The following is a 288,358-nucleotide window of genomic DNA, read 5'->3' on the forward strand; positions in this document are numbered from 1 at the left end:
GTTGTACCGGTCAGCTTCTTAAAGGAACTTAGTGGAGAAATAGGGTTAGATTGGTCTGATACTACAGAGCTTTTATATTCTTTGTATAGAAATCTTTCTCTCCAGTCATCCAGCATACATGCCCACTCACAGTCACGCTTGAGGTGTTCTGCCTACGCTACAAACAGCAACTATGCTGATCTATGTCTGTGTACAAGAACAGTGAAGATGATGTGACAATTCTCAAAATTGTCTAAAAGGAACCAAGCAACAGAATGGTGCAAGCCTGGTCCAAAGTTATAACATGATCCATCTCTTCTTACATTGGCATCACAATATCTCATCCCAGTCAAATAATCTCATACACCAATATTTTAAATCTCAATTTGTTACATTTCATATATTTCTAATAACATCGGCCTCGGTTACTTTTGTTGCATAATTACATGTTTAATGAGGACGATAACAAACTACAATTTTTGCTGACTATTTAGTAACGTTTTGTCCATGTGTTAAACTGTTTATTCTACTGGATCTAACACTAAACCAGTTAATTTAAAGCTTTCTTTTAAATGGTTTTTTTAGTCCTACAAATATATTTGTCTTACAGGTTCACAGTCAATAGATAATTTGGTTATGTACCTGATTTTATGTATTGACTGATGGAATTGATACTCTGATTTTCTCCTGAGAAGGTATCCAAAGCAGCAGTGTATTGGGTTCTTGTGTGTTTTCCGGGCTGTATGGCCATGTCCCAGAAGTATTCTCTCCATACCTCACAACCTCTGAGGATGCCTCCCATAGATGTGGGAGAAATCTCAGGAGAGAATACTTCTGGAACATGGCCATACAGCCCGGAAAACACACAACAACCCTGTGATCCCGACCATGAAAGCCTTTGACAACACAGCAGTGTATTCTTGTTACACATTGTTGAATGGCTGCAGTTCTTGATTCAGTAGCTTCTGCTACTGGCACTAGCAGCATGCAAGACCAACAGACAGACAGACAGACAGACAGACAGACAGACAGACCGACCAACCGACATTAGGCTTTAGTTACAGTTGTTGTTCTTGAAAATCTTATTTCATTTTCTTTTCCCAAAGGAAGTGTACAGATTTTTTGTTTTTGTTTTTTCTGAAGTGCAACATTTCACAAGGGAAAGTCTCAGAATGATTTGTGGAAGAAACCATTAGAAGCTTCTGCCATTAGGAATGAAGGGAATATAAAACAAGTATTACTGGTTGCTTTGTGTTCTAAGACACAGAATACATTGTTTAAAGTCACATCGACACTGATTGTAAGTGAAATAAACCATTTTTCAGGAACTTACAAATCCTACTAGATAAAAACCAAGATTTGCTTCCACTGCCCTATGCCATTTTTCTTTGCACTTCCATCCTACCTATTCACAAGGAACTCTGGGAATTTTGATTTTTGAATATGATAGACAATAAAGGAAGACAAATTTCTCTGCTTCTCGCTAACACACATTATCCACTTTAGAGAATGTTCTTAGACTGGTGCTAAGTCAGAAAATCCATCAGTTCAGAATGTTACTTGAAAGCATTGAGTCTCCTTTTTCTGTAAATCTGAAAGCTGTAAACCTGAAACTTTTTCTACCCTTCCCCATATTTCTCTTTGAAGAAAGGGGGCTAGTTACACACTTGTCCCCTGCTGAGATCTTTTCAAGAACTTGATGATCTACCACATTCTGATATTTGATGTTGAAAAGGAAAAGGGAGAATTCTAGGTTTTGCTGCTGGACCTACCCAGATCTTCTGTAAAAAACCCCCAAAAAAACAAGTGTTGAGGAGGGAAAGGTCCAAATGGATCTGTCTGGTGGGGACTCAGGGAATATTGTGAAGCTCCAGCAGCCTGGCCAATTTCTGTTGTGCTTTCCTTCTCTTCCCAGCCAATGGTGAAACAGCTTCCATGGAAACATGGCATGAACATGGTGAGGATTGACTCAACATCTGGGAGTTGGAACATTACATGAGCCCTGGCAGTTGGGTGCATTTGGATATTTCCTCCCTTGTGCCTGCTTTTTACATGAGGTTTATGTAAGTCCTTCAGCAGAACCCAGAATCCTTCCCCTTCCCTTCCCTGAATCAAATTTTCATCTCCATAGGAGTAATAGCTCCTTATGAAAAACTCAGTGGAAGCTGGTTGTGTAACTAGTCCCCCTTTACCCTTTACCCCTAATTTACTATGTATACACAAATACAAAATTACCAAAAACTAGGAAAGTCCATAAAAATTGACTTAACTGGTACTTCTGATTGGCTTACAAGATCCACACGATATATGCACAATCATTTCTATAAATATCTCCAGGCCTTCCAACTGACAAGGAGCATCTCTGTTTTGTCTAGATGAAGTTTCAGTTTGTTTGACCTCATCCAGTTCATTACTGATGACACACCTGAACAGCTTCCTTGGCTTTAAGTGGAAAGGAATAGTAGAGCTAGGTGTCATCTGCCTATAAATGACATCACACTCCAAAACTCTGTATGAGCTTTCCCAGCAATTTTGTGTATATGATAAAGCATGGGGGACAAAACAGAGCCCTAAGATATGCTACAGGTCAATGGCCAGAGGTTCAAACCGGAGTCCCCTATACCATCTTCTGGGCTTGCCCCTCCAGGAAGTGGTGGAGCCACTGTAAGTACCTCCAAGTCCCATCTTAGCAAGACAATTTAGGTGGATACCATGGACAATGGTATTTAAAGTCACCAAAAAGTCTAAGAGAAGCAACTGGGACATACTCTGCCAGTCCAATTTTCTGTGTAGGTCATCCACCAAGATGACCAAAGCTGTCTCTATCCCATAACTAGGCTTGAATCCGGATTGAAATGGATCTATATAATCTGTTTTATCCAGAAATCCCTTGAGTTGAGAAGCCACCACAAGTTTCAGTAGTGAGTACCTTATCCATAAATGGGAGATTAGAGACATATCTACAGTTGTCAAGCATAGTAGGGAACAGGGATGGCTTCTTTTGAAAAGGTCTTACCACAGCTTCCTTCAAGCATGCTGGGATCCTGCCCTGGAGCAAATAGTCTTTTTTTTTTGAATTTGTTTTTATTAGGTTTTGTGATAGATAAAATTTTTACATTAGAACGGTGACGCAGCTTCGTGATTATCTATACCTCTATCCAACCTACAGCAGTATCTATTAAGTTTACATTCATAACCGATAGAGGCGAAGCAAAACAATACCACAGAGAGAGTCATGAAAAACAAGGAGAAAAGAGAAAAGAAAAACAAAAAAAAAAGGAAAAAAGAAGAAAAAAAAACCCATTTCCTTCCAGACCCTTTACATGACAACATATTTTTGCTCAACGTATAATCAATTTTTTTTTTGCGCTGTACTTTAGCACTTGTTCAGTCCATAGTCAATTTCTTGCAGTGTTTGTTTTTAGTCCCACTTTACTTTATCTATGTATTCTCTCAATAGAGTCCAATTTGTCTCTCGCATGGTAGCATTGTCTCGTTTTAAAATTTGGGTTAGTAAATCCATATTTTGAATGTCCAGAAGTCTCAGAACCCAGTTTTCTTTTAGTGGAATTTCTTTTGTTTTCCACATTTTTGCCAGACAAATCCTGGCTGCCGTCACCATATATGTGAATAGCTTTTCTGTACTATAGTCCATCTGAAAATCCGTTATGCCAAGTAGAAAATATTCTGGCCTGAAGCCAAATGTCTTTTTAAGTATTTTCTCCATTTCTTTATGAATAGTATGCCAATATTTCTTAACCTTCTTGCACCTCCACCACATATGCATAAAATCACCAATGTGTTCCCCACATTTCCAACATTTGTCGTCCCCCTTCCCTTTGCTCATCTTGGCAAGCTTGACTGGAGTGAGATACCACCTGTAAAATACCTTATACCAATTCTCTTTTATTTCCACAGCATATGTATATTTGATCCTGAAAATTTAAAATAGCAAATTGCCTTCTCCTAGAGGGGGGCTGGTGGAGGGACGTGATCAAAGACTATTTGCTCCATGTTTTCCATGGAGCAAATAGTCTTTGATCACGGGCTGGTGGAGGGACGTGATCAAAGACTATTTGCTCCATGGAAAACATGGAGCAAATAGTCTTTGATCACGTCCCTCCACCAGCCCCCCTCTAGGAGAAGGCAATTTGCTATTTTAAATTTTCAGCCTCTTTTCTAATAACACTTTGTAATATGATTTTTTTCCGGGGTTATAATAAAAACATAGAAAAGGTTTATTAAACTGCAAAAATTTTGTTTTTGTGGGACATTCCACAGCACATTTTGCTATATTTCTTCAATGAATATCTCCTTGAGTCTCAACTAATTCAATACAGCTTGTGGCAGCCACATGATGTTCCTGGAGTATAACAACTACAATAGAGTCTCACTTATCCAACATCCGCTTATCCAACATTCTGGATTATCCAACGCAGTCAGCCTTTTAGTAGTCAATGTTTCTGTAGTCAATGTTGTGATATTTTGGTGCTAAATTCATAAATACTGTAATTATTACATAGCATTACTACGTATTGAACTACGTTTTCTGTCAAATTTATTGTATAACATGATGTTTTGGTGCTTAATTTGTAAAATCATAACCTAATTTGATGTTTAATAGGCTTTTCCTTAATCCCTCCTTATTATCCAACATATTCACTTATCCAACGTTCTGCCGGCCCATTTATGTTGGATAGGTGAGACTTTACTGTACTTTTAAATAACACTTTCGAAACAGGAACAGATTTTTTTCAAATTTTGTTACATAGTGTAATTCCTAATTGTATGCACTTCTGCTCTTTCTTTCTGCTCCTGAACATACAGCCACCTTCACCCACTATAAATGGATTGAGTACACTGCCTGTTCAGCCAAGCCTGTGAAAAGGGGACTCTTTGGCTTCCTACTCAGAGTGACTAAATTAGCTTCAGAGGAAAGAGAATTATCTAAATAAAGGGGCAAAACCTGCTTTATAAACAGATGTCTTTGGCAGCGGTGTTTTAGCTTAGGTGACACAAGAGCAGTGGAAAAGAATGATTTTGCTAGACTCATACATTCCCTAAAACCATATGCCAGTGACCTTGCTGGTGGTCAGAAGTAAAGGGGGAAAGGCATATTTTTTCTGTGTAATTTCAGTTTAACAGAACTACAACACTTATAATTTAAAAGCAAAGAGCCTTCTATTTCTGGCTGTGTGTTGTAACTTGATGGGTGCATGACAACCCCCTCATTTTTGTCAGTCCCAGGCAGCAAATTGGGTCTATTGCTCTCTTCTTAGGAGGCTGGTGGGTAGGCTGCATTTGACCCAGTGCGTCACAAGTTGTGCAGGCATAGCTTAGTAAAGCTTGTTAGCATAGCTTGTTTTTGAATGTAGGGATTTATCCTGCAAATGAGGCGTCACTCCTTGAAGTGAATCATAATAAAACAAAAGCATCCCACAGGGAAATATGTATGCTTACATGTTAATATAGGAGCCCCAGTGGCGAAGTGTGTTAAAGCACTGAGCTGCTGAACTTGCAGACCGAAAGGTCCCAGGTTCAAATCCCAGGAGCAGCATGAGTGCCTGCTGTTGCTCCAGCTTCTGCCAACCTAGCAGTTCGAAAACATGCCAATGTGAGTAGATCAATAGGTACCACTCTGGAGGGAAGGTAACGGTGCTCCATGCAGTCATGCCGGCCACATGACCTTGGAAGTGTCTACGGACAACGCCGGCTCTTCAGCTTAAAATGGAGATGATCACCAACCCCCAGAGTCAGACATGACTGGACTTAACGTCAGGGGAAACCTTTACCTTTACCTACATGTTAATATGATATATATATGTGTGTTATGAATCTAGAACCCTTTGATATAATTCTTCTTCTTATTTTAACATTTAACAAGACATTCCCATTGCTATTACACTCTGGCTCCATCTACACAGCCATATAATCCAGTTTCTGAATGTAGATTAACTGCATTGAACTGGAGTATATAGCAGTGGAGATTCCTATAATCCAATTGAAAGCAATTAATTTGCATTCTGAAACTGGATTATATGGCAGTGTAGATTAAGCCTCTGTCACATCCAAATACAGAAAATGATGGCTTGCAACGGCTAAAACTTGCTGCTTTACTTAGCTTTAGAGTCAAATATAGCTTTTAAAAGACAGCTGAATGCTACATTTTGAACTGGACTTCCAGTTCTTGGTTTGGAGGCAAATTATGGGCCTCTGAACCAGTTTGGATGTCACAGCAAACTACCATTTCCACAAAAATGGAAGTAAAAGGAATTGAAGAGCTCAAGGGAAATAGAGGAGAGGAATAAGAGAAGGACGTAGGCTGATAGAATTTTGCCAGGAAACTCACTGTGCCTAACAAACACCCTTTTCCAACAACCTAAAAGACGGCTTTACACATGGATTTCATCAGATCATCAACATCGAAATCAGATTGACTACATCCTTTGCAGCCAAAGGTGGTGGACATCCATCCAGTTGGTGAAAACAAGACCTAGAGCTGACTGTAGTTCAGATCACGAACTTCTTATTGCACAATTTAGAATCAAACTTAAGAGAATGGGGAAAATACACAGACCAATTAGATATGATCTCACAAATATTCCTAGTGAATATGCAGTGGAGGTGAAGAATAGATTTCAGGAACTAGATTTAATAAATAAGAGTCCCAGAAGAACTATGGACAGAGTTTCACAACATTGTTCAGGAGGCTGCAACAAAGTATGTCCCAAAGAAAAAGAAAACCAAGAAGGCAAGGTGGTTGTCTGTTGAGACACTGGAAGTAGCCCAAGAAAGAAGGAAGGTGAAAGGAAACAGTGATAGGGGGAGATATGCCAAATTAAATGCACAATTCCAGAAATTAACCAGAAGAGACAAGGAGCATTTTTTAAACAAGCAATGCATGGAAGTGGAAGAAGACAATAGAATAGGAAGGACAAGAGACCTCTTCCAGAAAATCAGAAACATTGGAGGTAAATTTCAGGCAAAAATGGGCATGATCAAAAACAAAGATGGCAAGGACCTAACAAAAACTGAAGAGATCAAGAAAAGGTGGCAAGAATATACAGAAATCTGTATAGGAAGGATAATAATTTAGAGGATAGCTTTGACGGTGAGTGAACTAGAACCAGACATCCTGAGGAGTGGGGTTGAATGGGCCTTAAGAAGCATTGCTAATAACAAGGCAGCAGGAGACGATGGGACCCCAGCTGAGTTGTTTAAAATCTTGAAAGATGATGCTGTCAAGATGATGCATACCATATGCCAGCAAATATGCCAGCAAGAATGGCCATCAGATTGGAAAAAATCAATTTATATCCCCATACCAAAAAAGGGAAATGCTAAAGAATGCTCAAACTTCCGTACAGTGGCACTTATTTCCCATGCCAGTAAGGTAATGCTCAAGATCCTACAAAGCAGACTCCAGCAATACATGGAGCGAGAGTTGCCAGATGTCCAAGCTGGGTTTAGAAAAGGCAGAGGAACGAGAGACCTAATTGCCAATATCCGCTGGATAATGGAGGAAGCCATGGAGTTTCAGAAAAACATCTATTTCTGCTTTATTGACTATTTCAAAGCCTTCGACTGCGTGGATCATAATAAACTGTGGCATGTTCTTGGTGGTATGGGGATACCAAGTCACCTTTTCTGTCTTCTGAGAAATCTGTATAAAGACCAAGTAGCAACAGTAAGAACAGACCACTGAACAACAGACTGGTTCAAGATTGGGAAAGGAGTGCGGCATGGCTGCATACTTTCACCCTCCCTATTCAACTTGTACGCAGAACACATCATACGGCGTGTGGGGCTTGAGGAATCCAAGGCCGGAGTTAAAATTGCAGGAAGAAACATTAACAACCTTAGGTATGCAGATGATACCACTCTGATGGCTGAAAGTGAGGAGGAGCTGAGGAGCCTTATCACCAAGATGAAAGAAGAAAGTGCAAAAGCCAGGCTGCAGTTAAACATCAAGAAAACCAAGATCATGGCAACCAGACTGATTGATAACTGGCAAATAGAGGGAGAAAATGTGGAGGCAGTGACAGACTTTATATTTCTAGGCGCGAAGATCACTGCAGATACAGACTGCAGCCAGGAAATCAGAAGACGTTTACTTCTTGGGAGGAGAGCAATGGCCAACCTCGATAAAATAGTGAAGAGCAGAGACATCACACTGGCAACGAAGGTCTGCATAGTGAAAGCAATGGTATTCCCCATAGTAACCTATGGTTGCCAGAGCTGGACCATAAGGAAGGCTGAGCGAAGGATGATAGATGCTTTTGAACTCTGGTGCTGGAGGAAAATCCTGAGAGTGCCTTGGACCGCAAGAAGATCCAACCAGTCCATCCTCCAGGAAATAATGCCCAACTGCTCACTGGAGGGAAGGATATTAGAGCAAAGTTGAAGTATTTTGGCCACATTATGAGGCGACAGGAAAGATCATGGAAAAGATCATGATGCTGGGGAAAATGGAAGGAAAAAGGAAGAGAGGCCGACCAAGGGTGAAATGGACAGTATCTTTGAAGTGACTGGCATGAACTTGAAGAAACTGGGGCGGTGATGGCCAACAGGGAAATCTGGCATGGACTGGTCCATGAGGTCACAAAAAGTCTGAAATGACTACGCGAATGAAGAATAAGAATAAGAGAAGGACTGAATGAACCCAAAGACCATATACAACCGCCAAACCATAGTGAGCAAATCAACCAAAGAGAAAATCTACAATCAGTGTGAAATACATATGGACAGCAAGTGTGCATTTTAAATACTCAAACATAATGCAATCTGACTTTTCCATTGGCTTCAAAACATAATATGTAAAATTGCCCTATGGCAGTTGTTCTGAAGCTGTCATTTTGATAGCCGCTACTTTCCCCATGAAATCATCATACAAACTGCAATTCAATGATCTCATTTACTCAATATCATCAGAAACAATCTTAAGACAATCAAAAGATATGAGTTGCATAAGAATTAGTCAGCATATGAATATTGTCTATATCCTTTTTCTTTTCCCCAACCCTATATCAGTTATTGTGTATGCAATTAAATACATGATTTTAAAATTCAAGAAATTTAAAATAACTTTGCCCTATTTTTGGAATGTAAAATTTATTTTATATTTACCTCTGTTTGCTGATGGCATTATTACTCATTTACCTTTAAATGTATGGGGTTATGTGTTTGTGTGTTTTTTAAAAAATGATATTAGAGCCAAAGCAAAGCTCTGTTGTAAGTGCCCTATTTATGTGAATGAATACAAGGAAGTGAAAAATCACACTTTCTGCAAAAAAGACATACACAAGGCTTCCCTGGCTGTCAGCACACTATCTGCCCTTTTAATATAGCAGCTGCAAAGGGAGGGGAAATCTTTCTTCACCTCTAATGAGTCTTTTTAATTCACTTCTGGCTGAATATAGGTGATTTATCAATGGGATCACTTTGGGTTCACTTCTGCCAGACATTGGCCACAGAGTTGTGCTGGAGAAAACACCTCTCAAGGAATCTATAGATTATGGAGTAGTTCTGGTGTAAATTAACTATAGAGTTGCACTGGAGGTCGTAAAGTGGTGTTATTTCAAGTCAATATGATCATGTTTTCCCTTCTTTCACAGAATATAATCTTGTTTTATGTATTACCTTTTTAAAAATCAATACATTATTTTTTTCCACCAATATAAGTATTATCATACAATTTTAAAATAAATATCGCTTATAAATAAAACTTGTTTCTCCACCTGCTTCATTGAGAAACAATTATCAAAGTAATAAAAAAAATAGACTTTCCACCTCCCATTCAAATACATAAAGTTAAAAAGTTGTTATAATCCCATCAATCTATCATTTTAGACAGTTTCTTCATTCTATCCTTATTTTGTCATTTCCCCTTTTCTTTATGAATAATATAAATGGTTCCCATTCTTTTAAAAAGATATCAATCGACTTCTCTTTAATCAGGCAAGATAACTTCATTTCTCCTGATTCTAAAACTTTGGTAATCCAATTTTTAGTGGGTAGTTCTTTAGTTTTCCATTTTTGTGCACAGAGTCTTGCTGCAGTAATCATATATTAAATTCATGGTTTTTGTTTGTTTGTTTGAAAATCCCAGTATGTTTTATTTATTTTCCACTTTTGTGGAAATCCTGTGCCCCTAACCCTGCTAAATGTGGTGGGCTGTTCTGTAATTTATATGTTTGCATAAAGACAAAAATTCAAATAATATGTCCTTGAGATGACTTCCAGAGTTCTTCCCACAGTAATGGTGTCTTCCTTGGGCCTCTCGAGTGGCTGTAATGCTTAAAAAGTGATCAGTTCTTTTACTGTCAAGAGTAGCCTTTAAACCCTTAGTGACAGACCTTCTGCGGGAGAAAAATCTTTTACATATTTATTTAGGAGATGGTATCAGAAATCCATATTGTCTATCTTATGTTCTCTGTTACATGCCTCCACTCAAATTCACATGGACTTAAATGTTGATCCTCTTTTTGAAATCTCAGGTGATGGAAAGCAGATGACTTGATAACCCCAGAGAAAGCTGTGGGTTCAAAAAAGTGACTTTTTGTTTCTGAAATCAAATTTCACACCTACCTTGAACTAAGATTCTGGAGCAAGCTCATCAACATCCCTTCTGAGAAATATGTGTTTCATTTATCAGACTCCTGCCCACAACTATTTGTTGAACTTCCAAATGGACATCTAGAAAAATGTTAAGAGATCCCAGACCCTTACAAGGCTTTTTTGTTATAAAATCGAATAATGTTCCAAGCTCCCTTTTTTGCTGCAATCAGATTCAGTGGTTTAAAATAAATTGCTAATTTCACACATAGAAATCATAGTGCATTCAACATAAAAAGATGACAAGGGAGACAGAAGAATGGAAGTGAATGGGGCTAGTTCTTGGAAGCTTGTATAGAATAAAGCTTTCTTACCAAAAATGTTGCAGGAATAATAATTACTTGATTGCTGTTTTGGCAACTGTTGTTCAGGACAAAAAGGCCTTTGGCGTGTTTTTATTATTTATTTTGGGGGGGGGGGGAACTACTCAAAAACATCCAGCATTTCGGCTTCTGCTTTATGTGCTTAGTGGGAAACTCACCCACAGTATCCCCAACTGCGGCTTTTAATATTTTCCCCCATGGGTAAATAAAAGGTGTAAATTGGATGGAAAGGGGAACCCTGTGGGAAGCCTGTGCTTTTATACACCAGAGTCACTCTCCTGTGGAGCTACTATAATATAGTTTCTCCCACATATTTTGTAAAGTGCTCACCAATTGGAAGCAGTTATTAGTACAGAATGTAAAAAGACGTATTTTTGAGAGCTGTACATAAAAATAGCTTGAAGACGTGGAGAGTCTTAGCTTTGGGTACAGCTTGACTTTTCCTTTCAGTTATAAAATGGATAATGTATTATTTAGTGCAAAGAAGTTTTGAGTGTAAACAAAGTCTTTTTGTAAAGGGCAAACTCCTGAAAATCATCATTGTTAAAAAGAGGAAGAAAACTAATTATTCACCAAAAAAGAATCAATATCTATTTGTAAATCCAACTAATCCTACCCTAGTTGTTTTCTGGAAAATAACATGGGAGGGAAAGGCAAAGGAGTGTACATGAGCAGAGAAGTTTCTAGGCAAGGAAACCTTTTCCCAGAAGTTTTGCAACTAAAATTAGTTTTAAAGATTTTAATTTTTTAAAAGGTCAATCTTTCAAACACCAAATCTTTCAAAAAGGTTTGAAAAAAAATACTCATTTGAAGAAATTAATTCCTGGTAATTAATTCAATTTTGCTTCAAATTTTAATCCCCATGTTTTGTCTATGTAACATCAGATGAATGGTGTCTCTTGATTAACTTTTAGAAGCGTAAATAATCACACTTTAAAAGCAAGACTTTTGATCGTTTGTCAACTGTTGGTCTTTGAAAGAACATTTCTGCTATAAGACAGACTAAATTTTGTCTTTGTTTAGAGCTAGATCCAAGTTATAATGAAGTTAGTGTCGACCGTATATAAGGAAGGTCTCATGGTCCTCTGAAAGCTGACAAGGGTACAAAAACCCCTGTCATATTTGCCTGGGTCCAGGAACTAACTCAAATTCTAATGTTCCTTCAACAGACTCATAGCATCTTTGCATAAATATGTATAAAACATTCAGTTAAGAAAGCAAATTGGTTGTACAGTGTAGATGAACACAACACTGTAGTTCCATAGCAAACTCTTATAAAGTTGATCGTTCACACAGCCCAATATGATCAGTAGTTATGGAACCCTGGCTGATTGTTGAGGAATAGTGGATAAAAAGCATAGGAAAAATACCATATATGCTACTGTATAAGTCAATCTCATATATAAGATAAGGGCAGATATTGATATGAGCCATGAAAAAATTGAAGGTCATTCCATGGAGCGGGGGGGGGGGGGGGGGGGAGGGAGCACCAATGCTGCCTCAGGTTGACAACTACCTCTTGCCATTGCTTCCATTTCCTTGCCCAGGCATTTCAAAAGGCCAGAAGCTAGCGGAGAGAGGATGCAGTTTGGTGTTTATTTTATGTTCTCCAGGGAATAAATCCCTATTCAGAGTGGAGTTTGATAAGAATTAAGATACTGTACTCACATAAACCCATAGAAAAGTTGACCCTGATTTCCTAGGTTGCCTTTTTGACTAAAACTTCTAGTCTTATTCGTGAGTATATCGAGTCATTACAAAATGTAAATGTAGTAAAGATGTTTAGATTTGCAGAACTCTCTCTTCTAAATTCCAGTTTAGACCACTTCCCTATAGTCTGAAGGTCTGCATTTGAACTGGCAAAATAGGCTGTGCATATTTGAAGGTAGCCTTGAACTATCTTTACCTAGGTTGTTATTGAATATTTTATTTTTTTAAAGAGGGGATTATTAATTATTGCATCAAACAGTAATGTATAGTATTGATATCAAAATATTATTTTAGATTGTCAAATTTGCATTTAAGATGAGAAATTCATTGTTTTGTGTTTATCTTCCTCCCACCCGCCCCCCAGCTTGTTTATCTGCAAAGAACTAATACTATTTCTATGTCTGCTAAATCTATCAAAATCAAAAGCTAATTCCAGTACTCAGAAATTCTATGGTATGCATCATATCTCCTTTTCTGTTTACTTTGACCAGTGAGTCTGAAGCAGAGGTGTCTGCTACAGATATGGGTGAGAAGGGCTGAATAACATTGAAATTCCATGCCACTTTGTGGCTACAGCCCATACAGAAGACTTGATGCCCAAACAAATCACACAATAATTGATAATTTGTAGTCTTACACTACAGTTAAGGCTCAGTGGCCTTCACTTCACCAAAGGTCCTGAAGAAATGAAATACGAAGAGCTCAATGTCATGGTTTTGCTCTCTTTAAATTCAAAGTAGTTTTCTCAGGACTTGGATATTGACTTTGCTGTTACAGTTGTCAACTAAATTCAGATTACTTTCCAGTGTTTGGGTTGTTTGGGGCACTCATCCCCATTGGGAGCTGTCCCAGATCTATCAGAACTCTTTCTTCTGTTTGAATCCTGTTTTGTGCTACCAAACAAAATTTGCCATTTTTCTCCTATGTAACTGGTGTTATAGGACTCTTGATCCAGAAGGAGGTATTCCATAGGTGCTTGGTCTGCTTAGTAGCTGATACGATGCTATGTCTAGCATTATACCTGATTGATTTTGAGTTTCCTAACTCATAATTATAGCTACGTGAACTGAAGATGCTTACCAGACACCAGTGTATGCCTAGCAGATTTATAAAATACTTAATCCATAGTTGGTTCCTATACTAAATCAATAAACAATTCAAATCCATCAAACAGGAAGCATACTACATAAAAATCTGATTAAGATGGATACTGACTTTACTGGAATTGGGATAACATTGCTTCCAAAATATATAGAAAATATGTGGATTAAGCCATTCAACTCATCATTAAGGTTACATTATAGTTATCTTAAATTTCTCATAATGTATTGGATTAATAATGATTCTAAGAGCAAAGCTACAAATAACCTGTTATCTTGAGTGCTGTTGCTGGTGCTGTTATTCAATGATGGTATTGTAAAATTCCTTCCAACACTGAATTATATGTTATTATTCTGCAATATTTGGGCTACAGAATGCACACAGGGCCGGCCCCACTATAGAGGCACCTGACGCCGCCGCCTCGGGCGCAGGCCCGGGGGGGCGCCGTCAGGCTGGGCGGGAGGCGGGGCACCGCCCTGACGGTGCCCCGCCTCCCGCCCAGTGCGCCCTGGCCCGTCTGGCCTTTTCTAGCTGGCCAGACTGCAGCGGAGGTCCCTCCAGGCCGCAATCGCGGCCTGCAGCGACCTCCGCTGCAGTCTGGCCAGCTAGAAAAGGCCAGACGGGCGAGCGGGAGTAGCGTGGGAGGCGGGGCCAACTCTGGCCCTGCCCCCCCGCCCAGCGTGCCCTGGCCCCGCCTCCCACGTTGCGTGGGAGGCGGGGCCAAGGCACGCTGGGCGGGGGGGCCAGAGTCTGGCCAGTCTGGCCAGCTAGAAAAGGCCAGACGGGCGAGCGAGAGTAGCGTGGGAGGCGGGGCCAACTCTGGTGCCGCCCCCCCCGCCCAGCGTGCCCTGGCCCCGCCTCCCATGCTGCGTGGGAGGCGGGGCCAGGGCACGCTGGGCGGGGGGCAGGGCCAACTCTGGCCCCGCCTCCCTCACTATTCGCCCTGGCCCCGCCTCCCACGCAGCGTGGGAGGCGGGGCCAGGGCACGCTGGGCGGGGCCAGGGCGCGGGAGGCAGGGCCGGTGGCGGGGGCGCTTTTCAGCACCCCCGCTTCACATTAAAAAATATCTCCGGCCGGCCCTGAATGCACATCAAACTAATTCTCAATTAGGCTTTCCAAGACTTTCCTTCCTGTTTCATTTCTTTGTTAGGTCAATCTAGATGAGACATGGAATAAAATACAAGTGAAGACAGATTTTTAAGATGTCAAAAAAAGGACTGAACATCTATTTTGCCTTGAAAACAATGCCTTGTAATATAGAGGATATATTATTATTATTGACTTCATTTATACCCCCACCTTCCTCCCCAAGGGGACTCAAGGCGGCTAACAGTCAGAAACTTTGATCAATTTAAAACAAAGCAAATACAAAATGTTATAACCATTTCTACTGAATGCTGAATGCATGGAGACATTCTTCATGGTCTTTATCATATTGTATCTTAATAGTAGATAAAACATGGAGAAAGAAGAAATGATGGAATGAAAGAAAGCAACAAAATGGAGGCTTCTATGTGACTAAGAAGTCTAGCCAGATATATAAAGAAAAATTAGGCTAGAGGGCATTTGATGTAATACAAGTAATGAGTAAGCAGCCTCAAAGTACACAGAAAATAATATCTAAGCAACGTTCAAAGCCTTTCCATTCTGGCATTTCCTATTAGAGAATGCTTGACTTTTAGCTGAATACCTTTATTCTTGTTTATACTGATTAATGTTTTATGGCTACTTCTGCTGCCTTTACTATTTGTTCACAACATAATTACACATTTCTTTTGGGAATGAGTTCAAGGTATTTCACATTTCCATGGTAGAATCATAGAATCATAGAATAGTAGAGTTGGAAGAGACCTCATGGGCCATCCAGTCCAACCCCCTGCCAAGAAGCAGGAAATCGCATTCAAAGCACCCCCGACAGATGGCCATCCAGCCTCTGCTTAAAAGCCTCCAAAGAAGGAGTCTCCACCACAGCCCGGGGGAGAGAGTTCCACTGTCGAATAGCTCTCACAGTGAGGAAGTTCTTCCTGATGTTCAGGTGGAATCTCCTTTCCTGTAGTTTGAAGCCATTGTTCCGCGTCCTAGTCTGCAGGGCAGCAGAAAACAAGCTTGCTCCCTCCTCCCTATGACTCCCCCTCACATATTTGTACATGGCTATCATGTCTCCTCTCAGCCTTCTCTTTTGCAGGCTAAACATGCCAAGTTCTTTACGCCGCTCCTCATAGGGCTTGTTCTCCAGACCCTTAATCATTTTAGTCGCCCTCCTCTGGACGCTTTCCAGCTTGTCAACATCTCCCTTCAATTGCGGTGCCCAAAATTGGACACAGTATTCCAGGTGTGGTCTGACCAAGGCAGAATAGAGGGGGAGCATGACTTCCCTGGATCTAGATGCTATACCCCTATTTATGCAGGCCAGAATCCCGTTGGCTTTTTTAGCTGCCGCATCACATTGTTGGCTCATGTTTAACTTGTTGTCCACGAGGACTCCAAGGTCTTTTTCGCAGAATGGTGTTGACGTTTGAGGATTTGATTATTCACAAATGTGATTTATCAGAAGGATACTGTGGTCAACGGTATCGAAGGCCACTGAGAGGTCCAGCAGAACCAGCAGGGACACACTCCCCTTGTCCAGTTCCCGGCGTAGATCATTGACTAAGGCGACCAAGGCTGTCTCGGTACCATGCCCCGGCCTGAAGCCAGACTGCACCAGATTCAGAAAATCGGTGTCTACCAAGAATGCCTGGAGTTGTGTGGCCACCACACATTTCACGGCCTTCCCAGAAAGGGGAAATAGGCCGATAGCTGTCCAATTGAGTGGGATCCATTGTTGGCTTCTTCAACAGCGGTTTGATCACAGCCAATTTAAGGCTCGCTGGAACAATACCTTCCCAAAGGGAGGCATTCACCACCACCTTCACCCACTCGGCCAATCCCCTTATGGCTTCTCTCACCAGCCAGGATGGGCAGGGGTCTAGAATGCATGTGGTCGCCCTCACCTCTCCAAGCACTTTATCCACATCTTCAGGCAAATGTTCTCCCTTAAAAATGTTCTCCCTAAAAATCTCTAAGTCCTCCAATTTTTTGATATAATGTTATGTTCAGCTTCCAGTAAGCATTGACCATAGAGTCACTCTGGAAGGCCTAGAAATTCCTAGAGAGATGTTTTCTCAGGTTAAAATTTTTGCAATTTCTTTATTCATAGTTTTTCACTTTTACAGGGGTCCTGGGCCTCTAATCTCAACAAATATGAAGACCTGTATATACACATGACTGTATGTAAATCTGCTTGGAACAATGGGAGGTGTCAAATGGGAATGGGAAGAGATCATTTGAAGACTTTTATGTATAGTGTTTAAATTGTTTAATTCATATTTATATGTTATTGATTTTAGATAATGTTATGTATTGCTTTTATATGTATGCATATTGATAGCATTGAATTTTGCCATGGTGTACACTGCTCTGAGTCCCCCTCGAGGTGAGAGAGAGCAGTATAAAAATGCAGTAAACAAATAAATCAGCATATAGATCTTCACATTGAAAGTTCTTGACATATTTATCATGACACTTAAGTAGCTAAAATGGCACCATTTACACAGAACCTTTTAAGGAGTTATCCGCAGGCTCAAATAAGCAAGATCTGGAAAAGAACAACATGAGTATGTCACCAACAGACGCCAGCCTAGGATTAATAAATTAAAACATGCCTTTAAATAAACAAACAAATAATTTTATTCTTTTTTAAAAAAAACCTGTGTACATGGCAGGACTATCATATATACTTGTGTATAAGTTGACCACATAGATAAGTCAAAGGCAGTCTTGAAGGCCAATATTATGGATTTTGATATGAAGAAAAAAATCCAATGAGGCTTTAACATTCAAACTGATAAATTGTTAGAAAACAATATACCAGACAATACTGTGGTTGAGAAAAAAGAAATTGGAGAATAGACGTGACAATCTCTGGGGATAGAAAAATCTAGGACAAGAGAAGAAAAACATTATAAAACATCGAAACCTAAAATAGAGATTCAGCACATTTGGGAATAGACTTAGGTCCCAGTTGACGCTCTGGGAGCAATCCCAAACAAACTGACAAAACATCGGAATGAAATCACTGCAGAAAGAATCACAACTGAGCACTGCAAAATAGTTGAAAAATGGCAATTATCCAGCAATATATCATTGTTTTTTGGATTAAAAATTCCAATTGGTAACAACATCAAGTAGATTATGAAACTGAGATGATCATGATGACTTTTTTTTCATGTCAGGAGTGACTTGAGAAACTTGAGAAGCGAAGTGATAATAACAATGATGCATATTTCAGCATTTTCTTGGGGGGGGGGGAGGTTGATTATGCTGTCTCCAATTCTGCGAAATTTCCTTCTTATAGTAGATTGCCAATGTATTTAAAACATTTCTATTATAGAAACATTTCATCAGGAAGAGTAAAAAAAATAAGGCCTTGATTTAATGCGTAGCAAGGTTTCATTATTGTATTATGTACTGTTTTCATTTTTGGTGGTATATTAATGCTTATAAGCCTTCTTGGTTTTATGATAGATGTGCTATAAATATTTTAAAATACACATGAGCATGTATTCATATAAACGGGCCAGTAAGTAGAAAAAATTAACAGAAAAGAGAAATGGCAGAAAACATCAGTATGGAATACCATGGAAAATCATGCATATGCAAAATAAGGAAAGATACCAATTAAGGAGGATATGCTGAAAATGGTTTTTCACTATAGATGAGGAGATAACAGGCAGCATTCGCCATAGCCAGGCATAGAACTTGCACGTTGTGTACCTGCTTCCTCTGAATATCTCTGCCAATTCACCCTTTTCCTGACCTGAAGTCACCCCTTTAATTCTCAAATTGGAATACTTTCCTGACTAAGCAGACTGCTAATTGGAATTAATTGTGTGGCACAGAAAAATGGGCAATGTGCTTACACTTTCACTCTCATTTGACCCACAGCTCAGAAAAATTATAACTTATGTACCTTCAGTCTGACGGCTGGCACCAGCTTAAAAGCACAAATGTGCCTCCTTAGTCACAAATATTAACTCTTGGTATGCCTCAGGATGCATCTACACTATAGAATTAATGCAGTTTGACACTGCTTTAATTGCTAAGGATTAATGCTAATTCTGCAAATGTGCATGATAAGACATTTCCAGTCTGACATTTTAGATAGAAATGACCCTCCTCTCAAAACCTAATGTCAGTTTGATGCCTCTTAAACTAAAAAAAGATTGAGACTTATCTCCTGGTATAAATTTACTGGTTTAGATTTTATTCTCATGATGGATTGCACTATGTAACAAAATTTGAAATGTTTCCTGTACCTGGTTTGAAAGTGTTATTTCTGTTTAACTGTGTGGTACTTCCCTTGAAAGTAGTTGTTACACTCCAGAAACTTTGTTTTTGTGGCTGCCACAAACCATGTAGAATTGGTTGAGACTCAAGGAGATATTCATTGAAAGACTAAAGCAAAATGTGCTGCAGGATGTCCCTCCCAAAAACAATTTTTTGGAGTTTAATAAACATTTAATAAACAATTTTCCATGTTTTTATGATAGAACCAATTAGGAAATTAGACTTATAACCCAGGAACAAAAATTGTGTTACATAGTGCTATAGTCTGGAGGACCTAGCCTACTGAATAGAATTGTTGTGACAATTACTGGAGTTAGGTGGATGCAGCTTGGTCCTGATCCAGATAATTGCTCTTAATTGTCTCAACTCATGTCAAGGATATCGATTATACCTTAAGTGTTAACGGAGCTCTTTGTAAATGTATTTATCTGGATTTTCCCCCTCCTTATTCCACCATACAAGTCCACAGCTTTGTGACAAATAAGTAAGTTCAGTGCCATTTCAGACAGAAAATTCTGGATGCCATCCAAGCATCACAAAACATGTATCTACTGCTTCAGCAGCTGAGGAGGGAAAGGGCCTGAGACTGTTAGGAATGATGGGAGTTGAGGTCCAAAACACCTGGAGGGCCAGAGTTTGCCCATGCCTGATCTACAGGGTAGAATTAATGCAGTTTGACACCTCTTTAACTCTTCTGGCTCAATACTGTGGAATCATGGTAGTTGTAGTTTTACAAGGTATTTTGCCTTCTCTGCCAAAACAGACTGATGATGAGGGGAAGAAAGTATGATTTTTCTTCTTAAATAACAGAAACATGCTCAAACTGTACAGTGTTTTATTTATATCCTGCTTTCCTTCAAGCAGCAGATCTAAGGCAGGGTATGTTTGATATATCTATTTATATTGCATTTTAATCCTTGCACTATGGATTTTAATATATGTATTTTGAGGTGATGTGTTTGAATGTATTTTATGGTGAAGTGTTTTAACTGTGTTGTGCCCCTTCCTCAAGCTGTGAGGAGAGGCAGGTAACCAGTAACATGTCGTCTTCTTCTTCTTCTTCTTCTTCTTCTTCTTCTTCTTCTTCTTCTTCTTCTTCCTCTTCCTCTTCTTCTTCTTCTTCCTCTTCTTCTTCTTCTTCTTCTTCATAGCAGTTTCCAAATAATTAGTAGGGTTAGTTTCTTGTGCCATACAAAGGAGATGGAAGAAGTGAAGGAATGTACCAGCAGCTTAATATTAGCTGGTATTAATAGCTGGTTTTAATATTTCCACCATCTTTTGTGGATGTAATGTTTTACATCCAGGACTTTGGATATTAAAACATATTTACACAGTTGCAATGTCATAAGATACAAAAAGATGCAAGTCATGAGACTTGCCTAGAGGGTGCATCTATCTACACCAGGTATGGGCAAACTTAGGCCCTCTACTGGCTGTTAGGAATTGTGGGAGTTGAAGTCCAAAACACCTGGAGGGCCAAAGTTCGCTCATGCCTCATCTATACACAGGGCTGGCCCTAGGTATTTTTCAAGTGTAGGCGAACAGAATTTTGGCGCCCCCCCCCCCAACCAATCACTGAAAAATAAAAGCATTGGATAAGCAAAAATGTTGGATAATAAGGAGGGATTAAGGAAAAGCCTATTAAACATCAAATTACATTAAGATTTTACAAATTAAGCACCAAAACATCATGTTTTACAACAAATCAACAGAAAAAGCAGTTCAATACATGGTAATGTTATGTAGGAATTACTATATTTGCGAATTTAGCACCAAACATTGAACTGGGATATAGGGTAGTGTGGACTCATATAACCCAATTCAAAGCAGATATTGTGGGTTATTCTGCTTAGCTATTCTGGGTTATAAGGCTGTGTGGAAGAGCCCTGAGGGTCCTTCCACACAGCCATATAACCCAGAATATCAAGGCAAATAATTAAAAGGCCACTGAAAGGGAATCTGGCCCCCAGTATTTAAAAAACTCTAAAATCGGGACAGTAAATAAAGAACAAAACTCTGAAAATGGGAAACCCAGACAGGAAATAATCAGGGCCAGCTAACACCTCCCAACCAAGGATGCCCCCAAGGAGGAAGCAGCCAGGCTTTGAATCTGCGAGGCCATTAAATGCTAATCAATCTGGCCAATTGCAACATTCGCACTAGCCTCAAACAGACAAGAGCTCTTTCTCCCACCCTGGACTTTCCACAGATATATAAACCCCACTTACCTAGCCTCCAACAGACCTCACAACCTCTGAGGATGCCTGCCATAGGTGTGGGTTATGGTGGGCCTGTCCCCAGAGGCGGACCTGTTCCCAGAGGCAGGCCTGTCCCCGGATGCGGGCCTGGCCCTGGGCCAGGCCCTGAAGGCAGCCACAGGCCCTGAAGGCGACTGAAGGCCCGAAGGCGGGCCCATGGCCGAAGGCCCGAAGGCGGGCCCACGGCTGACGGACCAAAGGCAGGCCCACGGCCAAAGTCCTGAAAGCAGGCCCAGGCCGGAGCGACCCTGGGAGGAGGAGGCGAGGGTGTGCACTGGGAGGAGGAGGCGGGAGTGCCTCAACTGCGCCCCCTAGAGGATGACGCCACAGGCAAGTGCCTAAATTGCCTCGTGGTTGAACCGCCCCTGTCTATGCGGTAGAATGAATGCAGTTTGATACCACTTTAAGTGCCATTACTCTGAAGGGGTCATGGGTTAAAAAGGGAATTTTCAGGGATACTTCTAATGACTATAAGTCCATATGTCCTGATTTACTGTTATTTGACCTAATTTGCAAAAGGCCCTTATGAGGCCCATGTTTGAAAGAAAATACTGATGTTTGGAAAAAGAGTTGCTGCAGAGAGGAAGTTACTTTTCAAGGAAAAGTATATCAGGACAAAACTAGTTAGCTAGTACTCTCTAATGTTTCCCAGCCATGTTGGAGTTATGCTTGCAACAGAAGTAGATAAGATTGACCCACAGGTGCAGTGATCAGGGTCAATAACATGAAAGTACCATTGTCTAAAGAATCACATGTTGTTAGAACAAAGAAAACGAATGAAATTGTTAGTTAAGATGCTTGTGACTTAGATGTTAGATGTTAGATGAATGGGACACATTATCTGTGTACACCAATAAGAATATGTTTTCTACTTTCTGTAGGTAAAGGTAAAGGTTTCCCTTTATGTTAAGTCCAGTCATGTCCGAATCTGGGGGTTGGTGCTCATCTCCATTTCTAAGCCGAAGAGCCAGCGTGGTCCATAGACACCTCCAAGGTCATGTGGCCGGCATGACTGCATGGAGCACTGTTACCTTCCCGCCAGAGCGGTACCTATTGATCTACTCACATTTGCATGTTTTCAAACTGCTAGGTTGGCAAAAGCTGGAGCTAACAGCGGGTGCTCACTCCGCTCGCTGGATTTGAACCTGTGACCTTTCAGTCTGCAAGTTCAACAGCTCAGTGCTTTAACTCACTGCACCATTGGGGACTCCTCTACTTTCTGTAATAGTGATAAAAAGCCATTGCAACCAATTTGGGTTGTGACAAAACCTTTGATTGCATTCTTGTATGCATTTTGTTGTTATTGCTATGGCAGGGTAATAAACAGCTTTTTTGCAGTTTGAAGATCCAACTTTCACTTCCTTCCTCGTCCTCTCCACTGGAAGGGGGCTTGGTACGCACACCTGCTCCTTAACTATGTCTGCAGGAACCTTTTCTTTAGCTGACCTTCTTCTGCCAACTTTAAACATGTGAGGTATTTCCAGTTAGTTGCGTAGTGGAAGGGTCCTTTTATTTATTTATCTCATCTCATATGTAAAACAACCAGAGAAATATCAAGCCACTTGCCTGTTGGAATCACAGACACCTTAAAGGGCCAGACTTAAAAGTGACTTCAAAACAGAGTTTATTGAAACAAAAGGAAAAGGACGCAGGGATACTTAAATGCAGTTCCACTGGTCAAAACTCAAAAACCAAAACCAGACCTGGTCCAAAAGGTAAACAGAAATGTAATCCAGTAAACTGGATGCAAAGAGCAACAAGTCAAACAAAGCGCTCTAGGGCAAAACAAAAAGGCACAGTACACAAAGAGAGTTGCAAGAAGAGAAGCATCGTCAACCGAAGTTCAAGGTTGAAGCAGAAGGAATCCAAAACAGCTTTGCTCCAGTGTCCGCAGAAGCAGCATCTTTAGCCAAACCGGTTCAGGTCCAAACTGCAGATCCAAGTCCAACGCCGAACATGAAACAGGCAGCAGCAAGGCTACAAGAAACTTTCCCAATACACACCACCCAGCACACGAACGCACATCAACACTTTGCCTTCTGCAAAGACTCCTCATCCCTGAACCCACTTTTATCTACAAATCACCATCAGAAGATGAACTGACCACCACCCCATCACCATCCCCCGCAGCTGCTCCCAGCTCTTCACGTGAATTCCCTTGACTCTCCCTCCAATTCCTCCATCTCCTGTCAAGACTTAGATCTCCCCAAGAATCAGTTGGATTCCCTGATTGCCAGTCTTCACTCCCAGAGAACCCTATAAAGGTATCATTAGTTGTTGGTGCCTCACAAATAGCTTGCACTTTTCTTATCTTAGTCCAATCCATGGTGTCTCCTTCTTCTCCTTCACTCATTGACCCATCATCCCCAGAGAATCCCTCAAATGACTCTTCATCTGTAGGTGCTGTAAGTATGTCCCGAATTCTCTTTCTCTGCTGCTCATCATCAGATTCCTGCTCCCAAGTAACCCTTTCCCCCCTTCTGGCACCCATACTATGTTACCAGGTGAGTGTGCAGCGGAATCAGCAGAGTCCAGTTAACACCATGTGCAAAAGACTCAGACCAGGCAGAGGAATTGAAAGAACAAAAGGAAACTTTACTTGTTGAGTTGAAGTCAAATAAACAGTTCAGCAATCGTACAATGTCCTTGTAGTTGCATAGGATCAATAACTAATCAATCAGCAATCTCCCAGCAAGCTCAAATTCCAACTGACGAATCCAACTGACAAATCCAGCCATCTGCCAGCAAACAGATAAATTGTTGTTTTAGCTGAGCTCTTTTGCAGAGATATCTCTTACAAACAACCTTGCAAGGATTTCTTTACACACACACACATATATACACATTAGCATTTTGGCGCAATATACTACTGTTTGTAACGTTACTCACAGGCTCTACTACAACATCGCCTATGCAAATATTCCACCACAGAAATGAATGATTATTTAATCCTTCTTCCACCTTTCGTAATTCCTTGAATTATATTCAGTGTATTGAGAAACAGTCTTCATATGAGAAGAAACAGTAACTTGTTTTATTTATAGCATTCTTGTGACATAAGCGTAATAGTTAAAGTTGTATAATTTCTTAGTGGTTAAATAACAACCTCTCAGTACGGCTTTCCTTCAATCTTTTCCTTTTACACAGAAAGGATTATTTTACTACTACGTAGAGGCAGATTTTCGATTATTTTCAACTTATTTTTCTGATTACTTCTTCAAAACATCGTCTATTAACGTACTCCTTGACTCTTATTTACTGACTAGTGTCAGCTCACTCCAGCCGCTCGAGAATGAAGACGCGAGACCGGTGCGTAAACAAGGTGAACGTTTACTGAAGGATAACTGACGCATAAGAAGCCAAGAGTGCTGGGTGATGCCCTTGGGTCCCTTTATATACCCTCCTCCCACATTCAAACATGCAATTCCCGCTCGGTGAAAAACCCACGCATAGTGCCCGCCAAAAACCCCCTTTGTCCGTTGGTGTCTCAAGGCCGGCCCCGGCCTGCTTATCAGTCCAGGAATGTGCGGGAATGTCAGGGGCCTGATTCCTGGCGCCAATGTGAAGGCCCGGGAAACATGGGTCCTGAAATGGTGTCCTCCTCCTCTTCTTCCTCCTCCTCCTGGAAAGAAACAACCGACACATCTACGATTCTCCATTGTCCAATGTACCCCTGTATTTCTTGAGCAAGCTACAATGGAATACCGGGTGTACCTTCCCTAGATCCTTTGGTAGTTTCAGTTGGTAGGTGACCTCGTTGATCCTCTTTGAGACTCTGAAGGGGCCTATGTAACGCGGGCTCAACTTTTTGGAGGGGAACCCCAGACTCAGGTTTTTTGTACTCAGCCAAACCAAGTCCTCCTCCTCAAATGTCTCCCCCTCCCTGCGCTTTCGGTCAGCAAATAGTTTGTACTTTCGCTGCGTTTCCCTCAGTGCCGCCGCCACATCCTGCCACCCAGCTCTGATCCTCGTTTGCCATTCCCTGCCTTCGAACTCCTCCTCCTCTTTCCACTCGGGCAGCTTTGGGAACGGCGCCACTTCTTGGCCGTATACAATCTCAAAGGGGGATCTCCCCGTGGCGGAGTGCGTCGCCCCGTTAAAGGCTACCTCAGCGAAAGGTAACAGTTCGGCCCAGTCGTTCTGCCTGTGGTTGGAATATATTCTCAGGAATTGCCCCAGCGTCTGCTGCGTGCGTTCGACCCCCCCGTTGGTCATAGGGTGGAACGCTGAGCTCAGGCTCCTCTCCGCCCCCAGCATCTGTAAGAACTTCCCCCAAAATCTCGCCGTGAACTGGACCCCCCTATCGCTAATCACCTTCTCGGGGCACCCATGCAGGCGATAAATGTGTTTAATATACAGCTCAGCGAGTTTCTCAGCCGAGGGGAGTTTCTGCAGCGGCACAAAGTGGGCTTGTTTGGAAAACAGGTCCAAAACGGTCCAAATGTATCGACACCCCCGGCTAGGGGGTAGTTCGCCCACAAAATCCATCGCTATGCATTCCCACGGTCTCGTGGGTTCTACTACAGTTTGTAGCAGCCCTTGTGGTTTCCCTGGGGGTGTTTTGTTTTCTGCACACAGATCACACTTGGCGATGTGTGACTTCACATCCCCCCTCATCCCCGGCCACCAACATTGCCTTGCTAATAGCTTTATGGTTTTTGTAAGCCCCAGATGGCCCGCCCCTTTGCTGTCATGATACCGTTTCAACATTTCTGGCCGCAACTTTTCAGGAATGTACAGCTTTTTGTTGACAAACATCAAACCTCCATGCAGTTCCCCCTTCCCCTCATTGGAAATCAACCAGGCATCCCCCTGATATGCTTGCTTTAATTCCTTCTCCCATGTTTCCCCCTCCGCCTTGACGGCCGTGAGCTTATTTTCTCTTTCTGCTTGTGCTCTGGTTGTGACCGCTAGGCTTCACTGTCTGTCTGAAAATATCCCTCCCTCGGAGTCTTGGGGCCCCACCTCATGCTGAGGCATGCGTGAGAGCGCGTCAGCCAGTACATTATGTTTCCCCTGGAAAAATTTCAATTGGAAGTCGAATCTACTGAAATATTGGGCCCATCTCATTTGTTTAGGGGACAGTTTGCGAGGGGACCTCAGGTATTGTAAGTTTTTATGGTCAGACCACACCTCAAAAGGGGTCCCGCTTCCTTCCAAAAGGTGCCTCCAGCATTCTAGTGCTCTCAAGATGGCTAGTGCTTACCTTTCCCAAATCGGCCAGCGCTTCTCTACATCATTGAATTTTCGCGACAGGTACCCGCATGGTTTTAGGTTACCCTCCCGGTCCTTTTGCAACAGGACCGCCCCATACGCACAATCGGAGGCGTCGCAATGTACAACAAATTGCTTGGACATATCAGGGTGTTGCAACACCGGTTCCTCTGTAAATTTTTCCTTTAGGGCTTCAAAGGCCTCTTGGCATTCCCTCGTCCACGCCAGCTTGGCCCCCGGAGCCTTTACTCTGGTTGTTTCCCCCCTCCCTTTTGTCTTTAGCAGATCGGTCAGTGGTAGTGTCAGTTGTGCAAAGTCTTTCACAAACGTCCAGTAGAAATTCGCAAACCCAAGGAAGGACTGCAGTTGTTTACGGGTTTTAGGGGCCTCCCACCCTTTTACGTCCTCCACCTTTGCGGGATCCATGGCTATCCCTTGGGATGAAATTCTGTACCCCAGGAAGTCTATTTGGTCTTTGTTGAATTCGCATTTAGCTATCTTGGCATAGAGTTTTGCTTCTCTTAGCTTTTGGAGTACTTCCCTCACCAATTGAACATGCTGCTGTTTGTTTTCCCCCCTTATTAATATGTCATCCAGGAAGACATAGACTCCCCTGTGTAACAACGGGTGGAGTACTTCGTTAATTAGCTGCATAAATACGCTTCCTGCATTTTTTAAACCAAAAGGGCACACTCGGTAGTTGAATAATCCATAGGTACAGGAGAAAGCAGTCTTCCACCTGTCTTCTGGCTTGATCCTCAATTTGTGGTAAGCCTCAATTAAGTCCAATTTCGTGAATATTTTCCCCTCTGACAGTTGGGACAATAAATCCTTCATTAGGGGTAATGGGTATTTGTTATCTGTGCTGATTGCGTTAAGATTTCTATAATCAATACATAGCCTAAGCGAATTGTCCTTTTTACGCCTGAACAACACTGGGGCCCCCAGGGGGGAATTCGATGGTTCTATGAAACCCCGCGCCAAGTTTTTGTCAATATACTTCCTCAGTTCTTCCTTTTCCTGCGCAGACATCGGGTAGATTTTGGCTTTGGGGAGTTCTGCCCCTGGCACTAGTTCGATCCCTACTTCTACTCTCCTTTTGGGCGGGAATTTATCGGCTCCCTTTTCGTCGAAAACATCAACAAAGTCACGATATTCCTCGGGCAATTGCCTAGCCAGTTCTTCCAACCTGCCAGGCTCTTCCTCCCCCTTGTTGTCTATCTCCTTCTCTATCTTTTTGAAGAGTAGGTTCCTAGCCTCCCAATCAATAAGTGGATTGGCCTGTTCCAACCATGGCATGCCCAATATTACGTTATAGGTCGCCATTGGAGATATGACAAACGACACCTCTCCTCCCCAGGCTCCTATCTGGCATTTGACCTTCTCTATGCAGTGTTTTGCCACCCCTCCTGAGGCCAGGGACCCATCGAGCTGCGAGAACGCAAGCGGTGTCTCAAGTGCCACCGTCTCGCATCCCAATTCCCCTGCTAGTTCGGGTGTAACAATGTTCCTTGAGCACCCGCAGTCGATAAAGGCTTTACATGTGGCGCGTTTGTCCTTCCCCTCTATTCTAATTGGCATAACTAGCATTCTTTTGTCATGACTTACTAGCTCATCAGGTCGGCTTCCTCCCGGAGTTTCCTCCTCTGCCCGCTTTCCGGCCGCAGTCTTGGGTTTGGGCTGGTTGCCCCCTTCCCCTTTTCGCTGCCAACATTCGGCAGCCCGGTGCCCTACACGCCCGCACACGAAACATCCGCTCCGTGCCTTGTTGTTATTTCCTCTTCCCTCGGTTTGTTTCCCGGAGGGGGGTCTCTCCGGCCTCCTGGTCCCTCCGCTCGGCTGGGATTGCTGTCATTGTGGTCTTCCGCCTCCTCGTTGTCTCCTCACTTGAGCTAGCGTTGTCTCAACGCGCCCTGCCAGCTGAATCCAGCCTTGTAGTGTCCCTGGGTCATCTCTGTGTGCCGCCCAGGAGAGGAGCTCAGGTCTCAGCCCCTCCTTAAAGCACTTCAGTTTTGTCACGTCGCTCCAGTCTCTAACCTTTTCTGCTAGGCTCTGGAATTCTTCCGCGTACTGGGAGACTGACCTCTGCCCCTGGAGGATGGTTCTCAGCCCCTCCTTCGCCCGGAGTTGCTCCAGCGGATCGCGGAAACGGCCTTCCAGCACTGCCAGGAACTGCCGTACAGAGTTCAGGCAGGGGTCGCGCCTGGCATGTAGCTGCACGTACCAACCCGCAGCTGCTTTCCTCAAGGCGGCTCCTATGGCCCTAACCCGACTGGCTTCAGACGTAAAAGTCTGTCTGTTGTCCTCCATGAAGCCTCTGACGGTGGTCAGGAAAAAGTCCAGCTCAGAGGGTTCCCCCTCGTACTCGATTCTCAACTCCTCCCTTCTCTGCTGTGGGAATGGGGCAGGCGGTCCCCACAGCCCAGCGCGTTGCATGTCCCCTGGGGCTCGGTGATGATGCCCCGCCGCTTCCCCTCGATGACTAGCGCCGCGCCCAGGGGGGGGGGAATCCGACAGCTCTCTCTGGGGTCTTCCTTTGTCCTCGCTACCGCCGTCGTCGCCCCCCTCCGTCCTCGCGAGTCCCATCTGGGTTTTGGCGCGGGCCCCCATGTCTCTCTGGGTCCCCTGGGCCCATTCCTCGCCCATCGTCTGCCTGGACTCGGCCCGGGCCGTTCCCTCCCAGCTTGCCGCGAGGAGAGGGGTGAGGCGCTCCATCGCTTTTGACATGACATCAAGCGTGGTTTCGAGGGCGCCCATTCTCTCCTCCAGGAACTCTAGTCTCTGTGGGGATACGAAGCTCAAATCACTTCTGGGCTCCGCGTCGTCCCTCCGCGCCCTCTCTCGTCTGCGGGTGACCCCGTTAGGGTGCGCATACGCGGTAGAGGCTGCCACGGCGGCAAACCCCTCGAACTGTTCGGAGAGGGACATGCCCTCCTCTGCCCCGGTCAAAGTTTCTTCCTCTTCGTCCATTTCCATGCCTCACTGTAACACAGGATGGCGCCAGTACTCTTGGCTTGCCTGTCAGCTCACTCCAGCCGCTCGAGAATGAAGACGCGAGACCGGTGCGTAAACAAGGTGAACGTTTACTGAAGGATAAGAAGCCAAGAGTGCTGGGTGATGCCCTCGGGTCCCTTTATATACCCTCCTCCCACATTCAAACATGCAATTCCCGCTCGGTGAAAAACCCGCGCATAGTGCCCGCCAAAAACCCCCTTTGTCCGTTGGTGTCTCAAGGCCGGCCCCGGCCTGCTTATCAGTCCAGGAATGTGCGGGAATGTCAGGGGCCTGATTCCCGGCGCCAATGTGAAGGCCCGGGAAACATGGGTCCTGACCAGGGGCCCTCAAACTTTTTAAGCAGAGGGCCAGTCCACAATCCTTCAGACTGTTGAGGGGCCGAATTATCATTTGAAAAAAAAAACCGAACAAATTCCTATGCACACTGCACATATCTTATTTGTAGTGCAACAATAACAATGAAAGACCAATACAATATTTAAAAATGAAAATAATTTTAACCAACATAAACCTATCAGTATTTCAATAGGAAGTGTGGGCCTGCTTCTGGCCATTGAGATAGTCAGGTTAATTAGGATTGTTATTGTTGTTGTGTGTCTTCAAGTCATGTCAGACTTTGGGCGAGCCTAAGTCCAAAATTATTTATTTATTCATTTACTACATTTATTTACTACATTTATATCCCACCCGTCCCAACCCGAAGGGAACTCAGAGCAGCTGTATATACATACAATATATTATATTACAGTAGAGTCTCACTTATCCAAGCTAAACGGGCCGGCAGAAGCTTGGATAAGCGAATATCTTGGATAATAAGGAGGGATTAAGGAAAAGCCTATTAAACATCAAATTAGGTTATGATTTTACAAATTATGCACCAAAACGTCATGTGATACAACAAATTTGACAGAAAAAGTAGTTCAATACATAGTAATGTTATGTTGTAATTACTGTATTTACGAATTTAGCACCAAAATATCACGATATATTGAAAATATTGACTACAAAAATGGCTTGGATTATCCAGTAGCTTGGCAAGGCTTGGATAAGTGAGACTCTACTGTATTAGCATAGCACAATATTAGCATTGCATATTACTATATTGAACTATACCACTATACTGTAATATTATATGCAATATATAACATATAATTAATATTATTATATGGTATTAAAATTAGTATTGTATAAAATGATAATATTGTTATCAATATCATATGTATATACAATATATTATATTATTAAAACTGATATAAAAATATTATATTATAAATGAGGGCGGGGGCCAGGTAAATGACCTTGGAGGGCCGCATCCGGCCCCCGGGCCTTAGTTTGGGGACCCCTGGTCCTGATAGACTAGTAAGTTATCATGACCTTCCAGCTAGCTCCTTCCCTTCCTAACTGACCTCAACTCCCATAGAATGTTTTTTTCTTCCAACTGCCATCCTTGACTCTTCCATCTTTCAAATCTTGGCACCCGCTCATTTGCATACGACCAATCAGGTCGCCCCTATGCAAAATAGCTCCTCTCCTGGTGCTGCTGCCCTCTGACAACCACAAAATGGCTGTCCACATGCCAGCCCTATAAGGTAGGTCATGTCACAACATCAAAAAACATATTTAAAATCTACATTATAACTAGGCATTTAGCTACAGGGTTCCTGCTTTTGACTTGGCTTAAAATGAGTACCTTTTGCATCTTTGCACCTTCAACCCAATGCTATGGAAACGGGGGGGGGGGGGGGGAGTTGTAGTTTGGGGAGCTACAATTCTTAGGATTCCACAACACTGAGCCATGGTGGCAGTTTTAAAGTGGTGTGAAACTGCCTTCATTCTAACAGTGTAGAGAGGCAACCGGAGGTTTTCCTGTATGGCAGGCAGTTGGACTAGATGGCCCATGTGGTCTCTTCCCACCAGGCCCTTAGCCAGATTTGAAAGGGGCTGAAACTTTTTTTTCAGGTCAGTATCTTCTGATCTGGCATGAGATCTCAACAAGGCCCTGGAATAATTATGCATCATTATGCAAAGGTTCTTCACAGGTAATAGGTCCTGAATTACTGTTCCCTTTTTAAGTCAGTTCCTGTCGGCCACAAAGGACAATAGTTTCTACACTTGGCAGAAGTTCTTTATGTTTTCTTCAGCTTTCTTCTTATTTCCTTTATCATGATGATGGGTTACATCAAGGCGTTTTCCACTGTGAATTAGCAAGAAGTTTTCAGCCAAGCACAAGTTGTTCCGATGGAAGTATTAATGACCTACATGAAGGGTTATAAGGCATCATCATCATGTTTGCAGACGACACCAAATTGGGAGGGCGAGCGGGAGTAGCGTGGGAGGCGGAGCCAGCTCTGGCGCCGCCCCCCCCGCCCAGCGTGCCTTGGCCCTGCCTCCCACGCAGCGTGGGAGGCGGGGCCAGGGCACGCTGGGCGGGGGGGGCGGCGCCAGAGCCGGCCCCGCCTCCCACGCTACTCCCGCTCGCCCGTCTGGCCTTTTCTAGCTGGCCAGACTGCAGCGGAGGTCCCTGCAGGCCGCGATTGCGGCCTGGAGGGACCTCCGCTGCAGTCTGGCCTGCTAGAAAAGGCCAGACGGGCCAGGGCGCACTGGGCGGGAGGCGGGGCACCGTCAGGGCGGTGCCCCGCCTCCCGCCCAGCCTGACGGCGCCCCCCCGGGCCTGCGCCCGAGGCGGCGGCGTCAGGGGCCTCTATAGTGGGGCCGGCCCTGAACTGAAGGGAGATGTTGACAAGCTGGAATGTGTCCAGAGGAGGGCAACTAAAAGGATCAAGGGTCTTGGAGAACAACCCCTATGAGGAATGGCTTAAAGAGCTGGGCATGTTTAGCCTGCAGAAGAGAAGGATGAGAGGAGACATAGCCATGTATAAATACATGTATAAATGTGAGGGCAAGAGACCTCGTGGACCATCCAGTCCAACCCCCTGCCAAGAAGCAGGAAAATCGTATTCAAAGCATTCCTAACAGATGGCCATCAAGCATCTGCTTCAAAGCCTCCAAAGAAGGAGTCTCTACCACAGTCCGGGCCAGAGAGTTCCAGTGCTGAACAGCTCTCACGGTTAGGAAGTTCTTCCTGATGTTCAGGTGGAATCTCCTTTCCTATAGTCTGAAGCCATTGTTCCTCATTCTAGTCTCCAGGGCAGCAGAAAACAAGCTTGCTCCCTCCTCCCTATGACAAGCTTACTCACTGGTACAGAAGAGTCTCATCTATCCAAGCTAAACGGGCTGGCAGAAGATTGGATAAGCGAATATCTTGGATAATGAGGGATTAAGGAAAAGCCAATTAAACATCAAATTAGGTTATGATTTTACAAATTAAGCGCCAAAACATCATGTTATACAACAAATAGGACAGAAAAAGTAGTTCAATACGCAGTAATGTTATGTTGTAATTACTGTATTTACGAATTTAGCACCAAAATATCATGATATATTGAAAACATTGACTACAAAAATGGCTTGGATAATCCAGAAGCTTGGATAAGCGAGGCTTGGATAAGTGAGACTCTACTGTACCTATGAAAGAACTCTTGTCTGCCTGAGGCAAGTGTGAATATTGCAATTGGCAACCTTGATTAGCATTGAATAGCCTTGCAGCTTCAAAGCCTGGCTTCTTCCTGCCTGGGGGAATCCTTTGTTGGGAGGTGTTCACTGGCCCTGGTCGTTTCTTGTCTGGAATTCCCCTATTCCAGGTGAATTTTTGTTGGGAGGTGTTCGCTGGCCCGGGCTGTGGCGCAAGCTGGAGAGCAGCCAGCTGAGACCAATCACTCTGACCAAGAGGTCATGAGTTCGAGGCCAGCTCGGAGCCTGCATTTGTCTTGTCTTTGTTCTATGTCAAGGCATTGAATGTTTGCCTATATGTATAATGTGATCCGCCCTGAGTCCCCTTCGGGCTGAGAAGGGCGGAATATAAATGCTGTAAATAAAATAAATAAATATTTTCTGAGTGTTCTTTTTTATTTACTGTCCTGATTTAAAGAGTTTTTTAAAATAATAATAATAATACCGGTAGCCAGATTTTGTTCATTTTCATGGTTTTCTCCTGTCTATTATTCTAGGATGGTGTGATTCTATGAGGGAGTGAAGAAGAGATGCCAAAAGAGAGGGAGGCGGGACCTGGCTCGCGCGGGGCAAGTGGCTGCCTTTGATTGACAGCGGCCGCCGCGCGGCGGAGGCGAGGGCGACCGTTGGCCTCAAGAGATGGCTCCAACCGCCGCGTCGCGCGCCTTCAAAAGAAGGCGGAGGGAGGAGGAGGAGAAGGGGAAAAAAAGACTTTCGAATCTGGGCGCGCGGAGGAGGAGAGGGAGGGGGGAAGAGGGAGGGGAGGAGTCACGCGCCGCTTGCCTCTCCGCCCCGGCACGCGCCGCTCTGTTTCACACCTCCCTCCCTTTCCTCCCTCTCCCTCCCTTTCCTCCTCCTCCCCCTCCCCTTCGGCACTTTCTTCGGCTTCTCCTCCTCCTCCTCCTCCTCCCGGCTCTTGCCTCTCTCCGGGCGCCTCCTCCTCCTCCTCCTACGTGCGTGTTCCACTTGGTACGGCCCACCTGGAAGATCATGGCGATTGATGGTAAGTAGGCCAATAACGGGCTTCTCTCCTTAGGAATAACCCCCTCCTCGCCTCGCCTCTCGTGCTCCCTTTCGTTCACCTGGGCAGCAGCAAGGGGGGGGGGGCGACCACAGGGAGAAGGACCCCGAGGGGTGCTATGTGTGTGTTGTGATTTAGAAGTAAGTCACATATCAACATAGGAGTTGGGGGTGAGGAATGGTCCTGGGCTGTTCTCCAAGTGAGGCACAAAAGGGCCTTTGAGGACACATGGGGCAGGAGAAGATGTGCAAGATACACACACACACATGCATGCATATCGGTACACGCACACACACACACACAGAGGGATATATATGTTTGTGTGTATATGTGAGGGTATAAACACACACACACAGGAATTAGGAGAATGAGGAATGGTCCTGGGCTGTTCTCAAAGTGAGGTACAAAAGGGTCTTTGGGGACACATGGGGCAGGAAAAGATTTGAAAAAGATTTTTATATATATATATATATATATATATATATATATATATAATGTATGTATATGGAGAGGGAGATTTGACACAGTGGGATATAGGTGTGTGTATGTGTTTATAAATTGATGTGAGTGGATATACACACACAGGCAAGAAATAGAATGAGAAGTGGCCCTGGGCTGTTCTTGAAGTGAGGTACAAAAGGACCTTTGGGGACACATGGGGCAGGAAAAAATGTGCAAGATATATATGGAGAGAGAGAGCGCATTCATATACACAAACGGATATATGTATGTGTGTGTGTGTGTGTGTGTGTATTGACTTGAGTGGATATACACACACACAGGGAGATATATGTATGTATATTTATGTATGTATATATATACACACACACATACAAACATACATACATACAGAGAGACCAGAATTAGGAGAATCAGGGATGGTCCTGGGTTGTTCTTGATGTTAGATACAGAAGCTTATTTGGGGCAGGAAAGATGAGGGGCAGAGATACATAAAAATACACATGGGGGATGATCCTGAGTTGTTCTCAAAAGCAAGGTACAGAACATGATATATATAGAAATATATGAAAGATAGATATTCTCCCCTCCCCCATAAACACTCCTATATAACATATACTGGTGGTCAAGCATACTCTAATCTTTTTTATGGGTGAGGACAGGCTCTGTTGTTTCTTTTCTGCCTATATATATTCATGTGGTATTAGGAGGTAACCATATAGGCAGAGGATTCCTTATCCAAAGTGCTTGGGACCAGAAGTGTTGGGGATATTTTGGAATATTTACATATGTATAGTCATGTATCTTGGAAATAGGGCCTAAGTTTAAACAAGAAATTCATTTGTGTTTCATATAGACCTTTTCCCCATAGCATGAAGGTAGTTTTATATACTATATTTTATATAATTTTGTGCATGGATCAAAGGTTGCGTACATTGAAGCCTCATAAAGCAAATGTGCACCTATCTCAGCCCCCCATGCGGACCATTTTAGAGCATTTCCCAGGTCCCCCTTTCTAAGTCACCATGCTTTGATTTGTATGTGTGTTTACATTTTGTGGTTGAAACAAACAGCTGTGCAGAATGCTTCTTTCACACTATTTAAATTGGAATTTGAAAAACCGAGAGTGAGAGAAGTACATTATTTCTTACTGAAAACATACAACATTGTGCACCATTACTGGGAACACTTCAAAAGAGTTTTTAACAGATGAATCACAATGAAGTATCCAGAATTGTGAAGCAAATGTTACCTCTTAAGAAATGTGGTCTTTGGTATTCTTCAATCCATTGCTTTTAAAATAGAATTCACCTAAATTGTTTTTTAAAGTAAATATGTTGCAGTGTCACCTTATTTGTCTTTATTTGGACTTCAATGGGGTTTGCACCTCTATAACTGCGTAGGATTGTAACTTGTATTAGGTCCCCATTGCTTGAGGTGACATGTGCTAAGTTACGAAAGTATCTTCATGTGACCCCCCCTTAGCAATCTTTTCTCCTTAGCATCATAGCAATAGAGGGTGTCCATATAAAGCAGGGTTGGGCTTTTTTTTAAAACATGCATGAAAGTATGATTAATGTTATTATGGAAATAATTTAAACATACATTATTTTAATTAGTCATGATTTAATTGAAGAAGTGTGTTAAATGCTAAAAAAAGTAGTGCTTTGTGTAACCTAGTCTCTTGTCTCTGAAAGAGAGTCGTTTTATTTTTTGGGGGAAGGGTATAATAACAATACAGGATATTAGTAGAGAAGCATAGTCTCGGATATTATTTCCAGCTGATGCCTTGATAAATTTAATAGCTTTATCATTTTCATTATCAGTTTGTCTTGTAAGCATTGTAGTTCCTTTTCCTAAATGGAATACTTATGAAAACAGTTGGGTTATTATTGCTATTCATTAAATCCCAAATAATAACGACGGAAAACATGTTTTTAGTATTTCATCTTAGCTATGTGTTTCATGATCCTTTCAACCTTTAAATTATCAAAGCTTTCTAAAGACACCAATAAATAAGGCTGCAATCCTGTTTTCATTGATCTGAGTATAAGTTTCATCAAACTCAGAGAAACTTATTTCTGAGAAGGCATGCATAGGATTGCACAGTAGTTGGTATTTATCATCATTCTGTCACTGGTATTTATAACCATTCCCTCCACATTTTGAGCTTCAAGTTACATAATTCCTGACCATGGGTTATGCTGGCCAGGACTGCTGGAAGTTACAGTCAACTAGACAGTGATATGTACCTCATACGTATAGATGGCTTGATGAGACTGGATTAAATTCAGGACTTCCACTGACTGAATGGCAGAATCCAGAAGAAACAAGGGGGTCTATGTCCTCTTCAATTACAAGTGCCCCATGCACTAAACACTCAGTTTTTGAGAGCTGAGGAAAATCTGGAGTTTAGGTAGCTAAGGGCTGGAGATATGAAGGAAGAAGGAGAGGAAGGCAAGGAGCACCATCATTAGTTAGAGTTAGGATGTGCTTTTTGTATTATACTTTTGCTGCATTTTTAAAATCATTTATTTTTAAAAAATAATTTAAACATATTTATGACATTATTTTAGACTGTATACCATATATAAAAGGTAAAGGTTTCCCCTGACGTTAAGTCCAGTCATGTCTGACTCTGGGGGTTGGTGCTCATCTCCATTTCTAAGCCGAAGAGCCGGTGTTGTCCATAGACACCTCCAAGGTCATGTGGCCGGCATGACTGCATGGCGCGCCGTTACCTTCCCGCCGGAGCGGTACCTATTGATCTACTCACATTGGCATATTTTCGAACTGCTAGGTTGGCAGGAGCTGAAGCTAACAGTGGGCGCTCACTCTGCTCCTGGGATTTGAACCTGGGACCTTTTGGTTCATCAGCTCAGCGCTTTAACGCACTTCACCACCGGGGTTCCTCAGTATATACTCATGTATAAATTGACCTTATGTTTTGAGATCAACATTTTGGATTTAGATATAACCCATGAATAAGTCCAGGGTCTTTCCACTGAGGTGGGAAAGCACATAGCACTGCTTCAGGGGACCTGTTGGACCTTGATGCCATCTAGACATTCAGAAAAGCCAATGTGCTGTGGCTGAGATAATACAGGGGGTCAGTGTGTTTTAATAGTTCGACTGGGATGGGATATGCTCTCACCTTTTGCCATTCTATTGAGAAATGCTTCCCTTTCTGATAAAGAGTTAAGGTACAATATATATCCTTGCCGTATATACTAATGTATAAGTCGACTTCATGTATAAGTTGAGGGCAGATTTTGAGGCTAAAATTATGGATTTTGATCTGACCCATGGATAAGCTGAGATCATTCTTTGGAGAAGGAGAAACACCAATGCTGCCTCAGGGGGGCAACCGTCCCTAATCTCTGCCATTTCAGCGTCCTGGTATTCAAAAAAGAAAGAAGCAACACATGTTGGAGAAAGTAGAAGGGATCAGTGCTTCTTTTAACGTCTCCTTGGGTGGACTAAGCTCTTGCCTTTGGTATAGTAGTCACATTAAGGTACATTAGTCACACTGACCCATTTATAAGTTGACTCAGGTTTTTTTCGGTTTGATTTTTTGACTAAACTTTCTAAATGTATACATGAGCATATAAGGTACTTTGACCCATGGATAAGTTGACCCAGGGTTTTTTGGTAAATGTTTTGACTAAAATTCTTAGATGTATACAGGAATATATATAGTTTTTGTTGTTTTTTAACCAGTGGGTGATTCATTATGAATTGGTATTTAATCATTAAAGGTTATTTATTATTATTTATTCTTTGGAGGCTTTTAAACAGAGGCTGGATGGCCATGTCTTGGTGGTACTTTGATTGTCCTTTTTCTTCATGGCAGGGGGTTGGACTTCCTAGCCCATATGGTCTCTTCCAACTCTATGATTCTATTAACTGAAATTACAAAAAGTTGTTTGTTTATAATACATTTGTTAATAATTGAACAAATTTAATTTTGAAGTGGATGTTATAATTGTACTGAACTTGAAAATATTTGTATATGACAAAATTACAGAGGAGGCTTTTGGGTGGTGCTTGACTAGAGCCTGTGTTTTTTTTTATCATGATATAATTTGTTCCACAGAGACAGAGACCAGACTTGTTACTGCGGGTTAAGTGAAATAGCCACAACTTTAATGATACATAATTGTATACTAGTTTGAAACACTCAAATACAGTCCCCTCTGGATACAATGTGCAGGTAAAAGGTACATTGCGTTCCATGGTTTCCAAACTGACACATGCTCTGATGTCAGGTGTGAGTACTTGGCAAGGTTTGCTGTCATTTGTAGTTCAGAGGGTGAGGAAAAAGGTCTTCTTGAGAAGATGGATCCCACAGATGACCAAGCTGCATGTTAATCCCCACCATTGTTTTACAATTATCTGGCAGTCCCAGAATATTCCTCGCAATTTAACTCATGCTTATTGTCCTCTTTCATATCCACTAACTGTGGCTTAAATCAAATTTTATCAGAATGGCGTCATCATGGTTAATTTGTGGTGTACCTTCAGGTTATTTCTCACTTATGGAAAACCACTCATGGACTTTTACTGATGAGATTTCTTCTGAGAGGGGTTGCTATTCTTCTGAGAGAATATATATCCTACATACTCATGTTTATGTCTGGAAATACTAGTAAAAAAATAAGTCCAAATACTTATCCACAGTTTGATGTTGAGTACTATATTTTAACTCTTATTGAAAAAGGAACTACAGTAGAGTCTCACTTATCCAACATAAACAGGCCAGCAGAACGTTGGATAAGTGAATATGTTGGATAATAAGGAGAGATTAAGGAAAAGCATATTAAACATCAAATTAGGTTATGATTTTACAAATTAAGCATTAAAACATCATGTTATACAACAAATTTGACAGAAAAAGTAGTTCAATACGTAGTAATGTTATGTTGTAATTACTGTATTTACGAATTTAGCACCAAAATATCACGATACATTGAAAACATTGACTACAAAAATGTGTTGGATAATCCAGAACGTTGGATAAGCGAGTGTTGGATAAGTGAGACTCTACTGTACCTCATTCTCTGAGGAAAATGGTGAATGCAAGAGCTTATTCCACCCCAGGGGAACGCAAAGAAGCACCAACTGCTTCTTCTCTCTCCACCATGTCACTGTTTCTGGCTGTTTTGAATGCCTAGGTGGAAAAATGGCAGTGGTGGTTAAGGGATTGTGGTTAAGTGGTGATGGTGTCCCCCTGAGTCATCACTGGTGCTTTCCCCTCTCTACAGAATGACCTCCAGCTTTTCCATGAGTTATATCAGTCCATAATTTTGGCCCCAAAATCTGTCCTCAATTTACACATGAGTAATTTGCCCAAGACGACCCAGTGGGTTTCCATAGCTGAATGGGAAATTCAGAGTCCCTAACCACTTCACCACACTAGCTATCCGTGGTTTTTTTTTTTTTTTGAAGTGAGAAGTACTCCCAGAGGTCTCATAGAAGTTATAATAATATATTTTTAGAAGTTATAATAATATTGTAGACAAGCTAAGTTGTTCCATTTCTCTTGTATCAAAAGCAAATCTTCCCTGTCACAATACTTCTATTATGTGGCAATCTGAAAGAATTGTATAGCCTGCTAACCACCCAGGTTCAAGGTGTTCTTGTTTATAAGTGCCGACCTAAACAGTTTAAGATCATTTCTTCCTGAACACACACTCTTAATAAACCACTGTGTTTTTCAGGGAGATGAGAAGAAATGTTTGTTGATAATGTAAACTTAGTTTGGTTACACCACAAAAGGGGCTTTCCTTTACATGTGGGTATGTTTGCTTGCCTATTAAATTAATTGTGCATTTGTTGGTTGATTGGGTTTTGGAAGATTGGGATAAATACATCATGTTGTCAAGATATGGAATGATAAAATTGCTACAATTTTTTTCTTACGATACCTTGTACTTTGTACCATTGTTCTGGTTATTGTTTTGTATTTTGTTGTAATCTGTTGAAGATTTTTTAAAATAGGAAACATATACATATTTAAAATAAACAAATTTAGGCAAAATAAATCGTGTAATATTGCTCTATAATTTTAGTTGTACATTTATATCTGTAATAATCCAGAATTTTTGAAAAGATCTTTGGTTGAAATTTGATCTAAGTTACGTTTTTCCAAGTATAATTTATATATTTTGATTCTAAACACGAAACAAATTTGGAGACTATACTTGGCATATGTATAAACTAGCGTCAGACAGTGAGGAAAGCCTAAATAACCACAGTAAATCCATTGAACTGAATGGTATTTGTAATTACAGTAGAGTCTCACTTATCCAAGCTAAACGGGCCGGCAGAAGCTTGGATAAGCAAATATCTTGGATAATAAGGAGGGATTAAGGAAAAGCCTATTAAACATCAAATTAGGTTATGATTTTACAAATTAAGCGCCAAAACATCATGTTATACAACAAAATTGACATAAAAAGTAGTTCAATACGCAGTAATGTTATGTTGTAATTACTGTATTTACAAATTTAGCACCAAAATATCACGATATATTGAAAACATTGACTACAAAAATAGCTTGGATAATTTAGAAGCTTGGATAAGCGAGGCTTGGATAAGTGAGACTCTACTGTAATACTAATTGGAATAAAATAGGATTTGTTGGAATTCAAATTGGATTTATATCTGAAATATGCTCCAAGAAGGGTGAAAACAGTTTATAAGTACATTTTATATTGTTTTAAACACTTCTTAATTCTCTTTTTTGTAACCAGGTGGAGAAAGAACCTGTGGAGTACATGAACTAATTTGCATTAGAAAAGGTAGACAATTCCTTAAAATACTTCCTTTAATATTTGGTTATTTATAATGGATTCTTTAACTCTCATGCATTAAATTTATATAATGGAGATGTGTGTGAGAGAACAAAACAACTTTCTTTCATTTTTAGAAAACTATGTCAGAAACCAGAAGTGGCTTGCTCGGAGAAAACAAAATTTCATTCAAGGGGCTGAGGAGGTATGCATTGGAATGCTTGTTGAATCAGGAGTTATAAGAAATATACATTATACCCATAACCTCCAGTATACTGAAATTTGCATTGGAATCACAACTGTAATACATACAGTGCAAGATTAATTGTTTTATTGTAATGCATGAGAGTTAAATAAATCTACAAAGGTTATAAACACATAAACTGTGGACTAGACTATAGTTGCATCTGTAGACATTTGTTCTACATTATCAATCAGAAAGAAAAAACAAATTTTCCTGCCTAGTTTCCTGTACGCCATACTTACCTATTGTGACTTATCAGATGAGTGGCTGTTTATTAAACATCATGATCACATTTGCAGAGAGTTCTGTTTAGCTTAGTTTTGTTTATAAAGTACTTCTATATATTGTACATAATAAAGTTATTTCAGTTCTTAATTATGTGAGAAGTTATTTTTACGACTGTATGGCCAATGGAAAGAAAGTTGGTCTTGATTTTGGATGACTGCTTGGAACTCAGTTTGATAGACTCGTATTTTTAGATCTGATTGTGCTTATCTGCTATTTAGTATTGTATTTTATGAATATTGCTGTAATTAATTAGTTAACTATTTTAATTAATTTGTATTGTAATTTATATTTTTATATACATGTGTTTTATTGTAAGCCACCCTGAGTCCCCTTTTGGGTGAGAAGGGCGGGATACAAATGTTGTAATAAATAAATAAATAAATGCCCATTGGTCATGAAGTCACGGTTCATAGGTAGTCCCCATTTTGTGCTGTGGCTTTCTGATGATAGAAAGGGTAACACACAATATACATTACCTAGAGCTGGTTAAAACGAAAAATGGGTTGTAAATGTGATAAATAAATAACATTACATTTGTTCAACAGCTCTGTTACTGTTTTTAAGTGTTGTCAAGTTAACCTGAACTTATGGCAAACCTATGGCTGAGAAACCTCCATGTCACCCATCATTACTAGCTTTGCTGAGTTCCTATAGATTGGGGGCCATTGTTTTATTGATTGTGTCTATCCATCTTAATGCATTCCTCTTTTCTTGTTGCCTTCTACTTTACCATTTATTATTGTCTTTTCTCATGTTCTAATACTCACATTCTGATTTGTCTTTTTACCAGTCCATTGTATCTGTAGAACTATTTTCCAGCACCATATTTCAGATGAGTTGATTTCTTCCCGTTTCTTCACGGTCTAGCTTTCAGAACCATACACAGAAATTGGAAATATATTGACATGGGCAACTTTAATATTCAGTGATATATCTTGACACATAAGAATCTTGTCTAATTCCTTCAAAGCTGCTTTTCCAAGGCTTTGTCTTCCGATTTCTTGACCGCAGTTTTCATTCTGATTAATGACTGAGCTGAGGTATGGAAAATCATGAACTATTTCAGTGTCTCCCTGGGCTACCTTAAATTTGTGTAAATCATCTGTGGTCATTATTTTTGTTTTCATTTGTGTTTCTACCTTTGCACTTTCCTCCTTTCCTTTCAGTAGTTGCTCCAAGTCTTTATTATTTTCTGTTAGTTGTATGCTGTCATCTGCAGATTTTATATTATTGAAGTTCCTTCCTCCAGTTTCCATGCCTCGTCACTGTTGTTGTTTAGCATACAAGTTGAACAGATAGCATGATAAAATGAAATCTTGTCTGGCCCCCTTGCAAATTGAAACCATTCTGTTTCTCAGTATTCTGTCCTGTTGATAGCTTCTTATTTGAGCACAGATTATGCTTTAAAGAATGATTTATTGTTTTTCATGATCTGCACAAACAAAGGCTTTGCTATAATCTATAAAGTACAGGATGATTTCCTTCTGAAATTGTTTGGTGAACGCCATTATTCAATGTATGTTTGCAATATGATCTGTAGTGCTTCTTTGCTTCCTGAACCTAGCTTGAACACCTGGCATTTCTCACTCTATATGTGATAAAAGCTTTTGTTGTAGAATTTTGAGCGTCGCTTTGTTTGCAAGGAAATTAATACTGTCACTCTGTGCTTGCTGCAGTCACTTGTGTCCCCTTTCATAGGGATTGGAATATATATTACACATTTCCAATCTGGAGGCCATTATTTTGTTTTCCAGATTTGTTAATAGGTTTTAGTTAGAAGAGCAATTCTGCAGTTGTAGCTTGAAGCAGCTCTATTGATATGCTATTTTCTCCTGGTGATTTATTTCTCCTAAGTGATTTGAGTAGAATTTCCACTTCATTTTCTAAAACTGAATGTCGGTTTTTAAAGAAGAAGATTTTTTAGATCAAGTCAGGGGGTGCTGTGCTTTTAGCTTTGAATATGTTTTGATCAGTTTTTATGGATTTAACAGATTTTAAAAATACTATTAATATTTAATTCTGATTTAATGTTTATATATTTATAGGCTTTAAATTATATTAAAATGCTTTTAATGTATGCCGCTTTGAGTCTCCTTTGTGGGGAGAAAAAGTGGAGTATAAACATAATAATTATAACAATGATAACCATCTTCATTTTTCCCCCCTGGATGAATCTTTCATCATTTCTTTTTTAAAATAGTTTTTCAGTATATTTGTATCATCTTTTTGTTTCTATTTAGTCATGTCTTGTGTTCCCCTGCTGATCATATAGCATTTTTACTCTTACTTTAAATTTCCATTCGATTTCTCAGATCTTGGGGAAGAAGATCTTGTTCTTCTTTTTGTTGTTGTCCTATTTCTTCACATTGGAGGTTATAGTAGTTTTCCTTGGCACTTGCATTCAAGGTGCTGACCTTTTTGTTACCATTTACTTCTGCTTCTCATGTGTCCTTAATTGCTTGAGGATTTTGATATATCATCAATTGAGGATTATTTTTCTTTTTGGTTGCAGACAGTGTATTTTTGCATTCCTCTCTGATAGTGTTCCTGGTCAGTTAGCCTAATAGTGCAAATCTGTATTTTACATTCTTTTTAAATATGATGGGGATGTTGTGCAGGTTATATTTTGGCACAATGATTGGTTTAGTGTTCTTCTTTAGCTTTCATTTTTGATATCAGCAGGTCAAGATCTATATCACAGGCTGCCCTTAGTTGTCTTCTTCTTCTTCTTCTTCTTCTTCTTCTTCTTCTTCTTCTTCTTCTTCTTCTTTTGCATTGTAAGTAAGTACTATGGGCCAGGCTGTGGCGCAGGCTGTTGAGCAATCAACTGCAGCCAGCTGCAACAAATTACTCTGACCATGAGTTCGAGGCCAGCTCGGAGCCCCACGTTTGTCTTGTCTTTGTTCTATGTTAAGGCATTGAATGTTTGCCTTATATGTGTAATGTGATCTGCCCTGAGTCCCCTTCGGGGTGAGAAGGGCGGAATATAAAGACAGTAAATAAATAAATAAATAAATAAATAAGCAAGTAACTTTATTTTTCTATCCCACCACCATCTCTTGGATGGGACTCGGGGCGGCTAACACAGGACACAGGCCCGAAAACACTAGACAAAGTAAAACAATTAAAATATGTTGCAATAAAAACACAGTAAAATCAACATTATGCAAAACTACATTAAGCCAAACAATACAATAAACCATAAAAACTTATTTAATATATATAATGCGTAAAGATAAAATAAAATAAGATGGTGGTGGTGGGGGGGGAGGATAGCATGGAGGGGCCATTTGAACTAAAGTGCAATAGTATAGTTGTCAGAACCCTGGCTGCTGGGCACCAAAAACCATACACGGAGGCCAATCTCTATCTAATATCTTTATTAAGGAAATATATAAAAGCAACAAAAACAAGTGAAGAATATAGTTCAGAAGCAGACCTTTCAAATGAGGTCAAATATAGTCCAAAAATGTATTGTCCAATAAATGATATTAGAGTTCAAAGTTTTAATCCACTTGACCGAAACACACACTTTGCCAAGCAATAGTGTGGGGAAATGTCAGAGTCTTAGAGTCCAATGAAGCTTGATAGCAAGGCTGGAAATAAACTTGATTCTTGGCTAGGTCCGTGACTGGAAACAAGGCAAAACATGAAACGGGGAGCAGGGTCCGTGGTTAAACAGCAAGGCTCGGCAAGGCTTGAAGCTTGATCCGGGAAGCAAGGAACTGGGGTTACGAAGTCCACACACGATCTCACTCCTGAAGCTGATCAATTGACTCCGCAAAGAATCTCTCGCGCCAAACACCTATATTGGGTCTCGTTTTCCCGCCAACAAATCTCTTTCCCTAGAGAACAAGAAGCGAAACCCAACTCTGTCCAGATGCAAGACTCCTTAGAATTTCCCAAGGGAAGCAGTCCTAATCAGCTTGTTGTTTGGCAGCGATCCGTGAACTCCTCCGTTGGGCCTCTCTAACTCCTCTGTCTCTAGAATAAAATTCTTTCCTGGGAAACGGAGGGGAGTCCTGCCCGAGGCCTGTTTTGCTGAATTCTTGAGGGCAAACGTCAACATCCGGCAGGTGAAGAGACTCCGGCTCTTGTTGCACCGGCGAAAACCCCATGTTTTCATCTTCATCTGCCACAATAGTACTAGGAACAGGACTACAAGGCCCATGAGGCATCACACTAGCTATAAATTGCTTTGGGGCCAAAGGACAAAGTGCAAACATTTCTCAACCAAAGGGGTGAGAGACGAACGACCAATTTACTATAGGGAAAAGGACCTGTGCGGAAGAAAGTGTTTTAAACTAAATCTTGGTCATGGGGACTGAATTATTCAAATGCGCAACGAAAAAGCCAAGTTTTTAGCTGCTTTTTAAAAGATGCAAAGGTGGGTGCCTGCCTGATCTCCCTAGGGAGGTAATTCCAGATCCGGGGGGCTACTACTGAGAAGGCCCGCTCCCTCATCCCCGCCAACCGAGCTTGTGATGGAGGCGGGAGTGAGAGAAGGGCCTCCCCGGATGAACGAAGAGATTGTGCAGGTTAATAGGGGGAAACATGGTCACGAAGGTAGGCGGGTCCCAAACCGTTTAGGGTTTTATAGGTAAGAACCTGCACTTTGAATTGGGACCGGAAAATAATCGGCAGTCAGTGGAGCTCCTTAAACAGGGGGATTGACCGCTCCCTGTATTTCGCTCCCGTTAGCAACCTGGTTGCCGAACATTGGACTAATTGTAGTTTCTGGGCTGTCTTCAAGGGCAACCCCACATAGAGTGCGTTGCAATTGTCCAATCTAGAGGTGACTAAGGCATGGACCACCGTGGCCAAATTAGACTTCACGAGGTACGGTTGCAGCTGGCGCACAAGTTTTAGTTGTGCAAAGGCCCTCCCGGCCATCGCTGACACCTGAACATCAAGTGTCAGCGCCTAATCCAGGAGGACCCCCAAACTGCGGACCTCTGCCTTCAGGGGGAGTGCGACCCCGTCAATCACAGGTTGCCACCCTATACCCCAATCAAACATGCGACTGACCCCGAGGACTTTTGTCTTGTCAGGATTAAGCTTCAGCTTGTTCACCCTCATCCAGGCCATCACAGCAGCCAGGCACTGGTTCAGTATCCGAGGGGCTTCCTTGGAGTTAGGTAGAAAAGAGTAGTAGAGTTGAGTGTCATCTGCGTAGAGATGGCACCGAACTCCAAAACTCTGGATGACCTCAGCCAGTGGTTTCATGTAGATGTTAAAAAGCATGAGGGATAGAACGGAACTTTGCGGGACCCCACAGGTCAATGGCCAGGGGTCCAAGCATGTATCCCTCAGCTTCACCAACTGGGAACGGCCCTCCAAGAAGGACCGGAGCCACTGTAGCGCAGCGCCACTGAAGCCCATCCCAGAAAGCTGTCCCAGAAGGATACCATGGCCGATGGTATTGAAAGCCGCTGAGATGTCCAAGAGAACCAGAAGGGACACACTGCCCCTATTTAGCTCTCTGCGGAGGTCATCCACCAAGGCGACCAAAACCATCTCAGTACTATGTCCAGGCCTGAAACCAGACTGCGAATGGTCTAGAAAATCGGTGTCTTCCAAGAATCCCTGGAGCTGAGAGGCAACCACCTGCTCCAACTCCTTGCCCAAAAAGGGAGGTTGGAGATCGGCCTATAGTTGTTAAGAATGGAGGAATCAAGGGATGCCATTTTTAATATGGGCTTAATTATTGCCTGTTTCAGGCTAGATGGAAAAATCCCTTGCTCCAATGAGGAGTTTACTATCGTCTCGAACCACATTACCAGCATAGGGAATGAAACTTCTCCATCTTCTGCTTAGAGTTATGTATAGTTATTTGATTTCATTATTGGACATCAGGTGAAATCCACATGTACAATCAACACTTTGGTTGCTTGAAGAATGTGTTCTTGAACAAAATATTGGCCTTGCAGAATTGAACCAGTAGCTCTCCAACTTCATTTCTTGATCCTAGGCCAAATTCTCATACAGTTTTTGATTCTGTACTGCTTACCTCCTTTTGTATTCAAATCGCCTATGATTATCAACATATCCTGTTTTGGTATGTGAACATTTTTTTCCTGGACTCCAGCACAGAGTGCCAGTTTGGTGTAGAGGTTTGAGCACTAGACTACAGCTTGAATTCACACAATTCCATAGAAACCTATCCAAAAGGTTAGAGATTCCCAGTGAATTTTTCCCCCTGCTATTTTTCTCAGAATGGCAACCTCTATTCAAAATTATAATCTGTCTTTGAAAATTTCCATATTTAAAAAAGAATTGCCACAAGGCACAGAGAACTGCTAAGAAACAGAACCTTTTATTTTATACATGAAACTAATCATACCTAATCCTAAAGTTGTTTGAATTCAAACTGCATGTTATATGTGTCAAATGTTTGATGTACTGTATTATTATGTTTGAGTGTGGTATTCTTCTCATTTCAAGTTTGAACAAAAATATCTGGAAAATATATTTTAAACAAGTGAATAAATTATTTCTAGGCTTGTCAGTGTAGTATATTTCAAGCACTGATTAGCTATGTTTTAATATAATCAATACATTTTAATATAATCAATTACATTAATGTTTTAGTATGTTTATTCTTTATTATAATTTCCCTGAGCCGGAACCTGCAAGTTCACATGATAACAGACAAACATGCAATCTTTGTTGGACTGCATAAAGAAGAATGAAATACTGAGCATTTCCTTATATCTCTTTGCTCCTAGTTAATAAAATTGGCCATTTCCTTTATATAGGCCACAACCATTCAGATAAATGTGCTTTAAAAGAACCACTTAGAAACAATTCTTCCTTATGTGTATCTCAGATGCATCTTTTTAAACTTTTGGTTTATCCTAGCAACAGAAGTGAGCTCACATGGGGTATTTCATCATTTGACGTAGAGCTCTGTAAGAAGCATTGTTCCTTTTTGGGGTCCATCATCACTTCTGAAAAGAATAACATTAATCTGTCACAATACTTGAACTCCAATAGTATATAAAGAGAATTTTGGAAGTGTTCCAATATAGTGACCTTTAAAAATAGTTAAAACTATATATTTGTATATTTAATTAGTATTTTAGGGTGCTTTGCCCAATGATAATGTGAAATAAAATTGTTAAATGATGAATAGCTATTTAAATGTTCTCAGGAATAAAGATGTCATCACTAGAATGTTATTTGGATCACAGGAAACCAGATACACATTCCTGCTTCCATTCTTTTACTTTATGCATCCTGAAATCCATATGCCAGCTCTTTGTTAAATTAAGATTATATAACCTAATGAAATTACATAGATAAGTGTCAGCTCACCACAGCCGCTCCTGAATGAACACATGAGACTCTTTGTGGTATCACCAGGAACTTTTACTGTAGGAAACATGAACATCAGAAAAGCCAAGAATGGGAGGCTCCGGCCAACCCTCCTTTATATACCCTCCCCCTCATTTGAACAGTCTCTTCCCGCTCAGTAAAACCCCGCGCAAATTCCCCGCCAAGTCCATCAGCCGTTTCTCCTCCGAGTCCTGGGACGCAGGTGTCTTATCAATGTCAGTGACCCTGAAACTCAGAGCCACATCCAGGCTCTAGTAGCAGGGTTCTGACATGGCGTCCTCCTCCCCTTCGTCCTGGAAGGAAAAGATTAAACACAACTATTGTTCTCCGCTGTCCAGAGTTCCTTTATACTTTTTTAACAGGCTGCAATGGAATACCGGGTGTACCTTTCCTAGGTCCTTTGGTAGCCTCAGCTCATAGGTCACTTCGTTTATTCTTTTTGCTACCCTGAATGGCCCTATATAGCGTGGAGCCAATTTCTTGGATGGGAACCCCAATTTCAGGTTTTTTGTGCTCAGCCAAACCAGATCTCCTTCGCCCAATTTGTCCCCCTCTCGGCGCCTACGATCCGCAAAGAGCTTGTACTTCTTTTGTGTTTCCCGCAATGCCTCTACCACGGCTTGCCACCCTTGCTTGATTTTGGCCGGCCATTCCTCGTCTGTCTGGCCCTCCCCTTCCTTCCACTCGGGTAGCCTGGGGAAAGGTGCCACCTCCTGTCCGTATACTATTTCGAATGGGGCACGACCTGTGGCCGAATGCACGGCCCCGTTAAAAGCCATCTCAGCAAACGGAAGAAGGTCCGCCCAATCATCCTGTCTATAATTGGTGTACATCCTTAAGAATTGGCACAGTGTCTGTTGGGTACGTTCGACCCCCCCGTTGGTCGCGGGATGAAAGGCCGAGCTCAGGTTCCTTTCTGCTCCTAACAGCTGTAAGAATTTTCCCCAAAATTTTGCAGTAAATTGGACTCCCCGGTCACTAATTATCTTGTCGGGACACCCATGTAGGCGATATACATGCTTCACATACAAATCAGCAAGTTTTTCAGCTGAAGGAAGTTTTGGCAGAGCCACAAAGTGTGCCTGTTTTGAGAATAGGTCCAATATTGTCCAAATGTATCTGTGGCCTCTGCTGGGGGGTAGTTCGCCTACAAAATCCATGGCTACGCATTCCCATGGCCTCATGGGCTCCACCACCTTCTGCAATAGCCCCTGGGGCTTCCCCGGTGGTGTTTTTCCCTCTGCACATAATTCACACTGCGTGACGTACCCCCTGGCGTCTTTCCTCATTCCGGGCCACCAGCATTGTTTGGCCAACAGTTTAATAGTCCTGGTGGGGCCTAGATGACCCGCACCCTTGTTATCATGGTACTTCCTTAACATTTCTCGTCTTAAACATTCAGGAATATACAATTTCTTATTTACAAACACCAAATCCCCACACAATTCTCCCTTTTCTTTGTTTGTTTGTAACCATTTGTCCATTCCATACGCTCGCTTCAACTCTTCCTCCCATATTTCTCCTCCCCCCGTGGAAATGGCAGTACGTTTGTTTTCTTTGGCCGCTTGTGCTCGAGTTAGTACTGCCAGGCCCCATTGCTTATCAAGAAAAATACTCCCTTCAGATTCCTGAATTCCTCCCCCGTGCTGAGGCATTCGAGAGAGAGCGTCGGCGAGTATATTATGTTTCCCCTGGAAGAATCTGAGTTTGAAATCAAAACGGCTGAAATATTGGGCCCATCTAATTTGCTTCGCTGATAGTTTACGAGGGGATCTTAGATACTGTAAATTTCTATGGTCAGTCCACACCTCAAACGGTGTTCCACTTCCTTCCAGGAAGTGTCTCCAGCACTCTAGTGCTTTTAGAATCGCTAAGGCTTCTCTCTCCCAAATCGGCCAGTTTTTTTCTGTATCGCTAAACTTTTTTGACAGATAGCCACATGGCTTCAGGTTCCCCCCCTCGTCTTTCTGTAGCAGAACTGCCCCATATGCCCGGTCTGACGCATCGCAATGTAATACAAAGGCTTTCGACATATCAGGGTGCTGTAGGACAGGCTCCTCCGTAAAACGCTTTTTAAGGGCTTCGAAAGCTTCCTGGCATTCTATTGTCCAGGTCAGTTTGGCCCCTGGGGCCTTCACTTTGGCTGTTTCTCCCCTGCCTTTAGTCTTTAACAAATCCGTTAATGGCAAAGTGAGGCGCGCAAAGTCCTTGATAAATGTTCTATAGAAGTTTGCGAACCCTAGGAAGGATTGCAGCTGCTTCCGTGTTTTGGGGGCTTCCCACCCCCTCACGTCTTCTACCTTCGCAGGGTCCATCGCCACTCCCTGGGAGGAAATCCTATACCCCAGAAAGTCTATCTGGTCTTTATTGAACTCGCACTTGGCAAGCTTCGCATACAGTTTTGCTTCTCTCAACTTTTGCAGGACTTCCCTGACTAGTTCTATGTGTTGCTCCTTAGTCCGAGATACTAACAATATGTCATCTAAAAAAACAAAGACTCCCTTGTACAACAATGGATGCAACACTTCGTTGATTAATTGCATGAACGCGGCGCCTCCGCCGCACAAACCGAAAGGGAGCACACGATAATTGAATAATCCGAATGCACAGGAGAAGGCCGTCTTCCACCTGTCCTCTGGTTTAATCTGCAATTTATGATACGCTTCAATTAAGTCCAATTTAGTGAATATCTGTCCCTCCGATAACTGGGCGATCAAGTCCTTCACTAAAGGTAGGGGGTATTTATTTCCAGAACTGATTGCATTCAGGCCCCTGTAGTCAATGCAGAGCCTCAGCGTTTGGTCCTTTTTGCGCCTGAACAACACAGGCGCCCCTAGAGGGGAATTTGAGGGCTCTATGAAACCCCTCGCTAGGTTTTTATCAATGTATTTTCTCAGTTCCTCCTTTTCCCTAGCCGACATTGGGTATATTTTTGCCTTAGGAAGCTCTGCTCCTGGGACTAGCTCTATCTTCACTTCAACTCTCCGCTTCGGTGGGAAACTGTCTGCTTCCTTCTCATCAAATACGTCCACAAAATCCCGATACTCTGGGGGTAATTTATCTGCCAGTTCTGCTATCCTGATAGAGTCTTCCTCCCCCCTTTTCCCCGGCTCCCTTTCCACTTCCTGGCTCCCTCCTTCCAACTTCATCCTGAAAATCATGCTCTTATCCTCCCAGTTGATTTGCGGGTTGGCCTGCCCCAGCCATGGCATGCCTAGTATAACATTATAGCTGGCTATTTGTGATATCACAAATGACACCTTTCCTTCCCAACTCCCTATCTTACACTTTACATCTTCGGCACTGTACTTAGCTAATGATCCCGATGCTGTGGATCCGTCCAACTGCGAGAAAGCTATTGGGGATTCTAGGTTCGTTCTTTCGCATCCCAATCCCTCGGCTAATTCAGGGGAGATGATGTTCCTGGAACATCCACAATCCACAAATGCTTTGCAGGTTGCTTGTTTGCTGCCACTTTCCAGCTGAATGGGGACCACTATCATGGCTTTGTCCTGACTTACCAACCCCCCCGAGTGGTGCCTCATCGGTGGTTCTTCCTCGGCGCGTTTCCCTGCCACGGCTCTTGGTTTGGGCGGGCCTCCGCCTTCCCCTTTTCTCTGCCAGCACTCGGCAGCCCTGTGGCCCAAACGGCCGCACACGAAGCAGCCCCTCCTGCTGGTGCTCACGTTCCCTGTCGGCTCCGTTCTCCTCCCGGCTGGGGTTGATCCCTCCTTCCGGCTCCCCTCTTTCATCTGCGGCCGCTGCTGTAGCCCTCCTCGGTGCCTCCTCGCCTGGGCCAGCGATGTCTCGATGCGCCCCGCCAGCTGAATCCATCCGCGCAGTGTGTCAGGCTCATCACGATGCACCGCCCAGGAGAGGATCTCCCGCCTGAGCCCCTCTTTGAAGAGTTCTATCTTTGTCACTGCAGACCATTCCGGCACCTTTTCAGCGAGGCATTGGAACTCCTCCGCATACTCAGATACCGACCTCTGCCCCTGGGAGACGGTCTTCAACTCCTCCCTCGCCCGGATCTGCTCCAGTGGATCTCGGAAACGGGTCTCCAGGGCCCCCATAAAGCGTCGGAGTGACCCCAGACATGGGTCGCGCCGCGCGTGTAGTTGAACGTACCAGCTGGCCGCTCCCCTCTTCAACACTGCACCAATGGCCCGTACCCGGCTGGATTCCGTTCTAAAAGTGTGGGCATTGTCCTCCATATAGCCCCTCACCGTGGTCAGGAAAAAATCCAGTTCAGAGGACTCTCCCCCAAACTCGATCCTTAGTTCCTCTCGTCTCGGTAGGGGTCCCTGTGGTGGCAATCCCCAATCCTCCGCCCGTCGCAAGCCCCCTTGCGGGCCAGTGGGCCCCGCTGCTGCTTCCCTTTGTCCTGTGCCACGCCCGGCATTCGCCAGGGGCACCAGGGTCTCAGTTGGGAGCGTAGCCGGGATTCTCGGAGGCTTTTCCCCTTCGTCGTCACTCTCCTCCACCCGCGTCAGGCTCGTTTGGATCTTGGGCCGGGCACCAGGCTCCTTTCGCATTTCCCTTCCCTTCGGTGCTGGGAGGTCTGCAAAGCCCTGGCTGCTTCCCATGCTCACGTCCCACATTGAGCTAGCCCGGAGTTCCCTTCCTCGCTCCGGCTCCGCCAAAACCGCCAGGCGCTCCATCGCCCTCGACATCACTGCCAGGGTGGTCTCCATCGCCGACATCCTCTCCTCCAGAAACACCATCTTTTGCGGGCCTGGGGAAGGTGAACCTTCCTCTCCTCCGGTGCTATCTCCCCGCACCACTCCGCGCCTCTGGGTTACCCCATTTGGCTGGGCATAAGCGGTGGATGACGCCAGGGCCGCCAGCTGGTGGAACTCAGCGTCCGTCTCGGGAGTGGCCCTTTCCGACCTTCCTCCTCCGGCGCCCAAGAGCTCTTCATCCTCCACTTGCATGTTACACCTCACCGCTACAGCGGGATGGTGTCCGTATTCTTGGCTTAGTGTCAGCTCACCACAGCCGCTCCTGAATGAACACATGAGACTCTTTGTGGTATCACCAGGAACTTTTACTGTAGGAAACATGAACATCAGAAAAGCCAAGAATGGGAGGCTCCGGCCAACCCTCCTTTATATACCCTCCCCCTCATTTGAACAGTCTCTTCCCGCTCAGTAAAACCCCGCGCAAATTCCCCGCCAAGTCCATCAGCCGTTTCTCCTCCGAGTCCTGGGACGCAGGTGTCTTATCAATGTCAGTGACCCTGAAACTCAGAGCCACATCCAGGCTCTAGTAGCAGGGTTCTGACAGATAAGAACATTGCCATGGTTGGTTGGTTAGTTAGTTGGTTGGTTGAATTTCCATTGGTAAAATTCTAATCAAGTTGATGTTTCCCTGTTTAAAAATACCAGATAATGTAGCTTTGTTCTTAAATTTTATGCGGGTCATTGTGTATCACGTAACTTTTACTGCTGTTCTCTAGCATGTGACCATTGAATTAAAAAGCAATGTTTCCAAGATAAATCCTTTGGATTCCTATTCTGTAATAGACTACTCATCCTTTAAAGACCCCATGACTACTCAGTTGTGAAATAGGAAAGAAGCAATGCTGATTCTTATTCAGAAATACTTATTTCTCACTTGATCATTTTACTTTCAATAATTTATTGATTTATTTAATCAATGTAATCAAAAACTATTAATTTAATGGATTTTTCTGATGTTGTTTTTGTTGTTGTGTTACCCACTTTCCAATTCTCAAGTATAGAGACTTAAGTTAAATAAGAAGATTTGCCTTTTCACATTTGAGTTGTTCATTTTTCTGGATAGATGGAATACCAATTTAATCTAGTTATTTCTTGATTTTTAATTTACCGCAGAATTTCCAGACTTACTTGAGTTTTTTTTCACTGCTATTTCTCAGTTTTAGCTTTACAGATTTGATTAATTTGGCCTTCATATTTTCAGGTATTTCATAATGATTATATAGTCAAATTCAGTCGATCATAGAGTTGCCTTGGAGATTCTGAGAGGGGTGTTCTCTCAGGTGTAAAAAAGTAATTTTTTGTGTGGAATCCTGTGCCACTAACTCGAATGATACTGTATCTCCTTCTCCTCCTTTAGCACACCTTCAACACACATAATAATGGTGCAAAGGCTTCCATAGACAATATGTTGTTCTTGTTTTTAAATATATATGTGTGTGTGTAATATATATATATATATATATATAGTAGTATTAGTAGTATTTATACCTTGCTTTTTCTCTCTACAAGGAGATTCAAAGCGGCTCAAATTAGTATTGCTGGTACTGTATTAGTATTTTAAGTAATACAATGGACCTCAATGTCTATTTAATTAGCCATAGCTTGAAAATACTAAAAAGAAAATCCAAGAAAATTCAATTTTATATAAAGGGTACCATTTTACTATGACATTTTATACAGTGGGATTTCAGCATCCATGGATTTTGGTGTCCATGGAAGCACCTGAAATCAAAGCCCGATGGATTCCAAGGTTCCACTGTATACTTTGCAAATTCCTTCCCTCTGCTAGCATTCCATATTTTGCATGTTGAGTTGATCATGGTATATATAACAGTGGTAACAGAAGTTAGAGGTGAATATTTTCTCATACATACTTTTCTTCATCCCATCTTGTGCCAGCTTTAGCAGAAAAATCCCAGTTTGTGTTTAGCAAGAGTTTTCTGTTACATCTTAATTGGTTAACAAACTAGGAAGATATATGCCAGGATTATGACGAGAAGAGGGTAGAAGGAGAAGGGCTTGCTTCTGATACTTATAAAATATGATTTATGAAGCCTATAATGATTCTTAAGTTGGTACATTCCAGCTTGTTTTTTTAAAAAATAAATAAAATTTGAGATGTTTTGCTGTCATTTAGGCATTATTTCCATTTTCAAATAGAAGACTTCATATTTCTAATAGGTCCCTTCAGCCTGTTCATTAACCATGTACCTTCTTGATCTTTCTGAGAGCTACGGCATTCTTGGGCATTCTTTCTCCTCTGAGAGTTAAAGCATTTAGGCATTCTTCCCCTTCCGTGATAAGGGAGGGTTGGCAACAAATACCTGAAGTATATATACGTAGTTCACATTCTGCTAGCACTCCCTAGATAAGATAAAACAGAGGGTCCTTCTAGACATCCAGCAAAACCTGGAAGTAAGCAGGTTAAAAGAGGGGTGGCTAAAGGCTGTTTGGTGACGGTGCGGGTAGAATAGAGTTAACAGCTGAAAAGCACATGTTTAGAAGGTGCACTTAAAACCCGATTCCACCCAAAGTGCATCTTCCTTCGCATGACTGTATAACCCTGCAGTCATGGAAAACACGCAGCTTCCTTCCCACCCACCCCCTGAGTGAACTGCTTCAGCACACATGCACATTTCAAAAGCCTGAAATAGCTGATTGGATAGAACTGTGTGTAGACTTGCTTTCAGGTCTCGGGATTTTTTGACTCACTTTTAAAACCTGCATTTTGACACTGTCTGGGAAGCAACCATAAAAGTGAGATTCTTGAAATGCAGATAGATGTGACTGTAAGCTGTAAACTGCTTTGCATCTCTTGTAATAGAGGAAAGTGGGATATAAAGATGGTGGTGGTGGTGATGATGATCCTTAAGGCAGTGATGAAACCCCTTCCAGTGGTGTTGAACTGTAGTTTCCAGCATTCCTAACGCTTGGCTATGTTGAGTAAAACTGATGATATTTGCAATACAGCTACATTTGGAGGCCATGTGATTTTCACCTCTGTATTAAGGTTTCAGGAGGAAGATTGTAACTAGGGTTTGTCAATCAGGGTTCCAACACTCAATGATATACAATGCTAGCATTAAAAGCAAAGGTAAAATGGAATGTGATTACAATGCCATAGATCTATTACAATTACAGTAGAGTCTCACTTATCCAGCATTCATTTATCCAACATTCTGGATTATCCAATGCATTTTTGTAGTCAATGTTTTCAATACATCGTGATATTTTGGTGCTAAATTTGTAAATACAGTAATTACTACATAGCATTACTGCGTATTGAACTACTTTTTCTGTCAAATTTGTTGCTGCCTACACATCACTAGCATAATAGTAATAATAATAATAATAATTTATTACTTGTTGCTCTCTGTGTCTTGAGGCGGGGTACAATGTCATTGAAACAAGAAATCAAACACTATTAACAAGAAACACAGAGTTTAAATACAACTTAGAATTCACTGATAAAATGCAGATTAAAATTCACAACTTAATATTGACCAGGTATGTCTGCTGGAAAAGATGGGGCTTACAACACAATAGCATCTCTTTAAAACACAATAGCATTTTGAAACACAATAGCATCTCTTTAAAAATGTAATTGTGGATCTGTAGATAAGTAAATACAGTGAATAGCAAAAATCTACTTATAGAAGGAAAGAAGTGAAACTAAATTGGTCCCCTAGTATTACTATGGCAGGTCTAGAACAGGCTAATTAAGAAGAAAACAGCTTGTCTAAAATACAGAGCTTAAACATTTGTCTGAAACCATATTCTATATCTGAGGTTTTAATGGAAATAGAATGATTAAATACTGACCCACTTCCATGATTTGATTTTCTGCAATAAAGGAGGTAGAGAAAACTCTTCCTGGTCCCTCATGTTATCCTTTCAAGAATAGCACATCAAAAGCCACATTTAGGATGTTCTCAGGGTAAAGACAAAATGTTGTGATGCAGGTTGTAAGAAGTGTATATATGCAATCAAATGCTTGTACTCTTGTGGTTCATGCAAAATCGGATGATCTGGGCAGAGAAGGAAATGATGAGAGCTTGAAAACTAGAAATGCTGGTGTTCGCCTAGCTTGCGGTATGCTTGGACTGTCTAAGGCTTAGATGCGCCAAGAGGAGCGCTGTATACTAAAAAGCAACATGTCACATATATTTGTGGAATTCTTCAATTATTTGGCTTTGTTTAGGGTACAAAGCAACCAGCTTTGTACCCTAAATGTTTTCGCTCTGTTAAGCTGAATGTAAGCTGACATGTCTTATTTTATACACCTGTAATTAAAGGCATTATGAAACACACACAAAAAAGAAGTGTTTATATTATGCACTATCAGAATGTTAACAGCAATTTTTTTTGTTTATGCATTGCTCTTGGACATGCTGGTGATATAGAACATATTTTTGAGATTACACACTTAAGCCTCTTTGAAACAGTGTATAGCCATTCTCCATTACTTCTGGTTCCCTCAGACTTTAGATATTACACTGAAGCAGCAGCACATATTCAGTCATATTAGATGCATCTGCCAAATTCAATGTACACAGAACAGCTAGCTGTCATTGATCTTAAAGTATCAGTTATAGGCATAAAATGTCTGAGGTTATATAACTAAGAATATAGGGTTTGCTCAATGTAAATAATTTGGCTTGGATGTACACCACTCTAAAGGGAACATGTGAGTGTGCAGCCATGTTTTTCATATTGAATGCATCTATGTACTCAATTCAGTTTGATATGACTTTCATTTTTGTGGTTCAGTTCTATGGAATCACAGGAGTTGTAATTTTATGTGGTCTGTAGCCTTCTCTACCAACGAGTGCTGATTCTTCACCAAACTACAACTCCCATGATTCCATAGCACTGAGCCACAGCAGTTTTTTTTTCTCATGTCAGGAGCAACCTGAGTTGCTTCTGGAGTGAGAGAATTGGCCGTCTGCAAGGACGTTGCCCAGGGGACACCCGGATGTTTTGATGTTTTTACCATCCTTGTGGGAGGCTTCTCTCATGTCCCCGCATGGAGCTGGAGCTGATAGAGGGAGCTCATCCGCGCTCTCCCCGGTAATAGCTCCTATTTCCACTGAGATCACGATTTTGAATTGAGAGTAAGCCATGATCTTTCCACACAGCTATCATTTTCATCTGAAGATCTTATTCTCTACTTTTATTAATGACTTTTGTATTGTTTTAAATATTTTGTTAACCACTTTGAATCTTGTTATTGGAAGGAAGCAACAGTAGGTAGAGTGATCTCTCCCTCCACATCCCACTGTGTGTATGTGTGTGTGTAGCTTTACATATAGGTGTGGAGTTTAATGTATATAGTAAATGCTATTTGTAATCATATCAAATATTTTATAACAAAACCATTATATAACAATAAGTAGGAATGTTGCAATTATTTGAAACAGGGATGCGCAAATGTGTAAGCACTCCTATTCAGCACAAACTAACCCATTTTCAGAAGTTCTCTCAAACAAGCCCTTCCTTAAACTGAAGGAAGGTCCCTGAAGGTTGCTGGTTTGAATCCAACATGGGGAGAGTGCAGATTAGCTCCCTCTATCAGTTCCATCTCCATGCTGGGGCATGAGAGAAGCCTCCCACAAGGATGGTAAAAACATCAAAACATTTGGGTGCCCCCTGGGCAACGTCCTTGCAGACGGCCAATTCTCTCACACCAGAAGCGACTTGTAGTTTCTTAAGTTGCTCCTAACACAAGAAAAAAAACTTTGTACAGATATTATTATATCCCTGTCCACCATAGCAATATCATCAAATTTGCAGATGATAAAACCGTTGTTCGGCTTATCTCTGAAGCCTGGTCAGATTCTGAGTGCTCAAAAGATGAGGAAGGGGATTCTGGGATAGTTTCCCAGCATCCCAGAGGAGGATATAAATAGCCTGGAGAGAGTTGTTTTGGGATCTTCTGGCAGTTCCCATGAGACGGGAGAAAGCGATATCAGTTCTCATGAGAATCTGCCAGAAGTGCAGGCTGAGAGAAATGTGAGAGACAAATGTTTGCCCAGGTCAAGGCACTTGGAACTTAGGGGGCAGAGTGTACAACAAAGACAGACTCACTTTTCCGAGAGGCCTAAAGATAAGGAAAGAAAAAGCAGGTGTGTGAGTAATGATGTAATGGAAGAGATTGAGGCCTGGTATAATCCTTTGTGAGAACGACGTATTCAGGTGAATGGCCCTCGGTTTTTGGTCCTATGTTTTTGGGAATTCATGTATTCAAGTCTCCTGCTTCTAGTCCATGTGTGGCATACAGTGCCTGCTTTGGATTCCTGCTATCATGCTTATGGATATATCTGTGGATTGACTCTTGAGACTGTATCTGAAAGGATTTTGGACTCTTGGCTATCTTGGAAATAACTTTTGGAATTTTGCTTCTCTTTTTTTTTTAGCTTTGCTTATTTTTTATATACTCTTCTCTAAATAAACTTTACATATTGGATTATCAGAACAGTGTGTGGTTTGTGGTGAAAAGGTGTTTCAGGGCTCTAGTTCAACACTCTCTCCCCTCTTTGGAAAAACTTTATAATTACCACTGCCTTAAGAAAGCTCAGAGCATTCCTGGGGATCCATCTCACCCAGCCTATTCTTGTTTTTGAATTATTGCCACCTGGCAGATGATACAGGATGACAAAGACAAGGACAGACTGAAGGATAGCTTTTATCCTAAAGTTGTGGCTATATTGAACTCTGGTTTCACATTGATGTGATATTCGGGGCTATGTGGTGAGGGTGGGGGTGTGGAGGGATGGATGTATTGCTTTTGTGGTATGTGTGGAGGAAGGTATATAATTTCGTTATGCAATAGCACAATGACAAATAAAGCTATTCTCTTAAACATATCCATCTCCAGGCTAAAATATTATTACCTTGGAGAGTAGCAGATTATCAGAAAATTTTAATAAGACCCATTGGATTTATTAGGATTTTCATAAATACTGACTTGACATTCAACAGTAGAGTCAATGGTTCTAGCAATAGGATTAATTATTGAATTTAGGCCTAAATCAGTATTGAAAACTTGGTGGTTATGCCAGTGTTGTTGGACTGAAAATCCTGTTAGTCCTAACCAGCATAGCCAATGGTGAGGAATGCTAAGAGTTGGAGTCCAACATTATCTGGAAGTCTACAATCATGTACACGTTTACATGGGAGTAGTTCTTTTGAAGTCATTGGACTTCTCAGTAGTATTTCAGTGGGAATGGGCCTTATTGAACAATGGGATTTGTGGTTAAATTTGTTTAGAATTATGGTTTGCATTATGTTTCTCCGCAGTGTTTCTTAATCTTTCTGCGCTCTGAAAGTTAACTGCTTGATTGCATCAAATGTAATAGTATAGAAAAGGATTTTTTTTGTGTATAATATGGTTGAAACTTACGGATTTTGAAGCAAAGAAAATAATTCAATTTCTTTTTCCTACCCCTTTTCATCTAGTTTGTAGAGCTTCTGCTGGTTATAATTACAGCACATGAAAGTACGGAGGATGGTAGAGAACATGACAAGCACGTTTGACATAGGTAACATATCTCAAAAGAAAAAAAAACACAGTCATTTATATGTACTATTAAGTTTATAGTTGAGATATTTGAAATACTGAGAATTATTAACATATCCTAGTTTTAAAGGATGGATATATATAGGCAGTCTCCAAGTTACAAAAACCAACTTATAAATGACTCATAGTTATAAATGAGATTGAGACAACAGGAAGTGAGAGAAATCTACCCCTAGGAAGGGAAAGAAAGTGGTTTCTCATGGAGCTTTGTCACCTTGTTTCCACAACAAGCCAGTTTTTTTTCAAAATCATCACAGTAACAGAAATCTTCACAGACAGCAAAGCAAACACCACAGGGGCATTAACCCTTGCCTATGCTATCCAAAGCATGCATATGTATGTGTATATATATGGCTGGAGTTACACTTTAAAAATGTATCTTTTTGACCTACATACAAAATCAACTTAAGAACAAACCTACAGAACCTATCTTGTTCGTAACTTGGGGACTGCCTGTAAATGTTCCCTGAAATCAAACTGTGTGCTTGTAAGTAAATTTAATAATTTTTAAGTATATAATCATCATAAATTAGTAGTTGGAAAATTGGAGATATAACTGTGGATAAGATCCAACAATGTGAAAGGTCACTTCCTCTTTCCTCCCCGATGCAACGTAATAATTTCCTCCAAAATCTGTTTAAGAGAGAGGGAGAAATTAATTCTTCTGTCAGATGTTGTGCTTTTGATGAATGGACACCATTATATACCACCCTTAAATATTTAGTACTTCAGAACATTTGGAAGTAAATTTTTGGAGAGCACTGAATTACACAAGATTCATTTTAATATACTGAATTCATCAGTGTCATGATACATCTTAATTAATCTTCATCTGTGAACGTGAGACATTCAACATGGTCATAACCCAAAGACTATGAATAATATTTGGATTTGAACTAGTCTTAGCACCGTTGACCCTTCAGAGGAATCTTACTGATTGATTGGCTCATTTGATTTTTATAATGTATAGTTTGCTGTTTTTTACAGGTGCCAGGAGCACCCAAGAACCTGCATAAAATGCTATTAATTACCACTGTAAATGCATACATTTACTAAAATGTTAAAAAATACTAGACTGCTGCGGTAAGAAAAATGCAAGAAAACCAACAAAGCAAACAAGTTGCAAAACAAGTAACCATTTTCATGTACAAATAAACATGTTCTAAGTATGTGTCTTGAGTGTGGTAGGAGGAGATAGGCATGTCTCAATTGGAAAGTTGTTCCACAGTTGAGAGACAGTGATAAAGAAGCCCTGACATGTGCAATAGCAAATGGGCCACACTACGTCAGATCTCCCCGCCATCTGATCTTATATACACATAGTTTAGTAAACTCACAGATTCAGGTTGTCATCCAAAATGTTTGGAGGCTTTAATATTCACAGTTGTAATACAGTAGAGTCTCACTTATGCAAGCTAAAGGGGCCGGCAGAAGCTTGGATAAGCGAATATCTTGGATAATAAGGAGGGATTAAGGGAAAGCCTATTGAACATCAAATTAGGTTATGATTTTACAAATTAAGCACCAAAACATCACGTTATACAAGAAATTTGACAGAAAAAACAGTTCAATACACAGCAATGTTATGTAGTAATTACTGTGTTTACGAATTTAGCACCAAAATATCATGATATATTGAAAACAGTGACTACAAAGATGGCTTGGATAATCCAGAAGCTTGGATAAGCGAAGCTTGGATAAGTGAGACTCTACTGTATATACAAAATGTACAATCAGGATATGCAGATCCACTTTCTTTGTATTATTTATTTATTTATTTACTGTCTTTATATTCTGCCCTTCTCACCCCGAAGGGGACTCAGGGCGGATCACATTACACATATAAGGCAAACATTCAATGCCTTAACATAGAACAAAGACAAGACAAACGCGGGGCTCCGAGCTGGCCTCGAACTCATGACCTCTTGGTCAGAGTGATTTGTTGCAGCTGGCTGCAGCTGGTTGCTCAACAGCCTGTGCCACAACCCGGCCCCAGTACTAGCAAACAATCAGTCATGAGATAGTCACATACAACACATACCGTGTTTCCCCGAAAATAAGACAGTGTCTTATATTATGTTTTGCTCCCAAAGATGCGCTAGGTCTTATTTTCAGGGGATGTCTTATTTTTCCATGAGGAAGAATTCACATTTATTGTTGAACAAAAAAATGAACATTTATTATATACTGTACAGTAGTTGTAATCACAAAGCAACATAACCAAACCAGACAAACTGTGACCCCTGTCAAGAATTTCTTGTTACTACCATTATTTTAATGTACAACTGGTATGTACATTTACCAATCTTGCATGCTCTGGTGTTTTGTTTGGCAGGCGCTGGGCATGCTTCCAAACAAAAACTTTGCTAGGTCTTACTTTCAGGGGAGGCCTTATATTTAGCAATTCAGCAAAATCTCTGCTAGGTCTTATTTTTTGGGGATGTCTTATTTTCGGGGAAACAGGGTAGACAGATACTCACACCGAGTCACACAGGAGAGAGAAAGATGGATTCTTTCATCCTCTTTTTATACCCACCTGCTGCTAGGTCATCAGTAAGGGACTTTGCTATTTCTATCTAACAGAAAATTTTATAATACTTGGCTTTAACAACATTAGAAAGTTATCAGAGTAATTTATTTATTTATAGTATTTATATTCCGCCCTTCTCACCCCAAAGGGGACTCAGGGCAGATCACAATGTAAATATACATGGTACATGGCAAACATTCAATGCCATTAGACATACAACACACACAGACAAAGACAGACGCTATTTAACATTCCCAGCTTCTGGCTTTCTGCGGGTATGCTCCAGGAGGAGCTGCTGCTTCATCATCCATTGTGACACCGAGTCTTTGATAGAGTACTTCCTCATCTTCTGGCATGCATGCTGCTGGATATTTTTATGGTGACGTAAATTAGTTAAATTAGCCTCCCCGCATAAATTTCCTACTTGACAGATGCAACTGTCTTTCAGGTTGCTTAGGTAAACAACGAGCTGGGGCTATTTAATGGCTATTTAATGGTCGGGCACTTAATTCGACCAGGGATTCAGACTCTGTCAGTAGTGATTTCTTGCAGCTGGCTACTAACCAGCTGCGCCACAGCTTCCCCCAATAGTAAGAACTATTGTAGCCAGTTTATCCTAGTAGCTGTAGCTATCAAACTAGCCTTAATTGGCTGCAAACACTCCTTTCTGCCAAGGGCATCTATCCTTACAGTCTAGGCTCCATGCCTACTGTGTTCAGTGAGTCTACCAAAATGTCCATAATTTCTGCTGTAAGGGTGCATGGTGCTGCCACCATTTTTCTTCCCTCCTTCCTTGAGGTCCAGGCATTCCCCAAGGCTCAGTGTGTGCAGGGGAGGGGGGTCGTGCTACCACCAGCGCCAGGCAGGAGAGCACCATGCCATGATTCTATGGGTGCTGAGGGGTGTGCTCCAGTACCTGAGTGCTTGTCTTCCCTCTTTTGTCTTCCTTCCTTCCCTGCTTCCTCTCTCTACTCTCTCCTCACCAGACGCCACCACCACCGCTGAGGAGGAGGCTGCCAAGACATGCCCCAGTGCCAGACTTCCTGCCTTCCTTCCTTCTTTCTTCCTTCCCTGCTTCCTCTCTCCACTCTTTCTCCGCCCCAGACGCCGCCAACGAGGAGGAGGAGGCCACCAAAACATGTCTCAGAGCCTGCCCACTTGCCTTCCTTCACCTTTCGCCTTCCTTCCTTTCCTGCTTCTCTGCAACTCCCAGAGATCCACAGCAGTGAGCCGAGGCAGTTAAAATGGGGTCATAATGCATTAAATTTACAGTGTAGAGCCAGCCTTGGACAAATCTGAATGCATCCCTGCACCCAGTCAACAAGTGCTTCATAGGTGAAGCAGAATTATTCCTTTCCATTCATTTGTTCTCTCCTCATCATTCATAATGTCATACCTATAATTTATTTATTTATTTACTGTATTCATACCCTGCTCTTTTCAACCCAGGAGCTGGGCCAGGGGCAGTAAGGGAAATAAACACTGCCGCTTCCTTCAAAGCCCCTGGTGATGGTACCTTCACTTCTTGCTTTTGGTTGATCATTTCATCCCTCTTTCATTTCCTCCCTCCCTCCCTCCCTCCCTTCCTTGGATTTCTCAAAAAGAAGTCATGCCAGACTAATATAATTTTTTTATTAGGAGTTAAAAGCTTAGTAAATGCAGGGAATGCTGTGGATGTAGGATATCTTGATTTCAGTAAGGCCTTTGATAAGTTCCTCCATGATTTTTCAAACAAACTAGTAAAATGTGGGCTGAACAATACTATTTCTTTGAAACTAGGGCTCAGAACAATGGGTTCAAATTACATGGAAGGAAATTCCAATTAAACATTAGAAAGAAACTCCTGACTGTAAGAGCTGTTCAGAAGTGGAATTCACTGTCTCATAGTGTGGTGGAAGCTTCTTTGGAGCTTTTAAACAGAAGCTGGATGGCCATCTGACAGGGGTACTTTGTGCTTTTCGTTCATGGCAGGGGGTTGGACTAGATGGCCCATGTGGTCTCCAACTCTGATTCTATTATCGATCCTGCCCACCACTTTTATGCATATATCATTTGCACATGGATCACATCATGTTCCAAATACCTGGGTGATCCAGAATGAAAATGAACTAACAGTGATATGAATATGCCATTTGACTCATGATAGTAATGTACAGTAATATGCAAGTTGCTCCTTTATAATGAAATCTAATAGCACATTAGCAATTTATGTTATAGCAGTTTTTTTAAGGAATGGATAAGTGGTTCTAACATTGTGGTGCTAGTTCTGATACTGTGGGAATATTTCTCAATCATCCCATAGCTTGACTTGGAATTACAAATGGGATTAAAGGTAATCTAGAACAGGGCTTCTCAAACTTTTTCCACTCATTGCCCCCTTCTGCTCAAGAAGTTTTTACACAGCCCCACATATATAGGTGTATACTAGCTGTGCCCAGCCACACGTTACTGTGGCTTATGAGAATCATTTGTTGACCATGTGCAATAACTTTGCAGCCTCAAAGCCTGGCCGTTTTCTTCTTGTTTGGTGAGCTGGAATACGATGGAATAGGCTTGTTGTTTGGAAGGCTGGGTACTTGCGTTCTAGGGGAATGGTTTTTTGGTCAATTTGAATTTCACTGAATAGCTTGCTGCTTCAAAGCCTGGCCGCTTTCTGCATAGCGGCATCCTTCCTTGGGCAGGTTGAATGGGACGGAGTAGCCTCGTGGCTTCAAAACCTGAGAGTTTTCTATCTAGGGGAAATCTTGGTTGGCCAGGTCGAACAGCACTGAATAGCCTTGCTGCTTGCAAGCGTGGCCGCTTTCTACCTTGTGGAATTCTTGGTTGGCCAGGTTGAATAACAATGAATAGTCTCAGTGCAGCAAGTTTGAATGCTGCAATTAGTCATCTTGATTAGCATTTAATGGCCTTGCAGATTCAAAACCTGGCTGCTTCCTGCCTGGGGGAATCCTTTGTTGGGAGGTGTTAGCTGGCCCTGGTTGTTTCCTTTCTGGAATTCCCCTGTTTTCAGAGTGTTACTCTTTATTTACTGTCCTGATTTTAGAGATTATATTGTTCTGTATTATTATACCACAGTATATATTTATACTATATTTATAATCTTATATTATCTGCGTAGAACTGGATTCTATGAGGCCCCTTCTACACAGCTGTATAAAATCCACACTAAACTGGGTTATATGGCAGTGTGGACTCAAGATAATCCAGTTCAAAGCAGATACTGTGGATTATCCTGCGTTGGCATTCTGGATTATATAGGTGTGTGGTAGGGCCTTGACTCTACACTGCCATATAATCCAGTTCAAATCAGATAATTATTTTATAGGCAGTGTAGACGAGGCCTGAGTGAAGAGGCCCTGAGCTCTATTGTGGCTGAGTGGGTTGCTAGGAGATGAAGTGGGAGGGGCCTAACCTTCTAACTGGCAGCTAGGGAAAAAACAGCATTTCCTGGTCCCCTAATTTGGACTTTTTTTCTAGGTTTTTTATTTGAAAAACATATTTTGGATGACTGTGTCTTTTGTGGCCAAATTTGGTGTGATTTGATTCAGTGGTTTTGTTTACTCCATAGTAAAATGCATATATATATATATATAGAGAGAGAGAGAGAGAGAGGGGGGGGGGTAGGTATGACAACCAGAAGTTTACCGATAATCAGCAATTACAAGGGTTGTTAAACAGGCTGATTTTGCTTTTTATGAAGTATAACTGAAGCATTTTTACAGAGTCCTCTGTAAACACTGCAGGTTGTTGATAACAGATTCATGTAAATGTCTCAAATAACTACTAGATGGTGTTCAGAGACCCTTTTTGGTGACACATTTTTTGCAACCCCTATTTTCATTTGAGGTTGGAACCCACAGTTTCAGATGCAGTGATTTAGATCAGAGCTTTTTAAACTGTTTGAACTTGCAACCCCTTTTTGTCCAAGAAAGTTTTATGTGACCCCATGTATATAAAATAGATATGCAAATCAAACTTTGGAATATCAGATGGTTAAATCTGTGGATATGGAGGATCAACTATACTACAGCAATAATGTGTGTGCCTCAGTTCCAAGTACAGTAGAGTCTCACTTATCCAAGCTAAACGGCCGGCAGAACGTTGGATAAGCGAATATGTTGGATAATAAGGAGAGATTAAGGAAAAGCCTATTAAACATCAAATTGGGTTATGATTTTACAAATTAAGCACCAAAACATCTGTGATGAACCATGGGCCTTGTAGTCCTGCTCAGGACATTGTAATCCCTGATGAAGATGAAAACTTGGGTTTTTTACCTTCCCAGTCTGAACTGGATTCCTCTCAGCCAGATCCTTCCCAGGCAGATCTGGAAACCTTGCACCTGCAAGAAAGTTGTGCCCCAGAAGTATGTCAAACAACCCCAGAGCCTACTTCTCCCGTGTTCTTGCGCCGGGAGTTTTGTAAACAACAGAGAAGTTTGGATTCAGCTTCGCGCAGGAGTGCGAGGATAGCAGCTAAGAATGTTGCCAATTAACATTGGTTCTCGTGAGAATCTTTAAGGAGTTTAACATCTGGTCTCAGAGTTTAGCTTTCGTTTCTGATTCCCAGAGAACCGCTTTGGTGAGAAAGTTGGACTCTATATAGGTGTTTTGCCCGCGTAGCAACTTCGCGGAGTCAATTCGTCAGCCTACGGAGCGAGTTGTGTCTGGACAGCGCGCTCCGATTCAAGCCTCGCTTCAGCTCAAGCCTTGCCTTGCTATCCAGCCTTCGCCTTGCTTCCCAGCCTTTGTTTACCTACGGACTTTGCCTTGTTTCCCAGGACTAATCCTTGCCTTGTTTCACGGATTTTACCAAGTTATTCCACGGACCTTGTTCTTGTTCTTAGTTACCTTGTTCCACGTTCAAGCCTTGTTTCAAGTATCAAGTTATTTCCTAGCCACGCTCAAGTTTTATGGACTAAGGACCTTGTCATCTCCCCTCACTTTGCTTGGCAAAGTGAGTGTTTCGGTTATTGGATTACAACTTTGGACCTTAATATTTCTTATTGGACATTGCTTTTTTGGACTAATTCTGACCTTTCCTGAAGGGTCTAATTCTGGACTATTTTCTATACTTGTTTTTATTAACTTTATATATTCCTTCAATAAAGATATTAGATAGATTCTGGCCTCTGTGTATGGTTATTGGTGCCTCTGCCGCCTGGGTCGTGACAGTTTGACTCCGCCACCCATAAGCACCAACTAACCGAGGCCAGGATGTCTACCGGAGCCGCGCCGGCTGGACAGCCGCTCAGCTACACCATCAGCAAGGACGAAGTGGACCGCATCCGTGACAGACTCAACGCGCAGGATGGAGAAATAAAAGGGTTGAGGGAGCGCGGAGTTCGCCTCCCGGCCATGGCGTTGCCTACCAAGTTTTCTGGAGAAGCTGCTAAGGTTCATGTTTTCCGCCGCCAATGTCAAGCTTATCTAGAGGCCCGTGATGCCGAGTTTCCCCAAGAAGACATCAAGGTGGCGTGGGTCTACAGTCTTCTAGACGGACCAGCGGCTAGCTGGGCGACGGCCCTGTTTGATCAAGCCTCCCCCCACCTAAGTTCAGCACAACGCTTCTTGGATCACCTTAAGGAGACCTGGGGAATCGAGGACAATTTGGAGGCAGCCGGTCACAAACTCCGGCGCCTCCTTCAAGGAGACAGACCCATGTCTCAGTACATAGCCGAGTTCCGCGTGCTGGCCCACAACACCGGCTGGAACGATGTAGCCCTCAGAGGACAATTTCGGGAGGGTCTCAACATTGAAATGCTGGAAGAAATCTCCAAGGTGGATCCTCCCCAGACCCTCGAGGCACTCATTGATCAATGTTTACGGGCTGAAGTCATGATTGCCAACAGGAAACAATGGGTTCGAGGCCAGGGCGGTAGAGCCGGGGCAAAACCCCCCGCTCCCGCCAGTGTTCAGCCACGTCCGGTGTGGAGACCCCCGCCGCCAACCCCATACCCCAGAGGAGGCGAGGAGGTGCCGATGCAGTTGGGCAATGTGCGTCCCAGACTAGATGCCGCCGAGAAGGCCCGTCGTCAACGCTTGAACCTCTGCTGGTACTGCGGGAACGGGGGCCACTTCGCCAGAGAGTGCCCAGCCAAAGGGAAGCCTGCCGCCCGTCTTGCGGCGGCGTCCTCCACGGAGTCGAAGGCGTCTGAGCCGACTGGCACACAGCCGGCGGGGGAAGCCAACGACCGGGTGTAGAGAGGCTCGCCAACCCGGTCAAAAAATCCATCCAAGAGCCGCCAACCGGGGTCCTGTTCCTTCTCGTGGTCACATTATGGTCAGCAAAAAGGGGACCCGTCATGATCCACGCCATGATAGACTCTGGAGCTACCAACAATTTCATCGATAGAGAGTATGCCGACTCTCTGGGATTACAATATCATGATTTCAAGAATGCCCGTGTGGTGCAAGCCATAGACGGCCGTCCCCTCAAGACGGGCCCCGTAAGCCAGTGGTCGGAACCCACCAGGATGTGGATAAGGGAACATATGGAAGAGATTTCCTTCTTTGTTACCGAGGTTCCCCATTTCCCTGTGATTTTGGGAATTCCATGGCTGACACTCCACGACCCTAACATCTCCTGGTCCAACAGAGAACTGCAGTTTGCTTCACCGTACTGCCAAAACCATTGCCTCGTAGCCAAGGTATGCCATGCCACAGACTCCGAGCCCATCATCACCTTGCCAAAGAAGTACTCCGAGTATTGGGATGTATTCAATGAGAAAGAAGCCGAAAAATTACCCCCACATAGACCTTATGACTGTGCCATTGACTTGGTGGAGGGGGCCCCGATCCCGCGAGGGCATCTCTACTCCCTGACTGAACCAGAGCAAGAAGCTCTCAGGGAATTCTTAGAGACAAACCTTCGCAAGGGGTTCATCAGACCCTCTCAATCCCCAGCCGCCTCCCCAGTGATGTTTGTGAAGAAGAAGTCAGGGGAATTACGCTTGGTGGTGGACTACAGAGCATTGAACAATATCACCAAGCGGAACAGCTATCCCCTGCCCTTAATCTCGGATCTACTGGACCGACTTCGAGGAGCCAAGGTCTACACCAAGCTGGATCTTCGGGGGGCTTATAACCTAGTTCGCATCAGAGAAGGGGACGAGTGGAAGACCGCCTTCCAGACTAAATTCGGATTATTCGAGTCCCGAGTTATGAATTTCGGTTTATGCGGAGCTCCCGCAACGTTCCAGCATTTTGTCAACGATATTTTTCAGGACTATCTAGACAGATTCTTGATAATCTACCTGGACGATTTTTTGGTGTTTTCCAGATCACAATCAGAACATGAGAACCACGTCAAAATGGTGTTGCAACGACTGCGGGATCATGGACTTTATGCCAAGCTAGAAAAATGCGCTTTTGATCTACAAGAGGTAGATTTCCTTGGCTACCGCATCTCGCCTCTAGGGCTTTCCATGGATCCAGCCAAAGTTTCAGCAGTATTGGAATGGCGGGCGCCAACTAACAAGAAAGAGGTGCAGCGTTTCTTGGGGTTCGCGAACTACTACCGCAAGTTCATTCCAGATTTTGCCCGCTGGTCCGACCCCATCACTAGCTGCATCCGTGGAAAGCAGCCTTTCCGCTGGACTGATCAAGCAGAGAAAGGGTTCCAGCAACTGAAGAAACTATTCACCTCCCAGCCAATTCTACAGCACCCAAATCCTGGAACCCCTTTTGTGGTGCAAGCGGACGCCTCTGATGTGGCAATTGGGGCTGTACTCTTACAACCGGTGGGAGATCACCTCCACCCCTGTGCCTTTTATTCTCGTCAACTAACCACACCAGAGAGGAATTACACCATTTGGGAAAAAGAACTACTGGCCATAAAGGCAGCCTTTGAAACTTGGAGACATTGGCTAGAAGGGGCCAAATTCCCCATTGAAGTCCACACTGATCATCGTAATCTAGAACATCTAAGAACTGCCCGCAAACTAAATCAGAGGCAGCAACGTTGGGCTTTATTCTTTGAACGTTTCAACTTCCAGATCCATTATGTGACCCCAGCTCAAACCAAGCAAGCAGACGCCCTGTCACGTAAACCGGAATACGCTGCAGGACGCAAGGAGACCTTTGAATCCCAACTGCTACAACCTGAGAACTTTGCCACGCTCACAGTGGGGAACACCAAATCCAGTCCCATTGGTTCAACTTCCCCTACTCCAGGACCCATCTGTGCTCAAGAAATCAGGGCTAGTCAGCAAGCAGATGCCTGGGCGCAGGACCAACTTCGCCAAGGTCTGCATTTTCCCTTTTCGCTTAAAGATGGGCTGCTCTGCTATAGAAATCATGTTTATATCCCACCCGGACCGGGCAGGGAAAAAGCGCTTCGTCTGTGTCATGACTGCAAACCAGCAGGACACTTCGGACTATTTAAAACCATGCATTTGATCCTAAGAGATTTTTGGTGGCCCAAGATCCGCAAGGATGTGGAAAAATATGTCAACACCTGCCCAGTATGCCAGCGCTCCAAGATACGAAGGGAGAAGCCCTCAGGGCTTTTGCACCCCCTTCCTACCCCTTCTCGCCCATGGGAAATAATTTCCGCGGATTTCATCACTGACCTACCACCTTCCTGTGGATTCACCACGATCTTAGTGGTGGTGGACCTATTCACCAAGTTAGCCCATTTCATTCCCTGCGAAGGCCTCCCCACGGCCAAAGAAACTGCGGATCTATTTCTTCAGCATGTTTTCAGACTACATGGATTGCCCAAGAGTTTAGTCACAGACCGTGGATCTCAATTCACCTCTCGTTTTTGGAAGGCACTACAAAAACTACTGGGCATAGACTCTCGCTTATCTTCAGCTCATCATCCCCAAACAGATGGGCAAACGGAGCGCACCAATGCCACTTTGGAGCAGTATCTTCGCTGTTATGTAAACTACCAACAGGACAATTGGGCTTCTCTGTTACCACTGTCTGAGTTTGCCTACAATAATGGAGTTCAAGCTTCTACAAAAGAAACGCCGTTCTTTGCAAACTACGGTTTCCATCCACGTTTCTTTCCCCCTGTCATTGAAACTTCAGAAGTTCCCGCAGCAGAGGATTGGCTGCAGGAACTCACAGCGGTGCAACAACTTTTGCTCCAGCAACTGGACCAAGCCAAGGAGGACTATAAACGCCACGCTGACAAACACCGCCAGCCGGGCCCCGAAATCAAGGTAGGAGATCGGGTTTTCCTGTCCACTCGCTTTCTGCCCTCCCACCGCCCATGCCGGAAGTTAGATGCCCGCTTCATTGGCCCCTATCCAGTGGTGGCGCAATTAAACCCCGTGACTTTCAAACTCCAACTTCCGCGTTCAATGCGCATTCACCCAGTGTTTCACCGTTCCCTGCTCCTTCCGGCGGATGGTGTGCGTCCTGATACAGACCAACCGGCCCCCCCTCCTGTTTTGATGAATGGGGAGGAGGAGTTCGAGGTTGAGGACATTTTGGATTCTCGCTTTCATCGCCGCCGCCTACAATATCTCATTGACTGGGTGGGTTTTGGGCCTGAGGAACGCTCTTGGGAAGACGCCTCCACAGTCCATGCTCCTGATCTAACCCGTCGCTTCCATCTGACCTATCCCACCAAACCGCGACCTCGCGCCTCGGGGAGAGGACCCCAGTTTGGGAGGGGCCCTGAGGAGGGGGATAGTGTGATGAACCATGGGCCTTGTAGTCCTGCTCAGGACATTGTAATCCCTGATGAAGATGAAAACTTGGGTTTTTTACCTTCCCAGTCTGAACTGGATTCCTCTCAGCCAGATCCTTCCCAGGCAGATCTGGAAACCTTGCACCTGCAAGAAAGTTGTGCCCCAGAAGTATGTCAAACAACCCCAGAGCCTACTTCTCCCGTGTTCTTGCGCCGGGAGTTTTGTAAACAACAGAGAAGTTTGGATTCAGCTTCGCGCAGGAGTGCGAGGATAGCAGCTAAGAATGTTGCCAATTAACATTGGTTCTCGTGAGAATCTTTAAGGAGTTTAACATCTGGTCTCAGAGTTTAGCTTTCGTTTCTGATTCCCAGAGAACCGCTTTGGTGAGAAAGTTGGACTCTATATAGGTGTTTTGCCCGCGTAGCAACTTCGCGGAGTCAATTCGTCAGCCTACGGAGCGAGTTGTGTCTGGACAGCGCGCTCCGATTCAAGCCTCGCTTCAGCTCAAGCCTTGCCTTGCTATCCAGCCTTCGCCTTGCTTCCCAGCCTTTGTTTACCTACGGACTTTGCCTTGTTTCCCAGGACTAATCCTTGCCTTGTTTCACGGATTTTACCAAGTTATTCCACGGACCTTGTTCTTGTTCTTAGTTACCTTGTTCCACGTTCAAGCCTTGTTTCAAGTATCAAGTTATTTCCTAGCCACGCTCAAGTTTTATGGACTAAGGACCTTGTCATCTCCCCTCACTTTGCTTGGCAAAGTGAGTGTTTCGGTTATTGGATTACAACTTTGGACCTTAATATTTCTTATTGGACATTGCTTTTTTGGACTAATTCTGACCTTTCCTGAAGGGTCTAATTCTGGACTATTTTCTATACTTGTTTTTATTAACTTTATATATTCCTTCAATAAAGATATTAGATAGATTCTGGCCTCTGTGTATGGTTATTGGTGCCTCTGCCGCCTGGGTCGTGACAACATCATGTTTTACAACAAATTTTACAGAAAAAGTAGTTCAACACACAGTAATGCTATGTAGTAATTACTGTATTTACGAATTTAGCACCAAAATACCATAATATATTGAAAACATTGACTACAAAAATGTGTTGGATAATCCAGAACGTCGGATAAACGAGTGTTGGATAAGTGAAACTCTACTGTACATAAAAACAAACCCCTTAAGTAAAAAACAGTGTTCCTCAATATTGCTGGGGTTTGGTTCCAGGACCCACAGTGGATACCAAAACCCATTGATGCTCAATTCTCATGATATACAAAGTTGAAGTAAAATGATGTCCATTATGTAAAATGGCAAAGTCAAGATTTGCGCCCCCCCCTCCCAATGTATATATATTTCAAGCTATAGAATGGTTGAATTTAGATTCAGGTGCAATACTTAAATAACAAAAAATAAATAATATTTCCTTCAAGCAAGGGGTGCGGTTGGGGAGAAGGAAGGGAAATAAATGCACAGAATGGCTGGCAGGACACTCCTTTTCCACCCTTACAAACCTTCGCTTTTCCTCATCTCTCTTTTTCTCTCCCTCTCTTTCCCTCGTGAGACTTGTCTTAGCTGGGTGTCTATCCTTTCCCTTAGTATCTTGTGCTCCACTCTTGGCTTTTTCTTTCCCTCCCTCTGCTTCTTCTCTGTGAGCTAAGGGGACCCCATTTGGGGTCGGAACCCAAAGTTTAAAAAGCTCTGATCTAGAACAAATCAGGCTAAGTATTTACTTCGTGTTGCATGGTTAGTGCTGTATAAGTGTGACAATGAGGTAACATCTCTTTCAAATCAAATATTGTGTTTATCTTCACTAAGCAAGTAACTGTGGGCATGATCTACCCAGAATTAATCAGTATGTAGTGTATTCTTTTAGATATCCGATCCAAATTAAATTATATTAAGCTCAGTGGGACTTGCTTGCACCTACATTTGTATAGGATTGCATCTCTGTAGATTCAATAGAAGTTAAATGTTTAGGTTTCAGTGGATCTTACTCAAAGTTTATGCTACCAAAATGTGAAGCTCTGTGGTTCTTCTTCAGTGGGAGCTGAAAAAATTTGTACAAGCATGAGTACTTGTAATGTAGTTGGTCTACAGTGCCATCTAATGCCCAATTTATGTAATTTATATAAGATAGAATATTTTTCATATTATTTGTATAAACAATATAAATTAGAATGTTCTTGACATTTTACACGTAATAATTTTAAAGAAGCTGTTGGAATCTCAGACACCTTAAAGGGCCAGACTTAAAAGTGACTTCAAAACAGAGTTTATTGAAACAAAAGGAAAAGGATGCAGGGATACTTAAATGTAGTTCCACTGGTCAAAAACTCAAAAACCCAAACCAGATCTGGTCCAAAAGGTAAACAGGAATGTAATCCAGAGCAACTGGATGCAAAAAGAAACAAGTCAAACAAAGTGCTCTAAGGCAAAACAAAAGGCACAGTACACAAATGGTTAATAGAGGGAGTTGCAAGAAGAGAAGTCCATCAGCCGAAGTCCAAGGTCGAAGCAGGAGGAATCCAAAACAGCGTTGCTCCAGTGTCTGCAGAAGCAGCGTCTCCAGCCAAACCGGTTCAGGTCCAAACTGCAGATCCGAGTCCAACACTGAACATGAAACAGGCAGCAGCAAGACTACAAGAAACTTTCCCAATACACAGCACACAAATGCACATCAACACCTTGCCTTCTGCAAAGACCCCTCACCCCTGAACCCACTTTTATCTACAAACCATCATCAGAGGATGAACTGACCACCATCCATCACCATCCCCCACAGCTGCTCCCAGCTCTTCACGTGAATTCCTTTGACTCTCCCTCCAATTCCTCCATCTCCTGTCAAGACTTAGATCCCCCCAAGAATCAGTTGGATCCCCTGATTGCCAGTCTTCACTCCCAGAGAACCCCATAAAGGTATCACTAGTTGTTGGTGCCTCACAAATAGCTTGCACTTCTCTTATCTTAGTCCAATCCATGGTGTCTCCTTCTTCTCCTTCACTCATTGACCCATCATCCCCAGAGAATCCCTCAAACGACTCCTCGTCTGTAGGTGCTGTAAGTATGTCCCGGATCTTCTTTCTCTGCTGCTCATCATCGGATTCCTGCTCCTGAGTAACCCTTTTCCCCCTTCTGGCACCCATACTACTGTTTGTAACTTTTCTCACAGGCTCTACTACAACAGAAGCTTTTGTCTATTTCCCTAGTTTCCCAAGCCTGAATAAGGCTAGCAGTGGCCAATTCTCTAATTGCATGTATATCTCCAATTTTATGTAATGTGAAATTTTTCAGAAAGTTGTTTCATGTGTCTCATATGCTATCTCAGAAGAACTAATTTCCTTTACTCTCCTATTTGTTATATTGTGAGCCTGCTTGGCACAGAGATTGTTTTATCTTTTAATATCTGTACACTGCTTGGTACATTTCAGTGCTTCCTTTCCCTTCTTCTAATATAAAAATGGAAAACAGGAATCTTAAACAGACAATAATGACAAAAAGCTTCTTTTTGGCGTAAAACAGGAGCTGTTGTTGGAGATGAGGTGCATAAAAAGTTCTACATCTTACCATGCACTAAGGTAAACTGCTAAATTATGGCAGCAAGAAGTCAGATTTCCCTGTTTTTGGTGCATTTCAAATTTAGGGCCAAATGACTCATGGGTAGTGGAATTTTCTTGTGAAATGTGAAATGGCAGGAGCTTCAAACCCTGTCTTTCACAGGTTATGCATTGTACTGATGTGTGTGCTGTTTATCAGGAAGCCAGCACACTTGTTACCAACGTTCTTTCACACTAAAATGCAGCACTATGATTTCACTGCAAGTGTTATGATTCCTTGTATTGGGATGTAGGAGTTTTTAGTTTGTTTGGACACTAGAACTCTCTTACTGTCACTTCCAAATGCCTTACCCTAAACCCATAATTCCATAGGATGGAATCATGGGAGTTGATATAGAAACATAGTACTACGTTATTAAAAGTTATTATCTTTAAAGCCCAAAACGGTTCGGGCCCAGACTATTTGGCAAACCGCATCTCCACATACAAACTGGCTTGGGCACTACGGTCAGCAGCGGAGGCTCTGCTGTCAGTCCCACTCTATCTCAAGCAAGGCTCGTGGGAATGAGAGAGGGGGCCTTTTTCATGATTGCCCCCGATTCTGGAACTCTCTCCCCAAAGAACGGCCCTCTCCTTACTTTCTTTTGAAAAACTGCTAAAACACATTTATGCTCTTTAGCATATAGAGAGGAGGAGGTTTAGATCAGATCATGTATAATCATTTCGGGCGAGAAATGGCACTATATTTCTGCTTGGCCGGCTGTATAAAATTTTATAATTTTAAATGGGCCAAGATTTGCCTAAGTTTTTGTTGAATTTTTTGCTGTGTTTTAAATGTTAGATATGTAATCATTGATTGTTTATGTTATTATTTAATTCAGTTTTCTCTTTTAATTTTGTTATAGTTTGAATTTTCTGTTTGGGATCTGGGAGCTGATTATTTTCTTTGTTGTGTATTTTGGCATTAAATGTTTGCCACCTCTTTGTGGAAACAAAGTCCCTTTGGAGAGATAGAGCAGTATATAAATGAAGTATTATTATATATTATATTATATTATATGTGTCTGGTATGTAATATAATATATTCAAAGATACCAGGATGAGAAGAGTTACCCTGTTTCTTATATATCCATTCATCATTCTAATCACACCAGCCCACCTAAATATAGCCTTAAAGAGAAGGGAAAATACTTGAAGAGTTAATAATAATAATAATAATAATAATAATAATAATAATAATAATAATAACTTTATTTTTATACCCCGCCCCATCTCCCCGAAGGGACTCAGGGCGGCTTACATGGGGCCAGGCCCGATAAAACAAACAAATAACAGTAACAAAGCAATAAAACAATTATCCCAGTAAAAAACATCAACATCTATAAAAACAATTATTAAAATCAACAAGCAGGATACAGTGTTAAAAACAGGAGACTAATTCGTAGAACCCAGGCGAATGTAGAGTGTTACGAAATGAGAAAGGAAATCTCAAGTTGAATGGACAATAAAGTGCTGTATAAAATGGCAAGACAACAACAATGGGACTATTATGGAATGGACAGATAGATCAATCCAGCAACAACTAAACATCGAAGGCCTTTTGGAACAGCCAGGTTTTTAAGCTCTTCCGGAAGGAGAGGAGGGTAGGGGCCTGCCTGATCTCTCTAGGGAGCGAGTTCCAAAGCCAGGGGGCCACGACGGAGAAGGCCCTCTCTCTCGTCCCCACCAACCGCAACTGTGAGGGTGGTGGGAGCGAGAGAAGGGCCTCCCCCGACGAGCGAAGAGAACGTGTGGGTTCATAGAGGGAGATGCGGTCTCTAAGGTTAAAAGAAAGTATACATTCTGCATTGGGGAGGGCTGGCAAGGAGGTGAGTTATTATATCTTAATACTTGAATTGATTCAGGAAATCATATTATTAACTCTACCCCACTATCAGTTTGTTTCCAAGTAAATCTGAGTCAATTGATAGGAAGCTCATTTGTCTGTGAGATAGAGTGCTATTTGTCAGTTTGCACGTAGTAAGTAATAGTAGCCCAAGAACATGTCTTTCTCTCATCTACCTGACACTTGACATTTTACATCTCAGTGCTGAGATGTCTGTGCTATGTGTTTAATTCTGGGGCAGCATCTGGGATAACAATAAGTCTGACCGGGGCTTCTTAAACTTACACTTGTGGCTACTTTCAGCCCAAGAAATGTTTGCATGACCTCAGGTATATATAAATATAAAGATATAGATATAGACGTATATATAGATATATACAATAGGTATACAAATCAAACATTTACTGATAATAAATTAGTATTTGCTAGACTTGGTAAACAGACTTTTTATTATGTATACCTGAAGCATCTTTTGCAGAATCCACTGTAAACAGTACTCAACAGATTTGTGTAAATGTATAAAACAGCCACTAAAACAGAAAACTTTTACTGTTGCCAAAATTTTTGTGACTCCAACATTGAGCTAAGTGGACCACATTTGGGGTTGAGACCCACAACTTAAAAAGCAACGTCAGGTAATGGTTCTTAATCTGTCTGAAAGATAATGTGCTAATTAAGCCAAGAAAGCAAATTGAGAGCTACATATACAGCTAACTGTTTAGTCTGCTCAGTAGTGTAAAGAATGTGTAGGGACGAAAGGTAGGTTTTAAAGAACAACAACAAAAATTGATACATGAATAAATACAGCAAGATAGTTAAATAATATTTATTTATTTATTTATTACAATATTTATATCCCGCCCTTCTTACCCAATAGGGGACTCAGGGCGGCTTACAATAAAACACATATATAAAATTGTACAATACATTGTAAATCAATTAAAAAGTTATTAAATTACATCAGACATTCATAAAAACACTTATAAAATACAGATGGGCATATTCGAGTCTAAAAGACTGGGTCTGTCAATTGAGTTCCAGCATACATAATAATAATTAGTGCTGCTAATTGTTATTTGAAATTATTCTGATTAATGGGTATTTTTAGAAACGATTTTATAGGTCATACTTCCTAGTTTACCTATTTTAAACCATTGATGTTAATAGTCCAATAAATAATGTATACATATTTTTATAAATTAAATATCTCTGTCTGTCTTTAGCATTATTAAAGTACTATATACGTATACCTTCTCATATTCAATAACATTTCTTTCAAAATACTATATTCACTGGACAGATCATAAGTTTCAGACCAAGTCTGTACCCATTTAGTTTGTAAACAAGGCAGATACAATTGCACTGACAACATCAATAATTAAACTATCCATGGCATGCAGTCAGATAAATATATGGTTGCATAAACCATTGAGCAGCTGAACGGTGAGTACAGAAGAAAAGGTTTTAAATGTGTTTTGCTGTTGTATGTAACAATTTTATTTAATGTTAACAATTTTATTCTGTATAAGGACATTACTTATACATATAGCTGACATTACTTTTGGAAATAGATAATAAAAGATATAGAAGTAATATTTTTCTTATAAAGTGAACTAATCCAAAAGATCGTGTTTATTTTCAATTTTGTAAAATACATTTGTAAACCTAGTGAAATACAATAAGTTCCTGAAATCTATTTTTGTAAGTAAAGATTTTGACTGTTGAACTCATGTTGACATTGCATTTGTGTTATTCTTTTCAATGTCTTTCTTTCACCTGTTGTTGTGTGTTGATATGAAAAGGCACCTTGGATTTCTTAAATCTGCTAGTAAACTATATGTTGTCTAGCAGTATACATTCAGTGTGTTGTGTAAAAATTTTTGAATTTTGTCAGTGGTTTTCCAGGGATGTATAGCCGTTATGATATGTGTTTATTTCTTTTAATGCTTCTTAGTAAACAGTGTTCTCTTTTGCCATTAATTAGATTACAATTTTAAATGTACATTGAATTTAATGCATCTTCTATATAATGTGATGTTGTCCTTATATTTAACTTGATTTACTTTCTGACAACTAATGTTGCTTAGTATTTGCTTCATGAAAAGTTAAATGCTTTACCTTAAACAGATGAGTGAATACAGTTCCACATAATATTCTGGACTGCATGAATTCCCTCATTGGATAACAGAAATAGGACTAAGTACTATTTTTCCTTAGTGAATTACAGATTTCAAAATAATTATCAGAGTGAAGGCATGTCTCATAGTCCCAAGCATGGGTTTGTGGATGCAAATTGATACAAGACAGATAATTTCAAAAGACGTGTCCTTGGTGTTAAAGCAGATGAATTATTAAGTAATCTAGCTAGAGCTAAAGTTTCATTATCTAGCAAGGTATTAATTGCTTCTCAAAATGTCGTAAGGTATAGCACTTCTGTTAAGGACAGTACAGATAGCATAACACTTGTTTTTAAACTCTGGGTAGACCTTGTTTTATCCATTTAGCTTAGTGTTTTATATGATAATAGCAATATTGATTTTAGACATCATACTTTTATACAAGGGTTGAATGAAAAGTAATGCCTCCACCTTCGTAACTCCTCAATAGATGGCAGCATTGGTATGCGGCAGGTACTGGCTTGTTCAGTAAACTCTCCTCTACAGTTCCATTTGGCGGGAAGCCTTAGCATTGAACAGTTATGTTGTTAAAGTGCAAAGTGTGGAACTCTGAGCAGACGGTCCGTCAATGCGACTTAAGCAACGTGCAGTCATTGAATTCTTGACAGCAGAAGGTGTCACCTTCATTCTCATAACACGAGAGGGGTTTCTGGCAAATTTCAAGTCTGTGCGCTTTCATTTCAGGCGTCAACACCTGGGTACCCATCGTGCACAGATCTTCTGATAGCCAAGCAAAGCAATAATGTGACCCACACGTTCTTGTGAAATTCCGATTATGCTTGAAATTTCTCTCTGAGTGATATGATGATCGTCCTGAATCAATCTGTCAACCTTTTGCTTGTGAAACTTGGTGGTTGCTGTCACAGGATGTCCAACTCTTTGTTTGTCACGCAAGTCAGATGTTCCCCCCTTTTAAACTTACTTGCCCAATTGTCAGAGTAATTTGCAGCGCAGCAGTAGTTGGATGGAATCAGTGGAACGCAGAACGAAGAGACATCAGAGATGTTGGTAAAACTATACAAAGTTTTACTGACTTCAGTAAAATAATCAAGACAAACAGACTTGCAGACAAAGGACGAACACAGGACTCTCACTCTCAGCAGACAGCATTCGGCTCAGCTCAGAACTGATGTAATCAGCAATGCACACACACTTGTGTCTGGATACTCCCCAGCTCCAGCCACACATCAAGGTCATCACAGCTTCTTAGCAATTAACTCTTTACAGACTATAGTACACTCTGGATGATGCAATCAGTATACAATACAGGCAAGACACAAATTTCATTTAAACACTACCAATACACAAATCCCACATTAACATCAATGACACACAGTACTCACATCAACATAATCACCATAAATAGCTTGCATTCTCTGATGAATCTCCTTTGGGGTGACACCTTCTGCTGTCAAGAATTCAATGACTGCACGTTGCTTAAGTTGCATTGACCAACCATCTGCGCAGGGTTCCATACTTCGCACTTTAACAAAACAACAATTCAGTGCTAAGGCTTCCCACCAAATGGAACTGTAGAGGAGAGTCTACTGAACAAGCCATTACCTGCCGCATACCAGTACTGTCATCTGTTGAAGAGTTTCATTCAACCCTTGTATACTGAGTTAAATAAAAAGATCTCTCTGCAATTTAAACTGTAATTAATTAATTATCTGACCTTTAAGTGTAAAATAATGAAAATACTTTTTGTGTGTGTTGAATCCATTCAAAAGAATATGTTCCCCATGAATCTGATCATTTTGAACAATTCAACTGGGCTCGGGCTGTGGCGCAGGCTGGAGAGCAACTGCAATGAATCACTCTGACCCGGAGGTCATGAGTTCGAGGCCCGCTCGGAGCCTATGTTTGTCTTGTCTTTGTTCTATGTTAAAAGGCATTGAATGTTTGCCTATATGTGTAATGTGATCCGCCCTGAGTCCCCTTCGGGGTGAGAAGGGCGGAATATAAATGTTGTAAATAAATAAATAAACAAACTGCAGTGACAGTTGAGAGGGGGTAGGGCTGGAAAAAGATTGAAAATAAATTTAAAATAAATTTATCAGAACAGGATATGTAATGCAGTGTGCCCTTGGTATCTCCTGGGGTTTGGTTTCAGGACCCCTTGTGGATACCAAAACCCATGGATGCTGAAGTCTCATGATATACAGTGGTGTCCCTTATACAGAATGGGAAAATCAAGGGTTGCCTTTTGTATCCCCTCCCCAAATATTTTCACTACATAAATGTTTGTATCTGTGGATACAGAATTCATAGATATGGAGGGCTGACAGCGTGCACAACCTCAAGTGAAACTAAAATAAGCATACATTTATAGGCCTATGCTGGAATGTCATCTGTTCCTGGTTATTCATTTCCTCTAAGTACTTTGCTTTGCTTTGTCTCAGACTGAAAGCATATATAGAATCTGAAGGCCTTATCCTTTCTTAGTTCTCAATCAGGCCTAGATCCAGGTAGGGGTTTCAACTGCAATATCTTTACTGGAAGCCCAGAAGCCTTGCCTGGTTCACTGCCTTCTTTGTTCTCCCAGACCTGGGTAGTGGGGAGCTCTGAAACCTCATAATGAAGCCTGGAGTGTGATCTCTGGGTTTTGGATATGGAGATCTGACTTCAAGAGAATTTCAAGACAACTGATAGGTCTGCTGATAGATTCTGTTTTCTCTTCTTCTCCCCTAAAAGCCCCTCAGGTTCAAAGCCTTTCTAGAGGCCTCCCCATCTAGAGTGATTGGGCATATATTTGATAAAGAAATTATTGAACTAGCTGACAATTTTAGGGAAGGAACATTTACATTTGACTTTTTGACAGTTTTTTTGAGATTGTAACATGTCCTGTTCACAAGGCATCAAAATGGATACATTATTATTATTATTATTATTATTATTATTATTATTATTATTATTATTTCCTTAATTTCTATCCCATCTTTTTCACCATGGGGACTAAAGGAAACTCATAATTACATGGCAAATAAAAAAATTAAAAATAAATATTTGTGTTAGGGATATGTTAAAATGCAATTAAGATATAATAAATATAATTAAAATTACATTTCAAACTCTCAACCTCCCCCCCCCCAAATCCCATCTACAATTTCCCCAGCTGCATGCCCCTGATACTTCCCCAAATGCCTGCTGGCAGAGGAAGGTCTTAACCTGTCTGTGGAAGGCCAGCAAGGATGGGGCCATCTTGGTCTCTCTTGGGAGAGAGTTCCACAGTGTTGGAGCAGCCACCTAAAAAGCCCTCTCTTGTGTACCCACCAAGTGTGCTTGAGAGAGTGGTAAGATATAGAGAGGGCCCTATCCTATGGATAATATTGATGAGATTCAGTCTACAGTAGCTCACGCTCAGCCTTTCTATAGCAGCAGTTAAAGTATTGGGACTGAGAGGGAGTCTCACATTGATATTTGTCAAATATTGATATGATTTTTGTGTACAAAATGTGAAATTCCATGTTATACGATGTCATAGGCATCACTGAAACCTGGTGGGATGACTCCCATCACTGGAATTTAACCATTGAGGGCTATAACCTCTTTCACAGAAATAGAACAAAGGGGAGAGGAGGGGGAGTAGCTTTATATATCAAAAACAGTTACGTTGCAGAAGAAATGCAAGACTGTAATCCGGGAAACCAGCTTGAAAGCATCTGGATAAGAATCAATGGAACCGGGACTCAAAAAGATCTTGTCGTGGGTGTCTACTACAGACCTCCGAGTCAGGATGAAGGACTTGATTAAGCCTTCTGTCAACAGCTGACCAAACAGGCACAAAGAAGAGATATAGTAGTCATGGGCGATTTCAATTATCCCGATATCTGCTGGAAAACAAACTCAGCCAAGAGTACAAAGTCCAACAAATTCCTCACTTGCCTTGCAGACAATTTTATGGTCCAGAAGGTAGAAGAGGCAACAAGGGGATCAGCAACTCTTGATCTAAGCTTAACAAATGTGGAAGACCTGATCAATACAGTTGAAGTGGTTGGATCCTTAGGGGCAAGTGACCATGTGCTCCTGCAGTTTGCAATACAAAGGAATGCTGAAACTAAGACAAGTCAAACACGCATTCTGGACTTTAAGAGAGCTGACTTCCAAAAAATGAAGGAATTACTGAGCGGCATTCCATGGACGCCAATATTAAAAAACAAGGGAGTTAAGGATGGATGGGAGTTTTTCAAAAGTGAAATACTCAAGGCGCAAATGCAAACAGTGCCAACAAAGAAGAAAAATAAGACAAGTGCAAAGAAGCCAGAATGGATGTCCAAAGAACTTCTAACTGAGCTAAAACTCAAAAGTGACATGCACAAGAAGTGGAAAAGGGGAGAAATCACCAAAGAAGAATTCAAACGTATAGCCAACACCTGTAGGGAAAAGGTTCGCAAGGCTAAAGCGCAAAATGAACTCAGGCTTGCCAGGGACATTAAAAACAACAAAAAAGGCTTTTTTACTTACATTGGTAGAAAAATGAAGAAAAAGGAGGCGATAGGGCCACTGCAAGGAGAAGATGGGGTGATGGCGACAGGAGACAGGGAAAAGGCAGAACTGCTTAACACCTTCTTTGCCTCGGTCTTCTCAGAAAAAGAAAGCCATCTTCAACCTCAGCAACATGGAATGGACGAAGGATTGGGGGAAATCCAACCCCAAATAGGGAAACAAGTTGTCCAGGAACACCTGGCCGCTCTAAACGAATTCAAGTCACCAGGGCCAGATCAACTACATCCAAGAGTACTGAAGGAACTAGCGGAAGTTATTTCAGAACCACTGGCAATTATCTTCGAGAGTTCTTGGAGAACGGGAGAAGTCCCAGCAGATTGGAGGAGGGCGAATGTGGTCCCTATCTTCAAAAAGGGAAAAAAGAATGACCCAAACAATTACCGTCCGGTCAGCCTCACATCGATACCAGGCAAGATTCTGGAAAAGATCATTAAGGAAGTGGTCTGCGAACACTTAGAAACAAATGTGGTCATTGCTAATAGTCAACACGGATTTACCAAAAACAAGTCATGCCAGATTAATCTGATCTCTTTTTTCGATAGAGTTACGAGTTGGGTCGATACAGGGAATGCTGTGGATGTAGTGTACCTGGATTTCAGTAAGGCCTTCGACAAAGTCCCCCACGACCTTCTGGCAAACAAACTAGTAAAATGTGGGCTAGACAAAACTACGGTTAGGTGGATCTGTAATTGGCTAAGCGAACGAACCCAAAGGGTGCTAACCAATGCATCGTCTTCATCATGGAAAGAAGTGACAAGTGGAGTGCTGCAGGGCTCCGTCCTGGGCCCGGTTCTGTTCAACATCTTTATTAATGACTTAGACGAAGGGTTAGAAGGCACGATCATCAAGTTTGCAGATGACACCAAACTGGGAGGGATAGCTAACACTCCAGAAGAAAGGAGCAGAATTCAAAATGATCTTGACAGACTAGAGAGATGGGCCGAAACTAACAAAATGAAGTTCAACAGGGACAAATGCAAGATACTTCACTTCGGCAGAAAAAATGGAATGCAAAGATACAGAATGGGGGACGCCTGGCTTGACAGCAGTGTGTGCGAAAAAGACCTTGGAGTCCTTGTGGACAACAAGTTAAACATGAGCCAACAATGTGATGCAGCTGCTAAGAAAGCCAACGGGATTCTGGCCTGCATCAATAGGGGTATAGCGTCTAGATCCAGGGAAGTCATGCTCCCCCTCTATTCTGCCTTGGTCAGACCACACCTGGAATACTGTGTCCAATTTTGGGCACCACAGTTGAAGGGAGATGTTGACAAGCTGGAAAGCGTCCAGAGGAGGGCGACTAAAATGATCAAGGGTCTGGAGAACAAGTCCTATGAGGAGAAGCTCAAAGAACTGGGCATGTTTAGCCTGCAGAAGAGAAGGGTGAGAGGAGACATGATAGCCATGTACAAATACGTGAAGGGAAGTCATAGGGAGGAGGGAGCAAGCTTGTTTTCTGCAGCCCTGCAGACTAGGACGCGGAACAATGGCTTCAAACTACAGGAAAGGAGATTCCACCTGAACATCAGGAAGAACTTCCTCACTGTGAGAGCTGTTCGACAGTGGAACTCTCTCCCCCGGGCCGTGGTGGAGGCTCCTTCTTTGGAGGCTTTTAAGCAGAGGCTGGATGGCCATCTGTCGGGAGTGCTTTGAATGCGATTTCCTGCTTCTTGGCAGGGAGTTGGACTGGATGGCCCATGAGGTCTCTTCCAACTCTACTATTCTATGATTCTATGATTCTAAGTGGTCAGTTCTTTTGTGCGGTTAGTCAAATCAGGGTATTGTTTTTAAATTGTTTCTATGCATTTCTATTTAAATTTGAAGATGGTGAGTTTTTTTAATTAGATGAGATTATTAATCTGATTTTCATAATGTGCTTGTGATTTCTATTTTGGTCATTCTTTGTGTTTCTTCTAGTATCTCCTGAAGCAGTCGGATTTCTTTCAGCAGTTGGAGTATTTATTATCCTGTTGTTGATTCTTTTCCTGTATATTAACAAGAAGATGTGTTTTGAAAACATTGGAGGATTCCCTGACCTCAATTCACGATACAGCACCAGAAAAAATTCACAGGAAAAGCTTTGTAAGTGGCAACTTTTATGATTTAGCATTTTGAAAGATGTAGTAATATGTAAAGGGACAAAAATCTTGCTATGCTTAGAAAATATTTGTAAACTTCAGACTGTTTTTGCAAAGTCATGAGTATTTATATATGGTTGTGGAAATCTTTTTCTATATTTAGTTCAATGCTTGCAGTTTCATATAGTAGAAAAATGAATAGTTCCCCCCTAAATATAATTAAAATGAATAGACAAGAGTCATCATACATATACATAGCATTTCACTGGGGAAACAGAACAATTGCATTTTCTTAATATAAGGGACTATGTGTTTCTGAATCTCCATAATATTATGACAGATCTACTTAATTTACTTTACTTCATTTGAATTGAAGATAGTATTTCAGAGCAGATAGTAATCTTAACTGAACCAGCTTGCCCTCCATGCCTACAGTCACATAGTTAAATAAACCCATTAATTTTAGTGAGTTTTTGTGTTTATTTCTTTGCAGATTGATGCCCATGCCTATAAAATTTTGGGATGAACAGAAGAATTAAGAATATGATTAGGCATCCTTTATAGTTTCTTAATAGCAGAGAGAATACTGGGTGATGTCAGTAAGCACATAGTTTTGTAGCAACACAGTTTATTTCCAGTATATTATTTAAATACATTTACACTTTTTCTTTGCAGGTTTAGAGTAAAATGCATGTTTTTGTTAAATATTTTCAAGGTCATCTTGTGTTAAAATTAGTTGATGTTAGAAAGAACATAGAAAATAAATGACTTTGGCTTTCTGTAGAAAATATCCCCCCTTTAATACTTTTTAAGATTAAAAAAGATCAAAGAACAAACATGTAGTGTTCTCTGGTTAAATGATAGAACTGTAACACTAAACAATTAAAATTGCATTTTATTGCTGACATAGTAGTGAGCTTTTCTTTTCAATTACTGTTTTGTTAATAAACCATTAAAATATGGCATTTTTCAAAACTTTTCAACAAAACGTTCAACACAATCTGAACCTTCCTTCTATGTCTTCCCTAGTGGAGTCACTGAGTAATGCTGTTGATGATTTAACTAGTGCTGTAGGGGATGTCAGCTATACTGTAGCTGACTCAGTCACAGAACAGGTAACAAGCATGATCAACAGCCTTCGCCCAGATGATACAACACAGAGTGATACATTTGCAGTAGATAAGGAAGAAAATAGCACATCATTGAATTATGATGCTGAAAAGCATATGAGAGAAAAGCATTGCAGTGCTGAAGAAAAACACACACAGATTGAATCTTTACAACAAAATAGAAATGCTGGCAGAGAAACTCATAACGGACATAAAACCCAATGCCATGTTGTTCAACATGATAGACTTCTTAATGATGCAGATGTTTCCAAGGCAACAAATAATTCAGTAAAATGCAATAAACATACAGGAAACGACTCTATGGAAAAAGTTTCCTTTTCAAAAGATATTAGTCAAAATTGCAATAGATATAGGCAGGAGAAATCCCTTCATAATGGGCCAAGTAAAGAGTCACATGAAGTATTAAAACAATCTGAGGATCAGTTCCATAAACAAGTAAAAGAAAGTTCACCGGGAGCAAATTTCATGAATGCCGAAGAAGGTCATAGTATTGTATCCAGGAATGTGGATGTGAAGGAAGAGCACAAATCAAAATTATCAAAGTTCAGGCTTAAAAAAATACACGATGTCCATGAAGTAAAAAGAAAGAAATGCAAAACACTTCGTGTTGGCCACAGACAGTCTGTAACAAAGCAGGAAGAAAATGTGCCACCAGCTCTTTCAAAAGAAAGAGCGAAGGAAAAGACTAAGGAATCAGAATGCTTTTCAAAAGAAGTGAGTAGTAAGAAGACACCAGATGAAGGTGAGGTGTCATATATGCTGTTTCCATTTAGCCTTTCCTGGATCTTTTACTACATACTTCTTTTCCTAGCTTTCTTATATACTCATAATGATTTGTAAAACAATCATTTGAGTGGAGACACATTTTTATTCTGTATTATTTTCTAATGAGAAGGCAGTTTGTCCAGAAGATCTTTCTCTTCTCCCATTTTGCAGCCTCCCATTAATCCTTGAAAATCTGTTCAGTACATTGTCATTGTAGTAGTTGTCATGGTGTAATGCAGAAGTGTAGTATAAGCAGAAAATTGAATGGAGCGATCTTGCACAAAGATTCCTTTACTGGATTACAAGATATTTCTTCATAGAAACATAGAGTTGGATGCAGAAGGCAAAGACCATCCAATCCAACCGGCTGCCGATGCATGACAGATCCCAAGTCTTCAGGAGAGCATTGCAGAGCATTTTCAGGGGGATGTAAGGGGATGTAAGAGGGGGAAGAGGAAGAAAAAATCAGATGCCCTTACAAACTGCCTTCTGCTCATATAGCAATTAGGTATAGTCTTCTGAAATAAACTTTAGTTAATAATGTTTAAATTCCTTGAAACTAATGACAAGATGTTCTATCATTAGTAGTAGCTTTCAATAACTAAACCAACTGTTCTTTTTCCTTTCTCTCCTATTTTCTTGGATTTTGATGTATTTTGATTGGTTAACATCGTGTATTTTTGCCTTGAATCTTGTCTTGAATTCCAAATATTGTTATACATTTGTTAATTATATTAATGGATTTGAATATAAACTGCTTAGTAGATTTATTATAAGAAACAATATCTAGAAGCCTAGCCTGTTTTGAGCTACAGATATCTTTCATAAAATCATAAAATATGTTCATATCCCCTTCAAACATATTTTACAGAAATTAGTAGAAAAAACAAGTAAAATAATAAAATACCACACTTTGAATATTGTAAGAATAGTAAACATAATCTAGTGTGGCCATGGTTGAATTTAACCCAGGTTTTAACCCAGGCATGTTGGCACATGCCTTGGCACTACAAAAACCAGAGCAATATAAATTGCGGAATAATCTTTTTGATCAAATTGTAGAAAGATCTATCAGAATTGCCAGCTTTTTGATTGGGAAACCCCACATTAATTAGTTGGGAGTGTGGCATGACACATGGCAATATGATATATATGCCTCATAACACAATATACACATTTAGGGAAATGTCCATATTCCTCTCCTTAAAAACTAGAAATCCATTTACATTGCACATTTGGAGCACTATTATTCCACTTTAATTGCCATGGTTCCATCCTATGGATTCTATCATATGGAACCATGGATTTTACAATTTTTGGAGGAGCATTTAGAATTATTAGCCAAAGAGTTCTGGGAAGCTTCATTAAAAGTTTTGCACCACTTCTAGGAAGAGAAACAATGTAATTGTTATGATAGTACGTATTTTGAAGTTTGAGCTATTTTAAAGTGTAAACTTTAGTCTGTTTGAAAGAAATGTTAACAGTTGACTGTTTAACCAATATAATTTCAGAATTCTTCTTTGTGGCACTGTCTGTTACCAATTCTTATTTCCTCTGTGAAATAGATAATTCATACTTAAATAAAGATCAGCATGGTTCATCATCAGAAAGTGAAGATGAAGCCCTGGGTAAATACCACGAAGCCTTGTCCAGAACACAAAATTCCAGACCCCCAGCAGGTGATAACAGACAACAGAAAAACTACATCTGGGAAACCAGACAGAAATATAGCCCTCTCTCTGCAGAGTATGATGGGTACAGTAGTGAAGCCTCAATTGATGAAGGTATGTCTTTTTTCGCTTTTTCATTTCCTCTTCTTTCACACTTGCGAAAAAGTATCATAAGTACAGATGTGGTAATTCAAAAGGTGATAGCAAACCAAGTCTGGCTTTGAAGCAATTAAGAATGTAAACAGGATAGATTGAATTTCTTACAGCATGCATAATTTTTAAGCAAGATCCATTGGGTTGGGTGGATTTACTGAAACACTGACTTATATGGTCAAAAATATAGTATACAATTAAATTGTAAAAAAATTGTTGGGAGATTAATTGGAATATCATGAGAATCAGCATACACTTGCAGCTCAGTGTGATATGATTTTTCTCATTTAATAATAATAATAATCATCATCATCATCATAAACTTTATGTTTATATCCCGCCCCATCTCCCCGAAGGGACTCCGGGCGGCTCACAACAGGGACAAGCCCGAAACAACAACACAACATATTTGACAAAAACTTAAAACATTCCAACAATACACAAAATAAAATAATGGACAATACATTAAAATCCAAGCAGATAAAATCAGAGTATTTAAAAGCAAACCAGTGGGGACAGGTTTCATAAAGTGCTGTATCATGGAAATAAGTAACAATGATAAAGTGCCATATGCTTTTAAAACAGAAAGAAGTATTCTAATGACAGCTCTATTGGGCCTGTTCATTTAAACGTGCTCTGGAACAACCATGTTTTCAATTCCTGGCGGAAAATGGGCAGGGAAGGAGCTAACCTGATCTCCTTAGGGAGAGAGTTCCAGAGCTGGGGGGCCACTGCCAAGAAGGCCGTCTCCCTCGTCCCCACCAGCCGCATTTGAGACAAAGGCGGGAGCGAGAGGAGCGCCTCCCCGGATGATCTTAGGGTTCACATTGGTTCGTAGGAGAGGAGGCGATCACGGAGATAGGCAGGTCCTGAACCGTTTAAGGCTTTATAGGTAATAACCTGCACCTTGAATTGGGCCCGGAAACTTATTGGTAACTTATTGGTACTGGAAAAGACTGAACATTAAGTCACTTGTTATTGTAATATCTCTCCTTGTCAAGTCAGTTGGTCCTTTTAAAATACATTTTCAATCAGCTAAACATCCAGACATTTAATAGAGTCATCTCGTCTCTTTATTGCAGTAGAATTAACAAAATCCTCTAATATGTCTGAAGCAAATTCTTGTAAATGTTCCTGATGTATAACACTTGTAATGATCATTGTTAGAATCTTATGGACTACAGTGGAGGTTGATGCATTATGCCAAATGATGCATTACTCCCAGCTAGCCCACATTTGCTGGCTTTCTGATTTCCAGTCAGTCCCTAGGATAGCAGTCCCTTGTGGAATTCAACAGGCAAGCCCTATCCCCCCCCCCCCCCCAAGACTCATAGATTGTAGAGAAGTTGTGTGTTAAACAGAGATTATTGATATGATTTTATTTATTTGTTTGTTAAAAGGAAAAAAAAGGGTTATATATTAGCAAGGAAAAGCCTAGCATGGAAACTAGCTGGAAGCAGCATTTGGTAGGTTGCCATGGTAACACAGCTTCCTTTGGGAGAAAAGGGGCGTGGCTAAGATGACAGTTGGAGGATATTCCCTTTTAAAAGTTCAGTTGCTGTGAGGGTTTTAAAAGGAGTGGCTGTTAGGGGTTTGAGAAGAAGAGTTGCGGTTAGGTTTTGGAAAGATTAGGAGCTGGGGAAATCAGCTAAGGACGGCAGCTTATGGTCACTCAGGGGAAAGGCTGGGAATATAAGCTGACCAGGGGAGTTTAGTATACTGTGTTGAAGAGAAGTTATTTAAGAAATATCCATTCAAGAAAGACTACATTGTAACTTAAGTTCCGGAACGTTTACTGATTGAAACCATACGCTTATGTACCAAAAATAAACTTGAATTTTGTTATTGTTCATAAAGATAAGTCTCCTTGCCTCTCTGTAAGCCTGTTACCTCACGTTGGTGGCAGTTACCGTACCTATCTATATAAGTTACCGTACTTTCCTATATAAGTTACCATCTTTACTCATTTAAACCCAATCAGTTCCGTTATCCTTCCTTATCCACTAAATCATCCCTGTCATACATTCACACATCCTCCACTCCTCCCTCTCATACGCGCGCACAGTTCTCCTCAGTTGGTGGCAGCGGTGGGATCAAAAAGGATTCCATCCCTGTCACCTCAGTTCTCTTCATAGATAAACAGCATTTCCCCCTTACATAAACAATAAGGTCACTTTTTTCCCTCTGCATAAGGAAACAATAGTAGCATTGGTGTGAAGAAAAGAAAAAACAGTAGGCTAAGGCAACAGATTATTTTAGAATCAGAGATCCAGAAGGGCAATGGGAGCCTCTGACTGATGAGATTGTGTAGCTGCCTGGGGGAAAGTAGAACCTGGAATGTTACTTCTTTAAAAAATGTTTTCTATTACTCGTTACTAGTGTGCTTTTGTGTGGAATTGCTGTTTGTTTTGTGTAGTTTCATTCGTTTCGTCTCATTTTCATATTTGTGTCCTACAAATAAAAATTGGCTGTCTATACGACACAAATTTTCATCTGGCTAACGAAAAACATGAACATTTTCGTGTTATGGGTGGCAATGGGAGGGCTTCCAAGGCTCACCCCCCCCCCCCCCCGCTCAGTTTTTGGGATAGAGGGGTAAAATCGCCACACATGGAGGGCATTTTGACCCCTTTTAGCCCATCAACCTTTAAAACGTTTGGGTCTTTCCCAGAGTACTATTGTTATTATTATTATTATTATTATTATTAACACCCATTAGTACACATCAGATGTAATGGGTAAGCACTCCTCTCTCAGACTCAGCTTAGGGTTCAGAATAACTATTGTTATTAATATTAATATTATTATTAACACCCATTGGTACACATCAGCTGTAATGGGAAAGCAGCCCTCTATCAGTACCTGCTTGTTGTTACAAGACCAAAACTAAAGGAATATGAAAGCAAGCACGATGACTGTATGGCTTTCATTTTCGTGTTGCCTCTCGTTTCCTACGAAAATGTCGTCATTCGTTTTGTGTAGATGAATGGCCGAAACAAAACGATAGCATTTTCGCGCAAATCTCGTTACTAGGAAAATGCATTGTTGTGGGTCCTGGTATTTTTAAAAATAGTTTGTTATTTGTTGTAAAAATGCTGCTGTTCTAAAGTCATTTGTTGCATTATTGTTTGTAGTGTTGTAGCCTTTTTATTAACAGCTATTCTGGTGTGCAAGCTTGCAGGAGTTGGTGTGTCTGTTCTGTTTTTAACTGGTGTGGGACCTTTGTTTAATAATTTAAAAATACAACAGAACACCTTTCATAGTCAGCTCTTACATGAATAAAGACTATCTGTTCTTTAGGAGAATATTGGAATATGAGCAGGCTTCCAAACAAGAAACTAGCTTTTATCTTTAGAATATTCTGTGATATGTGCTTAGTTTGCACAACAATAAACCAAGCCTTTCACCGTTTTTTTTTTTTGAGGGGGGGGGGATATATTTATTTTGCAACAAGCTGGACATTACAACCGTAACATTCACATGTAATATTTTTGTTATCTCAACTAATGTATTAGTATAATGATAGTTCCAGATTTTTTCTGCTTCTGAATATTAGAAACATATGAATAGACAACTGAGTTCATAACATTGATCACAGTGTATTTCAGTTTTTGAAAAACCTTTGTAAAAGTTCTCTTATAAAAATAGCATAGCACATAAAATGTGCACTTTATAATGGTTTGTATTGTTTTTGATAATGTATTTTGTGATTAAGAAGTAGCTATTCTAAAATGGCATGACTTTTGGATAGCATTTATTAAACATTTTCCCCACCACACTATTGGGATAATTCTTTCTGTTACCTATAAGGTCAGTTGACAAGTGTTTTGTTATTCTTTGACGTAGTTATTACTTGTTCTGTTTTTAAAATGCCATAAACCTAGGCTGTTCTTTCTCATGGCATAATACTGGCAATATTATATTGAGCTTCAAGGAAGCTAATGGCATGTCCTGCTACCACCAGTATTTCTTGTTTTACTCAACAACTAACATACCAAAAACTCCTTAGTACTTTCGCTCTCTTTTTTTTAACCTTACTTGTTTTTCTCTCTCCCTTCTTTTTAATTAAGTCATCTTAATTTATTCTGCTTATAAATCTATCATCCTTATATGCTGATGGACTTTATTTCATCATTTTGTCTGGCAAATAGCTCTCTGATAATTTTTCAAAGTACTACTATGCACAGTCAACTTCCTGGAGTGACTTGATATCTCAGAAAATTCTATAAGGACAGCTCTTATATTACGTTTCATTTCAGTGAATTATTTGCGATGGGGTTAGAGTTTACTTGCAAAGCTTCTTGCACCATGCCATGTGATTACATGTACAGAAGAGAGGAATGAATGATGGAAGAAAGGAAATGTAGGCAGTGGGAGGGAATTCTGTAATGGTATGAAGGGGGTGGGGGAGAAAAAGAGGTAGAATTGATGACATTATAAAAGTTGGGTGGCTATCACTTAAAGGAAGTTGGACAGTAGTGTGCTACTAAACTATTAAAATTATCTAATGACTTTCTAAAGATTTTCAAACACAGTTAAAAACTACAGATTTGCAAAAATGTACTTCACCTGGAATACTGAATCCAGTTTTGAGCACTGCAATTCCAGAAGGATATTGAGAATCTGGAACATATTCAAAAGAGGGCAGCCAAAATAATAAAATGTCTGGAAACCATGCCCTATTAGGGAGCTGGATATGTTTAGTCTGTAAAAGAGAAAGTTAAGAGGTGAAATGATAGCCATGTTTAAATATTTGAAAGGATATCATATTGAAGATGGAGCCAGCTTGTTTCCAATTGTCTCAGATTAGGACACAGAGCAATAGATTCAAACTACAGGAAAAGAGATTCCATTTAAATATTAGGAAGAATTTTATGATGATAAGAGCTTTTTGATAGTGGAATATGCTGCCTCGAAGTGTGGTGGAATTTCCTTCTTTGGAGGTTTTTAAACGGGCTGCATGGCAGGGGGTTGGACTGGATGGCTCTTGAGGGTCTCTTCCAACTCTATAATTTTGTTCCTAAAATCTGTTCTAATGTATGTGCAAGTAATGGCATCTTTTCTTGATTTTATACATGAGTTAATACAATCAAAACATACAATTAATATAACATGATCCTTTTTTCCTGCCAATAGTCATTCAGGATCTCCAGTCCTTGCAAATCTTCTTTAGTTATTTTTCTCTAATCAATATAATAATAATAATAATAATAGTAATAATAATAATAATAATAATAACAACTACTACTTTATTTTTATACCCCGCCCCATCTCCCCGAAGGGACTCGGGGCGGCTTACATGGGGCCAGGCCCGATAAAACAAACAAAACAGTAACAAAGCAATAAAACAGTTATCCCAGTAAAAAACATCAACATCAATAAAAACAATCAATATGGGCAGTTTTCCCTTTTAAGCCAGTAAATTTTAATAACCAGTCCTCTTTTGTTGGCATTGTTGGAGTTGTTCATCTATAGCAGTCTTGGCTGCAGTTGTCATATATCATGGTACTCTTCCACGGTTCCTTAGCAGCTGCTCATCCATTCACCCCCAGGTGGAAATTTAATGGGATGTTAGCTATTAAAATTGCAGGTTCTTTATTCTTTCAGTAAGAATGAAAAATCTCCCCCACCCAAAGCGAGGTGGATAAAAGGTTCTGTTTCAAAAAGAATAGTCTGAAAGCTAGTCCTCCTTACTCTCTTAGACTTCTTGTGTATTATCAGGAATACTTTCCCTTTAGTTGCTATCAAGGACAATACATTGCGAGACACATAAAACTTGCTTGTCTTAGAATGTATTTCCTATAAGCAGTACTGAGGGACCAAGCCTTTGCTGTAATCTTTAGATTGTGAATGGAGTCTTTTCTCTCTCTCTTGTTCTAAGAAATATAAAATGGTAAGGATAATAGGCAGATAGGCAGATATACTAATGCTCTGGGGGAATCTCATCTGAAATGGATGTGATTAAATGTGCTTATCTTACATAGCTGAATATCAAGTATGTTTACATGTGTGTACTGTGTTGTGGTAGTTGCCATTAAGTCATTCAAGGCTTTTGGTGGCACCCTGAATGAGAACCTCCGTTACTTTGTCTCCAACACCTCTGATTAGGTTTTTTCAACTCAGTGATGACTTCCTTAATTTGAGTCTATCCAACTGCCTTTTATCCTGAGTGCATCGGGCAATCAAATGTTGTGGCACATCAATTTCTTTAAGATTAATCCATACTCCCCCCCTCTCTCCCTCTCCCTCCCCCTCCCCCCCTTTCTCTGTGTGTATAGTATGCATCCACAAGTGTCTCTGTGTGTAAAATTAACTTGATCTTCAGTTATAGTACACAGTGTAAACAGTCCTTCAAATAGTTATCACAGGCTTTGGTCCTGGAAAACAGAAAACCTTGACTTTTATATATTGTAGTAGCACTGAACAATGAATATATAGATGGTCTCCTTGGTAACTCAAAATTGTCCATAAAATAGCTAAGGGAGCAAAGAGTTGATTCTCTATTTTAGGCTACTGACTTATCACAATGAATAAAAGAGCTCAATTTTTGTGAATTTATTTTCAAAGCTGCTTTGTATCTAAGGATTGTTTCTGAAAAATGAACATAGGATCCTAAGAAAGAATTGCCATACAAGGAAAGTTTTATTTTTGTTTTTTTGTCATTGGCAGATACAAAAAGTTGCTAACTTTTGTCTTTTCTTTAGTACATATTTTGTGATAAAGCAAAAGAAAAATGTAAAATGTATGAATAATCCTTCTTTGTGGTGAAATCTCACGTATGAGTTTGTCCCATTTAGCTCCGACCTCCTGACACAACAATCAGACCTGTCATTCCTCCGCCTCACTGCTTCTGAACTTCCCACAGGCTCCTCCATATGTGTGAATGTGCAGATGACCAGTCAGAGAACTACATTTTAAACCTCTTTTTCATCTTAAAACCTCCAAAACATTTCAGATCCAATATCTAGTAAGATATTTTCTAGGAGATTGTCTTATCTAAAGATATTAACATGTTTAGATGAAATGGCTTAATAATGATAACAGGCACGATTTTCAGGATCAATAGTTTTCCAACAGGAAAGGAAAGATTTTCCTCGCTGTACCATTATTAAAGAATTTGATAGAATTGTAACAATATAATAATGCTGGAAAGTCTTCCTTGTGCTTAACCATTGTCCTTTACATAGGGAGAACTGAAACACGATTAAATTACTGATTCTTCCATTAATAAACCTCCCAAAAGTGTCAGTAAAGAGGGTATTCTAACTATAGCAAGTGTCTTGAGGGATCCTTGGTGTTTGGCATCTCAATAAGCAGATTTAGACACCCCCCCCCCCCCAAATCCCTTAAATTAGTGTCAGTAGATTGTACAGGTGTAAGTTATGCAGAAAAGCCTAATGCTTAACTTGTTACCTAGACATTTTATTTGTTTGAGGGAAAGCAACTAAAAAATTGTGTTAAAATTAAGCTTTGAGACCATTAAAACTTGTAGCAGGAAATCCACCCTTATCATTAAGTGTGAAAGCAAAAAAAAATCAGTTTAATAGTAATGTTTATGCTCTACTTGAGTGTTTTGTCATACTATCCTCTTATGCACTTTTCTAAAGGACTCACTGCAACTTGCTTCTTCTCCCATGCAAGAATTGATCGTACTGCTTTCTCCATATTTGTTATTTAGAACATTTGACTTTGGAAGGTATATAATGAAGTACTCTCAGTATTCCTTAGTGGTAGATCTCAGAAGAACTGCCAAAATTTATGAGTAGTGAATATTGAGAAGTCTCAATTTTTTGTGTTTGATGATGAATTCTATTGATACAAATTTTATTATCGAGGATCATTCGTTCCTTTATCTGCCTTTACTTCAATAATTTGTCTACTTTAGAAAGTTGAATGAAGGTTTAAAAAACCCCTTACAGGTTTCAAACTAAAAATAATGGTTCCCTGCTATAAAATAAATGACTGCCAGTGAATAAATTTCTCTATTGTTTCTGTTTATAATTAAGCTTATATTATTAGTTAAATGTCATAAGCACATTGCTACTACAAGAAATCCATCAGGAAATTATTTAAACTTCAGAAATTGCATCTTAGCTGAATATCACTAGGGCTGAATTTTGCTTTGGGCCATATTGGCATTATTTTCAAATTTGCTTCAAAATCTTGTACTATTGTATCACTGAACTACAACCCAAAGGATACCTGAGAGATATGGATTGTAAGAAATTAACTTGAATGGAACAGCCTCCATCTGACAATGATTATATGTGCAGTCACTGCCATAAAATGCTTTAACAAAGGACACATACATATACTTTATAAAGGAACAATTCTTTACTGGAAACACTTACTGCTGTTAAGATAATTTCATCATGAGCAGATGTGCATTCTTTTATATTTCTATGAACATTATGTGCATGATGAGTATTCTGTGTTAAAGTCCTATATTTATGCTAAAATAATCTTCAGTGCAATTGATTTAGAGAAGTTTGTGTCACAATACATTTGTTAATGCTTCTGATACCACACATAAGGATTAAAATAAGATTGGTTGCTATGCATTTCCTGGCATAATGACAGGCTTCCCAACACTCAGAAAGACTATCTTGGGAAGAATATGCAGTGGCAGCATAATGCACATTGCAGTGTTTGTGTAATTGAAACAATCTATTACAGTAAAAAAAAAAAACATTTTTTGGTGCAGAAAACATGTTTTTTGCTCAGGAAACATGTTTTCTTTTCAGGAAATATTTTAAAATTACTTTTTATTATTTTTAATATACGATAAATTGTTTTAAGCATTATTGATACTTTTTTATTTTAATGTTTTGTGTAATCTGTACAATGTTTGAGTCTCACATGTTTGGGGAAAGGTGGGATACAAATAAAGACAATAAATGATTATAATGAATGTGCATATTCTATGCACATTCTTTGGAACCAAGCCATAAAGACAATGCCTATCCAAGAGCTAACAGGCTTTAGGGCCCTTTTATACAGGCACTAAACCCAGTGATAGGTAACAGGCGTACATGAGGCGCCAAATGACGCCTCAGGTAAACCCGGATTAATGTAAATTGTGGGCCCTTCCAAACTCTTCCATGATGGGTTTTGGGTTAACCTGCGGCTCCAAGTGGGGTCCAAGTGATGCCTCAAGTTAATTCAGAATAATCCAGAGCAAACCCAGGATTTTCCAATTTATTCTGGATTTTTAAAAAACACCTGAAAAGATCAGGACTTTACTGCAAGGTCTGGATCTTTTCAGGTGTTGGGCTGTGGGGATGGACTCCTGGGATTGCGGGGTAAATCCCCACAGCCATCCCGGTTCTTTGGGCTCCTGGAGCCCGAAGGAGTGGAAGGGTGCCCCCCAGCCCCTCATTTCCTTAACAAAACTTACAGGAAGAGCCAGCCAGCAGTGTAAGCCCCTCTTTACAGTCCTCCTGATGCCACTCCTGTTGGCTATACTAGCTGATACTGCTAGGAATTGCACTTCACCAGCATCTGTCGGGATGCATTTTAACCACCAGATGTTACATTTAGAAGTGGAATGAAATAGAAATCATCACCATCTTGTTATTGGTAGCTAATTTGTACTTTCTTATGTCTTGGAATGTGCAAATACCACCATAAAATTCACATATAGATAATACTGTACAAATATTTCTATTTAAAGCATTTTGGCTTGGCTTAGATACTGAAGAACCTCCTCCCCGAAGATAAAAAGAATTTTTACTTGAACAAAATAGTATTTTAGATCTTGTGAGGATTGTCAGAAATATTGGGTATGTTGACTGTTCATACATTTATGAAGCTTATAGATTGCTTCCAAGCAATACATTGCACTCAGAATAGTAAACGTATTTAACAATATGAATGGCTAAAATGGATGCAATTTAAACCAGAGCTTCTTGAGCTTTTCACTCTGGACGCCTATTTTACAGGTATAGGAATAGGTATAAAATTCAAATATTTACAGATAATGAAGCAGCATTTGCAAGTCTTGCTAAAAAGGCTGATTTTCCTTTTCATGAAATACAGCTGAAGTGTTTGCAGAATCCACTGTAAATTGCACAACATGTTCAGGTGAATGTCTAAAAGAGCCAATATGTGGCATTAAGATAACTTTTGCTCTTGGCAAAATTTTCTGGACGCTAGCATTGAGGTAAAGGGACCCACAGTTGAAAAAGCAGTGATTATATAAATTGTACAAATAAATGTGCAAATCAGGAAACCTGTATAAAAATTGCACAAATTTCAATAATGGATGAAAACAGCCCAGTATGAAGTAAGGCTGGAAAGTATTGTACATGGGATTTAAAGAAATAAAGTGAAATCAAGATTTGAGATATTTCCACATTTATATTCTTCCTGTATGTGCCTGTCTGTAACATTTACCTCAGAGAATCTGCTCTGGATCCTACCACCATCAGAGATGAGTTAATAACAGAGCTTTCCAAACATTTCATGTTGGTGAGACACTTTTTAAGACATGCTTCATTTTGTGGCATGGTTAAATCAACCCCTTGTAAGAGATACACACACACACATAAATTGTAATAATGAAATATATGGGGCCACAACATTAAAAATATATGATTTGCAAGATAATAACATACATTTTCAATATATTTGCCATTTCTCATTATGTTCGTGTGACATACCTAAACACTAACATGTCACAACACACACTTTGGAAAGCTCTGGTTCGGAGCTGCTTTGAAACTTTCTTCCCAGAGAGTCCACTTTGATGTATTTTGTTCTTTCAGAATTTGTTAAGTATTTAGTCTTTCCTTGAATCCTTTAGATCTAAAATCTGAACACATTTTGTCTTTGCTGCTGCTGCTATATGATCTGCAGAATATTTGAACTAGTTTTGGTGTCGACCTTCCTGCTATTGACTTGCTATTTACATTATGGTCTGCTCTGAGTATCATTATATTAAGAGCATGGTATTAAACATGTAATTAAAGAAATCCCAGTATAATAACTTTTTTCATAATAGATTGAAAAATAAGATCGAAGGCTCAGATAAGAAGTTAGAAAGTTTACTTTCTCATACCAGATTGGAATTTAATAATAGCTATGCTAGTGAAGCTCATTTACAGTATGTTTACCAATAGACTGTATTCTGGCATTTCCTGACAGAGTTTTAGGAGTGAAATGCATTTTAATTACCAAAACACTTTGAAAATATTTGTATTTTTTCATAGTTTCATACTGAAGTACAATAGGAAAAATAATCTGTCCTACTTTCTCTTTATTCTCTTCACCTCTAGGTGGCCATGTTAATCTTTCTTTTAACCTAGCAGTCTAAAAAAGCAAATCAGCGACATACCCTAAATATAAGAAAAGCAAGCTGTGGTAAATATTTCCCAGCATTTCCATGTGATCTTCTCTATAAATGTTATCATCTGTTTTTCCCATCAGGGATAATATTTCGTTTATCATTAAATATATTGTGAACAAAACATTTTTCTTGTATAGAAATTTAAAAGTCTTGGCTTTCTGACATAAATATTATTTCTTCCAAGTACATAAAGCACACCAAGATATTACATTACTACTTTACATTTAAGAGATTTGCTACTACCGCTAAAACAGAAAATGCAGCTTGTACAGTTTAACGTTGTCTGTTTTTATTAGGACAGTAGAAAGACTGATTTAGCACGTATAAAACACTTCTGAATCTTGCTGAGTTCACAAGTGACTTAAGATAAGTTTACAACCAGAGATACTATCTTTTATTGTCCTGGAATGCAAAACTAAAAAATCCAGTTGCCAGGCCTCTGCTTGCTTGTGTTCTCACCTATGCAGACCCAAGACAGCTTTCAAGATAGCATGCTCTTGCCTCCAGTTTACACTGATTAAGGAAGCTGTCACTTCTCTTGCCTGGAAATGAGAATTTGCTAATTTAGCTGTACATCGTGCCTGAAGTGCTCTTGCGGCATCCATGGTTTCCTTCCAGCTATGGAATCAGAAAGAATAGCAGCATATGTTTCAGGATATTCCCTCCCACTTCTGCAGTTCCACAGTTGGGAGGAAGAACAGGAGTTGTGCTTGTCAGAGTGTGGCAGAAAACAATAATGACTAAAAGTGACCAAAAACAAAGTAATTCTAAAGGTTCGCTTAAATGAGAAAAGAAACAAGACAATTTGTCTTTTGTAAAAGGATTCTAGAAATGTGGAGTCATTATCAAAACATCCTATCTAGTATGTGGTGCCCTGTTTAACCTGCAAGGCCTATCTGCAAGCATAGGCAGGTTTGTTTAGGTGCAGACACTATCATTCCCATTCAGTTTCACTGTTATGTAAAAGAACGTGGCTTTTTACTTTGAAATGTATTGCGTCTCATAACAGCCATATGATTCCAGTTGGTGTATATTCATATCTTCAGCAGAGATTGTTGTTGCTGATGTAGGTAAATGTTCAACAAGCAAAATATAGTTGTAAATCTAATTTAGTGCCATACTGTTCAAGTGAATGGGCTTAAAATAGCAGTCTGCTCTTACTGTTTCACTTAATTTTGCTTTGAATCCTTAAATGGAATCACCTTTGACAAGCTGTATTTCCAGTACAGCATTTTTAAAGCAATATTTGCAGGAGAGGAAAGCCCTAATATACACAAACAAATGTTGTGGTTGTTATTAAAAATAAAATGTTAATGAAAACTTTCCCTTTTCAGAACAACTTTTTCAGTTGCAGACGTTCCATGCATCATTATTACACAGAAGCAACCCTACTTAGAAAAGATTTGATTTTTAATAGTAGTGAAAATGAAAGACTGCTGGCAGTGGGTGGGTGGGAGCATGTGAATCTTTTTAAAAGCTCTTTCAGTGACAGTTTAGATTTTAAATAAAAGAAAGCAGGCTTACAAAAGACGAACAAACACAAGCATTTCTGATAACCCAGTGTCTTCTTTTCCTTCCCAGCTGCCTTTCCCCACTCCAAACAATTAAGCATCAGAATCTTTTAACTACAAGCTGCCAAGTTAAAAGCAACAGCAAACTGTAGGCTTCTGGAGGAGGGCTGATGTTTATAATGTGTTTATAGTTAGTGAACATTAAATTTTTCCTTCCACATTGTGGATGCAAATCTATCTTCCATCTAAGTTACTGGCAAAATTCCCATTGATTGTAATTGATCTTAAGGTTTTGAAGATAGAGTTACATGTAGAATTGTGCTACATCCAAGCAGTTGGTCGTAATTTATGCTGTTGTGGGGAGATTAAAGGCTGCATCAACTTCCATGAATTCTGTGGTGAAGGATCGTTATGTCTGAATTTTTTCTTCCTCCCCTCCTTCTCCTTACTATTAAAGAAAAGACACACAGAGAATTAATAGTCCTTTTTGACTCTGTGTTGGTGCCAAAGGCATTTTTTCTAAGAGAAAGATATATGAAACTATTTTGGATTTTATCTGTACATGACTATGTCATAGTGACTTAGCTGGTCACTGAATCAGGTGTGGTTCTTTATAATTCTATCCTACTGATGTCATCTGACTCCAGATATTTGTTGTCAAACTCTGTAAAAAATATAAGGTCCAACAAATTCCTCACTTGTATTACAGTTTCATGGTCCAGTAAGCAGAATATGCGACATTAGCCTTTTTAGATCTAACCAACAGTGTAGACCTAGTTATTGAAGTGGAAGAGGCAGGATTCCTAGGTTGGATTGACCATGTTCTCCTGGGCTTTGTTATACAGCAGAAAGGTATTGTGTGTAATACATGTATTCTAGATTTTAAGAAACCTGATTTTAGTATACTAGGAAAACACTTCCCTTTTAGTAGTCTGTGATCAGGAATACTAAAGAGAAGGGAGTTCTTACAGGGTACACTTCCAAACAGTGCCAGTGTGGGGTTGAAATGGGAAATTTCTAAAGAAGCCAGAATGGATGTCTAAAGAACTTTCAACAGCAAGGATTTAAATGGGACGTGTTAAAGAATGAGGAAAAAAGGGAAAACCATCAAAAAGGAATTCAAACAAATAGCTACAATGTGTAGGGAGAAAAGGTAAAATGCAAGACAAGCTCAAGCTTGCTGGTGACACTTAAAAAATTTAAGAGGACCTTTTGTCCAAGCAGGAACAAAGAATTGGCAAGGTATGCAGAAGATGATGAAATGCTAACAGGAGAGAAAGAAAACCAGAAGTACTCAGCATATTGTTTATCTCTATCTTCTCTCCAAAAAGAAAAAAGTGATCAACCTAGGGGAAATGGAACAGATGAAGCAATAGGGGAAACGCAGCACAGAATAGGTAAGGGCTTTTGTGTGAAGGGGAGGAATATCTGAAACTGATGTCAGTTTACCATAGAGGTTTTTGCTACACATTTGCATAGATGGGTTAAGGCATCAAAAATTGTTGCTTCCTTACGAAGCTACCTTTTCTCTGTACCGTTCTCTTTGAAGCATTCTGTGTGAACTTGCAAGTTCCCTTCTGTTCTCGAAAAAAATCAGTTTCAACATTTGTAAAGCTGAGGTGAAATGCCATTAATTTTATCTTCTGTATCTGGTTATGATGTGAGGTGTATCAATATTGTAAAAATAATGAAGTTTGAGAACACTTCAATTGGAATGATTCAATGCTATAGAATCCTGAGAATTGTAATTTGGTGAGACACCAGCACTCTGGCAAAGGCTAATGACCTTGTAAAACTACAGCTCCCATGATTCCATAGTATTGAGCCATGGCAGTTAAAGTGGTGTCAAACTGCATTGATTCTGCAGTGTAAATGCACCCATGATATCTTCCCTCCATATCTTGACCTTTTGAGCATAGTTCAAAGGGTTGTCTTGGCTCTTCAGAGTCTTGAATGGTTTGACATCAATAACTCAAGGATGGCTACTTCCACAGAAGTCTGCCAGTACCCTTAGATCTCATGTGAGGCCCTCTGTTATCTAATTAGAGCCAGATTAGGCCTGACACTAAATGGCTCATTAAAAATTATTTCCAGATTTTTTAAATTGAGTATTAGATTTAAAGGGGGAGGGGGTTATCAGGATTGCATCATTCAGGGAGAATAGGTCTAATTCTTTCTTCCTAGCTGTGATCCTGATGGTTGTTCTCCTATCCCTTGTTGCTGGCTGTTTGCCTGAGGAGGGGAAAAAAGCTCTTGCTGGTACTAGAACTGATAACCACAGAGAGAGAAGTTATCAGGACTGGGATCATTGGCAGTAGGGGAAGGATTAAACTTTCATTTTCCATGTGCTATGAGCCTAATTCAGACTCATAAATAAAACACACACACACAGCCATGATTTTAGAAGTGTTATGGTTGAAGTATTATTTTGATTGTCGTTTGTGCCTGAATCTATTAGTTCTTGAAGTTATATATCTTTATTTTACTGGCTCCATGGTTTTGTTTTGTTTTTTGCAGTTTTAAAAATTTGAGCAAGTTTAATATTTTTATTATGACGCTGGTTGTTTTTAATGGACTCCTTTGCAGATTGAGCATCCTTTTTCCAGAATTCCAAAATTCAGAAAATGCCAAAATTGTCCACATGGGTGGCTGAGATTGTGCTTTCTGATAATTCAATGTATACACATTTGGTTTCATGTCCAAAATTATTGAAAATGCTTAAAATAATAATCTCCAATCGCCCCAGTTGTCCTACTGGGTACTGCAAAAGTTTAATTTTCTCATTTCTTCAGAGTACATCCCCAACAACAAGGGGTAACATGAAATAATATTCTGGAGTTCTGGAGGGTGAGTGAATACTTGAAGGAACCATCAAGTCGTATTAATATAGCGAGTTCTTGGATCATAACGATTTATCCACTCCCCAATTGCCCTGCGTATCCAAATCTTCCTGGGTTTGTTTCTGCGACAGTAACAGGATTCCATACTTCTTGCATTCTCAATATTTCCAGATAGAATGATTGCAGAAGGAACTGGAACCAAAAATAATATGTGACAAGCAATGTTATCCTCCCAAACTTCCATAGACCAGCATGATTAATCTGTAATTTTAAATCACAATGAGAAACCTTTGTAATTGTATCTCAGACAAATTACCCTTGAAAAATCATGTATCAAGTTGCATTCTACAATATTGTTTGCTGCTTTATATAACGAGAGAAATTAATTTTGTGTTTACTGCTAATGTTCTGATCTGTCATGCCCTCCCACAGTTCTCAATGCAAGGACAAGTTGTATATGTCTCAGCCTGGAGTGCCGTACCACAAATTTTTAGCAAGCTGTCCTTTGCTTTGATAACCCACCTATAACTTCATGACATTTAAAAACTGCTGCAGATGGTTACCAGAACTACCCTAATATGTTTTTAGGGTAGTCTGCTAGAGAAAAAAGGAGAGAGGTCTCTGCTCCCAGTTTTGGAAGTGGAAGCAGTGTCTACTAAAAGATGTATTCTGTTATGTAGGACCTTTCTAGTTGCCATGTTAAATAGTACAATTACAGAATAATATCCAGGATGCTGTCACTGTCCCCATCTATCTAGGCTCTAAAATCTGTTTTCAAGCCAGCTTGAAGTCGATATCTACAAAATGTACACCCCCAATACGTGCTGCAACACGTATCCAGCCAGAAACGCTATATTAAAAGAACTCATCAGAAGTTCAGGATCAAGCAATAAAATCCACTGAAGCTGATTGGTGTATATACCATGCAGAGCAGAAATCTGAGATCCAAATGCAGCGTGCTTGTGAAGACAGGGTTAATTTTGTAGTATTAGCAGAGATAAACCATATCCACAGCTCTGTCAGAGGGTAAACAAACACCTCCCCCAGAGAGGACACTCACAACTTTCCTATGGAAACACTCTATTTCCCTTTTTTGCTTTGCCCTCTATTATTTATTATTTATTTACTGTATTTATATACTGCTTTTCTCACTCAGAGGAGGGACTGGACTCAAAGCAGTTACCAACACAATAATGGCAAAATTCAATGCCTAACATACACATAAAACCAAATCATAAAATCTAAACAAAAAACACATAACTATTCATTAAGATTAATAAAATGATTGAATATAAGATAAACCAACATTTAGACATGAGAACATAGAATTAAAACTACCAAATATAAACATTAAAATCACATGATCCAAAATCATAGACTGGGACTATTCCAGTTGTCAACTGATTCTAGCACTGATTCTCATCAGTCGGGTTGCTTCTTATCAGAGCATCTTGCCAAATGAGGTAGGGAAACATTCTTTGGATCCGATTGATCCACAATCAGTGGATCTTTGTGCCCCTCTCCCAACTTCAAACAGGTTTGTAGGATGCCTGTGTAGGCCCTCTGCAGCAAAATGTTTTCTTTAACCCATATCTTAACTTGGATAAAATATCTGGATGGATGGGAAATAGAATTGTCTGTTATTCGATGGGAGAATACCCCTACCCTATTCACAATTGACTGTTCAATTCTATAGTCTAGTAATCCAACATTGTTACATTAGCCTAATTTTGTACTATGCCATTGATGAACAAGGTCTTGGCCAACATGTCATGCAAATTGAACTTGTTTCCAAGGCAGAGACAGATATCCAGTCTGAGTCAGGATTAGCATGGAAAGCAAAGCATTAAAAGTGTTGGTTGTTGTATGTCTTTCGGGCTGTGTGGCCATGTTCCAGAAGTATTCTCTCCTGACGTTTTGCCCACATCTATGGCAGGCATCCTCAGAGGTTGTGAGGTATGGAGTTTATCCATACCTCACAACCTCTGAGGATGCCTGCCATAGATGTGGGCGAAACGTCAGGAGAGAGTACTTCTGGAACATGGCCACACAAGCCCGAAAGACATACAACAACCCTGTGATCCCGGCCATGAAAGCCTTCGACAACACATTAAAAGTGTTTTCACTTTTTTCCCAATCTACTTAAAACCATTCCATTGTTGCTAATTGCATGAGTTGCCAGCTTCCCTAGTTTGGCCTTTAGAAGAATGGAAGCTATACTGTATATTGGGGTTTACCCAGTGCTTTCTGGACCTCCTTCAGTTTTCTTTATACAGGCTTTTCTTAGTAGCACATCTTGATTTTTTCCTTGGCTTGTACAAAAATCCTTTATTTTCTTCTTTTCAATTAAACCTGTTTTTCATTTCCTTTTGTTGAACTAGTACATATTTTTGTATTTAAGCTTCATTGACTTTGTTTTACCGTCACCCGGTTTTATTTTGTAGTAGTGCATCCTTTTACCAGTAGTTTACAAATGCACCATTATATGGGTTCTGCACATTAATGGCTTTCCTTTGCAAAATGCATCAATTTGTCACATAAAGGGAGAAATTAGCTACACCTTCTTCATGTTAAAGTCACACCCTATCTAATTTAGAGGCATCTTTGACTAGAAGTTGCCAGCCTTAGGATACTGATTTCAATAATGCATGACTGTCTGGTTTGCAGTTCCATTAGCCTGCTGTTTGGGTAATATAAACATGTTCTGAATTTTAAGTACGTATACTATATGAGTGGCAGGTTAAAAAATAGAGTTAATACAAGTGCATATTTGGAAGATGTGAATCTTATATAAGGCTGATCACTCCCTGAAATAAAACAGAAAATACTGACCGTTAATCATATGCTGAATGGTACTATTTATAACATGGAAAGATAGCCATCTCTATATTCATTCTGGCTATGTTAGTAGCTTCCCACAGTTAAAAACACAGAGATGAGGCATGGTAACAAAACTAGATCTGTTAGTAAAGCCATGGTTATAATATAGCTTGAGGCTACATGGCATTTTTTATGGTTCTGGGCCTGGGAAAGTATCAGAACATTGCTTGTTGTCTCCTACACATGTCAACTCAAACCAGTCCAGCATTTCATGCGTGATTTACAACCTTTCCTTGTCAATACAGTAGAGTCTCATTTATCCAACATAAACGGGCCGGCAGAATGTTGGATAAGCGAATATGTTGGATAATAAGGAGAGATTAACGAAAAGCCTATTAAACATCAAATTAATTTATGATTTTACAAATTAAGCACCCAAACATCATGTTATACAACAAATTTGACAGAAAAAGTAGTTCAATATGCAGTAATGCTATGTAGTAATTACTGTATTTACAAATTTAGCACCAAAATATCATGATGTATTGAAAACATTGACTACAAAAATGCGTTGGATAATCCAGAACGTTGGATAAGTGAGACTCTACTGTATTATTTTCCCACCAGACCTTGAGTAGATCTTTCCTCCTACAAAAAAGTCTCCTAATTTAAACAATTTATTCTGCATCAGCAGCAATCGTCTTCCTGATAGAAACGGCAGCAGGGTTTCTACTATGCAGATTGAGTTTACATAACTTAATATGATGGTCAAAATGATACTGGGGAGGAACAGAGGACTAGTCCAACTAGCCCCAGATGACGCAGTTAGCTCAAAGCCGAAAGGAAGGCTAACGGCCGACGGTGCTGGAAGTGAACGACAAATCCGATGTTCTAAAGATAACACACTATAGAAACCTGGAATGTTAGATCTATGAGCCAGGGCAAACTGGACGTCGTCATTGGCGAAATGTCAAGACTAAAGATAGACATTCTGGGAGTCAGTGAAGTGGATTGGAATGGGCTACTTCACAAAAGATGACCACCAGATCATCTGCGGACAAGAGGAACACCAAAGAAATGGAGTAGCCTTCATAGTTAATAATAAAGTTGCAAAAGTAGTGATTGGATACAACCCAAAAAATGATAGAATGATCTCAATTCGAGTTCAAAGCAAGCCGTTTAACATCACAGTGATTAAAATATATTCCCCAACCACAGCTGCTGAAGAAGCAGAATTAGATCAGTTCTATGAGGATCTGCAGCACCTACTGGATAATACACCAAAAAGAGACATTGTTTTCATTACAGGAGATTGGAATGCTAAAGTGGGTAGCCAAATGACAACCGGGATCACAGGCAAGCATGGTCTGGGACAACAAAATGAAGCAGGACGTAGGCTGATAGAATTTTTCCAGGAAAACTCACTGTGCATAACAAACACTTTTCCAACAACCTAAAAGACGGCTTTACACATGGACTTCACCAGATGGTCAACACCGAAATCAGATTGACTATATCCTTTGCAGCCAAAGGTGGCGGACATCCATCCAGTTGGTGAAAACAAGACCTGGAGCTGACTGTAGTTCAGATCACGAACTTCTTATTGCACAATTCAGAATCAAACTAAAGAGAATGGGGAAAACACAGAGACCAATTAGATATGACCTAACAAACATTCCTAGTGAATACGCAGTGGAGGTGAAGAATATATTTCAGGGACTAGATTTAATAAATAGAGTCCCAGAAGAACTATGGACAGAAGTTCACAACATTGTTCAGGAGGTGGCAACAAAGTACGCCCCAAAGAAAAAGAAATCCAAGAAGGCAAGATGGTTGTCTGCTGAGACACTGGAAGTAGCCCAAGAAAGAAGGAAGGCCAAAGGAAACAGCGATAGGGTGTCAGGACCCAGGCTGCAGAGCACCAATAACCATGCGCAGAGACCAGAATCTATCTAATATCTTTATTAAAGGATTATATAAAGTCAATAAAAATAAGTGAAGAATAAAGTTCAGAAATAGACCTTTCAGGAAAGGTCAAATATAGTCCAAGAAAATAATGTCCAATAGGAGATATTAAGGTCCAAAGTTATAATCCAATAACCGAAACACACACTCTGCCGAGCAAAGTGTGGGGAAATGACAAGGTCCTTTAGTCCATTGAAGCTTGACAACAGGGCTGGAAAACAAACTAGATTCTTGGCAAACAAGACTTGATACAAGGCAACAAAAGCAAGAACAAGGTCCGTGGCGAGGTCCGGGGAACAAGGCAGGCTTAGAACTAGAACAAGGTCCGTGGCGAGGTCCGGGGAACAAGGCAGGCTTGGAACTTGGTCCTGGAAACAAGGAACTGGAGTAGCGTAGTCCACACACGTTCTCACTCCTCAAGCTGACGAATTGACTCCGCAAGGATCTCCTTGCGGTAAAACACCTATATAGGATCTTGTTTTCCCGCCAAGGAACACTTTCCCTGGAGAACAAGAAGTGAAACCCAAACTGTGTCCAGATGCATGACTCCTTAGAATTTCCCAAGGGAAACAGGCTTAATCAGCTAATTGTCTGGCAGCGATTCTGGCGCTTCGGCGATTCGCCTCCCTAGCGCCTCTATCTCTATTATAATTATCCTTACGAGAGAACGGGGGAGAATTCTGCCCAAGGCTTGTTTGGCTGACTTCTTGAGGGCAAACATCCTCCAGGTGCAGGGGCTCCGATTCTGGCTGAATCGGTGGGAAACCCAAGTTTTCCTCTTCGTCTGCCACAATAGTACTAGGAGCGGGACTACATGGCCCATGAGACATCACATAGGGGGAGATATGCCCAATTAAATGCACAATTCCAGAGGTTAGCCAGGAGAGACAAGGAACTATTTTTGAACAAGCAATGCATGGAAATGGAAGAAGACAATAGGATAGGAAGGACAAGAGATCTCTTCCAGAAAATCAGAAACATTGAAGGCAAATTTCAGGCAAAAATGGGCATGATCAAAAACAAAGATGGCAAGGACCTAACAGAAGCTGAAGAGATCAAGAACAGGTGGCGAGAATATACAGAAGATCTGTATAGGAGGGATAATAATATAGAGGATAGCTTTGACCAGACATCCTGAGGAGTGAGGTTAAATGGGCCTTAAGAAGCATTGCTAACAACAAGGCAGTAGGAAATGACGGGATCCCAGCTGAGTTGTTTAAAATTTTGGAAGATGATGCTGTCAAGGTGATTCATGCCATATGCCAGCAAATATGGAAAACATAAGAATGGCCATCAGATTGGAAAAAAACAATTTATATCCCCATACCCAAAAAGGGAAATGTTAAAGAATGCTCAAACTTCCGTACTGTAACACTTATTTCCCATGCCTGCAAGGTAATGCTCAAGATCCTGCAAGGCAGACTCCAGTAATACATGCAGCAAGAGTTGCCAGATGTCTAAGCTTGGTTTTGAAAAGGCAGAGGAACGAGAGGCCAAATTGCCAATATCTGCTGGATAATGGAGGAAGCCACGGAGTTTCAGAAAAACATCTATTTCTGTTTTATTGACTATGCCAAAGTCTTCGACTGCGTGGATCATAATAAACTGTGGCATGTTCTTGGTGGTATGGGGATACCAAGTCACCTTGTTTGTCTCCTGAGAAATCTGTATAAAGACCAAGTATCCACAGTAAGAACAGATCATGGAACAACAGATTGGTTTAAGATTGGGAAAGGAGTACGGCAGGGCTGTATACTTTCACTCTACCTATTCAACTTGTATGCAGAACACATCATGCGACACGAGGGGCTTGACGATTCCAAGACCGGAGTTAAAATTGCTGGAAGAAACATTAACAACCTTAGGTATGCAGATGATACCACTCTGATGGCCGAAAGTGAGGAGGAGCTTAGGAGCCTTATCACCAGGGTGAAAGAAGAAAGTGCAAAAGCCAGGCTGCTGTTAAACACCAAGAATACCAAAATTATGGCAACCACACTTATTGATAACTAGCAAATAGAGGGAGAAAACATGGAGGCAGTGACAGACTTTATATTTCTAAGCGCAAAAATCACTGCAGATGCAGATCGCAGCCAGGAAATCAGAAGACATTTACTTCTTGGGAGGAGATCAATGGCCAACCTCGACAAAATAGTGAAAAGCAGAGACATCACACTGGCAACGAAGGTCCACATAGTCAAAGCAATGGTATTCCCCATAGTAACCTATGGATGCAAGAGCTGTACCATGAGGAAGTCTGAGTGAAGGAAGATAGACGCTTTTGAACTTTGGTGCTGGAGGAAAATCCTGAGAGTGCCTTGGACCGCGAGAAGATCCAACCAGTCCATCCTCCAGGAAATAATGCCCGACTGATCACTGGAGGAAAGGATATTGGAGGCAAAGTTGAAATATGTTGGCCACATCATGAGAAGACAGGGAAGTTGGGAAAAGATCATATGCTGGGGAAAATGGAAGGAAAAAAGAAGAGAGGCCGACCAAGGGCAAGAGGGATGGATGGTGTCCTTGAAGTGACTGGCATGAACTTGAAGGAACTGGGTGCGGTGACGGCCGACAGGGAGCTCTGGTGCAGACTGGTCCATGAGGTCACGAAGTGTCGGAAACGACTGACCGAATGAAGAAGAATATGATGACTGTAGAACAGGTGATTGCAACAATCGTAATATACAGATTATGAGTGAGGACAGTTATGGACCCAAAATAGGATTACTATAAAATAAAGAGGTATATTAACATGCTTGACAGAACCTCTGAGGTGTTGCAGAAGTACCAAAAAAAACCATATATATATATATATATATATATATATATATATATATATATATAATTAATATATATAGAGCAGTGGTTCTCAACCTGTGGGTCCCCAGATGTTTTGGCCTTCAACTCCCAGAAACCCCAACAGCTAGTAAACTGGCTGGGATTTCTGGGAGTTGTAGGCCAAAACACCTGGGGACCCACAGGTTGAGAACCACTGTGATAGACAATGCCCCCCACCCCACTTCACTCATTAATGAAAGAGCACACAGTGTCAGGTGGAAAAGAAGAATACAGAACATACAAAGGAAGCAAGAGTTGAATTGTCAATTTGAGCTTTCTTAGGCCCCATCTACACTGCCATATAAAATCCAGTTCATCTGCTTTGAACTGGATTTTACGGCAATGTAGACTCATAATCAGATTATCTGCTTTGATAAGGATTATATGGCAGTGTAGAAGGGGCCCTTATGTGTCCTGGAATGACTGACTGTTAGAAAACTTGTTCATAAGATATGAATACACTGCAATATTTTGTTGCTGATTCTAGGTGTTCCATCTAAGACTGAACTATGGCGATTTAGTGCTGGTTTAACTGGAACACGAGCAGGGTTACTGAGAAGATAAAGGGTTGTATCACTATGTTCGCACAAATTATAAGTATGTTGTGTTGTTGTGTGCCTTCAGGTCATTTCCAATCTATGGAGACCCCAAGATGAACCATCCATGGTACTATTTCATCACAAGATTTGTCCAGAAGAAGTTTGCCATTGCCTCCCTCTGAGGCTGAAAGAGTGTGATTTGCCCAAGGTCACCCAGTGGGTTTAATGACCAAGTGGGCATTGGAACCCTGGTGCTCAGAGTCATAGTCCAATAAAGTTCACTATACCATACTCCCATAAATAGATAGACACATCATTAAAATAGTGCTGTGTAATGGCCTCCCGGAAGTGGAAAAAAGGGAGAGAGTAGGAAGATGATTTTCCAGTTCTTCCCACATCACTGAATAGCATCAGAGCATAAGAATAACATCACAACATCAGAGTATAAGATGCTGGGTTAGTCCAAAAGCCTGGATTCTTGGGTTTGCAAACCTATGTTTGCATGCATGTACATAATGAGATATCTTGGAGATGGGAACCAAGCCTAAACCCAAAATTCATTTATGTTTGTTATATACATATCATGAAACAAAGATTGTGTATTTAGAACCATCAGAAAGCAAAAGATGTCACTATCTCAACCATTCATGTGGACCATTTTTGAAAAAGTTTGAAGCTTAGAATTCCATATAAAGCAGAGCTTTGCATACTGTGTGTATAGCGACATGTATGTGTGTTGGCTGCGTCGGGCAATTGTAATGAGAAACTTCTGCAACTATGTGAAATAAACAATGATATATTTTTTAAAATTACAAATGAAAGGTTTTCATGAGATATGTTGTGTTCCCATACATTTCATTGTGAAATATATGTGTGTGTCCATATCTCTTATAAGCGGTTGATTTAACCCAGGCATGGGCAAACTTCAGCCTTCCAGGTCCTACTCGACTGTTGGGAATTGTGGGAGTTGAAGTCCAAAACACCTGGAGGGCCGAAGTTTGCCCATGCCTGGTTTAACTTCTGGCTTGCTAGTAAAACTGAATGACTGTGTTGCAAAATGATGCGTGTCTAAAAAGTGTCACCAATATGAAATGTTTGAAAAGCTGTGATAGGAATGCTCAACCCATCACAGCAGATTCTACGGTCTTCACAGTGTGAAGGCATGCCTCCTATTCCCCATCTTGAATTTATTTTAGTGGATGGACCCAGCCGATAGTAGTATTTGAGAAAGAGAAACTCCTTCCTCTCGGCAGTAACTTATGATGCCATTTCTAAGCGGAAACTGAACGTCAGTTGCAGCGTGCTTGGGAACGTCAACATTATATGAAGTTCACGTATTATCATTTTTTGAAGCAGCGGCATTGGGAAGAAAAAACAGTTCATTATGAGTCAGACATTTTTGGGAGAAAAGTGAGTGATCTGGTGATATCCTTCATTTGAAACTCTACTTCTATATGTTGTTTCTGGGACGGGGGGGGGGGGGGGGGTGTTTGCTTAGGGAGCAGTACTGACAGGTTAGAAATTCATCCTATATAGATGGCTCAGATTCCTACTGTGTCAGTTTTCGGGTGTTTGATAAGACACACAAAGCGGTTGCGAGGAAAAAGCATGTCGCTGGTCACCATGGCAACGCCAAAGATACTTTGCAACTCTGGGGGATCGAGTGAGCCGCAGTAATGGGTCGCATTAGAAGGGCAAAATGCATAAAAGGCTCCGACATATGCTGGTAATTAATTGCCATAAATAGCTTAAAACAAGGAGGCGTCTCAGTTGAGCATACGGCTGGAAATCGCTACGACCTGAGATCTTACAAATATACTTTACTGTTTTTTTTAAAAAACAACAACAACATGTTACCCTAAAAGGTACATAAAACCTTGAATAGGAATACATTTGCTTAATTGCATTCAAGCCGTACGGAGAGACGCTGCTGTAAATTTAATAGTGCCATAGGTTTTAGGAATCCGTGTCCGAGTTAATTTTCCAGCTCCTTCATGCCAGTCGCTTATGACGGTTTTGCATTGCAAAGCCTTGCCCATATGGCGCATTGTGTAAAGGATTCCTCAAAGGTATGTTTAACATATCTCTTTTAAAAAAAATAACCTGAAAATGGTGAATCAAGTTAGACTAGGAATCTCTTGCTTTTTAATGGGCACATCTTGAATTTGTTTTCAAGAGGCACAATTACAGTGTCATATTTATATGGGCTTTTTTGTGGGGGGGAGCAACATATCAACATCTCAGAAATAGAAAATCTCGAGGAAATGTTTTAATTTTTGAAACCGTGAAAGTTTTATTAAAATAAGACTGTTTGCGAGGAACCCATCTTTGTGTATTACAATGCAATTCACCACATTATTTCTTCCTTGTTGCTATAGAAACTAATTCTGGTGCAGCTGTGATCACCTATCAAAATTCGAACATATAACTCAAGCCCGTGTTACAATAGGCATTTCTTACTTGGAGTAAATATCCTCTCAGGTTAGGCGGAGAATGGGGTCAAGAACTGGAGAGAGGCTAAAATGTTAGTACATTTTGTTAGTAGGCTATGCCTGCTCACTTAATTTAAAAGTTTTCATAGGAAAATAAACTATCAGATATCTCTTTTTCAAGCTAAGATGCAGGCAGCTGTTGGAACCATCGACGCTTCGATATTGTTTTACTTTATGACCATAGTTGACACAATTGTTTCTGATGAGAGTTAATTCTGCAATATCTCATTAGTCTGTGTTTACAAAATTATAAACGAGCAAATCTGAAAATGAAATCAGTTTTAAATGGCTGCTTTGGTGAAGTGAATAGATTTTATAAGAACCTTTCTAAAAAGTATTCAGAGTGTGCATCTCCACCAGGCATGGGCAAACTTGGGCCCTCCATGGGTTTTGGACTTCAACTCCCACCATTCCTAACAGCCTCAGGCCCCTTCCTTTCCCCCCTCAGCTGCTTAAAGTTTGCCCATGCCTGATCTACACTGTAGAATTTATGCAGCTTGTCTCCACTTTAATTGCTGTTGCTCAATGCTATGGAGCTATAGGATCTGTAGTTTTACAAGTTGTTTAGCTTTCTCTGCCACAGAGGCTGCTGTCTCACTAAACTATAACTCCCATGATTCTATAGCATTGGACCATAGCAGTTAAACTGGGATCAAACTGCATTCATTCTACATTGTAGATGTACCCAGAATTATAGAGAACCATAGCAGTTGGAGCATTGGACTGTGACTTGGAAGAATTTCTGCTGAACCATGAAAACCCACTGGAAAATCCCCAGCAAATTGCACACTCAGCCTCGGAAAACCCAGTGATTGGGTCGCCATAAATCAGAAAGGCACATATAAACACAGGAATCAAAATTAACTTTGGTTTAAGCTTTTTACTCAAACCATGATCATGTACATAAGGTTCAATGGATAGATTCAGGAAATAAATTCTCCTTTGATATTACAGTGATATATACTAAGCGAATGAACATGTTTTGTCTTCCTTGTCCTCATCCAACCTCCCTCGATTCATAATGCAAGGTTTACGTATCAGGTTCACATGCAGCAAAGAAGAAAGGCTTCAAAGAGGAATTGGAGGCACTGTTTCCCCATTTCTCGACTTCCCATAATGTGACTGTGCATGGGAGGGGATGAAACAGGACTCTGTTGAGGCACATGGATTCATTGTATAGAATTACTGCGACCATACCATGGGAAATGATAATCTCCCATACTATTTTATTATATGTATTTGTAAAATAGTGATTTTTTTTTCATTCAATGTGATGCCCAGTAATAAGTGATTTATTTTATGGTGCTGGCAATAGAAACATCTTTTTTCTTGTTTATCAGAAGGGATCAGTGATAGTGCAGGGACATAGAAAAGAACAATTAATTGGTTTGATTTAAGCTCTGATCTCAAGCCCCGACAATGCATAAAAGAAACACTTGCCAGTAGGGAAGAAGAAAAAAAGACATGTTCTTCCATTCCATAGCCCCATGTAATTTATTTTTCACTTTCCAGAAAAACAGGAATGGATCAGCCTCAGACTGATCTCAATTCCCCTTGTCTGTGCTGATAATATGGTTGGAGATTGAAAGAGCTGTGGACCAAGCAGAGATCTGCATCTTTTCTGCTCACATGGAGAACCTTCTCTTCCGTTCTGCATTCCCTGAATTGGATCAAAGTTTAGAGTTTAGTTTAATGAAGCAATAACAATGTGTTATTGCTTCACTAAACTACAGGTTCCAGGATTCCATAGTATTCAGCCATGCAGTTAAAATGGTGTCAAAGTACATTAATTCTACAGTGTACATGCAGCCCAGTTCTCCTTTCTAGGCCAGCACATTAGGACCTCATAGAGGAATCCCCACTTCATCCTGCATCCCCTGTATTGTACTGGGACTGTAGGTTTCACATAGAAGAACTATATTTCTCCATAGAAGAAAGTTCTTTTTCAATGTGGTCTGTTCAGTAACCCTGTAACACAAATCTAGGGTCAGCAAGGGGTAGTGGAGAGTTTGAGATTTGAAATCCAGGAGACTGGTCCAGATCCCTGCTCAGCTATGGAAGCCTACTATGTGACCTTGGCCAAGCCACACTCTCTCAGACTTAGAAGAATTCAGTAGCAGATCTCTGAACAAATCTTGCTATGAAAACCCTATGAAAAAGGATTGCCATAGGATAGAGTAGAACTGGAGGAAGGTAAGCATAAACCAAATGGTTTGGGTGTTGGACTAAATCCCCACATAACCATTGAAACCTAGTGAGTGACAGACAAGTCACACTCTCAGCCACAGAGGAAGACAATTAACATAACCTCTGAATAAACTTTGCCAATACATTCCTGTGATCGATTTGCCCCAGGGTCACCAAAATGACTTGATGTCATATAACAACAACAACAAAAATTCTGGCATGTTCTAATTTTTTTCTTTGGTGGGTTGTTTAGCTTCTGAGTGGATCTTCAATAAACTACTTTCAATTTTGTAATTATCATACAAATATTTTGCAGCTGTAGCTGCCAGATTTGTTGGTAATTAGCTACTTATCTGCCACCTTCAAATGGGCTGTTTAACAAGCTGTATAAAACAGTAATTTCAAATTAGGTATCTAAAATTGTACATTTTGTGCCCGTGAACATGTTTAGCGTGTGAACTAAATTGTAAGTACGTTGGAATGTTTTTGAAACATTAAAAGTTTCATTGAAATGTATTAACCATGCAGTGTTTAATGCAGCAAAATTTAGACAGGATTTTTTTTTTAGTTATTTTCTCTTGCCATAGTCAGAGGATTTAATGCCTTCATCCCTGACCAGTAGCCATGCTGACTGGAGTTAATGGGAGTTTTAACTGGAAAAAAAAAACATATAGAGTTAGGCTGGGGTAAGCACTTGCAGGTAGTGAACTAGAACAGGGGAACTTAATTGATGCTTATTCTACTCTTTAAGACAGTCAAACTGTCTTCAAGTGAATGTACGTGCCACTCCTCCGTTCTTTCTTCTTTCTTCCGTATTCATTCATTCTGTCAGTCTGCCTTTTTCTTCCGGCTCCTTTCTAGTACAGAGGTGATAACTGATGGAAAATCTTGTTGTGACACATCTCTTAAATAAGATAAGAATCCTGGTGTTTCTAGGCCCTCTGCTGGGTTTTTTAAAACTAATTTCATTTTATTCGGTGGAAAACAAAATAGAAAAAAACTTTAAGAGCTGTTTGTTTTTGCATTTGTTGATTATTTAAAATATTTTAATACTTCATTTCAAGAAAAGTTCTGGTTTATATCAAAACTGAAGAAAGAAAGAAATACCAAGGAGAGAAAAGGAGGCTGAACAAGGCTGAACAATGACATTTATATGTATTGAAAACGATAGTGTTATGGGGAAATCTGCAGAAACATTTTGCTGGAATATCCGTATTTGTGTCCTCCATTTAAAAAAAGATATTATTATTATTATTATTATTATTATTATTATTATTATTATTATTCTAATAATAATAATAATATAGTAATTGCTTGTATAATGCGGCTATAACTTTTTGTCAGTAGGAAGTGAATGGGAACGATCACGTAACTTAAGATAGCAACCTTTACGGATGTATTTAGTTTGTTACTTAATTAGTTATTTAAATTCTTTATTTATATCCTACCTTTCTCTCAGTATGGAAGTGTATAGCATAGACACTTTAAAAAACACACTAGTTTTTTTTTTATTCCACCAAGTGAAAAATGGTGTATACATGCTGTGTGTCTAGTGTGTATAACGCACAACGTTATTTGTCTTGTTTGATTATCAAAATGGCTTGAGATTTCTTGGGTATACAGGATTCTTTGTAAGACAGCAAAAATTAAATCTTGCAGATTCTTCTGGAAACTTGCATATATATGTTAACAATATTATGATCACTTCTAAATTCTCGTACTTCCTTGAAAGGGTTTCCTGTACAAAATTCTGGAGCCCTGCCTGTCTGGTTTTCTATTATGCATCTGCACAGCATGTTACCTGAGCAAGCGCTTGAATATGTCAAACATATATTTCCTTTGTCAGCAGCTGCTGTCATACAGTCACCAAAATTATGTTGTTAATCCTGACTGGAGTAGACCCATAGAATAATAGACTCATAGAGCTGGACGGGGCCTCATGGGCCATTAAATCCAATTCCTGGTCATTTAGGAAATCCAGCCAGAACAGCCCAGCGGTTAGCTATTGACCTCAGAGAAAGAGAGCCCACCACTTTCCTTGGTAATTGGTTCCATTGCCAATTCGCCTTATTGTCAATATATTCCTTCTCATGTTCAAAACTACCCTCCTGTAACCTTAAATGATCAGATCTGGTGCTACTCTCTGGGACTTTATAGAACAAACCTGTTCCATCCTCTTTGTGACAATCCTTTAGATAATTAAAGGATCCAGTCATGTCACTCCAATTGATTGAAGAAGGCTTCGGTGGCTGGAATTAACTAATGGAAGTACCTAGGCATTGAGGTCCTGGTACCATAGCAAGAATCAGTTCTCCTTTTCGAAGGATCTCTAGGCAGCCCCGAACTATACATCTTCAAACTGTTCCATTTTTAAGGCCAGAAATTCCAGTTTCTATATGCAAGGAGAGAAAGTCTGTGTGTGTTGGAAGGGGATGAGGACAGGGATTCAGGGCTCTCTTATCCCCATGCCATGCACCAAAACCGGAGGATGTCTAACCTTCCCCATTGGGATTTTTGGCAAGGTGGAGGGACTCCTATAAAGAGAGCATGATAGACAGTTCATCCACCCATAGGATAAAAGAGTTTTCGGAGCTTTGGATGGAATGAAATCTACAAGATTGGTATTCAGTAGATGGAGTACTCATCTATTGGGTTGCTTACTGTAAAGAAGTGTGTGATTTTATTTTGTTTATAGATGACATGTTTATTTGATTTTGTTTAAACAGTCAGGTTTGGTTAAGTTTAAAATGGTAAGTATTAGAGCTGATAATGCCAGAGGGTGACCAGCTCAGCATTAGGAGACAGGTTGTCATGACAATGGGGGCGGAGCCAACCGCCGTTTGAAAAGAAAAGAGGGAATGTTTAAAAACCCACTTTAGTCTGTGATTTTTAGTCACAGGGAACAGACTGGTTCCAAGTTTAAGGAAACCAGGGAAGTTTGGATCTTAGTCTGTGATTTTTAGTCACAGGGGACAGACTGGTTCCAAGTTTAAGGAAACCAGGGAAGCAGACCTCTGATAGGCCAGACTAAGCAAGTTGGGTGACTTGTTTAGGGTTATTTGTAGAGGCTGTGGAGAAGGGAAATTAATCCCAGTGGATCCAAGAGGATCAGTTTCTAGTTAGTATTGAGAGAAAGAAGTATTTGGAAAGTTGGAACACCTCACATCTATTTGTAACCGTTAATCTAAGTGCCTTTAAGAAGTTATTGAAACCACTAAGCTCTGTACATGAAATAAACTTGTTTTGATTTTTAATCCATCTAAGTCTCTGTCACAATCCTATTCTAAGTTAAGCAACATCACCATCTGAAGTAAATAAAGAAGGCTTAAAAAGAATAAGTGCCATCTGCCTGACATCTCCTCCATTTGGTGGCAGCGAAGATAGTTAAATATATAATAATATAATTAAAATCATCATCTAGACATCTTTATAATTGGTGGTAACTGTGTGGTGGGATCACAAGGATTCCATCCCTGCCTCACATCATCCTTTACAAATTGGTGGTAGCGGTGATCTCTGCCACATCACACCTTTACAATTGGTGGCAGCGGTGGGATCAAAAGGGATTCTTCCCTGTCACCTCAGTCTATTACACTTACCATTGAGACCGGTCCCTAAATGGATATTGGCTCAAAGCAGACGTTGGAAAAATGAGTCCAGAAGAGGAAAACAAGAGGACAAAGGGTTTGGAAACCATCCTGCATAAAAGATTGTCAGGTGTTTGCTGCTATGTTTACATGAAAATGGGTCAAATAGTCAACAATTGTGCTGCATAAATCTTGCAATCTAGGGTGTGGTTTATTCAATTAAATCAGTTTATCTGTAATGCGGATTTCCTTTTTTCCTACTGACTTACAGGTTACTCATCATACTGTATTTTATAGCCAGTCGTGTAATGTCATTATATGCCCAAATTTGATAGCCTTAATTTAGTCATTTTGACTTTTAGGGAAGAGTTCAGGACCCATTTATTTGTCTTTTTGGCAGTCTGTGGTATCAGTAAAAGTCTCCACCAGCACTACAGATCAAATGACTTGATTTTCTTCAAGTGATCTATGACATGGGATCCACCGCCAAATAGGTACAGAGAATAAAATGAACAATTTCAACCTGATTTTGCCCACAGGGTTACAATCAAAAAGATGTGTCAAAGGGTAAAGGAATGAGAAATTTCACTTTTTAAAAGCTATATAATTTTCTCATGACAACAACCAGCTTGAATAGAGACAGTCCAGGGAGAAAAAGAGACAAATCCCGGCAGGGACTGAACTGAGATGATATAGTGAGCTCTGTAGAGCCATCTCTACCTCATTTATAGCCAGATGGAGAAAATGATCTAAATGATAGCTGTGAATTCTCAGTCAGATAATGTTTTGATAAATATAGTACCTTTCAGCATTTTCTGAAATTTCTGAATTAAAAAAAATGTGTCTTTCCCCATACTAGCCTTTGTATACTTGCAGTCCTCACAATATTATTTCCTCCTTGATTGTTGTGCACCTCCAGGACATTTGTGACATATGGCGACCTGAAAGTGAAGCTGTCACATGGCAGAATTTGTTCAGAGGGGATTGCCTTTGCCTTCCTCTGAGGCTGAGCCCCCATCTACACTGCCATTACGTTGTTGCTGTTGCTGCTGCTGCTGCTGCTGCTGCTGCTGCTGTTGTTATTGTTATTGTTGTTATGTTAGCTGATCCCTCATTGAGTATGATGGTCTTCCAAGTTCTTGGAAGAAACCTGTGTGTGAGTTTTTTTTTAATGTATGGGGGTTGGTGCACAGCCGATCATCACACAGTCTTCACAGAGTGAAAGTCCCAACCAGTGACGTGGTTAATATGACAGCGGTGGCTTTTCAATCTGTTGCAGCCTTCTTCTGCCTTCACCACTGTTGTGACATTTACCATGTTATCTTCCACCTGATCGGCCATTGAGATCTTCAAATGGTGCTCTGTCTGGAATCTCCCCTGCCCCCCCCCCACCCGAGAGTGCATGACCGAGCTGGTTACGCCTGCAGGTTCATTGGAACATGCAAGCCCCCTCACCACGACAAAGTAACAATCCATCGAGGGGGCCATTATATGCAGTTAAACTGCGTTATATGAGTCTACACTGACCATATAATGCAGTTCAATCTGTATTATAATGGCAATGTAGATAGAGCCTGAGAAAATGTGACATACCCAAGGTGTCTCAGTGGGTTCCCATGGCCAAGCGGGGATTTGAACCCTTGTCTCCCAGTGTCCTAATCGAACTCTCATACCACAATACCATGCTCATGTATATTTATTTTCTCACAGCATGGTTAGATGTTACCCTGTTTCCCCGAAAATAAGACAGTGTCTTATATTAATTTTTGCTCCCAAAGTTGCACTAGGTCTTATTTTCAGGGGATGTCTTATTTTTCCATGAAGAAGAATTTACATTTATTGTTGAACAAAAAATGAACATTTATTATATACTGTACAGTAGTTGTCATCACAAACCAGCATAACCAGAATCCTATCAAGAATTTCTTGTTACAACCATTATTTCCATGTACAACGATCTATGTACCTTACCGATCCTGCATGCTCTGGTGTTCTGTTCAGCGGGCATGCTTCCAAACAATAACTTTACTAGGTCTTACTTTTGGGGGAGGCCTTATATTTAGCAATTCAGCAAAACATCTACTAGGTCTTACTTTATGGAAATGTCTTATTTTCGGGGAAACAGGGTATGTTTTCATACATACTGTTTCCATACAAGGTGACAGGTGATATAAGTTTGTAATGGGATGTTGAAAAAGCTCACTTCATTGTAAAATAACAGTGTCTGCATACACTTCTGTAATCTGTCTGTTTTAGAAGAAGAAGGAGAAGCAGAGCCCCGGGTCTTCATTAAATTTTTATTGTTTATATTCTGTACTCCTAGCACGGTGTAGGGTTATTTGGTGAGCTGAACTTTTCTAGGCTCAAAAATATTAAAACATGAAAATTCCATTTGCACTTGTCAGAGTAGTGTAACAGAAACCTCCATGGGCATTTAATCATTCAGAATAAAGGATTTCCTTTAATTTTTAAATATGTACTGCATTTTATGTTTTATTTAAATTGTTTTAGCGTTTGCCTAGAAGCCCCTGAAGGATTGAAACTTTTGAAACTTGGGTTAGATTGAAAATAAACAAGACGAATGCAGCATGCGGAGGAAAGGCAGAAGAAATGAAGGGTACCACTGAGAATGAAGCCAGACATAATTATTACACAGCATTACTTGCAGAAATTATCAAGTTGTACAGATCCAATAAGGAAGCTAAAAGCAAGTTGGTCATTGATAATAATATATGCGTTCCTTCAATATTATGAATATTTAAAGAAGTGCAAGAGAAGCTCATAACTAATGTGTAAAACGTGATTTTGTAAAGCTGTTCTCTTCCTAGGAATTTAGAACCACAGGGACAAGGCAGCACTTTCCAGATGTTAATGAGACAGAAAGTGTAGGCATGGTCTGGCAAAACTGAATATAGAAATAGAATAATGGGAGATGATGAAGACCTGGGGGAACAGCAAGGCATGTATTGTAACTTTTTTGGCAATGCTGTACATTTGCCTGTGACCGGCATAGAGGACCAGAGACTTAAATAAAGTATGAGAAACTAATCAACTTGGAAACGACTAAAGAGAAGAGGGGGGGAAAGTCAGGTAGAGGTTGCATCTGAAACAGTGATAGTGATAGCTAATATTCAGATTGCTATTTGTTTTCTCCAACAGGATCTAGTTCACAACCCACTAAAACTGGTTAGTAGCATCAATAGTTCCTCTGCTTCTTAAATCCCCTTAACCACCAGAATATACCTTTCTTTGGTACATCCTTTTTTCCCTTTCATTCAACTTCATAAACACCTTGTGCACTAAGAAATTTTTACTTTAAACTTAGATCAAACAACTTCTTGCTAAAAGAATGATGATTTGTTTCTGTTTTGCATTAAACCTTTGAGCAAATGCAGTGTATTCTTGGTTTCAGTTCTTCCTGAGTTTGTGATTGACTGCTTTCTTTGAGAGTTTTCTTCTGTGTGTGCCTTCTGTCAACTTTACCAGTATATGTTAGTATTACTGATTACTAGCTGATGACAAGATTTATTAAATTGACTTAACTGGTTGACTAAATATGCATAAGTTTTAATATAGAAGAGACACTGGCTTTGAAAAAGTGCATGATTCCTTTGTTTTCAGATGATGCATGTGTGTATTACAGTAGATACCATTTTCAAAGGTGCACTCTCCCTTGTCTGACATGAAAGGTCAGGGTTAGGGTTTGCTTCTTCAAATAGAGTACCTGATGTTTTCAGTTTGTATTGATTGTCCTATTAATTGATGGTGTTTGTTAATCAACTCAACTGATTTCTAAGGAATTGTTGCCACCCTTTCTGCCATCTGATGGGAGAAGGGAAAGGATGCCTTCCATTTGATGAGGGGAGGAGGGAGAGCGCGTGGGGCACCACAAGCTGCTCCGTATGCCTTCCTTTTCGCTTAAAAGGGCCATGTGAAGAGGTCCTAAAACAGCCATTAGGTGACATTCAGAAACCTTTTACTGTTTCCTTTTTTTTTCTTTTTTTTTTGCGACTCCAACATTGAGCTAAGGAACCCCATTTGTGGTCAGGACCCATTATTTAAGAAACAGTGTTAGTGTTCTAGTACAGTGGGTCCTTGATATCTATTGGAGTTTGGTTCCAGGGCAACCTCTCCCCTTCCACATAAATATCAAAATTGTAGATGCTCAAGTCCCCTTATATTTAATGCATAGTAAATTCCATTTTTTTTTATAAAACTGCAAAATCAAAGTTTGCTTTTTTGGGGTGTGTGTGGATATTTTCAAGGCAAGGATTGTTGAACCTGTGGATATGAAATCTGGGGATATAGAAGACCAACTGTAACAAGATTGCGTTGTGTGTTTTCCGGGCTGTATGGCCATGTTCCAGAAGCATGGCCATACAGCCCGGAAAACACACAACAACCCTGTGATTCTGGCCATGTGTGGTGGGTACAGCAGGGGATGAGGCCTAATGTAGCCCCTTAACTTCTGATAATAATAATTATTAATAATAATAATAATAATAATAATCTTTATATCCCGCCACCATCTCCCCGAAGGGACTCAGGGCAGCTCACAAAAGCACTCCAGACAGTACATAAGAAGAAAAAAACAATAATACATAAAATTATAACAGCAACCACAACGGATGCACATAACATCATCTGTATATATAAAAGAGTGATGGAATTCGGGCACCGGACAAAACAACAAAACTACATGCCCTCCAATCTTGAAATTTGACAACACAACCCATCATCCACGCCTCTAGGTTGATACAACAAAAAGAAAAGAAAAATAAAGTCCTAATTAGAGAGAGAGCAATAATTGTTTTTATCCAATTGCTGCCAGTTTAGAGGGCTAATCTTTGCCCACTTGGTCTCCTAGCAACCGACTCAGCCAAAGGACAGCCAGGGTTCAGTTAGGGGACAGGCAGATTTAGGCCTCACTTAAGCTTCTTCCACAGATTATCTAATTTGCACTGGATTATATGGCAGTGTAGACTCAAGGCCCTTCTACACAGCTATATAACCCATTTATAATCTTATATTATCTGCTTTGCACTGGATTATCTTGACTCCACACTACCATATAATCCACTTCAGTGTGCATTTTATACAGCTGTGAAGAAGGGGCCTCATATAATCCAGTTCTAAGCAGATAATATAAGATTATCAATATGCAGTAGAGTCTCACTTATCCAACATAAACAGGCCGGCAGGATAAGTGAATATGTTGAATAATAAGAAGGGATTCAGGAAAATAATAATAATAATAATAATAACAACAACAACTTTATTTTTATACCCCGCCCCATCTCCCCGAAGGGACTTGGGGCGGCTTACATGGGGCCTAGCCCGATAAAACAATCAAATATCAATAACACAGCAATAAAACAATTATGCCAATAAAAACATCAATATCAGTAAAACAATCGTTAAAATCGACATGAAGCATACAATATTAAAACAGGAGACTAATTCATAGAACACAGAGAATGTGCCGAAATGGGGAAGGTAATTTCACAGTTGAAATGGACAATAAAGTGCAAAATAACATTGGCAACACCTCAAGAAAAGCCAATTAAACATCAAATTAGGTAATCGTTATACAAATTAAGCACCAAAACATCATATTATACAACAAATTTGACAGAAAAAGTATTTCCATGCGCAGTAATGCTATGTAGTAATTATAGTAGTCTCACTTATCCAACACTCGCTTATCCAACATTCTGGATTATCCAACACATTTTTGTAGTCAATGTTTTCAATATATCGTGATATTTTGGTTCTAAATTCATAAATAAAGTAATTACTACATAGCATTACTGCGTATTGAACTACTTTTTCTGCCAAAATTGTTGTCTAACATGATGTTTTGGTGCTTCATTTGTAAAATCGTAACCTAATTTGATGTTTAATAGGCTTTTCCTTAATGCCTCCTTATTATCCAACATATTCGCTTATCCAACATTCTGCCGGCCCATTTATGTTGGATAAGTGAGACTCGACTGTACTGTATTTACAAATTTACCACTAAAATATCACAATGAATTTAAAACACCGACTACAAAAACATTGATTACGAAAAGGCAGACTTCGTTGGATAATCCAGAACATTGTATAAGCGAATGTTGGATAAGTGAGATTATACTTTAATATGAAATAATTACTGGGATCGAATAATGCAGAACAATATAATCTCTAAAACAAGGACAGTAAATAAAGACCAACAGTCTGAAAGCAGGAAAATTGGAAATTCCACAAAGGAAACAATCAGGGCCAGCTAACACCTCCCAAGAAAGGATTCTTCCAGAAAGGAAGCTGAGAAGGCAGTGAAGCACTGTATATTACCAAAGTCATTATTATTACTATCATTACTATTATTATTATTATTATTATTATTATTATTATTATTATTATTGTGTATAAAATGAATACAATCTGGCTCCAAGTATTCAAAAACACTAAAATCAGAATATATAAAAATTAATGTGGTATAATAAAACAGAAAAATACAATCTCTAAAATCAGAACACTAAATAAAGAACAACACTCTGAAAACAGGGGAATTCCACACAGGAAACAATCAGGGCCAGCTAACACCTCCCAACAAAAAATTCACTCGGAGGAAACAGCCAGGCTTTAAATCTGCAAGGCCATTACATCCTAATCATTTTTCCTAATTGCAGCATTCATACTTGCCTCCAACAGACAAAAAAAACCAATCAGAAATATTGTATATTCACAACCTTTAGGAAATAATATCCCCTGATGGCGCAGCGTGTTAAAGCACTGAGCTGCTGAACTTCTGGACTGAAAGGCCGCAGGTTTGAATTGGAGAAGTGGAGCGAGCCCCCACTGTTAGTCCCAGCTTCTGCCAACCCAGAAGTTCGAAAACATGCAAATGTAAGTGCATCAATAGGTACTGCTCCGGTGGGAAGGTAACGCTGCTCCATGCAGTCATCCCACATGACCTTGAAGGAGTCTACGGACAACGCCGGCTCTTCGGCTTAGAAATGGAGATGAGCACCAACCCCCAGAGTCAGACATGACTGACTTAATGTCAGGGGAAAACCTTTACCCTTTACCTTAACTACCACCAATTCCTCAATACTTTATTTCCCATATCACCATACTTCGCCACAGCAACGCGTGGCCAGGCACAGCTAGTATAGTAATAAAATTGTTAAAATTGATAAAACGCAGATAAGACTGGCTGCCATCAATTAACGAACTAAAGTGAATAATCAGTCCTCATATACACCCATTTTGGTCTGCTCAGAGTCAAAGGCCCATTTTAAAAGCCATGTTTTAGGCTAGATCAAAAGGTTTGGAGAGTTGGGGCTAGCCTAATATTTCTAGGAAGGGCATTCCAGAGCTGGGAAGCCACCACCGAGAAGGCTCCCTCTCTCGTCCCCACCAACCGTACTTGAGACGGTGGTGAGACTGAGAGAAGGGCCTCCCCGGCGGATCTCAAAGCCCGTGCCGGTTCATGGAAAGAGATGCGGTCTTGAAGATAGGTTGGACCCGAATCGTGTATAGGGCTTTATAGGTGATAGCCTGCACTTTGAATTGGGCCAGGACACTTGTCAGAAGCTAGTGGAGCTGCTTTAATAGGGGCGTGGTATACTTCTTATAGCTAGCCCCAGTTAGTAATAGTTACTCACTTCTGCATTAAACGGGGTATTTTTTCTGTGATAGCAATACTGTTTAGTGAAAATGTGTGAAACTGTCATTTTTTCACAGCCAACTGCATTCAGAGAATGAGACAAACGCCTCCTCTTGATGAGTTGCAGCCTCCACCGTACCAAGATGACAGTGGCTCTCCCCACCTCTCATGTACACCCTCTGAAGTTGGTGACAGCAAATGTGAATTCTCTCAATGTAGTAACAGTCCAAGGTGTTCCTTTAAGTGCCCAAGTGAAGGTAGTACTGGACATGAAATTGAAAGCTTTCACAACAAAGGATATGAAGAAGATGTACCTAGTGACAGTACGGCTGTCCTTAGTCCTGAGGTAAATACTATACCCAAACTGATCAGGATGGATCTGATATTGTGAAGATGGGTTGAACTGTGACCCATTATGTTTTGTGTGACCTGCACCTGAAGTTCACACTGGAAGAAAGTCTGGGCTTCATGCCAGTTGAGGCCAGACCTAACATCCATAATTTTGGCCCCAGAGTCTGCCATTGATTTATGTGCAAGGTCAGCTTATGTACAAATATTTACAGTAGTTTTCATTAATTCTTCCACAAACATGTTTCAATTAGCACATTTTGGATGAAAATATGTGCCTTTTTAATAGCAAGGTAGCAAATATTGTAACACAAAAACCTCAAAAATTTTTTAGAATGCACACTTGTGAAAGATGTTGGACAATGCTAAGGGCATGTTGCTTCTCACATCAATTATCCTTTTATAGGATTTATTGTATAAATGATTCATTCCCACTTAGTCCTCCAACTTCTAATTTCTCCTATTCAACATTGTACTTGTGATTTTTCCCAACTGAAGACTTTAGATATTTGTTTGTTAGGGGTCTTTTATCCTTGCCTCCTCCTCCTCCTCCTCCTCCTCCACCACCACCACCACCACCACCACCCTGTTCTAATTTCCCTTCTTTATAAGATGTAAAAGCATCTTTCTTCATAGGGCTTGCTGTCAGCAGGATGTCCTTCCTTGAGTATTACATTACTTTGTGTGTGGAAGGATGGGGGGAGCAGTACACCACTAGGAATCAATTTCCATATTAATTTTAGTGAACGTGCAAAGTATTGATGCCAAAATTTATCAAGAATATATTTATCTATTTATCAAACTTCTTTCATATTAACATTTTACAAATCAATTACTTCTAATCAGTTACTTCTCTGTGTTAGCTAAAGTATTGCATTCAATTCCTTTGCATTGAAAATGTATCCCCTTTCCTTTCTTTTATAGTTCTAAGCATATATGGTCTTACTACCTTAGAGTGTCTTCCACAACAAGCCAACAGCACTTTGCTCGAATTTAAAAAATAAACTTAAAAGGCAACTACTTTATTTTTCTTTGAATAATGAAGTCAATGGGTTTTTGTTTTTAACTCTGCCCAACAAAAAATCTTGAGTGCTTTAATCTGTGGCAGGCATGGGCAAACGTTGGCTCTCCAGGTGTTTTAGACTTCCACAACTCCCACAATTCCTAATAGTCTACCAGCTGTTAGGAATGGTGGGAGTTGAAGTCCAAAACACCTGGAAGGACTGAAGTTTGCCCATGCCTGATCTAGGGGATCTGGAATACATTCTCAGGGTGGTTCTACACAGACACTATAATGCAATTCAAAGGTGGCTTGAGGGTGGGGTGTCCACAAAACGTACACTTCCAATGTATGCTGTAACATGTTAAAAAACTCACCAGAAAATTCAGAACAAGCCAGATAATGTGCTGCAATTTATAAGAGTATATCCAGCTCAAAATTGGGTGGTTCCTAACGGACATAGATATGCATATTAGCACATCTCAACAGACTGGTTAAGAAAAAACCCTGCATTTTCCAATGGTTGTCTAGCTGTTGATACTGCAGTTTCTGCGTTTGTTTCCAATCTGCAATCAGTGGATGCTGTGTTCACCATCCCAGCCTTAAACCAATTCCTGGGGTGTTTTTGTTTGCATTGCACAGCAAAACCAGATTGTTTATCTACTTCCAAACTGGATTATAGTGTCTGTGTAGAACTGCCCACATTCCCATGTATCCCAAAGTATTAAAAGGTCCCTTGTTCCCCACTGAATTGTGGTACAAAACCAAGAGCATTCTGCAACCAAAAAAGCACATGTTCACATAAGGTGGAACATCATTTTTCATGACTGTTTGCCCTGAAAATATTATGTATCTTAATACAAATGCCCCTGGTGGCGCAGCAGATTAAACTGCTGAACTGTTAAACTTCCTGACTGAAAGGTCAGCAGTTCAAATCTGGGGAGCGGAGTGTGTTCCCGCTGTTAGCCCCAACTTCTGCCAAACTAGCAGTTCGAAAACATGCAAATGTGAGTAGATCAATAGGTACCACTTCGGCAGGAAGGTAGCGGCGCTCCAAGCAGTCATGCCAGCCACATGTCCTTGGATGTGTCTACAGACAACGCCGGCTCTTTGGCTTAGAAATGGAGATGAGCACCAACCCCCAGAGTCGGACACAACTAGACAATGTCAGGGGAAAACCTTTACCTTTACCTTAATACAAATGCAGCAGATTAGTTGAGATCATTTTTATCTGAAAAAACTTTTACATATCAGGCGGCTAAAACATTGGTACATTGTTTTCAGCTTCTTAGGTGTTGTAAAATGTCTACCCTGTAGGCCTAGTTCTTTAGAAAATGACCCTGAGGAACTAACATATCCTGGTCTAGTGAGGGTTTTAAAAATGGAATTGAAATGTCATCTAATTGAAACTCTTGGTAACTAATTATTTTCCAAATGTAACTTTACTAACTCTGAGTTAAGTTATAATCTCCAAAGGGGCATACAGAGATAATCAGACTGCTCTTTTTGCTTTCATTCAGGATATGTCAGCTCGAGGATCATCATCACAGCTCCCTAAATCATATGATCCAGAACCTGAAGCTAAATATGGCACCTTGGATGTGACATTTGACTACGATTCGCAAGAACAGAAACTTCTGATAACAGTGACAGCTGTCACAGACATTCCAAATTATAGCAGGACAAGTGGAAGTTTATGGCAAGTACACCTGGTTCTTCTTCCTATCAAGAAACAGAGAGCAAAAACCAGCATCCAGCGGGGTCCATGCCCTGTCTTCACTGAGACATTTAAATTTAATCATATTGAGTCTGAGATGATTGGGAATTATGCAGTGCGCTTTAGACTGTACAGCATACGCCGTGTAAAAAAAGAGAGGATTCTGGGAGAAAAGACATTTTACTTAACCAAATTAAATCTTCAAGGAAAGATGTCTGTACCAGTGACACTGGAGCCAGCATACAATATTTCCGTGAGTATTAAACCACACAGAAACAGTGGGAAACATTTTCAACATCTATGAAAGAACACTTACTTGATTTGGGAGTAAATATCATTTTGGGCACACTTTCAAAATTGTTACTGTCGGACATTGGCTTGCAAGTACCTTAAGTTTTAGATGCTATACTTAGAGTACCTTTCTTAAATACATGGTATCCGTTGTTAGCTATCAGCTTTCCTTTCTCAATTAAAACTTTGCTTAAAATGCCCACATTTATGTTCAGCTCTGTTAACAACATTTGCTAAGTAAATGTTACCAGCAGTATAGAATGTAGTATTAGTAAATTGTGCACATTTATAGCCAGGGGAGCTTTATAGACACTGCATTTCATCTTGAGCAGCAAAAATTATACCAAAGTCTTCATGTTTTCTCGTGTTTACTTCTGTTTTTCGTTATCCAGGAATGTGGTTTTTCATTCTTCCTCCCTTTTAGTGTTTCCTCTTTTGGGGGTATTCTGTCTTTTGGTTTTACTGGATGCACAATGATCATAGTTTTATATTATAGCAGTACTGTTCTGTGATAGTGACATCCATTAGCTCTCTCTTAGTTGTGAAGAAATAGAAGAGGTTGCATGAAAAGTCACGGCACTGCTGTGATATTCCTTCTCCTGAATATAAAGCATATGAAGAAAGGGGCAGGGAAATACTGTTTTTCTGATCTCCTGAATACAGTTGGTGCTTGTTCAAGATAAGCAAACAATATCCAAACAATACTTTTGAGGGTTATTTTTAAAAACCATATCCAGTTTATAACATTCTCTGTGGTTTTTCTTGGATATTTCTCACCAGACTTTCCTAACCTGGCTCCCTCCAGATGTATTGGAATTCAGTTCTTGTTATGCCCAATCAGCATGGGAATGGTTTGAAAATGCGGTTTTATACCATGGTCCAAAATATGTGTTTTGATCTGGTCTGCAACAGGGATAAAATGAAATTTCATTGGATGTAACCCTCTTGGTGAAATCATAGCTGCGGATGTCTATTCAGAAGTAAAGTGTCTTGGGTTTAATGGAAAGCCCTGCTTTAAAATGCAGAGAATTTACATATCCCAGTCATGATTTCTAGCTTTTCTTTTGTGTGCAAGATGTGAAGGAAAAATTGTTAGGGAGAGAGAGAGGTGGAGGGAAGGCGAAGGAAGGCGACAAATAGGGGCAGAAGGAAAAAGAGAGGGATGTGAAAGGAGGGAGAAGGTAAATTAGCACTCTGAAACAATTGTTCTTTAAAAACTACAGTTCCCCAAATCTTGTAAAACAATTCATATATTATAAATTGAAGGCAGGTAGTAATTAAAAGTGAGTCAAATTATAAGATGAAAATAATGCACAAGAACTAAATTGTTGTGAATGAGCCTTCTGGGGTCAACGATACTACTGATAGCAGCAGGAAGAGGAGAAAGACTTCTCGGGAGCAAGACTCATTTGAGGAGTTACAGAGAAAGAGGCTTAGAGAGATATTTGAGGAATCAACAGATGAGGATTCATTTGAGGGTTTTGAAGGAGAGGATGGGCTTGAAATGGACGTTGAGGATGTGGTACGGGCAGAAGAGGATGGCATGGAATGGACATGCGCTCCAGAGGGTTGTGATGGGGAGACTGGGCTCACTGGTAATGGAGACACTGAGGAAATATGGGGTCCTTCAGGATCAGACCCAAGGTGGTCTAATTGGAGGAGTGGGGATAGTTCCACAGCTGCGGGTAGGTCTGGGCGTCGGCAGGACGGTTCCAGCTTGGATAAGGAATGGGAGCAACCTGTGGGAAGGGCAGTGCCCAGCTCGAGTTCTGAAGACGAGTTGTAAATAAATTGAGGGCTTTTGGCCATTGGGCCCTTGCGTGTGGCAAGATGGTTGTTGGGCGCCATTGGGTTTCGTGTTCGTGTTCCTGAAGACTGGCTTGGGACTGTGCAACCGACGTAAGTTTATTCCGGGTTACTTCTACGACGGGGGCTGGAATTGTGTGGGTTTTCCTTAGACTGCATTGTGATTACTGTCTGCATTAGTTCGCCTCCGTCGTTTTGGCTACTTGTGTAGCCAAAACGAGGACATTGACGAGGACTTTGCTGTGACGACTTCTCATCTTGGACCTTAGACTGGACATCGTTTTGGCATTACTCTTCGCTCCCTATTCTGGCTTGGCTTCGTTCTCAACCCTGTAACTACTCTCCGTTACCGACCATTGGCTTTGTTCCTGACCCTGAAGTAACGCTCCGCTCCCAATTCCAGTTTGACTCCTGGTTCTGCAGTTACTCTCCGTTACCAACTGTTGGCTTCGTTCTTGACCCTGAAGTAACGCTCCGCTCCCAATTCCAGTTTGACTCCTGGTCCTGCAGTTACTCTCCGTTACCGACTGTTGGCTTTGTTCCTGACCCTGAAGTAACGCTCTGTTCCCAATTTCAGTTTGACTCGTGGTTCTGCAGTTACGCTCCGTTACTAGCCACTGGTTTGGCTTCTGACCCTGCAGTAACTCTTTGCCCTTTGTTACTTTGTTTCTGGCACTTTGTTTCTGGTTTGTGTGCGCTGTTTCCGGCGGCAAAGTTTGGCCCGGTTTGGGACACTGTTTGTTTTGAACCTTAAGACTCTATTTTGTAACCCAGTTGGGATTCTGTTTATTTTGGAACCTTGGGAATTCGGTCCGCAGTTTATTTTGCTTTCTTCAAATCATCCTGCAATTTTGAGCTGAATCTAAGCAGTTTTGTTTTAATCCGGATTATATCTCTGGATAATCCGGATTATACTCGGTTTGGTTTTTTGGAGTTTCTTCAGTTTAAATGTCTTTTTCACACTGAAGTTTAAGTGTTGCAAGATCCTGTGTTTGTTTCATGAGCTTTTTTGAGTTGTTTATGCAATAAAATATATTTCCATCCATTGGCTGGCGTCTGACCTTGACATAAATGTTAACAATAAGTGCTAGATAAAACTGTACAAAAATATATAAGGAGAAATGTACACTAAATTCCACTCACATATTACTTGGAAATTTTAAAGAATCCCAGGAGTATAGTGATAGGACAAACTATACTTAAGACTAGGAAAATTACGGAAACTGAAATTGACAGATTCCTCTCTTCCTATTTATTTATTTGTTTACTGTATTTATATACCACCTTTCTCACTCCTGGGAGGACTCAAAGTGATTTTCAACATAAGCATGGCAAAATTAAATGCCGAACATACATGTGAAAAACCATTAAAACATGAAATTAAAACATATTAGTATAAACATTAAGATCACATAATCCAGAATCATTATCCAAAGCCATTCCAATTGTCAATTGCACATATTCCCTATTCATTTCTTGTACTGCTCACTAACTAAAGGCTTGGTCCCACAGCCATGTCTGTGCTTTCTTTCTGAAGCAGGGAGTTCTAAAGCCAAGGGGCCACCACTGAGAAGGCTCTGTCTCTCGTCCCCACCAACCACACCTGTGAAGGAGGTGGGACTGAGAGCAGGGTCTCCCCAGAAGATCTTAATTTCCTAGATGGTTCATAGAGGAGATGCGTTTGGACAGGTAAGCTGGGCCAGAACCATTTAGGGCTTTATAGACTAAAGCCAGCACTTTGAATTGTCCTCGGTAGCAGACTGGCAGCCAGTGGAGCTGACGTAACCGGGGGGGGGGGGGGGGGGTTGTATGTTCTTTGTATGCTGCTCTGATGAGAAATCTGGCTGCTGCCTGTTGGACCACTTGGAGCTTCCGAATAATTTTCAAAAGCAATCCCAAGTAGAGTGTATTTCAGTAGTCTATTCAGGATGTAACAAGAACGTGGACCACTGTGGCCACATCTTGCTTCCCAAGATACAGGTGCAACTGGTGCACAAGTTTTAATTGTGCAAAAGCTCCCCTAGCCACTGCCGATACCTAGGGTTCCAGGCTCCCCACTATTAAACTGTAGCTTTATTAGGTACTGACAGATTTTCCTTTCTTTTAATGTGTGTTTTCACCATGATTATTGGATTATTGTTCAGGAATGGAAATAATAATAATAAAACTTTATTTATACCCCGCCACCATCTCCCCAACGGGGACTCGGGGCGGCTTACATGGGGCCATGCCCAGAACAATACAATAGAACAAAATATAAAACAACACATCATAACACAATTAATACAATAGATAATAAAATACATAATACAGCACAAAATCAGAAAAGCAATAAAAACCAGGGCGGGCCACATGAACACTAAGTTAAAACTCGGGGTGAGAAAGAAATAAGAATAAAAACCACGGGGAATAGGGTCATAAGATAGTGGTACAGTCTAGAGCAGGGGTCCCCAAACTTTTTAAACGGGGGGCCAGTTCACGGTCCTTCAGACCGTTGGAGGGCCGGATTATAGTTTTTAAAAAAACCTAAGAACAAATTCCTATGCACACTGCACATATCTTATTTTGAAGTAAAAAAAAAAAAAAGGGAACAAATACAACCTCAATGTTAATCATCATCAAAATAATAAAGAAGGTTGGAAGAGACCCCTTGGGACATCTACTCCAACCCCCTTCTGCTTTTGTGCACCACACCATAATCAAAGCACCCCTGACAGATAGCCACCCAATAATAATAATAATAATAATAATAATAATAATAATAATAATAATACCACCATAATAAACATGGTTGGAAAAGACCCCTTGGGCCATATAGTCCAACCCCTTTCTCCCTTTGTGAACCAAAACATAAAGCACCCCTGACCAACACCAACATCAATAATATTGTAATAATCAGGGTTGGAAGAAATTGCTAGCCTTCAAGAAAAATGAATCCACGACAGGGCTGCAAAGAAGGGAGTCTGCATGGGAAGATAAAACGGGAGGCCTCTACCTTTTGCCACAGGCATGCTTCCATTGTTGTTTTGCCCCCTCCATCGCTGAGGAAGGCACACACCAGGTGAGGGAGGAGGCGGAAAAGGAGCATGCGAGGCGAGCGAGGAGGCAGGAAAGGCATGAACCTTTCCCTCCTCCCTCGCCCCATGCTGGCCTTTCTCGGCGGCAGCGACAGGAATGCTGCCGGCGGGGGGCGAGGAAGGAAAAGTGCAAGCCTTTTCCTCGCCCCGTTCAGCCCTTCCTCGGCGGTGGCAGCGGGAAAGGTGCATGTGGGACAAGGAAAAGGCGTGAGCCTTTCTCTCACTCTGCGCGCACCTTTCCTGCTGCCTTCCTTGGTAGCAGTGGCGGGAAAGCTGTCTGCGAGGCAAGGGAGGAAAGGCGCACGCCTTTCCCTCGCCCCATGCAGCCCTTCCTCGGCAGCAGCAGCGGGAAAGGTGTGCTCAGGACGAGGAAAAGCCATGCACCTTTCTTTCCTCCCTCACCTCACTTTCTTACTGCCTCCCTCAGCGGCGGCGGTAGGAAAGCTGCTGTGGGGCGAGGGAAGAAAGGCGCACGCCTTTCCCTCGCCCCGTGTGGCTCTTCCTCAGTGGCAGCAGCGGGAAAGGTGCGCACAGGATGAGAAAAAGTTGTGCACCTTTCTTTCCTCCCTCACCCCGCATGCATCTTTCCCACTGCCTCCCTCGGCGATGGCGGCAGGAAAGCTACCCGAGGGGTGAGGGAGGAAAGGCACAGACCTTTTCCTCGCCTCGTGCGGCCTTTCCTCGGTGGCGGCGGGGGAAAGCGGGGCGAGAGAGCAAAGCCACATGCCTTTTACTCGCCCTGTACGGCCCTTCCTTGGCGGCTTGGGGAAATGTGCCGTGGGGCGAGGGAGACGAGAAAGGCATCGCCTTTTCCTCCTTCTCCTTCACACCACATGCACCTTCCTTGACGGAGGAGGAAGGAGCCACCGCCGCGGGGGCCGGATAAATGGCCCCGGTGGGCCGCATCTGGCCCGCGGGCCGTAGTTTGGGGACCCCTGGTCTAGAGGATAAATATAGGAGGGGAGCAACAAAAAAGAAGTATATGATAGTTACTCTCCAAAAGCACAACGGAAGAGCCATGTTTTTAAGTCTTTCTTGAAGGCTAGTAATGCGGGGGCTTGTCTAATCTCAATGTGCAGTGAATTCCACAGACGGGGGGCCACAGCAGAGAAGGCCCTCTCCCTTGTTCCCACAAGGCGTGCCTGAGATATAGGTAGTGGCGACAGGAGATCCTCCCCTGATGATTGAAGAGATCGGGCAGGTTTATAATAGGAGATACGGTCACGAAGGTAGGTGGGTCCCAAACCGTTTAGGGCTTTATAGGTGATGGTCTGCACCTTGAATTGGGACTGGAAAATGAACAGCAGCCAGTGGAGTTCCTTGAACAAGGGAGTGGATCTTTCCCTGTAGCTTGCCCCCGTAATTAAATAGTATTTAAAATATTTTTTAAATGTCTCAAAGTATGTTTTTCAAATGTTGAGAAATCCTGCCAAGAATAATCCTGAAATGATGAGAATCTTTGTAGATCAAGACTTATTCTGCTTAATATTCACATGTGATTGTTTTGTGCAGCAGTATTTTCTGCACAGGAAACAGCATTTTCTGTGTGGAAAATAGCATTTCCTTGCAAAAATATTAATTCCTTTGATATCACTATTTGTTCTGCATAAATGTATCCCATAGTACATTTGCATTAAAACGGCATTTTATATATAGGAATGAATATTTTTCATTGAAATATCATTCTGAACACAGAAAATATATTTTCCTGTGTAGAGCATGCTATTGTCTATGCAAGTCAATCATGTATATATGTAACATTTAACACATGCCCAGTATTCCAATAAAACAATATTTCATGTACATGAATTAATATTTCTCCATTGAAATCCTATTTTCCATGTAGAAAATGTTGTTTTCTGTGTAAAACAGTCATGTGCAAATTTTTACCAAAGTGCAGCTTTTAAAAAAAATCATGGTTTTTGAAGAGTTTCTTTCAGCAGGAATGGCTAAAATTGCTTGTTGCTGTCTTTGAGAAGAAACTTAGTGAAGATTGACATTCCTGTTATATATTTTAGTTTTCTGTTTTGATTCTTTTTTGCTTCACACAAAAAATTCACACATGGATTAAAGAATGACATGCAATCTCTCCTTAAAGTTTTTGCTGTTTATCCTATTGGCTGTTGTTTGAATCTCACCTAATCCTGACTTTAGCTTCATGGTTACTACTATAATGCCTTGCTTGTTTTTCTTTTTGTGTACTTAATTAGTTGCCTGAAGGTCTGTAGAAAATCCAGCTTATCTCCAGTTCATAACTTTTTTCTTTAAAGTGGTTTAATTATTGCAAAAGAAAAAAATAGATAATGTTAAGGTCTGACAAATTTTATCCTATGGATGACGTAAGCTGATTTCTGTACAATCCTATATGTGCCTACAGTACTTAGAAGTCTCACTAAGTTCAATGGGACTTATTTCTACATTTGTATATGAGATTATTCCTTTATTTAGGTAGGGAATGGCTCAAAACTGCTTATTATGTTTCTGATTCCAGTAACACTCATTTGCTATATTAACAGTAGACTTTGATTTTTAGAAATAAACTTATAAAGGAAATCTCTTTAGTACTTTCAGAGGATTATTACCTGTGAATCACTGTTCCTCGGTACTCTTTACTATAGTACAACCAACCTAAGATATGGTTGGTTGGTTGGTCTAAAGATATTGAAAAGATTGGTACAAAAGCATGGCATATTTCAACATGTGGATACTCTTAAGGCTTTCTTCAATGTACTATATAAAATCATTGAAGAATAATGTGTAAAAGCATTATTATATTTGTAAATTGGAAGAAAACATCAGAACTTTCAAACTCTCAGATCTTTTACTGGACAAATGAAGACACGAGGCTTTTAATGTATTTTCAAATAACTTATGTTATATAAAATAATAAAAAGTATAAATGTGAATGATAGTGTTAAGTAGTGAATGATAAAATAGGTGAAGTTATGTATTAAGTTAGCTTCTCTTACAATAACAACATTCACAAAACCCCAGTTTGCACATACATTCTCTGCCTGGGTAAAATAGTTCTATTTCTTTTCATTCACTATCTTGATGTTATAAAGCATTATAAGATTTGTAACAAAAATGTTCAGCAAATCATTTGAACTTCATGCCTGATATAAAACAACAGCACTCAAGCCTCTCATTGGGCCAGATATTCTGCCAAAATTTGAGGAATCTCACCTATTCTCTGGAATAGAATGTGAGGTTTCTTAGTGATATATCTGCAATCATTATTTATTTATTTATTTATTTATTTTGTTTACAACATTTCTACCCTGCCTTTATCACCCAAGGGGATTCAAGGCGGCTTACAAAACTGACAAAATTCAATCATTTTCATTTTCTGAGAACATAATGGCCTAACTCCATTTGTAAATCTTAATAGAATTAAAGACATACTAATCTATTGAATGATAGATCCACTGAATCAATTAAACATATGCAACTATTCTATTGGGGTTAACAACGTAGGTCAGCTAGTCTAAAACAACTAGTACTTGCTTCGCTTTCACTTGATATCTGCTGTGGATCTGTACTTTGTCCTCCCCAAATTTCTTCCATATATAGAAGGCTTATGATATGGGAGAGGATGCAGTTCTTCCTTCAGCCCTGTAGTTCTAGGAATGTTTTCTCAATCTACTTTAGAGGGTTAGAAGATGTTCTGAAAATGGTGCTATGGGTTATGGGAAGGATATCCGAAACACAGTACCTGCACCTTCACCTACCCACCCAACAAAACATGTCCTCTGTAGGAATTATCTGTGGTTTCATATTTCCATAGTAAATTTGGGGTCCTATCTCCTGCAGATATGAGTGCCAAACTGTGAGACAAAAATCAATTTTTTTCCCAAAATATATAGGAATTGTGTAGGAATTGTTGAGTTATACAAGAATTTTCTGCTCTCTTCCCTCTCATTGGCCCAGATAATGGGCAGTACATGATGGATAGCTGTTTTCTACCTGAATGGCCATGTGCCCATATTTAGAGAGCAGGAAATGATGAAATCAAGCAAAGCCATACCCTCCTAACCAGAACAAGTCAGAGAGACAAATGTAGATATCACATTGGCCAGAGAGGACATGAGATGAGGCTATCTGGTAGAAATAAGCTGATAAAGCCATCATTCTAAAAGATGCTATTAGTCCCTTTTATACAACCAGGCTAGGTATCCACATACAGTACATGTGAAATTGTGATTATTATTATTTTTTGCTTTTCTATAAGCCTGAATAATTTTTTTTTGATCCAAGAAACACCTGTCCTTTTTTACCCGTCCTTGAATTCTGAGGCTATTATCCCTGCCTGAGGGTAACAGCACTGATATTTCTACCAGTAGGTCATTTGTAGTATCTTGGCAGTGAAACTGGGAGGCTTTGAACTATGCCTGGGACAAAAGTAAACTCTGGATCCAACCTAGCATACTTATTTTGGCTATTAATGTGAACAAAAAACCCCTCATCCTTTGTCATTGTCTTTCTATAGATGCAGGAGAGCAATTTGTGTGTTGCTCAGGAAATACAGGTTAACGAATGAGCACATCTACTTTCAGAAGATTATATGACTTGTGAATAAAACTTTACCTATTATTTATTAATAAAACACACTCTTTATACCACCATAAACCAGGCTTCCTCAGCAATAATACTGAATAACTTTTATATATCCCTAATCCTTACTTTTCTACAAATATTGCCATAAATTCATGGGATAGCTGCCATTCTGATAAGAATACAATTGAGCCATGCATGGACTGCTGAAGGCCACAAATCCCTATGGGTTTAGATGTATTGGGCTCTGTGGTGATTATAGTATCTGATTTTGAATCTGTTTGGATTTTTGAAAAGCTATCCATTAATATATTTTTTTCAATTTGTAGTCACCAGGCGAAAATTATTTTACATGCAAAACTGTTAGACACCAATAGAGATTATATGGGCATCTAGGTGATAATTGGAACACTCTGTCACAGCACATTCCAGGTGAATTAAATAATGTATCATCTCATTTTTCCTCATAAAGATATACTGTATAATTTTTATTAGAAGATTTATAAAGACAGCGCATATCATATCTCTAATGACGAAAGTGGCTCAAGAGTCCCATTCTTAGCTCACCAAATGCCTATTGAGGAACTTGGAACACTGATTTGCCAAAACATTTCAATTCTTTTTTGTCATTTCATTTTGAGAATACATTATTCACAATAGCGTAAGTTTGGGAACAAAGCTGATCTGTGAATAGCGTGATACTTTTGTTCTTAGAATAATTTGCCTTTGCATATATTTCCAATATCATTTACAGTTTCAGGAAGGAAATTTGATGGAACTTTATAGACTCGGTGGTAATAAATTTAAGCAGTGTGTAATTTTCTAAAAGTTTTTTTTAGTCTCTTGATTATACACAGTGAGTGAATTATGTTTTTAATTTGATTTTACTTCAACTCTTTCTTTCTTTTCTTTTTCTTTCATTCTTTCTGCTCATGGCAGAAGTTTTTAGAATAGTGCATCTACCAGTTTTTCCTTTAATGACTGAAAAGAAATTACAGTAGAAGGCCTTTCACTAGTTTTTAAACCAATTTTTAAAACAATACAATTAAATGTTTTGAAGCACAATCATATACATGTCCATTTAGAAGTAACCTCCACTGTGTTGCACCCCAGGCTTGGAGCCACTTATGACCCTAGCACGACACAAGAGTCCAGAGTTTAATCAAACAGTTTATTCTAAAAATACAGAAAAATATTTGAAAAAGCAGTAATAAATAAAGAAAAGGTGATCCAAAAAGGCTTAGCAATAGGAGAGATGCACGCAGGAATCTAAATGTCTTATAAAAATCTAAAGGTAACACAATCCAAGAATAGCCAAAAATCACAAGTACAGGATAAATCCATCAACAAAATGTATTCATAGAAAACTTGAGCAGGAATCACAGAACAAGAATATAGAACTTCCAGGTTACTTACATCCAAAACCAGAATTTGACATAGAGACCCAAGAACTCAGGCTGAGCTTCTCCTCGAAAGCCAATGTTGCCTGAACTGATTCTAAGGTAAACAACACACTGTTAATCAGCACTCGTGAAAGCATTTTGCTTCACATGGATTTTATCTATCTTTTTCCCATGTACCCTCTTGGACTTATGAAGTCAGTTCTTAGCTCTGAACTGTAAACAAAGATCTTCGCTAATCTCCATAACACCAGGTGCATTCCCTTGAGAACTTCCATTTTAATTAGCTCATCATCCGACTCTTTATTTAAAGATGTTTCTGACTTTGCAGTCCAACCTTGGAGATTTCTACTGTCTGAAGTAGTTTCATTTTTCTGGCCTGAATCATCAACACTTTCAACCTGCCCTGAATCTTCATCACTCTGAACCCCAGGAAATCCCATAGTGGGCAAAACGTCAGGAGAAAATACTTCTAGAACATGGCCATACAGCCCGGAAAACATACAACAACCCAATCCCATAGTCCCTTCTGATTAATCAGTGAACCCCTCGGCCCTTAGCTGAGCCCCTGGCTGAGCTATAACACACTGGCTTCCTGAAGGCTTATTCCTAAATAAGTTAATATAGGACTGTAGAGGAGTAGTGTTTAAAGAGTTACAGTGTTAAAAGGGTTACAACCTAATATCACTTTAGTTCTGTGACTATACAAAACCCCATGTTGACTAGACAAGGATACAGGAATGGTGAATATTAGGGGAGGTATATTGATTTCATGTTGGGGATGACAGGAAATCCTGCCATAGTTCAATGACTACTGAAAGGAGAGGAAAACGTTGAAAGAAAACATCCAGGTTAGGGGTTGTTGCTGAAAAGAAGCTTCCAGGATTCAATAGCATTGAGCAATGGCAGTTAAAATAGTGTCAAACTGCATTAATTCTATAATATAGGTGCACCTGAATTACGAGTGGATAGACTCAAAGAAGTCACAACCTGAGTTTGCAGAACCTAACCAAGTTGTTCAATGCTAATAGTAGAGTGACTTTCTCACCATTGCGAGATCACTAGGGTGAGACCTTATGTGTTTGCACATGAGTGGCCCTGGCACTTTCTGTTGATGCTGAGTAATCCTGTTTTTAATAAATACAGGTTTCTGACATCATCCCTTAATGATTAACCATACTCAACAAGGAAGTTTTCTTATTCATTGAGATACATTGTGTCCCCATACATTTTATTATTACAATTTACGTATATGTCTGTATCTCTTTTAAGGAGGTGGCTCAACCTGTTTGTTAGTTTAAGTGAATTACTGTGTTGTGGAATGATGTATGTCTAACAAGTGTGCCACCAACATGATTTTTTTTAGAAAGCTCTGATCTACACCATCATGTCTTAATAAGTGCCATTCTATCCATACAAGATGCCTGAGCCTTTTCCAGCAACACTTCAGTAACTTCATATTTGTTTGAGTGGCACTGAATAGATTCGGATTGGACAGCCTTCTATGTGGGTTCTAGATTACAACTCCCATCAATGTATAGAAGAGGTTGGCTGGGCTTAATATTGTCTCAATGTTGCAGCAGTTCCTTCCAGCATTTTATGCATTGTTCCTTTTTATTTTGCTTCCTCCTCCCTTGTTTTAATTGTCATTAAGCTGTCATATGCCTGTAAGATCAAGTTATAACCTGTATCTCGTGGAATGAATATAAAGATGGAATTCTTCAGTATCTTGGTTGCTTCAAATGCTTGCCAACCGCTTTGCTTTTGCTTCCAGGGCTGTGACTCCCAAATGAGCATGTCAGAAATGTCCTGCAGTGAAAGTACCTCCTCTTGTCAGTCTCTGGCACACGGCTCAGCTCCAGAAATCCTCGTTGGACTGCTTTATAATGCCACAACTGGAAGACTAGCAGCAGAAGTGATAAAAGGCAGCCACTTCAAAAACTTGGCAGCAAACAGACCACCCAGTGAGTGGAATAATTTTTTTTATCCTAATACTTCTGCACTTGGGGGGATTTCACTGGTGGGGACTTCAATCCTATCACTTAGTCTTACCCCAGTCAAACTGAAATAGTGCAATCATCAGCTAATCTGTTTCATGTTTTCTATACTCAGTCATTGGGGAAACAGAAGAAATCTAAAATTCAAAATATCAGTTGTGATTTGACAAGATCCTTTTTAATTTTTCATGACTGACTGACTAATAAATTGCCTTTATCTTAATGATTAATTACTAAACTATTAATGCCTCACACCACAGAGCCAATATAAAAGTTCTGTTTTTTACAAGTGTGTGCCGTAGAATGTTTATGTAAATGTGTTGAGGCTGCTTTAAGGGTATTCATATAAGAGTTTCAGAGCCTGCAAGAGTTTAAGTGAGATCGGCGTTTATAATTTAGATTTGATATTCCCAGTGGTGGTATAAAAATATTATTCCTGATATCTGGTATCAAGTATATAGTATTCCCTATGTGTGCATGTTTCAAAAAATGTAATCAAATAATAAGATGAAGATAAAACATTTTTGTGGGCTTGTAGAGGTTAGATTACTGAAAACATTTAGGGATCAGATGAACATGATGATAATTTTGAAATGTATCCTCTGGGAGTTGTATCTATAAGATCTGGTTTAGAAAAGTGGTATGTTACAAAAACTCACAGTAGTACTTGGACTCTGAGGAAGCTAGCGGAGAAACTAACCTCGAGATGCGACAGGAGCTGTTGCCATGTACTAATATTCAGGTACATTCGCTATGCCACTTTGTTAACACACACATGCATACCCCAGTCAGTAGTAGCAGATGATTTGTGGTCAAAGACTCAAGTAACAACTGTCTAGATACCATGAAATGTGAGTTTGGAACTGGAATGATGGCAGAAACCCCTTGCCCTCCAAACTACCCCACTCATTCAGGCTACAGCCTCACACAGTAAGCCTAAATACTTTTGTCTTCCACTGCAGTCTATCTCAAAATGGTGAGAAGAAAGAAATTTCCTGTCACTGTTTTGAGAGGAAAAGCAGAAGAAACACAGATCTATATATGTTGGATTTAGAAGCCTCCCCACATGGATTTGAGGGAGGAAATTGCCTGTGGATTGGCTGGGCTTCAAAGGCCACGAAATGGGGTCCCAGGATTGCAACCAGCACCCTGGATAAGAAACTAACATATAGCTTCCATTTTCAGCACTTTTCCTTTATGGAGCATAGCCTCCAGTTCTCTATGTTCAGGTATGTTCAAGTCTGAAACATAGCTGTTCATGTTTTTCAATAATAGTATTGTTGTGGCTTCAGAACAAATTGTTATTCTCACTCTGTGGTTAGCGGGCACTCAAACATTCATTCATCCTAGCATAGGGCCATCTAGTTTTCATTATCACCATAATATGTGGAGAGAGGTTTCTAACGCTTCTTTCATCAGCTATAATCCCAACAAGCCACGAATCTGCATGCTAGAATTAGTCTTAGAAAAAAGGCTCCTGTTGGTGCCAAAGCTAACTGGAGAATGGGATATAGTGTTTAACAGGATTGTGGTTGGGGAGGGAAAAATATAATCTCGCTTATCCCATGGCACAGTTCTAATGAAAATTACCTTTCCTTTGCTTAGAAAATGCATCCTAGTTCATTTATCACAACCACACAAGGTAATTTTTTTAAGTTTCTAAATATCCTCAATTCAAGTAAATTGAATTGACAGCTGAATAAACAGCTGACTAGTATCTACATCAGGACAGGCAAATTATGTCCCTAGAGCAGTTTTCTCTGGTCACTGGTTCTTCCAAACTCCCCAGAGTGTCCCCAAAATATCATCAAAATATCATGATGATGATATTTTATGCCGCCCTGCATCATGACGTCTCAGGAAATTATTCAGGCAAAATCAGTATTAATTGACTGAATTAATTTTAAACAATAAAAATAATTTTAAAAGTCTAAAAATACTATATTAAAGAAATTGGCAAGTTAAGAACAGGTTAAAGCTAATTTAAAAACTTGTGCATACATACTTTGGAGCAAATCAGTTAGACTCTAAAGTAAATAGCCGTTTAAAAAACTGTGGTCTCCAAAGGAAGAACATTCAATAATTTGGGTGCCATAGCTGAGAAAAACCCTCACATAGCGTATCCTCTCATTGGTGGGAACACAGTAGAGGACCTCTCTGTATTAGTTAGCCAGCTCTGGACATTATTAATAATTTATCCTATATTTTTCTAGGTCCTTTTTGTATGCACTTTAGCCATCATTTTATCTGCATTGCTGCTTAGTTTCCCCACCCATGGAGTTGATAGAACTATGTTCGTGGTTGATCGATATATTACTAACTATTGTGATAATATTCCAGTTTTATACTGTATTGCTGTTTTTATTGTTTTTATTGTGAATTGTGTATCATGTCTTTGTTTATTTGATTATGTTGTCAGGCCTTGCCTCATGTAAGCCGTCCCGAGTCCCCTTGGGGAGATGGTGGCGGCATATAAATAAAGTTGTTGTTGTTGTTGTTATTATTATTATTATCTCTCAAAGATCTCAATCTTCTGGCTGGCTTATATAGTGGGAGGAGGTGTTCCTTCAGGTACCTTCAAGCATTGTCTTTTCCTGAAGCCTCCAAGAATTATGATTCACCTTTGTTCTGAAACTAAAAGTGGACTGCTCTGCTCTAGAATATAGAGGGCAGTTACTCTGTTTATTGGAGTTCAACTACAATTATATGCACACATCTTTGCTCATACTGAATTGATATGAATCAGGCAGTCCATGCATGGGTATGTTCTCAGTGTGCATCCAAATATATATAGATCTATGGGCTGGGCAAGTAAGTCTTTCATTCCAAATGTTCATTCTTGTACCAGAGTGATCTAGGTTATTTTATTATTTTTTCAACAAAAATTGTTTTAGCATTCTTGATAAGAATAAGAGGCACTTGTTCTGTCCTGTTTATCGATCCTACAACTTTGAGATAGATCTATATAATACCCTGATTTGGCACCTCCTAATATGCACAATAATTGTTCAGTATAGTACAGAGAGAAGGTTCTCATTCTGTATGTAGTGCCACCCTGATACTGTTTGAGTAGGAAACCTGTGCTTTTGAATTGCTATCTAAATACACTGAAGAAGCCGTGAAGCTTTAGATAGGGCTTCTATGCTTTGATCAAATGATTTTGCACTTCAGTGGAACACTTTCTCTCAGATGAGTGATCCAGTAAAGTAGTGTTTAACATTTTGTTTAACCAAAAGCAATTTGTCAACCAAATTCATTTTTAATCCCATTAGTGTTCATTGTATTGTTTGTAATGTACACAGGGTGTGATTCAGTGACCACTTACCCTATTCTAATCCCATTGGCCTTCCCTTGTTCAAGATCATTGAATTGATCTTTACTCAAAAAGCTGGAGTTTGCATGAAAAAGAGGAAGGTCCAGGAAGGATAGCTCTATGAGTTCTACTTTTCAGCCTGATTTTGTGCACAAATGTTTCTGTTCTGTTTTAACCCAATATAAATTAGGATAGCCCATTACTTAAAACAGTGTAATTTTTGTGTGAAAGATTACACAGTGACCTTACAAAGCTCATTTCATTAAATAGTACTTGTCAATCCTTTTGTTCAATCCCTTTCTCTAAACTGATTTGCTAAGGTATTGTTTCCTTCCACTCTGATGAATAGTGTTTCCTCTTAAACTTTAACCTTTAATCCTCTCTCACCCAACTATTGACATCTGGTCATTATTTCTTTTACTGCTTTCCACCCCCTGTTGTCAGACGGACTGTTCTGTTGTCTAAAACACTTGATAGGTGGACAGGTTTATATAATACGAGGTGAGTTCCTGTAGAGACTAATTGGATGTTGTCTTTTTCATGCAAAAGGAAGTTGCCAGCAGCAAAGTGCTCTCCCACCCTCCACCATCTTGGTTCCTGACAATTTGCATTTATGGTATTACTTTTATAATGGAGACAGATGCAGTCTCTGCTTATGGATGATGGCATTTTAAAAAGAAAAACAGGAGAAATATCTGGATGGACAATTTTATTCCTTTGGCATTACAAATATTCCAATTTCATGTAGAAATCCAAGGGGTGGGGAGACAAAGAAATCTTCTAATTCTGAATAAAATGCATTCCCATCTGAATTGATGCAGCATGTTGCATGTGTTGCTACAATTGTATTTTCTCAGGCAAAATGAAAAACTCTGCAATAATGAGTTAATGAATTCATGGTCAAGATCCAGTAGCTCCAGTGCATATATAAAACTTCACGGACAATGATGTCTCTGACTTCTTCATTGAGCAGTTGAATATAATATTTTCTGTGGATGCAAATTTTTGGATTGTGCCCTAAATATTTTAAGTGTTGTTACCCCACTTCTTAAAAGCATTATAAAGCAACAATACTCTAGTAATATATTGTTCTACCTTTTATATATACATATTACAATAGGCAGCATGAAGAACTTCACTCAGATGAGCTAACATCAACTTTACAGTCCATTTTTCTTTTTGTATCTTGGCATTTTAAACATTCACAAATTTAAACTGAATGCAGACCACATCCATGCAGAGATCTGTTGTTTCAGCAAACATTTCATCATGTGTTCTCATGATATATCACTGCACTCCACTCCCATTGTTACTCTTACTTTATTTATGTTTATTTCAATTTTAAAGTCACCTGTTCACATTATCAGAAAGCTCTGATACGCTTCACAGTGTTGTGGCCAGTTGTAGCTTGCTTAATGTTAATGCTACACTTGTCTGCTTGATGCAAATAAACAAGGGGCAGTGGATTAGAAGGGTTATGCGGTATACCTTTAAATCTACTTGATATAAAAAAATGAATAAGATTAAGTAAATATTTAAATCAAATATTTATGTCCTTGTCTTCACATTACTAAGTTCAGTCAATTATTCAAAATACTATATGGTATACACCATAACCTTGTAAGGTATTCTGTTGTTTTGCGATAGAAGAAATCCTTTGTGGAATATATGTTCATGTAGCAAATGGTTTATTTTACAGATACGTTTGTTAAGCTGACATTGTTGAATTCCATGGGTCAAGAGATGTCCAAATGCAAGACTTCCATCCGCAGAGGGCAACCAAATCCAGTCTATAAAGAGACCTTCATTTTCCAAGTGGCACTGTTTCAGCTTTCTGACGTTACGCTCATATTGTCTGTGTATAACAAGCGCAGCATGAAGCGAAAGGAAATGATAGGCTGGATTGCTTTGGGCCTTAACAGTTCTGGTGAAGAGGAACTCAACCACTGGACTGAGATGAAGGAATCCAAAGGACAACAAGTGTGTAGGTGGCATGCGCTGTTAGAGACTTAATGCCTCCTTGTGGCTCGACAGAATGTCAGGAATCAGGATTCAACAATGCTGCCCTTTAGGTGCAACTGACACAAGGTGTTGCCGAAATTACAAATTCAACATTCCAGTTCAACAAATGCACAAAATACTGCAGAGCAGGATTAACTTCCACATCTTCACTAAACATTACAGGTTTTCAGGTAAAACGTACCAGACACATAAGGGACAGCAACCCCAAGTCCTTCTCATGATGCTTTTCGGTTTTGTTTCCCTCTCATCATGTTTAGGTTTTTCATTTACCTTACAAGTAATTTGTGTAAATCCTCTATTATTCAGAAATGCTTAGATTGTGTTCTCATTCTTTTAGTGGTGCTATGCTGTGTTGTAGATTGCCTGTCAACAAACAGTGTGAGGGAAAAAGGAGTAGTTAAATGGTGGAACAAAACACAATGGGAGAGAAAATTTATACTCTGGGCTCACGGTAGTAGAAGTATTACTTTTTTCCCCTTAGCAACTTAACATTTCTGACAGTTTAATTTTGAAGAACACTAGTGTCGCTATGCAAGAGCAGTCCTGCATGCTGACTGCTTATCAGACACACAAAACAGCTCCACTGTCGTGCCTGTTCGAGGCTGGAAATGATTTTTTTTCTACAGTGCACTAAAATTGTTTTCAAATGAGGATAGCTGTTCATGGTGTGTATACACATCTGACTCTCTCTCTCTCTCTTGATAAACCAGGCATTTAGTATTTTTTCAAAAGTTTACTAAACCTGCTTGATCAGGGATAAGGGTGAGACAAAATGCCTGTTTCAAACCATTTTAAATTTGGAGGGTGACTCCATTGAAAAGTGACTCTCATTTAGGGAGCCATTTATGCATGGCTTCATTGGATCTTAAGGAAATCTACTCCCGGTGCTGGCATTCATCAGATTTTCCTTGATTCCACCATTAAAACGGCATCCCTATTAGGTTATGAAATTATCACTTTTCACCTTTCCGGTTGTTTGAAGCCAAGATTGAAAACATAAGGATCCAAAGATCTGCTCAGCTAGTTCCCTATTAGAGCTTGCATTTTTGTCAGTAGCTTTTCCATGTTTTGAAAGTGAAGGTGCTTTCAGATGAACAGCTTCTAGTGGTACCAGACAAAAGGGAACTAGCAACTTTCACTCTTTAAGAGATTATCTATGGAAAGAAAACAAATTAGACAAAGTGTAAAAGGTAAGAAATGGAAGGCAATACTGCTAACCGCTATACTATTCTGTAATAGAAGCTTCATTTAGAAGCATCCTAAGAGCTGTTTTAAAAGTAGTCTGAGATATGAAATAAGAGCTGAGTTTTTCAAAGAGAAAAATGCAAATGTTTGACTGGATGTACATGAGTAGCTGGACACAATCCAAGAGGCTTGTAAACCATAACAAATCAAACATGCAGTAACTTTCTAGCAAGTGCCTCCCATGGAAGCCAGTTGCATTTTTGGTTACCTTAACAGAAAACAGACTACAGCTCATAGCTTTACTAAAAAATTCTTTAACTAAATCTATAGATGATTTGAAGTGTTCATTATAAATGTTTAGAAATTCAAAGATAGTAAAGGTTAAGAATTAAAACATTTGGGAACAAGGACAGCCTATATAGTTCAGCCCCAGCAATGCAATGTACTAAGCATTCATGTTGCTTTTGTAATTGTTGTTATCACCACCACTGGCATTATCATTTTCAATTCATCATCATTTTGCCTTGGAAGACAGCAACATAATGGATTCTGATATTTGAAGTATACAGGATAATACTGTCAGGGTGTATCTACACTGTAGAATTAATGAAGTTTGACACCACTTTAACTGCCATGGCTCAATGGTATGGAATCATAGGAGTTACAGTTTGGTGAGGCACCAGCATTCTTTGGAGGAGTAAGCAAAAGGCAATGTAAAACTACAATTCCTATAATTCCACAGCATTAAGCCAGGGCAGTTAAAGTGGGGTCAAACTGCTTTCATTCTATAGTGTAGATGCATCCTAAGAGTCTTTCAGCTCAAGGGCTTGTGCAATAAAAAATAGCTTCACCACTTTCTGTTTCAAATACTGATGGAGTTCTGGGATACTGTCTAGGGACCCATCTACACTGCCATTTAATGCAGTTGGAACCGGATTATAATGGTCAGTGTAGACTTATATAATGCTGACTGAACTTCACAGAACTGGATTACGCTGCCATATAATCCAATTCAATACATTGAATCAGCATTCTGAAACAGCATTATATGGCAGTATATACATGGGGCCTAAGTTAAAGACATATGGTCATTTCCTTTCCTTCAGGATACAGTTGGCATCGTGATAAAAGAATATACAGTAGAGTTTCACTTATCCAACATAAACGGGCCAGCAGAACGTTGGATGAGCGAATATGTTGGATAATAAGGAGGGATAAAGGAAAAGTCTATTAAACATCAATTCAGGTTATGATTTTACAAATTAAGCACCAAAACATCATGTTATACAACAAATTTGACAGAAAAAGTAGTTCAAAACACAGTAATGCTATGTAGTAATTACTGTATTTACGAATTTAGCACCAAAATATCACGACACACATTGACTACAAAAATGCGTTGGATAATCCAGAACGTTGGATAAGCGAGTGTTGGATAAGTGAGACTCTACTGTATCAACATAAATAAATCTTGTCTATTATTTCTAGTTGAGGATGGAATTTGTATCTATTGTAATCATAGCCAGAGTTCAAGTCATAATCTTCAGTTATGATTTCTGGATAAAGGGAGACTGCCAAAAATAATTTTCTTGTTTATTTAAAATGAAGTGATTGAAAGCACATGTTTATTACTTTAAATCTTCACAATACGATTGAATGCCACTATATTTGATATTAAAGACATCCCAGTATTGCATGAATTGATACAAATGCATTGAAGGATGTGTAATGTTCCCAATCTCAAATTCTTAACAGCATCCTTAAAAATTCCAAGCTGTTTTCTTGAAATTGTTATTCAGTGCCTTTCATGTTTCACTACTTAAATTTGTAACTATAATGTAATGCTGAAATGATTGATTTTAAAGATTTACAAAGTGAATTTTCCTTCCTGTGTTGCATGAAGCGTAAGGCAGAAGAACTGTAATTTTGTTTAGTTTTTTAAACTATTCAGGAATCTTTGCAAACAGAAATATTGTTAATAGCAGTACAATATAGTATATTCTCTTCAATTGTTTCTTGTTCATTTTACAATACATCCTTATACTGAGTTTTCATCAATACTTTATGGTTCAGAAATCCTCACTTAACACAATTTAGTTAAGATGGAGATTCTTGGGATTTACTGATATATCTACAACTGCAGTTCCAAGCATCCTTGTCATAAACTAAAGACTAAATTTAATGGTTTGATCCCACTAGAATAGGCCCATTGTATCAATGGAAACTTGGTAAGCCATCATTTTTTGCAAGATCCATTGAGCCAACACTTCTACTGTACTTGGGACTAACAATTGGATTTAGAACATCCTACTATTATTGAACTTAATGAAGCTTAGTTCTGAACAAACTTGTTTAGAACTGGGCTGTAAACAGAATTGCACTCTCATAGTGCCTTGAAGACTGGGATATGGATTTGTGCAGGGAGGTAACTGATCAATGAACTATGGCTTCATGAAAATGTTCCCAATGTTGAAAATGTATTACTGTGTTTGTTACTACGATCCAGGAGACTCCTCATTCAGAAAGTTGCCTCACCAGAGTTGTACCTCTGTATATGTTTCTTCTCTTTCAAGTACAGTATCTCATAGATACAGCTAATGACTAATTCCGCTGGAAGGCGAGATAGAAACAAGCTATTTTTTAAAAAATGTTTTTTGTGCAATGATCTGTCACATTAATACCTGCCCTAATTTTCACATTGGTTGCCTTGTTTGGAAATGACCTTGTACACTTAAGTAGTTCTTTGCTGGTTTACTCCAATAAATCTTTGATTTGGTTTGACATAAATCATTGGATGAGAAGAGAAATTCAAATCTTCTCTTAGCTTTCTGTGGGATTATTTTACATATACAAACTGAAGGTTTGGCATTTTTGTATCACGAGATTACGTTTACTGAAAAGAAAAAATGTTTGGGAATGCATGTGGAATGTTCTTAAGGAAATTCAAATAGTCAGACTGACATAAGATCCTACCAACACTATACTTGTGTTAGTATAATGATCATTACATCTATTTTTATGGTATTATTTAGGATTATATGTTAGGAGTTATCTCCAGCAATTGCATTCTGTTGACAAAAAGCTCTTCGATCCATCAGAAGGTTACATGAATAAAACAGGAAGGTAAGCAATTATACCCCTGCAAACACGCATAGTAGATTACAGAGGGTTGGGGAACCCTTTGGAATAATGTGGAAGGTGGCATAGGGGACTTCCGGTTATGGAGGAATTGGCAGAATTTCACCTATATCAGATTCAGCTGGATTAAGACGTCTGCTCTAAATAGGGTGACCCAACTGCATACAATCTTAGTGCAAAGATTGCTGTTGTTTTAAATTGACAGAGGTCATATATCAGTGGCCAAACAAACACTTTACATATATGCTGCTGTTGGTTTCTTAAACTAAGGACATGTACATTGATTAAATGAAAGGATTCTTTATGATGTTCACACAAATGAGAAATTTTGCACATACCTAAGTACAGCCTTCCACATTCACTGTCATTAGGAGCACAGGACCCCCATGAAAGTTAAAAATGGTGAACAAAGACATTTCTATTGCTTTTATCTGAGATAACATCTCTCTAGGAATTTCTAGCTTTTCTCGTAGGACTTTGTGGTTGACATTTGGTGAAAGTTGGTCATAGGATCTCATTGGAGGACCTAGAGTTTCCTAGAAAGAATAAAACCATTAATAATGAAATCCAGAAACATCACAACTCAGATTTGGAAGGACAATGTATTAGGCACAGGTGCTTAAAAATTGTATCCATGCTGTTTCTGTCTGTGTACATGCAACAAAGTAAATCCCGGTACATATGGCTTAACTGTTCTTTCTGAGATGGAGCACTGTCCATATTGGATATATGACTCATTTGAGATGTTTTCAATGGGGATCTTAGTGAAGCATGGTCAGGGACTTTTGGGGACTTTAGAAATCTTGATTCAGGCTCTAGAGTCTTTCAAGCTGGCATTCTTAGAAAGTATTGTTAATCGATTTCCGTAGGCAGCCCATTTATTCAGCTTGGATTCACAATAGGTACTGGAAACCAGTAAGAGTAGCTGCACTTCTGTTCATTCTTAAGTTGATTTGTGCTCATGAACACAATGACGATGAAATTTAATACGCCACATTGTAAGCCTGTGAAATCTGTGATCCTCTTGGCTATATGCAGCACATCATTTTAGCATACTGCAACATGGCAGGTGCTTAATGAATCCCTCTGGTTTTGAAGTTCCAAAATGTATTTCTTTGTAGTTTAAAACAGGCTAGAAAAGCAATGGGGTTTATTGAGCACCTGTTCTACTGTGTACAGCCCAAGGGGTGCAAATGTAACAGCCTTGCATTTGCATTGAGTATTCCTATAGGTAGTATGTCACTGAATTCTTGACCAATGCCTGACACATGTATGCTTCAGTACAGCATATCATCATACACCTGATCCAGAAGAACGGTAGGTGGAGATTTTGTATTTTTTCTCTCTGCCTCTGACTAACTCTACCAACAAAATAAGCTGTTGGTTTTTTTTTAACTTACACATTTTGAAAAGTAATATTTTAGTAACTATTTTATTCTCCTTCTGCTTCTACAAATGTTTCCTTTAGAGCTCTTTATAGCATTTAGCTTGTACATTTGTTGAAATAAGTAGTAACATGTTTGGAAAAGCTAGGGATAAGGGGGCAGCATCTCCCATAAAAGTGAAGAACCATGAATATAAAAATTGCTATTGCTTTTACCTGAGAGAACATCTATCTAGAAATTTCTAGGTCTTCCAACACAACTCTATGGTCAACTTCCACTGGAAGCTGACCACAGAATCCTATCAGAGGATCTAGAGATTTCTGGAGAGATCTCTCTAGAAACATCTAGATCCTCCAACATAACTAGAGGAAGTTGACCATAGAGTCACTCTGGAGGACATAAAGAGAGAACATTTTAAATCCAATTTGTAAATGATCAAATCCTCAAAAGTCCAAACTACAAGTGTGGAAAGACAACTGCATATGATTAGATTTTCCAGCAGATCCAAGGCTGGCCAAAGCCACTTTGCTACCTGAGGTATGCGTAGAGCAGCAAACATGCCCTCATCCATGCTAGTTCTCAAAACCAGCCAAATCATTGTGACACATGAGACAGAAAATTCCACATGTGCCTCTTTGCATCTCTGCTAGTAAAAGTCAGTTCTAAAAAAAGTTGCAGCTACTGTCCATGCCGTTCAGGAGATTTGGGGAGCTGGAAAAATTTTTGCCGAGCTCTAGTAAAAGTAAGATAATGTATCTGCTGCTTTCCCACAACATAAAAAAGCAATCACAAATTCTTCCCATGCTAATATTTTCTTCCAATCTGGCTGTGTGTGAAGAACATATATGGTCTGGATTATCTACATGGCATACATTTGATTGTGTCAGTTATGTGGCAACCAAATGGAAAGATATTGGGCCTGTCTTCTGCTTACAGAAAGGATTCCCTGACAAAAAGTCATCAAAGGGGTTTTTCATCCATTTTAGGGATTCTCTCTTGCCTCACACTTCACCCCATTCAGTAGTGTCCTCCTCCAACACACTGTGGAGCATTTTTAGGGTCCTGGAGTTACTGTTGTAAGTGGGAGAAAAAACATTACATTCATGAATCAGATAAAGGTGTGGGTACATTGCTCTGGATTAAGTTATTATATGAAATTTACCTTGAGATTATTACTTCATATGTGAAAGTAGAAAGTTGAAGTTCTGTTTTCTTCTGAGTGTAACAATTATTCTTTTTTGTAATTGAAGGAAAGGCTCAGAGCAGTGATTCAAGTTCTTATATAATGAGTTACCTAGGGATTGGTAGGTACTTCAGTCATTTCAATGAATGTTGTATGTCTTGGAACTTTAGATTCTTCTTTCAATATGGTAAGCAGAGGTACAACTATTTTTCAAATGCTCATGACAAAGTGCTGAGTTGGAAGGTCTTATAGAAGGTCATTTGGTTCATCTAGGAGTGTGATTGTAGGCCAAGTTGCATATTGTTGGCACTTATATAGATCCCAGTGCATACTGGTTGCAAAGAATCAAGTCATAGAATGAAAATTGAATGTCTGAATCCACTTATTTTTCTCCATATTTTTAATTGGCCTAATTATAACTATCTTTCTCCCAGAACTGGACTTTCATAACTTAAACGTAAGAGTTATTCTCCAGCTTTCACTAAAGGCAGTAATATTTGCCAACCTGTGTTCTATTGCTCTTTGATAGTGTGTCTTTTATGGAAGGCTCAAGTCTTGGCTTTTGGACTACGGCATTGTTTGCGCTCACGACTGGTGGGCGTTTGGCTCTTGCTTGGCTCTTCGTGCCATAAAGGGGCGTGACATTAGTTCCAGTGAACGTTTGGTTGAAGTTAAGCCGGATTATCAGGCTAGATAATCCGGATTATTTTCTGCTCCTGCTTTTTTGCCTTTTGTTGAAACAAGGACATTTACTTTTATTGGGAACACTGAAGTTAATTGTTTCTAAGTTCAAAATATTATTTAATAAACATTTGTTAACTCATTGTGTGTGGCCCTTTAAGAGGAGGCTGAGTCCTGACAGCCAACTCAGCGGTTTAACCCACTGCTCCACCGGGGAATCTTTAGCCAGTGCATTAACATCCAAACAAAAAGAGAACAAGGTGGGATATAAATAAAAGCAGGAGATGTGATAGTACTTACAGTAAGAAAGACTCAATGTCATGTTTCAACTTTGTATACAATAACATTACATGAAGGGTTATCAAAAGGTGACTTGTCCTACGAAAAAAATGATTATCAAAGATCCTAAATCTACATGTCTTGCCTATTAAAAAGGAGGGGATTTTTATTTATATATTTTGTTTATGAAGCAATTACGTCCATGTCATTTCCTTGTATTTATTTATCTGGTAAACAATTTATAGACAAATCTATATATATAAAAGGATAAAGTTGTTTGCACAGTGACTATAACAACAAAACTAAACATCCCAGAAATACGAAACTTGGCAACACAATGCAAAAGCCTTGCCTCCCGGTTACAACAACACAACCACACCACAAAACCACAATCCGGACCCACAAAACTCACAACAACGCATCATGACTATAACAACACAACTAAACGCCCCAGAAATACAAAACTTGACAACACAACACAAAAGCCTTGCCTCCTGGTTGTAACAACACAACCACACTACAAAACCACAATCCGGACCCACAAAACTCACAACAATGTATCGTGACTATAACAACACAACTAAATGCCCCAGAAATACGAAACTTGGCAACACAACACAAAAGCCTTCCCTCCCGGTTGTAACAATGCACCCACACCACAAAACCACAATCCGGACCCACAAAACTCACAACAATGTATCGTGACTATAACAACAGAACGAAACGCCCCAGAAATACGAAACTTGGCACACAACTAAATGCCCCAGAAATACAAAACTTGACAACACAATGCAAAAGCCTTGCCTCCCGGATGTAACAACACAACCACACCACAAAACCACACTGGACCCACAAAACTCACAACAATGCATCATGACTATAACAACACAACGAAACGCCCCAGAAATACGAAACTTGGCAACACAACGCAAAAGCCTTCCTTCCTGGTTGTAACAACAACCACACCACAAAACCACAATCCGGATCCATAAAACTCACAACAACGCATCGTGACTATAACAATAGAACTAAATGCCCCAGAAATACAAAACTTGGCACATAACTAAACGCCCCAGAAATACAAAACTTGACAGCACAACGCAAAAGCCTTGCCTCCCAGTTGTAACAACACAACCACACCACAAAACCACAATCCGGACCGACAAAACTCACAACAACGCATCGTGACTATAACAACACAACTAAACGCCCCAGAAATACAAAATTTGACAACACAATGCAAAAGCTTTGCCTCCCAGTTATAAGAACACAACCATACCACAAAACCACAATCCAGACCCAGAAAACTCACAACAACACATCGTGACTATAACAACACAACTAAACGCCCCAGAAATATGAAACTTGGCACACAACTAAACGCCCCAGAAATACGAAACTTGGCAACACAACACAAAAGCCTTCCATCCCGGTTGTAACAACACAACCACACCACAAAACCACAATCCGGACCCAAAAAACTCACAACAACGCATTGTGACTATAACAACACAACTAAACCGGATGGCCATCTGTCTGAGAAGTTTGGATGGGTTCTTCCTCCATGACAAAAAGAAAGAAAGGGGTTCGACTGGATGCAAACTACAAATTCCAGCACTCCATGGCATGGAGTCCATGCATTTCAATTACAGGCCTCTTCCTTCTCCCTTTCCCAGCCATCCAACCCACTGACCCAGTTCCATGGCTCCGCAGGCAGAAAAGGCTGGGACGGATAGAACGAAGGAAGGAGGGAGGGAAGCGAAGCGAAGGAACGCCAAGATCAAGAGCCCTCCCTCTCTGCCCAGAAGTCCAAGAGCAAAAGGGAGAGAAAGACTGTTGATCCAGTTATATTTACCCTCCTTTCTGACCAGTGTGTTCTTATCAGTGAGCTCAGGATCGGAGCAGAGAAAGGGAACAGCATAGGAATAAAGGAAACAAGGAGAGCACCCACTCTATCCATCCACTCATCTATCCATCCACTCACCCATTAATAATAAACACCTACACAGGCAAGAATCAGCCATGCACTGAGTCTACAAGGCCATTCAGTGCTCATCCACCTCCCCAATCCCTACATTCACACTTGGCCTCCAAAAAAACAATTAGAATAATAACAATGACAACAACAACAACAATAATAAACATCTACACAGGCAAAAAAAAAAAAGACTATTGTACCACAATAAAAATATAACCCGCACTCAGCAGAATCAGACATCACAATTAACAACAAACCAAAGACAACAGGGATCTCAAGCAATTATCAATCAACACAAAAATTGAAAAAGCTAACAGACTTCAAATACTACTACTAATGTGAGTATAAAGAAGGGTGGAGGTCACAGCATAAATACAACCTAATGTAAACTGACCAACACCACCAGACTAAGCCACAGCAACGTGTGGCCGGGCACAGCTAGTATTTTATAAATGCATTCACAAAAACTTTGGATTCATTTATTCTTCTATTCATTTTGAGGATATCTTATCAATCTCAAGTAATGACACGCATAACTACTATTGGAGAGAAGAGCAAATGAAACATGAATCAAACCGTCTATTTTAATAACAAGGTATAATACAGGGTATTCCAAAAGTCTCAATACAAAGGAAAAAATGTTGCCATGAGTGGGATAAAGGACTGTGTGTGTGTGTGTAGAAAGAGGTGGCCAATATGTAGATAATCTTCTGTAAATATTTTGTAAAACTTTGTAATGAAAATTTTGTAAATAAAAATACATTTAGTTATAATTACCATTTCCCCTATGTATGGTGACTTGGGACACTGTAGAATTAGTAGAATCATGTGCTGATGTAGCAATTAATTTTAAATATTATCTTGTATTATTTCAGTACACTAAATAAAAGAATATTTCCTTTTGACACCAATGATGTCAATCCCCCTGTTACAAAGTTTGGAAGTTTCCCCAAGTTAAACTTTATGGATAAGCTCAGAAACTACACATCTTCCTGTAGGTTTTAAAAAGAATGGTGTTTTGTTTCTGTGGGAGTGCTTTATCCTCAGGATGTAGTCAGAAGATGTAATGTTTCGTTTTTACATGATTTGCCTACCTATGCCACCCACGCACACGGTCCTCTTATAAGGAAGGCATATACTAAGGCAAAAACTGAAACTTTTAAAAACCTGACTGAGTTCTTGTGTTTAACTTTTTTTTAAAAAATGAACACATTGTAAAAGCTTTTCACTACCATAAGAAGGGAGAACGGTGCCAAGAGGAAGGCGCATTATGCCAACCCTGACCGGGACTGCCTTCCACTTGAAAACCAATGTCCTCACTGTGGAAGAACATGCAGGTCAAGGATAGGGCTCCACAGTCACCAAGACACTACACTTGGAAGGCCATCATACTTGGACAACAAGGGATCACCTAAGTAACTAAGCACCACATATTTAGTGAAATGTTATATAGCAGTTCTCTACATTTTATTTGTTTATAGTTTCCCAAAAGATCATTTCTGAAGCAACCCATAAGAGCAACAAACATTGACCTCCCTTTAATTTTCTCATTTAGTTTTCAGATTTTTTGGAAAGCTGGAATGGAACGGAATGAGAGGAGGTGGAAGTGGTTGTTTTTTCTATTACAGTAGAGTCTCACTTATCCAAGCCTCGCTTATCCAAGCCTTTGGATAATCCAAGCTATTTTTGCCTTGAATGTTTTCAATATATCGTGATATTTTGGCGCTTAATTCGTAAATACAGTAATTACAATATAACATTACTGCGTATTGAACTACTTTTTCTATCAAATTTATTGTATAACATGAAGTTTTGGTGCTTAATTTATAAAATCATAACCTAATTTGATGTTTAATAGACTTTTCCTTAATCCCTCCTTATTATCCAAGATATTCGCTTATCCAAGCTTCTGCCGGCCCGTTTAGCTTGGATAAGTGAGACTCTACTGTACCTTGATACAGAATATGTATCAAAAAATTTCAGTGGATTCATTTGCAACATTTTTGGAAGAGTGGCAAAAAATAATTACAAATATGTTAATTTTGACTTGTTTTAATTCATTATGCCACCCAGTTTTATGTATCTATTTTTTTATGATTAGAAGATACTCCGAGTCCCTTCTTGGGAGATGGGGTGATGTATAAATAAAGTTTTATTATTATTATTAAGTAGCAACCTTTCTGTTCAGATAAATATCTGTTTGGTTTGCAAATCTGATCGAAAGCTCCATAACAAAGAGACCTCTAAACAAACAGTATCAAATTCTGTTTTCTCAAATTAAAAAATAGACTGGAGATGTATGACTCATCCTTTACAAACAGCACCGTCTCAGAAGAGCGCTGCTGGCACAAATCGGTCCTGTCTTGTACCCTTCAACATTTCACAAGTGAAAACTAGGACAGGTGTGGCCAAACAACACCAGAATATGGTCAAGATGGCAAAAAGTTATAAATGAAGAAAAACAGACAAGCAAGGCAGTTAGCTTTTGCCTGAGTCTACTAGAAAGAGCAAGATTCCACTTTCTCCTCTCCTCTCAAGCCATTCGTATATTATTCATTATTACATAGGAACTATTGTTATGTGTTTTCATTTCCAAAGGGGGGTTGTCTTGACAAGATTTATTCAGAAGGAATTTGCCATTCCCCTCCTCTGAGGCTGAATGTGACTTACTAGGCTCACCGGTAGGTTTTTACAACCAAGTGGGGATTTAAACTCAGTTCTTCAGAGCCCTGGTCCAGCACCCAAACCTGTGCTGGCTCTCTGAGAACTGTATTGCTCAGGTTCAAATCCATTTTTGCTGATGTTAAAGGTAATATTAAATGGGATTTGGATTGAATAATCAAAGTAGGATTGATGCGATCAAGGACACATGCAAAGAAATCATGTTAGTACATGAGAATTCAGATAAGTGTTCTTATAAATAGATATCCTCCATGTATGATGCTGTTCTCATAAAGCTAACACTTCAGGCAGAATTTTAATCAGTCAGTTCTCTGATGTATAGTTGTCTATGTATGGAGATCTGCAAAAGACTTTCTCCAATTGCCTTCCCAGTTGGCCACCTCATGGGGCCTGTACAATGTTTTTTTGCCTGAAGTTCTCCTTTAGCTGTTAGATTATAATTTCTTTGATTGCAAAGTATTTTATACTTGTTTATTGGTAATTGTGAGAGTACAAAATGATCTTAGACCATTCATGTCTTAAAGGGTGTCATTATATACAAAATACAGTAGAGGCTCGCTTATCCAACCTTCGCTTATCCAGTGTTCTGTATTATCCAACGCAGTCTGCCTTTTAGCAGTCAATGCTTTGGTAGTCAATGTTTTCAATACATTGTGATGTTTTGGTGCTAAATTCGTAAATACAGTAATTACTATATAATGTCACCATGTATTGAACTGTTTTTCTGTCGATTTGTTGTAAAACATGATGTTTTTGGTGCTTAATTTGTAAAATCATAAAGTAATTTGACATTTAATAGGCTTTTCCTTAATCTCTCCCCTTATTATCCAACATTTTCGCCTATCCAACGTTCTGCTGCCCCGTTTATGTTGGATAAGCAAGACTCTACTGTAATAATGCCTTTTTTCACTTTGCAGTAATTTTATTGAAATATATTAAAATCCTATGGCTTTGGGATGCAGTAGGTATGAGGAGAAAGCCCATGTCCTCCAGATTTATAAGTATGTGTATTAGAGATTTAAGATATTGCAAATAAGTACACATACTTTTGTAGTGTTTATATACCAGAGATATATTTCATTCCTTGTTTATTTTATAGCAAAGTAGTTGGGGATGGGGATGTCATCTGAGATCTTCAATGGCACTTCACATTAGTATATTTCTGGCACACGCATATGTCATCCCACCACCAATATCTTCAAATGGCTTGTTCTTTTTGACATTTGGTTTTAGGTTTAATTTTGCTGGAATGTTGTCTATGCTAATTTAATTTGATTGTCACATGACATTCAGCCAAAAACAGCCTTTTATTAAGGCAGTGTTTTCATTATTCCTCCATGAGATCAGATTGAAAATATATATTTGACATAAGACGGTAAGTACAAATACTTGAACACTATTAACACTATCATGTCAGACTACACAGAGAAGCTGTTGAAATCCACAAGCTTGTGGAGAATTTCAACAGAAAGGAGAAAAGCATGAAAATGAACAAAATCTGGCTACCAGTATTAAAAAAACTAAAATCAGGACAGTAATTAAAGAACAACACTGAAAACAGAGGAATTCCAGATATGAATCAATGAGGGGCAGCTAACATCTCTGAAAAAAGGATTCCCCAGGCAGGAAGAAGCCAGGCCATGAAGTTGGCAAAGCCATTAATGCTAATCAAGGTAATAATAGCAACATTCACACTGGCCTCCAACAGACAAGAGTTCTTTCTCCCACCATGGACCTTCCACAGATATGTAAACCTCCTTTGCTTAGTTTTCCAATATACTTCTCATCCCCTGAAGATCCCTGGCATAGATGTGGTGAAATGTCAGGAGAGAATGCTTCTGGAACATGGCTATACAGCCCAGAAAATGCACAATAACCCAGTACTTCAATTGATTAGTTCCATAATAATGGCAGAATTCCTACATTAGGAGATGTAGCCACAACAATTGAGCTCCATCCTCATAATCATGTCCCTATGCTGTGCCCCCAAATTAATTCTTTTCTATATTATTTTATTAAATATTTTCCAATAGAATATAAAAAGCAATAGAGAGCAAACCAAAGAAACAATAAAAATGGAATTTGAATTTGACTTTCACCTTTTCTAATGAGGAAATCTAAGGATTTTATCATAGTATATTTATTATTATGGTATGTGACCTTATTTGTTTTATGACTTGTTTTATTGTTGATTGACTTGTTTTATTGTTGTGTTTTTATATTATCTGTTGCCTGGGCATGGCCCCATGTAAGCCGCCCCGAGTCCCTTCGGGGAGATGGGGCGGGGTATAATAATAATAATAATAATAGTGCGGTTTTCTGGCATTGTACATTTCTGCCGCTTCTGTGACTGTTCATTTCTATTTTGATTCCGTAGCCCACTTGTTGATGGATGTCCAGAATCAGCAGCATCCACCGCGGCGACGACCGAGCCAGTATAGACTTCATTTTGGTTTGATTCTCCATAATGGCAATGGGTTGGGTGCTCTTAGTTCTACTCCTCAGCTGAGGCCTCTCTGGCTTGGTTGCACCTTCCGGTAGTTACACTACCGCCAGCACAGCTCTTTGAGTTTTGTCCTGGCATTTTTGGATTACTGCTATTGAACTCTAGTTTCTTTTGAGAATTGCATTTATATCTGTACTGACTTCGGTGGATTTGTCCCTTTCCCCCTTTTTATATTTCTTTAATAAACATGATTATATTGGCTTACTAGACTCTGGTGTGTTGCTGGGTGAAAGGGTGTTCCAATGCTCAGGTGCAAAATGAACTACCGATCTCTGCTTAGCTTCCCCTTTTGGCCTCCACCTGGATGATGGAACAGTACAATTAATTCTACTAGACTTATTTAGGGCTGCATACGAGCAAAAGATGCTTTGACTCTCATCTTTGTGCTTTATAGTCATTCATAAAACTGCTTGGTTGAGTCCAGGTGAAGCCGCTACAAAAGGGAACTCTGGCCAGAAGCATGACCACTCCTTAAAACCTAATGTGAATTCTTTTACCCTTGGGGCTCAAATTACTACTCGGTCCATCCCAAATTAAGTTTTCTTTATTGCTTCATTCTGAATTCATTTTCTCCAGGTTGTGTTGATAAATCAATCAGTCCATTTATCCACAGGGCTATCCCATTAAACTTTGTACTGACATGCCTTCCCAAAGGTTTTTGGCACGCCCCTCTCTGAAAAATATGAAGAATTGATTTTTCCAGCTTACAAAAACATCTATGTGTGGTCGCCTGGAGGCAAATCTTACTTGCCACAGGCAACTGCTTGTTTACATGCCTGGAGGTGATCAAGGGAAAGATCTCTATGAGGATAAAAATTTGAAAGGGATGTATTTTCCCCTCTTTGCGTAATTCCCATCCTATCTAATTATACGTAATGTATTTCTGGAAGTTTTCTCAGAAGAATGCACATGCTACATGAGATCTGTTACAAGAGTGTGAAATGCACAATAAGTTTAAATGGTTCGTTGTCATTTTAAGCAATCTAAATTAGACGTGAAGTGTAAATGCTTGCAATCAAAAAGAACAAAAGCTGTGAAGTGAAGCACTGACAATTATAGAGCACATATTCAGGAACACAAGGAGAACAGGCTTAGAAAAGCTCTTGGGGTGTGGCGGGGGGTTAAGAGAAAGCATTTAAATAATAGAGGGTTGACTTTTGTTTAAATCCCCCCCCCCCCACCCAACAATCCCACAATACTGTTCAAATATCACCAGAAGCTCTGCGCAGACAATAATTTCAGAAGAGTGAGGGAAGCATTCCCACATTACTGTTACTGACCCTGATTGTAGAGCCTTGGCAACTACACAACTGCAATGGACAGTGAGAATGCTACTGAAGGGAGTAAAGGATGGCTCATTCTGAATTATGACCTCTCTTCCCCCCACACCAGCAAATGGAGTGGTGAAATGACAATTTTAAAAAATAAAGTTAGAAATGGTCTGAGAAAGGTTTTTTCTTCCCATGCTGTATGTGGACACACACATTTGGTTTGCTGCGGACTGATCAAACGGGTTTTTCAGGGTTTTTTGGACAATAGACATTTCCACAGAGCTTGTTTCCAAGGTGAAAATGATGTGAGCAGTGATTTCTTTATTAATCAGGAATAAAACTATTAAGAAGGCTAGTCTTAGTAGACTAAAATGCAAAAGCCTCCTGGCTTTGTCAAATTTGTGTACATAAATCTTTGACTTATTTATTTTTTAAATGTGTGGCATGGAATGAGGAGTGCACTCTATTTTTTTTAAATGATGTAGTGGTTTGCATGTTAGAGACTAGTGTTTGAATCCCTGCTTAGCCATGGAAGCCCATTGAGTGACTTTGGTAAATCACACTATCTCAATCTTAGAGGAAGGCAGTGAAAAACCCACTCCAAAGATATTTTGCGAAGAAACTCCTGATAGGGTTGCCTTAGGTTCCTTTTACACTGCCATATAAAATCCAGATTATCTGCTTTGAACTGAATTATATAAGTGTAGATTTATATAATCTAGTTCAAAGCCGATGATGTGGATTATCTGCTTTGATAATCTTGATTATATGGCAGTGTAGAAGGGGCCTTAGTGTCACCATTATTCTGAAATGTCTTGAAGGCACACAACGGCAATAATAAATAGTCAATATGTACTTGCTTACCACAAAAAAGTAAAACCAAATACCATGTGGGATGTGGGTGGAGCATGAGGCCATGTCCAAATAGAATTACTTCATTGACAACTTTTTCCATGGTCAGAAGTGGAAGTAAAACAATTCCCTCCCCCCCTCCTGCCACCCAACTCTACCTCTGGTGTATCTTCAAAGACCCTTCTGAAGGACTGGAAACTTACTTGGTCAGCAAACGAAGAAGGAGAAAGGATGTCCTTTCATGTATCCAGACAGTCCTACAGGTAGGTTCTGTAGGTTTGTATGTAAATCAGAAAAAGTGCATTTTAAAGTGTAACTCCGGCTATATGGCACCTATTCTGACTTGCATACAAATGCAACTTAACAAACCTACAGACCTATATATATTGTTGTTGTTTATTTGTTCAGTCACTTCCGACTCTTTGTGACCTCATGGACCAGCCCATGCAGGCAGGCAGGCAGGCAGACAGACAGACAGCTTTGGATAGCATAGGGAAGGGTTAACACCCCTGTGGTGTTTGTTTTGCTATCTGTCCCTTTGTTCAGAAGATTTCACCTTGGATTTTTAATGTTTTGGGTTTTCATGGAAACCAGGATTATTGAATAACAACAACAACAATAATAACAACAACAACAACTTTATTTACATCCAGCTACCGTCTCCCAAAGGGACTCGGGGCGGCTTACAAGACAGCACATCTTAGTGCTATAACACATAAAATACAAGTCAAATACATCAACATTAGTAACAACACAATATCAAAACATAAATAACACTTACAAAAGTAAAACCCAAGTCAATTTAAATAAGATATTCAATAAAAATACAGTGATAGCAATTAAAATGGACAATACTAAATTCTAATTGACATAGAGTGCCAGAGTCTTATTTATTTGGGCAGCTGATTTTTTAGGCATTGTCGAGGGCATGTTTAAAAAGTCATGTTTTCAGCTCCTTGCGAAAATATTGCGGAGTAGGGGGGCTTGTCTAATTTCTCTGGGGAGGGCATTCCAAAGCCAGGGGGCTACCACCGAGAAGGCCCTCTCCCTCATCCCCACCAACCACGCTTGAGACGGAAGTGAGACCGAGTGGATAACTTTCTGTGATAACTTCCAGGAGTTGATTTCCCTTCCTAGGAGTAGATTTCTTCTCACTTCCTGTAGTATCACCCCCGTCTGTAACTAGGAGTCATATTTAAGTTGGATGTTCATAATTTGGGGTCTGCCTGTAGTAGTTCACTGCTAACACAATGTCAGATTGAGCCGTGAGTGTGTTGCAGTCAAATATAACTCATCAGTTCTACTTGCACAAGGATTAACCTGGATGGTCATTGACTAAGTAAAACACTATGATAACCAAATGGAGCTTCTGAATCCTCCCCCCCCCCCACACACATACACATACACACCACACACACATTTGCATTCTGCGTAATGGCCATAAAATATTAATGTTCCTTGCAGCTTGTTTTTCTACAACTCCATGCAACATCTGCCCACCAGATCCGTATATCCCGCATGGAGACAGTGCTGGCACACAGATAGTGCATGTGGTTGGGGAGATACATGTGGTAAGGAACTTTAAAATGTTCTGCCCATGATGTATAGTGCTGTCAAGATACATTCTTTGGTGGCTTCCACATGAAGGATATACTGTTTAGATCCACTCTTACTTACATATCGTTTAGCAAATTTTAACCCTGGTTGCTTTAAATTTCATGGTTTGAAATACTCACAGAACCTATTCACATGCAACTATATAAGAGTAAATTGCCAAAAATAGAGTTTTATGTTGCTGTGTCGGTATGAGTGAATTAACCTCATAGATAAGAAGAATTCCATAGAATTTTCCCACCCAAATGTTAGTTGGGTAGGAATGGTTTGTTGAATATTATAATTTTATCCGTTTGGAGTACTGCTACCAATCTAGCTATATCTCTATGGTTTCAAGCAGGAGTAGCAGGGAAACAAAATCCCTAAAGCCTAGACCTTGGGACACCCACACCTCTGTGTATATATACGTGTGTAAATTACATTATAAAATAAATGATGATATCTCAACTGTCCATAGTGTAATTCAAAATAATTCAAGGTAAAATGTGGGAATATGACCTGCCAGGATTCCTTTACCTAGGGATACTTCTGGCCTCTCTGCCAGCATCCCAGGAGCGGGCAATATTGCTTCCCCAGCTCTGCGTATGGCCAATGTTTCCTCCAGACCCGCAGCAGCAGCCACACTGGACAATGGGACGCTTAGTGTATCACATCCCCAGCTCTCCACCCGGCTCTGGTATGTCCAGACCTTCCCTCTTCTCTGATCCTCTTGTCGGATTAAAAGTAGATTCCTAAAGCATTGACACCTTTTTCTGGGGAAAATGAAGATTGGTTTTATATACATGCATTTATTATGCAGTGTACACATGCGGTTTCTAAGCTCTTGTTTCAAGTTTCAAGAAGAGGAGAAACTCAGCAGAGCCTTCCCTCACTAGCCAGAGGAATAAGAGAGGAAAGATAGAGGAGTCTTTTTATGTGCTTGCAACATACCTGGTCATATGGTATGGTTGCTCAGATAGTTGTTAACTATTTCAAAGTCAACTTCAACTTATGGTGATCCTATGAATTAGAGACCTCCAAATTATCTTATCACCAACTGCCCTGCTTCAGTTTTGTAGTTTTAGGGACACATCTTCTTTTATTGAGTCTATCCACCTGTACATAACTATAATGCGTAACTGAGCAAATGGGAAATGTATTAGAGGCAGCATGTATAGGGTAGAGCAGGCATGATGATGATGATGATGATGATGATGATGATACTGGGGCCGGGCTGTGGCGCAGCCCCAGTATAAATCACTATTGACCAAGAGATTATGAGTTTGAAGCCTGGGCCGAATTAAGTGCCGACCATAAATAGCCTCAGCTTGTTGTTTACTTAAGCAACCCGAAAGACAGTTGCATCTGTCAAGTAGGAAATTTAGGGACCGCTTGTGCAGGGAGACTAATTTAACTAATTTGCACCACCATAAAAATGTCCAGCAGTGTGTGTGCCAGAAGATGAGGAAGTAATCCATCAAGGACTCGACGTCACAGTGGATGATGAAGCAGCAGCTCCCCCTGTGGCTGGAATTGAGCATACCCCCAAGAAGTCAGCAGCTGGAGATATTAAATTGCCTCTGTGTCTCTGTCTCTATGTTCATATGGCATTGAATGTTTGCCATGTATGTGTACATTGTGATTCGCCCGGAGTCCCCTTCGGGGTGAGAAGGGTGGAATATACATACTGTAAATAAATAAATACTGTACATAATAATAATAATAATAATAATAATAATAATAATAATAATAATAATAATAATAATACACTTTATTTATATTCTCCACTTCTCCCCTAGGGGACTCAGAGTGGATTACAGCATTTACATACATAGGCAAAATTCAATGCCTTTACAATCACATGAGACACACAAACACAAACAAAGGCAAGGCTTCTCCTTTCATTTCCGGCTTCTGGAGGTGGTGCTCATCTCTGGCTCTGGGAGGTACTTTTTCTTCATTTTCAAGCCAAGGAGTCTCCATTGTCACCTCCTGGTCTTGTGGCTGGTGAGATTGCTTTGGAACATCTCTGTCTTTCCCCCCAAAGCAGTACCTATTTATCTACTTACATTTGCATGTTTTCAAACTGCTAGGTTGGCAGGAACTGGGCTGACAGGAGCTCAACCGGTCTCAACAGATTCTAACTGCCAACCTTCAGGTCAGCAGTACAGCCAACCTTCAGGTCAGGAGTTCAATAGCACAAGGGTTTAACTCATTGCACCACTGCGGCCCTCTGGGCAACAGCTGGTAGGCTGTTAGGAATTGTGGGAGCTGAAGTCCAAAACCCCTGGAGGGCCAAAGTTTGCCCATGGCTGGGGTTAGAGGCATGTGGAAAATTCCTTCTGACTAATATCTTATTGTTCTAACAGCAAATGTGTGAAGGGTGTTAAAGAAAATGCTTGGTTGGGAAGAATTTTCCTGTACCTGTCATCTCTCCATCCTCCTTAGCTCCTTTGGTTTTTTCACATGCCACTGCTTTTAACCTCCTCAGCCATTGTGTCTTTTAGCAATTTAACAACTGGTTCAGGCAAACCAGTGCAAATCAGGTGAATGACACCACTGTCTATAAGGCCTGGTGCTAAATTTAGAGAGGGCCCCTTGATCATGTATTTTGCCCAAAGCCCAGTGCCAGCTCTCAACAGGCCTGCTTTCATGCAGCTACTGCCCAAGGTTTCCTTCTGTATTTTCTGCCCACTGTTCTTCTGTCCATTCAGCAATAGGTCATGTCAGCTCTGACAGTTCCTCTCCTGCGTTTGCACTTTCCCTTTCTCTGGTGCGGCAGCTTCTGCATTATACCATAAAAAGGCAAGGAGAGACACATTCCATATTGCTCTTGAAAGAGAATGTAGGCCATCAGTATGTAATAACTGGAGCTGGAACTTTGCCAGAGCACTTGGATTAACTACCTACATGTAGAAAATATGGCCTGGGGTCTTTAATTAACTGAAGTAATTATCATATCTCCTTTACATCTTATCCAGCAGATGGCATCTCTGGAAAGTCAACTTTCCTTATTTTTACTCCCATACTAGGGGCACTAAAATTGCAGGCAAGAATCCATTGAGTTACCATCAACAGCTTTTACAACACCGAAATGATACATTTAGAAGCTGTCAAGTGTTTTCACAGTAGCTCTTAATAAGATTTTATGGGCAGGATCCATTGGTAGACCTCTGCTGACAGAATTATTCTCTCCACCGTAGCCCCCGCCCCTGTGTGCCTCCAAAAGCCAGCTCTTGAGGGATAAAACACACCCCAAAGCTAGTTTTTAATAGGGAGAGAGAGGGAAAGGGGGAGAAAACTCCAAAATTTCTGCTAGCTGTGTAGATTGGGTTAGCAATGCATTAACAACCCCTCAAGGGTTGTTAATAAATATTAACCGTGTTGTTTCTAGGAATCTTGGTGTCTTCCTTTCTCCAAAGAAATAAAATGATTGTTTTCCAAATATCACCATTCAGCAGTTTTACAGTTATTTTCAGATACAGGTGGAAAGGAGAACAATTTCCTCTTGGAAAAGTAATGAACCAGATGTGTGGTGCTGTAGTCCAATTTTCTCATTCTCACCTTTGCGAAACTGTAGTCAATGTTTTAGAACATATCATATTGGCTCAGAGGGTTACCAGGTGTAATAGAGGACAGGGCTGCAACTTTTACAAGTGTGTAAAAGTGAGAATTTCAACCAGAGCAAGGAAATGTCTTCTGTCATGCAATAATTAAAGCTGAAAAGTCCACCTAGCCATCAGATTTGGCCCTGATATATGGTCATAATTATTAACAACTGTTTCCAGCCATTTTTTTGATAGAGTTACAAGCTGGGTCGATGCAGGTAACACTGGATGTTGCATACCTGGATTTCAATAAGGCCTTTGACAGGGTCCAATGGCCTTCTGGCAAACAAACTAGTCAAATGTGGGCTTGGCAAAACTACGGTTAGGTGGATCTTTAATTGGCTAAGTGAACGAACCCAAAGGGTGCTCGCTAATGCGTCTCTTCATCTTAGAAAGAAGTGACGAGTGGCGTGCCGTCCTGGGCCCGGTTCTATTCAACATCTTTATTACTTAGATGAAGGGTTAGAAGCCATGTATAAATATGTGAGGGGAAGTCATGGGGAGCATAGTACAAGCTTGTTTTGTGCTGCTCTGGAGACTAGGATGCAGAACAATAGCTTCAAACAACAGGAAAGGAGATTCCACCTGAATATTAGAAATAATTTTCTAACTGTGAGAGCTGTTCAGCAATGGAACTCTCTGCCTCAGAGTGTGGTGAAGGCTCCTTCTTTGGAGACTTTTAAGCAGAGGCTGAATGGCCATCTGTCGGGGGTGCTTTGAATGCGGTTTTCCTGTTTCTTGGCAGGGGGTTGGACTGGATGGCCCATGAGGTCTCTTCCAACTCTATGATTCTGTGATTAATTATTGCCAATGATAAAGCAAGAGATACAGACATTGAAAAAAGAATACATGCTAAAAGAGTCTCAACATACTACGGGGAAAAGTATACCCAGTTCTTTTGTCACCTTTCAGAGATGCTTTCAGGATATTTCAATATGTACCCTAAAGAAGGCACGAAAATAAAATGGGCTAAACCATGTTGAACTAACAGTGGAATAAAACAAATATACTTCTCCATGTGTTTCTCTTTATAGGGTACCAAGAATACTGTACCAAAAAGAAATATATTAAACTAGACACGATCCAAATGCTTCTGAGGGCAGTATTTTTCCAGGTATCCTGCTCATTACTGCAAGTCCAAAGTCTATTTCATTGGGAGGGTTACCCTTGCTCTATTCTTCCAGCCCTAATTTGTTAGAGGGACCATTAACCTAAAGTGGAGCTGACAACCAGCACAGCAATGTTACTGCAGTTATGAAATTATGATTATTTTCATCTGTGAACCATGATGTGCCAGAAATGTGGGAGCCCCCAAATTGTTTAGGCTGAGTACTTGCACACTTCAAAATGCAAGGAATGATATTTGATATTCTGTGTTATCTTCTATAGTGCTTTCCATTTATTTACCCATGAAAGGCCTATTTTTATTTTTCATAAATCACTAAGATGTAGGTGAAAAGGGATTCCTTATCAAAGGAAGCTGGGGGGACAGCATCTCCACAGATGAAAGGATAAATTCAGGACACTATAAATAGACTGGAATGCTGGGCCAAAACTAACAAATGGAATTCAGTATTCATAGTGGTAAAGTCTTGCACTTAGGTATGCCAAAAATCATAGGCACAATTATAGGCTGTGGGGAATCTAAAGGATTTAAATGTTTTAATGGATCATAAGCTGAATATGCGCCAGCCAGCCAGTAATGATGTCAATATGAGAAAGCTAATGATGTCTAAGGGTGCATCTACACTGTAGAACAGTGGTTCCCAACCTTTTTTTGACCAGGGACCACTTTGACCAGGGACCACTCTCCAATATTAGTACCAAAAGGATTACTAATCCATTTTTGGTCAACTTTAGATTCAGTTTGGTTATTTGGGGTGCTGATTCAGAAAATTGCATCGGACAGATCACATTAGCTTTAATTTCTGATATAGAACATATGCCATCCAATAGTTGCCATCTGCTCGCCCACAGAAAACCGTATTTAATAATCTAGAGCTCATGTTGTCTATTCAATGCAATTTTCTGAATCAGCGCCCCAAATAAACCCAGGAGCAGGCCTAAAAACGAAGACATCAAGGCACTCCTGCTTCCAGGCGCTACATGGGATGGCTCCAGTCAGGGGGAGGGAGGAGGAGAAGCAGCAGTCAGGAGGCTTATTGTTGGGCCTTTTGTGGGTAGTCAGCCTCTCCCCTCCCGTTGTCTTGGCACTATAAGAGGGTTTCGCGAGACCAGTCGCTCTTGTTGCAACAGTGTAGCAATAGTGAGGCTGCGGACCATATTTTTGTTAATGGGGGCCACTGGTGGTCCACAGACCACAGGATGGGAACCACTGCTGTAGAATTAATGTAGTGTAACACCATTTTAATGCTATGGCTCAATGTATGGGACTCGTGGGAGTTGCGGTTTTAGAAGGACTTTAGCCTTTTCTGCAATAGTGCTATCGCCCCACCAAGTTACAAATCCCAGGATTCTGTAGCAAAATCATGTCAAACTGCATTAATTCTACAGTGTAGATCTATCTATGAACAAAAGCATCACAACTAGATAATAATTGTCTTCTCCTTTGTATTTGTTAGGTCATATTTGAAATACTGTGTCTAATTCAGGGCACCACATTTGCAGAATGATATTGACAAATTAGAATATGTCCACAGAGAAGTGAGGAAACGAAGTTGTGCTAGGAATGATTTAAGCAGTTGAGTATGTTTCCCCTGGGGAACAGAAAATAGGGAGGAGATGTGTTTCAAACCTTCAAATACCTTTAGGGCTATCAGATTAAAAATGGAGCATAGTTCTCTGTTGCCCCAAGAGTTGGAATAGAACCAATGGCTAGAAATGGCAGGAAAACAGATTTTAGCTGAACAGGATAAGAAACTTCTTAACTTTGAGAGCTATTCAGTGGTGGAATAGCTGGTGGTGTGTTCTCCTTTGCAGGGTATATTGAAGCAGAGTGTGGACAACCATTTGTAAGAGATGCTGTTTCTGCATCCTTTTGTGGCAGAGCCCCACAATGCATTTAGCTTTCCATATGTTCGTCCCAGCACCCTAAGAGAACTGGGCTTTACATAGCTTTTGACAACGCCACACAACAAAATCATCTGAGAAAAGGCAGCAACTATACAATACAAAGATGACACCCCCATTATAAGGGTTCTAATTTTTTGAAAGGAAGTAAACGGTTTATTAATCAATCTAACTTATAATCTATTATCCGCCATTCAATGAAGCTCTTATGCCATTATATTAGGTTTTCTTTTTTCCTTGCTTTACCTCAACAGTTAGCTTCATTTGTATTCCCTTTTTTCCAAGTGGATCAGCAGACATGAGGCGATTGCTGCAGCCCCTCACTCTGCATAGAATTACGCCCCACTCCAGAAATCCTAACCATAGTCACTTTTAAAAGCTGTTTTATAAAAAAAACTATTTTGAATAAGCACCGCTTTCTGTTCTCACATTCAATGTTTTTTGGTAGGTGAGCAGTAAGCCTAAATTTCATTTCTTTAAAATAAATGCATTGCAGGCATTCAAAAGATCTCTTGCTTGAGACATCTGGAGCTATTTGCTCTGCAGGCAACTTTCTTTAATGCGGTTCTCTCTGCGTGCATTATACTAGATTATGTAGGTTGGCTCAATGGCTCTGTTTTGGGGTGTGGGTGGGGGCAGGCAAAAGCATATTTAGTCTATTCCACATATATAGTTCCTTCAAAGAAATACTTCTCATATCTCCATTCAGATAAATGCACGAGTAAGCATTATAGCTTAATCTTGTACTACATAAGTTTGGGTTTTAATAATAACAAGGACTCCAGGATGGTTTTAGGTTGGTGGGGGTGGGTGGAAGTCAACATTGGTAGCGAGATCATGATTAATGTTGATTCCTTGTAGATATGTTCTTGGAAAACAATAACATGCCAATATGTTGCAATAAAACTGTCACCGTCTTCATCATCCATCTGAAAATGGTAGGGCAGCCATGAAGAAGCTAGAGAAGACCCTGAGGTGTAAGGATATATCACTGAATATTAAAGATTGCCAATGCTATTACAGTTCCAATTTCTATGCATAGTTATAGAAAGAGAATCAAGTCATTTGAAATGTGGTGCCTGGAGAAGAGTTTTGTGGATACCGTGACTGCTTAAAAGACAAATCAATGGGTCCTAGAGTAAATTAAGCTTAAAGTCTTCCTGGAAGCCAAGATTACTAATGACTGTTGCACTCTAGCCTGGAGTGCAACAACACCACACAGGTGTTGTACCCAACACCACACAGGAGTCCAATAGTACTAAACAGTTTATTGAGAGAAGCAAATATAAAAAGCCCAAAAGGCAAAAGGTAATATAAAAAGCAATGTCCAAAAAGCAATAGGAAAAAGACATTCAAAAGTCAATAGCCCAAACAGCACAGTTCTGTTCAAAAGTGACAAGATACATGAACAAAGCTGGAATCAAAGCATAGCCATAAATCCATAACCAGGAATACAGGAACTTCTTTCAAAACATGAATCCAAGAACATGAGTACAAGACTCTCCCAAAGATCTTAGACATAGACAGAGCCGGCCCTAGGTATTTTTCAAGTGTAGGCGAACAGAATCCCCCCCCCTCGCCCAAACCAATCACTGAAAACAATGATAATACAATGTGTTGTCGAAGGTTTTCATGGCCGGAATCACTGGATTGTTGTGTATTTTTCGGGCTATATGGCTATGTTCCAGAAGTATTCTCTCCTGACGTTTCGCCCACATCTATGGCAGGCATCCTCAGAGGTTGTGAAGTATATGGGAAAACTAGGAAAGGAAGGTTTATATATCTGTGGAAGGTCTAGGGTGGGAGAAGAACTCTTGTCAGTTGGAGGCCAGTGTGAATGTTGTAATTAATCACCTTAATTAGCATTGAATAGTTTCGTCTCCTGGCTTCTTCTTGCCTGGGGAATCCTTTGTTCAGAGTCGTTAGCTGCCCTTGATAGATTCATGTCTGGAAATCCTCTGTTTTTAGTATTGTTCCTTATTTACTGTTCTGATTTTAAATAGTGGTAGCCAGATTTTGTTCATGTTCATGGTTTCCTCCTTTCTGTTGAAATTGTCCACATGCTTGTGGATTTCAATAGCTTCTCTATGTAGTCTGACATGATAGTTGTGAGAGTGGTCGAGCATTTGTGTTCTCAAATAATATACTGCATCCAGGTTGGTTCATCAAATGCTCTGCTATGGCTGACTTCTCTGGTTGAGTTTGTCTGCAGTGCTTTTCATGTTCCTTGATTCTTGTCTGGGCAATGCTGCATTTGGTGGTCCCTATGTAGACTTGTCCACAGCTGCATAGTATACGGTAAGACTCCTGCAGAGGTGAGAGGATCCCTCTTGTCCTTGGCTTAACGTAGCATTTGTTGGATTTTCTTAGTAAGTCTGTAGATAGTTTGTAGGTTGTGTTTCTCCAGCAGCTTGCCTATGCGGTCAGTGGTTCACTTGATGTATGGTAAGAACACTTTTCCTCTGGGTGGATCTTTGTCTTTACTCTCATGGCTTGTTCTTCTCGTTACAGCTCTTCTGATGTCTGTGGCCTGTCTACAGACCTACTAAGAAAATCCAACAAATGCTACGTTCAGCCAAGGACAAGAGGGATCTTCTCAGCTCTGCTCTCAGCTCTGCTCTCCGTATACCATGCAGCTGTGGACAAGTCTACATAGGGACCACCAAACGCAGCGCCCTGCAATTGAAGGGAGATGTTGACAAGCTAGAATGTGTCCAGAGAAGGGTGACTAAAATGATCGAAGTCTGGAGAACAAGCCCTACGAAGAGTGGCTTAAAGAGCTGGGCATGTTTAGCCTGCAGAAGAGAAGGCTGAGAGCAGACATGATGGTCATGTACAAATATGTGAGGGGAAGTCATAGGAAGGAGGGAGCAAGCTTGTTTTCTGCTGCCCTGGAGACTAGGATGCGGAACAACGGCTTCAAATTACAGGAAAGGAGATTCCACCTGAACATCAGGAAGAACTTCCTCACTGTGAGAGCTGTTCAGCAGTGGAACTCTCTGGCCCCGGAGTGTGGTGGAGGCTCCTTCTTTGGAGGCTTTTAAGTAGAGGCTGGATGGCGGGTTCTTTGAATGCGATTTCCTGCTTCTTGGCAGGGGGTTGGACTGGATGCCCCCTGAGATCTCTTCCAACTCTATTATTCTGATTCTAAGTCACTTCTGGTGTGAGAGAATTGGCTGTCTAAAGCAGAGCCGGCCCTAGGTATTTTTCAAGTGTAGGCGAACAGAATTTTGGTGCCCCCCCCCCCCAAACCAATCACTGAAAAATAAAAGCATTGGATAAGCGAAAATGTTGGATAATAAGGAGGGATTAAGGAAAAGCCTATTAAACATCAAATTACATTAAGATTTTACAAATTAAGTACCAAAACATCATGTTTTACAACAAATCAACAGAAAAAGGAGTCTCGACTGCGCCCCCGTATGTTTTGCGCCCCAAGCAACCGCTTAATTCGCCTCATTGTTGGACTGGCTCTGGTCTAAAGAGATGTTGCCCAAGGTACGCCCGGATGTGTTATCATCCTGGTGGGAAGCTTCTCTCATGTCCCTGCAAGCTAGAGCTGGCAGCTGAGAGCACACCCCACCTCGCGGATTCAAACCAGCAACCTTCGGGTCAGCAGTTCAGCCGGCACAAAGGTTTAATCCAGGGGTCCCCAAAGTAAGGCCCTCCAAGGTCCTTTACTTGGCCACTGTCCTAAACTTCGGACTTAGGGTTGACCTAAGTCTGAAACATAAGGAGCCCCAGTGGCGAAGTGTGTTAAAGCACTGAGCTGCTGAACTTGCAGACTGAAAGGTCCCAGGTTCAAAAAACCCCGGGAGCGGCGTGAGCAGCCACTGTTAGCTCCAGCTTCTGCCATCCTAGCAGCTCGAAAACATGCCAATGTGAGTAGATCAATAGGTACCGCTCTGGCGGGAAGGTAACTGCGCTCCATGCAGTCATGCCGGCCACATGACCTTGGAGGTGTCTATGGACAACGCCGGCTCTTCGGCTTAGAAATGGAGATGAGCACCAACCCTCAGAGTCAGACATGACTGGACTTAATGTCAGGGGAAACCTTTACCTTAACCTTACTGGGAAAGTCAAAATTCTATTACCTAAGTCTGAAACAACTTGAAGGCACACAACAACAACAATCCCAATTTTGGACTATTTCATCATAGTCCGGCCCCCCAACAGTCTGACGGACCATGAACCGGCCCGCCACTTAAAAAGTTTGAGGACCCCTAGTTTAATCCACCTGTGCACTGCGGAAGACACATTGATGTGTTGTGACATACACTTTGGGAGGCTCTGGTCTACGATTGCATCTCCAACGAGGCATCAGCATAAATAATAAAAAAGCAACACATTCACAACATCTGGCCTTCAGAAACAGCCCTGCTTTACAGATCCCAGCCTGAAACTCTTCCCCATCCAGCCTTAGCTCAAGACTGGATGGGGAAGTCCCCTTGCAGTCCCTCCTCATCTGTTTCCTATCAGGGCGGGATGAAAGGATTGCCAGCCAGCTATTAGAAACAACAATGGGTTCCTTGAGGAGAGGGACCTGAAGCCCTTCTCGGTGTGGCAGAGAGAAGGAAGGGGAAGAGAGAAGGGCGGGAGGGTCTTGAACTGAAAGCCTTCCTCTCTCACAGTGACAGGAACAAAAAAACAACCCTCTGCTAGTTTGGCTCAGCCGAGGCAGCTGCAGCAGAGGCCAGAAGGGCTGCTGAGCTGATCATATTCCTCACCCTCAGGGCATCTCGAAGAATACATATATATGTGGAGATAGAGATAGGCAGAGGCACACACATTGCTCTCCATATTAACCAGGGGGCCATGGATGTGCAGGAACAGGATTGACTGGTTTCCCAGGCGCTGAAGGAAACAAGAGAGGAGGAGGAGGCGACCTTCTGCTCCTTTTTTACCCCCACGAAGGAAAGCAGCCACCGCGGAGGGCACTGAGGGCACTGAGCCTTGGAGAGGAGGCTTCTTCCCGAGGGAGGGAAGCGCCGCCACGGTAAGGAAGAAGGGGAACCAGGCGGGGAAAGCGGCCAAAGCGAAGGCTGGCACAGCGGCAGAAAGGGAATGGATGAAACCAAGCGAGAGGGACTCACCGAAAGGCAGAAGAGAGGCAGGAGTGGCTCTCGTTTGGGAAGGCGGGGAAAAGGAAGCGGGAAAACAAGGACGAGAGGGTGGAAGAAGGCGGGAAACGGCGAGAGGCGGCTCATATGTGGATGATACAAAAGCCACTGCGGTTTGTGTGTCACTCCCATATGGGCCTCAAAGTGGTCTGCGGGACTTAATTCGCGCGCTTTTGTGTCTCACCTTGCACCCAGCATCGAACTGCATTAAATTATCAGTGTAGAGGACTCTGGAGAGGGACTGACCAAAGGGGGGAAGACACACGAGTGTCCTTTTAGGATGTGAGATGGTGGGGAACAGATAGATTGGGTTGCTGTGCATATTCCAGGCTGTATGGCCATGCCCCAGAAGCATTCTCTCCTGACGTTTCGCCCACATCTATGGCAAGCATCCTCAGAGGTTGTTGTCGAAGGCTTTCATGGCCGGAATCACTGGGTTGCTGTGAGTCCGGGCTGTACGGCTATGCTCCAGAAGCATTCTCTCCTGACGTTTCGCCCACATCTATGGCAGGCATCCTCAGAGGTTGTTGTCGAAGGCTTTCATGGCCGGAATCACTGGGTTGCTGTGAGTCCGGGCTGTACGGCTATGCTGCAGAATGCATTCTCCCCTGACGTTTCGCCCACATCTATGGCAGGCATCCTCAGAGGTTGCGAGGACTGTTGTCGAAGGCTTTCATGGCCGGAATCATTGGTTGCTGTGAGTTTTCCGGGCTGTATGACCATGCTCCAGAATGCATTCTCTCCTGGCGTTTCGCCCACATCTGTGGTAGGCATCCTCAGAGGTTGGGAGGTATATTGTAAAAATTAAGCAACGAAGGTTTATATATCTGTGGGATAATGTCCAGGGTGGGAGAAGTAACTCTTGTCTGCTTGAGGCAAGCGTGAATGTTGCAATTGGCCACCTTGATTAGCATTGAATAGCCTTGCAGCTTCAAAGCTTGGCAGCTTCCTGCCTGGGGGAATCCTTGGTTAGGAGGTGATTAGCTGGCCCCAATTATTTATTGTTTGGAATTCGCCTGTTTTTTGAGTGCTACTCTTTGTTTACTGTCCAAATTTTAGAGGTTTTTAAAATAAGGGTAGCCAAATTTTGCCCATTTTTATGGTTTCCTCCTTTTTGTTGAAATTGTCCACATGCTTGTGTTTTTCTATGGCTTCTCTGTGTAGTACGACATAGTCTGACATGGTGGTTGTTAGCATGGTCCAGCATTTCCCAAAAAAAGCAAGTGTGAATGTTGCACTTGGCCGGCTTGATTAGCATTGAATAGCCTAGCAGCCTCTAAGCCTGGCTGCTTCCTGCCTGGGGGAATCCTTAAAAAAATCCTCTAAAATCAGGACAGTGGATAAAGAACAACACTCAGAGGACAGGGAAATTCCAAACAGAAAACAATCATGGCCAGCTAACACCTCCCAAGAAAGGATTCCCCCAGGCAGCAAACAGCCAGGTGTTGATGCTGCAAGGCTATTCATTACTAATCAAGGTGGCCAATTGAAACATTCACACCTGCCTTCAACAGACAAGAGTTCTTTCTCCCACCCTGGGCATTATTCCACAGATATATAAACCTCACTTGCCTAATTTCCAACAGACCTCACAACCTCTGAGGATGCCTGCCATAGATGTGGGCAAAATGTCAGGAGACAATGCTTCTGGAACATGGCCATACAGCCTGGAAAACTCACAGCAACCCAGTAAAGGTGATTGGACCACTTTGAGGCTCATATTGGGATGACACACGAGCTCGTATGGGGATGACACAGAAGCATTTTCTCCGTACGTTTTGCCCACATCTATGGCAGGCACCCTCAGAGGTTGTGAGGTTTGTTAGAAACTAGGCAAGTGGGGTTTATATATGTGGAATAATGTCCAGGGTGGGAGAAAGAACTCATGTCTGTTGAGAGGCAAGTGTGAATGTTGCAATTGGCCAGCTTGATTAGCACTGAATAGCCTTTCAGTTTCAAAGCCTGGCTGCTTTTGCGTATCACTGTGGTTTGTGTGTCACTCCCTTAACGGGTCTCAAAGTGGTCTGTAGGATTTTTTTGCTCGCTTTTGTGGCCCTGTAGTCTCTCATCTTGAAGCTAGCTTTGAACTGCATTAAATAATCAGTGTAGAGGACTCTTGAGAGGGACTGACCAAAGGGATGAAGACACACAAGTGTCCTTTTAGGAGTAGAAGGATGTGAGATGGCAGGAAAAGAGATGGTGGGAAAAATATATTAAAGGGCGAGGCAGTGGGTCAGTCTGTTGGTGTGTGTTTTTGTGCGGTAAGCCTCTACTTTGGGAGAGAGGTAAGGTGATGGGTCGGTTGGTTGGTGTGTGTGTATTTATTTTAGTATGGTGAGTCATCTTAAGAGAGAGAAGACAAAGAGAGGCAGGCGTAGCTTCTTCCCCAGCCTCTGTTGTGGTTGGGATGGAAGAAGAGAAAACCGCGGGAAAACCAGCCCCTCCAGTTTTCCTCTCTTCTTTCTCCCTCTCCTCTCCATCACTTCTCAGTTTTGCGCTCTCACTCAGTGCCAAGCTCTCTCCCATTAAGGAGCAGCATCTCTGGACAATTTTCTTTCTCTCCCCCCTTTTTCAGGAGGTTATAAATAACCAGGCCACTTTAGTTTTTAATTACGACGCGCCTCTCCACCAGCCAGCCCTTCTTCCTTCCCTCCCTTTCTCTCTCAATCCTTCTCTTGGCAGTTCTTCATGCTCTGGGCGAGTACAATATGTAGTTCCCCCCTTGAGCAGGGAAAAGAGCTGCCTCTGAGGCCCCTCCTATACTGCCATATCCAGATTATCAAAACAAATAATCCACATTATGTTTGGAACTATTGGAAATAACTGCACCCAATCTCTGGGCACATAACCTTTTGGAAGAAGGCTGGAATCACAGGGTTTGGCTGGAATCATGGCTGGAATCACAGGGTTTGTTGTGTGTTTTCCGGGCTGTATGGCCATGTTCCAGAAGCTTGTGGAACATGGCCATACAGCCCCGAAAACATACAACAAACCCTGTGATTCCAGCCATGAAAGCCTTCAACAACACTTTTAGAAATAAATTGAAATCATAACCTTATTGAAAAGGAAAAATATGTCATCCGTTTGGCAAATGTGAATCTCCATGAACATGTGGAGACCACCTTCTGAAAACCACTAGTCAATAAAAGCATGACCATGTTTGAAGTCAACCCTTTGAACAAGTGATATCCACAAGCATTCATGTAATGGCACACAGGTAACTCAGCTGTTAAACTAAAGAACCATGTCTGTGAACTGCAAAGGACCAAGACATGGCACTACAAAAATTTATTTATTTATTTATTTTATTTATTTACAGTATTTATATTCCGCCCTTCTCACCCCGAAGGGGACTCAGGGCGGATTAAAATGAACACATATATGGCAAACATTCAATGCCAACAGACAAACAACATGTATAGACAGACATAGAGGCATTTAACATTTTTTTCCAGCTTCACGATTCCGGCCACAGGGGGAGCTGTTGCTTCACTGTCCACTAGTGGCTGTACTTCCTCATTCCTTTCCTCGTGTTTTGCTGGCAGTTTTTATGATGTTGTAAATTAGTTAAATTAGCCTCCCGCATAAAGGGTACCTAAATTTCCTTACTTGACAGCTGCAACTGTCTTTCGGGGCTGCATAGGTCAACAGCAAGCTGGGCTATTTAATGGTCGGGGGCTTAACCCGACCCGGGCTTCGAACTCATGACCTCTCAGTCAGTAGTGATTTATTACAGCTGGTTACTAGCCAGCTGCGCCACAGCCCAGCAGATGATGGCTGTTTCTTTGAAGCTGCAGTTTGCCCAAAAGATATACACTCCCTTGAAACATCTTAGTTTAAAATATGCACTCAGAGATAAAAAAAAAAACAAAGTCTTTGAAAAATAACATCTCTTATTTACTCACAGACATCTTGTATTAATTCACCATACAGGCACATTTCTTATTAAAGTTTAGTTATAGATAGGATGTAGTTCTTTGTTGAATACGAGGGCAAGCTTTTGGGGCTAGATTACAGATTTTGACACGGCTCTATGTTTACTATTTAACATACCATATATACTTGTACATAAGTCAAAAAGATTGGGAAAGGAGTACGGCGGGGCTGTATATTCTCACCCTACCTTTTCAACTTGTACGCAGAACACATCATGCGACGTGCGGGGCTTTATAAATCCAAGGCTGGAGTTAAAATTGCTGGAAGAAATATTAACAACCTTAGATATGCAGATGATACCACTTCTATGGCTGAAAGCAAGAAAGAGCTGGCAAGCCTTATCACCAAGGTGAAAGAAGAAAGCTGGGTTGCAGTTAAACGTCAAGAAAACCAAGATCATGGCAACCAGACTGATTGATAACTTGCAAATAGAAGGAGAAAACGTGGAGGCAGTGACAGACTTTATATTTCTAGGTGCGAAGATCACTGCAGATGCAGACTGCAGCCAGGAAATCAGAAGATGTTTACTTCTTGGGAGGAGAGCAATGGCCAATCTCAATAAAATAGTGAAGAGACATCACACTGGCAATGAAGGTCCGCATCGTTAAAGCAGTAGTATTCCCTGTAGTAACCTATGGTTGCGAGAGCTGGACCATAAGAAAGGCTGAACGAAGGAAGATAGACGCTTTTGAACTGTGGTGTTGGAGGAAAATTCTGAGAGTGCCTTGGTCCGCAAGAAGATCTAACCAGTCCATACTCCGGGAAATAATGCCTGAGGCAAAAGGTGAAGTACTTTGGCCACATAATGGGAAGACAGGAAATCTTGGAGAAGATAATGATGCTGGGGGAAATGGAGGGAAAGAGGAAGAGGGGTCAACCAAGGGCAAGATGGATGGATGTTATCCTTGAAGTGACTGGCTTGATCTTGAAGGAGTTGGAGGTGGCGACAGCTGACAGGGAGCTCTGGCGTGGGCTGGTCCATGAGGTCATGAAGAGTCAGAAGTGACTGAACAAATAAACAACAAAAAAACTCATGTTTACTTGTGGATAAGTGGTCCCAGGCTTTTTGGGGTTGATTTTTTTTACTAAAAAATCTAGACTTATACATGAGGCAAATGTGTTTTATCAATTTCTCCCCCTCCCTTGCAAAAATCTGTGCATAGACACATACGTCATCCTTTTCTTGTGATGCCGTGTATGCAGACTCATGTATAGTCAAAACTCCATGATTCCCTTGAAGTTTTCCCTTCGCCAGGAGTGTAGTGTAACTGCATGCTATCAAGAAAAGGTGGGCAGAATAAATAGTCTTTGGAAAGAGTGGGAAATGGTTACCAGTTCTTGTCTGATAAAAATCTGTAGACAGAATGCATGCAGTGGGTATGTGTATGTTTTATACCTCTCTCTCAACCTCTGTCTCTTTCTCTCGCACACCCACACAGTGTTGGGGAGATATTTGAGATTACAGTGGGCCCTTGGTATCTGCTGGGGTTTTGTTCCAGGATCCCCATGGATACCAGAATCTATGCGTACAGTCTAAAAATGATGGGACGCGGTTATCAGTCTCGTCCAATAAAAATCTGTAGAAAGAATGCACACAGTGGTGAAACGTATGTCTTACGCCTTTCTCTCAGTCTCTCAGTCTCTCATACAAATAGTGTTGGGGAGATATTTGAGATTATAGTGGGCCCTTGGTATCTGCTGAGGTTTGGTTCCAGGATCTCTTGTGGATACCAAAATCTGTTGATAAACAGCCTTTGGAAATTATAGGAAATTATTACATATGCCTTCTCTCTCTGTCTCTCTGTCTCTCTCTCACGCACACACACACATACACACACAGTGTTGGGGAGATACCCCATATATACTCGAGTATAATCCGACTCGAATATAAGCCGAGGCACCTAATTTTACCACAAAAACTGGGAAAACCTATTGACTTAAGTATAAGATGAGTGTAGGAAATGCATCAGCTACTGGTAAATTTCAAAAATAAAAATAGATACCGATAAAATTACATTAATCGAGGGATCAGTAGGTTAAATGTTTTTGAATATTTGCATAAAACTAATTTAAGGTAGGACTGTTCAACTCTGATTACCTATATACTCGAGTATAAGCTGACCCGAATATAAACCGGCCAGCACCCTCACTCGGGTATACGCTGAGGGGGGCTTTTTCAGCCCTTAAAAGGGCAGAAAAACCCATCTTATACTTGAGTATGTATGGTAGTTGAGATTACAATGGGCCCTCGGTATCATCTGGGGGTTGTTTCCAGGACTTCAGTGGATACCCAAATCTATGGATGTTCATGCCCCATTATGGTGTAGTAAAATAATATCCATTATATCAAATGGCAAAATCAAGGTTTACTTTTTGGACTTTTTATTAGAATATTTTCGAGTCATGGACAGTGGAATCTGTGGATGCAAAATCCATAGATAATAAGGGCCGGCTGTTTCAATTCTAAGTTGAATTTGTAAAAATAAGTATGTTAATACCCGAAGACTTTGGCATAAGCATATTTAGTATACTTGGTCTGTACTTTGCTGCATGGCTACCACATCTATCCCTGAATGTGGTCCCTTGGTCTGTATATGCTTCCTGAATCTTTCCCAGTTTTGTCAAATGCAGGCACACAAACAGTAAAACAGGTAAACAGGCATACAAAAAGAGAAAGGAAATTCAAAACCACATCTCTCCTTAATTCACCTCACAATGAGGTATCCAGTGGTGTGTGTGTTCCTTTAGTCCTCCTTCACTGTCCTTCTTTCAGTCTTAGCCAATTTATTGAGGTGTTTATCAGTAGTATTTTGCTGCAGTGCCTCAGCTCATGAAGATAAATGATTTCTATTTCCCCTGCTTGCCATGATGACTCAATCATTGAAAATGTCCAACTTTGAGCTAAAAATGGTATCTTAAGGAAACCCCCCTGAGGCAGAAGGTGGGATTTAGAAGGGAGAAAAAACATTAAACAGTTGCTCCTATTTTAATTTTAATTTGAAACATCTTATTTTGAATTAAGAAGGGTTAGTGAGCTGCTGTACAGTTTTGCAAAGACTGGATTCAATTTTGAAAGCCTGTTGCCAATATTTGTGCGTCATTTCCTTGGAATCCTACCTTTCGTGTTTATTTCCCTTAGAAGGAGTCTTGTAAAAGTATAATAATAGCGCTTAAACTTCATGGAAAAGTAACACGGGATACAGTGAAGACAACTTGCATTTTGCTTCAAAACACTTATTTGGGTTTGTTTGCATTATTCAGTGGATGGCAGAGAAGGCAGCAATATAATTAACCCATAAAACATCCAATTTATTGTTCCAGTAGCATTTGTGTATTTCTTCATTTTGGTGCAAAGTCAGTTGGAAAGGCAACCTTAATTGGTACTTCTGTTTAAAAGAATAATTAAATAATCAAGAGAACAATCTTGTGATTTTAGAGGTTTTTTGTTGAGATGATTGATTTGCTGTGTCAACCCACTCTGAGCTTTGACCTAATTTCTTTCTCTTAAGATTTATACTGTACCAATACACTCAGCAATATATATTAATTACAGGCATGTGGAAGCAAAACAATTCAATACTGTACAATAGCAGTATTCTCTCCTCCATGGCGCTCAATTGTTCCACATGTTAGGTTATCTTAGGACTGATCCTACATAATGTTCTGTGCTTATAGCTTGTTTTCTTATGTTACTTCCTGCTTTTATTATGATTATATTACGATGGCCTATAGAAAAATGCAAAAAAATTGTTGTACATAATGATAGACTTTTTAAAATAGCTACATCACCAGAGTACCTCTACATGAAAACGTTAATGTGAATCTCATTTTGGATCTTACTTTGAGAGAAAGGCAGGATATAAATTAGATAAATGAATGTGGAGACAAATAATCTTTGAAACTTTTCCGGAATTGGCTCTACAGATAGAATAGTATGTGGTCTATGTGCATGAATCTAAGAAGCTTCCTTTTAAAATACATGCGGAATGTTTCTTTACCTGTGTAACACGTGAAAGTACTCAACAAATTGCTATCAAGTCATCTATAACGTGGATTCAGAAAATTACATCAGAAGCAGCTTTCTACATACTAAACAATATCAGTATTGTTATTGGCTTAGAGAGTGACTCAGGCAATTATCACTTAAGGGCAGGATGGCTAAGTGTTTTAGAGAAATATGAAAATTTTACCGTTCTCCAGTTGGCTTTTATATCATACTAGCTTGGGAACCCGGCGGTGCCCGGTGCCCGGGTTATTTGAAAGATGCATGGTTTGTTTTGGGGTGTTATTTTTAAAAAGCCAGTCTTTCCTGCTGTTTTTATGAATGCTCCCATTAGAAAATGCATAAGGATATGAGTGAACTGCAATTCCCAATATCATGGGTCAATCACACCAAACCCCACCTGTATGCAAAGTTGGTGATGTTGGGTCTATGTGCCAAGTTTAGCCCAGGTTTGACTTCGGCTGCATTCAGTGCGCTCTGGATAAGGGTGAACTACAACTCCCATATTCTAAGGTCAACTCTATTTGAACTCTGCCTGTATGTACAGTTCGCCATGTTGGGTCTATATGCCAAGTGGTCCAGATTCATCATTGGTGGAGTTCAGAGGGCTCACGGAATACAGGTGACCTATAACTCCCAGAGCTCAAGATCAATCACCCCCCAAAGTACACCACTATTCCCAGATGGCCATGTTGAATTTGTGTGCCGAGTTTGGTCCATATCTGTCATAAGATGGGTTCAGTGTTCTCTGAATATGGGTGAATGTCAAGGCCAATCACCCTCAATCCCCAACAGTATGGAAACTTGGTCATGTTGGGCCTGCGTGCCAAGTTAGTTCCAGGTTCATCATTGGTGGGGTTCAGACTGCTCTTAGATTTCTGGTGAACTATACATCCCAGTCCCTACAACTATAAATCATGGTGAATTCTCCACACAAACCTCTCTAGTATGTTCAGTTGCTGATCAATTCCTCTGTTGTGTGCCATAGAAAAGAATAGGAAAGAGTTAAGGGAGAGGCAGTGGGCGGGGTCATGCAAATTCCACACCAATGGAGAAAGAAAGGAACACTGGGATGTGGCACTCACTGTAACCTGCTATGTCAGTGGAGGGAGGGCTTTTGGTGTCTCGTCAGCACTGGGAGTTGTAGCTGTTTGTGGAGGTGGGAGTCTGTAAGTGGACACATCCGCCACATACACACATATACATTTTCACTTTTGTGTGTATAGATGACAGAATTCATAGAATGAATTTAACGGACCCAGGTATTTTGATGCTAATGAAGTCTTTATTCTCTTAAATCTTCATGTGTATTAATTCAATTTCCAGAGTCCAAACTAGTATAAAGACATGCTTTTTCTATAATTCTTCAGTGGTGACCATATTAGTTTGGAAAAGTAGAATGGACAAGAAGATATTCTGTTTGTCTGTGTCCTGACATAAAAACATTTGATATGATTGTTGATGTTGTACCTTTTTCCTAATGGCAGGTTCTAAGAAGGCTGAATGGGAGCAGTGCCAAATAGAACAGCCCATTGCTTAATTATCACTTAATTAACCCCCAACATTTAAAAAAGAAAGTGCAGGAAATCAAGCTATTTAAAACAGCTGTTTCTAGGGATCTCAGAAGAGTGGTAATGAGATCCTGAGGCCATACTCTGGAAAACAAGAAGCATAAAATGCAGCTTTGAAAAAAGTCGCTCAGAATAATTTGTTCTTTTAGCTCAGTGAACAAAATGGACAAGAAGTGGCTTGAAGGCAATTATGCTATGGGATGAGAACAGTAGATGCGTATATTTTACACTTTTATTTTATTTTGGTTCTTCTAAAAAAACTTCTATCATTTTATTTCAGAATCCAAGGCAGCTTACAACATAAGAATAGAAACAGCCAAAACCAAATCATAATAGATTTTTAAAAAAAGAAATCAAGAAATCCTATTGAAAACTGCATTAATATAAAACATTTTTGAAAAGATTTAAAATATAACAAGCTAAAAGTATAGGAAAGAGCAGTGAAATGATTTAAGTGTTCAACTGTGACTCTAGAACACTAAGGACAAATTACCTACTCAAATATGGAGACCTACTGTGTGATTTTGAGCAAACCACATTTTCGGCCTCAGAGGAAGGCAATGGAAAATTCTCTGAAAAATCTTGCCAAGAAACACTCCTGTTAGTTCATCTTAGAATTGCCATATGTCACACTTAAAGATACACAATAACAACAAAAGTACAGCACTCATCCATCAGCCAGCTATTGTTGGCCTATCAAAATGAAATTTTCAAACATGCAGAAGAAGTTGGAGTTGGGACCAACTTAGCAGCCCTTGGGAGGAATTCCATAGATTAGAGGACCCACTTACAGAGCCATAGACAGGAAAATTCTAGTAGTAATATAATCATTTGCCTTTTTCAAATATCACATTTTTTTTACCTATTTTGGAACTAAAATCTGAGATCTACAGATGTATAGGTAATAAAAATATTCAGACAAAAATGTGCTAAATGAAAAAGAGTTATCTCCTTTATTAGAATGTTAACGTTGTAAATTGAAAATAGTAACATGAGTAAGAAATGTATTGCATAAAAAAAGAAATAAATACACTGTCCAAATAAAGAAATATGATGTTAAGTACTTTTCCCCGGAACTGCCTACAAGCTTATTTGTTGTTTCCATGTGCCTTCAAGTCATTTCTGATTTATAATGACGCTCAAGCAATCTTATCATGGTTTTCTGGGGTTGAGGGAATGTGACGCACCAAAAGTCACCTGTGGGCCTCCATGGCCGAACAGGAGAATTGAACCCTGATCTGGAGTTGTAGTTCAATTCTTAAACCATTACACCATGCTGGTTTATTTATTTATTTATTTACAGTATTTATATTCCGCCCTTCTCACCCCGAAGGGGACTCAGGGCGGATTACAATGAACACATATATGGCAAACATTCAATGCCAATAGACAAACAACATTCAGTTTTAGACAGACACAGAGGCATTTTTTTAAACATCTTCCAGCTTCACGATTTCCGGCCACAGGGGGAGTTGTTGCTTCACCGTCCATTGGTGGCTGTTCTTCCTCTTCTTTTCCTCGTGAGCAGTTTTATGGTGTTGTAGATTAGTTAAATTAGCCTCCCGCATAAAGCGTCCCTAAATTTCCCTAATTGACAGATTCAACTGTCTTTCGGGGCTGCTAGGTCAACAGCAAGCCGGGGCTATTTTTTTTTTTTTAATGGTCGGAGGCTTAACTTGACCCGGGCTTCGAACTCATGACCTCTCAGTCATTAGTGATTTATAGCAGCTGGTTACTAGCTAGCTGCGCCACAGCCCGGCCCCAGTTCTCTATAAGCTTATTCCACTCACTAATTTCATACACATTTTTCTTGTAATGGGTCATTTCTTTATTATTACTAACTTAGAAAAGTTAATTTGTCATAAGAGCAATCCAAAAACATGTTTGTCTTTTTAAGAAGACGGTAGTACTCAGTTGATACACTGAGATCTGGTTTGATGATCTTATAAGTGAACGTTCTAACCTAATCTAACCCTCATGTTGTTTTTGGAGGAGAATACATATGTAATTCAGGTATCTACATTTCCAGTATAGTAATTAACAGTAATGAATTGAGTAATAATTATGTTGCCGTGACATCAGCAGCAACATGGGAGAACTACGGTGTAACATATCTTTTACAAATATCTACTAATGAATTATATTCATTTGCTGTTACTGTCTTCTTCAGCTGTATTTTTGGGGTGACTTTAGCATTGGAAAAATATTTCTTTTCTTTGATGAATTTATCCATCTTCAGGTAACAGGAAAATCACCAAATAGCTCTCTTACCTTATTTTCTTTGGACTACCAACCTTCTTGACTGAAGTTCTAGATTGAGGATGCATCTACACTGTAGAATTAATGCAGTTTGGCACCACTTTAACTGTCTTGGATCAATGCTATGGAATCATGGGAACTGTAATTTTACAATGCCTTTAGCTCTCTCTGCCAAAGAGCACTGGTGCTTCATCAAACCTCAAAACCCAGGATTCCATAGCATTGAGCCATGGCAGTAAAAGAGGTGTCAAACCATTAATTCTACAGTATAGATGAGTAAGAGTAACGTCTGCATTGTAAAATACAATGAATTTTACACAACAAGAATTTAGATTTTGTTTATAATTATAAGTAACGAGCAGAATCACAACAGATTTGTTTCTATTTTTATCTTATCAATTTGCATTCTTTTATTACCATTACCTGAGAAACGTGCTGTTAGCCCAAATCAGTTTACGTTTGACTCAGTGTTGTCAGCAGACCGGGAGAACATGATCTGTGAATGGAGAAATTATTTTTGACTTTCTTTGTCATGGGTAAATCACAACCAGCTAAGGTTTAGGTTTCTAGTGTCCTATTTTCTGGAGGGATAAACCTATTAGGTCGGTGTACCCTAAGGTGCTAGTGGATCTGAACAGATTCCTGAAAACACACTGGGAGTTTCCAATTGGCATGGCTCTTATGAGCCGGAAGTATATGAAGATGGGCCAGGTAATTGACATGATATCTTCTAAGGATCCTTTCTCAATGAATGCAATTTGTCTATCCGATTTACTATAAAAAGGTGGACAATGAAGCAGCTAGCAATGCATGCAGGCAGCAGGAATCTTACAATGAGTCTGAACAAACACAAGCAAGAGCTTGTTTAAAGCCAACTCTAGGGATGCAAAGAATTCTCTCAAAATTACTTGTTCTTGACAAGACATGCCAAGACAGCCATGGAAAAATCACCAATCTCTGAAAGATTTCCTGCCTCTAGCACAAGAATGAGACAAGGAACTTTTCGTTTCTTTTTTTGGCTGAAGTTTTGCAGTTTGTGCAGAATTTCTCTGTCCAAAACTATTTTAATTTCATTTTGTGAAACAAAGCACATATCCATGCACACATCAAGCATGGAAGAACTGGAAGGTGGCTCAAAAGGCATTAGCTATTAGATACTTCTGACATCAGGCAACAGGTGTTGTTCTCAAAATCTATGTAAAAATGATTCTTGAAATGTGAGCATGCTTATTCCAGCAAACATATCTCACCACCTTGTAGGCAAGGAGAACATGTTTGCAGTGTCATTGAAAACAGACAAGTCTGTTTCATGGTAGCAATGACAGCTAAGAAGAAGCACCTTATTACCATTATATTGACAAAGTATCATCCACCTGAACTTTCCAAGTGGTTTAGAATTTTATCAATTTATGCCACAAAGCAGTATAAAGGAAACTGGTTTATTTTTAAAAGGATACTGCTGATCAATTCCTCTTGGCTCAAATGCCACTTGTTTTGTTGTTTGGTTTGCATCCCCAAAGCATGGTGCTAGGCCTATTTTGTTAGATCATTTCATTTGGTGAAGATGGAGGGAAAATACTTGGAGGAATTAGGCAAGTCATTTGTTTGCCCTTTTTGGCTCGTTATATATAGTAGGAGAAGTATTCTTGACTTGGTCTAGAAAATATCTGATGCCTTTTTGCAAGAAGGAATGACCCACATAGCTTTGAAGGAGATTGTTCTGGAACGACTTCTAACTTTCTTACATTGCAGGTAGTTTAAGAACAAATATCTCATTACAATTTTGTGTGTGTAAACTAACTGCTCTACTCCTAATGCCCAGAATCTTGTAAGTAATGCACATTGAACTTGGTGGGGCTTATGTTTGTGTACCAATGTATAATTTTGCCCTGTCAGACACTCAGATTAGACTAATTATATATCTCTACTTCAGTATGGCTTCAGGGCAGAATTTTGCAACAAAGGAGCCTTGGTCACCAGATCACTGACCTCTACTTGGCATAAAGTATAAATGTAGTATAACCCTGTTCCTCTCAGTCGTTTCTGGATTATTTGTCCAGGAAGAAAATTTGGGCACTGAACCTCAATAATTTTGTTTACATTATCCTCTTTGCTTTGGCTTTTGTAAATGTGCCAAGTATTATCTATCTATTAGCCATAATAACTACTAGAAAAATTGCTTTAAAAACAGAGAGGTGGGAAAAAGCTCAGATTCTCAAAAAATCTTTATTTTAATTCAAATAAAAATTGTATACTCATATTGAATTGCAGGATAGAAATAGAAGGCTGGCTGTAAAATATTAACATGTTAAAAAAAAAAACTTGCCTGGTAGCAATTAATTATAATAGCCGCCCTGCACATATCTTCTTTTATAGAGGAGAAACAATTCATAATACAGCAGAAGTGCATGAATTCCGGGCAAAATGTCGCAACAAGGTTCCCTAGTTTTCAGGTTATGCACAGCTATAGCAGATGCGGTTTGTCCCATCTTAATGGTACAGTGGAATGCATGTTGACAATTCTTTTTCCTGAAACTGTTAAAGGAATGATTGGATTGCTCAGGCAGTTAGGTAGATGTTAAATAGAAAGGAAAGCACGAAAAGTAAACTACTATGTAAGATATACACCCCAAAATCTCACTATGTGGGCTGTGAAAGACCATTGTTTCTAATAGACATGGTGATGTTATACATTTCATTTTCTTATCTGCATAAAATAGCAGGCGGAAGTTCTAATTGTGGCTTTTGTTTGCCTTGAAGTTGTTTCCAAAGTATGATGACCCCAAGGCTAATTCAGCACAGGATTTTTTGGCAAGATTTGTTCAGAGGGGATTTGTTACTGCCTTCGTCTGAGACTGATGGAGTGTGATCTGTCCAAAGTCACACCGTGGGTTTCCATGGCTGAGCAGACATTCAAACTCTTATTTTCCAAAGTTCCCTAATAGAATGCTCAAATTACTATATATTACCAGCTTTATACAGAATGGGTTCTTTACAGAATAGATTATGTAAAGGTGGATATTTGCATAAATATATGCTTTTACTCATTACCTTGTTCATCAAATAATCATTTTAGTGCCCCTTATTTAGTTTTGATCTAATTTGATCTTTCAGTATATGTACTACAAATGCATCAAACAGGAGATCTGTATCGATTGTTCTTAAAATGCTGTTGATATTGCTGACACATCCACGCTAACATTTAGTTTTCAGAATCCAGCTCAAACTTCCCTAACAATTTCATGACAAATTCTACTAACCTACATTCCTAATTATTCAGCTATCATGAACCAGTTTAAGACCAGTTTGAATAATAAGGTTATGCTCAGCCCATTAAGATGCTCCTTATGTGCAACAGACATCATATACCTGCTAGGAGTCAGCTGTGTGTCACTTAGCACAGTTGAGTTTTAATATTAATGATTACATTTAAATACATTTGTAGTGTGAGCTGGCTTGAGAGTTGTAGTTGACTGGAAGGCAGATTATAGAATTTAAAAATAAAATAATATTACTGCCAAACTGTTACAAAGAAGCATTCCTCTATCAAAATAGGTACATCCCATTGCATTTTTTTCATCATAAGGGAAAGATATCAAAGAGTTTCAGAATTAGCAGTAATATCACATGTGGTTGCTACAGAATATAGGGTAATTAATGAAGCCCTACCAATACCTCCCATTCCTTGTATCTCAACTCCACTTTCTGGCCTTTAGGGATTTTAGTCAGATTTGCAGCATTATTGTAACAAGCATTTTAAATTTAACTTCTGTTTTAGTAGCATTCTGGAAGCACATAAAGACTCTTTTTCATTGACATTGTGAATGGCATCATTACAGTTCTCTCATTAGCATCATAATGACTCTAAAGGAATAGTGAGTGAAAATGGAGTAGTTGCTAAAGGAATAGTGAGCAAAAGGAAGAGTGTAGCACTGAAGAGAAATCTCTTACTGAAGAGAACTTTGTGCAGGCAATGAAAGTGTGACATTTTAACCTTCAGGCTGCTTCGCGTGCCTCAGGGTGTTCTCCTAATGTATGCATTTGGCTGGCAACATGGAAAATCTGTGGTCGCCTAAGGATTAAGAGCTGGCTTCAATATAAATTTGGTCTGGCTTCCATACTACTAAGATTCTCGCAATGCTTTGTAAACAGATTTTTGAACATAAATGTAACCACAAAAGCCAGCCTTTTATGCTGCATTTCTTTACAGAAAATAAGTTAAGGTCACCCAGTTCTCGTCTTTGAAATATGTCTATCAATTTTCCATCACATAGTGTTACAAATATGTAAGAGGCAACATGACTTGACATTCCTTCTGCTTATGGAGCTAGCACCAAACTCAAGACATACAGTATTTTATTTATCTCTTTATTAGATTTATATTCTACCTTTCTCCCAGAATGGGATAATGTAAAAAGATACCATTAAAGCAATTATTGTAAAAACATTAAAAAGGAATTAAATGTGTTTAAAATGTATTTTCGATGAAAGATACAAATATTAAAACATTTTTTAAAAGCCACTTCCCTTTACACATGAACATATTAAAACTTCCTAATTAAAAATTCAAGATTTAAAAGTCTGCGTAAATAAACATGTCTTCACCTGTTAGTGGAAAGAAAGCAGGGAGGGGGCCAACCAACCAGACTCCCCATGGACAGGAATCTTGGTGCAACCCCAGAGAAGGCTTTCTTCCGAATCCTCACCAATCATGCATGTGAAGACTGTAGGACTGAAAGAGTTCACTCCCCAGGAGATCTCAATGCTTGCACTGATTTATGTAAGGAGATATGGTCCAGATAGTCTGTGTATCAGTGAATTGGTAACCCTGAAGTTTGTAGATATTTTTTAAAAAAATATTTAGGACACTCCCAACTCATTAACTCATACAAAATGTTGAGTGAATAGCTATATATCAGTCTTAGATCCATGTTTTCCAAATTGACAGTGAAGTAGAAATCTTTATACATTCAACTTAAAATTAAGGGTGCATCTACGCGGTAGGATCAAAGTGCGCTTTTGAATAATCTAGCCCCCATGATCAATACTCTACTTAAACTAATTTCACTACATTTTGCACTTTATCCTACTCTCTCCTGGAAGTAAACTGAAGCCCTACCTCAGTCCAATTCTCTTTGAGAATGTTGAGCATTTTGTCCTTCTATGCTCCCAAATGGCACTATAATACATATCTTTGCACTTTCGCCTAGACCGCCTTCCCATTTTATTCTACTTTTCCTAAAATGGTGGTCCTTTTATTGTTATTTACTGTATCATTTGGTTTTAATGTGTTTTATCTGGTTGAAGATGCTGTTTTTACATGTATTTTACTCGGTGTATTATTTGTCCTTGGGCTTGGCCCTGTTAGTCGCCCCAAGTCCCTGCGAGGAGATGGAGGCGGGATAGAAAAAAAAAGTTATTATTAAAGTGGGCACTTCCAGACTGTCAAAATGTGGGTTTTAAAAGTAGGGCAAAAAATCCTGCCATCCTCATGCCTTCCTTTGAAGCAGACTACAAGTTTGAAAGATGCAGTACAGGGCAGGGGACAACTGGTGAAAGTTTTATTTAAAAATATTCTCTCTGAGATGTGGTGCACCTCATATGCACTCATGCAGAGATCCTAATGTACACACAAGCTGATTTCATATTCTCTCTTCACCCAGTTATAAATTCAAGCTCTTATAAACATCAGAACAAAGAAATGGTTGTAGAGAGTTCTCATTCCATCCCAACTGTGCTTAGACTGAGCCACTTGTGTGCCCATGGCTCCATTTTTGATAGCCCAATCAGCTGTTTTGGGCTTTTAAAATGCTCACATGTGCTGGAGCAGTCCACACCAGGTGATTGGAAGGAAGTCACGTGCTTTCCATGACTGCACTCATGAGAAGGTACGCATTTTTTGGGCAGAATCAGGTTTTAAATGAACTGTTAACCCAATTCCACACTGACTTCCATAAACACTATTTAGCTGCCACCCCCTCTCTTTTAATCCCAGTTTCTTCTAGGTTTTTAAGTATGTGTAGAAGGGCCCTTTACCTGCCATGGTTCAATGATATGGAAACATGAAAATTGTGGTTTTGCAAGATCTTTATCCTCTGCTAGAATGCTGGTGTCTCACCAAACTACAGCTCCTATGCACCCCTTGTCCTATTGAACTCAATGACCAAATCTCTGAATAAACATGCTTCTGTCTAAGTGGACCATTTTGCACAAAACGGCACTCCACAGAGACAATACAATAGGGTGTGGGGGGGGGGGGAGGCAGCCCCATTACTGTTGTGTGAGCCTTCCAATTAGAATTGCACATGGGAAAGAGACAGGCCTTCTCTTAGCCATATCCTCACTCCTACTCTGTCACCTTTTCTTTCTGCCCTCCATATTTGGAAGCAGGGAGTTTGAACTGTGCATGTCTTCATGAACACAAGTACTACATGAACACAGAATTCTTCATAATCCACTTTCAAAGGATCCTCCATACACATTAAATTTTTCACCACTTTGATATTTCCTGTCCAGTATGTAGAAGAAAGCTGGACTGGGCAAAAAGATCAATGGAAGGTACACGGTCAACGAGTACAGAACTTTTCTCTCCCTTCATGCAAGGTGGGTGAACTTTTGGATAAGGTTAATGAAAGACAATAATCTAGAGACAGAAAATCTTGAGAAAAGTTAAATGCACAAATTAAACAAAAGTCTGGCATTGCAGATTTACGTAGCAAAGATATAAAAAACCAGGAGCATTACGCCATAGAGGTGTCTCAAGATGTATGGATTCTGAAATTCACCACTTATTTAGAAAGTTGATATGAGTTTAAATTGTTCAACAAACTGTACAACAGACATGAAACACAAGCACCTTTTGTAATATTTCATAATAAGTTACAGAAGCAACTATTCAACCCCTTTTGGAAATAGGATTGTCAGTGTTTTGTTTATGAAGTTCAAAATGGGTGTGAGAAAAAGCTTGTAGTCACACTGTCATAAATTATTTATTAGGTCCAATCCAACATAGATGATCAATTCATGAAAGCAGGCTTCTGTGTATATATCATGTCCAATTTGTTTATTTGTAATACTATAACATTTGTGCTCAATTTTTCACTGCCAGAATGGGAGCATTTAAGATGGCACTGTTTTTGGGAATTACTGCACCCTCTCCCTGGGGCAATAACCTTTTGGAAATAAATGGAAATCATAACCTTATTGAAAAGGAAAAATGATGTTGTATCCATTTAGCAAATGTGAATCCCCATTAATATGTAGAGACCACCTTTTGAAAACCACTAGTTAAGAAAAGCATGACCATGTTTGAAGTCAACCCTTTGAATAAGTGATATTCACAAGGATTAATGTAATGGCACACAGGTAACTCAGCTGTTAAACTGAAAAACCATATCTTTGGACTGCCAAGGACAAAAACATAGCACTACAAAAATATATTAGATTAGTAGAGGATGGTTGTTTCTTTGAAGTTGCAGCTGCAACTGCAGTTGTAATTGTATACACTCCCTTAAAATCTTTTAGTTTAAAATATGAACTCGGAGATAAAAAGTCTTTTTTGAAGAATATCATACCTTGTTTACTCACAAACATCTTGTATTAATTCACCATATGGGCACATTTCTTATTAAAGTTCAGTTATGGATAGGATGTAGCTTCTCTCTGTGTTGAGTACACATGGTATACTTAATCAATATTCCATAGTCTTTAAGTATAGTTGTACTCACTGAAGTCCATAAGAATATTTTTCTATTGAAGTCCAAACAGCAACATGCATCCACCTCCACCAAAGTGTAAAGCAAACATACGACATTGAAGTTCAAACACCTACATGCATCTACCTCCACTGAGGTCTGATGCAAAACAACAGAAAAAATGGAGTCCTGAGTCTGAACATACTCAGTACAGTCACATGTCTATAACTCCTCCCACACCAAAGAGGTACAGTCAAACTAGCAAATCAACATACACATAGAATATAGGTTAGCAAATATATTCATTAATAAATAGTGAAAGGCTTGAGAGGTTGCAATTTCCAACAACTGTAAGTTCTGTCTGCCTTCAAGTTGCCTGTTGACTTATGGAGACCCCATGAATTTCATAGAGTTTCCTTGGGCAAGGAATACTCAAAGGTGGTTTTGCAAGTTCCTTCCTATGAAATATAGCCTACAGCATCTGGTGTTCGTTGGCGGTCTCCCATTCAAGTACACTTAAATGCTATTAAAATCAGTGGAACAAGTAGTGGCAAGTAACCTGAATTTAATCAATTTCGAAAGAAATTAGCTGTGACTAAGTTGTTCTGAACTAACATCCCTTCCTAGGGAGAGTGGACTGTGGTGAGAAAACAGCATTAACAAAGGTTTATTTTTTTTAAAGGAAGACATATCTATTATGCTAATAGCTTACTGTGTGGGAAACATTTTCAAAATATGTTAAACAATGAGTGGTGGCTATATATCCATTGCACAGCTTGCTGGACAACAGATTAGTTAAGCAGCACTTTATCTGTAGTACAGGTGCCCTAAGGTAAACATGTTCTGTAACAAACCAAACTGTCCATAAATGTGCAGCCCTGCCAATTTTATCTGTTTTTCAAGGGGACAATAAAGAGTTGCCATAGAAAGACTTGAGCTCTTTGTTGTTAGCCACTACTCACTAAAGAGACAGCAAAGGAAGTGGAAATAGTCAAAGACGATGAACTTTAGAAACTAACTATATAGGACCTGGGATATTGTCCTTTCAAAGAAACTGAATCCATTACATTTGAAATGGTGAAGGATGTTGAAAGACAGACAAGTTTATTTCTACTTAAAATTCATTTCTTGTTTATTCGGCATAGGAAGACTTTTTGCATTGTCACGCATCAACTTTGATTTGATTCTGGAGAAGTATTTTTTTAACCTTTACATTAATCAAATCCGTGAAACAGAAACCCAGGAATGGGGGGCGGGAGGCAGTAACTATACTTTTGACATCCCTTATGCACAGTTACTGCTTGCTTTCTTAGTTATTTGTCATGCTTTTCAGATAATAAGCAAATCGTCCTATAGAATTGCAAATGCCACATTTATTGTAGCATAGGCTTTCCTAGAAATGTGTAACATCATAAGTGGTCCTTGTCACATTTTTCATCATCAAGCATGTAAAGCCTGATCTGTTGAAGGCTTCCATGGATGCAATTGGTGTGAGTTTTCCGGGCTGTATGGCCATGTTCCAGAAGCATTCTCTCCTGATGTTTCGTCCACATCTATGGCAGGCATCCTCAGAGGTTGTGAGGTCTGTTGGATACTAGGCAAGTGGGGTTTATATATCTGTGGAATGTCCAGGGTGGGAGAAAGAACTCTTGTCTGTTGGAGGCAAGTGTGAATGTTGCAATTGGCCAGCTTGATTAACATTGAATGGCCTTGCAACTTCTGGTTACTTCCTGCCTGGGGGGTCCATTGTTGGGAGGTGTTAGCTGCCCTAATTGTTTCCTGACTGGAATTCCCGTTTTCTGAGTGTCGTTCTTTATTTAGAGTTTTTAAAATACTAGTAGCCAGATTTTGATCATTTTCATGGTTTCTTCCTTTTTGTTGAAATTGTCCACATGCTTGTGGATTTCAAGGGCTTCTTTGTATAGTCTGACATGGTGGTTATTAGAGTGGGTCAGCATTTCTGTGTTCTCAATAATATGCTGTGTCCAATTCTCTGCTATGGCTGACTTCTCTGGTTGAATTAGTCTGCAGTGCCTTTCATGTTCCTTGATTCCTGTCTGGGCAATGCTGTGTTTGGCAGTCCCTAAATAGACTTGTCCACAGCTGCATGGTATACGGTAGACTCCCGCAGAGGTGAGAGGATCCCTCTTGTCCTTTGCTGAACGTAGCATTTGTTGGATTTTCTTAGTCGATCTGTAGATAGTTTGTAGGTTGTGTTTCTTCGTTAGCTTCCCTATGCGGTCAGTGGTTTCCTTGATGTATGGCAAGAACACTTTTCCTCGGGGTGGATCTTTGTGTTTTCTTTGGCTTGTTCTTGGCCTTGCAGCTCTTTTGATGTCTGTCGTAGAGTATCAATTGGCCTGTAGAGCCCAGTTTAAATGGTTCAGTTCAACTTGGAGGAAGTGGGGTTCCCTGATTCTTATTGCATGGTCTGCCAGGGCTTTTATTGTGTTTCTTTTTTTGACGTGGGTGATGGTTGGAGTTTTTATGTAGGTATCTATCTCTGTGTGTAGGTGTTCTTAAATCTGTATGGCCCAATTGTTGATTGGGTTTGCGGATGACTAGGACATCTAGAAATGGCAGTTTTCCTTCATTTTCTTTTTCCATGGTGAATTGGATGTTTGGGTGGATGCTTTTGAGGTGGTCCAGGAACTTGTTTAGTTCCAGAAAGACCAGAAAGCTTGGATAAGATCATGATGCTGGGGAAAATGGAGGGAAAAGGGGCCAACCAAGGGCAAGATGGATGGATGTTATCCTTGAAGTGACTGGCTTGACCTTGAAGGACCTGGGGGTGGTGACGGCCGACAGGGAGATCTGGTGTGGGCTGGTCCATGAGGTCACAAAGAGTTGGAAGCAACTGAATGAATAAACAACAAAAAGGCTTTCCTAGAAATGTGTAACGCCATAAGTCAATGTTTCTCAACCTGGGGGTCGAGACCTCTGGGGGGGGGGGTTGTGAGTGGGGTGTCAGAGGGGTTGCCAAAGACCAGTGTTTTCTGTTGGTCATGGGGGTTCTGTGTGGGAAGTTTGGCCCAATTCTATCATTGGTGGGGTTCAAGGGGCTCTGTGATTGTAGGTGAACTATAAATCCCAGCAACTACAACTCCCAAATGTCAAGGTCCATTTTCCCTAAACTCCATCAGTGCCCCAATTTTGGGCATATTGCGTATTTGTGCTAAGTTTGGTTCAGATCCATCATTGTTTGAGTCCACAGTGCTCTCTGCATGTAGGTGAACTACAACTCCAAAACTCAAGGTCAGTGCCCACCAAACCCTTCCTGTATTTTCTGTTGGCCATGGGAGTTCTGTGTGCTATGTGTGGTTTGTTTCCATCATTGGTGGAGTTCAGAATGCTCTTTGACCCCAGCAACTACAACTCCCAAATGACAAAATCGTTCCCCCCTCAATCCCACTAGTATTCAAATTTAGGCATGCCGGGTATTTGTGCCAAATTTGGTCCAGTGAATGAAAATACATCCTGCATATCAGATATTTACATTACGACTCATAACAGTAGCAAAATGACAGTTATGAAGTAGCAACAAAAGTAATTTTATGGTTGGGGGTCACCACAACATGAGGAACTGTATTAAGAAGTTGCGGCATTAAGAAGGTTGAGAATCACTGCCATAAGTGGTCCATGTCACATCATTAAGGATGTATTTACTTACTTACTTAGGCGATCCCTCGTAGCTTGAGGATGATAGTCCTCCAAGTGTAGTAACTTGGTGGTGGATGTGTAGGTGGCTGTGACCTATTCTTGACCTGCTTGTTCTTCCGCAGTGAGGACATCGGTTTTTAGACGGAAGGTGGTCCCGGTCAGGGTTGGCTTGACATGCCTTCCTCTTGGCACATTTCTCCCTTAAGTCCTCCATTTGTGCCTCTTCGAACTCCGCAGTACTACTGGTCACAGCTGACCTCCAGCTAGAGCGCTCAAGGGCCAGGGCTTCCCAGTTCTTGGTGTCTATGCCACAGTTTTTAAGGTTGGCTTTGAGCCCATCTTTAAACCTATTTTCCTGTCCACCAACATTATGTTTCCCATTCTTGAGTTGGGAGTATAGTAACTGCTTTGGGAGAGGGTGATCGGGCATTCTGACAACGTGGCCAGTCCAGCGGAGCTGATGGCATAGGAGTATCGCTTCAATGCTGGTGGTCTTTAAGGATGTAAAGCCTGTTAGCCATTTCTAAGTGGACATTTTGGAAATCATTTGCTTCTTGGCTTCAAGAGGTTGGCCCCAGCCCAGCGCTCAGGGGTGAATGCATGCATCCACACCCCACAATTCTTGGCTGACATAACAAAGAGATTCTTCAGACATCTGAACACCAAGCAAAGGTCTAGATTATTCTTGATTTATTATTCTTCGTCATGACCCTTCCTGTTTCATTAATCTTGTCCAGGCAGGTTTTAATCCTCCTTTATATTGCTGGTTTTCCATTCCCTTCTTGCCTTCGCCCTCCCTAGTTTTTGGCACTGGTGGGTTAAGAAATATCTGGAATCTTGAAAAGGAAACACATTTCTTGTTTCTTGGAAAGTGCAAGGGAAGACAGAGGAGGCTGTCTGGTTTGTGTGCCAAAGAGCAGGGGAATGACTGCAGAAAGAAAGTGTGTTCTGAAGTGGGTCTGCTTGGCTTGCCTCTTTCAGAAAGTTTCTCTCTTTCTCTGGCTGGATGGGGAGCTCACTCACTCACTCACACACACACTCACTCACCGCCTGGCTCTGGCCCCGGAGTTCCTGCTCCTGTTTAATATTCTGCTTGCTCCACTGATGTTGTGCTTGGCTCCTGCGGGACTGCAACTCACGGCTTGAAACCGGAGCCAATTTTCTGTCTTAATCTCAGTGTTTTGACTGGAGGCAGATCCAGTTCAGCCCAATCGGGGCTGGTGGAAACAACTACCTAAGAGTCTCGCTCTGGGGAGGGAAAGGAAAGGGGGAGAGCAGGAGAAAAAGAAAGAAAGAGAGCCAGGGAAGGAGATAGACAGAGAGAGAGAGAAAGAGAAGCCGACCGAATGAGAGACGCACAATGTCGCCACTGAGGTCGCTGAATGGGGAGAGACTGGAGTGATCCTCTTGCAATCTGGGAGCATCGCTGGGAGCGTCTGTTTGGATTTACAGCTTCCCTTTCTTTCCCGAGGCGGAGGAGAGCGAGGGTCTGAATTAGGAGAAGTGTGTGCAGGGAGAGCAGAGGGACCCGGGATTGAGAGAGAGAGAGAGAGAGAGCCAAGGAGGGAAGGCTCGCCTTTGACAGGGGAAAAGGCTCCCACCCTGAACCACCTTCACCTGGAAGTAAGTGCCATCAGGATCATTGGGGTTGTCTCTGTGTGTAGGGGGTCACTCATTGGATCTGTTTTTTTTTCTTCCTTGTAGCGGTGCAAAAATAATGCAATTTTTAGCACAGGGGCTGCTGCGATGGGGGGACAACGGGGCAGAAAGGCAAGCCGGGGTTGAGATGGATGGATGGAAGGAAGGAAGGAAGGAAGGAGTGCCAGCCTGACTGCCTGCCATGGCCGCTGCCTGGCAAAGCAGGGCAGGGCAGGGCAGGGCAGGGCGAGTGCTGGGTTGCGCCTCGCCTTCCTGACCCCATCTTTGTCTCCTTCTCCGCCCTCAGATCGGAGGCGCCGCCGCCGCTGCCACCATGACTCTGGTGCTGCCCCTGAGCAGCTTCTGCGAGCCCATTGTCTCCTCCGAGGGAGCCGGCGAGTTCCAGCCGCTTTGGGAGCCGCGCTATTGCACCAAGAGCAACAGCAGCAGCAGCCCTGCCTCCGAGGCGCCCGCCGCCTCCAGCAGCAGCAGCAGCCCCAGCAGCAGCAGCAGCATCCCAAGCCCAAGCCCCAGCAGCAGCCAGGGCCAGGCGCAGCCCCAGCAGCCGCCATCGGGCGGGCAAACCCCAGCAGCAGGTAAGACTCCGGAGATGCCACACAGCCTCACCAACCAAGGGCACCACCTTCATTGCCATCACATCATCATCATTGCTAATGTTGCCTTCAGGCCAGCTTTACCAGGTCAATTGGGCTGCTGTGGCACATCTGTGCTCTATTAATGTTGTTTGACACCACTTTAAGTGACATGTCTCTATACTGTGGAAGCCTAGGATTTGAAGTTTGATAAGGCCTCAGGCCTGCTGTTTCTCAATGCTATGGAACCGTGGGATTTGTAGTTTGGTGAGGAAGAGAAGGCACAGAGCAATGTGTTGTCGAAGGCTTTGTAGTTTGGTGAGGAAGAGAAGGCACAAATCAATGTGTTCTCGAAGGCTTTCATGACCCGAATCACCTGGCTGCGATGAGTTTTCCAGGCTGTATGGCTATGTTCCAGAAGCATTACAGTAGAGTCTCACTTATCCAAGCCTCACTTATCCAAGCTTCTGGATTATCCAAGCCATTTTTGTAGTCAATGTTTTCAATATATCATGATATTTTGGTGCTAAATTCGTAAATTCAGTAATTACAACATAACATTACTGCGTATTGACCTACTTTTTCTGTCAAATTTGTTGTATAACATGATGTTTTGGTGCTTAATTTGTAAAATCATAACCTAATTTGATGTTTAATAAGGTTTTCCTTAATCCCTCCTTATTATCCAAGATATTCGCTTATCCAAGCTTCTGCCGGCCCGTTTAGCTTGGATAAGTGAGACTCTACTGTATCTCCTGACGGTTTCACCCACAGCTCTGTAGCCCTCCTGTGGTGCAATGGGTTAAACCAGCATTTCTCAACCTGTGGGTCAGGACCCCGGGGGAGGGTCGCAAGGGGTTGTCAGAAGGATCACCAAAGACCATCAGATGGTCTTAGGAACCTCTTTGGCAGAGAAGGCTGAAGATCTCTCCACCTGTCCTTCTCTTCCTTTTTAGAAAGAGACGGCAAATCCTTATGAAGCAGCAACAAAAATAATTTTATGGTTGGGGGTCACCACAACATGAGGAACTGTATTAAGGGGTTGCGGCATTAGACCCTTGTGTCAGCAGGTCTGCTGACTGATAGGTCAGCGGTTCGACTCTGTGGAGAGTGGGTGAGCTCCCTCTGTCAGTTCCAGCTCCCCATGCGGGGACATGAGAGAAGCCTCTCACAAGGGTGGTAAAACATCAAACATCCGGGTGTCCCCTGGGCAACATCCTTGCAGACAGCAAATTCTCTCACACCAGAAGCAACTTGTAGTTTTTCAAGTCGCTCCTGACACAAAACCCCCCAAACAAACCACATCTATGACAGGCATCCTCAGAGGTTGGGAGGTCTGTTGGAAAGTCCAGGGTGGGAGAAAGAACTTTTGTCTGTTTGAGGCAAGTATGAATGTTGCAATTGATCATCTTGATTGGTAAGGAGCCCCCGGTGGCGCAATGGGTTAAATGCATGTGCCAGCAGGACTGCTGACCTGAAGGTTGCTGGTTTGAATCCGGGGAGTTCCCCATGTGGGGACATGAGAGAAGACTCCCAAAGGATGGTAAAACATCAAACATCCGGGCATCCACTGGCAACGTTCTTGCAGACGGCCAATTCTCTCACACCAGAAGTGACTTGCAGTTTCTCAAGTCGCTCCTGACACACAAAGAAACCCTTTCCTTAGCATTGAATAGCTTTGCAGCTTCCCCAGTCTTTGAGTGTTGCCCTTTATTTACTGTCCTGATTTTAGAGGACAGTAAATGCTGGACCACTCTAACAACCACCATGTTAGACTACACAAAGAAGCCATTGAAATCCAACAAGCATGTTTACAATTTACAACAGAAAGGAGGAAACCATGAAAATGAACAAAATCTGTCTACCGGTATTAAAAATGGCTCTAAAATCAGGACAGTAAATAAAGATCAACACTCAAAAACAGTGGAATTCCAGACGAGAAACAATCAGGGCCAGCTGACACCTCCCAACTAATGATTCCCCCAGGCAGGAAGCAGCCAAGCTTTGAAGCTGCAAAGCTTTTCAATGCTAATCAAGGTGATTAAATGCAACATTAACAGACAAGAGTTCTTTCTCCCACCCTGGACATTCCACACATATATAAACCCCTCTTGCCTAGTTTCCAGCAGACAGAACAACCTCTGAGGATGCCTGCTATAGATGCGGGCAAAACATCAGGAGAACTTCTGCAACATGGCCATACAGCCTAAAACACTCACAACAACCCAAAAATCCTTTTAGGGTAGGCTGTTAGGAATTGTGGGAGTTGGAGTCCAAAACACTTGGAGGGCCGAAGTTTGCCTATTGCTATTTTTGCCCCAGTCACTTAGGCCACCTTGACCTGCAACCCTGCAATCCTTGGGAGGGCAGTGCAGGGCTCATAGCAGGCTGCATAACTCACTGCTTGCCCACAGAGGGGGAAATAAGCTCTTCTCTCATCCATGTTCATAGTGACTTCTGACACAATTCCTCTACAGGATTTGGGCTCCAATAGCCAAAGAGGTTGAAGTGAGGATCTGTGTGCTGGGGTGGAGCTTCTTTTTCTTGCAACATAGTCAGGGGAAGCGTACCATGGGATTTGGAATCTTTCATCTTGGGGTATTTCATTCTCTGCCCTTGTTGGATTGCTCATTTTGGGAACAAACTGATTATTTTCAAAGACATTTTGCACCAAAAGGCATTTTCTTCCATGTGAACTGTGTCATTGAGGTCAGGGGGAAAGAGATGCTGGTCTTGAACCTTGATATGTCCTAACACGAATCAACCTCTGGTGGAAATGGATGCTTCTCCGGGTTCCTTTTCAGACTCCTAATGCTTTAGTTCCAGATCCTGTTTTGCAAGGCACAGATAAGCTCTGCAACATATGAAGTAATAAAGATGATGAGTGTGTCTTTTCAACTTCAGCTTCACAAACAGGAGATAAGATGGTAACTTATGCTTGGACTCTGACCATACCAATCGTGGGAGGTCATATGATTAAATGCTCTTTTTTACTAGAGGGAAAATCCCTCCAGATAAAAATCTAGACACTGGGGAGAATTGCAGTATCCAGATTTCTCCTTAGAATGCCTTCTTTTATATGTGTGGTCGAAGGCTTTCATGGCCGGAATCACTGGGTTGTTGTGCGTTTTCCGGGCAGTATGGCCATATTCCAGAAGCATTCTCTCCTGAAGTTTCACCCACACCTATGGCAGGCATCCTCAGAGGTTGAGGGGTCTGTTGGAAACTTCTTTTATATTTGGATGGAAAAGACGTCATGTGGACTTTTAACACACATTAACACCCTGCCATACAGTCCGAAGTGGTCCACACAAGTTTGCCACCACATCTATATTTACAGCCTCTTCATATGCATACATTTTTTTCTCCATTTTAATGGATTCCTCCAGCAAACTGCATCATTGTCTGTCATTGAAGGCTTTCATGGCCAGAATCACAGGGTTGTTGTGTGTTTTCCAGGCTGAATGGTCATGTTCCAGAAGCATACCTCACAACCTCTGAGGATGCCTGCCATAGATGTGGGCGAAACGTCAGGAGAGAATACTTCTGGAACATGTCCATACAACCTGGAAAGCACACAACAAACTTCATCATTGACCTCCAAATGCCTTGAATCTTCAGAGAGGAGTCTTTGGCTTCTTCAGCAATTCGAATTGTTTACAGTCCTTGATTCAGATTAATACCCCCCCCCCCCCAAAAGAAACTGCAGTAACAGTGAACAGCAGACCTTGAAACTGAAAGGCTATTCAATGCCAATTAAGGTGTCCAATTGAAACATTCTCACCTACCTGCAATAGACAAGAGTTCTTTCTGCCACCCTGGCCATTCCACAGGTATATAAACCCCACTTGACTAGTTTCCAACAGACCTCACAACCTCTGAGGATGTGGGCAAAACGTCAGGTGAAAATGCTTCTGGAACATGGCCATACAGCCTGGAAAACTCACAGCAACCCAGTGATTCCGGCCATGAAAGCCTTCGACAACAACATTGCTAGAAGAAAGGTTTTTGCACAAGAAGAACATGTCCCCTTTCACTTTACAACAAACTAATTCCTCAGTTTCTCAGAACACATGGGAATAGGGTTTTGCCAGAACTTAGAAAAGTCACTTATGTCAACTTCTCAGGGATTCTGGGAATTGTAGTACAAAGCAGTATTTTTTTTGTACAGATCTCTCCTCCCTGCATTTTAATCAATGTTAAGTAAAACAAATCAGAATGAAAGAGTTTTAATTGACTATATGGTTATTTTAGCTAAGCTAAATCACTGCTTCCAAATTTTGGATACAGTTTGTACTGTGGATTGTGCAAGAGTAAAAAAACAGAAGCTTTCACATCTTCCATGCATGCAAAGGAAAAGGAGTAGACAAATTCATGATGGTTCATAGTTTGCTTCAGGGTGATTCCTATCAAGGACGGCAGATCAGCTGTAAAAGTCAATAAAGAAGGGTCTTGGGCAGGTCAACTGGTGCATAGAAACATGACCAAAAGTGGTTGGTGTTTGAACTATGTATTGTCAAAGGCTTTCATGGCTGGAATCCCTGGGTTGCTGTGAGTTTTCCGGGCTGTATGGCAATGTTCCAGAAGCATTCTCTCTTGATGTTTTCACCCACACCTATGGCAGGCATCCTCAGAGGTTGTGAGGTCTGTTGGAAACCAGTTAAGTGGGGTTTATATATCTGTGGAGTGTCCAGGGTGGAAGAAAGAACTCTTGTCTGCTTGAGGCAAGCGTGAATGTTGCAATTGGCCACCTTGATTAGCATTCATTCAACAAAGGATTCCTCCAGGCAGGAAGCAGCCAGGCTTTGAAGCTGCAAGGCCTTTCAATGTTAATCAAGGTGGCAATTTACAACATTCACACCTGCCTGAAACAGACAAGAGTTCTTTCTCCCACCTTGGACATTCCACAGATATATAAACCCCACTTGCCTAGTCTCCAATAGATCCCACAACCTCTCAGGATGCCTGCCACAGATGTGGGTGAAACATCAGGAAAGAATGCCTCTGGAACATTGCCATACAGCCTGGAAAACTCACAGCACCCTGGAAGTTTGCACTATTACAAAGCTGCATACTGCTCTTTCTACTGTGTTGCTTTTTGGCAGTTTCCTCCCTCCCAGTGCTACTCCACATTAAATGAGACTAAGGGCCAAATGTAGACTGCAGGCTAGAACCTCATCTCACGTTATAAAGGAAAACACACAACAACCCTAATAAAGGATTGCCAGAACCAAAGTCTATTACAGAAACTAAGCAAAGCCACTCACTGCAGATGTATTTACTGTTTTACTTTGCTTTGGAATCCCTAAAGGGCCCAATAAGGCCTGATTCTAAATATATTTTTAAAAATATGTCCAGGAAAAAGATGAAGATCAAACTTCAAATCAACATAATTGTAGAGTAATTTGCTACCGATATAACAACAGCAAATTTTAATGTTGCTGATTGTTTAAATGTTTGAATATTTTGCCTTTATTTGCCTTGAGAGCCTTGTTGTCAACACAAAATCATTGAATGAAAGAAATATATTCATACTCTACGTCCTCTGAGGCTGAGCCTTGAAAATAAATTCTGGGGCTAAGGCCTATAGCATCCTGCCTCAAAAGTAAGTTTATACCACCCAGTTTGTCTTTTATATTATTTATTGGTGGTTTAAATTAGCATTGGGGGACGGAATGTAATAAACCCCAAACAGGTGGCCATATTAAATGCTAGACAATAATTAAAATTTTACTCTCAGTGGCAACATATGGTTTGATTGGAGTTCTGTGACCCAGTCTAGATTACAATATCCAGTGGTCTCCAAAGAATTCAGAGTAATTACATTCTTGGCTACCTGTTCCAGATCACTTCCTTTCCGTTGAGCTTAAAGAACATCATCTCAAATTGGATTATAGTAAATTATGCATATTTGATATATAATTTACAAATAAGATTTGGTCCTCCCATAAGGACAGTTTTATTTCCTGTCAGGTGCTGTGATGTGAGTGCACTGAGTATATTCACTAATAAGATGGTCGTTAATAGCACTGTGATGCTTTAATCATTAGCAGTAAAATTGCACACATCCTCTCATAAACCCAAATAAGGGCCCTTCCACACAGACATATAACCCAGAATATCAAGGCAGGTAATCCACAATATCTGCTTTGAACTGGGTTATCTGAGTCCACGCTGCCATATAATCCAGTCCAATGTGGATTTTATATAGCTGTGTGGAAGGGGCCTTAGTTATTTGGGATTAAGGTGGAAAATGGGGCACCAGCTTTCACAAGCAGAGACCTCTCACAAGAGCATGGTAGGACAAATGTGCCTCCTGACCCCCCCCCCCCAAAACAAAAAAAACAAAACAAAAACAAAAACCTGTGGAACTAATTATTTTTAAAGGCAACCTTTTGTCCAAATAATCTGCTCAAAATGAAACAAAACCAATGCAAATCCAGTGTTTTAATTGTTGTATTGTTGTCAAGGCATCGAATAGCTGCCTTCTAGGTAAAGCCACCTTGAGTCCCCTCCTGGGTAGAGAAAGGCGGGATAGAAATATTGCAAATAAATAAATAAATAAATAGCTTTGGTTCCCACAAGTCTCAAGCCCATCTACCCAAAACCTTTTTTTTAAAAAAAGGATTGTGTGGGGATGGGAGCCAGATTGAAATTGGAAGTGATGTGATGTTACTTTTGGTTGCATCTGGTTCATTGATGTGGCCCACCAAGGAGTAGACAGGTCAAAAATGGCCCGTTCCTCCACAGCTGCCCACCTAAGCCTAAGAAGAAATCCCAGAAGTCATAAGATATTGCACAACACCTTTATGGGTGGAAACAAATGTATATCCATGAAAAGAAATTCTAAGGCAGGAGTCCTAACTTGACTAGAGGGGAAAAGCTATAATGCCACTGCTGCCTTGTCAGTGATATTCTGGGGATAGCAATTACAAAGGGCAGGGCATAGCATTAGTAGGTGCATTAGACTGGAGAAATAACAGTGCGACTTGAGAAACTGCAAGTCACTTCTGGTGTGAGAGAACTAGCTGTCTGCAAGGATGTTGCCCAGGGGATGCCCGGATGTTTGATGTTTTACCATCCTTGTGGGAGGCTTCTGTCATGTCCCCACATGGGGAGCTGGAGCTGACAGAGGGAGCTCACCTGCTCTCCTGGATTTAAACCGCCAACTTGTCAGTCACTAGTTCTGCTGGCACAAGGGTTTAACCCACTGCGCCACCAGGGGCTCCTACTGTCTAGATTAGAGTTGGCATAGTTTTCTACCCACTCACCCATTGGAACCAATGGAAAGGAACAGTGAAGGAGAAAAGGAGGGTTAAGACGTCTTCCCATCCCCATTTTGTGCTGTGGCCTATGCAACCCCAAAATGACTCCGGTAGTAATGTTACCCCACCACACACTCATCCTTGCAATCTCTAGGAGTGCTCTGCCCATGAAATAATTATTTCCCCCAATCAAGAATTTTGAGAGCTTTGACTTTTATAGGCTTTCTGAAGAAAATAATAGCAATATAGAATTGCTATAAACACACACTATATAAATGCACGTATCTGCTATTATTTTACAAAGCATATTTTTTTGTTAAACCAGACCTTTATATCATGTGGCTAATATTGAAAAAAATATTTATATCTATATTTTAAGACAGAGGTAGGCATGCAAGTTTGAGGGGCCATTTTGGGTCACCCCATTTGTGTGGGCACCTGTGCAAATTTCTTTGGGACTAAAACATTCCAGTCACTGGAACCCCCAGTTGTTGTGAGGTGGTTTTTGGCTGTTTTGAAATATAGTGACAAAATAGTGTCTAGAAGCAAAAGCAAGACCACAACAAGCAGTTTATGACCAAAATGTATGTTTTTTTTAAATCATGTTTTAAAACCTGAGGGAGTTTAGGAGGATCTCAAGGTCAGAAGGGGGCAGAGAACTGGGCAGGAGTCCCTTTGGGCTGCATGCATTGCATGCTGCATAATTTCCACCCTTGTCTTGAAAATTTGGATAAATTCGAAACCTTTAATTAACACCATGTTCATTGATGAATGCAACTGTTTTTCAAATGGGCTGGGCATATGGAATGGAAGTCAAATATGTAGGGACTGCTTAGAGTGAAGTCATTACTATTTTAAATAAACAGACTCCTTTCCTATTCCATTTTGCACCACAACCTTTCACTGCAGACTTAATTACTTCCATATGAATTGTTATATTAAACTAAGTATCACAGGTTTGACCTTGCAGAATGTGACCCTGAGAATGTGAATAGAGTCCAGGAGGCAGGGACTCGCTCATACAATCAGGAAACACATCTCATACAATCAGGAAACACATCTCATACAATCAGGAAACACATCTCATACAATCAGGAAACACATCTTGTGGAGGACCACAGTTTCTCAGATACCACTCAGTGGACCACCCTGGATCAATGCGCAGGGGATAGCCCTGACGGGGACAGTGCATCACCACAGTCACACTTATGTAATCATGCAAATGCTCCATCCCCAATCATAGACCAGGAGCAACAGGAACATCCTTGGAAGAGTAATGGGCTCTCGGATGTATCTCAATGGATTGTCATTGATGAATGCACTGGGGATGTTGAGGAGGAGGACAACACTTTACACCTACATGATTCACTTCAACAGGAACACTCTTCAGGGGACATACACACTGTCTTGCACAAAAGGGACCCTGTCAATCCTCAAAGGAAACAGGTCTTGGTAGTAGGTGACTCCCTCCTTAGAGGAACGGAAGCCATCATTTCCAGACCGGATGGGATGGCTCGAGAAACATGCTGCCTCCCGGGGGCAAAAATACACCATATCACTCAGAGGCTCAGCAGGCTCCTAAAGCCCCATCACCCTCCCCACCTTATGTTGATTCATGTAGGTACCAATGACACCGCTAGGCATACTTTTCAAAAGATCACAAATGATTTTCGAGCTCTGGGAACAAAGCTAAAACTGTATAATGTACATGTGATCTTTTCATCCCTCCTCCCTGTTGTAGGACACGGCTCTACAAGGGCCGGAAAAATAGTACAGGTCAATAATTGGCTCAGAAAATGGTGTCAAGAGGAGCATTTTGGCTTCCTTGACCATGGTCTACTCTTCCAAGAGGATGGACTACTGGCAAGCGATGGGGTGCATCTCACACAAGTAGGAAAACATCTTTTTGCACACAGACTCACAAACCTCATCAGGCGCACTTTAAACTAGATCCACTGGGGGAGGGGAACAACAGCCCGGCGAACACTATATTACCCACGACCACAGGGAACCGCCGAAAGGCTAAACGGAGGGCTGCACAAACACAGCAAGGACCAAGTACAGAGAGCACAATAATCCCAAATAAACAGTTCGAGGGGAGGTCACAGGGGCTTACATGTCTTTACACTAATGCTCAGAGCATGGGAAATAAGCAAGACGAACTCCAACTCCTAGCACAGCACCACACATACGATGTCATAGGCATCACTGAAACCTGGTGGGATGACACCCATCACTGGAATTTAACCATTGAGGGCTATAACCTCTTTCACAGAAATAGAACAAAGGGGAGAGGAGGGGGAGTAGCTTTATATATCAAAAACAGTTACGTTGCAGAAGAAATGCAAGACTGTAATCCGGGAAACCAGCTTGAAAGCATCTGGATAAGAATCAAGGGAACCGGGACTCAAAAAGATCTTGTCGTGGGTGTCTACTACAGACCTCCGAGTCAGGATGAAGGACTTGATGAAGCCTTCTGTCAACAGCTGACCAAACAGGCACAAAGAAGAGATATAGTAGTCATGGGCGATTTCAATTATCCCGATATCTGCTGGAAAACAAACTCAGCCAAGAGTACAAAGTCCAACAAATTCCTCACTTGCCTTGCAGATAATTTTATGGTCCAGAAGGTAGAAGAGGCAACAAGGGGATCAGCAACTCTTGATCTAATCTTAACAAATGTGGAAGACCTGATCAATACAGTTGAAGTGGTTGGATCCTTAGGGGCAAGTGACCATGTGCTCCTGCAGTTTGCAATACAAAGGAATGCTGAAACTAAGACAAGTCAAACACGCATTCTGGACTTTAAGAGAGCTGACTTCCAAAAAATGAAGGAATTACTGAGCGGCATTCCATGGACGCCGATATTAAAAAACAAGGGAGTTAAGGATGGATGGGAGTTTTTCAAAAGTGAAATACTCAAGGCGCAAATGCAAACAGTGCCAACAAAGAAGAAAAATAAGACAAGTGCAAAGAAGCCAGAATGGATGTCCAAAGAACTTCTAACTGAGCTAAAGCTCAAAAGTGACATGCACAAGAAGTGGAAAAGGGGAGAAATCACCAAAGAAGAATTCAAACGTATAGCCAACACCTGTAGGGAAAAGGTTCGCAAGGCTAAAGCGCAAAATGAGCTCAGGCTTGCCAGGGACATAAAAAACAACAAAAAAGGCTTTTTTGCTTACGTTGGTAGAAAAAGGAAGAAAAAGGAGGCGATAGGGCCATTGCAAGGAGAAGATGGGGTGATGGCGACAGGGGACAGGGAAAAGGCAGAACTACTTAATGCCTTCTTTGTCTCGGTCTTCTCAGAAAAAGAAAGCCATCTTCAACCTCAGCAACACGGAATGGACGAAGGATTGGGGGAAATCCAACCCCAAATAGGGAAACAAGTTGTCCAGGAACACTTGGGCTCTCTAAACGAATTCAAGTCCCCAGGGCCAGATCAGCTACACCCAAGAGTACTGAAGGAACTAGCTGAAGTTATTTCAGAACCACTGGCAATTATCTTCGAGAGTTCTTGGAGAACGGGAGAAGTCCCAGCAGATTGGAGGAGGGCAGATGTGGTCCCTATCTTCAAGAAGGGAAAAAAGAACGACCCAAACAATTACCGTCCGGTCAGCCTCACATCAATACCAGGCAAAATTCTGGAAAAGATCATTAAGGAAGTGGTCTGCGAACACTTAGAAACAAATGCGGTCATTGCTAATAGTCAACACGGATTTACCAAAAACAAGTCATGCCAGACTAATCTGATCTCTTTTTTCGATAGAGTTACGAGTTGGGTCGATACAGGGAATGCTGTGGATGTAGCGTACCTGGATTTCAGTAAGGCCTTCGACAAAGTCCCCCACGACCTTCTGGCAAACAAACTAGTAAAATGTGGGCTAGACAAAACTACGGTTAGGTGGATCTGTAATTGGCTAAGCGAACGAACCCAAAGGGTGCTCACCAATGCGTCGTCTTCATCATGGAAAGAAGTGACAAGTGGAGTGCCGCAGGGCTCCGTCCTGGGCCCGGTTCTGTTCAACATCTTTATTAACGACTTAGACGAAGGGTTAGAAGGCACGATCATCAAGTTTGCAGACGACACAAAACTGGGAGGGATAGCTAACACTCCAGAAGAAAGGAGCAGAATTCAAAACGATCTTGACAGACTAGAGAGATGGGCCAAAACTAACAAAATGAAGTTCAACAGGGACAAATGCAAGATACTTCACTTCGGCAGAAAAAATGGAAATCAAAGATACAGAATGGGGAACGCCTGGCTTGACAGCAGTGTGTGCGAAAAAGACCTTGGAGTCCTCGTGGATAACAAGTTAAACATGAGCCAACAATGTGATGCGGCTGCTAAAAAAGCCAATGGGATTCTGGCCTGCATCAATAGGGGAATAGCGTCTAGATCCAGGGAAGTTATGCTCCCCCTCTATTCTGCCTTGGTCAGACCACACCTGGAATACTGTGTCCAATTTTGGGCACCGCAGTTGAAGGGAGATGTTGACAAGCTGGAAAGCGTCCAGAGGAGGGCGACTAAAATGATTAAGGGTCTGGAGAACAAGCCCTATGAGGAGCGGCTTAAAGAGCTGGGCATGTTTAGCCTGCAGAAGAGAAGGCTGAGAGGAGACATGATAGCCATGTACAAATACGTGAAGGGAAGTCATAGGGAAGAGGGAGCAAGCTTGTTTTCTGCTGCCCTGCAGACTAGGACACGGAACAATGGCTTCAAACTACAGGAAAGGAGATTCCACCTGAACATCAGGAAGAACTTCCTCACTGTGAGAGCTGTTCGACAGTGGAACTCTCTCCCCGGGGCCGTGGTGGAGGCTCCTTCTTTGGAGGCTTTTAAGCAGAGGCTGGATGGCCATCTGTCGGGGGTGCTTTGAATGCGATTTCCTGCTTCTTAGCAGGGGGTTGGACTAGATGGCCCATGTGGTCTCTTCCAACTCTACTATTCTATGATTCTGCCCACCATGATCTCAAAGCTTTGTTGTTGTTGACAGCTTTCAAGCTGACCCTAACATATAGTAACCCTTATTCTGAGTTTGTCATTGCCTTCCTATAATGCAGGCATGGGCCCTCCAGATGCTTTGGACTTCAACTTTGGCTCTCCACGTGTTTTGGACTTCAACCAGGTGTTTTGGACTTCAGTTGTGGGAATTAAAGTCCAAAACACCTGGAGGGCTGAAGTTTGCCCATGCCTTCTACAATGCTAAGAGAGTGGAACTTGCTCAGGGCCATCCAGTGAGGTTTTATGACTGAGCAAAGGTTTGAGCCTTGGTCGCCAAGAGGATTAATCTAATATGGGCAGTTTCCGAGTTACACACAGCTGACTTACAAATGACTCATAGTTAAGAATGGGATGAGACAATAGGAAGTGAAGGAAATCTATCCCTAGGAAGGTAAATTCACTCCTGACAGAGTTACTGAAAAAGGTGTCTCCATTGAAGCTTTATCACCAATCCTTATTTCCACAACAAGCCAATTTTTTTCAAAATCCAATTATCACAGGGACAGAAAGCAAGGTGAAATCTTCTGAACATCAAAACAAACATCACAGGGGTGTTAACCCCACACTGGCTCTTGCATACATAACTGTTAATCCTGAATTCTGCCTCATACTAACTGATTATGTTATTATCACTAAATGTTTCCTAAAAATGAAATCATGCAAAAATGACTCAAAACATACACTTTGGCTAGAGATTCTGAATCACCCTTTTAAGCAGACAATTCCTTATTCACGTTGACTCAGTAAACTTACACATATATATGTATTCCAGATTATTTTTGTTCATTAATTAATAAACAGATAAAGTATGATACTTGTATCAGTGAAGGTGATAAAGAGGCAAGAAAAAGCAGATAATAGAGAAACCTATAGAAATGAAGGGTTATACTATAAAGCCGTACTGGACAACCCAGAAAGGACATACTTTGTCAGATGAGAATAAATGAAATCATGGATACATGAATTGTATTGTACTGTGCATATCTTTAATCATAAATAACGTATTTCCCAATTTGTTTACATTTCTCAGTTAAAGGGACTTCAATTCTTATGAGTTTTTAGTTTGTTACCCAAAATTTACTGTGATTCTGCTTATTTCCCTGTGCATCTTCCTTTTAATACAATAGTTAATTTTTATTTATCTACATTTTGCATTATTTCTTATTATTGAATCAACATTTTCAGTTATACATCATTTAGCAATTTATAACAAAGCAATATTTTTAAGGGTTAGCAGTCTTCAATAATCTAGCAACAAACTTCACCAAAGCAATGCAATTTATTTGTGTGTAATTTATTTTCCACAGACTCACACCACAGAGGAATTTCAAATCCTCTAGCGTCATCTAAGATCACATACTTTAAAAGAAAATATGTAGAAGAGGAAGAGTTTCATCCACCGCTCAGCAGCTGTTCACCTAAAGTAAGTGTTTAAAAGTGATATTAATATATTTCTGATAGGAATTTTTGTCACTGAAAATCCTCCATCTATGTCCATCCGGGCAATAATCTGTACTCCTTAAATATTAATGATTTGTTTTTGTTTTTAAATATATTTCTGGTGTGTTGAACGAAATAGCCTTTGTATTCTTTATTATTGGTTAAAAGAAGGAAGTTTGGTAGATGGTTTGGTCTATTCTTCTAAGAGTTAGTGAGACTAATTACTCTCTACAGTTTGGTCTAGCTATTTCCAGCTGACATATCAGATGCATTGCACTTCCTTCTGCAATAATCCTGCACTAGACACCTTTGTGCCCCATAAAATTGGGAGAGTTTGAAAGAATTACTGGAAAAAAAACCCTGAAACATCGAGAATTCACCAGCCAAGACAGCCAGTCTGCATTCATGCTGGTCTAAGTATTCTGTAAGCTGTCAACAAGTAATTTTTCTTGTTTCACTTGGGCATGTGTTTCCTTCCTGCGCCTTGCCAGTCCTCTTACCATGGGAAGAAGATGACTCTCAAAGTGACGTGTTCCTCACTGACAGTATTAAATCCATGTTCCGCAACAAGGAGACTCAGAGAAGTTCAAAATGTTTTCCACTTGAAAGAAGGAATCTAAATTATCATCTGGCTGTTAGAAAATAAATATATAGAACAAAAACCAGTAATAAACTGATTGGGTGATTTTATCTACAGCATTTTCTGTGTACCCCAGCGTTCCTCACCTTCCTTTTTTACATAGAGACTTTGATAGGTGTTGTAAGAATCACCGAGGGCCTGTTTCTTTATTGGCATCACTGTTCTTAGCCTACATTTATTTCTTGTCACCCCATGCACCTCCTCCCATACCAGACCACGTCACACTATTGTAATTAAAATACCAGAAATCAAAAATAGTGACTATAAACAAACCCCAGCAGGAATGAACACAACAGCATGTGCAGACAAAACTACTTGATTCAAAATGTCATTGTAAATAACAGCTCTGACCAGAGTGCATGTGCATTAGAAGGTTTAAAAAGTAAATCAGCAAAGGATCTTAGCTTTGTAGATGTATTGATACAGTATATACAATTTTGTGGTCATATCTAATTGCAGGGGCATGTCTATAGAATCAAAATAAATGTCTCCGAAAATAATACACCAAAGTTTGATAGACAATGATTGTGATATCCCCTCTACACACAAACACACACTTCTGATAGTGCTACATAGTGCTATCTGCACCCCCTAATAACACCACTGAATGACATTTAGATGCTCCTTTCTATCACTTTCACCAAATATGTGTAACATGTGCATATCAATGGTGTCACTATTGTGATACATTCAGTCTGTCAGCATGCATCATTTCAGTGATGCATGCAATAATGCCTTTATTCTGATTTCCAGTTTGTTTGACTAATTCTTTGCCTATAGAGTTTGCAGTGATTCCCTTTAGGGCAGTGGTTCTCAAGCAGTGGGTCCCTAGATGTTTTGGCCTTCAACTCCCAGAAATCCTAACAGCTGGTAAACTGGCTGGGATTTCTGGGAGTTGTAGGCCAAAACACCTGGGGACCCACAGGTTGAGAACCACTACTTTAGGGTAATTCTATATTCCCTTTATCTAATTTTGGGGCACATTTCCTAATCTTTCATTACTTTCTGGGACTCTTGTAAGTTCTGTCTTAGAAAGCATATGGTTGACAATCTTGCTATTTGTATGTTGATGTGGATCTTCTGCTTGGTGCTGCAATCCTAAATAGCTTTACAAGGAAAAAGCCTAATTGAAAACACTGTGGGATCTCCTTCTGAGGACACATTGTGTGTGCGTTTCATCTTGTGAAATATATTATTGCCATATGTGTTTTACTTTTTGAGTTTTCAGCCACTGTGAGCAAGTGGGCAATGATGCTAAAATGATTTTAAAAATAAATAACCATTACTTTTTTGATGCTGAATGTCACCACATGTAAAGGTTTTACATTAGCTTGGATATGGGGTTCTTGGTGTCTGTTCTGGCTCTGTGGTGACATACATAGGGTTCTTCATATTGCTGAACAGTGTGGGGTGAGGTGGAAAATACTATTGGGTAGGGTGTAGCTATCAGTCCTATAGAAATGAACTAAAAGGTGGCAAAATAATCCCTTCTGTTCTATTTTACATTGCCCCCATTTTAGAAGGATCTCTTTTTGTGAGCTTTCTTCTACTCAAGAACTCAAGATCTGAGCCCAAATAGTAGCAGCAATAAGAAAAAGAATAAAGTGCTTTACATTTCATTTTGCAGAAAGTTAGACAATGCAGAAACTCTTAGTGATGTAAAAACAGTAGCTATAATTCCACTTCGAATCCTATTGCTTAAGTCTCATTAAACTGAATCAATGGTTGAATGATTAATCATCTCTACGTAAATTGTATTTATTCAATGAGCCTACTCTAGTCAGGGCTAACAACAGGACTCAGATCCCTCTTTCTATACATCAGATGTTCTTCATTGAAGAGATAGACAATGAAGATAACTCTTATTATATTCATAGTGAACACATGCAAAATTGAAGTGGATTTTCTAAAATGTGAATTTTAATGTACTATAATAATTTATATAAGAATGATCCAGAAGAAATATATTTTTCCACTGCATGAAATTTCTAATTTTAAAGAGACCTAATTTTTTTTAAAAAAAACCTATGTAGCTTCGCTCTCCAAAAGCAGGTTTTCAGAATGGCCTGTTGTAATGCACAAAAAAGAGTTGAATTGGCATTCTTAAGACTGTCATATTGCAGAAAATTACACTTTCAACTCTCTGTATCATAACAGGTCTCTGTATCAGCAGCAGTGTTTTGTTACTGTGGTTGTTGTTTAAATGACTACTGTATAGGATACCGATTGCACATCCCTAGGGATGACCTGAGATACCAGCCTGGTTCTCTCAGCCAGATGGTATGGAAAGCTTTTGACCATTGCTGAACCAGACTGACTCCAAACCACACATCCTGAGTCTCCCTTTACATAACCAGTGCCTGTACATCAGTCACTCAATTCTGGATCCAAGGCCCATGCCAACTGCCCCCTATAATTGTGACAAAACAGAATGATAAGCACATATTCCACAAGACAATGGGAGGGAGATTAGGACAAGGGCTTAAAGTGAACTGCCCAGGCTTGCTCTTGCCCAGGGTTAAGTAACCAATCATCCAACCGGAATGAAAAAAGCTTCTGGACTACAGCAACCATGAGAGAGCATTTTAAAACTCCTTTCCTAAATTACTAGTCCCAGAATTCTGTAAGAGGCAGTCACAGGATTTCAGATGGGATGCTATACTCTTTGCCTACTCTTTAAGATCTAGTGTGATGAGGCCTTCTTCAAATGCTTTGAACTACGAGCCCTTCAGTCCAGCCAACATCGTATTGGTCAGAGACAATGCTGCAGTCCGCAATATTTGGAGGGTGCTGGGGAAAGGCTCTTTCTTTCTTTTTCTCCTGTAGCACCATTAGGACACTGGGTAATAGCAAAACAGTCTTTACAGCTGTGATTTTCATTCCATTCTGTAATAATACCAACCAACCATACATGAATGTATTCATGTTTTGCAAGATTGCCATATTGCCTGGACATCTGGAAAACCAAGCCCTAAGCCCAGGGGAATGTCAGACTCTATGGTTCATGTGTATCATGACCTTTTTGCTAAATAAGATTGCCAAATGAGATGGTGATTTTTGTAGAGTAGATAGTTTTCCACTGGGAACTGGACAGAGACCAGGAGATAGTTTCACAGAAAGCACAGAGCAGTCTTCCAGATACTTATTGGTTTCCAGTTACATGCAACAATGACTGCAATTGAACCAGAGACATTGGGGTGAATGATTATGTTTCTTTTTAATTGCTTCAGAAATGAATCTATACAATGAATGTCTTGTATAGAAACGTGTGCTTCATGTTTTTTTAAAATACCCCAAATAGGACACCTAAAAAGTTGTGATACTCTATTTGTTTATTTCTGTAGTTTTAAAAAAAAGATAGTATAATTAATAACAGATTCTGTTACAAAATGAGATTAATGCAATTCCTGGTAATAGTTTTCAAGGAATGAGGAATGTGTCAGAAGAGGGAATTTGCTCAAAAGAAGGGGCCAGTTTGAAAAAAGATGTATATTTATGGAGAACTGGAAAATTTCCCCAAAATCTTCATAGGAAAGATTTTTCCTCTCTGTCAAATTTATTTGGCCACAAGAGAAAAGAGTAGAAGAAAAACAGGACATAAAAAGAATGTTTCTCCTTCTCATGCAACATTTGCTTATGCTTTTGCTTATCCTAATTGGTTGAAAAATGAAGAAAGGGTTGTGCCAATGCCAATTTTGTCACTAAGTCCTCTGTATTTGAGAAAGTTTTCTGCATACATTTCATGTAATGTTATATTGTCTTCATGTTGATGTATTTTATTTTAGGTATTAGGTATTTTATATATGGCATCTTTGTGTTCTATTTTGTAAGCCACCCCGAATTCCTATGGGATGTGGTGGGCTATAAATAAAGTGTGTTGTTGTTGTTGTTGTTGTTGTTGTTGTTTTCTTCCCCTAGATCTGATGAATAAAGAATGCAGTAACACCATTTAGTGTTTTTTGAAGGTGCTTCTGCCCTCGTTTTATCCAAAGAGCAAAACAAGGGTGGGCATAGCTTCAGATGACAGAGAGTGATTCCATATCTTCAGAATTTTGGTATATATGTCCACATAACTCTATTAAAAAAAGGAAATGTGGCATTGATCCAGAATTTCTGCAAATGGACTTCCATGTACAGAATGTTCTTTAGGACGAGAGGGTGATTTTTCCTCATTATTTATCATTATTCCTGTAAGTTGGGGAAAGTGCAGAGGGGTTTCCTTCTGTGAAGGTGGTTGCAGTGAGAGGTAGCGTTGCAAGATCTCAGGCCCAAGACTGTATTCTTAAATCCTCAGTGAAAGGAGAATAAATCTCAGGGCAAGAGCCATGTTCCTAAAAGATGGTTACACTTGGTATTTTTGATTTGAATGGTGCACCTGTGACTCTGTACAATCATATTTGATGTTGCCATCATACTTCATGATCCACAAGGGCCAGCTTCTCAAAACATATCCAGAACTCATCAAATGTTCACTCTAAAATCTCAGGATGAAAGATAATCTTGAACTAAACTGAGAATGGCATGTGGTCATTGCCCTTTTCCACTTTGGTAGAGTGATTTCTCCATCTAGCAATCTCAGTTGTCCATTGTGCACAGAAAAAAAAAAGACTTGGGGATTAACTGTAGGTTTATTATATTGAGCATCAAGAATTGGTGCAGTGCTGGATTTCTGCATAAGATAAGCACTACGATTTAGGACTTCAGATTATGAAAGGCCTCTAAATACACAGAATGAATAACATTAGAATAACAACTTAGAATAATGGGATTTCTTTTTATTTATAAATAAATAATAGGGCCACTTACACATCATCAGAAAAAAAGGATATGTATCACTACAAGAGAGAGCAAAGGAGAATATGGATTTGCATAAGAACTGCATATGCTAATTCTTAAACAGATACAAAATTAGAAAAGATTTAGTTAACTTAAACACAATTGCAGTGCATCTTACAAGTGCAAAAGGATGGCCCGACAGATCAGATTACATTAGCACACTTTTCTTGCATTGACCTCTGCTTTTTTTATCTCCCTGTTTTTCTTCTGCAGACAGTATCTGTTTTTGAGGAGCGGGCTCATATCCTTTACATGTCATTGGAAAAGCTGAAGTACATTGATGACCCTGAGGTCTACCTAAGGAGATCTGTCCTCATAAATAATTTGATGAAGAGGATTCATGGAGAAATCATCATGCAAAACAATTGGTGTTTCCCTGCTTGCTCTTTCGGGACAGCTTCAGCCCAAGAGTGGTTCGTGTCTCATGACTGTCCATATAGGAAACGCCTTCGGATGGCACGGGAGGAATGTGAAAAGGTCCATACCTGCTGTTTTTATCAAGAATGTGGCAGCAACTATTTAAGTTTACCGCTATCTACTAATTCTGCACCAGGGAGCCCCTCTACTTCTTCCTCTGCTTCATCCTCCTCCTCCTCCTCTTCCTCCATATCTTTGCCAGGTTGTTCCCAACAAGTGGAATATGGTGTCAGCAGTTCCCCTGTCTACAGGAATGATGATCAGATCAATGCCAATGAGATTTTCATTACTAATGCCGGGCCACATGGGCATCGGGATAAGACAGTGTCAGGCAGTGAGAAAGGAGTCCATGAAATGGAGCGAGACCATGCTTCAGACTGGGAACCTATGAAAAACGACCATGGTATTGAATGTAAAAGTAAATATTATGAATATTTTGAGACGGGGCATGGTGACAAGAGCAACGTGAATGAATCATGGAAGAAATCCTTACGAAAAAGGGAATACTTGCCAAGTGGCAAAATATGTTGCAGTAAAGGAAGCAAAATTTGAACCATCTTCCACGTAATTGCCGTTCTGAAGAACACGCAGCATGTTGAATTTCTCAAACTAAATGTCATCCTGGATGGATCTGCTCATACTTTTATACAGCCAATACAATCATGTCATAAGCTTCATGGATAATTTTAATGACTGGGGAGCAGATTGCATCAAAGCGTATGTACGGTCTGCATCACAGAACTATTTATAAATATATGGAATTAAAGAGCACAGTTGAATTGTGATATATAAATATATTTTAGCTTTCATTGCTGAAAAAAACCAATAAACCAGATGGGGAAAATATAACCCCTCTGAAGTTTGCCCTAGGGAGTTTGACATGATTTAAAAAGAATCTCCTCTATTAATGTATGCTTATCAATTATCTATTTGGTAAGCAAATTATTACCAGCAAAGAGGAGGTATACCTTCTGCCCAACAATAACGGCTTTGGCAAAGACAGCATATAGTTGAAGAGGAATAAACCCACACCATGATCTATTATTGACACCATTCAAAGTGTCTGGTTTAACAAATGGGTGTGGTAACATCTTTTGTGAAATCTTAATCTGAAATAATATGTACAATACCAGCATATGTACAGTTTTCATCTAAGCTGCAAGAGTGGAAGAGCCTTACGGTGGTCTGTTGCTATAAAGGGCAGAATTTCTTTGGTGCCTTACTTTTTATCTTAATTTTTCCAGGGAGAAAATTAAGTTAAAAAACAAAACAAAACGAAAACAGCTACAGCAGGGATGTAACCTAAACAGGAAAAAATAACAGGGTGGATCAAATATTATTAGAAACCTGTATCCTTTGAAATAGAGAATTTGATTTCCAATTCAAATGCATCTATTCTTCTTGTTTGCTCAATTGCTTTTTTTGGTTTGCAGTCCTTAGAAAGGGATTGAAGAAGAAAAAAACAGAGTTCTCTTGTAAACAAGCATTAGCTGCTTGAACATTTCTATGGCAACTGTCTGTTGCTGTGATTTTTCCTTTTTGTTTCTGGTATAATGAAGTTCATGAACCAGTGGCATGCTTTATACTTTACTCTGTTTCACATCATTTTCTCTCTTTAAAGTTGTAAAGAGCATGTACTGGGGTTTCCTATAATGTTAGGGTTTTTTATTCTGGAAAAAAGCACAATGTGGTGATAAGATTTTTATCTGAAATGAATGTAGGGGTTTTAATCTTTTTTTAAAAGATTATCTTGGAGAAACAGGGAAATAACTTTCAATTGTTCAACACAAATTTTGATCAATTTCAGATGTTCTCATGTTAAAATGACATTTGGGGCAAGATCTAGTTAATGTTCCACACTACTTAATCCTACTGATAACTGTAGAAGGATATCACATAGTTATGTTTGTTGCATTGAAACCGAGATTTTGGTCTGGCAGGCTGACTTAATAAATAAACAATTTGGGAAACAAATGTGGAATTTGGAAAACTTTGGACCATAGTTCCCCAAATCCCACAGTCAATGTCCCCGATGACTGGTCAATTCTGAGAATTAGAGCCCTCAAAGGTAATACCCCCAAACTTTGCTGAATATCACAATAAGAAAGGAGCTTGGTGGCTCTAACATGAATTACGAACAAAGAGCTTAGTTTGAGCTGGATCATATATTTAAGGGGCTACAAAGAACTTCCTCCATCTGAGCTCAACCTATTTCAATTACTTTCCCCAGATATCAACAGAATGACTTGCAGTGTTCCTCTCCCTGTAAATTATTTTCAAAACTTGCTAATTGTTAATTGCTGTCAAGTTGATTTATGGTGATCCTATGAACGAAAGCCATCCAAGTCACCTTATTATCACCCATCTCAGAGCCATGGCAGTATTCCTCTGCTTTCTGTTTTACCACACGGTCCAGGATAACCACAGGACTCTCCTCCAACATTACATTTCAAATTAATTGATTCAATTCTGTTGGCTTTCACAATCATACATAGAAATTGGAAATACAGTGGCATAGATAACACTAATTTTAGTGTTCAGAACGGGGCTGCGGTGGTACAATGGCTTAAATCCTTGTGCCAGCTGAACTGCTGACCTGAAGGTTGGCAGTTCAAATCCACGAGATGGGGTGAGCTCCCGTCTGTCACCCCTAGCTTCCCATGCAGGGACATGAGAGAAGCTTCTCAGCAGGATGGTAACACATGCAGGCTTCCCCTGGGCAACGTCTTTGAAGACGGTCAATTTTCTCACACCAGAAGTGACTAGCAGTATGTTCTCATTTTGCTTCTGACACAATCAAAAAAAAATGTTCAGAACTTGCTTATTTTCCTTGGATTATTTCTCTCTCCATTTCAGTTATCTTCCTCTCTTCTAACACAGGCTGTAAAATCAAATGCAGCTCCAAAATGCAGCACCCTTGTTCCTTGGAGTCCCCTTTTGACACAGCTATCCCCCCCCCCCAAAAAATTGACACTTGCCAAGAGTTTTGTTGGCCTAGGCATTTAGAGCCATAGCTGAATGGGTGACACTGGGATTCTAAAATGCTAGAGACCCGGAGAGACCCCCTCCCCCCAGCACCCCTCAAATGCAAAAGAAGATCAATTTTTGTCCTGAAATGCTCCCTGATACCTTCTAGAGGCCATGGGAGACACTTTTGACATGTTTTAGGCCTTGTTTCGACATGTATTAGGAAACAAAATAGGTTACTTCTGATTTTGAAAAAAAAGTTCTTGCATAGGTCTAAAAGCATGCCAAAACAAGTCATTTGAGCCTTTTAACATACCTCTTTTGGGCTTTTAAAAAACAGAAACAGGCCAAGGTGGTCTGATGTGGTCTATACACTAAATGTTCCCCATCTCTGTTTTACATGGACCACTTGCTTTGCATGTATAAGGTTAGGTTGATAATCTAACCTCACTTCTGAAATGATCAGGTAGCAAGTGATGGAGAAGAGCTCTGTTGGACAGCTGCTGCATAGACAAAACTAACCTAAATAGGTTCAAGGATTGTACCTAATAAGGAGCCTCAGTGGCACAATGGGTTAAACTGCTGAGCTGCTGAACTTGCTGACTAAAAGGTCGCCAGTTCGAATCTGAGGAGTGGGGTGAGCTTACGCTGTTAGCCCCAGCTTCTGTGAACTGAGCAGTTCAAAAACATGTAAATGTGAGTAGATCAATAGGTACCACTCTAGCATGAAGGTAATGGTACTCCATGCAGTCATGCCGGCCATATGACCTTGGAGGTGTCAATGGACAACTTCAGCTTAGAAATGGAGATGAGCGCCAACCCCCAGAGTCAAACACGACTAGATTCAATGTCAGGAGAAAACCTTTACCTTTACCTATTTTACCCAATATAATGCAGTTGGGTTGGTTATTATTTATCATGCAAACTATTGAACCTAAACCTTAGAGGCAACAAATGATTTACAAAGTCTGATGTAATGAGAAGTGCCATTTGCATTGATATCCATGGGCTGTTTATCTTATGCACATTTATCTATGAGTAAGGAGTTATTTCTGAGTGAACGTATGTAGAATTGTACTGCACATTAAGATAACAAACAATCCTTTGACTTTAAAAAAATAGTCTTAAACGTGCCATAAAGCTCTTTGGCATGAATCCTATTGGTATTTGCTACTAAAGTGAAACTGCAATGGACTGTAGAATAGTGAGCAAATACATATTGATTAAACTGATCTGTTCTAGTAGGATTTATCCATCTCCACCTGTTTTCTATGCATGCCTTCCCTCCACTTTCATATCATTTATAGGCTGTGTTAAAGGATCCTGATACTCCTGGTTTTCTTGATATGGATAAGGGCTGGCATTATTTACAGCAAGACAAGTCCAATAATGCCCATCCATCGTCATACGTCATCAAATATATGTACACACATGCATCATGTATATGTATACAACATGCATCAGTCTTAACCAGAATTTATAAGTAGTGAGTTAGAAGAAACAGATCCCTAAAATGAATTAACAAGGGCATGATGAAGTTTCATTCTGACAGTTGTGGTGGCTGGTGGTTTTTATGCCAGTTGGGCAATCTATTTGCTTTAGGTTGTGTCTGAACCTTTAGAAGACCCAGGTGTTAAACCCCATGGCCAAGATACATATAAAGTCCAGTACATATAAAGTGCCAGATATGTGACACGCTCATGCCAAGTGTTAGGTTTAAGACATTACAAGCCACTTATTTGGAGCAGGATCCTTGATCAGGAATAACTTCACTGTACACATCAACAATCCAGTACATCTGCTGCATTATTCTTAAATGGTTTCCGTAAAATAATATTTGACTGCTATTATGTTGGTTCGACTTAAATACTGTAAAGGCACCAGATCCTGTCTGATCTTGGAAACTAAGCAGGGTCAGCCCTAGTTAGTATTAGATGGGAGGCTGACAATGAATACCAAGTGCTGCAGGCTATATTTCACCTCTGATGATTCCTTGCCTAAGAAAACTGAAATTCATGGGATCACCTTAAGTCAACAGGCAACTTGAAGGCACAAACACATACCAATGATGTTGGTAGAATAGACCCACTGACTAGGTTGCCGAATGGTGAATTAACACATTGGTTAACCAAATTGGTTCAATGGCTCTACTCTTATTGGGATTAACAATTGGATTAAGACCACAGATATATATTGGATTGTATAGCAGTGTTCTAATTCATTCAGTTGTTTTTTTAAAGGCACTTGCCTCCAGATAAATTAGATTATCTTGCCCATTCTTGTGTGTATGAGGAATACATAGAAAATTTCTGATGAGAACATAGGAAAATTTAACTCTACCGGTGTTAAGATATTCCCAAGGTTGATTCATGCTAGGTGCATTAACTTTAAAAAAGTTATCCTACCTTATTTCTCCAAGACAAAAACATTTTTATTATTGCTATCAATATTAAATATAGATCTCATTCATACAGTGTATGAGTAGGATCATTTAGTCATTTGTCCACATGGACCAATTTTTTTTAAAAGCTATTTTTTCTTGTGTTATATTCAGTTGAGAAATGGGGGGGAAATCTGTTCTTTTTCCAGTATATGTCAAACATCTGATGTGTTAAGCTTAGATATTTAGGTACTTGTATACTAAGGTGGTGTTGTAGTAAAGTGACTTTTTTCTTGATATATATTTATTAAAATGATAAAACATCATTTTGATTTTAAAATGTTAAATGTGTTTGTTGTTATTTGTTTCTTTTGCTATCAAGAAAGATCATTTAAGTGAAATATTACACTGAGCAGAATAAATGGTTGATTCTATTGTAACTGGCTAGATCAGGTGGGCAGCCCTAGACCAAAACAATGATATGTTGTCTTGATATGTTTCCTTGGGTCCAAAAACTGCCTTTTATATGGGTAGGGAAGAAACTTTATTCACAGAGGAGTACAGTTTTCAGGATTTTCTCTCTGACCTCTGCACCATAAACCTTCCATGCTATTAAATAGTTTTCCCTAATTATCTGGATAATATTTTCAAAGGTGCAGGAAGGACTATTGTGGAGAGCAACAGGCAGAGAAGTCTATTTTATTTGTCCTATTTTCATACATCTAAGGCTGGAGTTAAAATTGCTGGAAGAAACATTAACCTTAGATATGCAGATGATACCACTTTGATGCCTGAAAGCGAGGAGGAGCTGAGGAGCCTTATAACCAAGGTGAAAGAAGAAAGCGCAAAAGCTGGGTTGCAGTTAAACATAAAAAACAAGATTATGGCAACCAGACTGATTGATAACTGGCAAATAGAAGGAGAAAACTTGGTGGCAGTAACAGACTTTGTATTTCTAGGCACGAAGATGACTAGAGACACAGACTGCAGCTAGGAAATCAGAAAATGTTTACTTCTTGGGAGAACAGCAATGATCAATCTCGATAAAATAGTGAAGAGTAGAGACATCACACTGTCAATGAAGATCCACATAATTAAAGCAATGGTATTCCCTGTAGTAACCTACAGAACTGGACCATAAGGAAGGCTGAATGAAGGAAGATAGACACTTTTGAACTGTGGTGTTAGAGGAAAATTCTGAGAGTGCCTCATAATGAGTGGCCACTTAATGAGAAGACAGGGAAGCTTGGAGAAGATAACGATGATGGGGAAAAAGGAAAAAAGGTGTCGACTAAGGGCAAGATGGATGGATGTTATCCTTGAAGTGACTGGCTTGACCTTGAAGGAGCTGGGGGTGGGGATGGGCAACAGGGAGCTCTGACGGCTGGTCCATGAGGTCACGAAGAGTCGGAAATGATTGAACGAATAAACAACAAAATATCTGCACATAGTCTATTCAATATTGGTAAAGAGCTTGCATTCCACAAGTATCGATATATTCCTGGTTCTAATCTAAGGATTGCCAAAGCATTATGTAAACATGTAATTTGCAACAACATTTTAGGATTTAATAGTATTGGATGTCTCAACAAATTCCCCCCAAACCTGAGAGACTGTTCTTGAACTTACAGCTGAAGACTGTTATTTCCCTTGGCTTTCTGTGAATGGGAACATTGGTTGCTATTATGGGGCAGAACTTTGTGTTTTTAGTTTCTAGGAAAAGACTTCAAACAATTATAATAATCCGATTTCTTGGAAGTGCATAGGAGGGGGTGGAGAGAGAGCAAAAGAAAGAAAGAACTCAAAAAGAAACCATGCTGCACTACCGGAATCTTATTTGTCATCCTGATCATTCTGACTTGCACAATACCACTGCCATCCTATGCAGGCATACCCTGATGTACACCTTTCTGTGTTGAAAAGGGCCCAGATCCTGTCTGATCTTGGAACCTGACCAGAATTAGATTTAGTTTTTGGATGTGAAACTGTCAGTGAAGAACAGGTGCTGAAAGCTGCATTTCAGAGGAAGGACCTGGTAAAACCAGCTCTGAGCATTCCTTGCTTAAGATGACCCTATGAAATTAATGAGAGCCACCATAATTCAATGGTGACTTGAAGTCATGTACACACAGAGGCATGTATAGGAGCACAACTTCTGCTTTTCTTTGTTAGTGGGTTAAACAGCGGAGCTGCTCAACTTGCTGACCGAAAGGTTGGTGGTTCGAATCCGGGGAGCGGGGTGAGCTCCTGCTGTTAGCCCCAGCTTCTGCCAACCTGATAGTTTGAAAACATGCACAATAGTTACGACCCTGGCGGGAAGGTAACGGCACTCTGCAGTCATGCCGGCCACATGACCTAGGAGGTGTCTATGGACAATGCCGGGTCTTTGGCTTAGAAATGGAGATGAGCACCAACCCCCAGAGTCGGACACAACTAGACTTAATATCAGGGGAAAACCTTGACCTTTACCTTACTAACAAAGGAGAAACAAGGGAAAGGATTTCATAGCAACTGTAGTCTGAAGAAAGCTAAAGGGCCTGGTTTCATTTAATGACATGAGATTAATGGTAAGCATGTTTTCAATTTTTAGACCTCTGAAACAATGAAAAACAAAAGGAGAACAAAGTTTCATAGTACTTACTGAGAGTAGGACAAGGAGCTGTAACGGAGAGGGGGAAGTTAAGGTAAAACATAAGGACCATTTTGCAAGTATACCAGTGTTTCAAGTACTAGAATAAGCAGCACCGGGGATATTGCATGGTATTGCATCCCGGGAGGTTTTTAAGCAAAGAATGTGCAGACATCTGGAAAGGATGTGAAGAATATCCTGCTGTGCAGAAATAGATCCTGATATGTACAGTTGATTGCTTCCCCCCACCATCATCTTTTTATGGGTGTGGGGTGTAGGAGGAATAAAAAGAAAACATTTTTCTTAAGTAATATTTATGCAAAGGAAGGCACTGCGTGATTACATTATCTAGATCAGTGGTCCCCAATCTTTGGACCTCCAAGGTGTTTGGAATTGCTTTTATCATCTATACAGATGGGCTTTCAACTCTCAGAAGTCCCAGCCAGTTTGGCCAACTGTCAAGAATTCTGGGAGCTAAAGTCCAAAACATCTGAAGGACAAAAGGTTGGGAACCATTTCTCTAGATTATGAGATGGTTATGAAAAAGTGAAATATTTATGGAAGCGAGAGACAAAATCCTACATTTTCAGCATGTCCTGACGCTTCTTTAAAAGCTAGCTAGCTTACCTCTGGTGTCTGGCACTGGAATGGTTAGTTTTAAAGCAATCTGATCTGGGTAAATTGTAGTGGTCATCAGTTATAAGGGTTTGGTAAGTCCTTCCTACAGACCTTTGAAATGTTATCTTTTAGACTACAACTTGTTTTTTTATAAGGCCATGTTAAGGAACTTCTATAACACTGAGCATGCCAGACTGGGCGAAGGAGGCAAAGAATAAATACTGAAGCTGTAATTTATTTGGTCCTCTATTCTGCAATTTGTGGCTTAAGCAATAACATTGTTTTGTGATGTGGCACCATGACCATGGTACCAGGGGCTGCAATGGCGCAACAGGTTAAACCGCTGAGCTGCTAAACTTACTGACCAGAAGGTCGCCAGTTTGAATCTATGGGGCGGGGTGAGCTCTTGCTGTTAACCCCAGCTTCTGCCAACCTAGCAGTAAAAAAACATGCAAATGTCAGTAGATCAATAGGTACCGCTTTGGTGGGAAGGTAAATGCACTCCATGCAGTCATGCCGGCCACATGACCTAGGAGGTGCCTATGGACAATGCAGGCTCATTGTCTTAGAAATTGAGATGAGCACCACTCCCCAGAGCCAGAGATGAGCACCACCCATCAGAGCCGGGTGGGGAAGCCTTTACTTTTATCTTTGTTTCATTGTTTCTAGGCATTGAATGTTTGCCTTTGTGTTTGTGTATGCTGGAATCCACCTTGAGTCCCCTCATAGAGAAAGGACAAAATAGACATAAATAATAATAATAATAATAATAATAATAATAATAATAATAATAATTATTATTATTATTATTATTATTATTATTATTATTTCATTATGACTAAGTGCAAGATTGCCAAATATTATTTTAAAGGTGAACAGACCAAATATTTCTATATACCATTCATCATCTCATCACAACGTGAAAATGGAACGTTTTGAGAGTCACTATCATAGGGGATATTTTTGTTTCATTCCACAGATGGGAATAGTTTTTTTCCCCTTACTTGTTAGCACCAAAGAAACTTCCTTGACTTCCATGATTTTAAAACAATGGAGTCTTTATTTGACATCTGCACAAACATTTGATCTATGTGGGACCTGAATCAATAAATCATGGGATTTCAAGGAACATGATGATGGAGCAGTCAGTCTTCTAATACTACTACCTGCAGCAAGGTATGTGGTAAGTAGCCACAATCACCTAATCTTATTATAGCTGATTATGATCCTCCTCTAGTTTCTTTATACATATATTCCCAAAGCACAGAAGCCAGAGAAACAAACTATTTTACTGCTACAAGCCAATGTAGGCATGCAGGGCAATTGTATGTAAAAGTTTTTTTCCATTTATGGAAAAAGAGCAGAAAATACAGTAAAATCTGTCTCTCTCCCCTAGGTTTCATTTCTTTTAAGCAGCCTTTTCCATAGCAGCTCATAAACTAACAAGGAGAAAAATGCTTAAAATTATATCAAAGTTTATTCTCGTGACCTTTATTGTATGATTTTGTGTAGTTCTGAGTGTTTTTGGGCTATTTACTACTCTGGGAGACCAGAGACCATTGTGTGACCTTGGACAAGTCACACTTTCTCAGCCTCAGAGGAATGCCATGGCAAACCTCCTTTGAATAAATAATATTAGGAAAACCCCATGATAGGTTCACCTTTTGCTATTGTTGTGTACCTTCAAGTCATTTCTGACTTAAGGTGACCCTTAGTTGAATCTATCACAGGGCTTTCTTGGCAAGATTTGTTCAGAGGGAGATGCCTTTGCTTTTTCTCTGAGGCTGAGAGTGTGTGACTTGCTCAAGGTCACCCAATGGCTTTCCATCATTAAGCAGGGATTTGAACCCTGGTCTTCAGAGTTGTAGTCCAAAGTAAATTCCAGTTTGAGCATAATTATGAAATGAAAGAAAAATAAAATTACCCCTATCATACTGCCTTTATGATATGGTGTGATCACACTTGAAATACAGTTCTGCTTGCTGTCCCTGAAAAATAATTCTGATAAGTCTAGGAACTGAATTAAATATGTCCACCAAAATGTTCAAGGAGCAACCTCCTTGTGAGGAAAGGCTAGATTATTCCCATGCCATGCATGGTTGAATCCATGGATACAGAATCTGTGGATATGGAGGACTCTTCTATGCTAAATAATGTCAAAAGTCATACTCTGTGCAATCTTCCCCTTTATCTCCACCAGCAACAGAATGGCCATCTCAGCACAACAACGAGTAGTACTGAAGGTGTTGGCATAGGAGTCTTGCATGTAGGATTCTTACGCTTCACTCAGTCATGTAAGATCTCTGCCATGGAGTATAAAAAGAATGTATATGTCTTTATTAGTTACTGCAAACTAGGTGAAAAACAGAATAGGATCCCTGTACCTTTAATACCTGTATTGAACAGGGTTCGTCGAGTAAACTGGTATTTAACACACAAAAACTAAAACTACTCCCAGATTATAAGGCAACTGCAATTATGTTGCATGAGTATGCACATAGTACATATGTATGGTGTGAAAGTTCTTCAACAAATATACAACAATGAGGCATTTATATGGCATTTTAAAATGGGGAATGTTTTACATATTCTCACCTACAATGAATCTAATCAGGAGTATTTAAAATATACAGCATTTCCTGTCATTATTTCATAAAAATAGAATGTAGTTGAAGCCCTGAGGCAAGTGGAAAGAATTGACTGAACTATGATCACAGAGAATCCCTTGTGATGCTGCAAACTATCTCCCTGAGGTCCATTTTTACTTTAATGTAAACATATTCCTGGCAGCCTGCCACAGGTCTTCTGAAGCAGTTAATCCCAGCGCAGATTAATTTTGAGAATGTGAGCAATGCATCCAAGACCATCTAAGGCTTGGTTTTGGCCCCTGTGAACTGAACAGCTATAAATGTTGACCATGCAAAAGCTTATTAAGTATGTCAGAATGAGATCTTCAAGGCTCTCCAAAGAACAAATAATACTGTGACATTAACAAGCCTTTGGTAAGAGTGATAGTGGCTAAGATCAAATTTATCAGTCTACCCCCTTTTATGTAAAGATAAATAGATAACCTATTCCTATCTGTGGTGATTACATCAGATGGAGACTGGGTCACTTTTGGCCAAAGTTGGATGACAAAAGTTATTCCTAAGGAAGAAAATATAAAGTAGGAGAAGATGTAATAGTTTGCTTTTTTTCTGAATTTGGGACAAGATCTGCACATCTTCTTTATTCCTTGCTGTTCAGTTATTTCAGTGGTTCTCAATCTGTGGGTCCCCAGATGTTTTGGCCTTCAACTCCCAGAAATCCTAACAATTGGTAAACTGGCTGGGATTTCTGGGAGTTGTAGGACAAAACACCTGGGGACCCACAGGTTGGGAATCACTGGCTTAGAGCTTCTGAAAGCATAAAAAGGAATAGAGAGATATAACATTAGCCCCTTCCCCTTTAACTGGCAAGTATTACAACGACAGGTGTACTCACACATACACTAAACATGTATCCTTAATGTCAATAAACTTATGAAGATGTTTCCGAGAAGTCCTCCCTCCATTCCAATTGCGACTGCTGTGGTTTTAGGGGAGAGAAGAGTAGCCAGCATCTGCTGGAATTTAATAATTTCTCATTGGGATTCTCTCTTCTCTGTGTCTGTTACTGAAATAATATCCCCCCCGACACACACACACACTCCCAAAAGATTAACAATACAAGTTTCAAAGCCAAATTATGAATCTTGTTATATATTTTTTTACATTATATTAAGTTTCGCAATATCGAAGTAGCACCTTTCCAATGGTCTGCAATAGACTTCATTTCCAGCATTCTGGCTGGAAACTACACATTCTGGAGAGGATTAGTTAACCTTTCAACAGAATAATCCCTGGCGGGAAAGGAAGAGGGAATGTGTGCCTTCAAAACCCAGAACAAATTGTCTATCCCAAAATTCCCTAACACAAATAGTTTTGCTCCATGCTTCAAAACTATACATCTCTGGTTCCTCTCAAAATATCATTTATAATATACACATGGTTATAACCCTTTTGAAACCCATACATAGATATGCTCTGTATTAAAAATAACTAAGATGCGCTGGAGCAGGGAAGCACATTTTTACTACTTGTGTATGTATGCGCTTGAGGGGCTTTGCTGACTTCCCACCTACTGTGAAGTGAGTCCATCAAGAGGAGACAATGGCGGCCAGCATTGATTCAACACATGTACACTCTTTTTTTGGATGGACCCTTCCAAATGACTCCGTCTCCATACTCTCCAATGACAACTGTTTTTTTTTTCCTGTCTTGGAGGAGATTCATTCATTTGACATAATAAAGATTACTCAGCCACTGGGGACCCAGGTTGAAGCTGGGTCAATTTTTGACCAATCAGGGGAAGACACAGGCACTATGAATGGCTATCAAAGAGGGATATGATGTTTTCTACTGTATTGCATGGTTATGTCCGATCTTTTGAAGACTCTGGATCAGGATCAGACAGGATCAGACATCCTTTCAGGCTTGAAAGAAATAAATCTCTGCTCCTGTTGCCCTCAACCCAGTTTGGGTTTTCTATCTGTCTGGTAAAGTAGTGCAGCGCGCTGGGCATCAGACTCTCCGCTTGCTTCTTGGCAGGGAGCTGAATTTTAGCTTCATGTCCTCTCTTTAGATTGTAAGCCTCAGAGCAGGAAGCTGTCACACTAGTTATTTATAAACCCCTACTATCCTTTTGGCTGAAGAGTGATGTATAAATTCTCTAAGCAAGCAAATAAACAAACATATAAACATATTGTAACTTTTTTCAATCAACATTCCCAAGGCGTTGAATCCTTTCAGCAATTAGAGCCAACCAAAGGCCATAATCTAGTGCAGTGGTTCTCAACCTGGGGTCTCCAGATGTTTTTGGCCTACAACTCTCAAAAATCCCAGCCAGTTTACCAGCTGTTAGGATTTCTGGTAGTTGAAGGCCAAAAACATCTGGGGACCCCAGGTTGAGAACCACTGATCTAGTGGTATACTTTACTGCTTCTGCCCGAATTAGACCAAGGACAGGATTGATACTATGGAGAGCTGCATCTGGAGGAGGAAGGAAGGAAAAATCCTAGTTCCACTAGCACAAAGCACACCACTGTTACTTGTCACTTTGCTTCCTGAGACAGAGGACAAGAAGGCAGGTTTTGACTATTTAACTATGTGCTGTAGGAAGAAGTACTTTTATCTGCCTGAGGCAGAGGACAAGATGGCAGAATTTCTCAGTTTAACTATGTGCTATGGGAAGACACTCTTTTATCTGCCTGACTCGCTCTCCTATTGTGCAGTTTCAGTGGATGACCCTGGGCCTTAGTATAATGACAGAGGCAGAAAAATGTCTCCCTAGCTACATTCTTCACACTTTCCAGAATTTTTGTTATTTTTGTGTGAATGTGGCTTCAAGTTGCCTGTCGACTTATGGTGACCCCATCTATTTCACAGGGTTTTGTAGGCAACGAATACTCAGAAGTGGTTTTGCCAGTTCTTTTCTCTGAAATATAAGGCTGCTGTGCGAGGGTAGAAATGCATGGCTGAGGTCTTTGCAATCCTGTTGCTTTTCAGATTTCCCCTCATTATTTAACTGAATCATTTAATTTCTTGGAGAATTACATGAATATGCTCCAAATAGTGCCTTGTTTCTGTAGTGTCATTGGTGTGATAGAACTAGTGGTATTGTCCTGGTACTTGCAGAATTCACATGGTGTGGGCATAACTTTTTCACTCTTCTCCCTGTTCCCAAGTTGTGACCAGTCAGAGAAGAATTACAGCACTGGAAGTCTCTCATCCACGTACTAACCCAGACTGATCTTGCTTATTGCTTCCAAGATTGGACTGGATCCGGTGCCTTTAGGGCAGTGGTTCTCAATCTGTGGGTACCCAGATGTTTTGGCCTTCAACTCCCAGAAATCCTAACAGCTGGTAAACTGGCTGGGATTTCTGGGTGCTGTAGGTCAAAACATCTGGGGACTCACAGGTGGAGAACCAATGCTTTAGGGCATTTAAGCTTTTTCCTCCTTTTATACTCTGATATTGTAAGCTTCGACAGAAATCAAATCAATCAATTAATACATATTTCTAGGTCAGAAATAATAACTTTACAACATTAATAAGCTTATTCATTCATTCTGCCCCTAAAAGCAGATATTTCCTTTTGGAATACAATGCAAGGACTCTTTCATGGAAAGTGTTTTTCAACTAGTTGAAGCTATTAAAATCACTTATGGCAATTTACACATGTACCTTACATCACTTGAGATTTCAGTAATTTACCACTTCATTCATAGCTGAACGTGTGAATTGCTTCCATTGAAAAGTTTTGTGTTTGTGGAGATGGCACTGTTTGATTTTTTAAATTCGAAAACCATCACTTGATGTTGTGTTCATTGAGTGATGTTGTTGTCTCTCTAAAACCTCTAAATAGAAGTCCTAGTTCAGAGCTATGCATTCTTAATGTGGATCTTGGTGAAGGATATAATTTATACATTTCTGTGATGTAAAGTACCTGTGGCTTGCACAGTCAGTTTACTTAGCTTAACGTTAATTTGTAAGGGGTATCTTGTAGTAGCAAAACCATCCCTGAGTATTCCTTGACTAAGAAAACCCCATGAAATTCTTGATGTCATCTAGGTCACAAGTGACCTATAGGTGCGTATCCACACAGTAGCAGGAGGAAAGGGCCTTATATCTCAGTTTTTTAAAATAACCATAGGTTAATAAATAATAAATTGCTTAATTGAAATAAATATTTCGATCATTTAAAATACTTTGGATTGTCTATCTAATCAGTGAATGCTCAAGGTGCAGGACCAATGAAAAATGAATAAATTGCACTGGAAATCAGTAAAAAAAAAATATCCAAGGGTAGCACTAAATCGTCATCATCATCAGTTATCACTCATGGTCAAATATGATTGTATTCAAAGTGTAGAGTCTTGGCTGTGGTCTGCAAATTACTCCAGAGACCTATTCTGGATCTGCATGGTTTTTCACAGTGAGGACATACATTTCCAGATGGAAGGCAGTCCAAACAAGGGTTTGCTTAATGCACCTTCCTCTTGGCACATTTCCCCTTTTTGCCTTCCATTCACGCCTCTTCAAAGTCCACAGCACAGTTGGTAATAGCTGACCTCCAGTTAGAACGCTCGAGGGCCAGGGCTTCCCAGCTCTTGTTGTTTAAGGTTAGCTTTAAGCCCATCTTTAAATCTTTGTTGCTGTCCACCAACATTCCATTTTCCATTCTTGAGCTGAAAACAAAGTCGCTGCTTTGGGTGACAGTGATCGGGCAATCGGACAACGTGGCCAATCCAGTCAAGTTGTTGGTGGAGAATCATCACTTCAGTGCTTCTGTTCTTGGCTTCTTCCAGAATGCTGACATTTGTCTGCCTGTCTTCCCAACAGATTTGCAATTTTTTAAGGCAATGCTGTTGGAATTTGTTCCAGAAGTCAAGCGTGACATTTGTAGATGGTCCATGTTTTGCAGGCATACAACAGAGTTGGGAGGACAATAGCTTTATAAACAAGCATCTTGGTATTCCTACAGATGTCCTGATCTTCAAATGCTCTCTGCACTCGAAGAGCCCAGACGGTCTTGTATTTTAGCGTCAATGTTGACTTTGTGGAGAGATGGCTGCCGCTGTAGTGGAAATGGTCAACATTCTCTAGTGTTACATTATTAAGCTGTATTTCTAACATTGCAGAGGGATTGATTGGTGCCTGCTAGTAGAGCACTTTGGTTTTCTTAATGTTCAGTGAGAGTTCAAGCTTTTCGTATGCTTTTGCATACGATAGTACGTCTTCCTTTGAATGCTCACAGACTACATTATCATCAGCATACTGGATTTCTTTCACTGAAGTTGTTGTGACTTCATTTTTGGCAGTATTCAAATTTCAGCAGAACAGAGTTGACCTCTACAGCCATCCAAGGCAGACTGCCTAATAACTTTGAAGAGGGAGTTTCTACATGAAAGGAACCACAGTCATCCCTCCACATTTGCAGTTTTGACTTTTATGGATTTCTTGATTCATGGCTCAGATTTAAAATGTTCTCTCTAGCAATATCTAGGTTCTCCAATTTGACTCTATGCTCCATTTCCTTGAGTCGTGCTGGAGGACCTAGAGATTTCTAGAGATAACTCTTCTCTAGGAATCTCTGGGTTCTTCAAGATTTTTCTATGTTCAGCTTCCAATAGAAGTTGATCATAGACATTCCTAGAGAGTCGTTATCTCAGATAAAAGATAGGATTTTTTTTTCATTCATGGTTTTTCATTTTTATGGAGGTTCTATATTTATGAATTCTGTGCATTCATGGGGCTTACCCCACTTTCATAGGATGAACTACATGAATGTGGTGGGCTGGCTGTATTACAGAAAAGGCTCAGTCTCACCTCTTTGCTTCTAGGAGGAGAAATCGTGCATTAAAAAAATCATGTTACACTCTGAATGTAAATAGCCCATTTCAATCCAATACTCAGCATTTTGAGGTGGGACTCAGAAAGAACTGTTATCTGGAATCCCAGAAAACTGCTACAGGTTAGTATTTTATATCTTTTAACACTTCACCCACCAGGACACATGTGGCCAAGTAACTTCAGAGTGTGATCAGAATGGCAAAAGTTATTAATGAAAATGAACACACAAGCTAGGAGAAGCTACAGGAGTTTGCTTTTGCTGGAGTCTACTAGGAAGAGTAAAATCCCACTCCCTCCTCTCCTCTCCTCTTTTGACTGCTGAATACAAATTACTTTTGTGCTTTGAACTTAATTTGCATCAATTGAAAGGGAAAAGTGGGAGGAAAGAAAAACTTAAATTCAACTTAACTTCATCTGAAAACATGACGTAGCAGAGAATTAATTGCCAAACTGGGACACTTGGAAGACAGTACTGAGAAACATCGACCACTGATCCAACTAATTGTAACAAAGCTATGTGTCTATTACAGAAAAAACTTGCCACTTAACAAAACATAGATGTAATTCTTTGCTTAATTCAACTAGAGTAGACCCATTCAATCAATTATTTAATGGTGAGTCAACATGTAGGTAAATCTGATTTTTTAATGAGCCTACTCAAGTCAGGATTAACAATAGAATTTAGGTTTGTGATAGGCAAAGGAACAAAGCAATTATGTCAATGAACATGGAACATATTGTTAAGGGTTTCCTATTCCTGAGTGGGTTGACATGGCCAGAACCTTACACTTGACAAAAAGAGTATTAATAGCTCAGGTACATGTTTCCATGGGAACTAACTGTTAGGCTATTTTCCTCAAGGTTCTGAACTGCTAGAAAATACCTCTGTGTGTGTGTATCTGTGTATGCCTTCAAGTTGCCTATTGACTTATGATTATTCCATTAATTTCGTAGACTTATGTAATTAACCAAGGAATACTCAGAGGTGGTTTTGCAGTTTCATTCTCTGAAATATAGTTTATAGCACCTGCCAGGTGCCACCTGGTATTTGTTGGGGGTCACCTCTTCAGGTACTAACCAGGGATGGCCTGCTTACCTTCTGAGATCAGACAGGATCTGGTGCCTTTAGGGTTTTAGGAAGACCTAAAAAACAGCTGCTCCCCCGCATCCCTTAACAGCTACAGATGAGGCAAACTGGGTATCTGCATGAGAAAAGGTTACTCTTTGAGTCAGACATAGATAAGAAACAGAACTGCTTGTGTCTTGAATGTAGCTTCCGGGGTTGGCTCTCTCCCTGGAAATTAGATGTCAGATCCGTAGACTTCAGCAGTCTCTTGGGGCATGTGCCTCACTCAGCCTGCATATACATAAATGCAAGTATTCCAAGGTGCCAATAAACCTATAATGAGCTACTTCCAAAAGCCAGCATAGTGTAGTGATTTGCGCATTGGATAATGACTCTGAAGACAGTTCGAATCCCTGCTTGGCCATGGAAACCCATTAGTGAACTTGGGGAAGTCATACTCTCTGATCCACAAAGGACGGAAAAGACAACCACCCACTGAACAAATTTTGCTAAGAAAACCTTTTAAGGTCACCTTAGGTGAGAAATGTCTTGAAAGCAACCTCCAGAGGGAAGACTGTAACTAAAACTTTTCACCACTCAGAAAAGTGGGATAAACATAACTCTAAAGTCTTCACCATTAAAAATACATTCCCATGTCAGCAAGGCTAGATTTGCCCCCTGATATCTTTCTTCATACAGCATGATCCCCTAATCCACAGAACCACGAAATGTGCTTTCACTGATCCACCAAGGGCCCTTCCAGACAGGGCCCAAAATGTGGGCCCTATTGGACTTTTAACTAAGGCATCCAAACAATGCTTCAGGTAAAACCGAAGTAATTTGAGACAAAGCCGGTAAACCCTGCTTTGTCTTAAATTGCATTAATTCTCCATTAGACCCTGGCCTTCCTGAAAGGCCCGGATCTAATGGAGTATAGGACCAGTAGGGACTGATCCATGAGACTGCTTCCACAGTCCTGGGGTCAGTCCTGGGGTCAGTTGTTTGGTCTTCCAAAAGCTTGGAGAACCATCCCCTCCCCAAAATAAAAGGAAAACTTACCGCACCACCATTAGGTCTCTCTGGATTGTTCCTGGTCCCGTCCCTGCCTCCTGGCATGTCATTGGTATGCTCCAGGAAGCCTCCGGAGAGGCCTAATGGCAACATGGTAAGTTTTTCTTTTATGTTAAGGCTTGGGGGGGGGGGGGTTCGGTGTCCCCATGCCCTCCCAGAAGTTACTGGGAGGGCATGGGGACAGCCACAGGCAGAACTCTTTTCTTGGTGGGAGGGACTTAATCCTACCCTGGAGTGGGTTTGTTTAACCTGGTCTGAAGCAAGTTTAAGTGTAGTCTGGAAGCGTTCTATGCCAGAGGTATCAAACTTGTGGCTCTCCAGGTGTTTGGGCTCCCAGCTCCCAGAAGCCCTAGTCAGCTTGTCCAATGGCTAGGAATTCTGGGAGCAGAAGTCTAAACACCTAGAGGCCCGCAAATTTTACACCATTGAACTAAGTAATTGAGGAGAGGTTGCTGTTGTAGTAGTCGTTGTAATAGTAGTCGTTGTTGTAGTTGTATGCCTTCAAGTTGTTTCCATCTTATGGCGACCTTAAGGTTGAAAGTGGGTGACTTGCCCACAGTCACCTAGTGGGTTTCCATGACCAAATGGGGAACTGAACTTTGGTATCCAGAATTGTAGTCCAACATTCAAACCACTACACAACACGGGCTCTTTGAAGAGAGATGTGAGGCAGGTTCTCACCTCTACTACTATGGATGGGAAACACCTTCTAGAACCATATCATGTTGGCACATGGATTTGACATGCATCATGACAAATTCATGGGGTCACCCCATGCCCCACATCGCCCAACTTACAGCTGGCTTCATGCCACGGAGGGAAGTGTCCATCACCTGGCTTCCCCCCATTGTTTCAAAGGCAACACAGGAAGCCTCTGTGTTGCTGCCATGGCAGTGTATACAACTTACTCTCCTTTTTCACCACAGAATAGTTGTGTGTCATGTAATGGGCTCCATGAAAGGGGAGAGCAAGCAGCATACGACGGGCAAATTAGCCCATATGATGAGGTCATAAGTATTACTTTTGAATGCCATCTGCATTTCTATCCCACCTTTCAGATTTCAGCTTGAAGCTTATTAATTCCAATTATAATAAACTCACTGAATCAATTATTGACTAGCAAGTCAACACATAAGCAAACCCTCTGATGCAATGAGTGTGCTCTACTTGCAGTTAATAATGGGATTCAGACCTTTGTTTTGTTTTTTCTATATTTTCCATACTGTTTTCTATAAACGACACATTTCTTTATGTACTTTGCCTGGTATTCATATTTCCCCAATTGACTAAGTAGGCTTATGTGCATTTTTCAATCATTACATTTTTAGCCATAGAATTTTTTAAAAAAAAATAATCCATGATTCGGGGCATATAAAATCATACAGCAAAACTAGCAGGCTTGTATGTTTTTGAAGCAAGACATCCCCCTTTCCTCTTCGTAACAACATGAGAATGGCTAATTTCAATAAGAATCTCAAAAGGACAGAATTATTTTCCATCCCATCTGACCCCCAGGAGTTTCTACCAGTATCATCACTGGGGACAGACAGTATTGCAGATTCCACTGAATCCTTTTTAATGAATGGCAGGATTCCTTTAATCACCTTGAGATTCACACTCAAGTCCTTTCTGATTAGAAAAATCACAAAGTGGGAGGGGTGGATTAGTTGTTTAAATCTATTTTGAGTATTAGAAGTAGCAAAATCTTTAATAGAAGATAGAGATGCTTTATTCTTCCCCCCTTCTGTGCCACCCCATATTCTGTCTTAGCGGGTTGGCTGCCTCTTGGCTGTGATTGCAGGGCAGTTTGAAGCAGCTGGCAAGCGATTATTAGCATAACAAAGAACTGTATTACAGCATTGTTCCATATACTTGTGTGTCTTCAAATATCTTGAATCTGATGAGCGTTTTTTCACACAGTTGAACACTGTTTAGATCCAGGCAAGTTAAAGAATGCCTTTGGACATCTATGGGAGAAATAATTTATACTTTTGCTATGTTGCCCCAATTTCATTTAGAGATATTCTCTTTGGCTAATGCCTGGAGATGATCATCATATTATCCTCCTGCATCTTCCCATCATTACAACTCTGGGTGCATTAAAGTATCTGATCAGATCCTTTCTTAATACTCCAGCATTCACGGCTTCTTAGTACTGCATTTCTAAAAGGAAAAATGGGGTGCTAGGGCTGAAACCTTGGGTCCATCTATACTGTAGAATTAATACAGTTTGACATGACTAACTGCCATGGTTCAATGTGGTCCCCAAGAACTAAAATATGGTCCGTGGTCTCACCGTTACTACACAATTGCAATGAGAGCGACTGGTCTTGCAAAACCCTCTTATATTGCCAAGGCAACGGAGATGTCAGAAGGGGAGAGCCTGGCTACCCATGGAAGACGTGACAACAAGCCTCATGACTGCTGCTTCTCCTCCTCCTCCCTCTCCCTGACCAGAGCCATTCTATGTGGCGCCTGGAAGCAGGGGCGCCTTGGTTTCTTCATTTTTAGACCTGGTCCTGGGGTCATTTGAGGTGCTGATTCAGAAAATTGCTTTGAATAAACCAGATCAGCTCTAGATTATTAAATATGGTTTTCTGTGGGTAAGCAGATGCCCACTACTGGATGGATCAGAAACTAGAGCTGATGTGGTCTATCTAAGGCAATTTTCTGAATAACCCCCCAAATAATCAAACCGAACCTAAAGTTGACCAAAAACTGATTTGTAACCCTTTTGGTACTAATGTTGGGGAGTGGTCCCTGGTCAAGTGGTCCCTTGTCAAAAAAAGTTTGGGAACTGCTGATCTACACTGTAGAATTAATGTAGTTTGACACTACTTTACCTGCCATGGCTCAATGCTATGGCAACCAGGGAGTTATAGTTTTACAAGCGTTTTAACATTCTTGCCAAAGAGTTTTGATGCCTCACCAAACTACAAACACATTTTGGAGTTTAGCTCAGATATTTCAAGCTTCATTGTGGTTTACGGGACCTGTAATGGGTACCATCTGAACCACCTTGAATTCCATATTGAGTGAAAGAAGAGAAATAAAGCCATCCTCTTAGAATAGACTTGGAACACTCTTGTGATCAGCTGAACAAAGGCAAACTGCCCAGTAATGTGTAGGTGAGCATCCCGTAGGTAACAATTCGGGTAATGGTGGATAGAGGAATTCAGCTCCTTTATCTAAAGCAGTGGTTCTCAACCTACAGGTCCCCTGGTGTTTTGGCCTACAACTCCCAAAAATACCAGGCAGTTTACCAGCTGTTAGGATTTCTGGGAGTTGAAGGCCAAAACATCTGGAGACCCATAGGCTGAGAACCACTGATCAAATGCAACTTGCCCAGCCTGAACTACTTGCCTGTTTTATGACTTGACCTTTCCTATAGCCATTTATTGCCATTTAATGTGTGTGTGGAAGGGGGGGGGGGGAGTCCAAGAGAAAGCCAGGCAGCTGGCTTCATTCCTGAAGTTGCCCCAAAGGAAGAAAAGGCATCTCTTGGACCTCTCAGGGAATGCTTTGGGTCACTCCTACTATTAAGGAGTGAGGAGTTTCAGATGCTATAAAGAATGTTGTTCCAATGCTCATCCAAGGGGCAAGTTTGGCCACTTGTACGTTGACTAAGGGAAGAGGAAGGGCATGCAGAAAAGCATCAGTTTTGTATATTGGACCCAGTGCATGAGAGCTATCTATGAGACCTGGCTATGTGAACTGCTTGGTAATGGAAATGTAGGTTATTCTCTGTCAACGCAGCTGCTAAAGGAAATTACACCTACCAGGATTTAGAGATGCGGCAGGAAATGAAGTGAGAGACACAGAGCTATCAATGGCGCAGCTTCTTGAAGCTGATCCTCCCCTGGGTCCAATGCCTGTCAGATAAGTTTGCTGCACTCAGATGCCTCACGCTTTCAGAATGAAGGATTTAGAACTTAAACCCTCGCCAGGGACTTTTCTCTCCTGCCCCAGATCAAGAGTCCCTGACAGGGCAGAAAAAAAGAATAAATCCCAGATTAAGCGACAAATTCTGTCAGCCGCACACCCTAGGATGTGCTTCTGGCAGCAGCCACGTTGGGGAGGGGGAAAGAAGGGTGTGTATGAGCTTAGTTTCCCATTCACATAACATATTTTTGTGTCAGATTCAGCTACACTTAGCCAACATGTTCTCCCTTTATGGGCAATATAGAAATGTGATTGAGTGAACTCCACAATCGGGAGGTGAGAAGCAAGGAAACGTATTTTTTCTTAACAGTACAAATTTAACACTGGCTATTTCTCTGCTTTAAAGATACTTTTGATGTACTTTTTAAACATTTGTAAGACTTGTTGTCTTTCATGGCCGAGATTACAGGGTTATTGTGTGTTTTCCAGGCAGTATGGCCATGTTCCAGAAGTATTCTCTCCTGACGTTTCACCCACACCTATGGCAGGCATCCTCATAACCTCTGAGGATGCCTGCTATTGATGTGGGCAAAACATCAGGAGAGAATACTTTTGGAACATGGTCATACTGCCCGGAAAACACACAACAATCCCATTTGTAAGAGGGTTATGAGATCCTTTCCCAGAAAAGTGGGCAAAACCCCTGTATGTTAATAACACAGAAGGGCCTACATCTTATTGTTTAGTCCCAGCTAAGGTAGACCCATTGAATCAATTGTTAAATGGTATGAAACGCCAATTGAACCAGTGGGATTCAGATTAATGAACAACAAACATTCATTGTAATACTCACAATAGTATTCTCCATAGTAACCTATGGATGTGAGAGCTGGATCATAAGGAAGGCTGAGCAAAGGAAGATAGATTCTTTTGAACTGTGCTGTTGGAGGAAAATTCTGAGAGTGCCTTGGACCGCAAGAAGATCCAACCAATCCATCCTCCAGGAAATAAAGCCCAAATGCTCACTGGAGGGAAGGATATTAGAGGCAAAGATGAAGTAGTTTGGCCACATAATGAGAAGTCAGGAAAGCTTAGAGGAGAGAATGATCCTGGGGAAAATGGAAGGAAAAGGAAGAGGGTCCAACCAAGGGCAAGATGGATGGATTGTATCCTTGAAGTGACTGGCTTGATCTTGAAGGAGCTGGGGGTGGTGATGGCCGACAGAGACCAAAGGGGGGGGGGGGGGTGGTCCATGAGGTTACAGAGTCAGAAATGATTGGATAAATAAACAACAGACACTCACATGTAGTAAAAAAAATTGTACCATTTGTAGCGGAAGTTATTTCAGAACCACTGGCAATCATCTTTGAGAGTTCTTGGAGAACGGGAGAAGTCCCAGCAGATTGGAGGAGGGCGAATGTGGTCCCTATCTTCAAGAAGGGAAAAAAGGACAACCCAAACAATTACCGTCCGGCCAGCCTCACGTCGATTCCAGGCAAGATGCTGGAAAATATCATTAAGGAAGTGGTCTGCAAACACATGCGGTCATCGCTAATAGTCAACACGGATTTATCAAAAACAAGTCATGCAAACTAATCCGATCTCTTTTTTCAATAGAGTTACAAGCTGGGTTGATACAGGGAACGTCGTGTATGTAGCGTACCTGGATTTCAGTAAGGCCTTCAACAAAGTCTCCCACGACCTTCTGGCAAACAAACTAGTAAAATATGGGATAGACAAAACTACAGTTAGGTGGATCTGTAATTAGCCAAGCAAACAAACCCAAAAGGTGCTCACCAATGCGTCTTCTTTTTTTTTTAATATATATTTTTATTGAAGTTTTACCTTATAAGATAGAGTAAATTAACATTGAAAGAGTAAGAACATTTGATTGTATAGAAAGTGGGAAAACTGAGATTTAAAAAGGATCAAAAAGGGAAAGAGAGAAAACCAAAAACCAAAAACAAAGCTAAAATGTCCATATTTATATAAAAAAGAAAAAAAAATCCTGGAACGAATTCACGAGTGGAGTGCCGCAGGGTTCGGTCCTGGGCCCGGTTCTGTTTAACATCTTTATTTACGACTTAAACTAAGGGTTAGAAGGCACGATCATCAAGTTTGAAGACAACACCAAACTGGGAAGGATAGCCAATACTCCAGAAGACAGGAGCAGAATTCAAAACGATCTGAACAGATTAGAGAGATGGGCCAAAACTAACAAGATGAAGTTCAATAGGGACAAATACAACATACTCCAATTAGGCAGAAAAAGTGAAATACAAAGATACAGAATGGGGGACGCTTGGCTCAACAGCAGTATGTGTGAAAAACACCTTGGAGTCCTTGTGGACAACAAGTTAAACATGAACCAACAATTTGATGTGGCAGCTAAAAAAGCCAATGATATTTTGGCCTGCATCAAAAGGAGTATAGTGTCTAGATCCAGAGAAGTCTATTCTGCCTTGGTCAGACCACACCTGGAATACTGTGTCCAATTCTGGGCACCACAATTGAAAGGAGATGTTGACAAGCTGGAATGTGTCCAGAGGAGGGCAACTAAAATGATCAAGGATCTGGAGAACAAGCTCTATGAGGAGCATCTTAAAGAGCTGGGCATGTTTAGCCTGAAGAAGAGAAGGCTGAGAGGAGACATGATAGCCATATATAAATATGTGAGGGGAAGTCATAGGAGAGAGCAAGCTTGTTTTCTGCTGCCCTGGAGACTAGGACGCGGAACAATGATACTCTCTGCCCTGGACTGTGGTGGAGACTCCTTATTTGGAGGCTTTTATGCAGAGGCTGGATGGCCATCTGTCGGGGGTGCTTTGAATGCAATTTCCTGCTTCTCAGCAGGAGGTTGGACTGGATGGCCCATGAGGTCTCTTCCAACTCTATGCATGCTGTGGAGTCCATAGGGTTGGGGAACCACACAGAATACTAAAGTATTCCTTCCAGGCTCAAACAGCGTTAAGAGGACTGAATCTTAAGAGTTAACCTTAGAACTGACCTTACAACAGACCATGGGAAAATTAATTTTGATAATTATGAGACATGCTAGTAGGACTGCATTCTGGAATGTGTCATTACTCTATGTAACTTTGTCTCAAGATTTTTGTACAGAAGGTTGCATGTCTGGGCCTCCAAGGGCTTTAATGTTTTAACTTTGTGCCTAAAAGAAACCAATAATGGTGCCGACTAGGCATCCAAGCAGAGAGCACTCCGTGAATGGGGTTCAACAACAGAGAAGGTCCTATCCCTTGTCCTTGTGTAATATATCAATCCCACTAGTAGACCAGATACTCAAACCCCGCTAGCAGATCTCTGTTCTTGAGCTTGCATTTATGGGAAGACAGCTGTGGGTTAGATTTTTGAATGCCATCACCAGTATTCAAACTAGAAGCCAGTGCAGCTTCTTTAAGACTAGTGTTATGTACACTGCGCTTTGCACTAGCGGTAGCTTCTAAGTCATAGTCAAAAGCAGCCCCATATAGTGCACATATTTATGGCTTTTCTGCAAATACCTGCATTAATTCCACAATGTAGATTCACCCTGCATGGGGATTCAAATCCATGTCTCCAGGGTCCTAGTCCAGTATCCAAACCACTACAGGGAGAAAGGTCTGTGCCTTGTAAGGACAATGCTGCCATTGCATGCCATTGGAGCAGGAGGAGGAGGGAAGAGAAGGGAAGCAGTATGGTGGTGCTGCCACGCACCCTTGGAGCAGGCCGAGGAGAAAGAAAGAGGAGGAGAAAGAAAGCGCAGAGTCCTTCAGCATGCCTTGTGGAGCCCCAAGGGCTCTGCGGAGCAAACTTTAAGAACCACTGCACTACACCATTCTGGCTCTAGGTAAAGCTTTATCTCTTGATTTTACAGAACAGGTAAAGTGGCCCTGGCAGTTCACATAAGCAATGTGTTCAAAAAGCCACCTTGTATTTGCTCCCTGAAGTTAAAAACAGTTGTAAGATGAATTCCTCTGATGATAGAAGATGACCTGGGTCTCTTCCAAGTTGCAATGAAATGCAATTCCACCATTCAATAAACTTGCCTGTGTAAGCGGATCCCCAAGATCAAGGAAGAAAGAAACACCTTTCCGAGTGTCAATTCAAGGTCCTTCCAAATTCAAAACAAAACCACCCAAAAAACCCAGACCTGAAAATTTCACTCCAGGGACTCTGTGGTTTCGGCTTTCCTGAGCAACGCCCCGGCTTTCCCTTTGTTGTTGAATGTTAAGCTCCTTTTATTATACAAAGGTTTAAACAAATGTTTTGGCCACAAGAGAAATTATCTCATTCCCTGGGAGCAAGGATTTCACAGGTGATGATTAACTGCAAGATCACAGAGATTAGCCTTGGAAAAGAGCTATTAGGTCAGGTGTCCCTCCCTGAGGGCAAGTGCGCAAGTGTTCATTACGGAGTATTTCTCCACTTTCTTGTCCAGTCTAGTTTCAGTGCCTCAAAGAAAGCAGCTTTCACACATTCCATCAAGCAAGCATCCTTTTGCCATCTGTCGTTTGTGTCCTGGGGTGTGTTTTTCTTTACCTATTCACTGGCTCGGGTGATTGTTGTCCCTGAGGAATAGCTACCGGCTACTGGCTACCTTTTCATTGCTTTTGTATTTTGTTTCCTTGGGATCACCTGTCAGGGCAGCTTCTGCCGAACTTGAAAGGATTTGGTTTGGTGAGAGAGCCAAAGTCTGAGGAAGGGTGGGGCAGAAGACTTTCAAAGCCTGGGAAACGTACCAATGGTGGGTAGGTCAGTCAAGGGGAGGAGATCCATTGTTCTGAGCACATTACAGTCAGCCTTCTGCAACCACAGATACTGCATTTACAGATTCAACCAACCATGGCTCGAAAATATTTGAGAAAATTAGCATTATGCTGATTTGTAAGTATACCCTACTGTGGTCTCCTGCCATTTCACAGGTCCTCGGGCTCTTTTTGGCACTCATTTGATTTGTTCACCACTTTGTATAAGGGGCACCATTGTAAATAGTGGCACTTCAGCGCCCACATATTTTTGTATCCACAAGAAAGAGGGTGTCCTGGAACCCCAGTAGCTATTAAAGGTTCACTGTAGATTCAAAAGGCATTTCTTTCTTCCTTGATCTTGGGGGTGCTTTGCTTAGAGCCAGAATGGTGTAGTGCAGCCGTTTTTAAAGTTTGCTCTGCGGAGCTCTTGGGGCAGAGATGACTAAAGACTTTGTAAAACTGCACTTCCCATGATTTCACAGGATTGATTCATGGCAGTCAAAGTTATGTCAATCTGCATTAAATCTACAGTGTAGATGCACCCGCAGTCATGGAAATTTACTGAGTGATCCTGCTGAAGTCAGGCAGGATCTACACTGCCATATAGTCCAGGTTATCTGCTTTGGACTGGATGATATGAGTCTACGCTGCCATATAATCCAGGCCCCTTCGACACTGCCATATAAAATCCAGATTATGTGCTTTGAACTGAATCATATGGCAGTGTAGATTTATATAATCCAGTTCAAAGTAGATAATAAAGAATATCTGCTTTGATAATCTGGATTATATGTCAGTGTAGATCCAGCCTCAAACTCTGAGGAAAGGAACCACAAAACCCTCCTCAAAAAGTTGTGACAAGAAATCCCTGTAATAGGTTCACCCTAGGGTTGTCATAAACCAGGAACCCTTTGAAGGCACACAACAGCACACATTTTTTTCTGGATTCACATTTTTAACTGCAGGTGGGTCTGCAGTTGTGGGGTGAAATCAAATGTTCTCCCATAGGACAGAACTATAAACCTAGTAAAAAAATCCATACAGGTGTAGTGGTTTGAATATTAGACTAGGACTTTTGTTTGAATTCTTGGGTTCAAATCCCTGCTCTGCCATGGAAACCTACTGGGTAAATTTGGGCAAGCACACACTCTCAGCCTCAGAGGCAGACAATGGCAAACCTCTTCTGAATAAATTCTACAGAGACAATCTTATGAAATATTTGTCATATGCCAATGTGGATTTGAAAGCACAGAACAACAAGTATAATTCATCTACTGGACTAACGTTTTCCTCTCCCAGATATGTTGGTTTTATATGTGCATATATCAGCTCATTCATATATGAATATTTCTTTTGTATTTAAAACAGCAAGGAAAACCACATTCTCACCTGATTCCCTTATTTGTGCAAATGCGTTTAGCAGGCAAACTGTGATATGTAAAATCCTGGAAAAAGGAAGAGGAAAGGATGAACGAGTGTTTTGAAATGTGTCAGTTTTGCTGAAGTCTACCAAAACGACACAACACATTGGTATTTGTCATGAAATAAAATTGTACACAATGGTCAGTTAACTGAAATGCAGAAGAATAACACATCAAGGTGTAAAAACTGGAACAGTATTTTGAGAGCAACGCTTGGTTAGAACAATTTGCTGTTAATTACTTATAAGAATAATACAGTTACCAAATACCGTATTGTTGTAATTTGTTTCCAACTAGCAGACTTTGTTGTTTTACAAGTTGAGATTTAAAGCAGAGGAAGAACTCTAGGATAAATGTAAAATAATATGTATGTCTGAAGGATTAGCTGTCTCTTGTCCAGAAATGCCACACCTTGTAATTAGAGAGGCTGTTTGTCTGTGACTGTCAGGACCCAGGCTGCAGAGCACCAATAACCTTACACAGAGGCCAGAATCTATCTAATATCTTTATTAAAGAAATATATAAAGTCAATAAAAACAAGTGACGAATATAGTTCAGAAGCAGACCTTTCAGATGAGGTCAAATATAGTCCAGAAATGTATTGTCCAATATAAGATATTAGAGTTCAAAGTTATAATCCACTTGACCGAAACACACACTTTGCCAAGCAATAGTGTGGGGAATGACAGAGTCTTTAAAGTCCAATGTAGCTTGACAACAAGGCTGGAAAATAAACTTGATTCTTGGCTAGATCAAAGACTTGAAACGAGGCAAACATGAAACATGAACAGAGTCCAAGGAAGTCCGTGAAACAAGGCAAGGCTGGAAACTTGATCCGGGAAACAAGGAACTGGGGTTACGAAGTCCACACACGATCTCTCTCCTCAAGCTGAACAATTGACTCCGCAAAGTATCCCTGGCGCTAGGCACCTATATTGGGTCTCGTTTTCCCGCCAACAGAACTCTTTCCCTAGAGAACGAGAAGCGAAACCCAACTCTGTCCAGATGTGTGACTCCTTAGAATTTCCCAAGGGAAGCAAGCCTAATCAGCTTGATTTCTGGCAGCAATGCGTAAACTCCTCCGATGAGCCTCCCTGTTTCCTCTTTCACGAGAATAGGATTCTTTTCTGGGAAACAGGGGGGAGTTCTGTCCAAGGCCTGTTTGGCTGAATTCTTGAGGACAAACTTCAACATCCTCCAGGTGAGGAGACTCCGGCTCTGACTGAACCAGCAAAAATCCCAAGTTTTCCTCTTCGTCTGTCGCAATAGTACTAGGAACAGGACTACAAGGCCCATGAGTCATCACAGTGACTTTGGAATGAGTACGTAGGGTGTGGGCCTCCTTACTTTTACAGACTTTGGGATTTATGAAAGAGACCGAGTCCTCCTGAAGCTGCAGAGCTGATATTTATACAGTCATACATTCTAGAGCCAGCATGGTGTAGTGGTTTGAGCATTGAACAACAACTTTTGTGTCCAGGATTTGAATCCCATCTCAGCCATGGAAACCCACTGTATGGCCTTGGGCAAGTCATACTTTGGGGCCCCATCTACACTGCCATATAAAATCGAGATTATCTTCTTTGAACAGGACTATATGAGTCCTGCCATATAATCCAGTTCAAAGCAGATAATCTCAATTTTATATGGCAGTGTAAAAAGGATAAAAGGGGTCTTATATAATCCAGTTCAAATCAGATAATGTGGTTATCTGGATTATATCACAGTATAGAAGGGGCCTTAGATATATACAGTGCATTTTAGAGGTCCCAGCAGCTCTCTGGGAAAATGTAATGACAAGCATCTTCCTGCTAGGAAACAAAGTGAACCACAGAAGAATTTTAATGGAACAGATTTGGGGTTTATTTAATTACGTATCATTTTAACTGAATATAAGTGGGCAAGCAATTCAGATATCTGGCAACATACTCAAACCGTCAAGACCAGCTTGGTATGGTCCAGGGTAGAGTTACCAGATCACAGGGCTTAGCTCTCTATGGGTCCATTTTTTATGGATCATATCCAGGCAGGAGACAAGGGTACAAATTATCTTGTTTAATGGCTTAGATCCATGCAAAAGGAAAGGTTACTAGGAGAATCTCCAGCTCATAGAGACCATAAAGCAATAGCAGGCTGCAATTTGCAAGCCTTAATTCATTTGTTGATGCAATTTGCCAAGACTATCTAATGAGGTCTATGGATTTATGTTATCTTCCTCCTTTGGCCAAAGTTCTTGTAGCTACTCAGTGCTAGCTCTTCATCCACCCTCAGGCCAGAAGCAAATCGGCTTGATTAAGTCTTCCGCATCATGTCTCCCTAACTGAGAAAGAATAATCCTCCCATTTCACCTTGCTCTGGAAACAGTGCCTTTAGCTTTCTATCTTAATTTCCAAGCAGGAAGGGATGTCCTCTGTACTCGTGTTTGTATGAGAAGCTGTGCGCAACTATGCTGGCTGCATAATGATTAATGGCATAACCAGGGACCATCACTAAGGGCTCGTCTACATAGGCACCTAAATCTGGGGCGGGAGCTGCTTCAGATTGGCCCTGGATTCAATGGAGGTGTTTACATGCTCCACTCCCACTGTGGCAACAGCAGAAGTGGAATTCAGACTGTCAAATCGGACTGAACCTTGTTGGGCCCTGCTGGATGATCACCTTTACCTTTGCTGTTTGTTGCTCTGGCAGCAGCCATGGAGCTCTGTAGAGACCTTGGCCTTTGCTGGGTGCCTTTGCTGACATCGGTAAAGGTGTCCAGTGATGGCCAGGGGCTCTCCCAAGCTCTGTGGTCACTGCCACAGTGACAAATGACAGCCCAGATGAATTCCATTCCCTTTTTCTTATGCTGGACCAGTTAGATCCAGTTCACCAGATCACAGCAACCCCGAATTTCAGGAATGCTTCATGGTTTCATGGTTTCACTTTGGTGCATTTCTCGATTTCTGCTAACACAGGGGTAAAACTGAGTTAATAGTTTTCACCCCATGGTAAGGGCTGCATATATCTGAACTTTTGTGTGTACATCCAGGAGTGACTTCTGGCCCGATTCGGGGTTTCTGGCCAGTGTAGAAAGGCTCTTGATCTCAGGGTTTGGGTTAGAAACCTTGGATCAACTCTGAACTGAAACTTCTACACTGAAGGTCATCATCAAAATACATCTGCCATGGCCTAGTGGGCTCAGAAGAGCCCAGCATCAATCTTGGTCCTATGGTTGCCAAGCACTCACTTCCCCCAGTTGTCTTTCAGCAGTGTCATTTCTTAACTTGGTACAGCTTGCTCACTCTAATAGCTAATCAAAATTCAGTGCATATTCTTACATGGTAAATGGCTTCTGTCTAGTTCCTGACAAGCCATACTGGATTGCAGTAAACACGCCTAAGTCAATAGGGAAAATGCATTCAAATAAGGACATAGAAAGTGCATATAAAGATATATAGGCTCAGATATAGATACAGATAATAAGATAAAAGCCTACACAAATCCCCTCAGGCTGCAATACTAAGTGCATTTATGTAAGTCTATATATCAGAATAGGATTGTGCTGTCGATCCCATTGTGACAACAAATAATTTTAGATTATCTCCTAGGATTTTATGTGTTATGTATGAATGAAGATGTTGTTGTTAATTGTCACCAAGTCAACTTCAATTTATAGTGACCCTATAAAAGAGAGATCTCCAAGACACCCTGTTCAGGTTGTGCAAACTCAGGGTTGTGGCTTCCTTGATTGTATTTTGATTGCAGTCTCCCTATTTTCCTACTGCTGTGTATTTTTCCAAGGATTTTCAATTTTCTGGTGAGTCATGCCATCCCATATCCAAAGTGCGATAGTCTCAGTTTAGTCATCTTGACTTTTCAGTGAGACCTGAAGATAGACTTGCTCTCAGATGAATTTCCTTGTATTTTGGTAGACCAGAATATCTGTAAAACTTCTTTCCATCACTTTAAGCTGGCTCAAATGACAACCTAAAATGTATCCAGAGGAGTAGAACCAAGATGATCAAGGTTCTGGAACCCAAATCCTGTGAGGGACAATTTAATGAGCTTGGTATATTTAGCTTTAAGAAGAAAACACTGAGAGGTGATAGTATGTTATTGTGTGCCCTCAAGACAGTTCTGACTTATGGAAAAGTTACGATTAACCATGTGGGGCTTTCTTGGCGAAATTGTTGAGTGGTAATTTGCCTTTATATCAGAACATATCATACAGGAAGCAGGATTGTAAGCAGAGGAAACAAGACTGAAAACCAGAGGAAGAAACATCAACAATGGAAGAGTGTGACTTGCCCAAAGTCAGTCAGTGGATTTCCATGACTAAGGGCCTTCTACACAGTCATATAACCCAGAATATCAAGCCAGAAATTCCCACAATATCTGCTTTGAACTGGATTATCTCAGTTCACACTGCCATATATATTCCAGTTGAAAGCAGAAAATGTGGGATTTTATTCAGCTTTGTGGAAGGGGCCTGAGATTCAAACCAGAGTCATGATCCAATGCTCGCGCCTTATATCACACTGGTTCTTCATGTGACTTGATGACCATAAATAAATGTCTGAAGCAATGTCATGGTTGTAGATGATGGAACAAGCTCATTTTCTGCTGCTCCTGAAACTAGAACATAGCAGTTGTTCTAGAAAAATGACTCCACCTAAACATTAAGAACATTTTGACTGCAAGAGCTATTCAGAGTGTAATAGACTGCTTTAGTGGGCAGTGGATTTTCCTTCTTCTGGAGTTTTTAAATAGAAGTTGAATGGCCATTTTTCGGGGTGCTTTAGTTGTACATTCCTGCATGCTAGGCATTGGACTGGATATCCCAGGCTTCTTCGAACTCAGTGATTCTTTGATTCTGTAGTTCTATCATTGTCTGATTCTATACCACTAGAAGAAAACATGGGGTGACTATGGTCTGAATCAAATAATGGGTCTGCTACAAATATTCTGTCTCCTATCATGATATTTTTCTTTTCCCCATTTAAAGTCTTATATAAGAAGCCATGAGGAACCTTCCTCACTCAAAATGGGTCCTGTTGTGCATGTCTGACAATATGTTTATGATGTTCATGATGTTCAACATCTTTATTAATGACTTAGATGAAGGGCTAGAAGGCACAGTCATCAAGTTTGCAGACGACACCAAATTGGGAGGGATAACCAATACTCCAGAAGACAGGAGCAGAATTCAAAACAATCTTAACAGATTAGAGAGATGGGCCGAAACTAACAAAATGAAGTTCAACAGGGACAAATGCAAGATACTCCACTTAGGCAGAAAAATTGAAATGCAAAGATACAGAATGGAGAACGCCTGGTTTGATAGCAGTACGTGTGAAAAAGATCTTGGAGTCCTCATGGACAACAAGTCAAATATGAGACAACAATGTCATGTGGCAGTTTAAAAAGCCAATGGGATTGTGGCATGCATAAATAAGAGTATATAATAATAGTGTCTAGATCCAGGAATGTCATGCTATCCCTCTTTTCTTCTTTGGTAGACCACACCTGGAATACTGTGTCCAATTCTGGGCACTACAATTGATGAGCAATGTTGACAAGCTGGAATGTGTCCAGAGGAGGGCAACTAAAATGATCAAGGGTCTGGAGAACAAGCCCTATGAGGAGCAGCTTAAAGAGCTAGGCATGTTTAGCCTGCAGAGGAGAAGACTGAGAAGAGACAGTATAGCCATGTATAAATATGTGAGGGAAAGTCATAGGGAGGAGGGAGCAAGCTTGTTTTCTGCTGCTCTGGAGACTAGGAACAACGGCTTCCAACTACAGGAAAGGAGATTCCACCTGAACATGAAGAAGAACTTCCTCACTGTGAGAGCTGTTCAGCAGTGGAACTCTTAACCCGGAGTGTGGTGGAAGCTCCTTCTTTGGAGGCTTTTAAGCAGAAGCTGGATGGCCATCTGTTGGAGGTGCTTTGAATGCGATTTTCCTGCTTCTTGGCAGGGGGTTGGACTGGATGGCCCATAAGGTCTCTTTCAACTCTATGATTCTATGGTTCATGAAAGTATGGCTTGTTCCCAGGCTGGGAACCAGGGTTTAATATGAGCTGAGCTACCCCTAGTTCATTGGCAGAAACGCTCACCCAATGTTCATGAGGGTTATTTATTCATTTAAATAAATGCTTGTACAATAATCGATTATGACCAGTGCAATCAAAGACTGAGCATGACTAGTTTCTATCACCTTGATGTTAAGAAATGGTAGATTATAGGGCAGTGACTTCAATGAGCATGAAACTCAGAATCTCTTGTTTTAGTAAATAGACATTTCTATCTGCTGCAGATTCTTGAGAGAAAATACTCCTGCCTCAGTGCCAGTTGACACAGTGTTCATAATTGATTTCTGTAAAGGCATTTATTTAAATAAATAAATAACCCTCGTGAAATCCGTCTGCAAGCTGGTCTGCTTTCTCCTAGAGCAAAGTTATGCTTCATGCGTTCTAGTTTGCATCAAATGCAGCCTGATCCTTGTATAATAATTCCATGGGAAAATCCAGCACTGCCTGCGTAACTGATTTGGCATGGCACGGGGCTTTAATTGCTTTCAGGTTTTACTTGTGAAGGCCAAGAAACTCAAGCCCCACATTGCGCTCTGTGTTGCCTGCTCTCCCTCTGCAAATGGAGTCTCTGTGGGATAGATGGCTGCAGACCTCTGCACGCTCAAATGAAGTGGTAGGCTTTTAAAATGCCCAGCAGATGTCTGACTGGTGGGCCACATGGCAAATTAATGTTTAATTAGGCTAGATTCTGTTACGGAGCTACAGAGTTTTCACTGGAGCCAGACTTCTTTTCAGTCTTGGACTCTGACCTAACCGAGTTGAGTCAAGATCTCCATGAAGACATCCAACAAGCTGCTTTTTATCAGCTTTGATTTCTTGTTTGTCAGCAAGGCTGACCGTAATGTTATGCAGAGCGAGGAAACTTTCTCAAGTGGAGGGGAGAAAATAGCAGCAGCCACCTAGCCACTGGCTACCATGGATGGATAAAGCTATGCGCAAAATGTGGCCTATATTGTACTTTGAACAATAGCTTGCTTTGAAAGGGACTGTCCATCTCCAGTGTTGAAACCAAATTCAAATATTGGTTTGGGTCACTTCTGTACAGGGTATAAGTGTGTCTAATTTGTTTTGGACAGCAAGACACTTTTGGCTAGCTCTGTATCTGTCATTGGTCTGATGATGTCTGTGGTGTAGTTAATCCATTCTAGGATTTACTCAGAACATTCAGGTTAGTGATAACAGTAAAATAAGAATTATTACTACAAATTTGTCTCATGTTAAAAATTTGGGTAAGGGATTCTCTCGGTCCCACCACCATCTCAAGCGCAGTTGGTGGGGACGAGAGAGAGGACCTTCTCTGTGGTGGCTCCCCACTCTGGAATATCTTCCCAAAAGAGATTAGATTAGCCCCAACCCTTCAATCCTTCCATTCCAGCCTGAAAATATGAGTGTTCAAACAGGCCTTTGACCTCAAGTAGGCTTAATGGGCCCATACGAAGTTGACACTTGGCACTTTCTGAAGCGGTAGCTGCTAGTTTTATTTACTGATGTTTTAAAAACTGTATTACTTTGACTTTTATGTTATATGTGTTACAGGGGTTGTTATAATTTTATGTAACTTGTTTATACTTATGTACCATTATTGACTTGCTGTATGTTATATGTGCACCTTGGAGTGCCTTTGTAAGCCACCCCGAGTCCCTTTGGGAAGATGCTGATGGGATATGAATAAAGTTTATTATTATTATTATTATTATTATTATTATTATTATTATTATTATTATTTATTATAATTTTATTATGTATGCCATGGGAATATGTAGTCCCTGTTTTTAACAGGAAGAACTTAAAATTCTTCTTTGGCCTCTGCATCTGGTGCATCTCTTTTAATGTTGCTCTCAATTGCTTTCACAAATGAACCAAACTTTACTAATGATTTTAAAATGCAGTTGGCATTTTAAAGACACAATAGTAATCTGCAGTCCACCGGCGAGATATATCAAAGCCTCCGACTTACTTTGCCAGAAGTATTCAAAATGAAATAAATCTGTTATTTATTATATACTGTCTCTATCTTAACAAGCTCTTGGGCACAGTCCAAAACTACTTGAGGGAAGGGCTGCGGCTCAATGGTGGAAGACCTGCTTTGCATGCAAAAGATTCCAGTTCAATCTCCAACAGTCTTGGGGTGGACTGGGGGTGCATCTACACTGCAGTTTGACACTACACTAAATGCCATTGCTCAATGTTATGGAATCCAGGGCTGGTGCCTTATCAAAGTACAAATCCCAGGTTTTGAGCTGTGGCAGATTAAGGGGTGTCAAACAACATTAATTCTACAGTGAAAATGCACTCTGAGGAAGACCTCTACCAGAAACCTTGGACAATCACTGACAATGGATGGGCTATTGGTAACTTAGCCCATGGGTGTATCCACACCATAGAATTAATGCAGTTTAACACTGCTTAAACTACCATGATTAAATCCCATGGAATCCTAGGATTTGTAGTTTGGCAAGGCACCAACACACTTGAGCAGAGAAGGCTTAAGGCTTTGTAAGACTACAAGTCCCATGAGCCTATAACATTGAGTCATGGCAGTTAATGTGATGTCAAAAGGCATTGATTCTACAGTACAGATGCACCCTATAAATCCTACAGGACAGTCCACTGTTTGTTCCAGTGGGGAGTTATGTTGATTGGGGATTAATTTCTTCCACATACACCAAAGAGGTGTGATGAGACCCTTCTACATTTTTCCATGTGACTTTAATTTGTAAAGCCTTCTGTGTGTGACCCAGTTAAACTGGAAAGAGCATCTCCTGGAAACTGCAGCCTAGTTAATGGGACAGTCAACATCTGGAGTCTAGCAGGAATCTGCCAACTGTGTATTCAAGGCCCAGCAGTGCGGATATTGTTGAAGCCCAGGGTGGTTGTCCAGTTACAATGCTCCCATTTACCCACTCTCTGTTGCTGTAAAGCTGACAACGGAGCAGCACTCAACTCCTGGCACATTTTTAGTACAAACAAGTTGGAGCGCCGATCAAATAGGGGATGGTTTTGTTTTGCTGACCTACTTAATTAAAAAAGCCATTTCTAAAAATGGAAATGCAGTTCGATTTCATATGAAGATGGAGCCGTGCTTTTTCCAACATCTGTGTCCAGAAAGGAAGAAAAATCCTGTTTTGACTGGCCTTCCTCCATCAGTCATTCCTACCCCCCTCCTCCTTCATGTCTAAAGCACAGTAAGTTACATAAACATTCCATTTCTTTCCATAAGTTGGCTCCAGTTTCAGAACAATAGAGTCACTGTGAAGAGGAGAAAAACCACAGACACACCCCACAAGTGCTGGTCACACAGCCAAAGAGAACTAAAGACGCATTCTTTGAATGCACCAAGAAGGAAATCCATGGTCTTAAGGCAAGACCTTTGAATGTTATACTTGGAAAAGTTCCTTCTCCCCCCCCCCCCCCCCCCGCCCTTTTTTTTTTTTTTTTTTTTTGGTTTTCTTCGTCTTTGGCTGTCTGGTGTGGAATGCTTTGACTGAAGAACTGCAGGGAAAATAAGAGAAGGAGAAAAAAAAGAAAAATAACTTGGAGACAGAATATTATTCCTTTTAAAAACGTGTTGATAATAGCTGTCAGTATTCACTAACTTTGGAGTGGAAAGCGCCAGCGAATCGAAGCACCTCTCATGATATGGGGAAATGGCTTTGAGCGGATTGAACACTGCCACTGAAGAACTGCTCCCAAACATTTTTTTCACTCTGAAAACAGATGAGCTACATTTGACATTTTAAATAACAGCTGTGTATAGGAACAGCAATGGAAAAGTAATTTAAAACGATATAGGTTGGAATACAATAGCAACTTCCATTCAAACATTTGGGAGTATGTGTAATAATAGTCATGGGCCCGGTATCTGTACCATCCATTTGATTCGTGTTTCCATTTCGTTCTGTCCATTCGGATGGCACAGAATGGGAAGGCCCCTCCTGGAATGGAAATAAACTCGATACGAAAGGCAGGCGGGAGCAGGTACCAGCTCCAAGCCTGCTTTTCGCTTAGATTGCCACGCACATAGGCCCAAAATGCCTGGGCCTGCCAGGACCTGCAGCCAAGCGCCAAGTAAGGAGCACTGCTTACTTGGCACTCAGGTATAGGCCCTTGCAGGCCCAGAGCAAGGCCACTGACAGCAAGCGCGATGGGTCTTAAGCCCCAGCCAGGGAGCCCTTCGACTCCCCAGATGAAGGTGAGGCAAACCTCGTCCAAAAGCACATGCTGGGAAGGGGAGCTTGGGTGGGAAGCCCCCCCCCCCACAATAATGGGCCAAAAGAAAACAGATCTTTCACATCAAAAACAAATATCTGCCCTCCCGATTTCAGGAGGCTCAGTAGTCAGGGCCTTCACTAAAAGCCGGGACACGATCAAAGTTTACCACAAATGCACGTGACTAGTAAATAATAATATCTGGAATAAAATAAGGGAAAAAGATTGGTTGACCATTATTATTATTATTATTATTATTATTATTATTATATGACACAGCAAACAAGATAGATATCCTGGATTTTGTATCACACTTCCCAAGTGTCTAGGACTGTGTGATGTATCTTCGGATGATGCGCGCATATCCCAGTAGGGTGGCCTATTGCAGTTGGCAGATCGTGATTTTGTCAATGTCTATTGTTTCCAAATGCTGGCTGAGATCTTTTGGCATGGCACCCAATGTGCCGATCACCACTGGGACCACCTGCACTGGTTTCTGCCAGAGTCTTTGCAGTTCAATCTTGAGGTCCTGACAGCGGCTGAGTTTTTCCTGTTGTTTTTCGTCAATGCGACTGTCACCTGGGATGGCGACATCAATGATCCAAACCTTTTTCTTTTCCACAACTGTGATGTCTGATGTGTTGTGTTCCAGATCTTTGTCAGTCTGGATTCAGAAGTCTCACAGGATCTTTGCGTACTCATTTTCCAATACTTTTACAGGTTTGTGATCCCACCAGTTGTACCCCGAGGTACAAACATCTGACATACAACTCCTAGTTACAAATGGGGGTGAGACTACAGGAAGTAAGAGGAAATTTACCTCTCGGAAGGGAAATTCACTCCCGGAGAAGTTATCATGGGGAAGAGCTGTCTCCATTAAAGTTTAATCACTAATCCTTATTTCCATGACAACCCAAAATTTTCAAAATCCAATTATCACAGGGACAGAAAGTGAGGAGAAATCTTCCGAACAGGGGCACAGACAGCAAAACAAATATTACAGGGGTGTTAATTCTATCCTGTGCCATCCAAAACTATTTTTTTTTTTGCTGGAGTGAAACTTTTGAAATGTATTTGTTCTGACTGATATACAATTTAAGCTTAAGAACAAACCTACAGAGCCTATCTTGTCTGTAACCCAGGGACTTGTGTATTCCAGTCACCTATGATTAACAAGAAATCCTGTTTTGTGTGTGTGTTCAATTTCCTCCATTACAGAATCCTTCAATTTCTACTTCTTCAAACTCTGTACGTAAATTGGAGCATATACCTGGGTTATGCTTCTATTGATAAGTTTTTCCTGAAATCGTACTGATATTTTTTGGCCAGACTTTGATTTATATCCTTGCACTGCTCCACTTTCTAACACAAAACATACAAAAAAAGAGAGAAGAATCTGAGAAGGAAACAGCCTGGTTTTCCTGGCTTCTTTAAAAGTTGATTTTATGTCAACTTTCTCAATTCTGCAACAAGGTGGTAATCCCACATTCTGCCTCATACTGTCCTTTGGTTCTGTCCTCATTTGTAAAATGTTGAAAAAACCCTGCTATAAAAAGAGAAATGGACCCAAAGGAAGAACAGCTATGCAAAAGAATGGAATTTCTATTAAAAACACCTTTAACTGATGCAGACTAAACCCACTGTTTCTGTAATGACCCACAGTTGCAGTAAGCAAGATTTAGCGATGGTTAATGCCTTTTCTTTTGCTTGCCAAATTGCTTCTTTATCCATGATATCCAACTTTCCAGTCTCTGAGTCAGTGTCTGCAGCCAAAATTAGCTGGGCCTCACACAGAATGTTAAACTGTGGGAAAGCATAGCATGAAATGGCTGCTATTGTTTCCCGGTAACCTTATACTTAACATTTAATATCCTCAGCAATTTGCAGAATACATGGGATTGCATTTTGGCTCTCAAAGCTTAAGAGACCCTGAAGTAGAGTGAGTTACCTTTTTGCTGTAACACTGTAAGATCAAATAGTACAAAAGAATGAATGAACACACTTCCATACCTTTGTAGAAGGATCCTGTTCTTTTGCATTTTAAAGATACCTTTTAATTACTGATTCAAGAAGAAAGAACAAGAATTAACTCTTTTTTACTTGCTGCATGGCCTGCTCCATTGAGAAGCATGTTACATCTTAAAAGCCTGTGCGAACCACAAAACTAGAACAAAGGACTCCCACAATTTAGGAGCTACACTATTCATAAGCAGAACCAGTCCTCTCATTAGGCAGAGTGAGGAGACTGCCACAGGCATCAGGTGAAGTGGCGACTGGTGGCTTCCATGTGAACGAAGCAAAGAATCTGCCTTGGGTTTTGCTCTGAAATGTATGTCCGAAATTAAACGGGCGCTTTTGTCCACATAAGCTCAGCATCTTTGGGCCTATCTACTAGGATTGTGTCTTTTGGGTGAATTGCTATCTGTTTCTGCTTGCTGGGTTTTGGAATTTTCCCATATCCATTTCCCAGCACCTCCTGAAAACGGGTGCACTACCAAATGGGCGGTTTCATTCCGCATCAGAAAAAAACTGTTCTTTGTGTTTTCGAAGGCTTTCGTGGCCAGAATCACAGGGTTGTTGTGTGTTTTCTGGGCTGTATGGTCATGTTCTAGAAGCATTCTCTCCTGACATTTCACCCACATCTACGACAGGCATCCTCAGAGGTTGTGAGATATACTGGAAAAAACTAAGCAAGGAAAGTTTATATATCTGTGGAAGGTCCAGGGTGGGAGAAGGAACTCTTGTTTGTTGGAGGCCAGTGTGAATGTTGTAATTAATCACCTTGATTAGCATTAATAGCCCTGCCAGATTCATTTCCTGGCTTCTTGCTGCCTGGAGGAATCTTTTGTTCAGAGGTGTTAGCTGCCCCTGATTGATTCATGTCTAGAATTCCTCTGTTTTTAGAATGTTCTTTTTGGCCCATCAGCGGCAATGGGAAACTTGCGAGGCTCCCCTTTCCCCTGGGAGCCTTTTTTCCCCTTCCCTTCAAGGGAGCCTCAACAATGGGGTTAAGAAAGCACTTGATCCAGCCCATTATGGGGTGGACTTCCCACAGGGTCCCCTTCCATATCCTTCATTAAGACCACCACTCTTTTAAGTTTCTGGATCCTTTCCCTGTAAAGGAGGAGACTGGGTTTAATGCTTCTTAAAGCTGTTCTACTCTGGAGGAGACAGGCGTGCATGCTTTATTCTCTCCCAACACCAGCACCAGAGCAATGACGTGGAGCTCAGTAGAGCTATCCTCCCTATACTACCTTAAAAATCCCCTCTCTTGCCTGCAAGCCTGCAATCTCCTTTCTGCTTGGGGTTTTGCTTCCTTCAAGCTGATTCTGCTTTCTACTCTAGAGGAGAGGCAGGCTTCTCTTTTTGTTTGCTGGGATTACTATTATTAATAATAATTATTATCTTTTAGAAGTATTTTCTGAAGAAGAAGAAGAGATGGAGAAAAAGAAGCTAAAAGGGTGAATGCCTCCTAATGCGCTCACACCCCATCCACATTCCCTCAGGTCCCAACTCTCAGTCAGTCCTACTAAATAAAAGGAATTGGGAAAATAAAGAAAAATCAAAAAGCTTCAACTGTGATGCCAATAGGGGAGGAGGAGTCAAGATTGGCTCCCGCTTGCTTTCATGTCGAACGGGTTTTTGTACCGGGAGGGCTCTTACTGTTATGGGATCCCGGAGGTATTGAAGGTACTGAAGGAAACGGAATCTGTGCACAACTCTACTATTTACATGAACCACATACGGTAATGCTAGCCTGGAGTTGGATACACCAGATTGAGTCTGCACAGCCAGCCTCATCAAACTGCTGTGGTGGCTAGTTAGAGTCTGCATGGCTCTGGCTTGGTACCTGACCTTTCACCAATGGCTTAGTGATGACCTGCAGGCATGGAAATGGTGGTGGTCTTCTCTGATACAACGAAGCAACACGAGGGAGGAGAAGGGGGAAAGGAGCAGGTACTCCCTCCTTCCTTGGTCCATTCTCCAATTGCTCTGTCACTTCAGCTAGTGTCAGTGGATGTGACAAGTGATGGCCACCAGTAGCTTCATTGCTCAAGCCCAAAGAGAGCAGGATGGCCACGTGAACAGAATTGGCTGCATCCAACTGGGAAGAGGCTCAACCTTTCACAATGGCACAAAGTATGGGCAAAGTCTGAATCTTCAGGAAAGCTCTGGCACATCCCACAATTTTTTAAAATGCAAAACAAGGTAGGGCAAAGGGACCCTGAGGGTCTGATGGACTCATTTGGCCCATGTAGATGGTAACTAAAACCCAGAGCAGATCTATCACTCTTCTGGCAGAGAAGAAGGAGCTGAAAAGGCTTCTCTACAGTCATTACCTGGGTCATCACAAAAGCTGGGACTCTGTTATGAAGAATTTAAAAAATTACTATAACAAATTATCCAAAAATATACTACTTGGGGAAATGTGTTCACATTACAGGTGGAATCTCCCTTATTTGAATTGTTTGGAAGCATACATTTTTTCTACATCCTGTTAGAGAATATTTCTTGCAAAAATATGCATACTAGGCAAAATCGTTTCCAAAATGTGTTTATTGGTATAAATATATATTGAAATTCATACAAACGACCAAATGAGTTTAAGATTGGAAAAATGAGAAAATGGCTGGTCCTAGTTGTCATTCTCTCAGAGCAGGTTTGGGATATAGAAACAGCTAGCTAAGGACTGCAAGTGAGATTTTTCATTATATTAGTAGTTGGGGTTGCAAGAAAACTTTCAAATTATAATCCAGATGAAGTAATAAAAAACAAGAGACTGCCTGAGTTGGCAGAGACCCTGAGGCAATGCCTCTGAGGTGTGAAATGTTCCCTTAATTTCCATGTAGGGTAACTAGGATGGCAGTTACTTAGTTTAACATTACTCTAGTTAACCGTTTCAGGGCTGCTCAGATTTTGGAATAGATGGCTCTACTTTTTCACTCTAAACTAAATTGTAATAGCCATTTGCAAAAGGCATATTCTATATGCTCAGGTATAAGTCTAGAAATTTTACTCAAAAAATCAACCAAAAAGCCCCCTGGGTCTACGTATCCATGAGTCAATGTAAATACTGTCCCTTTAAACTTATTTTTTAAAGGAACCATCCATTCTCTGAACAGAATGCTGGTCCTGGATTTAAGTGTTTATGCAGATGGGCTCACAGTATTTCTAACAATTTAAAATATTTTTGTCATCCAAATAAGAAAATAACAAGTTGGAAAAGTTACTATAAATGATGACAGCTTGGAAAAGCTTTTTTTGTTACAGCTTCTAGAATTTCCTGGGCATTATGGCCACTGGGAAATGCTGAGAGCTGCAGTACAAAAATAGTAACTTTCCTAAGTTCAGGATATAATTGTATTCTTCTTATTACCTGAGTGAGTGCTCATTCACAATCTGTTCAGTATTTTTTAAAAAATATTTTTGCTGACCACATTATGTTTAGCTATATTTATATCTGTTCTAGGGAACAGAGTGCCTTTTATTAGAATTGATAGGTTTTCCCTCCCCCTATAAAGTTGGGTTGACGTTTTCACTAGTGTATAAACACTATGAAGAGGGCTGTAAGGCACTCACATAGTTTGTCAAAACTGAGAATGATAGAACCCAAGTTTTTGCAAATTAGGTCTTTGGTTTTAATTGTTCCCAGCAGATGCCCACCTGCCACTGCCAGTTATGCATGTGATAGACACAACAAAACCTTTCGAATTGCCCACCAGGGAAATTTCTCTTCCTACAACTTGGTGCGAAAATACAAGGGATTTGGGGATTTTGAGTTCATTTATCTTAGTGCAAACATGCTGAAACTGCACACCACTGAGCAAAACGGAAACTTCCCCCAAGTGCAAATATTTTGCAAAATGGCTGGTAAAACAGAAACAGGATTTTGCTTCAATAGGAAAGGTGTAACGTCGAATCAGAGTAGCAGCAAAGCCGTACATTATTATTAGTGCATTTTACACGTCGACATAGCCCCTGATGGTGCAGCGGGTTAAACTGCTGAGCTGCTAAACTTGCTAGCTGAAAGGTTGGCAGTTCGAATCTGGGAAGTAGAGTGAGCTCCTGCTGTTAGCCTCAGCTTCTGCCAACCTAGCAGTTCGAAAACATACAAATGTGAGTAGATCAATAGGCACTGCTCCGGTGGGAAGGTAATGGCACTCCATACAGTCATGCCGGCCACATGACTTTGAAGGCATCTATGGACAATGCTGGCTCTTCGGTGTAGAAATGAAGATTAGCACCAACCCCTAGAGTTGGACATGACTAGACGTAATGTCAGGGGGAAACCTTTACCTTTACTTTTACACATCGACACATAGAAAGTACATCATGTTGCACTGGCAATGCAAAGCAGAGTTCATCCACATATGTACACAGCCTACTTTACAAAAGAGCTTTAGACAGTATGGTCCAAGGGATAAGATGTAATATGTCATGTTTTGTAGATCTGAAATTATAGCACATAAAGGCCTAGAAAATACAATAAACTTGTTTTCTTCTGCTCTGGAGATTGAGACATGGAGGAATGGATCAAAATTGCAGGAAAAGAGATTCCACCTAAACATTGGATTGGATGGCCCTTCTATTGTTCGGCCCTACGACTGACCAGGAGGGCCTCTGTCTTGTCTGGATTCAATTTCAATTTGTTCGCCCTCATCCAGTCCGACACAGCGGCCAACCTGGACAGCCTCCTTAGTGACAGGTGGGAAGGAGTGACAGAGCTGGCCATCATCTGCGTACAGATGACACCGCACCCCGAAACTCCGGATGATCTCTCCCAGTGGCTTCATATATATGTTAAATAACATGGGGGACAGTACTGACCCCTGCAGGACCCCACACAACAAGGGCTGTGGGGCCGAGCAGGTGTCCCCCAATGACACCATCTGGGAACGACCCTCCAGGAAGGACTGGAACCACTGCAGAACAGTACCTCCGAGACCCATCCCGGTAAGGCGCCCCAGAAGGATACCGTGATCGACGGTATTGAAGACCGCTGAGAGGTCCGGCAGAACCAGCAGGGACACACTCACCCTGTCTAGTTCCTGGTGTAGATCATCAACTAAGGCGACTAAGGCTGTCTCGGTACCATGTACCGGTACCCGGCCTAAAGCCAGACTGCATTGGATCTAGAAAATCGATGTCTACCAAGAATGCCTGGAGTTGTGCAGCCACCACACATTCCATGACCTTGCCCAAAAAGGGGAGATTGGAAATAGTCCGATAGCTGTCCAATTGAGTGGGATCCAGCGGTTTGATCACAGCCAATTTAAGGCTCGCTGGAAGTATGCCTTCCCAAAGGGAGGCATTAACCATCACCTTTACCCACTCAGCCAATCCCCCTCTGGTTTCTCTCACCAGCCAGGATGGGCAGGGGTCTAGGATGCATGTGGTAGCCCTCACCTCTCCAAGCACCTTGTCCATGTCCTCAGGCTGAACCAATTGAAAAGAATCCATCGAAATGGGACAAGCAGTTGCTCATGCTACATCCTCGGAGACTGCCATTAATAGGATGTCAAAGCCAGAGTGGATCAAAGCGGCTTTGTCCGAAAAGAACCGAGCAAATGCTTCACAATGGGCTGCTGAGTTGTATGGGATCCCATCTTAGGGGACAGGATATAACAACCCTCTGACAACTCAGAACAGCTCCGCCGGATGGTTCTTTGCGCATGCAATATTGGCTGCAAAGAAAGAGTTCTTTGCAGCATCTATTGCCACAGCATATGCCCTGAGGTAGGAGCATAGCCGTGTTCGGTTTGACTCGTTCGGCTCTGAACGCCACACGTTCTCTAGTTCCCTCTTCTTTCACTTCATCGCTGCCAGGTGAACCAAGGAAATGGTTTAGCTCGGGTACTCGAGAGGGGACGTTCCGGAGCGATCGTGTCTATTGCCCTAGTTGCCTCCTTATTCCAGAGGGCAACCAGAGCATCAACAGGTTCACCAGTCGAGGTGGCAGGAAACCCCCCCCAAGAGCCATCAGGAATCCATCCAGATTCATAAGCCTCCTGGGGTGGACCATTTTAATTGGTCCTCCACCCATGCGGAGGTTGGGGGGCACAGTAAGTCTAAACCTGATCAAATGATGGTCGGTCCATGGCAACGAAGCGATGGTAAGCTCCTCCACACCACCACCTTCCTCCCATCCCTGGCAGAAAACCAAGTCAAGTGTGTGCCACGCTCTGTGGGTAGGGCCAGATACTAGTTGGGACAGCCCCATGGTTGCCATGGTGGCCATGAATTCCTGAGCCCAGAAAGAGTGGTCTCAGCATGAACATTGAAGTCCCCCAGCACAATGAGCCATTGGGACTCCAATGTCAGGCCTGAGACCATCCTGGCTAGCTCAGGCAGGGAGACTATAGTGCAGCGGGGTGGTCGGTACACTAACAGAATCCCTAAACTGTCCTGGCCCCCTATCCTCAAATGAGCACATTCAAACAAGGTTGACTGTGGGATGGGGCACCTGGTCAGGGGGATAGACTCCTTATAGACTATTGCAACTCCTCCTCCCCACCCTTCAGATCTTGGTTGGTGCTGCACAGTATAATCTGGTGGACAAAGCTGGGTGAGATTAGCTGCCCCAGCCTCGTCCAACCAGGTCTCCGTTATGCACGCCAGGTCTGCCCGCTCATCCAGGATAAGATCAGAGGCGGTCCAACCATAAGGCGAACTAGGCATTTGCCTGTGGCGCCATCGACCCGGGGGCACCATCGTCCTGGGAGGAGGGCGCCACTCTCCGCCTCCTTCTCCTTCAGGTCTCCTGGCGGCCGCGCTGGGCCTCCCACTGCCCGTGCTGGGCCTTCCGGCCAGCGCGGGCCCGCCTTCACACCACGTGAGCCCACCTTTGGGACCTTCAGAGATTGTGAGGTCTGTGGGAACTTGGAAGCTAGGTATGTGGGGTTTATATATCTGTAGAAAGTCCAGGGTGGGAGAAAGAAGTCTTCTTTGAAGCAGGTGTGAATGTTGTAATTAATCACCTTGATTAGCATTTAATGGCCCTGTGGCTTCAAGGCCTGGCTTCTTCTTGCCTGGAAGAATCTTTTTTTGGGAGGTGTTAGCTGTCCCTGATTGTTTACTGTCTGGATTTCTTCTGTTTTCAGAGTGTTGTTGTTTATTTATTGTCCTGATTTTAGAGATTTTTTTAAATACTGAGGGCTATCTGGGTTATCTAAGTCCACACTGCTCTATATCCCTATTCAATGTTTAGTGCTAAATTCGCAAATATAGTCATTCCTACATAACATTACCATGTATTGAACTGCTTTTTCTATTGATTTGTTGTAAAACATGATGTTTTGGTGCTTAATTTGTAAAATCATAATGTAATTTGATGTTTAATAGGCTTTACCTTAATCCCTCCTTATTATCCAACATTTTCGCTTATCCAACGCTTTTATTCTTTAGTGATTGGTTTGGGGGGGGGGGCACCAAAATTCTGTTCACCTACACTTGAAAAATACCTAGGGCCGGCTCTGGATAAGATCCTGGATGTTCGCAGCTTTACCATTAGCAGTCCTAATCCAGTTCAATGCAGTTAATCTGCATTCTGAAACTGCATTATTTGTTAATGTCAATAGGATCCAAGTTAATGGGAAAGTTTGCTTCTGATTTTAATCAAAATGTTAAAGGAACGGATTAAGGTGCTGAATCCCTTTAAAAGAGATATGTTTCATTAAAGTTTAGACTAAAATGGAGAGAGGATACCTTGTCCCACTGACAGGTAAGCAACTTGCTACAATGTAAGCCCATTAAGATAGTTTTGCTTGTCAAAAATTCTTCTCAGTAGGTCTGCTACTCTAAGCATGTCATTAATCTATCCTTTCATATACTCCTTATACTCATAGCCTGAAGGTAATTTTTTCCAACATTTTAATAATATTGTGCATGGAACACAATTTGTATACTTTGAGGCATCAGAAAACAAACGTGTCATAATCTCAGTTGCCCATGTGAACCATTTTGAAATTGAGAGTATTTTGGAAATCTGGATAAGAGATGCTCAACTGGTATCAATAAAGTTACTTAGTTCATATTCATTGCTTTATGTTTGTGATCAAACTACAAATATTACTGTCAAAATACCTATAAAATGTTCTTAAACTGAGTAGAAAAAGATAGTCACCATGCTAGCAAAGTAACATTCTCAAGATTGATTGCACTACTACAAAATGAAACTTTGCTGTATCTTCCATGCAGATAGTGATAGCTGTGTTCCTTGCAATCAGTTAGCTCCAAGCTCCCTTACAGCTAGCCATTTGTGTTGTAATTAGTTTCCTTCAAGCAAAAGAGGAAGCAAGTCGGGCAAGTGACGGTTTGCCTTATTAGCAGCCACATCCTCAAGCCTGGGAGCACTTGTTTTCCTTTGCCTTCACTTGGTTTTACATTGCCAGGCACATATGCATCCTGCTTTCCCTGCCTTGTCGTGCATAACGCGATGTTGTGCTGTGATAGCTTATTCTGGCAAGGACTGGAATAGTAAATAGACGGTTTTTATTTTCGATGCCACAGTTCATTAAGAATGATGTCAAGAGCTTATTCTCTACCAAGGTTGGCCCGTTTCAGACATTTATCTAACAATGCTCCCTGATTTTAGATTACATTTGTGTTGCTTTGAATGGTGGGCCCTGCCTGCACTACGTTTACGCCTCATTCTGTAAACAAAATGAGTAGTCAGAGGCATTCAGTATGCGGCTCCCACCCCTTCTCCCCGCTTTCCAGTAATGTTCTTCATGTGCTAAATGTGAAGGCATTTTATACGCTTCTCTGTCAGCCATTGGAGAAAGGGGAGGCAAACCAAAAGATATGAGAACAAGTGGAGCTTCCTTTTGCCACTTTTAGGGTGCATCGACATTGTAGAATTAATGCAGTTTGACACCACTTTAAATGCATCGCTTGATATTACGAAATCACAGCAGTTGTAGTTTTACAACGCCTTTAGCTTTCTCTGTAAAAGAGTGCTAGTGTCTCACCAAACTGCAAATTTCACCTTTTGAGGTTCAGCCCAGATATTTCAGGCTTCAATATGCAGTTCCAGATTTATCATTGCTTTTTAGGTGTGCTTAAGCACACAGTTCAAGCAACAGCTGTAAGATAGTATGGAGAAGGCAATAGCAGCATCTCCCCAAGGTGTGCTTGGTGAATCCACGGCCACACAAGTGGTAAATCCACTCTTGGCTTTCCAGCCTGCAGTTGCTCCAGGTTGTTTGGCACCAAAAGGCCTCTTATACAACTGGAGCAAATGCAGGAGAAGCACCCATAAAACTTTAGAGTGCATTTACCATTTCCTTCCCTTGACAACCAGATCTGTTCGCTGCCCAAGTCCTTTCCTTTATCGGAAAACAAAACTATCTTCCTGGCAACCTGCCCTGCAAGCTCTAATTTCACTTGATGCCCTGAAGAGTGAAGTGGAGTCCTGTTACATCAAGAGTACCACAATCAGATTCTGTTTGGCTTCTGAATATAGGAGGTGCCATTTTCTTTTCACTTTGGGTGGCGAAGTATTGAGCTGGCGTTAACACCTAATTTATACCAGAAAAACAAAAGCAAAGTGGAGCAAGAATTTTGATAGTGTTACAAAATCATATATAGCCAGTCTGGAAACTGTAGATGACTTTGCTGCTCAGAAGCAGCCATTGGCAAAGTAGGCAATAAAATGACACAACCAAAGGTCACCCACCATGACCCAAAAAAGTTACATACAGGCTGCTAGGCTATATGTTAGTAGGCAGATTGCCTATGTTAGGTTGATCATATGGATGTTTTTTGCTGCCTTGGAGACTAGGACGCGGAACAATGGCTTCAAACTTCAAGAAAGGAGATTCCACCTGAACATCAGGAAGAACTTCCTCACTATGAGAGCTGTTTGGCAGTGAAACTCTTTGCCCCGGTGTGTGGCGGAGGCTCCTTCTTTGGAGGCTTTTAAGAAGAGGCTGGATGGCCATCTGTCAGGGGTACTTTGAATGTGATTTTCCTGCTTCTGAGTATATTGCATAGAACAAGCAGCCCTTTTATCCTGTTTTGATAATTCCCTCTGGAAAAGCTAAGCTTTAAGTCAATCTTAGCCACTAAAGAAGGAAACCAAACAAGTAGGATTCTGTTTATTGACCTTTCCGAATAGCAGATTAATTAGATTTCCATTATTACTACTGTGAGTAAATTAGCCAATTGACCTCTTTCAGTCTCACTGATGATGAGGTTCTAAATCTGCTGGGAACATTAGGGAACAGATTTAACTAGGAAATAGTTTAAACTGTGGTTGTTTTGTTGGTGGTGTCTTTCAAGGCAATTACGATTGATAGTAATCCTTATGCAACCCTATCATGGGGTTTTCTTAGAAAGATTAATTCAGATGTGGGTTGCCTTTTTCTCTCTCCAAGGCTAAGAGAGCGTGACTTGGCTAAAATTCACTCAATGGGTATCCAAAGGCAAGTGGGAATTCAAATACCAGGTACCAAGATCATAGTCCAACTCTCAAGCTACAGCATCAGGCTAGCTCACTATAACTGCACTATCTGTCTGTAAATCTGTTTGTGGCATACAGGTAATTTTCAAGTACAGTAGAGTCTCACTTATCCAACACTCGCTTATCCAACGTTCTGGATTATCCAATGCATTTTTGTAGTCAATGTTTTCAATTTATCATGATATTTTGGTGCTAAATTTGTAAATACAGTAATTACAACATAACCTTACTGCGTATTGAACTACTTTTTCTGTCAAATTTGTTGTATAACATGATGTTTTGGTGCTTAATTTGTAAAATCATAACCTAATTTGATGTTTTATAGGCTTTTCCTTAATCTCTCCTTATTATCCAACATATTCGCTTATCCAACATTCTACTGGCCCGTTTATGTTGGATAAGTGAGACTCTACTGTATAGACAAACAGAATTTTGGTGCCCCCCCCAACCAATCTCTGAAAAATAAAAGAGTTGGATAAGCGAAAATGTTGGATAATAAGGAGGGATTAAGGAAAAGCCTAAATCAAGAACAACACTATAAAAACAGGGGGAATCCAGACAGGAAACAATCAGGGCCAGCTAACACCTCCCAACCAAGGATCCCCCCAGGGAGGAAGCAGCCAGGCTTTGAATCTGCAAGGCCATTAAATGCTAATAAAGCTGGCCAATTGCAACATAGACTCAAACAGACAAGAGCACAGATATATGAACCCAACTTACCTAGCTTCCAACAGAACTCTGAGGATGCCTGCCATAGATGTGGGTGAAACGTCAGGAGAGAATGCTTCTGGAACATGGCCAGGCAGCCTGGAGACCTGGCCTCGAGGAAGGGGTGAGAAGAAAGGCGTTCGCTGCTTTGGGGAGCAGAGAAGCAGCGGTTCTCTGCTCTGCAAAATGGCGAACGCCTTCCTTGTGGAGGCAGGCACAGCGACGGAGGCAGGCGTTGCCTCAACGGCACCCCCTACAGGATGGTGCCACAGGCAACTGCCTAGTTTGCCTCGTGGTTGAACCGCCCCTGGTGGCATAGAATATATGAAGAACTGCTCTTCTTTCTCACTTGAGTTGATCCATAAATCAGTATCAAGTGGGGAAGCCCTTTATCTGAAAAATAACATTATTGGAAAGCTATTATAGGACCTGCTCAACATGGGCCTCCTTTAATATAGGCTAAACAAGAATGCTTTTTTTTAAAACAAATTTTCTGTTTTGGCTAAAACACATTTCAATGGAATCAACCAACCAATGCAACATCTGAAATTAGAATAATGATTTATACTTACATGAGTTATACTTACATCCTGACTTTCCACTTAGTATGACTTTCATACAGAGGAAACTCTTACTAAAGGTCACTGTTGATAAAAATCATGATGAAATTATAGAGGCTACATTATAGAAGAAATCTTCAAAGCTCTCCATACCAAGAAGAACCACAAGAACCGCAGGACACATTTTCATACCTCCAACGTATTACAGATGAAGACCAGGACACATTTGCCAAGCAACATCGGAGTGTGGCAAGATAGTAAAAATATTAATTACGAAGGACACAGAAGCTAGAAGAGGCTTCAGCAGTTTTTTTTGCCTAAGTCTGAAGTGAAGGTCTGAGCCCCTGGTGGCGCAGTGGATTAAACCACTGAGCTGCTGAACTTGCTGACTGAAAAGTCGGTGGTTTGAATCCGGGGAATGGGATGAGTTCCCACTCTTAGCCCCAGCCTCTGCCAACCTAGCAGTTCAAAAACATGAAAATGTGAGTAGATCAATAGGTACCGCTCCAGCAGGAAGGTAGCGACACTCCATGCAGTCATGCCAGCCACATGACCTTGGAGGTGTCTGCGGACAATGCCGGTTCTTTGGCTTAGAAATGGAGATGAGAACCAACCCCCAGAGTCAGACACAACTAGACTTAATGTCAAGGGAAAACCTTTACCTTAACTATATTGGGAAAGTCAAAATTCTGCTGCCTCCTCTACTCTAAACCTCTTCTGAGTTCACTTTGTGCAAACTATTTTTGCACCAATGAGAATAAGCAAACTACAAAAGGGGAAAGTGTTAAGAGCAAAGAGCAACTGGATTACTCAATAATACTCATGCCAAATCAGGACATTTGGAGGCTATGCACAAAAACGAAGTCACAATGGCATTAGTAGACTAATAGATTTATTCTGACATAAGTTTTTATGAACATTTATCTTTACTTCTCACCAATTTTCCTTTTGTACCCATGTGTATGTACAATCTAATTTCATCAGCTGTATGAAGTATTATGATCAGTTGGCAGATTGTAGAGACATTCCAGGCACATGGAATGTATGAAGCACAAGATATGATGTTTGTAAGCAAATTCAAATATATATGGGACAAGTATAGTGACAATTCACGGTCATAGCAAATGGTGACAAACCAGTCTTGTATGTTTTCCTGCTAATTTAACATCTAAAATGGGAGAGAAAACCCCAGTACTACCAAGGGCAATATAGAGTTGTTCTTCTACACTGGAATATAACTAATAAAATTCAAGCCGAATTATTGGGAGAAATAGTAAAAACCATTTCAAGAGTTTTAGAATAGCAGATGCCTGTATTGGTTGCCAGTTGAAAACAGTACTTCTGAAGTTTGCTGTTCCAAAAAAAGAAAGAAAAAAGAAAGAAAAAAGAAAATTAGCTAAAGGTGCATAAAGCAGAAAAAGGTTAGACTTGATCAGGCTCAAAATATTTTGAAGATGAATTGGTTTGATTAATAAATTGGCTGAAGGACAAAATAAACAAAACAAAATTTAAAAACCCAAACAAAAGAAATTCCCCAAGCACAGCATTTAAACTTTACAGTAGTTAATACATTTTCCAGATAGGTATGTAACTTAGAACACATCCATACCAATTGAAAAGTCCCAGATTTTGTTCCTGCTCTTTCAAATTTTATAACAAAGAGTGAGCCAGTGTGCTGTAATGGTTTGAGTGCTGGGCTTTGACTATGGATACCCGGGTTCAAATCCCTACTCAGTTACAAAATCCATGGGGTGACCTTGGACAAATCATATTCTCCTAGCTTCAGAGGAAGCCCCATAGCCGAACAAATCTTTCCATGATGGCCTTAGGGTTGACATAAATCTGAAATGTTAGGATTTGGACCAAGAAGGTCATCTGCTTAGGTATAAAAATAGAGCACTGTACCCTTTCCAGATGTTGGATACTTAGGTTTCTATTGTGTACATCAAGACTTTCATATGAATATTGTTTGCTTGGATAAAATGATACTTTAAGATCCATTTGTCATAGGCGAAATCATGATAATCCAGTCTACTTTAATGTTCTGCTTTGAATAAGATTGGAGAGGAGAAAGCTGAGAGGGGACATGATAGCCATATGTGAAAGGATGCCATATTGAGGAGAGAATAAAGTTGGGCCTGAAGCATACCATTGAATAGCACTGGAGCCACTAGAATCCCACAAACACTTCTGGGAGGGAATTTTGTTTTTAGAGCATGGGTAAGTGAAATTGTGAATATCAGGTCTGTGGATAAGGGGGTCATAAATTAATACAGACATAAAACTGTATGTGAATTATGTTTATTTATCAATGTCTATTTATCATTTGCTTTCCAGTGAAGTAAGAACAGGAGCATAAAGGCATTCAAAATCTTTGAAAAACCAAAGCTTATTTTATAGTAGCTGAACGACCCATTCCTCTGTTTATACTCAGTGACAGGTAAAATCTCTCCTTCTTCTGGCAAAGCACTATAACTATGAAGAACATTGCAGTGAATTCTTTACAGCTATTTTAGAAATCCACCCAGATCCTTTCTCTCCTCCTGGATTAAAGCCATTATCAAACCAGTTGTCAGAAAGTATCAACTGATGAAATATGGATTGCATACTGAACATTCATTCAAGTTCATGCTTATTACAACCATGTTCTGGAAAGTATTGTACTTAAGCTTTTAATAAACCTCCTCTGGAGAACAATTACTAGGATTGGTTTTCATTGCTATGCTATAGTAATTTTTTACATAAAAAAGTAAAATGTTAAACTGAAAGCAAGATCCTGAGTTATTGGATCAGTGATCACTGGTGTCTCTGGTAATATATTAATTCCAGTTGGGTCAGCACAATATTCAAAACATATTGCAGATTTAGGTATATGAATATTAATAAAAATTTAATAAAATATGAAGTCTCACCATCATATTAATATTGTATGTTACACTTCTTTATGGACACATGATCAACACATTTAAATGTTGGGAGATAGACATTTCGGTTTGGATAAAATGACAACTAAATGCTGCAGAAGATTAGATTCAATAGAAACAATGCATATCATTGGATGGACTTTTTAAAAGCCAACCTTTAAGTGAGAATGTCATGTGTCATTTTCCTCAGACTAATTTAGAATCATAGAATCATAGAATAGTCGTTACCAGGTAGTTAAATAAAATTTATTTATTTCTATCAACTTCAAAATCAGTACTCCCTAAGAGAAAATATTGCGGTTTCATTTGGATTCTTATATTTAGCATTTTCTGAATTTTTTCATGAATATTTTTCTAATAATTATTTGCTATTTTACATGTCCACCACATGTGGTAAAAAGAGCCCACATGTGTTTCGCACTTCCAACATTTATCTTGTAAGTTTTTATAGCATTTTGCCAGCTTCTGGGGGGTGACGTACCACTTGTACATTTTGTACCAATTCTCTTTTAAGTCGAAAGCATAGGTGTATTTTAATTTTTTATTCCAACATCTTTCCCAATCTTCCAATTTAATTGTTTGTCCTTTATTGGAGGCCCATTTTGTCATGCAGTCTTTCACTGCTTTTGTTTCAGTTGACCAGAACAATAGAATCTTATATATCTTAGTAATTACTTTCTTATCTATTTGAATTATTTTGTCCCAGACAGATTCTTTTCCCGTAAAACCCATACCCTAGTCTTTATTGTAATATTCTTTCAGTTGTCTGTATTGAATCCATGATCCCTAAGATCCCAAAAAGAAATAAATAGCTGTATTTTCTTGTATGTATATAGTCAGATATGTTAGAGATGGGACCCAAGTTTACACATGATATTTATTTATGTTTCCTATACAACTTATACACATAGCCTGAATATTTTTCAATAAGTTTATGCATGAAACAAATTCTGTGTACAGTAAATCATCAGAAAGAGTTTAACTAGCTCAGCCACCTGTGTAACCAATTTTGGATTTTGCAATATTTTGGATTCCAGAGAAGAGATGCTCAACCTGTAATGATCTGGTTCATTGTATGTTTCTTCCCTCCTTAGTTGCCTGCCGTTCTCACCAAGGTTTTCTGTTCTGATGGTGATCAATGTTAAGTTCAAAGGACAAAAAGAACTGGAAGGAGAGAGCAGAAAGAAGATGACGTTTGTAGTACAGCGTTATGGACCAGCGTGTGTTCGTGGGAAGGAAGGCATGTTGCAAACTAAGAAAGAGACAAAGGGACTGCATGCATAAATGGCAAGACAGGAGAGGTGAAAAAAGGACTGGAGAGGAAGAGGAAACATAGTGGGGAAAGAGAAACAGGCATGAAAAAAAAGGAAGGAAAAAAGACAGAAGGCACGGATGACACGCAGAGCAGCTAAACAGTAGAGAGAAAAGGATGGAAGATAATTGGACACCAAAAATGGAAAGTCATAACATGGACATAATTGAGAATACAGGAGAAGAAGAAAATATTGAAAAAGGTGAGGTGCGGTTCATTAATGTGGGAAAGGTGAAACTACTCTTAATTTTACTAGTGCTCTTCTCACAGCTGCTCCACATTTTTCTACTGTATTCCAACACCAGCAGAACTCGCATATAACTAAGTCTGCCAGGTTCGAATCCCACCCGGGAAGAGCACGGATGAGCTCCCTCTATCAGCTCCAGCTCCATGCGGGGACATGAGAGAAGCCTCCCACAAGGATGGTAAAATATCAAAACATCCGGGTGTCCCCTGGGCAACGTCCTTGCAGACGGCCAATTCTCTCATTCCAGAAGCGACTCAAGTTGCTCCTGACATGAAAAAAACAAAACAAAAAACAAAAACTAAGAACCATTGCAGTAGAGCAGTAGTTCTCAACCTGTGGGTCCTCAGATGTTTTGGCCTTCAACTCACAGAAATCCTAACAGCTAGTAAATTGGCTGGGATTCCAGGAAGTTGTAGGCCAAAACACCTGGCGACCCACAGGTTGAGAACCACAGCAGTAGAATGACAGTGAAAGCAAAAGTGGATTCTCTAGTCCCACAGAAGCAGATCCAATGGCTGCCTCTGACTGGGGGTTTGCCTACACTGGAACAAAACCCAGGGCTTTCTGCAAATTGACTGCTGGCTGTCTTCTAGAGAAGTTTGCTGGAATTTCCAAAGTATCTAGAAACTTTTGATCCGATCCATTGTCCAGATGGACACTACCGCCCTTTCTCATTCCCTATACTGATCAGCTCAGGAAAAAGGAATTGATCATGCTCATATTGATGCTGTTGCCACTTGGAGATCACCACTACCCTCCATTCAAATTCCTAGCCATTACGGGCGCCTCTGCTGATGCCAGAATGGGATGCCCACACGACCAGCAAGAAAGAGGGGGAGAGCTCTATGGCCAGTTAAGAGTGATAGTGACATGGAGACGAGTGTAATAGATTGGATATGGTCTTGGGCCATATGGACCATAGCCCCAGATTCAGCATGAAATGACCTCATAACATGGAAATCCAGAAGCCTGGGGACAGTGTGTGAAACAATTTGGCAGTGCCCAGCTTTGTCCCCTAACCATTGTGGGTTGTGAGCTGCCATCACACAATTTTTCCCTGCTGTTCCAGGCTTCCTCCCGTGTTGTCCCCTTCTTCTTCAGTGAGGAGATGGGTTGCCACCCGTCTCCTCACAGCTTCCTCTTAGCACACAGCCACAGCACGCTGCCAGGATGGAGCCCAATGGAGCCCTGCTGGAAGAAGCCCTTCATCATACCATGGGCTGTGATGGACTCCATCCCGACAGTGTGCCAGCAGCATGTTAGGATGGGGAAAAAAACCCCAATCTGATGAGGTGGTAAGTGTCAAATCCAGGTTTGCTCAGGAAGATTTACATTGGGCTAATCTGCCCAGTGTAGACACACCCTGAGATGACAGTTTTAGAGAAAAGATAGAGAGAAGTCAAGCATCCAAGGAGAATATGGCAAACAGAGTTCAAAGGTGGCCTAGCCAAAACGTAAACCAGATTGCAGCCATACAAATTAGTATCAAAGCAATGCTTTTTGGTTTTAAAAATTAGCCATTTACAAAAAACAGTGCCCAGGGGACACCCGACTGTATTTACCCAGTTTTCGAGGAGGCTCTTTCTGTGTCCCCCATATTCAACTGCTGAGTATGCTTGCCCAGTCTGGCATAAATCTGCCCATGTGAAGCAGGTGAATATAGCACTGAATGAGATATGTAGAATAATGACAGGATGTCTTAATCCTACACCTGTTGATAGACTTTATAAACTAGCTGGCATTGCCCCACTTGATGTGCGATGGGAAATTGCTGCCAATTACAAGAGAAATAAGGTTAAACACTGTGAAAGCCAGCCACTGTATGGTTATCAGCCTTCTTCCAGTAGACTTAAATCATGGAAAGGTTTCATGAGAACCACCACTCCTCTAAATGTTCCTCCAGCAACAGCAAGAATATCCCTGTAGGCAGCAAAATCAGGCAATCCCAATTGGATGGCCCCCCACGAGGGTCTTCCTCCAGAGGCAAACCAAGAGTAGACAACTTGGAAGTCCCTGAACAGACTCAGAAGATGAATTGGCAGATCAAAAGACAACCTGGCAAAGTGGCTTCACTTAGAAGAATCCTCCACCTTGTGCGACTGTGGAGCAGAACAAACAACTCAGCACCTGTATGCTTGCCCACAATGCCCTGCCTAATACACATAGAA

The 288,358-nt window shown here is 40.7% G+C and overlaps 2 protein-coding genes and 1 long non-coding RNA gene across 11 annotated transcripts; 2 read left to right on the forward strand and 1 right to left on the reverse strand.

Moving 5' to 3' along the window:
• The first annotated feature begins 33,791 nt into the window (after positions 1–33,791).
• syt14 (synaptotagmin 14) lies at positions 33,792–157,010 on the forward strand. Of its 6 annotated transcripts, XM_062971685.1 has the most exons (11): positions 33,797–34,175; positions 41,408–41,455; positions 41,584–41,651; positions 87,855–88,019; positions 88,509–89,887; positions 91,476–91,694; positions 131,591–131,859; positions 134,382–134,831; positions 147,481–147,670; positions 151,461–151,517; positions 152,716–157,010. In XM_062971685.1, the coding sequence occupies exons 5-11, from the start codon at positions 88,975–88,977 to the stop codon at positions 153,027–153,029; spliced, it is 2,412 nt and encodes an 803-aa protein (XP_062827755.1). In that variant the 5' UTR covers positions 33,797–34,175; positions 41,408–41,455; positions 41,584–41,651; positions 87,855–88,019; positions 88,509–88,974; the 3' UTR covers positions 153,030–157,010. The 6 variants fall into 6 exon arrangements, with proteins under 6 accessions (XP_008124007.2, XP_062827755.1, XP_062827750.1 ...); XM_062971680.1 differs by lacking the exon at positions 41,584–41,651; XM_062971699.1 differs by lacking the exons at positions 41,584–41,651; positions 88,509–89,887 and adding an exon at positions 61,517–61,599 and having other exon boundaries at positions 33,803–34,175.
• Positions 151,709–184,376, reverse strand: LOC107982308 (uncharacterized). 3 transcript variants are annotated; one of them, XR_010003313.1, is made up of 4 exons: positions 170,382–182,861; positions 157,700–157,897; positions 154,003–154,192; positions 151,709–153,401 (listed from the first exon to the last, which is right to left on the reverse strand). It is a non-coding gene; the product is annotated as an uncharacterized LOC107982308 (long non-coding RNA). The 3 variants fall into 3 exon arrangements; XR_010003317.1 differs by lacking the exon at positions 170,382–182,861 and adding an exon at positions 183,503–184,376 and having other exon boundaries at positions 151,709–154,192; XR_010003315.1 differs by having other exon boundaries at positions 151,709–154,192.
• On the forward strand, positions 183,165–234,177 carry sertad4 (SERTA domain containing 4). Of its 2 annotated transcripts, none has more exons than XM_008125803.3 (4): positions 183,165–183,405; positions 208,598–208,886; positions 222,458–222,573; positions 228,280–234,177. In XM_008125803.3, the coding sequence occupies exons 2-4, from the start codon at positions 208,625–208,627 to the stop codon at positions 229,033–229,035; spliced, it is 1,134 nt and encodes a 377-aa protein (XP_008124010.1). In that variant the 5' UTR covers positions 183,165–183,405; positions 208,598–208,624; the 3' UTR covers positions 229,036–234,177. The 2 variants fall into 2 exon arrangements, with proteins under 2 accessions (XP_008124010.1, XP_003216051.1); XM_003216003.4 differs by lacking the exon at positions 183,165–183,405 and adding an exon at positions 205,955–208,275.
• Positions 234,178–288,358: the final 54,181 nt, after the last annotated feature.

Source organism: Anolis carolinensis, chromosome 1 (assembly GCF_035594765.1).
Source record: "Anolis carolinensis isolate JA03-04 chromosome 1, rAnoCar3.1.pri, whole genome shotgun sequence".
Lineage (NCBI taxonomy): Eukaryota > Metazoa > Chordata > Lepidosauria > Squamata > Dactyloidae > Anolis > Anolis carolinensis.

Coding starts and splice junctions, on each gene's coding strand:
- syt14 (XM_062971685.1), top strand. CDS start 88,975: ATGGCATTTTTCAAAACTTTTCAACAAAACGTTCAACACAATCTGAAC. Junction 89,888..91,475: donor TAAGAAGACACCAGATGAAG/GTGAGGTGTCAT, acceptor TCTGTGAAATAG/ATAATTCATACTTAAATAAA. Junction 151,518..152,715: donor ACAGGTTTATATAATACGAG/GTGAGTTCCTGT, acceptor TTTATTTTACAG/ATACGTTTGTTAAGCTGACA.
- sertad4 (XM_008125803.3), top strand. CDS start 208,625: ATGACTCTGGTGCTGCCCCTGAGCAGCTTCTGCGAGCCCATTGTCTCC. Junction 208,887..222,457: donor CGGGCAAACCCCAGCAGCAG/GTAAGACTCCGG, acceptor TATTTTCCACAG/ACTCACACCACAGAGGAATT. Junction 222,574..228,279: donor TCAGCAGCTGTTCACCTAAA/GTAAGTGTTTAA, acceptor TTTCTTCTGCAG/ACAGTATCTGTTTTTGAGGA.